At 29.4% G+C, this 288,358-nt stretch overlaps 2 pseudogenes; one reads left to right on the top strand and one right to left on the bottom strand.

Annotated features, from left to right (window-relative positions):
- Positions 1 to 276,111: 276,111 nt before the first annotated feature.
- Positions 276,112 to 276,872, bottom strand: LOC130450133 (cytochrome c oxidase subunit 1-like; annotated as a pseudogene).
- A 10,468-nt stretch (positions 276,873 to 287,340) lies between these two features.
- The window catches only part of LOC130450056 (NADH-ubiquinone oxidoreductase chain 5-like), a 1,581-nt pseudogene continuing 563 nt past the window's right edge, over positions 287,341 to 288,358 (top strand).

Raw genomic sequence — 288,358 nt, 5'->3', positions numbered from 1 at the left:
CTCAGAAATTAGCCATAAAAACCCAAAAATCAGCCGGGAAACTTAAACATTAGCTAGAAAAACTCAGAAATTAGCTAGAAAAACTCGAAAAATTAGCCAGAAAAACTCAAAAATTAGCTAGAAAACCCAAAAATTAGATAGAAAAACTCGAAAATTGGCCATAAAAACTCAAAAATTAGCTATAAAAACCCAAAAATTAGCTATGAAATTCCAAAGATTAGCTATGAAACCCATAAATTTTTGGGTTTTATAGCTATTTTTTGAGGTTTTATAGCTAAATTTTGGGTTTTTCTAGCAATTTTTGGGTTTTTATGGCTAATTTTTGAGTTCTTCTAGCTAATGTTCAAGTTTTCCAGCTATATTTTGGATTTTATAGGTATTTTTTGAGTTTTTATAGTTTTTATAGCTAGAAAAACTCTAAATATTAGCTAAAAAAACTCAGAAATTAGCCACAAAAACCCAAATATCAGCCATAAAACCCAAAAATTAGCTAGAAAAACTCAGAAATTAGCCATAAAAACCCAAAAATCAGCCAGGAAACTTAAACATTAGCTAGAAAAACTCAGAAATTAGCTAGAAAAACTCGAAAATTAGCCATGAAAACCCAAAAATTAGATATGAAATTCCAAAGATTAGCTATGAAACCCATAAATTTTTGGGTTTTATAGCTATTTTTTGAGGTTTTATAGCTAATTTTTGGGGTTTTCCAGCAATTTTTGGGTTTTTATTGCTAATTTTTGAGTTTTTCTAACTAATGTTTGAGTTTTCTAGATAATTTTTGGGTTTTCATGGCTTATTTTTTGAGTTTTTCTAGCGGATTTATGAGTTTTGTGGCTAATTTTTGAGTTTTCCTAGCTAATTTTTGGGTTTTATAGCTATTCTTTGAGTTTTTATAGTTTTTATAGCTAGGATAAACACTGAAATTAGCTAGAAAAACTCAGAAATTAGTCACAAAACCCAGAAATTGCTAGAAAAATCCAAAAATTAGCTATAAAAACTCAAAAATTCGCCATAAAAACTCAAAAATTAGCCACAAAAACCCAAAAATTAGCCATAAAAACCCAAAAATTAGCTACAAAAACCCAAAAATTAGCCAGAACCTCGGAAATTAGCCATAAAAACTCAGAAATTAGCTCAAAAACCCAAAAATTAGCAAGAAACCTGAAAATTAGCCATAAAAACTCAGAAATTAGCCAAAAAAACCCAACAATTAGCTAGAAAAACTCAGAAATTAGCCATAAAAACCCAAAAATTAGCCATAAAACACAAAAACTAGCAAGAAGAACTCGAAAATTAGCCATAAAAACTCAAAAATTAGCTATAAAACCCACAAATCAGCTAGCAAAACCCAAAATTAACCATAAAAACCCAAAAATTAGCTATAAAACCCACGAATCAGCTAGCAAAACTCAAAAGTTCGCCATAAAAACTCAAAAATTAGCCACAAAAACCCAAAAGTTAGCCATAAAAACTCAAAAATTAGCCACAAAAACCCATAAATTAGCCTTATAAACCCAAAAACTAGCTACAAAAACCCAAAAATTAGCCAGAACCTCGGAAATTAGCCATAAAAACTCGGAAATTAGCTCAAAAACCCAAAAATTAGCAAGAAACTCGAAAATTAGCCATAAAAACTCAGAAATTAGCCAAAAAAACCCAACAATTAGATAGGAAAACTCAGAAATTAGCCATAAAAACCCAAAAATTAGCCATAAAACCCAACAACTAGCCAGAAGAACTCAAAAATTAGCCATAAAAACTCAGAAATTAGCCATAAAAACCCAAAAATTAGCTATAAAACCCACAAATCAGCTAGAAAAACTCAATAATTAGCCAGAAAAACTCAAAAATCAGCTAGAAAACCCAAAATTAGCCATAAAAACCCAAAAATTAGCTATAAAACCCACAAATCAGCTAGCAAAACTCAAAAATTAGCCAGAAAAACTCAAAAATTAGCTAGAAAACCCAAAAATTAGATAGAAAAACTCGAAAATTGGCCATAAAACTCAAAAATTAGCCATAAAAACTCAGAAATTAGCCACAAAAACCCAAATATCAGCCATAAAACCCAAAAATTAGCTAGAAAAACTCAGAAATTAGCCATAAAAACCCAAAAATCAGCCGGGAAACTTAAACATTAGCTAGAAAAACTCAGAAATTAGCTAGAAAAACTCGAAAATTAGCCATGAAAACCCAAAAATTAGATATGAAATTCCCAAGATTAGCTATGAAACCCATAAATTTTTGGGTTTTATAGCTATTTTTTGAGGTTTTATAGCTAATTTTTGGGGTTTTCCAGCAATTTTTGGGTTTTTATTGCTAATTTTTGAGTTTTTCTAACTAATGTTTGAGTTTTCTAGATAATTTTTGGGTTTTCATGGCTTATTTTTTGAGTTTTTCTAGCGGATTTATGAGTTTTGTGGCTAATTTTTGAGTTTTCCTAGCTAATTTTTGGGTTTTATAGCTATTCTTTGAGTTTTTATAGTTTTTATAGCTAGGATAAACACTGAAATTAGCTAGAAAAACTCAGAAATTAGTCACAAAACCCAGAAATTGCTAGAAAAATCCAAAAATTAGCTATAAAAACTCAAAAATTCGCAATAAAAACTCAAAAATTAGCCACAAAAACCCAAAAATTAGCCATAAAAACCCAAAAATTAGCTACAAAAACCCAAAAATTAGCCAGAACCTCGGAAATTAGCCATAAAAACTCAGAAATTAGCTCAAAAACCCAAAAATTAGCAAGAAACTTGAAAATTAGCCATAAAAACTCAGAAATTAGCCAAAAAAACCCAACAATTAGCTAGAAAAACTCAGAAATTAGCCATAAAAACCCAAAAATTAGCCATAAAACACAAAAACTAGCAAGAAGAACTCGAAAATTAGCCATAAAAACTCAGAAATTAGCCATAAAAACCCAAAAATTAGCTATAAAACCCACAAATCAGCTAGCAAAACCCAAAATTAACCATAAAAACCCAAAAATTAGCTATAAAACCCACGAATCAGCTAGCAAAACTCAAAAATTCGCCATAAAAACTCAAAAATTAGCCACAAAAACCCAAAAGTTAGCCATAAAAACTCAAAAATTAGCCACAAAAACCCATAAATTAGCCTTATAAACCCAAAAACTAGCTACAAAAACCCAAAAATTAGCCGGAACCTCGGAAATTAGCCATAAAAACTCAAAAATTAGCTATGAAATTCCAACGATTAGCTATGAAACCCATAAATTTTTGGGTTTTATAGCTATTTTTTGAGGTTTTATAGCTAATTTTTGGGGTTTTCCAGCAATTTTTGGGTTTTTATTGCTAATTTTTGAGTTTTTCTAACTAATGTTTGAGTTTTCTAGATAATTTTTGGGTTTTCATGGCTTATTTTTTGAGTTTTTCTAGCGGATTTATGAGTTTTGTGGCTAATTTTTGAGTTTTCCTAGCTAATTTTTGGGTTTTATAGCTATTCTTTGAGTTTTTATAGTTTTTATAGCTAGGATAAACACTGAAATTAGCTAGAAAAACTCAGAAATTAGTCACAAAACCCAGAAATTGCTAGAAAAATCCAAAAATTAGCTATAAAAACTCAAAAATTCGCAATAAAAACTCAAAAATTAGCCACAAAAACCCAAAAATTAGCCATAAAAACCCAAAAATTAGCTACAAAAACCCAAAAATTAGCCAGAACCTCGGAAATTAGCCATAAAAACTCAGAAATTAGCTCAAAAACCCAAAAATTAGCAAGAAACTTGAAAATTAGCCATAAAAACTCAGAAATTAGCCAAAAAAAACCCAACAATTAGCTAGAAAAACTCAGAAATTAGCCATAAAAACCCAAAAATTAGCCATAAAACACAAAAACTAGCAAGAAGAACTCGAAACTTAGCCATAAAAACTCAGAAATTAGCCATAAAAACCCAAAAATTAGCTATAAAACCCACAAATCAGCTAGCAAAACCCAAAATTAACCATAAAAACCCAAAAATTAGCTATAAAACCCACGAATCAGCTAGCAAAACTCAAAAATTCGCCATAAAAACTCAAAAATTAGCCACAAAAACCCAAAAGTTAGCCATAAAAACTCAAAAATTAGCCACAAAAACCCATAAATTAGCCTTATAAACCCAAAAACTAGCTACAAAAACCCAAAAATTAGCCGGAACCTCGGAAATTAGCCATAAAAACTCGGAAATTAGCTCAAAAACCCAAAAATTAGCAAGAAAATCGAAAATTAGCCATAAAAACTCAGAAATTAGCCAAAAAAACCCAACAATTAGATAGGAAAACTCAGAAATTAGCCATAAAAACCCAAAAATTAGCCATAAAACCCAACAACTAGCCAGAAGAACTCAAAAATTAGCCATAAAAACTCAGAAATTAGCCATAAAAACCCAAAAATTAGCTATAAAACCCACAAATCAGCTAGAAAATCCGAAAAATTAGCCAGAAAAACTCAAAAATTAGCTAGAAAACCCAAAAATTAGATAGAAAAACTCGAAAATTGGCCATAAAAACTCAAAAATTAGCCATAAAAACCCAAACATTAGCCAGAAAAACTCAAAAATCAGCTAGAAAACCCAAAATTAGCCATAAAAACCCAAAAATTAGCTATAAAACCCACAAATCAGCTAGAAAAACCGAAAAATTAGCCAGAAAAACTCAAAAATTAGCTAGAAAACCCAAAAATTAGATAGAAAAACTCGAAAATTGGCCATAAAAACTCAAAAATTAGCCATAAAAACTCAAAAATTAGCTATGAAATTCCAAAGATTAGCTATGAAATCCATAAATTTTTGGGTTTTATACCTATTTTTTGAGGTTTTATAGCTAAATTTTGGGTTTTTCCAGCAATTTTTGGGTTTTTATGGCTAATTTTTGAGTTCTTCTAGCTAATGTTCAAGTTTTCTAGCTGATTTTTGGATTTTATAGCTATTCTTTGAGTTTTTATAGCTAGAATAAACTCTAAGATTAGCTAGAAAAACTCAGAAATTAGTCACAAAACCCAAAAATTGTTAGAAAAATCAAAAAATTAGCTATAAAAACTCAAAGAATAGCTATAAAACCCAAAAATTTACTAGAAAAACCCAAAAATTAGCTGGAAAAACTCAAAAATTAGCCATAAAAACTCGAAAATTAGCCACAAAAACCCAAAAATTAGCCATAAAAACCCAAAAATTAGCTACAAAAACCCGAAAATTAGACAGAACCTCGGAAATTAGCCATAAAAACTCAAAAATCAGCCACAAAAACTCAAGAATTAGCCATAAAAACCCAACAATTAGCTACAAAAACCCAAAAATTAGCCAGAACCTCGGAAATTAGCCATAAAAACTCAGAAATTAGCTCAAAAACCCAAGAATTAGCAAGAAACTCGAAAATTAGACATAAAAACCCGAAAATTAGCCATAAAACCCAAAAACTAGCCAGAAGAACTCAAAAATTAGCCATGAAAACTCAGAAATTAGCCATAAAAACCCAAAAATTAGCTATAATACCCACAAATCAGCTAGCAAAACTCAAAAATTAGCCAGAAAAACTCAAAAATCAGCTAGAAAATCCAAAATTAGCCATAAACCCCAAAAATTAGCTATAAAACCCACAAATCAGCTAGAAAAACCGAAAAATTAGCCAGAAAAACTCAAAAATTAGCTAGAAAACCCAAAAATTAGATAGAAAAACTCGAAAATTGGCCATAAAAACTCAAAAATTAGCTATAAAAACCCAAAAATTAGCTATGAAATTCCAAAGATTAGCTATGAAACCCATAAATTTTTGGGTTTTATAGCTATTTTTTGAGGTTTTATAGCTAAATTTTGGGTTTTTCTAGCAATTTTTGGGTTTTTATGGCTAATTTTTGAGTTCTTCTAGCTAATGTTCAAGTTTTCCAGCTATATTTTGGATTTTATAGGTATTTTTTGAGTTTTTATAGTTTTTATAGCTAGAAAAACTCTAAATATTAGCTAAAAAAACTCAGAAATTAGCCACAAAAACCCAAATATCAGCCATAAAACCCAAAAATTAGCTAGAAAAACTCAGAAATTAGCCATAAAAGCCCAAAAATCAGCCGGGAAACTTAAACATTAGCTAGAAAAATTCAGAAATTAGCTAGAAAAACTCGAAAATTAGCCATGAAAACCCAAAAATTAGATATGAAATTCCAAAGATTAGCTATGAAACCCATAAATTTTTGGGTTTTATAGCTATTTTTTGAGGTTTTATAGCTAATTTTTGGGGTTTTCCAGCAATTTTTGGGTTTTTATTGCTAATTTTTGAGTTTTTCTAACTAATGTTTGAGTTTTCTAGATAATTTTTGGGTTTTCATGGCTTATTTTTTGAGTTTTTTTAGCGGATTTATGAGTTTTGTGGCTAATTTTTGAGTTTTCCTAGCTAATTTTTGGGTTTTATAGCTCTAATTTGAGTTTTTATAGTTTTTATAGCTAGTATAAACACTGAAATTAGCTAGAAAAACTCAGAAATTAGTCACAAAACCCAGAAATTGCTAGAAAAATCCAAAAATTAGCTATAAAAACTCAAAAATTCGCCATAAAAACTCAAAAATTAGCCACAAAAACCCAAAAATTAGCCATAAAAACCCAAAAATTAGCTACAAAAACCCAAAAATTAGCCAGAACCTCGGAAATTAGCCATAAAAACTCAGAAATTAGCTCAAAAACCCAAAAATTAGCAAGAAACTTGAAAATTAGCCATAAAAACTCAGAAATTAGCCAAAAAAAACCCAACAATTAGCTAGAAAAACTCAGAAATTAGCCATAAAAACCCAAAAATTAGCCATAAAACACAAAAACTAGCAAGAAGAACTCGAAAATTAGCCATAAAAACTCAGAAATTAGCCATAAAAACCCAAAAATTAGCTATAAAACCCACAAATCAGCTAGCAAAACCCAAAATTAACCATAAAAACCCAAAAATTAGCTATAAAACCCACGAATCAGCTAGCAAAACTCAAAAGTTCGCCATAAAAACTCAAAAATTAGCCACAAAAACTCAAAAGTTAGCCATAAAAACTCAAAAATTAGCCACAAAAACCCATAAATTAGCCTTATAAACCCAAAAACTAGCAACAAAAACCCAAAAATTAGCCAGAACCTCGGAAATTAGCCATAAAAACTCGGAAATTAGCTCAAAAACCCAAAAATTAGCAAGAAACTCGAAAATTAGCCATAAAAACTCAGAAATTAGCCAAAAAAACCCAACAATTAGATAGGAAAACTCAGAAATTAGCCATAAAAACCCAAAAATTAGCCATAAAACCCAACAACTAGCCAGAAGAACTCAAAAATTAGCCATAAAAACTCAGAAATTAGCCATAAAAACCCAAAAATTAGCTATAAAACCCACAAATCAGCTAGAAAATCTCAATAATTAGCCTGAAAAACTCAAAAATCAGCTAGAAAACCCAAAATTAGCCATAAAAACCCAAAAATTAGCTATAAAACCCACAAATCAGCTAGAAAAACCGAAAAATTAGCCAGAAAAACTCAAAAATTAGCTAGAAAACCCAAAAATTAGATAGAAAAACTCGAAAATTGGCCATAAAACTCAAAAATTAGCCATAAAAACTCAAAAATTAGCTATGAAATTCCAACGATTAGCTATGAAACCCATAAATTTTTGGGTTTTATACCTATTTTTTGAGGTTTTATAGCTAAATTTTGGGTTTTTCTAGCAATTTTTGGGTTTTTATGGCTAATTTTTGAGTTCTTCTAGCTAATGTTCATGTTTTCCAGCTAATTTTTGGATTTTATAGGTATTTTTTGAGTTTTTATAGTTTTTATAGCTAGAAAAACTCTAAATATTAGCTGAAAAAACTCAGAAATTAGCCACAAAAACCCAAAAATCAGCCATAAAACCCAAAAATTAGCTAGAAAAACTAAGAAATTAGCCATAAAAACCCAAAAATTAGCCGGGAAACTTAAACATTAGCTAGAAAAACTCAGAAATTAGCTAGAAAAACTCGAAAATTAGCCATGAAAACCCAAAAATTAGCTATGAAATTTCAAAGATTAGCTATGAAACCCATAAATTTTTGGGTTTTATAGCTATTTTTTGAGGTTTTATAGCTAATTTTTGGGTTTTTCCAGCAATTTTTGGGTTTTTATTGCTAATAAAAACTCAGAAATTAGCTCAAAAACCCAAGAATTAGCAAGAAACTCAAAAATTAGCCATAAAAACCCGAAAATTAGCCATAAAACCCAAAAACTAGCAAGAAGAACTCGAAAATTAGCCATAAAAACTCAGAAATTAGCCATAAAAACCCAAAAATTAGCTATAAAACCCACAAATCAGCTAGCAAAACCCAATATTAACCATAAAAACCCAAAAATTAGCTATAAAACCCACGAATCAGCTAGCAAAACTCAAAAATTCGCCATAAAAACTCAAAAATTAGCCACAAAAACCCAAAAGTTAGCCATAAAAACTCAAAAATTAGCCACAAAAACCCATAAATTAGCCTTATAAACCCAAAAACTAGCTACAAAAACCCAAAAATTAGCCGGAACCTCGGAAATTAGCCATAAAAACTCGGAAATTAGCTCAAAAACCCAAAAATTAGCAAGAAACTCGAAAATTAGCCATAAAAACTCAGAAATTAGCCAAAAAAACCCAACAATTAGATAGGAAAACTCAGAAATTAGCCATAAAAACCCAAAAATTAGCCATAAAACCCAACAACTAGCCAGAAGAACTCAAAAATTAGCCATAAAAACTCAGAAATTAGCCATAAAAACCCAAAAATTAGCTATAAAACCCACAAATCAGCTAGAAAATCCGAAAAATTAGCCAGAAAAACTCAAAAATTAGCTAGAAAACCCAAAAATTAGATAGAAAAACTCGAAAATTGGCCATAAAAACTCAAAAATTAGCCATAAAAACCCAAACATTAGCCAGAAAAACTCAAAAATCAGCTAGAAAACCCAAAATTAGCCATAAAAACCCAAAAATTAGCTATAAAACCCACAAATCAGCTAGAAAAACCGAAAAATTAGCCAGAAAAACTCAAAAATTAGCTAGAAAACCCAAAAATTAGATAGAAAAACTCGAAAATTGGCCATAAAAACTCAAAAATTAGCCATAAAAACTCAAAAATTAGCTATGAAATTCCAAAGATTAGCTATGAAATCCATAAATTTTTGGGTTTTATACCTATTTTTTGAGGTTTTATAGCTAAATTTTGGGTTTTTCCAGCAATTTTTGGGTTTTTATGGCTAATTTTTGAGTTCTTCTAGCTAATGTTCAAGTTTTCTAGCTGATTTTTGGATTTTATAGCTATTCTTTGAGTTTTTAAAGCTAGAATAAACTCTAAGATTAGCTAGAAAAACTCAGAAATTAGTCACAAAACCCAAAAATTGTTAGAAAAATCAAAAAATTAGCTATAAAAACTCAAAGAATAGCTATAAAACCCAAAAATTTACTAGAAAAACCCAAAAATTAGCTGGAAAAACTCAAAAATTAGCCATAAAAACTCGAAAATTAGCCACAAAAACCCAAAAATTAGCCATAAAAACCCAAAAATTAGCTTCAAAAATCCCGAAAATTAGACAGAACCTCGGAAATTAGCCATAAAAACTCAAAAATCAGCCACAAAAACTCAAAAATTAGCCATAAAAACCCAACAATTAGCTACAAAAACCCAAAAATTAGCCAGAACCTCGGAAATTAGCCATAAAAACTCAGAAATTAGCTCAAAAACCCAAGAATTAGCAAGAAACTCGAAAATTAGACATAAAAACCCGAAAATTAGCCATAAAACCCAAAAACTAGCCAGAAGAACTCAAAAATTAGCCATGAAAACTCAGAAATTAGCCATAAAAACCCAAAAATTAGCTATAATACCCACAAATCAGCTAGCAAAACTCAAAAATTAGCCAGAAAAACTCAAAAATCAGCTAGAAAACCCAAAATTAGCCATAAACCCCAAAAATTAGCTATAAAACCCACAAATCAGCTAGAAAAACCGAAAAATTAGCCAGAAAAACTCAAAAATTAGCTAGAAAACCCAAAAATTAGATAGAAAAACTCGAAAATTGGCCATAAAAACTCAAAAATTAGCTATAAAAACCCAAAAATTAGCTATGAAATTCCAAAGATTAGCTATGAAACCCATAAATTTTTGGGTTTTATAGCTATTTTTTGAGGTTTTATAGCTAAATTTTGGGTTTTTCTAGCAATTTTTGGGTTTTTATGGCTAATTTTTGAGTTCTTCTAGCTAATGTTCAAGTTTTCCAGCTATATTTTGGATTTTTAGGTATTTTTTGAGTTTTTATAGTTTTTATAGCTAGAAAAACTCTAAATATTAGCTAAAAAAACTCAGAAATTAGCCACAAAAACCCAAATATCAGCCATAAAACCCAAAAATTAGCTAGAAAAACTCAGAAATTAGCCATAAAAACCCAAAAATCAGCCGGGAAACTTAAACATTACCTAGAAAAATTCAGAAATTAGCTAGAAAAACTCGAAAATTAGCCATGAAAACCCAAAAATTAGATATGAAATTCCAAAGATTAGCTATGAAACCCATAAATTTTTGGGTTTTATAGCTATTTTTTGAGGTTTTATAGCTAATTTTTGGGGTTTTCCAGCAATTTTTGGGTTTTTATTGCTAATTTTTGAGTTTTTCTAACTAATGTTTGAGTTTTCTAGATAATTTTTGGGTTTTCATGGCTTATTTTTTGAGTTTTTCTAGCGGATTTATGAGTTTTGTGGCTAATTTTTGAGTTTTCCTAGCTAATTTTTGGGTTTTATAGCTATTCTTTGAGTTTTTATAGTTTTTATAGCTAGGATAAACACTGAAATTAGCTAGAAAAACTCAGAAATTAGTCACAAAACCCAGAAATTGCTAGAAAAATCCAAAAATTAGCTATAAAAACTCAAAAATTCGCCATAAAAACTCAAAAATTAGCCACAAAAACCCAAAAATTAGCCATAAAAACCCAAAAATTAGCTACAAAAACCCAAAAATTAGCCAGAACCTCGGAAATTAGCCATAAAAACTCAGAAATTAGCTCAAAAACCCAAAAATTAGCAAGAAACTTGAAAATTAGCCATAAAAACTCAGAAATTAGCCAAAAAAACCCAACAATTAGCTAGAAAAACTCAGAAATTAGCCATAAAAACCCAAAAATTAGCCATAAAACACAAAAACTAGCAAGAAGAACTCGAAAATTAGCCATAAAAACTCAGAAATTAGCCATAAAAACCCAAAAATTAGCTATAAAACCCACAAATCAGCTAGCAAAACCCAAAATTAACCATAAAAACCCAAAAATTAGCTATAAAACCCACGAATCAGCTAGAAAAATTCAAAAGTTCGCCATAAAAACTCAAAAATTAGCTAGAAAAACTCAAAAATTCGCCATAAAAACTCAAACATTAGCCACAAAAACCCAAAAATTAGCCTTATAAACCGAAAAATTAGCTACAAAAACCCAAAAAATTAGCCAGAACCTCGGAAATTAGCCATAAAAACTCGGAAATTAGCTCAAAAACCCAAGAATTAGCCAGAAAAACTCAAAAATTAGCTAGGAAACTTAAAAATTAGATAGAAAAACTTGAAAATTGGCCATAAAAACTCAAAAATTAGCCACAAAAAACCCAAAAATCAGATAGAAAAATCCAAAAAATAAGCCATAAAGACCCAAAAATTTGCTAGAAAAACTCAGAAATTAGCCACAAAACCCAAAAATTGTTAGAAATACCTGAAAATTAGCTAGAAAAACCCAAAAATTAGCCATAAAAACCCAAAAATTAGCCATAAAAACCCAAAAATTAGCCAAAAAAACTCAAAAATTAGCTAGAAAACCCAAAAATTAGATGAAAAAACTTGAAAATTGGCCATAAAAACTCGAAAATTAGCCACAAAAACCCAAAAATTGATAGAAAACCCAAAAATCAGATAGAAAAATCCAAAAAATAAGCCATAAAAACTCAAAAATTTGTTAGAAAAACTCAGAAATTAGCCACAAAACCCAAAACTTGTTAGAAATACCTAAAAATTAGCTATAAAAACTCGTAAATTAGCTGTAAAACCCAAAAATTAGCCATGAAAACCCAAAAATTAGATATAAAATTCCAAAGATTAGCTATGAAACCCATGAATTTTTGGGTTTTATAGCTATTCTTTGAGTTTTTATAGTTTTTATAGCTAGAATAAACTCTGAAATTAGGTAGAAAAACTCAGAAATTAGTCACAAAACCCAGAAATTGTTAGAAAAATCCAAAAATTAGCTAGAAAAACTCAAAAATTCGCCATAAAAACTCAAACATTAGCCACAAAAACCCAAAAATTAGCCTTATAAACCCAAAAATTAGCTACAAAAACCCAAAAATTAGCCAGAACCTCGGAAATTAGCCATAAAAACTCAGAAATTAGCTCAAAAACCCAAAAATTAGCAAGAAACTCGAAAATTAGCCATAAAAACTCAGAAATTAGCCAAAAAAAACCCAACAATTAGATAGAAAAACTCAGAAATTAGCAATAAAAACCCAAAAATTGCTAGAAAAACCCAAAATTTAGCTATAAAACCTCAAAAAATAGCTATAAAACCCAAAAATTTATGGGTTTCATAGCTAATCTTTGGAATTTCATAGCTAATTTTTGGGTTTTTATGGCTAATTATTGAGTTTTTATGGCCAATTTTCGAGTTTTTCTATCTAATTTTTGGATTTTCTAGCTAATTTTTGAGTTTTCCTGGCTAATTTTTCGGTTTTTCTAGCTGATTTGTGGGTTTTATAGCTAATTTTTGGGTTTTTATGGCTAATTGTGGGTTTTCTAGCTGATTTTTGAGTTTTTCTGGCTAATTTTTGAGTTTTGCTAGCTGATTTGTGGGTTCTGGCTAATTTTTGGGTTTTTGTAGCTAATTTTTGGGTTGTTATGGCTAATTTTTGGGTTTTTGTGGCTAATTTTTGAGTTTTTATGGCGAATTCTTGAGTTTTTATAGCTAATTTTTGGATTTTTCTAACAATTTCTGGGTTTTGTGACTAATTTCTGAGTTTTTCTAGCTAATTTCAGAGTTTATTCTAGCTATAAAAACTATAAAAACTCAAAAAATACCTATAAAATCCAAAAATTAGCTGGAAAACTCGAACATTAGCTAGAAGAACTCAAAAATTAGCCATAAAAACCCAAAAATTGCTAGAAAAACCCAAAATTTAGCTATAAAACCTCAAAAAATAGCTATAGAACCCAAAAATTTATGGGTTTCATAGCTAATCTTTGGAATTTCATAGCTAATTTTTGGGTTTTTATGGCTAATTTTTGAGTTTTTATGGCCAATTTTCGAGTTTTTCTATCTAATTTTTGGGTTTTCTAGCTAATTTTTGAGCTTTTCTGGCTAATTTTTCGGTTTTTCTAGCTGATTTGTGGGTTTTATATTTAATTTTTGGGGTTTTATGGCTAATTTTGGGTTTTCCAGCTGATTTTTGAGTTTTTCTGGCTAATTTTTGAGTTTTGCTAGCTGATTTGTGGGTTTTATAGCAAATTTTTGGGTTTTTATGGCTAATTTCTGAGTTTTTATGGCTAATTTTCGAGTTCTTCTGGCTAGTTTTTGGGTTTTATGGCTGATTTTTGGGTTTTTATGGCTAATTTTCGAGTTTCTTGCTAATTCTTGGGTTTTTGAGCTAATTTCTGAGTTTTTATGGCTAATTTCCGAGGTTCTGTGTAATGTTCGGGTTTTTGTAGCTAATTTTTGAGTTTTTATAGCTAATTTTTGGACTTTTCTAACAATTTTTGGGTTTTGTGACTAATTTCTGAGTTTTTCTAGCTAATTTCTGAGTTTATTCTATTTATAAAAACTATAAGAACTCAAAGAATAGCTATAAAATCCAAAAATTAGCTAGAAAAACCCAAGTAATAAGCCATAAAAACCCAAAAATTAGCTAGAAAACTTGAACATTATTTAGAAGAACTCAAAAATTAGCCATAAAAACCCAAAAATTGCTGGAAAAACCCAAAATTTAGCTATAAAACCTCAAAAAATAGGTATGAAACCCAAAAATTTATGGGTTTCATAGCTAATCTTTGGAATTTCATAGCTAATTTTTGAGTTTTTATGGCTAATTTTTGAGTTTTTATGGCCAATTTTCAAGTTTTTCTATCTAAATTTTGGGTTTTCTAGCTAATTTTTGAGTTTTTCTGGCTAATTTTTCGGTTTTTCTAGCTGATTTGTGGGTTTTATAGCTAATTTTTGGGTTTCTATGGCTAATTTTGGGTTTTCTAGCTGATTTTTGAGTTTTTCTGGCTAATTGTTGAGTTTTTCTAGCTGATTTGTGGGTTTCATAGCTAATTTTTGGGTTTTTATGGCTAATTTCGGAGTTTTTATGGCTAATTTTCGAGTTCTTCTGGCTAGTTTTTGGGTTTTATGGCTAATTTTTGGGTTTTTATAGCTAATTTCTGAGTTTTTCTAGCTAATTGTTGGGTTTTTTTGGCTAATTTCTGAGTTTTTATGGCTAATTTTCGAGTATCTTGCTATTTTTTGGGTTTTTGAGCTAATTTCTGAGTTTTTATGGCTAATTTTCGAGGTTCTGGGTAAATTTTGGGTTTTTGTAGCTAATTGTTGGGTTTTTATGGCTAATTTTTGGGTTTTTGTGGCTAATTTTTGAGTTTTTATGACGAATTTTTGAGTTTTTACAGCTAATTTTTGGGTTTTTCTAGCTAATTTTTGGGTTTTCTAGATATTTTTTGAGTTTTTATAGCTAATTTTTGGATTTTTCTAACAATTTCTGGGATTTGTGACTAATTTCTGAGTTTCTCTAGCTAATTTCAGAGTTTATTCTAGCTATAAAAACTATAAAAACTCAAAGAATAGCTATAAAACCCAAAAATTAGCTAGGAAAACTCAAAAATTAGCCATAAAATCCAAAAATTTGCTAAAAAACCAAAAAATAAGGTATAAAAACACAAAAATTGCTAGAAAACTTAAAAATTAGGTAGAAATTCTCAAAAAATAGCCATTAAAACCCAAAAATTAGCCAGAAAAACTCGAAAATTAGCAAGAAAACTCAAAAATTAGATAGAAAAACCCAAAAAATAAGCCATGAAAACCCAAAAATTATATAGAAAACTCAAACATTAATTAGAAAATTTCAAAAATTAGCAATAAAAACCCAAAAATTGCTGCAAAAACCCAGAAAATAGTTATAAAACCCAAAAATTAGCTAGAAAAACCCAAAAAATGAGCCATAAAAACCCAAAAATTAGCTAGAAAACTTAAACATTAGCTAGAAGAACTCAAAAATCAGCCATAAAAACCCAAAAATTGCTAGAAAAACCCAAAAATTAGCTATAAAAACTCATAAAATAGCTATAAAACCCAAAAATTCATGGGTTTCATAGCTAATCTTCGGAATTTTATATCTAATTTTTGTGTTTTCATGGCTAATTTTTGGGTTTTTCTAGTTAATTTTTGGGTTTTATAGCTATTCTTTGAGTTTTTATAGTTTTTATAGCTAGAATAAACTCTGAAATTAGCTAGAGAAACTCAGAAATTAGTCACAAAACCCAGAAATTGTTAGAAAAATCCAAAAATTAGCTATAAAAACTCAAAAAATATCTAGAAAACCCAAAAATTAGCTAGAAAAACCCAAAAATTAGCTGGAAAAACTCAAAAATTCGCTATAAAAACTCAAAAATTAGCCACAAAAACCCAAAAATTAGCCATAAAAACCCAACAATTAGCTACAAAAACCCGAAATTTAGCCAGAACCTCGAAAATTAGCCATAAAAACTCAGAAATTAGCCATAAAAACCCAAAAATTAGCTATAAAACCCACAAATCAGCTAGAAAAACTCAACAATTAGCCAGAAAAACTCAAAAATCAGCTAAAAAACCCAAAATTAGCCATAGAAACCCAAAAATTAGCTATAAAACCCACAAATCAGCTAGAAAAACCGAAAAATTAGCCAGAAAAACTCAAAAATTAGCTAGAAAACCCAAAATTTAGATAGAAAAACTCGAAAATTGGCCATAAAAACTCAAAAATTAGCCATAAAAACCCAAAAATTAGCTATGAAATTCCAAAGATTAGCTATGAAACCCATAAATTTTTGGGTTTCATACCTATTTTTTGAAGTTTTATAGCTAAATTTTGGGTTTTTCCAGCAATTTTTGGGTTTTTATGGCTAATTTTTGAGTTCTTCTATCTAATGTTCAAGTTTTCTAGCTAATTTTTGGGTTTTTATGGCTTATTACTTGGGTTTTTCTAGCTAATTTTTGGATTTTATAGCTATTCTTTGAGTTTTTATAGTTTTTATAGCTAGAATAAACTCTAAAATTAGCTAGAAAAACTCAGAAATTAGTCACAAAACCCAAAAATTGTTAGAAAAATCCAAAAATTAGCTATAAAAACTCAAAGAATAGCTATAGATTCCAAAAATTAACTAGAAAAACCCAAAAATTAGCTGGAAAAACTCAAAAATTAGCCATAAAAACTCAAAAATTAGCCACAAAAATCCTAAAATTAGCCATAAAAACCCAAAAATTAGCTACAAAAACCCGAACATTAGACAGAACCTCGGAAATTAGCCATAAAAACCCAAAAATCAGCCATAAAACCCAAAAACTAGCCAGAAGAACTCGAAAATTAGCCATAAAAACTCAGAAATTAGCCATAAAAACCCAAAAATTAGCTATAAAACCCACAAATCAGCTAGCAAAACTCAAAAATTAGCCAGAAAAACTCAAAAATCAGCTAGAAAACCCAAAATTAGCCATAAAACCCCAAAAATTAAATATAAAACCCACAAATCAGCTAGAAAAACCGAAAAATTAGCCAGAAAAGCTCAAAAATTAGCTAGAAAACCCAAAAATTAGATAGAAAAACTCGGAAATTGGCCATAAAAACTCAAAAATTAGCCATAAAACCCCAAAAATTAGCTATGAAATTCCAAAGATTAGCTATGAAACCCATAAATTGTTGGGTTTTATAGCTATTTATTGAGGTTTTATAGCTAATTTTTGGGTTTTTCCAGCAATTTTTGGGTTTGTATTGCTAATTTTTGAGTTTTTCTAACTAATGTTTGAGTTTTCTAGATAATTTTTGGGTTTTCATGGCTTATTTTTTGAGTTCTTCTAGCGGATTTATGAGTTTTGTGGCTAATTCTTGAGTTTTCCTAGCTAATTTTTGGGTTTTATAGCTATTCTTTGAGTTTTTATAGTTTCTAGAGCTAGGATAAACTCTGAAATTAGCTAGAAAAACTCAGAAGTTAGTCACAAAACCCAGAAATTGTTAGAAAAATCTAAAAATTAGCTATAAAAACTCAAAAATTCGCCATAAAAACTCAAAAATTAGCCACAAAAACCCAAAAATTAGCCATAAAAACCCAAAAATTAGCTACAAAGACCCAAAAATCAGCCAGAACCTCGGAAATTAGCCATAAAAACTCAGAAATTAGCCAAAAAAACCCAACAATTAGCTAGAAAAACTCAGAAATTAGCCATGAAAACCCAAAAATTAGCCATAAAACCCAAAAACTAGCAAGAAAAACTCGAAAATTAGCCACAAAAACTCAGAAATTAGCCATAAAAACCCAAAAATTGGCTATAAAACCCACAAATCAGCTAGAAAAACTCGAAAATTAGCCAGAAAAACTCAAAAATTAGCTAGAAAACTCAAAAATTAGATAGAAAAACTCGAAAATTGGCCATAAAAACTCAAAAATCAGCCATAAAAACCAAAAAATTAGCTATGAAATTCCAAAGATTAGCTATGAAACCCATAAGTTTTTGGGTTTTATAGCTATTTTTTGGGGTTTTATAGCTAAATTTTGGGTTTTTCTAGCAAATTTTGGGTTTTTATGGCTAATTTTTGAGTTCTTCTAGCTAATGTTCAAGTTTTCCAGCAAATGTTTGGATTTTATAGGTATTTTTTGAGTTTTTATAGTTTTTATAGCTAGAAAAACTCTAAATATTAGCTAAAAAAACTAAGAAATTAGCCACAAAAACCCAAAACTTGTTAGAAATACCTAAAAATTAGCTATAAAAACTCGTAAATTAGCTGTACAACCCAAAAATTAGCCATGAAAACCCAACAATTAGATATAAAATTCCAAAGATTAGCTATGAAACCCATGAATTTTTGGGTTTTATAGCTATTTTATGAGTTTTTATAGCTAATTTTTGGGTTTTTCTAGCAATTTTTGGGTTTTTATGGCTGATTTTTGAGTTCTTCTAGCTAATGTTTAAGTTTTCTAGCTAATTTTTGGGTTTTTATGGCTCATTTTTTGGGTTTTTCTAGCTAATTTCTAATTTTCTTCAGAAAAACTCAAAAATTAGCTAGAAAACCCAAAAATTAGATAGAAAAACTCGAAAATTGGCCATAAAAACTCAAAAATTAGCCATAAAAACCCAAAAATTAGCTATGAAATTCCAAAGATTAGCTATGAAACCCATAAATTTTTGGGTTTTATAGCTATTTTTTGAGGTTTTATAGCTAAATTTTGGGTTTTTCTAGCAATTTTTGGGTTTTTATGGCTAATTTTTGAGTTCTTCTAGCTAATGTTCAAGTTTTCCAGCAAACTTTTGGATTTTATAGGTATTTTTTGAGTTTTTATAGTTTTTATAGCTAGACAAACTCTAAATATTAGCTAAAAAAACTAAGAAATTAGCCACAAAAACCCAAATATCAGCCATAAAACGAAAAAATTAGCTAGAAAAACTCAGAAATTAGCCACAAAAACCCAAAAATCAGACGGGAAACTTTAACATTAGCTAGAAAAACTCAGAAATTAGCTAGAAAAACTCGAAAATTAGCCATGAAAACCCAAAAATTAGCTATGAAATTCCAAAGATTAGCTATGAAACCCATAAATTTTTGGGTTTTATAGCTATTTTTTGAGGTTTTATAGCTAATTTTTGGGTTTTTCCAGCAATTTTTGGGTTTTTATTGCTAATTTTTGAGTTTTTCTAACTAATGTTTGAGTTTTCTAGATAATTTTTGGGTTTTCATGGCTTATTTTTTGGGTTTTTCTATCTAATTTTTGAGTTTTCTAGCTAATTTTTGTGTTTTTATACCTTATTTTTTGGTTTTTTTAGCAAATTTTTGGATTTTATGGCTAAATTTTGAGTTTTTCTAGCGGATTTATGAGTTTTGTGGCTAATTTTTGAGTTTTCCTAGCAAATTTTTGGGTTTTATAGCTATTCTTTGAGTTTTTATAGTTTTTATAGCTAGAATAAACTCTGAAATTAAGTAGAAAAACTCAGGAATTAGTCACAAAACCTAGAAATTGTTAGAAAAATCCAAAAATTAGCTATAAAAACTCAAAAATTTGCCATAAAAACTCAAACATTAGCCACAAAAACCCAAAAATTAGCCTTATAAACCCAAAAATTAGCTACAAAAACCCAAAAATTAGCCAGAACCTCGGAAATTAGCCATAAAAACTCAGAAATTAGCTCAAAAACCCAAAAATTAGCAAGAAACTCGAAAATTAGCCATAAAAACTCAGAAATTAGCCAAAAAAACCCAACAATTAGATAGAAAAACTCAGAAATTAGCCATAAAAACCCAAAAATTAGCCATAAAACCCAACAACTAGCCAGAAGAACTCGAAAATTAGCCATAAAAACTCAGAAATTAGCCTAAAAACCCAAAAATTAGCTATAAAACCCACAAATCAGCTAGAAAAACCGAAAAATTAGCCAGAAAAACTCAAAAATTAGCTAGAAAACCCAAAAATTAGATAGAAAAACTCGAAAATTGGCCATAAAAACTCAAAAATTAGCCATAAAAACTCAAAAATTAGCTATGAAATTCCAAAGATTAGCTATGAAACCCATAAATTTTTGGGTTTTATACCTATTTTTTGATGTTTTATAGCTAAATTTTGGGTTTTTCCAGCAATTTTTGGGTTTTATGGCTAATTTTTGAGTTCTTCTAGCTAATGTTCAAGTTTTCTAGCTGATTTTTGATTTTGTATGGCTTACTACTTGGATTTTTCTAGCTAATTTTTGGATTTTATAGCTATTCTTTGAGTTTTTATAGTTTTTATAGCTAGAATAAACTCTAAAATTAGCCATAAAAACTCAAATATTAGCCACAAAAACCCAAAAATTAGCCATAAAAACCCAAAAATTAGCTACAAAAACCCGAAAATTAGACAGAACCTCGGAAATTAGCCATAAAAACTCAGAAATTAGCTCAAAAACCCAAGAATTAGCAAGAAACTCGAAAATTAGCCATAAAAACCCAAAAATTAGCCATAAAACCCAAAAACTAGCCAGAAGAACTCGAAAATTAGCCATAAAAACTCAGAAATTAGCCATAGAAACCCAAAAATTAGCCAGAAAAACTCAAAAATTAGCTAGAAAACCCAAAAATTAGATAGAAAAACTTGAAAATTGGCCATAAAAACTCGAAAATTAGCTACAAAAAACCCAAAAATTGCTAGAAAACCCAAAAATCAGATAGAAAAATCCAAAAAATAAGCCGTAAAGACCCAAAAATTTGCTAGAAAAACTCAGAAATTAGCCACAAAACCCAAAAATTAGCCAGAAAAACTCAAAAATTAGCTAGAAAACCCAAAAATTAGATAGAAAAACTCGAAAATTGGCCATAAAAACTCAAAAATTAGCCATAAAAACTCAAAAATTAGCTATGAAATTCCAAAGATTAGCTATGAAACCCATAAATTTTTGGGTTTTATACCTATTTTTTGATGTTTTATAGCTAAATTTTGGGTTTTTCCAGCAATTTTTGGGTTTTATGGCTAATTTTTGAGTTCTTCCAGCTAATGTTCAAGTTTTCTAGCTGATTTTTGAGTTTTTATGGCTTACTACTTGGATTTTTCCAGCTAATTTTTGGATTTTATAGCTATTCTTTGAGTTTTTATAGTTTTTATAGCTAGAATAAACTCTAAAATTAGCCATAAAAACTCAAAAATTAGCCACAAAAACCCAAAAATTAGACAGAACCTCGGAAATTAGCCATAAAAACTCAGAAATTAGCTCAAAAACCCAAGAATTATGGCTAATTTTCGAGTTTCTTGCTAATTCTTGGGTTTTTGAGCTAATTTCTGAGTTTTTATTAGCAATAAAAACCCAAAAATTGCTAGAAAAACCCAAAATTTAGCTATAAAACCTCAAAAAATAGCTATAAAACCCAAAAATTTATGGGTTTCATAGCTAATCTTTGGAATTTCATAGCTAATTTTTGGGTTTTTATGGCTAATTTTTGAGTTTTTATGGCCAATTTTCGAGTTTTTCTATCTAATTTTTGGATTTTCTAGCTAATTTTTGAGTTTTCCTGGCTAATTTTTCGGTTTTTCTAGCTGATTTGTGGGTTTTATAGCTAATTTTTGGGTTTTTATGGCTAATTGTGGGTTTTCTAGCTGATTTTTGAGTTTTTCTGGCTAATTTTTGAGTTTTGCTAGCTGATTTGTGGGTTCTGGCTAATTTTTGGGTTTTTGTAGCTAATTTTTGGGTTTTTATGGCTAATTTTTGGGTTTTTGTGGCTAATTTTTGAGTTTTTATGGCGAATTCTTGAGTTTTTATAGCTAATTTTTGGATTTTTCTAACAATTTCTGGGTTTTGTGACTAATTTCTGAGTTTTTCTAGCTGATTTCAGAGTTTATTCTAGCTATAAAAACTATAAAAACTCAAAAAATACCTATAAAATCCAAAAATTAGCTGGAAAACTCGAACATTAGCTAGAAGAACTCAAAAATTAGCCATAAAAACCCAAAAATTGCTAGAAAAACCCAAAATTTAGCTATAAAACCTCAAAAAATAGCTATAGAACCCAAAAATTTATGGGTTTCATAGCTAATCTTTGGAATTTCATAGCTAATTTTTGGGTTTTTATGGCTAATTTTTGAGTTTTTATGGCCAATTTTCGAGTTTTTCTATCTAATTTTTGGGTTTTCTAGCTAACTTTTGAGCTTTTCTGGCTAATTTTTCGGTTTTTCTAGCTGATTTTTGAGTTTTTCTGGCTAATTTTTCGGTTTTTCTAGCTGATTTGTGGGTTTTATAGCTAATTTTTGGGTTTCTATGGCTAATTTTGGGTTTTCTAGCTGATTTTTGAGTTTTTCTGGCTAATTTTTGAGTTTTTATGGCCAATTTTCGAGTTTTTCTATCTAATTTTTGGGTTTTCTAGCTAATTTTTGAGCTTTTCTGGCTAATTTTTCGGTTTTTCTAGCTGATTTGTGGGTTTTATATTTAATTGTTGGGGTTTTATGGCTAATTTTGGGTTTTCTAGCTGATTTTTGAGTTTTTCTGGCTAATTTTTGAGTTTTGCTAGCTGATTTGTGGGTTTTATAGCTAATTTTTGGGTTTGTATGGCTAATTTCTGAGTTTTTATGGCTAATTTTCGAGTTCTTCTGGCTAGTTTTTGGGTTTTATGGCTGATTTTTGGGTTTTTATGGCTAATTTTCGAGTTTCTTGCTAATTCTTGGGTTTTTGAGCTAATTTCTGAGTTTTTATGGCTAATTTCCGAGGTTCTGTGTAATGTTCGGGTTTTTGTAGCTAATTTTTGAGTTTTTATAGCTAATTTTTGGATTTTTCTAACAATTTTTGGGTTTTGTGACTAATTTCTGAGTTTTTCTAGCTAATTTTTGAGTTTATTCTATTTATAAAAACTATAAGAACTCAAAGAATAGCTATAAAATCCAAAAATTAGCTAGAAAAACCCAAGTAATAAGCCATAAAAACCCAAAAATTAGCTAGAAAACTTGAACATTATTTAGAAGAACTCAAAAATTAGCCATAAAAACCCAAAAATTGCTGGACAAACCCAAAATTTAGCTATAAAACCTCAAAAAATAGGTATGAAACCCAAAAATTTATGGGTTTCATAGCTAATCTTTGGAATTTCATAGCTAATTTTTGAGTTTTTATGGCTAATTTTTGAGTTTTTATGGCCAATTTTCAAGTTTTTCTATCTAAATTTTGGGTTTTCTAGCTAATTTTTGAGTTTTTCTGGCTAATTTTTCGATTTTTCTAGCTGATTTGTGGGTTTTATAGCTAATTTTTGGGTTTCTATGGCTAATTTTGGGTTTTCTAGCTGATTTTTGAGTTTTTCTGGCTAATTGTTGAGTTTTTCTAGCTGATTTGTGGGTTTCATAGCTAATTTTTGGGTTTTTATGGCTAATTTCGGAGTTTTTATGGCTAATTTTCGAGTTCTTCTGGCTAGTTTTTGGGTTTTATGGCTAATTTCTGAGTTTTTCTAGCTAATTGTTGGGTTTTTTTGGCTAATTTCTGAGTTTTTATGGCTAATTTTCGAGTATCTTGCTATTTTTTGGGTTTTTGAGCTAATTTCTGAGTTTTTATGGCTAATTTTCGAGGTTCTGGGTAAATTTTGGGTTTTTGTAGCTAATTGTTGGGTTTTTATGGCTAATTTTTGGGTTTTTGTGGCTAATTTTTGAGTTTATATGGCGAATTTTTGAGTTTTTCCAGCTAATTTTTGGGTTTTTCTAGCTAATTTTTGGGTTTTCTAGATATTTTTTGAGTTTTTATAGCTAATTTTTGGATTTTTCTAACAATTTCTGGGTTTTGTGACTAATTTCTGAGTTTCTCTAGCTAATTTCAGAGTTTATTCTAGCTATAAAAACTATAAAAACTCAAAGAATAGCTATAAAACCCAAAAATTAGCTAGGAAAACTCAAAAATTAGCCATAAAATCCAAAAATTTGCTAAAAAACCAAAAAATAAGGTATAAAAACACAAAAATTGCTAGAAAACTTAAAAATTGGGTAGAAATACTCAAAAAATAGCCATTAAAACCCAAAAATTAGCCAGAAAAACTCGAAAATTAGCAAGAAAACTCAAAAATTAGATAGAAAAACCCAAAAAATAAGCCATGAAAACCCAAAAATTATCTAGAAAACTCAAACATTAATTAGAAAATTTCAAAAATTAGCAATAAAAACCCAAAAATTGCTGGAAAAACCCAAAAATTAGCTGCAAAAACCCAGAAAATAGTTATAAAACCCAAAAATTAGCTAGAAAAACCCAAAAAATGACCCATAAAAACCCAAAAATTAGCTAGAAAACTTAAACATTAGCTAGAAGAACTCAAAAATCAGCCATAAAAACCCAAAAATTGCTAGAAAAACCCAAAAATTAGCTATAAAAACTCATAAAATAGCTATAAAACCCAAAAATTTATGGGTTTCATAGCTGATCTTTGGAATTTCATAGCTAATTTTTGGGTTTTTATGGCTAATTTTTGAGTTTTTATGGCCAATTTTCGAGTTTTTCCATCTAACTTTTGGGTTTTCTAGCTAATTTTTGAGTTTTTCTGGCTAATGTTTCGGTTTTTCTAGCTGATTCGTGGGTTTTATAGCTAATTTTTGGGTTTTTATGGCTAATTTTGGGTTTTCTAGCTGATTTTTGAGTTTTTCTGGCTAATTTTTGAGTTTTTCTAGCTGATTTGTGGGTTTTATAGATAATTTTTGGGTTTTTATGGCTAATTTCTGAGTTTTTATGGCTAATTTTCGAGTTCTTCTGGCTAGTTGTTGGGTTTTATGGCTAATTTTTGGGTTTTTATGGCTAATTTCTGAGTTTTTCTATCTAATTGTTGGGTTTTTTTTGGCTAATTTCTGAGTTTTTATGGCTAATTTTCGAGTTTCTTGCTAATTTTTGGGTTTTATAGCTATTCTTTGAGTTTTTATAGTTTTTATAGCTAGAATAAACTCTGAAATTACCTAGAGAAACTCAGAAATTAGTCACAAAACCCAGAAATTGTTAGAAAAATCCAAAAATTAGCTATAAAAACTCAAAAAATATCTAGAAAACCCAAAAATTAGCTAGAAAAACCCAAAAATTAGCTGGAAAAACTCAAAAATTCGCTATAAAAACTCAAAAATTAGCCACAAAAACCCAAAAATTAGCCATAAAAACCCAACAATTAGCTACAAAAACCCAAAATTTAGCCAGAACCTCGAAAATTAGCCATAAAAACTCAGAAATTAGCCATAAAAACCCAAAAATTAGCTATAAAACCCACAAATCAGCTAGAAAAACTCAACAATTAGCCAGAAAAACTCAAAAATCAGCTAAAAAACCCAAAATTAGCCATAGAAACCCAAAAATTAGCTATAAAACCCACAAATCAGCTAGAAAAACCGAAAAATTAGCCAGAAAAACTCAAAAATTAGCTAGAAAACCCAAAATTTAGATAGAAAAACTCGAAAATTGGCCATAAAAACTCAAAAATTAGCCATAAAAACCCAAAAATTAGCTATGAAATTCCAAAGATTAGCTATGAAACCCATAAATTTTTGGGTTTCATACCTATTTTTTGAAGTTTTATAGCTAAATTTTGGGTTTTTCCAGCAATTTTTGGGTTTTTATGGCTAATTTTTGAGTTCTTCTAGCTAATGTTCAAGTTTTCTAGCTAATTTTTGGGTTTTTATAGCTTATTACTTGGGTTTTTCTAGCTAATTTTTGGATTTTATAGCTATTCTTTGAGTTTTTATAGTTTTTATAGCTAGAATAAACTCTAAAATTAGCTAGAAAAACTCAGAAATTAGTCACAAAACCCAAAAATTGTTAGAAAAATCCAAAAATTAGCTATAAAAACTCAAAGAATAGCTATAGATTCCAAAAATTAACTAGAAAAACCCAAAAATTAGCTGGAAAAACTCAAAAATTAGCCATAAAAACTCAAAAATTAGCCACAAACATCCTAAAATTAGCCATAAAAACCCAAAAATTAGCTACAAAAACCCGAACATTAGACAGAACCTCGGAAATTAGCCATAAAAACCCAAAAATCAGCCATAAAACCCAAAAACTAGCCAGAAGAACTCGAAAATTAGCCATAAAAACTCAGAAATTAGCCATAAAAACCCAAAAATTAGCTATAAAACCCACAAATCAGCTAGCAAAACTCAAAAATTAGCCAGAAAAACTCAAAAATCAGCTAGAAAACCCAAAATTAGCCATAAAACCCCAAAAATTAAATATAAAACCCACAAATCAGCTAGAAAAACCGAAAAATTAGCCAGAAAAGCTCGAAAATTAGCTAGAAAACCCAAAAATTAGATAGAAAAACTCGAAAATTGGCCATAAAAACTCAAAAATTAGCCATAAAAACCCAAAAATTAGCTATGAAATTCCAAAGATTAGCTATGAAACCCATAAATTGTTGGGTTTTATAGCTATTTATTGAGGTTTTATAGCTAATTTTTGGGTTTTTCCAGCAATTTTTGGGTTTGTATTGCTAATTTTTGAGTTTTTCTAACTAATGTTTGAGTTTTCTAGATAATTTTTGGGTTTTCATGGCTTATTTTTTGAGTTCTTCTAGCGGATTTATGAGTTTTGTGGCTAATTTTTGGGTTTTCCTAGCTAATTTTTGGGTTTTATAGCTATTCTTTGAGTTTTTATAGTTTCTAGAGCTAGGATAAACTCTGAAATTAGCTAGAAAAACTCAGAAGTTAGTCACAAAACCCAGAAATTGTTAGAAAAATCTAAAAATTAGCTATAAAAACTCAAAAATTCGCCATAAAAACTCAAAAATTAGCCACAAAAACCCAAAAATTAGCCATAAAAACCCAAAAATTAGCTACAAAGACCCAAAAATCAGCCAGAACCTCGGAAATTAGCCATAAAAACTCAGAAATTAGCAAGAAACTCGAAAATTAGCCATAAAAACTCAGAAATTAGCCAAAAAAAACCCAACAATTAGCTAGAAAAACTCAGAAATTAGCCATAAAAACCCAAAAATTAGCCATAAAACCCAAAAACTAGCAAGAAAAACTCGAAAATTAGCCACAAAAACTCAGAAATTAGCCATAAAAACCCAAAAATTGGCTATAAAACCCACAAATCAGCTAGAAAAACTCAAAAATTAGCCAGAAAAACTCAAAAATTAGCTAGAAAAACCCAAAAATTAGCTGGAAAAACTCAAAAATTCGCTATAAAAACTCAAAAATTAGCCACAAAAACCCAAAAATTAGCCATAAAAACCCAACAATTAGCTACAAAAACCCAAAATTTAGCCAGAACCTCGAAAATTAGCCATAAAAACTCAGAAATTAGCCATAAAAACCCAAAAATTAGCTATAAAACCCACAAATCAGCTAGAAAAACTCAACAATTAGCCAGAAAAACTCAAAAATCAGCTAAAAAACCCAAAATTAGCCATAGAAACCCAAAAATTAGCTATAAAACCCACAAATCAGCTAGAAAAACCGAAAAATTAGCCAGAAAAACTCAAAAATTAGCTAGAAAACCCAAAATTTAGATAGAAAAACTCGAAAATTGGCCATAAAAACTCAAAAATTAGCCATAAAAACCCAAAAATTAGCTATGAAATTCCAAAGATTAGCTATGAAACCCATAAATTTTTGGGTTTCATACCTATTTTTTGAAGTTTTATAGCTAAATTTTGGGTTTTTCCAGCAATTTTTGGGTTTTTATGGCTAATTTTTGAGTTCTTCTAGCTAATGTTCAAGTTTTCTAGCTAATTTTTGGGTTTTTATAGCTTATTACTTGGGTTTTTCTAGCTAATTTTTGGATTTTATAGCTATTCTTTGAGTTTTTATAGTTTTTATAGCTAGAATAAACTCTAAAATTAGCTAGAAAAACTCAGAAATTAGTCACAAAACCCAAAAATTGTTAGAAAAATCCAAAAATTAGCTATAAAAACTCAAAGAATAGCTATAGATTCCAAAAATTAACTAGAAAAACCCAAAAATTAGCTGGAAAAACTCAAAAATTAGCCATAAAAACTCAAAAATTAGCCACAAACATCCTAAAATTAGCCATAAAAACCCAAAAATTAGCTACAAAAACCCGAACATTAGACAGAACCTCGGAAATTAGCCATAAAAACCCAAAAATCAGCCATAAAACCCAAAAACTAGCCAGAAGAACTCGAAAATTAGCCATAAAAACTCAGAAATTAGCCATAAAAACCCAAAAATTAGCTATAAAACCCACAAATCAGCTAGCAAAACTCAAAAATTAGCCAGAAAAACTCAAAAATCAGCTAGAAAACCCAAAATTAGCCATAAAACCCCAAAAATTAAATATAAAACCCACAAATCAGCTAGAAAAACCGAAAAATTAGCCAGAAAAGCTCGAAAATTAGCTAGAAAACCCAAAAATTAGATAGAAAAACTCGAAAATTGGCCATAAAAACTCAAAAATTAGCCATAAAAACCCAAAAATTAGCTATGAAATTCCAAAGATTAGCTATGAAACCCATAAATTGTTGGGTTTTATAGCTATTTATTGAGGTTTTATAGCTAATTTTTGGGTTTTTCCAGCAATTTTTGGGTTTGTATTGCTAATTTTTGAGTTTTTCTAACTAATGTTTGAGTTTTCTAGATAATTTTTGGGTTTTCATGGCTTATTTTTTGAGTTCTTCTAGCGGATTTATGAGTTTTGTGGCTAATTTTTGGGTTTTCCTAGCTAATTTTTGGGTTTTATAGCTATTCTTTGAGTTTTTATAGTTTCTAGAGCTAGGATAAACTCTGAAATTAGCTAGAAAAACTCAGAAGTTAGTCACAAAACCCAGAAATTGTTAGAAAAATCTAAAAATTAGCTATAAAAACTCAAAAATTCGCCATAAAAACTCAAAAATTAGCCACAAAAACCCAAAAATTAGCCATAAAAACCCAAAAATTAGCTACAAAGACCCAAAAATCAGCCAGAACCTCGGAAATTAGCCATAAAAACTCAGAAATTAGCAAGAAACTCGAAAATTAGCCATAAAAACTCAGAAATTAGCCAAAAAAACCCAACAATTAGCTAGAAAAACTCAGAAATTAGCCATAAAAACCCAAAAATTAGCCATAAAACCCAAAAACTAGCAAGAAAAACTCGAAAATTAGCCACAAAAACTCAGAAATTAGCCATAAAAACCCAAAAATTGGCTATAAAACCCACAAATCAGCTAGAAAAACTCAAAAATTAGCCAGAAAAACTCAAAAATTAGCTAGAAAACTCAAAAATTAGATAGAAAAACTCGAAAATTGGCCATAAAAACTCAAAATCAGCCATAAAAACCCAAAAATTAGCTATGAAATTCCAAAGATTAGCTATGAAACCCATAAGTTTTTGAGTTTTATAGCTATTTTTTGGGGTTTTATAGCTAAATTTTGGGTTTTTCTAGCAATTTTTGGGTTTTTATGGCTAATTTTTGAGTTCTTCTAGCTAATGTTCAAGTTTTCCAGCAAATGTTTGGATTTTATAGGTATTTTTTGAGTTTTTATAGTTTTTATAGCTAGCAAAACTCTAAATATTAGCTAAAAAAACTAAGAAATTAGCCACAAAAACCCAAATATCAGCCATAAAACGCAAAAATTAGCTAGAAAAACTCAGAAATTAGCCATAAAAAGCCAAAAATCAGCCGGGAAACTTTAACATTAGCTAGAAAAACTCAGAAATTAGCTAGAAAAACTCGAAAATTAGCCATGAAAACCCAAAAATTAGCTATGAAATTCCAAAGATTAGCTATGAAACCCATGAATTTTTGGGTTTTATAGATATTTTTTGAGGTTTTATAGCTAATTTTTGAGTTTTTCTGGCTAATTTTTGAATTTTAATGGCTATTTTTTGAGTATTTCTACCTAATTTTCAAGTTTTCTAGCAATTTTTGTGTTTTTATACCTTATTTTTTGGTTTTTTTAGCAAATTTTTGGATTTTATGGCTAAATTTTGAGTTTTTCCAGCGGATTTATGAGTTTTGTGGCTGATTTTTGAGTTTTCCTAGCTAATTTTTGGGTTTTATAGCTATTCTTCGAGTTTTTATAGCTAGAATAAACTCTGAAATTAGGTAGAAAAACTCAGAAATTAGTCACAAAACCCAGAAATTGTTAGAAAAATCCAAAAATTAGCTATAAAAACTCAAAAATTCGCCATAAAAACTCAAACATTAGCCACAAAAACCCAAAAATTAGCCTTATAAACCCAAAAATTAGCTACAAAAACCCAAAAATTAGCCAGAACCTCGGAAATTAGCCATAAAAACTCAGAAATTAGCTCAAAAACCCAAAAATTAGTAAGAAACTCGAAAATTGGCCATAAAAACTCAGAAATTAGCCAAAAAAACCCAACAATTAGATAGAAAAACTCAGAAATTAGCCATAAAAACCCAAAAATTAGCCATAAAACCCAACAACTAGCCAGAAGAACTCGAAAATTAGCCATAAAAACTCAGAAATTAGCCATAAAAACCCAAAAATTATCTATAAAACCCACAAATCAGCTAGAAAAACTCAAAAATTAGCCAGAAAAACTCAAAAATCAGCTAGAAAACCCAAAATTAGCCATAAAAACCCAAAAATTAGCTATAAAACCCACAAATCAGCTAGAAAAAACGAAAAATTAGCCAGAAAAACTCAAAAAGTAGCTAGAAAACCCAAAAATTAGATAGAAAAACTCGAAAATTGGCCATAAAAACTCAAAAATTAGCCATAAAAACCCAAAAATTAGCTATGAAATTCCAAAGATTAGCTATGAAACCCATAAATTTTTGGGTTCTATAGCTATTTTTTGAGGTTTTATAGCTAAATTTTGGGTTTTTCTAGCAATTTTTGGGTTTTTATGGCTAATTTTTGAGTTCTTCTAGCTAATGTTCGAGTTTTCCAGCTAATTTTTGGATTTTATAGGTATTTTTTGAGTTTTTATAGTTTTCATAGCTAGAAAAACTCTAAATATTAGCTAAAAAAAACTCAGAAATTAGCCACAAAAACCCAAATATCAGCCATAAAACCCAAAAATTAGCTAGAAAAACTCAGAAATTAGCCATAAAAACCCAAAAATCAGCCGGGAAACTTAAACATTAGCTAGAAAATCTCAGAAATTAGCTAGAAAAACTCGAAAATTAGCAATGAAAACCCAAAAATTAGCTATGAAATTCCAAAGATTAGCTATGAAACCCATAAATTGTTGGGTTTTATAGCTATTTATTGAGGTTTTATAGCTAATTTTTGGGTTTTTCCAGCAATTTTTGGGTTTGTATTGCTAATTTTTGAGTTTTTCTAACTAATGTTTGAGTTTTCTAGATAATTTTTGGGTTTTCATGGCTTATTTTTTGAGTTCATCTAGCGGATTTATGAGTTTTGTGGCTAATTTTTGAGTTTTCCTAGCTAATTTTTGGGTTTTATAGCTATTCTTTGAGTTTTTATAGTTTTTAGAGCTAGGATAAACTCTGAAATTAGCTAGAAAAACTCAGAAGTTAGTCACAAAACCCAGAAATTGTTAGAAAAATCCAAAAATTAGCTATAAAAACTCAAAAATTCGCCATAAAAACTCAAAAATTAGCCACAAAAACCCAAAAATTAGCCATAAAAACCCAAAAATTAGCTACAAAGACCCAAAAATCAGCCAGAACCTCGAAAATTAGCCATAAAAACTCAGAAATTAGCAAGAAACTCGAAAATTAGCCATAAAAACTCAGAAATTAGCCAAAAAAACCCAACAACTAGCTAGAAAAACTCAGAAATTAGCCATAAAAACCCAAAAATTAGCCATAAAACCCAAAAACTAGCAAGAAGAACTCGAAAATTAGCCACAAAAACTCAGAAATTAGCCATAAAAACCCAAAAATTGGCTATAAAACCCACAAATCAGCTAGAAAAACTCAAAAATTAGCCAGAAAAACTCAAAAATTAGCTAGAAAACTCAAAAATTAGCCATAAAAACCCAAAAATTAGCTATGAAATTCCTAAGATTAGCTATGAAACCCATAAATTTTTGGGTTTTATAGCAATTTTTTGAGGTTTTATAGCTAATTTTTGGGTTTTTCCAGCAATATTTGGGTTTTTATTGCTAATTTTTGAGTTTTTCTAACTAATGTTTGAGTTTTCTAGATAATTTTTGGGTTTTCATGGCTTATTTTTTGAGTTTTTCTAGCGGATTTATGAGTTTTGTGGCTAATTTTTGAGTTTTCCTAGCTAATTTTTGGGTTTTATAGCTATTCTTTGAGTTTTTATAGTTTTTATAGCTAGGATAAACTCTGAAATTAGCTATAAAAACTCAAAAATTCGCCATAAAAACTCAAAAATTAGCCACAAAAACCCAAAAATTAGCCATAAAAACCCAAAAATTAGCTACAAAAACCCAAAAATTAGCCAGAACCTCGGAAATTAGCCATAAAAACTCAGAAATTAGCTCAAAAACCCAAAAATTAGCAAGCAACTCGAAAATTAGCCATAAAAACTCAGAAATTACCCAAAAAACCCAAAAATCAGCCGGGAAACTTAAACATTAGCTAGAAAAACTCAGAAATTAGCTAGAAAAACTCGAAAATTAGCCATGAAAACCCAAAAATTAGCTATGAAATTCCAAAGATTAGCTATGAAACCCATAAATTGTTGGGTTTTATAGCTATTTATTGAGGTTTTATAGCTAATTTTTGGGTTTTTCCAGCAATTTTTGGGTTTGTATTGCTAATGTTTGAGTTTTTCTAACTAATGTTTGAGTTTTCTAGATAATTTTTGGGTTTTCATGGCTTATTTTTTGAGTTCATCTAGCGGATTTATGAGTTTTGTGGCTAATTTTTGAGTTTTCCTAGCTAATTTTTGGGTTTTATAGCTATTCTTTGAGTTTTTATAGTTTTTAGAGCTAGGATAAACTCTGAAATTAGCTAGAAAAACTCAGAAGTTAGTCACAAAACCCAGAAATTGTTAGAAAAATCCAAAAATTAGCTATAAAAACTCAAAAATTCGCCATAAAAACTCAAAAATTAGCCACAAAAACCCAATAATTAGCCATAAAAACCCAAAAATTAGCTACAAAGACCCAAAAATCAGCCAGAACCTCGAAAATTAGCCATAAAAACTCAGAAATTAGCAAGAAACTCGAAAATTAGCCATAAAAACTCAGAAATTAGCCAAAAAAACCCAACAATTAGCTAGAAAAACTCAGAAATTAGCCATAAAAACCAAAAAATTAGCCATAAAACCCAAAAACTAGCAAGAAGAACTCGAAAATTAGCCACAAAAACTCAGAAATTAGCCATAAAAACCCAAAAATTGGCTATAAAACCCACAAATCAGCCGGGAAACTTAAACATTAGCTAGAAAAACTCAGAAATTAGCTAGAATAACTCGAAAATTAGCCATGAAAACCCAAAAATTAGCTATGAAATTCCAAAGATTAGCTATGAAACCCATAAATTTTTGGGTTTTATAGCAATTTTTTGAGGTTTTATAGCTAATATTTGGGTTTTTCCAGCAATTTTTGGGTTTTTATTGCTAATTTTTGAGTTTTTCTAACTAATGTTTGAGTTTTCTAGATAATTTTTGGGTTTTCATGGCTTATTTTTTGAGTTTTTCTAGCGTATTTATGAGTTTTGTGGCTAATTTTTGAGTTTTCCTAGCTAATTTTTGGGTTTTATAGCTATTCTTTGAGTTTTTATAGTTTTTATAGCTAGGATAAACTCTGAAATTAGTTATAAAAACTCAAAAATTCGCCATAAAAACTCAAAAATTAGCCACAAAAACCCAAAAATTAGCCATAAAAACCCAAAAATTAGCTACAAAAACCTTTATACCTTATTTTTTGGTTTTTCAGCAAATTTTTGGATTTTATGGCTAATTTTTGAGTTTTCCTAGCTAATTTTTGATTTTATAGCTATTCTTTGAGTTTTTATAGTTTTTATAGCTAGAATAAACTCTGAAATTAGCTAGAGAAACTCAGAAATTAGTCACAAAACCCAGAAATTGTTAGAAAAATCCAAAAATTAGCTATAAAAACTCAAAAAATATCTATAAAACCCAAAAATTAGCTAGAAAAACTCAAAAATTAGCTGGAAAAACTCAAAAATTCGCCATAAAAACTCAAAAATTAGCCATAAAAACCCAATAATTAGCCATAAAAACCCAACAATTAGCTACAAAAACCCAAAATTTAGCCAGAACCTCGAAAATTAGCCATAAAAACTCAGAAATTAGCTCAAAAACCCAAGAATTAGCAAGAAACTCGAAAATTAGCCATGAAAACCCAAAAATTAGCCATAAAACCCAAAAACTAGCCAGAAGAACTCAAAAATTAGCCATAAAAACTCAGAAATTAGCCATAAAAACCCAAAAATTAGCTATAAAACCCACAAATCAGCTAGCAAAACTCAAAAATTAGCCAGAAAAACTCAAAAATCAGCTAGAAAACCCAAAATTAGCCATAAAACCCCAAAAATTAGCTATAAAACCCACAAATCAGCTAGAAAAACCGAAAAATTAGCCAGAAAAACTCAAAAATTAGCTAGAAAACCCAAAAAATAGATAGAAAAACTCGAAAATTGGCCATAAAAACTCAAAAATTAGCCATAAAAACCCAAAAATTAGCTATGAAATTCCAAAGATTAGCTATGAAACCCATAAATTTTTGGGTTTTATAGCTATTTTTTGAGGTTTTATAGCTAAATTTTGGGTTTTTCTAGCAATTTTTGGGTTTTTATGGCTAATTTTTGAGTTCTTCTAGCTAATGTTCAAGTTTTCCAGCAAATTTTTGGATTTTATAGGTATTTTTTGAAATTTTATAGTTTTTATAGCTAGGAAAACTCTAAATATTAGCTAAAAAAACTAAGAAATTAGCCACAAAAACCCAAATATCAGCCATAAAACGCAAAAATTAGCTAGAAAAACTCAGAAATTAGCCATAAAAACCCAAAAATCAGCCGGGAAACTTAAACATTAGCTAGAAAAACTCAGAAATTAGCTAGAAAAACTCGAAAATTAGCCATGAAAACCCAAAAATTAGCTATGAAATTCCAAAGATTAGCTATGAAACCCATAAATTGTTGGGTTTTATAGCTATTTTTTGAGGTTTTATAGCTAATTTTTGGGTTTTTCCAGCAATTTTTGGGTTTTTATTGCTAATTTCTGAGTTTTTCTAGCTAATGTTTAAGTTTCCCGGCTGATTTTTGGGTTTTCAGGGCTTATTTCTTGGGTTTTTCTATCTAATTTTTGAGTTTTCTAGCTGATTTTTGAGTTTTTCTGGCTAATTTTTGAATTTTAATGGCTATTTTTTGAGTATTTCTATCCAATTTTTAAGTTTTCTAGCAATTTTTGTGTTTTTATACCTTATTTTTTGGTTTTTTTAGCAAATTTTTGGATTTTATTGCTAAATTTTTTTTTCTAGCGGATTTATGAGTTTTGTGGCTAATTTTTGAGTTTTCCTAGCTAATTTTTGGGTTTTATAGCTATTCTTTGAGTTTTTATAGTTTTTATAGCTAGAATAAACTCTGAAATTAGGTAGAGAAACTCAGAAATTAGTCACAAAACCCAGAAATTGTTAGAAAAATCCAAAAAATTCGCCATAAAAAATCAAACATTAGCCACAAAAACCCAAAAATTAGCCTTATAAACCCAAAAATTAGCTATGAAATTCCAAAGATCAGCTATGAAACCCATAAATTTTTGGGTTTTATAGCTATTTTATGAGTTTTTATAGCTAATTTTTGGGTTTTTCTAGCAATTTTTGGGTTTTTATGGCTGATTTTTGAGTTCTTCTAGCTAATGTTTAAGTTTTCTAGCTAATTTTTGGGTTTTTATGGCTCATTTTTTGGGTTTTTCTAGCTAATTTTTGGGTTTTATAACTATTTTCTGGGTTTTTTCAGCTAATTTTTGGGTTTTTCCAGCAATTTTTGGGTTTTTATTGCTAATTTTTGAGTTTTTCTAATTAATGTTTGAGTTTTCTAGATAATTTTTGGGTTTTCATGGCTTATTTTTCGGGTTTTTCTATCTAATTTTTGAGTTTTCTAGCTAATTTTCGAGTTTTCCTAGCTAATTTTTTGATTTTATAGCTATTCTTTGAGTTTTTATAGTTTTTATAGCTAGAATAAACTCTGAAATTAGCTAGAGAAACTCAGAAATTAGTCACAAAACCCAGAAATTGTTAGAAAAATCCAAAAGTTAGCTATAAAAGCTCAAAAAATAGCTATGAAACCCAAAAATTAGCTAGAAAAACCCAAAAATTAGCTGGAAAAACTCAAAAATTCGCCATAAAAACTAAAAAATTAGCCACAAAAACCCAAAAATTAGCCATAAAAACCCAAAAATTAGCTACAAAAACCCAAAAATTAGCCAGAACCTCGGAAATTAGCCATAAAAACTCAGAAATTAGCTCAAAAACCCAAAAATTAGCAAGAAACTCGAAAATTAGCCATAGAAACTCAGAAATTAGCCAAAAAAAACCCAACAATTAGCTAGAAAAACTCAGAAATTAGCCATAAAAACTCAGAAATTAGCCATAAAACCCAAAAATTAGCTATAAAACCCACAAATCAGCTAGCAAAACCCATAATTAGCCATAAAAACCCAAAAATTAGCTATAAAACCCACAAATCAGCTAGAAAAACCCAAAAATTAGCTATGAAACCCACAAATCAGCTAGAAAAACCGAAAAATTAGCCAGAAAAACTCAAAAATTAGCTAGAAAACCCAAAAATTAGATAGAAAAACTCGAAAATTAGCTATGAAATTCCAAAGATTAGCTATGAAACCCATAAGTTTTTGGGTTTTATAGCTTTTTTTGAGGTTTTATAGCTAAATTTTGGGTTTTTCTAGCAATTTTTGGGTTTTTATGGCTAATTTTTGAGTTCTTCTAGCTAATGTTCAAGTTTTCCAGCTAATTTTTGGGTTTTTATGGCTTATTACTTGGGTTTTTCTAGCTAATTTTTGGATTTTATAGCTATTCTTTGAGTTTTTATAGCTAGAATAAACTCTAAAATTAGCTAGAAAAACTCAGAAATCAGTGACAAAACCCAAAAATTGTTAGAAAAATCCAAAAATTAGCTATAAAAACTCAAAGAATAGCTATAAAACCCAAAAATTAACTAGAAAAACCCAAAAATTAGCCATGAAAACCCAAAAATTAGATATAAAATTCCAAAGATTAGCTATGAAACCCATGAATTTTTGGGTTTTATAGCTATTTTATGAGTTTTTATAGCTAATTTTTGGGTTTTTCCAGCAATTTTTGGGTTTTTATGGCTAATTTTTGAGTTCTTCTAGCTACTGTTCAAGATTTCTAGCTGATTTTTGGGTTTTTATGGCTTATTACTTGGGTTTTTCTAGCTAATTTTTGGATTTTATAGCTATTCTTTGAGTTTTTATAGTTTTTATAGCTAGAATAAACTCTAAAATTAGCTAGAAAAACTCAGAAATTAGTCACAAAACCCAAAAATTGTTAGAAAAATCCAAAAATTAGCTATAAAAACTCAAAGAATAGCTATAAAACCCAAAAATTAACTAGAAAAACCCAAAAATTAGCTGGAAACACTCAAAAATTAGCCATAAAAACTCAAAAATTAGCCACAAAAACCCAAAAATTAGCCATAAAAACCCAAAAATTAGCTACAAAAACCCGAAAATTAGACAGAACCTCGGAAATTAGCCATAAAAACTCAGAAATTAGCTCAAAAACCCAAGAATTAGCAAGAAACTCGAAAATTAGCCACAAAAACCCAAAAATTAGCCATAAAACCCAAAAACTAGCCAGAAGAACTCGAAAATTAGCCATAAAAACTCAGAAATTAGCCATAGAAACCGAAAAATTAGCCAGAAAAACTCAGAAATTAGCTAGAAAACCCAAAAATTAGATAGAAAAACTTGAAAATTGGCCATAAAAACACAAAAATTGGCCACAAAAAACCCAAAAATTGCTAGAAAACCCAAAAATCAGATAGAAAAATCCAAAAAATAAGCCATAACGACCCAAAAATTTGCTAGAAAAACTCAGAAATTAGCCACAAAACCCAAAAATTGTTAGAAATACCTGAAAATTAGCTAGAAAAACCCAAAAATTAGCCATAAAAACCCAAAAATTAGCCATAAAAAACCAAAAATTAACCAAAAAAACTCAAAAATTAGCTAGAAAACCCAAAAATTAGATGGAAAAACTTGAAAATTGGCCATAAAAACTCGAAAATTAGCCACAAAAACCCAAAAATTGCTAGAAAACCCAATAATCAGATAGAAAAATCCAAAAAATAAGCCATAAAAACTCAAAAATTTGTTAGAAAAACTCAGAAATTAGCCACAAAACCCAAAACTTGTTAGAAATACCTAAAAATTAGCTATAAAAACTCGTAAAATAGCTATAAAACCCAAACGTTAGCTAGAAAATCCCAAAAGTTAGCTATAAAAACTCGTAAAATAGCTATAAAACTCAAAAATTAGCTAGAACAGTTAAACATTAGCTGGAAAAACTCAAAAATTAGCCATGAAAACTCAAAAATTAGATATAAAATTCCAAAGATTAGCTATGAAACCCATGAATTTTTGGGTTTTATAGCTATTTTATGAGTTTTTATAGGTAATTTTTGGGTTTTTCTAGCAATTTTTGGGTTTTTATGGCTGATTTTTGAGTTCTTCTAGCTAATGTTCAAGTTTTCTAGCTAATTTTTGGGTTTTTATGGCTCATTTTTTGGGTTTTTCTAGCTAATTTTTGGGTTTTATAACTATTTTCTGGGTTGTTGCAGCTAATTTTTGGGTTTTTATTGCTAATTTCTGAGTTTTTCTAATTAATGTTTGAGTTTTCTAGATAATTTTTGGGTTTTCATGTTTTATTTTTTTGGTTTTTCTATCTAATTTTTGAGAATTTCTACCTAATTTTCAAGTTTTCTAGCAATTTTTGTGTTTTTATACCTTATTTTTTGGTTTTTGAGCAAATTTTTGGATTTTATGGCTAATTTTTGAGTTTTTCTAGCTAATTTTTGGTTTTTATAGCTTTTATTTGAGTTTTTATAGTTTTTATAGCTAGAATAAACTCTGAAATTAGCTAGAGAAACTCAGAAATTAGTCACAAAACCCAGAAATTGTTAGAAAAATCCAAAAATTAGCTATAAAAACTCAAAAATTCGCCATAAAAACTCAACAATTAGCCACAAAAACCCAAAAATTAGCCATAAAAACCCAAAAATTAGCTACAAAGACCCAAAAATCAGCCAGAACCTCGAAAATTAGCCATAAAAACTCAGAAATTAGCTCAAAAACCCAAAAATTAGCAAGAAACTCGAGAATTAGCCATAAAAACTCAGAAATTAGCCAAAAAAACCCAACAATTAGCTAGAAAAACTCAGAAATTAGCCATAAAAACCCAAAAATTAGCCATAAAACCCAAAAACTAGCAAGAAGAACTCGAAAATTAGCCACAAAAACTCAGAAATTAGCCATAAAAACCCAAAAATTAGCTATAAAACCCACAAATCAGCTAGAAAAACTCAAAAATTAGCCAGAAAAACTCAAAAATTAGCTAGAAAACTCAAAAATTAGATAGAAAAACTCGAAAATTGGCCATAAAAACTCAAAAATTAGCCATAAAAACCCAAAAATTAGCTATGAAATTCCAAAGATTAGCTATGAAACCCATAAATTTTTGGGTTTTATACCTATTTTTTGAGGTTTTATAGCTAAATTTTGGGTTTTTCCAGCAATTTTTGGGTTTTTATGGCTAATTTTTGAGTTCTTCTAGCTAATGTTCAAGTTTTCTAGCTGATTTTTGGGTTTTTATGGCTTATTACTTGGGTTTTTCTAGCTAATTTTTGGATTTTATAGCTATTCTTTGAGTTTTTATAGTTTTTATAGCTAGAATAAACTCTAAAATTAGCTAGAAAAACTCAGAAATTAGTCACAAAACCCAAAAATTGTTAGAAAAACCAAAAATTAGCTATAAAAACTCAAAGAATAGCTATAAAACCCAAAAATTAACTAGAAAAACCCAAAAATTAGCTGGAAAAACTCAAAAATTAGCCATAAAAACTCAAAAATTAGCCACAAAAACCCAAAAATTAGCCATAAAAACCCAAAAATTAGCTACAAAGACCCAAAAATCAGCCAGAACCTCGGAAATTAGCCATAAAAACTCAGAAATTAGCTCAAAAACCCAAAAATTAGCAAGAAACTCGAAAATTAGCCATAAAAACTCAGAAATTAGCCAAAAAAACCCAACAATTAGCTAGAAAAACTCAGAAATTAGCCATAAAAACCCAAAAAATTAGCCATAAAACCCAAAAACTAGCAAGAAGAACTCGAAAATTAGCCACAAAAACTCAGAAATTAGCCATAAAAACCCAAAAATTAGCTATAAAACCCACAAATCAGCTAGAAAACTCAAAAATTAGATAGAAAAACTCGAAAATTGGCCATAAAAACTCAAAAATTAGCCATAAAAACCCAAAAATTAGCTATGAAATTCCAAAGATTAGCTATGAAACCCATAAATTTTTGGGTTTTATACCTATTTTTTGAGGTTTTATAGCTAAATTTTGGGTTTTTCCAGCAATTTTTGGGTTTTCATGGCTAATTTTTGAGTTCTTCTAGCTAATGTTCAAGTTTTCTAGCTAATTTTTGGGTTTTTATGGCTTATTACTTGAGTTTTTCTAGCTAATTTTTGGATTTTATAACTATTCTTTTAGTTTTTATAGTTTTTATAGCTAGAATAAACTCTATAATTAGCTAGAAAAACTCAGAAATTAGTCACAAAACCCAAAAATTGTTAGAAAAATCCAAAAATTAGCTATAAAAACTCAAAGAATAGCTATAAAACCCAAAAATTAACTAGAAAAACCCAAAAATTAGCCATGGAAACCCAAAAATTAGATATAAAATTCCAAAGATTAGCTATGAAACCCATGAATTTTTGGGTTTTATAGCTATTTTATGAGTTTTTATAGGTAATTTTTGGGTTTTTCTAGAAATTTTTGGGTTGTTATGGCTGATTTTTGAGTTCTTCTAGCTAATGTTTAAGTTTTCTAGCTACTTTTTTGGTTTTTATGGCTCATTTTTTGGGTTTTTCTAGCTAATTTTTGGGTTTTATAACTATTTTCTGGGTTTTTGCAGCTAATTTTTGGGTTTTTCCAGCAATTTTTGGGTTTTTATTGCTAATTTTTGAGTTTTTCTAATTAATGTTTGAGTTTTCTAGATAATTTTTGGGTTTTCATGGCTTATTTTTTGGGTTTTTCTATCTAATTTTTGAGTTTTCTAGCTAATTTTCGAGTTTTTCTGGCTAATTTTTGGGTCTTAATGGCTATTTTTTGAGTATTTCTACCTAGTTTTTAAGTTTTCTAGCATTTTTTGTGTTTTTATACCTTATTTTTTGGTTTTTTAGCAAATTTTTGGATTTTATGGCTTATTTTTGAGTTTTCCCAGCTAATTTTTGGGTTTTATAGCTATTTTTTGAGTTTTTATAGCTAGAATAAATTCTGAAATTAGCTAGAGAAACTCAGAAATTAGTCACAAAACCCAGAAATTGTTAGAAAAATCCATGAATTAGCTATAAAAACCCAAAAATTAGCTATGAAATTCCAAAGATTAGCTATGAAACCCATAAATTTTTGGGTTTTATAGCTATTTTATGAGTTTTTATAGCTAATTTTTGAGTTCTTCTAGCTAATGTTTAAGTTTTCTAGCTAATTTTTGGGTTTTTATGGCTCATTTTTTGGATTTTTCTAGCTAATTTTTGGGTTTTATAACTATTTTCTGGGTTTTCGCAGTAATTTTTGGGTTTTTCCAGCAATTTTTGGGTTTTAATTGCTAATTTTTGAAATTTTCTAATTAATGTTTGAGTTTTCTAGATAATTTTTGGGTTTTCATGGCTTATTTTTTGGGTTTTTCTATCTAATTTTTGAGTTTTCTAGCTAATTTTCGAGTTTTTCTGTCTAATTTTTGGGTTTTAATGGCTATTTTTTGAGAATTTCTACCTAATTTTTAAGTTTTCTAGCAATTTTTGTGTTTTTATACCTTATTTTTTGGTTTTTCAGCAAATTTTTGGATTTTATGGCTAATTTTTGAGTTTTCCTAGCTAATTTTTGGGTTTTATAGCTATTCTTTGAGTTTTTATAGTTTTTATAGCTAGAATAAACTCTGAAATTAGCTAGAGAAACTCAGAAATTAGTCACAAAACCCAGAAATTGTTAGAAAAATCCAAAAATTAGCTATAAAAACTCAGAAATTAGCTCAAAAACCCAAAAATTAGCAAGAAACTCGAAAATTAGCCATAAAAACTCAGAAATTAGCCAAAAAACCCAACAATTAGCTGGAAAAACTCAGAAATTAGCCATAAAAACTCAAAAATTGGCCATAAAACACAAAAACTAGCAAGAAGAACTCGAAAATTAGCCATAAAAACTCAGAAATTATCCATAAAACCCAAAAATTAGCTATAAAACCCACAAATCAGCTAGCAAAACCCATAATTAGCCATAAAAACCCAAAAATTAGCTATAAAACCCACAAATCATCTAGAAAAACCCAAAAATTAGCTATAAAACCCACAAATCAGCTAGAAAAACCGAAAAATTAGCCAGAAAAACTCAAAAATTAGCTAGAAAACCCAAAAATTAGATAGAAAAACTCGAAAATTAGCTATTAATTTCCAAAGATTAGCTATGAAACCCATAAGTTTTTGGGTTTTATAGCTTTTTTTTGAGGTTTTATAGCTAAATTTTGGGTTTTTCTAGCAATTTTTGGGTTTTTATGGCTAATTTTTGAGTTCTTCTAGCTAATGTTCAAGTTTTCTAGCTAATTTTTGGGTTTTTATGGCTTATTACTTGAGTTTTTCTAGCTAATTTTTGGATTTTATAGCTATTCTTTGAGTTTTTATAGTTTTTATAGCTGGAATAAACTCTATAATTAACTAGAAAAACTCAGAAATTAGCCATAAAAACCCAAAAATCAGCCGGGAAACTTAAACATTAGCTAGAAAAACTCAGAAATTAGCTAGAAAAACTCGAATATTAGCCATGAAAACCCAAAAATTAGCTATGAAATTCCAAAGATTAGCTACGAAACCCATAAATTTTTGGGTTTTATAGCTATTTTTTGAGGTTTTATAGCTAATTTTTGGGTTTTTCCAGCAATTTTTGGGTTTTTATTGCTAATTTTTGAGTTTTTCTAACCAATGTTTGAGTTTTCTAGATAATTTTTGGGTTTTCATGGCTTATTTTTTGAGTTTTTCTAGCGGATTTATGAGTGTTGTTGCTAATTTTTGAGTTTTCCTAGCTAATTTTTGGGTTTTATAGCTATTCTTTGAGTTTTTATAGTTTTTATAGCTAGAATAAACTCTGAAATTAGCTAGAAAAACTCAGAAATTAGTCACAAAACCCAGAAATTGTTGGAAAAATCCAAAAATTAGCTATAAAAACTCAAAAATTCGCCATAAAAACTCAAAAATTAGCCACAAAAACCCTAAAATTAGCCATAAAAACCCAAAAATTAGCTACAAAAACCCAAAAATTAGCCAGAACCTCGGAAATTAGCCATAAAATCTCAGAAATTAGCTCAAAAACCCAAAAATTAGCAAGAAACTCGAAAATTAGCCATAAAAACTCAGAAATTAGCCAAAAAAACCCAACAATTAGCTAGAAAAACTCAGAAATTAGCCATAAAAACCCAAGAATTAGCCATAAAACACAAAAACTAGAAAAAAGAACTCGAAAATTAGCCATAAAAACTCAGAAATTAGCCATAAAAACCCAAAAATTAGCTATAAAACCCACAAATCAGCTAGCAAAACTCAAAAATTAGCCAGAAAAACTCAAAAATCAGATAGAAAACCCAAAATTAGCCATAAAAACCCAAAGTTAGCTATAAAACCCACAAATCAGCTAGAAAAACCGAAAAATTAGCCAAAAAAACTCAAAAATTAGCTAGAAAACCCAAAAATTAGATAGAAAAACTCGAAAATTGGCCATAAAAACTCAAAAATTAGCCATAAAAACCCAAAAATTAGCTATGAAATTCCGAAGATTAGCTATGAAACCCATAAATTTTTGGGTTTTATAGCTATTTTTTGAGGTTTTATAGCTAAATTTTGGGTTTTTCTAGCAATTTTTGGGTTTTTATGGCTAATTTTTGAGTTCTTCTAGCTAATGTTCAAGTTTTCCAGCTAATTTTTGGATTTTGAAGGTATTTTTTGAGTTTTTATAGTTTTTATAGCTAGAAAAACTCTAAATATTAGCTAGAAAAACCCAGGCATTAGCCACAAAAACCCGAATATCAGCCATAAAACCCAAAAATTAGCCATAAAAACCCAAAAATTAGCTATAAAACCTACAAATCAGCTAGAAAAACTCAAAAATTAGCCAGAAAAACTCAAAAATCAGCTAGAAAACCCAAAATTAGCCATAAAAACCCAAAAATTAGCTAGAAAACCCAAGAATTAGCTATAAAACCCACAAATCAGCTTGAAAAACCGAAAAATTAGCCAGAAAAACTCAAAAATTAGCTAGAAAACCCAAAAATTAGATAGAAAATCTCGAAAATTGGCCATAAAAACTCAAAAATTAGCCATAAAAACCCAAAAATTAGCTATGGAATTCCAAAGATTAGCTATGAAACCTATAAATTTTTGGGTTTTATAGCTATTTTTTGAGGTTTTATAGCTAAATTTTGGGTTTTTCTAGCAATTTTTGGGTTTTTATGGCTAATTTTTGAGTTCTTCTAGCTAATGTTCAAGTTTTCCAGCTAATTTTTGGATTTTATAGGTATTTTTTGAGTTTTTATAGTTTTTATAGCTAGAAAAACTCTAGATATTAGCTAAAAAAACTCAGAAATTAGCTACAAAAACCCAAATATCAGCCATAAAACCCAAAAATTAGCTAGCTAGAAAAACTCAGAAATTAGCCATAAAAACCCAAAAATTAGCTATGGAATTCCAAAGATTAGCTATGAAACCTATAAATTTTTGGGTTTTATAGCTATTTTTTGAGGTTTTATAGCTAAATTTTGGGTTTTTTCTAGCAATTTTTGGGTTTTTATGGCTAATTTTTGAGTTCTTCTAGCTAATGTTCAAGTTTTCCAGCTAATTTTTGGATTTTATAGGTATTTTTTGAGTTTTTATAGTTTTTATAGCTAGAAAAACTCTAAATATTAGCTAAAAAAACTCAGAAATTAGCCACAAAAACCCAAATATCAGCCATAAAACCCAAAAATTAGCTAGAAAACTCAGAAATTAGCCATAAAAACCCAAAAATCAGCCGGGAAACTTAAACATTAGCTAGAAAAACTCAGAAATTAGCTAGAAAAACTCGAAAATTAGCCATGAAAACCCAAAAATTAGCTATGAAATTCCAAAGATTAGCTATGAAACCCATAAATTTTTGGGTTTTATAGCTATTTTTTGAGGTTTTATAGCTAATTTTTGGGTTTTTCCAGCAATTTTTGGGTTTTTATTGCTAATAAAAACTCAGATATTAGCTCAAAAACCCAAGAATTAGCAAGAAACTCGAAAATTAGCCATTAAAACCCGAAAATTAGCCATAAAACCCAAAAACTAGCCGGAAGAACTCGAAAATTAGCCATAAAAACTTAGAAATTAGCCATAAAAACCCAAAAATTAGCTATAAAACCCACAAATCAGCTAGCAAAACTCAAAAATTAGCCAGAAAAACTCAAAAATCAGCTAGAAAACCCAAAATTAGCCATAAAAACCCAAAAATTAGCTATGAAATTCCAAAGATTAGCTATGAAACCCATAAATTTTTGGGTTTTATAGCTATTTTTTGAGGTTTTATAGCTAAATTTTGGGTTTTTCTAGCAATTTTTGGGTTTTTATGGCTAATTTTTGAGTTCTTCTAGCTAATGTTCAAGTTTTCCAGCTAATTTTTGGATTTTATAGGTATTTTTTGAGTTTTTATAGCTAGAAAAACTCTAAATATTAGCTAAAAAAACTCAGAAATTAGCCACAAAAACCCAAATATCAGCCATAAAACCCAAAAATTAGCTAGAAAACTCAGAAATTAGCCATAAAAACCCAAAAATCAGCCGGGAAACTTGAACATTAGCTAGAAAAACTCAGAAATTAGCTAGAAAAACTCGAAAACTAGCCATGAAAACCCAAAAATTAGCTATGAAATTCCAAAGATTAGCTATGAAACCCATAAATTTTTGGGTTTTATAGCTATTTTTTGAGGTTTTATAGCTAATTTTTGGGTTTTTCCAGCAATTTTTGGGTTTTTATTGCTAATTTTTGAGTTTTTCTAACTAATGTTTGAGTTTTCTAGATAATTTTTGGGTTTTCATGGCTTATTTTTTGAGTTTTTCTAGCGGATTTATGAGTTTTGTGGCTAATTTTTGAGTTTTCCTAGCTAATTTTTGGGTTTTATAGCTATTCTTTGAGTTTTTATAGTTTTTATAGCTAGAATAAACTCTGAAATTAGCAAGAGAAACTCAGAAATTAGTCACAAAACCCAGAAATTGTTAGAAAAATCCAAAAATTAGCTATAAAAACTCAAAAATTCGCCATAAAAACTCAAAAATTAGCCACAAAAACCCAAAAATTAGCCATAAAAACCCAAAAATTAGCTACAAAAACACAAAAATTAGCCAGAACCTCGGAAATTAGCCATAAAATCTCAGAAATTAGCTCAAAAACCCAAGAACTAGCAAGAAACTCGAAAATTAGCCATAAAAACCCGAAAATTAGCCATAAAACCCAAAAACTAACCAGAAGAACTCGAAAATTAGCCATAAAAACTCAGAAATTAGCCAAAAAACCCAACAATTAGCTAGAAAAACTCAGAAATTAGCCATAAAAACTCAAAAATTAGCCAGAAAAACCCAAAAATTAGATAGAAAAACTCGAAAATTGGCCATAAAAACTCGAAAATTAGCCACAAAAACCCAAAAATTAGCCATAAAAACCCAAAAATTAGCTACAAAAACACAAAAATTAGCCAGAACCTCGGAAATTAGCCATAAAATCTCAGAAATTAGCTCAAAAACCCAAGAATTAGCAAGAAACTCGAAAATTAGCCATAAAAACCCGAAAATTAGCCATAAAACCCAAGAACTAACCAGAAGAACTCGAAAATTAGCCATAAAAACTCAGAAATTAGCCATAAAAACCCAAAAATTAGCTACAAAAACCCAAAAATTAGCCAGAACCTCGGAAATTAGCCATAAAATCTCAGAAATTAGCTTAAAAACCCAAGAATTAGCAAGAAACTCGAAAATTAGCCATAAAAACCCGAAAATTAGTCATAAAACCCAAGAACTAACCAGAAGAACTCGAAAATTAGCCATAAAAACTCAGAAATTAGCCATAAAAACCCAAACATTAGCTATAAAACCCACAAATCAGCTAGCAAAGCTCAAAAATTGGCCAGAAAAACTCAAAAATCAGCTAGAAAACCCAAAATTAGCCATAAAAACCCAAAAATTAGCCATAAAAACCCAAAAATTAGCTACAAAAACACAAAAATTAGCCAGAACCTCGGAAATTAGCCATAAAATCTCAGAAATTAGCTCAAAAACCCAAGAACTAGCAAGAAACTCGAAAATTAGGCATAAAAACCCGAAAATTAGCCATAAAACCCAAAAACTAACCAGAAGAACTCGAAAATTAGCCATAAAAACTCAGAAATTAGCCAAAAAACCCAACAATTAGCTAGAAAAACTCAGAAATTAGCCATAAAAACTCAAAAATTAGCCAGAAAAACCCAAAAATTAGATAGAAAAACTCGAAAATTGGCCATAAAAACTCGAAAATTAGCCACAAAAACCCAAAAATTAGCCATAAAAACCCAAAAATTAGCTACAAAACCACAAAAATTAGCCAGAACCTCGGAAATTAGCCATAAAATCTCAGAAATTAGCTCAAAAACCCAAGAATTAGCAAGAAACTCGAAAATTAGCCATAAAAACCCGAAAATTAGCCATAAAACCCAAGAACTAACCAGAAGAACTCGAAAATTAGCCATAAAAACTCAGAAATTAGCCATAAAAACCCAAAAATTAGCTACCAAAACCCAAAAATTAGCCAGAACCTCGTAAATTAGCCATAAAATCTCAGAAATTAGCTTAAAAACCCAAGAATTAGCAAGAAACTCGAAAATTAGCCATAAAAACCCGAAAATTAGTCATAAAACCCAAGAACTAACCAGAAGAACTCGAAAATTAGCCATAAAAACTCAGAAATTAGCCATAAAAACCCAAACATTAGCTATAAAACCCACAAATCAGCTAGCAAAGCTCAAAAATTGGCCAGAAAAACTCAAAAATCAGCTAGAAAACCCAAAATTAGCCATAAAAACCCAAAAATTAGCTATAAAACCCACAAATCAGCTAGAAAAACCGAAAAATTAGCCAGAGAAACTCAAAAATTAGCTAGAAAACCCAAAAATTAGATAGAAATACTCGAAAATTGGCCATAAAAACTCGAAAATTAGCCATAAAAACCCAAAAATTAGCTATGAAATTCCAAAGATTAGCTATGAAACCCATAAATCAGCTAGAAAAACCGAAAAATTAGCCAGAAAAACTCAAAAATTAGCTAGAAAACCCAAAAATTAGATAGAAGAACTCGAAAATTGGCCATAAAAACTCAAAAATTAGCCATAAGAACCCAACAATTAGCTATGAAATTCCAAAGATTAGCTATGAAACCCATAAATTTTTGGGTTTCACAGCTATTTTTTGAGGTTTTATAGCTAAATTTTCTAGCAATTTTTGGGTTTTTATGGCTAATTTTTGAGTTCTTCTAGCTAATGTTCAAGTTTTCCAGCTAATTTTTGGATTTTAAAGGTATTTTTTGAGTTTTTATAGTTTTTATAGCTAGAAAAACTCTAAATATTAGCTAGAAAAACCCAGGAATTAGCCACAAAAACCCGAATATCAGCCATAAAACCCAAAAATTAGCTAGAAAAACTCAGAAATTAGCCATAAAAACCCGAAAATCAGCCGGGAAACTTAAACATTAGCTAGAATAACTCAGAAATTAGCTAGAAAAACTCGAAAATCAGCCATGAAATCCCAAATTTAGCTATGAAATTCCAAAGATTAGCTATGAAACCCATAAATTTTTGGGTTTTATAGCTATTTTTTGAGGTTTAATAGCTAAATTTTGGGTTTTTCTAGCAATTTTTGGGTTTTTATGGCTATTTTTTGAGTTCTTCTAGCTAATGTTCAAGTTTTCCAGCTAATTTTTGAATTTTATAGGTATTTTTTGAGTTTTTATAGTTTTTATAGCTAGAAAAACTCTAGATATTAGCTGAAAAAACTCAGAAATTAACCACAAAAACCCAAATAGCAGCCATAAAACCCAAAAATTGGCTAGAAAAACTCAGAAATTAGCCATAAAAACCCAAAAATTAGCTATGAAATTCCAAAGATTAGCTATGAAACCCATAAATTTTTGGGTTTTATAGCTATTTTTTGAGGTATTATAGCTAATTTTTGGGTTTTTCCAGCAATTTTTGGGTTTTTATTGCTAATTTTTGAGTTTTTCTAACTAATGTTTGAGTTTTCTAGATAATTTTTATGTTTTCATGGCTTATTTTTTGAGTTTTTCTAACGGATTTATGAGTTTTGTGGCTAATTTTTGAGTTTTCCTAGCTAGTTTTTGGGTTTTATAGCTATTCTTTGAGGTTTTATAGCTAATTTTTGGGTTTTTCCAGCAATTTTTGGGTTTTTATTGCTAATAAAAACTCAGAAATTAGCTCAAAAACCCAAGAATTAGCAAGAAACTCGAAAATTAGCCATTAAAACCCGAAAATTAGCCATAAAACCCAAAAACTAGCCGGAAGAACTCGAAAATTAGCCATAAAAACTCAGAAATTTGCCATAAAAACCCAAAAATTAGCTATAAAACCCACAAATCAGCTAGCAAAACTCAAAAATTAGCCAGAAAAACTCAAAAATCAGCTAGAAAACCCAAAATTAGCCATAAAAACCCAAAAATTAGCTATGAAATTCCAAAGATTAGCTATGAAACCCATAAATTTTTGGGTTTTATAGCTATTTTTTGAGGTTTAATAGCTAAATTTTGGGTTTTTCTAGCAATTTTTGGGTTTTTATGGCAATTTTTTGAGTTCTTCTAGCTAATGTTCAAGTTTTCCAGCTAATTTTTGGATTTTATAGGTATTTTTTGAGTTTTCATAGTTTTTATTGCTAGAAAAACTCTAGATATTAGCTGAAAAAACTCAGAAATTAGCCACAAAAACCCAAATAGCAGCCATAAAACCCAAAAATTGGCTAGAAAAACTCAGAAATTAGCCATAAAAACCCAAAAATCAGCCGGGAAACTTAAACATTAGCTAGAAAAACTCAGAAATTAGCTAGAAAAACTCGAAAATTAGCCATGAAAACCCAAAAATTAGCTATGAAATTCCAAAGATTAGCTATGAAACCCATAAATTTTTGGGTTTTATAGCTATTTTTTGAGGTTTTATAGCTAATTTTTGGGTTTTTCCAGCAATTTTTGGGTTTTTATTGCTAATTTTTGAGTTTTTCTAACTAATGTTTGAGTTTTCTAGATAATTTTTATGTTTTCATGGCTTATTTTTTGAGTTTTTCTAACGGATTCATGAGTTTTGTGCCTAATTTTTGAGTTTTCCTAGCTAGTTTTTGGGTTTTATAGCTATTCTTTGAGGTTTTATAGCTAATTTTTGGGTTTTTCCAGCAATTTGTGGGTTTTTATTGCTAATAAAAACTCAGAAATTAGCTCAAAAACCCAAGAATTAGCAAGAAACTCGAAAATTAGCCATTAAAACCCGAAAATTAGCCATAAAACCCAAAAACTAGCCGGAAGAACTCGAAAATTAGCCATAAAAACTCAGAAATTTGCCATGAAAACCCAAAAATTAGCTATAAAACCCACAAATCAGCTAGCAAAACTCAAAAATTAGCCAGAAAAACTCAAAAATCAGCTAGAAAACCCAAAATTAGCCATAAAAACCCAAAAATTAGCTATGAAATTCCAAAGATTAGCTATGAAACCCATAAATTTTTGGGTTTTATAGCTATTTTTTGAGGTTTAATAGCTAAATTTTGGGTTTTTCTAGCAATTTTTGGGTTTTTATGGCTATTTTTTGAGTTCTTCTAGCTAATGTTCAAGTTTTCCAGCTAATTTTTGAATTTTATAGGTATTTTTTGAGTTTTTATAGTTTTTATAGCTAGAAAAACTCTAGATATTAGCTGAAAAAACTCAGAAATTAGCCACAAAAACCCAAATAGCAGCCATAAAACCCAAAAATTGGCTAGAAAAACTCAGAAATTAGCCATAAAAACCCAAAAATTAGCTATGAAATTCCAAAGATTAGCTATGAAACCCATAAATTTTTGGGTTTTATAGCTATTTTTTGAGGTATTATAGCTAATTTTTGGGTTTTTCCAGCAATTTTTGGGTTTTTATTGCTAATTTTTGAGTTTTTCTAACTAATGTTTGAGTTTTCTAGATAATTTTTATGTTTTCATGGCTTATTTTTTGAGTTTTTCTAACGGATTTATGAGTTTTGTGGCTAATTTTTGAGTTTTCCTAGCTAGTTTTTGGGTTTTATAGCTATTCTTTGAGGTTTTATAGCTAATTTTTGGGTTTTTCCAGCAATTTTTGGGTTTTTATTGCTAATAAAAACTCAGAAATTAGCTCAAAAACCCAAGAATTAGCAAGAAACTCGAAAATTAGCCATTAAAACCCGAAAATTAGCCATAAAACCCAAAAACTAGCCGGAAGAACTCGAAAATTAGCCATAAAAACTCAGAAATTTGCCATAAAAACCCAAAAATTAGCTATAAAACCCACAAATCAGCTAGCAAAACTCAAAAATTAGCCAGAAAAACTCAAAAATCAGCTAGAAAACCCAAAATTAGCCATAAAAACCCAAAAATTAGCTATGAAATTCCAAAGATTAGCTATGAAACCCATAAATTTTTGGGTTTTATAGCTATTTTTTGAGGTTTAATAGCTAAATTTTGGGTTTTTCTAGCAATTTTTGGGTTTTTATGGCTATTTTTTGAGTTCTTCTAGCTAATGTTCAAGTTTTCCAGCTAATTTTTGGATTTTATAGGTATTTTTTGAGTTTTCATAGTTTTTATTGCTAGAAAAACTCTAGATATTAGCTGAAAAAACTCAGAAATTAGCCACAAAAACCCAAATAGCAGCCATAAAACCCAAAAATTGGCTAGAAAAACTCAGAAATTAGCCATAAAAACCCAAAAATCAGCCGGGAAACTTAAACATTAGCTAGAAAAACTCAGAAATTAGCTAGAAAAACTCGAAAATTAGCCATGAAAACCCAAAAATTAGCTATGAAATTCCAAAGATTAGCTATGAAACCCATAAATTTTTGGGTTTTATAGCTATTTTTTGAGGTTTTATAGCTAATTTTTGGGTTTTTCCAGCAATTTTTGGGTTTTTATTGCTAATTTTTGAGTTTTTCTAACTAATGTTTGAGTTTTCTAGATAATTTTTATGTTTTCATGGCTTATTTTTTGAGTTTTTCTAACGGATTCATGAGTTTTGTGCCTAATTTTTGAGTTTTCCTAGCTAGTTTTTGGGTTTTATAGCTATTCTTTGAGGTTTTATAGCTAATTTTTGGGTTTTTCCAGCAATTTGTGGGTTTTTATTGCTAATAAAAACTCAGAAATTAGCTCAAAAACCCAAGAATTAGCAAGAAACTCGAAAATTAGCCATTAAAACCCGAAAATTAGCCATAAAACCCAAAAACTAGCCGGAAGAACTCGAAAATTAGCCATAAAAACTCAGAAATTTGCCATGAAAACCCAAAAATTAGCTATAAAACCCACAAATCAGCTAGCAAAACTCAAAAATTAGCCAGAAAAACTCAAAAATCAGCTAGAAAACCCAAAATTAGCCATAAAAACCCAAAAATTAGCTATGAAATTCCAAAGATTAGCTATGAAACCCATAAATTTTTGGGTTTTATAGCTATTTTTTGAGGTTTTATAGCTAAATTTTGGGTTTTTCTAGCAATTTTTGGGTTTTTATGGCTAATTTTTGAGTTCTTCTAGCTAATGTTCAAGTTTTCCAGCTAATTTTTGGATTTTATAGGTATTTTTTGAGTTTTTATAGTTTTTATAGCTAGAAAAACTCTAAATATTAGCTAAAAAAACTCAGAAATTAGCCACAAAAACCCAAATATCAGCCATAAAACCCAAAAATTAGCTAGAAAACTCAGAAATTAGCCATAAAAACCCAAAAATCAGCCGGGAAACTTAAACATTAGCTAGAAAAACTCAGAAATTAGCTAGAAAAACTCGAAAATTAGCCATGAAAACCCAAAAATTAGCTATGAAATTCCAAAGATTAGCTATGAAACCCATAAATTTTTGGGTTTTATAGCTATTTTTTGAGGTTTTATAGCTAATTTTTGGGTTTTTCCAGCAATTTTTGGGTTTTTATTGCTAATAAAAACTCAGATATTAGCTCAAAAACCCAAGAATTAGCAAGAAACTCGAAAATTAGCCATTAAAACCCGAAAATTAGCCATAAAACCCGAAAACTAGCCGGAAGAACTCGAAAATTAGCCATAAAAACTCAGAAATTAGCCATAAAAACCCAAAAATTAGCTATAAAACCCACAAATCAGCTAGCAAAACTCAAAAATTAGCCAGAAAAACTCAAAAATCAGCTAGAAAACCCAAAATTAGCCATAAAAACCCAAAAATTAGCTATGAAATTTCAAAGATTAGCTATGAAACCCATAAATTTTTGGGTTTTATAGCTATTTTTTGAGGTTTTATAGCTAAATTTTGGGTTTTTCTAGCAATTTTTGGGTTTTAATGGCTAATTTTTGAGTTCTTCTAGCTAATGTTCAAGTTTTCCAGCTAATTTTTGGATTTTATAGGTATTTTTTGAGTTTTTATAGTTTTTATAGCTAGAAAAACTCTAAATATTAGCTAAAAAAACTCAGAAATTAGCCACAAAAACCCAAATATCAGCCATAAAACCCAAAAATTAGCTAGAAAACTCAGAAATTAGCCATAAAAACCCAAAAATCAGCCGGGAAACTTAAACATTAGCTAGAAAAACTCAGAAATTAGCTAGAAAAACTCGAAAATTAGCCATGAAAACCCAAAAATTAGCTATGAAATTCCAAAGATTAGCTATGAAACCCATAAATTTTTGGGTTTTATAGCTATTTTTTGAGGTTTTATAGCTAATTTTTGGGTTTTTCCAGCAATTTTTGGGTTTTTATTGCTAATTTTTGAGTTTTTCTAACTAATGTTTGAGTTTTCTAGATAATTTTTGGGTTTTCATGGCTTATTTTTTGAGTTTTTCTAGCGGATTTATGAGTTTTGTGGCTAATTTTTGAGTTTTCCTAGCTAATTTTTGGGTTTTATAGCTATTCTTTGAGTTTTTATAGTTTTTATAGCTAGAATAAACTCTGAAATTAGCAAGAAAAACTCAGAAATTAGTCACAAAACCCAGAAATTGTTAGAAAAATCCAAAAATTAGCTATAAAAACTCAAAAATTCGCCATAAAAACTCAAAAATTAGCCACAAAAACCCAAAAATTAGCCATAAAAACCCAAAAATTAGCTACAAAAACACAAAAATTAGCCAGAACCTCGGAAATTAGCCATAAAATCTCAGAAATTAGCTCAAAAACCCAAGAACTAGCAAGAAACTCGAAAATTAGCCATAAAAACCCGAAAATTAGCCATAAAACCCAAAAACTAACCAGAAGAACTCGAAAATTAGCCATAAAAACTCTGAAATTAGCCATAAAAACCCAAAAATTAGCTATAAAACCCACAAATCAGCTAGCAAAGCTCAAAAATTAGCCAGAAAAACCCAAAAATTAGATAGAAAAACTCGAAAATTGGCCATAAAAACTCGAAAATTAGCCACAAAAACCCAAAAATTAGCCATAAAAACCCAAAAATTAGCTACAAAAACACAAAAATTAGCCAGAACCTCGGAAATTAGCCATAAAATCTCAGAAATTAGCTCAAAAACCCAAGAATTAGCAAGAAACTCGAAAATTAGCCATAAAAACCCGAAAATTAGCCATAAAACCCAAGAACTAACCAGAAGAACTCGAAAATTAGCCATAAAAACTCAGAAATTAGCCATAAAAACCCAAAGATTAGCTATAAAACCCACAAATCAGCTAGCAAAGCTCAAAAATTGGCCAGAAAAACTCAAAAATCAGCTAGAAAACCCAAAATTAGCCATAAAAACCCAAAAATTAGCTATAAAACCCACAAATCAGCTAGAAAAACCGAAAAATTAGCCAGAGAAACTCAAAAATTAGCTAGAAAACCCAAAAATTAGATAGAAATACTCGAAAATTGGCCATAAAAACTCGAAAATTAGCCATAAAAACCCAAAAATTAGCTATGAAATTCCAAAGATTAGCTATGAAACCCATAAATCAGCTAGAAAAACCGAAAAATTAGCCAGAAAAACTCAAAAATTAGCTAGAAAACCCAAAAATTTGATAGAAGAACTCGAAAATTGGCCATAAAAACTCAAAAATTAGCCATAAGAACCCAACAATTAGCTATGAAATTCCAAAGATTAGCTATGAAACCCATAAATTTTTGGGTTTCACAGCTATTTTTTGAGGTTTTATAGCTAAATTTTGGGTTTTTCTAGCAATTTTTGGGTTTTTATGGCTAATTTTTGAGTTCTTCTAGCTAATGTTCAAGTTTTCCAGCTAATTTTTGGATTTTAAAGGTATTTTTTGAGTTTTTATAGTTTTTATAGCTAGAAAAACTCTAAATATTAGCTAGAAAAACCCAGGAATTAGCCACAAAAACCCGAATATCAGCCATAAAACCCAAAAATTAGCTAGAAAAACTCAGAAATTAGCCATAAAAACCCGACAATCAGCCGGGAAACTTAAACATTAGCTAGAATAACTCAGAAATTAGCTAGAAAAACTCGAAAATCAGCCATGAAATCCCAAATTTAGCTATGAAATTCCAAAGATTAGCTATGAAACCCATAAATTTTTGGGTTTTATAGCTATTTTTTGATGTTTAATAGCTAAATTTTGGGTTTTTCTAGCAATTTTTGGGTTTTTATGGCTATTTTTTGAGTTCTTCTAGCTAATGTTCAAGTTTTCCAGCTAATTTTTGAATTTTATAGGTATTTTTTGAGTTTTTATAGTTTTTATAGCTAGAAAAACTCTAGATATTAGCTGAAAAAACTCAGAAATTAGCCACAAAAACCCAAATAGCAGCCATAAAACCCAAAAATTGGCTGGAAAAACTCAGAAATTAGCCATAAAAACCCAAAAATTAGCTATGAAATTCCAAAGATTAGCTATGAAACCCATAAATTTTTGGGTTTTATAGCTATTTTTTGAGGTTTTATAGCTAATTTTTGGGTTTTTCCAGCAATTTTTGGGTTTTTATTGCTAATTTTTGAGTTTTTCTAACTAATGTTTGAGTTTTCTAGATAATTTTTATGTTTTCATGGCTTATTTTTTGAGTTTTTCTAACGGATTTATGAGTTTTGTGGCTAATTTTTGAGTTTTCCTAGCTAGTTTTTGGGTTTTATAGCTATTCTTTGAGGTTTTATAGCTAATTTTTGGGTTTTTCCAGCAATTTTTGGGTTTTTATTGCTAATAAAAACTCAGAAATTAGCTCAAAAACCCAAGAATTAGCAAGAAACTCGAAAATTAGCCATTAAAACCCGAAAATTAGCCATAAAACCCAAAAACTAGCCGGAAGAACTCGAAAATTAGCCATAAAAACTCAGAAATTTGCCATAAAAACCCAAAAATTAGCTATAAAACCCACAAATCAGCTAGCAAAACTCAAAAATTAGCCAGAAAAACTCAAAAATCAGCTAGAAAACCCAAAATTAGCCATAAAAACCCAAAAATTAGCTATGAAATTCCAAAGATTAGCTATGAAACCCATAAATTTTTGGGTTTTATAGCTATTTTTTGAGGTTTAATAGCTAAATTTTGGGTTTTTCTAGCAATTTTTGGGTTTTTATGGCTATTTTTTGAGTTCTTCTAGCTAATGTTCAAGTTTTCCAGCTAATTTTTGGAATTTATAGGTATTTTTTGAGTTTTCATAGTTTTTATTGCTAGAAAAACTCTAGATATTAGCTGAAAAAACTCAGAAATTAGCCACAAAAACCCAAATAGCAGCCATAAAACCCAAAAATTGGCTAGAAAAACTCAGAAATTAGCCATAAAAACCCAAAAATCAGCCGGGAAACTTAAACATTAGCTAGAAAAACTCAGAAATTAGCTAGAAAAACTCGAAAATTAGCCATGAAAACCCAAAAATTAGCTATGAAATTCCAAAGATTAGCTATGAAACCCATAAATTTTTGGGTTTTATAGCTATTTTTTGAGGTTTTATAGCTAATTTTTGGGTTTTTCCAGCAATTTTTGGGTTTTTATTGCTAATTTTTGAGTTTTTCTAACTAATGTTTGAGTTTTCTAGATAATTTTTATGTTTTCATGGCTTATTTTTTGAGTTTTTCTAACGGATTCATGAGTTTTGTGGCTAATTTTTGAGTTTTCCTAGCTAGTTTTTGGGTTTTATAGCTATTCTTTGAGGTTTTATAGCTAATTTTTGGGTTTTTCCAGCAATTTGTGGGTTTTTATTGCTAATAAAAACTCAGAAATTAGCTCAAAAACCCAAGAATTAGCAAAAAACTCGAAAATTAGCCATTAAAACCCGAAAATTAGCCATAAAACCCAAAAACTAGCCGGAAGAACTCGAAAATTAGCCATAAAAACTCAGAAATTTGCCATGAAAACCCAAAAATTAGCTATAAAACCCACAAATCAGCTAGCAAAACTCGAAAATTAGCCAGAAAAACTCAAAAATCAGCTAGAAAACCCAAAATTAGCCATAAAAACCCAAAAATTAGCTATGAAATTCCAAAGATTAGCTATGAAACCCATAAATTTTTGGGTTTTATAGCTATTTTTTGAGGTTTTATAGCTAAATTTTGGGTTTTTCTAGCAATTTTTGGGTTTTTATGGCTAATTTTTGAGTTCTTCTAGCTAATGTTCAAGTTTTCCAGCTAATTTTTGGATTTTATAGGTATTTTTTGAGTTTTTATAGTTTTTATAGCTAGAAAAACTCTAAATATTAGCTGAAAAAACTCAGAAATTAGCCACAAAAACCCAAATATCAGCCATAAAACCCAAAAATTAGCTAGAAAACTCAGAAATTAGCCATAAAAACCCAAAAATCAGCCGGGAAACTTGAACATTAGCTAGAAAAACTCAGAAATTAGCTAGAAAAACTCGAAAATTAGCCATGAAAACCCAAAAATTAGCTATGAAATTCCAAAGATTAGCTATGAAACCCATAAATTTTTGGGTTTTATAGCTATTTTTTGAGGTTTTATAGCTAAATTTTGGGTTTTTCTAGCAATTTTTGGGTTTTTATGGCTAATTTTTGAGTTCTTCTAGCTAATGTTCAAGTTTTCCAGCTAATTTTTGGATTTTATAGGTATTTTTTGAGTTTTTATAGTTTTTATAGCTAGAAAAACTCTAAATATTAGCTAAAAAAACTCAGAAATTAGCCACAAAAACCCAAATATCAGCCATAAAACCCAAAAATTAGCTAGAAAAACTCAGAAATTAGCCATAAAAACCCAAAAATCAGCCGGGAAACTTAAACATTAGCTAGAAAAACTCAGAAATTAGCTAGAAAAACTCGAAAATTAGCTATGAAATTCCAAAGATTAGCTATGAAACCCATAAATTTTTGGGTTTTATAGCTATTTTTTGAGGTTTTATAGCTAATTTTTGGGTTTTTCCAGCAATTTTTGGGTTTTTATTGCTAATTTTTGAGTTTTTCTAACCAATGTTTGAGTTTTCTAGATAATTTTTGGGTTTTCATGGCTTATTTTTTGAGTTTTTCTAGCGGATTTATGAGTTTTGTGGCTAATTTTCGAGTTTTCCTAGCTAATTTTTGGGTTTTATAGCTATTATTTGAGTTTTTATAGTTTTTATAGCTAGAAAAACTCAGAAATTAGTCACAAAACCCAGAAATTGTTAGAAAAATCCAAAAATTAGCTATAAAAACTCAAAAATTCGCCATAAAAACTCAAAAATTAGCCACAAAACCCCAAAAATTAGCCATAAAAACCCAAAAATTAGCTACAAAAACCCAAAAATTAGCCAGAACCTCGGAAATTAGCCATAAAATCTCAGAAATTAGCTCAAAAACCCAAAAATTAGCAAGAAACTCGAAAATTAGCCATAAAAACTCAGAAATTAGCCAAAAAACCCAACAATTAGCTAGAAAAACTCAGAAATTAGCCATAAAAACCCAAGAATTAGCCATAAAACACAAAAACTAGCAAGAAGAACTCGAAAATTAGCCATAAAAACCCAAAACTTAGCTATAAAACCCACAAATCAGCTAGCAAAACTCAAAAATTAGCCAGAAAAACTCAAAAATCAGCTAGAAAACCCAAAATTAGCCATAAAAATCCAAAAATTAGCTATAAAACCCACAAATCAGCTAGAAAAACCGAAAAATTAGCCAGAAAAACTCAAAAATTAGCTAGAAACCCCAAAAATTAGATAGAAAAACTCGAAAATTGGCCATAAAAACTCAAAAATTAGCCATAAAAACCCAAAAATTAGCTATGAAATTCCAAAGATTAGCTATGAAACCCATAAATTTTTGGGTTTTATAGCTATTTTTTGAGGTTTTATAGCTAAATTTTGGGTTTTTCTAGAAATTTTTGGGTTTTTATGGCTAATTTTTGAGTTCTTCTAGCTAATGTTCAAGTTTTCCAGCTAATTTTTGGATTTTATAGGTATTTTTTGAGTTTTTATAGTTTTTATAGCTAGAAAAACTCTAAATATTAGCTAAAAAAACTCAGAAATCAGCCACAAAAACCCAAATATCAGCCATAAAACCCAAAAATTAGCTAGCTAGAAAAACTCAGAAATTAGCCATAAAAACCCAAAAATCAGCCGGGAAACTTAAACATTAGCTAGAAAAACTCAGACATTAGCAAGAAAAACTCGAAAATTAGCCATGAAAACCCAAAAATTAGCTATGAAATTCCAAAGATTAGCTATGAAACCCATAAATTTTTGGGTTTTATAGCTATTTTTTGAGGTTTTATAGCTAATTTTTGGGTTTTTCCAGCAATTTTTGGGTTTTTATTGCTATTTTTTGAGTTTTCTAGATAATTTTTGGGTTTTCATGGCTTATTTTTTGAGTTTTTCCAGCGGATTTATGAGTTTTGTGGCTAATTTTTGAATTTTCCTAGCTAATTTTTGGGTTTTATAGCTATTCTTTGAGTTTTTATAGCTAGAATAAACTCTGAAATTAGCTAGAAAAACTCAGAAATTCGCCATAAAAACTCAAAAATTAGCCACAAAAACCCAAAAATTAGCCATAAAAACCCAAAAATTAGCTACAAAAACCCAAAAATTGGCCAGAACCTCGGAAATTAGCCATAAAAACTCAGAAATTAGCTCAAAAACCCAATAATTAGCAAGAAACTCGAAAATTAGCCATAAAAACTCAGAAATTAGCCAAAAAAACCCAACAATTAGCTAGAAAAACTCAGAAATTAGCCATAAAAACCCAAGAATTAGCCATAAAACACAAAAACTAGCCATAAAAACCCAAAAATTAGCTATGAAATTCCAAAGATTAGCTATGAAACCCATAAATTTTTGGGTTTTATAGCTATTTTTTGAGGTTTTATAGCTATTTTTTGAGGTTTTATAGCTAAATTTTCGGTTTTTCTAGAAATTTTTGGGTTTTTATGGCTAATTTTTGAGTTCTTCTAGCTAATGTTCAAGTTTTCCAGCTAATTTTTGGATTTTATAGGTATTTTTTGAGTTTTTATAGTTTTTATAGCTAGAAAAACTCTAAATATTAGCTAAAAAACCTCAGATCCAAATATCAGCCATAAAACCCAAAAATTAGCTAGCTAGAAAAACTCAGAAATTAGCCAGAAAAACTCAAAAATCAGCTAGAAAACCCAAAATTAGCCATAAAAACCCAAAAATTAGCTATAAAACCCACAAATCAGCTAGAAAAACCGAAAAATTAGCCAGAAAAACTCAAAAATTAGCTAGAAACCCCAAAAATTAGATAGAAAAACTCGAAAATTGGCCATAAAAACTCAAAAATTAGCCATAAAAACCCAAAAATTAGCTATGAAATTCCAAAGATTAGCTATGAAACCCATAAATTTTTGGGTTTTATAGCTATTTTTTGAGGTTTTATAGCTAAATTTTCGGTTTTTCTAGAAATTTTTGGGTTTTTATGGCTAATTTTTGAGTTCTTCTAGCTAATGTTCAAGTTTTCCAGCTAATTTTTGGATTTTATAGGTATTTTTTGAGTTTTTATAGTTTTTATAGCTAGAAAAACTCTAAATATTAGCTAAAAAAACTCAGAAATTAGCCACAAAAATCCAAATATCAGCCATAAAACCCAAAAATTAGCTAGCTAGAAAAACTCAGAAATTAGCAATAAAAACCCAGAAATCAGCCGGGAAACTTAAACATTAGCTAGAAAAACTCAGACATTAGCTAGAAAAACTCGAAAATTAGCCATGAAAACCCAAAAATTAGCTATGAAATTCCAAAGATTAGCTATGAAACCCATGAATTTTTGGGTTTTATAGCTATTTTTTGAGGTTTTATAGCTAATTTTTGGGTTTTTCCAGCAATTTTTGGGTTTTTATTGCTAATTTTTGAGTTTTCTAGATAATTTTTGGGTTTTCATGGCTTATTTTTTGAGTTTTTCCAGCGGATTTATGAGTTTTATGGCTAATTTTTGAGTTTTCCTAGCTAATTTTTGGGTTTTATAGCTATTCTTTGAGTTTTTATAGTTTTTATAGCTAGAATAAACTCTGAAATTAGCTAGAAAAACTCAGAAATTCGCCATAAAAACTCAAAAATTAGCCACAAAAACCCAAAAATTGGCCAGAACCTCGAAAATTAGCCATAGAAACTCAGAAATTAGCTCAAAAACCCAATAATTAGCAAGAAACTCGAAAATTAGCCATAAAAACTCAGAAATTAGCCAAAAAAACCCAACATTTAGCTAGAAAAACTCAGAAATTAGCCATAAAAACCCAAGAATTAGCCATAAAACACAAAAACTAGCAAGAAGAACTCGAAAATTAGCCATAAAAACTCAGAAATTAGCCATAAAAACCCAAAAATTAGCTATAAAACCCACAAATCAGCTAGCAAAACTCAAAAATTAGCCAGAAAAACTCAAAAATCAGCTAGAAAACCCAAAATTAGCCATAAAAACCCAAAAATTAGCTATAAAACCCACAAATCAGCTAGAAAAACCGAAAAATTAGCCAGAAAAACTCAAAAATTAGCTAGAAACCCCAAAAATTAGATAGAAAAACTCGAAAATTGGCCATAAAAACTCAAAAATTAGCCATAAAAACCCAAAAATTAGCTATGAAATTCCAAAGATTAGCTATGAAACCCATAAATTTTTGGGTTTTATAGCTATTTTTTGAGGTTTTATAGCTAAATTTTCGGTTTTTCTAGAAATTTTTGGGTTTTTATGGCTAGTTTTTGAGTTCTTCTAGCTAATGTTCAAGTTTTCCAGCTAATTTTTGGATTTTATAGGTATTTTTTGAGTTTTTATAGTTTTTATAGCTAGAAAAACTCTAAATATTAGCTAAAAAAACTCAGAAATTAGCCACAAAAACCCAAATATCAGCCATAAAACCCAAAAATTAGCTAGCTAGAAAAACTCAGAAATTAGCCATAAAAACCCAAAAATCAGCCGGGAAACTTAAACATTAGTTAGAAAAACTCAGACATTAGCTAGAAAAACTCGAAAATTAGCCATGAAAACCCAAAAATTAGCTATGAAATTTCAAAGATTAGCTATGAAACCCATAAATTTTTGGGTTTTATAGCTATTTTTTGAGGTTTTATAGCTAATTTTTGGGTTTTTCCAGCAATTTTTGGGTTTTTATTGCTAATTTTTGAGTTTTCTAGATAATTTTTGGGTTTTCATGGATTATTTTTTGAGTTTTTCCAGCGGATTTATGAGTTTTGTGGCTAATTTTTGAGTTTTCCTAGCTAATTTTTGGGTTTTATAGCTATTCTTTGAGTTTTTATAGTTTTTATAGCTAGAATAAACTCTGAAATTAGCTAGAAAAACTCAGAAATTCGCCATAAAAACTCAAAAATTAGCCACAAAAACCCAAAAATTAGCCATAAAAACCCAAAAATCAGCCGGGAAACTTAAACATTAGCTAGAAAAACTCAGAAATTAGCTAGAAAAACTCGAAAATTAGCCATGAAAACCCAAAAATTTATGGGTTTCATAGCAATTTTTTGAGGTTTTATAGCTAATTTTTGGGTTTTTCCAGCAATTTTTGGGTTTTTATTGCTAATTTTTTAGTTTTTCTAACTAATGTTTGAGTTTTCTAGATAATTTTTGTGTTTTCATGGCTTATTTTTTGAGTTTTTCTAGCGGATTTATGAGTTTTGTGGCTAATTTTTGAGTTTTCCTAGCTAATTTTTGGGTTTTATAGCTATTCTTTGAGTTTTTATAGTTTTTATAGTTAGAATAAATTCTGAAATTAGCTAGAAAAACTCAGAAATTAGTCACAAAACCCAGAAATTGTTAGAAAAATCCAAAAATTAGCCATAAAAACTCAAAACTTAGCCACAAAAACCCAAAAATTAGCCATAAAAACCCAAAAATCAGCTACAAAAACCCAAAAATTAGCCATAAAAACTCAGAAATTAGCCAAAAAAACCCAACAATTAGCTAGAAAAACTCAGAAATTAGCCATAAAAACCTAAAAATTAGCCATAAAACCCAAAAACTAGCAAGAAGAACTCGAAAATTAGCCATGGAAACTCAAAAATTAGCCATAAAAACCCAAAAATTAGCTATAAAACCCACGAATCAGCTAGAAGAACTCAAAAATTAGCCAGAAAAACTCAAAAATCAGCTAGAAAACCCAAAATTAGCCATAAAAACCCAAAAATTAGCTATAAAACCCACAAATCAGCTAGAAAAACCGAAAAATTAGCCAGAAACACTCAAAAATTAGCAAGAAAACCCAAAAATTAGATAGAAAAACTCGAAAATTGGCCATAAAAACTCAAAAATTAGCCATAAAAACCCAAAAATTAGCTATGAAATTCCAAAGATTAGCTATGAAACCCATAAATTTTTGGGTTTTATACCTATTTGTTGAGGTTTTATAGCTAAATTTTGGGTTTTTCCAGCAATTTTTGGGTTTTTATGGCTAATTTTTGAGTTCTTCTAGCTAATGTTCAAGTTTTCTAGCTAATTTTTGGGTTTTTATGGCTTATTACTTGGGTTTTTCTAGCTAATTTTTGGATTTTATAGCTATTCTTTGAGTTTTTATAGTTTTTATAGCTAGAATGAACTCTAAAATTAGCTAGAAACACTCAGAAATTAGTCACAAAACCCAAAAATTGTTAGAAATATCCAAAATATAGCTATAAAAACTCAAAGAATAGCTATAAAACCCAAAAATTAACTAGAGAAACCCAAAAATTAGCTGGAAAAACTCAAAAATTAGCCATAAAAACTCAAAAATCAGCCACAAAACCCCAAAAATTAGCCATAAAAACCCAAAAATTAGCTACAAAAACCCGGAAATTAGACAGAACCTCGGAAATTAGCCATCAAAACTCAGAAATTAGCTCAAAAACCCAAAAATTAGCCAGAACCTCGAAAATTAGCCATAAAAACTCAGAAATTAGCCAAAAAAAACCCAACAATTAGCTAGAAAAACTCAGAAATTAGCCACAAAACCCAGAAATTAGCCATGAAAACCCAAAAATTAGCCATAAAACCCAAAAACTAGCCAGAAAAACTCGAAAATTAGCCATAAAAACCCAAAACTTAGCTATAAAACCCTCGAATCAACTGGAAAAACTCAAAAATTAGCCATAAAAACTCAAAAATTAGCTATAAAACCCACAAATCAGCTAGAAAAACCCAAACATTAGCCAGAAAAACTCAAAAATTAGCTAGAAAACTCAAAAATTAGATAGAAAAACTCGAAAATTGGCCATAAAACCCAAAAATCAGATGGAAAAATCCGCAAAATAAGCCATAAAAACCCAAAAATTAGCTAGAAAAACCCAAAAATCAGCCGAGAAACTTAAACATTATCTAGAAAAACTCATAAATTAACTAGGAAAACTCAAAAATTAGCCACAAAACCCAAAAATTAGCCATAAAAACCCAAAAATTAGCTATGGAACCCATAAATTTTTGGGTTTTATAGCTATTTTTCGAGTTTTTATACCTAATTTTTGGGTTTTTCTAGCAATTTTTGGGTTTTTATGGCTAATTTTTGAGTTCTTCTAGCTAATGTTTAAGTTTTCTAGCTAATTTTTGGGTTTTTATGGCTCATTTTTCGGGTTTTTCTAGTTAATTTTTGAGTTTTATGGATATTTCTTGGGTTTTTATAGTTTTTATAACTGGGAAAACTCTAAAAATTAGCTAGAAAAACTCAGAAATTAGCCACAAGAACCAATAAATTGTTAGAAAAACCTAACAATTATTTTTAAAAACCCAAAAATTATTTTTAAAAACCCAAAAATTATTCTTCAAAACCCAAAAATTTGCTATAAAACCCAAAAATTAGCTAAAAAAACTCGAAAATTAGCTATAAAACCCAAAAATTAGTTGGAAAAACTCAACAATTAGCAATAAAAACCCAAAAATTAGCCATAAAACCCATAAATTAGCTAAAGAAACTCAAAAATTAGCTAGAAAAACTCAGAAATCAGCTGAAAAATCTCAAAAATTAAAAATAAAAACTCAAAAATTAGCCATAAAAACCCAAAAATTAGCTATAAAACCCAAAAAACACTTTGAAAACTAAAACATTAGCTAGAAAAACTCAAACATTAGCTAGAAAAACTCAAAAATTAGTAATGAAAACCCAAAAATTAGCTATAAAATTGCAAAGATTAGCTATGAAACCCAATAATTTTTGGGTTTTATAGCTATTTTCTGGGTTTTTATAGCTAATTTTTGGGTTTTTCTAGCAATTTTTGGGTTTTTATTGCTAATTTTTGAGTTTTTCTAGCTAATGTTTGAGTTTTCCAGCTAATTTTAGGGTTTTCATGGCTTATTTGTTGGGTTTTTCTATCTAATTTTTGAGTTTCCTAGCTAATTTTTGAGTTTTTCTGGCTATATTTTGAGTATTTCTACATAATTTCTAGGTTTTCTAGCAATTTTTGTGTTTTTATACCTAATTTTTTGGTTTTTATGGCTAAATATTGGGTTTTTCTAGCCGATTTATGAGTTTTGTGGCTAATTTTTGAGTTTTTCCAACTAATTTTGGGTTTTATAGCTATTCTTTGAGTTTTTATAGTTTTTATAGCTAGAAAAACTCAAAAATTAGCCACAAAAACCCATGAATTGGCTAGAAAAACTCAAAATTTAGCCATAAAACCCGAACTTTAGCTAGAAAAACTCAAGAATCGGGTAGAAAAACTTGGAAATTAGCCACATAAACCCAACAATTTATTGGTTTTTGTGTCTAATTTCTGAGTTTTTCTAGCTATAAAAACTATAAAAACCCGAAAAATAGCTATCAAAACCCAGAAAATAGCTATAAAACCCAAAAGGTTATGGGTTTCATAGCTAATTTTCGGAATTTTATAGCTAATTTTTGGGTTTTCATTGCTAATTTTTGAGTTTTTCCAGCTAATTTCTGAATTTTTCTAGCTAATATTTAAGTTTCCCAGCTGATTTTCGCGTTTTTTGTCTAATTTTCGGGTTTTATGGCTAATTTTTCGGTTTTTATGGCTAATTTTTGGGTTTTTATGGCTAATTTTCTGGTTTTTCTAGCTAATTTCTGACTGTTATAGCTATTTTTTGAGTTTTCATAGCTAATTTTTGAGTTTTGTGGCTAATTTTTGGGTATTTATGGCTAATTTTTGTGTTTTCGTGGCTAACTTTTGGGTTTTTTTGGCTAGTTTTCGAGATATTTTAGCTAATTTGTGGGTTTTATATCTAATTTTTGGGTTTTAATAGCTAATTTTCGGGTTTTTCTATCAATTTTTGGGTATTGGGGGTAATTTCTGAGTTTTTATAGCTCATAGATTAGCTAGAAAAACTCGAAATTTAGCTAAAAATCCAAAAATTAGCCGAAAAAACCAAGAAATTAGCCAATTTATGGGTTTTTGTGGCTAATTTTTGAGTTTTTCTAGCTAGTTTCTGAGTTTTTCTAGCTAATTTTTGAGTTTCTCCAGCTAATTTTCGGGTTTTATGGCTAATTTTTGAGTTTTTATCAATAATTTTTGTATTTTGCTAACAATTTTTGAGTTTTGTGGCTAATTTCTGAGTTTTTCTAGCTAACTTTCGAATTTTTCTAGCTAATTTTCGAATTTTTCTTGGTAAATTTTGGGTTTTCTGGCTAATTTTTGAGTTTTCCTAGCTAATTTCTGGGTTTTATAGCTATTTTTTGAGTTTTTATAGCTAACTGTTGGGTTTTTCTAACAATTTTTAGGGTTTAATGGCTAATTTTCGGGTTTTAAGGCTAATTTTTGATTTTTTTAGCTAATGTTTGGGTTTTATGGCTGAATTGTGAGTTTTTCTAGCCAATTTATGGAATTTGTGGCTAATTTTTGAGTTTTTCAAGCTAGTTTCTGAGTTTTTCCAGCCAATTTTTGAGTTTCTCTAGCTAATTTTCGGGTTTTATGGCTAATTTTTGAGTTTTTATCAATAATTTTTGTATTTTGCTAACAATTTTTGGGTTTTGTGACTAATTTCTGAGTTTTTCTAGCTAATTTCCGACTTTTCCTTGCTAATTTTTGGGTTTAATGGCTAATTTTTGGATTTTTGTGGCTAAATTTAGAGTTTCTACGGCTAATTTTTTAGATTTAATGGCTAATTTTTGAGTTTTTCCAGCTAATATCTAGGTTTTATAGCTATTTTTTGAGTTTTCATAGCTATTTTTTAGGTTTTCTGACAATTTTTGGGTTTTGTGGCTAACTTCTGAGTTTTTCTAGCTAATTTTTGGGTTTTCATGGCTAATTTTTGAGTTTCTATGGCTAATTTTTGGGTTTTTCTAGCTAATTTTTGGGTTTTATAGCTATTTTACGAGTTTTTATAGCTAATTTCTAGGTTTTTCTAACAATTTTTGGGTTTTGTGGCAAATTTCTGAGTTTTTATAGCTAAATTCTGGGTTTTTCTAACGATTTTTGGGTTTTTTGACTAATTTCTGTCTTTTTCTAGCTGATTGTTGGGTTTTTGTAACTAGTTTTTGGGTTTCATGGCTAATTTTTGGGTTTTTCTTCCTAGTTTCTGAGTTTTTCTACATAATTTTTGAGTTTTTTTAGCTAATTTTCGGGTTTTATATCTAATTTTTGGGTTTTATGGCTAATTTTTGAGTTTTTATGGCTAGTTTTTGAGTTATTCTAGCTAATTTTTGGGTTTGAATAGCTAATTTTCGGGTTTTTCTACCAATTTTTGGGTATTGGGGGTAATTTCTGAGTTTTTCTAGCGAATGTCTGAGTTTTTCTAGCTAGTTTTTGGGTTTTTCTAGCTAATGTTTAGGTTTTATAGCTATTTTACGAAATTTTATTTTTCTAGCTAGTTTTTGTAGCTAATTGTTGGGTTTTTCTAGCTAATATTTGGGTTTTATGGCTAAATTTTGAGTTTTTCAAGCAAATTTATTGGTTTTTGTGGCTAATTTTTGAGTTTTTCTAGCTAGTTCCTGAGTTTTTCCAGCTAATTTTTGAGTTTTATGGCTAATATTTGGGTTTTTATGGCCAATTTCTGAGTTTTTCTAGCTAAGTTTTGGGTTTTTCTAGCTAATTTTCGGGTTTAATGGCTAATTTTTGGGTTTTTATGGATAATTTTTGAGGTTTTCTAACTAATTTTTGGGTTTTTATAGCTAATTTTTGGGTTTTTCTAACAATTTTTGGGTTTTGTGACTAATTTCTGTGTTTTTCTAGCCAATTGTTGGGTTTTTCTGGCTAGATCCTGTGTTTTATGGCTAATTTTTTGGTTTTTATGGCTAATTTGTGGATTTTTAAGGCTAACTTTTGAGTTTTTCTAGCAATTTTTGGGTTTATGTGGCTAATTTCCAAGTTTTTCTGGCTGATTCTTGAGTTTTTCTAGCTAATATTTGGGTTTTATGGCTGAATTTTGAGTTTTTCAATCCAATTTATGGGTTTTTGTGGCTAATTTTCGAGTTTTTCTAGATAGTTTCTGAGTTTTTCTAGCTAATTGTTGGGTTTTTGTGGCTAATTTTTGGGTTTATGTGGCTAATTTCCAAGTTTGTCTAGCTGATTCTTGAGTTTTTCTAGCTAATATTTGGGTTTTATGGCTGAATTTTGAGTTTTTCAATCCAATTTATGGGTTTTTGTGGCTAATTTTTGAGTTTTTCTAGCTAGTTTCTGAGTTTTTCTAGCTAATTTGTGAGTTTCTTTAGCTAATTTTCGGGTTTTATGGCTAATTTTTGGGTTTTTATGGCTAATTTTCGAGGTTTTTTAGCTAATGTTTGGGTTTTATGGCTGAATTTTGAGTTTTTCAATCCAATTTATGGGTTTATGTGGCTAATTTTTGAGTTTTATGGCTAATTTTTGGTTTTTTATGGCTAATTTTTGGGTTTTGTTGCTAATTTCTGAGTTTTTCTAACCAATTGTTGGGTTTTCTGGCTAATTACTGTGTTTTATGGCTAATTTTTTGGTTTTTATGGGTAATTTGTGGATTTTTAAGGCTAACTTTTGAGTTCTTCTAGCAATTTTTGGGTTTATGTGGCTAATTTCCAAGTTTTTCTGGCTGATTCTTGAGTTTTTCTAGCTAATATTTGGGTTTTATGGCTGAATTTTGAGTTTTTCAATCCAATTTATGGGTTTTTGTGGCTAATTTTTGAGTTTTTCTAGCTAGTTTCTCAGTTTTTCTAGCTAATTTGTGAGTTTCTTCAGCTAATTTTCGGGTTTTATGGCTAATTTTTGGGTTTTTATGGCTAATTTTCGAGGTTTTTTAGCTAATGTTTGGGTTTTATGGCTGAATTTTGAGTTTTTCAATCTAATTTATGGGTTTTTGTGGCTAATTTTTGAGTTTTTCTGGCTAGTTTCTGAGTTTTTCTAGCTACTTTTTGAGTTTCTCTAGCTAATTTTCGGGTTTTATGGCTATTTTTTGGGTTTTGAGACTAATTTCTTCGTTTTTCTAGCTAATTGTTGGGTTTTTGTGGCTAATTTTAGGATTTTATGGCTAATTGTTGAGTTTTTCTAGCTAATTTTTGGGTTTTATGGCTAATATTTGGGTTTTTATGGCTAATTTTTGGGTTTAAATAGCTAACTTTCGGGTTTTTCTACCAATTTTTGGGTATTGGGGGTAATTTCTGAGTTTTTCTAGCTAATTTCTAGAATTTTTCTAGCTATAAAAACTCAAAGAATAGCTACAAATCTCATAAATTAGCTAGAAAAACTTTTTATAGCTAATTTTTGGGTTTTTCTAGCAATTTATTGGTTTTTGTGGCTCATTTCTGAGTTTTTCTAGCTATAAAAACTATAAAAACCCGAAAACTAGCTATCAAAACCCAGAAAATAGCTATAAAACCCAAAAGGTTATGGGTTTCATAGCTAATCTTTGGAATTTTATAGCTAATTTTTGGGTTTTCATTGCTAATTTTTGAGTTTTTCCAGCTAATTTCTGAATTTTTCTAGCTAATATTTAAGTTTCCCAGCTGATTTTCGCGTTTTTTTGTCTAATTTTCGGGTTTTATGGCTAATTTATGGGTTTTTATGGCTAATTTTTGGGTTTTTATGGCTAATTTTTGGGTTTTTCTAGCTAATTTCTGACTTTTATAGCTATTTTTTGAGTTTTCATAGCTAATTTTTGAGTTTTGTGGCTAATTTTTGGGTATTTATGGCTAATTCTTGTGTTTTCGTGGCTAATTTTTGGGTTTTTTTGGCTAGTTTTTGAGATATTTTAGCTAATTTGTGGGTTTTATATCTAAGTTTTGGGTTTTAATAGCTAATTTTCGGGTTTTTCTATCAATTTTTGGGTATTGGGGGTAATTTCTGAGTTTTTCTAGCTCATAAATTAGCTAGAAAAACTCGAAATTTAGCTAAAAATCCAAAAATTAGCTGAAAAAACCAAAAAATTAGCCAATTTATGGGTTTTTGTGGCTAATTTTTGAGTTTTTCTAGCTAGTTTCTGAGTTTTTCTAGCTAATTTTTGAGTTTCATGGCTAATTTTTGGGTTTTTATGGCTAATTTTTGATTTTTTTAGCTAATGTTTGGGTTTTATGGCTGAATTGTGAGTTTTTCTAGGCAATTTATAGGTTTTTGTGGCTAATTTTTGAGTTTTTCTAGCTAGTTTCTGAGTTTTTCTAGCTAATTTTTGAGTTTTTCTAGCTAATTTTCGGGTTTTATGGCTAATTTTTGGGTTTTTATGGCTAATTTTTGGGTTTTATAGCTATTTTTTGAGTTTTTATAGATAATTCTTGGGTTTTTTCAACAATTTTTGGGTTTTGTGACTAGTTTCTGAGTTTTTCTAGCTGGCCGTTGGGTTTTTCTAACAATTTTTGGGTTTTATGGCCAATTTTTTGGTTTTTATGGATAATTTGTGGGTTTTTATGGCTAATTTTTGAGTTTTTGTAGGTAATTTTTGAGTTTTTTTTGGCTAATTGTTGAGTTATTCTAGCTAATTTGTGTGTTTTATAGCTATATTTTGGGTTTTTATGGCTAATTTTTAGGTTTTAGTGGCCAATTTTTGGGTTTTTGTGGCTGATTTCCTAGTTTTTATGGCTAATTTTTGAGTTTTTGTGGCTAATTTTTGAGTTTTTATGGCTAATTTTTGGGTTTTATAGCTATTTTACGAGTTTTTATAGCTAATTTTTAGGTTTTTCTAACAATTTTTGGGTTTTGTGGCTAATTTCTGAGTTTTTCCAGCTAATTTTTGGGTTTTTATTGCCAATTTTCAAGGTTTTCTATCTAATTTTTAGGGTTTTCTAGCTAATTTTTTAGTTTTTATGGCTGATTTTTAATTAGCAGAAAAAAACAAAAAATTAGCTATAAAAACCCAAAAAATAGCTATAAAACTCAAAAATTTATGGGTTTCATAGCTAATCTTTGGAATTTTATAGCTAATTTTTGAGTTTTCATGGCTAATTTTTGAGTTTTTCCAGCTAATGTTTAACTGTTCTAGCTAATTTTTGAGTTTTATAGCCATTTTACGAGTTTTTATAGCTAACTTTTGGGATTTTCTAGCTAATGTTTGGGTTTTATAGCTAATTTTCAGAATTTTCTAACAATTTCTGGGTTTTGTGACTAATTTTTGAGTTTTTCTAGCTGATTTCTGAGTTTTTCTAACCAATTTTGGAGTTTATCTAGCTAATTTTTGGGTTTTTATGGCTAATATCTGGGTTTTTTGAGCTAATTTTTTGGTTTTCTAGCAATTTTTGGGTTTTTATTGCTAATTGTTGGGTTTTCCTAGCAATTTTTGGGTTTATGTGGATAATTTCCAAGTTTTTCTAGCTGATTCTTGAGTTTTTCTAGCTGATATTTGGGTTTTATGGCTAATTGTTGAGTTTTTCTAGTTGATTTTTAAGTTTTATAGCTAATTATTGGGTTCTCATAGCTAATTTTCGGGTTTTTCCAACAATTTTTTGGTTTTGTGGCTAATTTCTGAGTTTTTCTAGCGAATGTCTGAGTTTTTCTAGCTAGTTTTTGGGTTTTTCTAGCTAATTTTTGGGTTTTATAGCTATTTTACGAGTTTTTATAGCTAATTTTCGGGTTTTTCTAGCTAATGTTTAGGTTTTATAGCCATTTTACGAAATTTTATAGCTAATTTTTGGGTTTTTCTAACAATTTTTGGGTTTTGTGGCTAATTTCTGAGTTTTTCTAGCGAATTTCTGAGTTTTTCTAGCTAGTTTTTGGGTTTTTCTAGCTAATTTTTGGGTTTTATAGCTATTTTACGAGTTTTTATAGCTAATTTTTGAATTTTTCTAGCTAATGTTTAGGTTTTATAGCTATTTTACGAAATTTTATAGCTAATTTTTAGGTTTTTCTAACAATTTTTGGATTTTGTTGCTAATTTCTGAGTTTTTCTAGCTAATTTTTTGGTTTTTATGGCTAATTTCTGGGATTTTTGAGCTAATTTTTTCGTTTTCTAGCAATTTTTGGGTTTTTATAGCTAATTGTTGGGTTTTCTAGCAATTTTTGGGTTTATGTGGCTAATTTCCAAGTTTTCCTAGCTGATTCTCGTGTTTTTCTAGCTAATATTTGGGTTTTATGGCTAAATTTTTAGTTTTTCAAGCCAATTTATTGGTTTTTATGGCTAATTTTTGAGGTTTTTTAGCTAATGTTTGGGTTTTATGGCTAAATTTTGAAATTTTCTAGCCAATTTATGGGTTTTTGTTGCTAATTCTTGAGTTTTTCTAGCTAGTTTCTGAGTTTTTCCAGCTAATTTTTGAGTTTTATGGCTAATATTTGGGTTTTTATGGCCAATTTCTGAGTTTTTATAGCTAATTTTTGGGTTTTTCTAACAATTTTTGGGTTTTGTGACTAATTTCTGAGTTTTTCTAGCCAACTGTTGGGTTTTTGTGGCTAATTGTTGGGTTTTATGGCTAATTTTTGGTATTTTACGGCTAATTTTTGGGTTTTGTTGCTAATTTCTGAGTTTTTCTAGCCAATTGTTGGGTTTTTCTGGCTAATTCCTGGGTTTTATGGCTAATTTTTTGGTTTTTATTTTGTGGATTTTTAAGGCTAACTTTTGAGTTTTTCTAGCAATTTTTGGGTTTATGTGGCTAATTTCCAAGTTTTTCTAGCTGATTCTTGAGTTTTTCTAGCTAATATTTGGGTTTTATGGCTGAATTTTGAGTTTTTCAATCCAATTTATGGGTTTTTGTGGCTAATTTTTGAGTTTTTCTAGGTAGTTTCTGAGTTTTTCTAGCTACTTTTTGAGTTTCTCTAGCTAATTTTCGGGTTTTATGGCTAATTTTTGGGTTTTTATGGATAATTTTTGAGGTTTTCTAACAATTTTTGGGTTTTGTGACTAATTTCTGTGTTTTTCTAGCTGATTGTTGGGTTTTTGTGGCTAATTTTTGCGTTTTATGGCTAATTTATGGTTTTTTATGGCTAATTTTTGGGTTTTGTTACTAATTTCTGAGTTTTTCTAGCCAATTGTTGGGTTTTTGTGGCTAATTTCTGGGGTTTTTCTAGCCAATTGTTGGGTTTTTGTGGCTAATTTCTGAGTTTTTCTAGCTAATTTTCCAGTTTTTCTGGCTAATTCCTGGGTTTTATGGCTAATTTTTTGGTTTTTATGGCTAATTTGTGGATTTTTAAGGCTAACTTTTGAGTTTTTCTACCAATTTTTGGGTATTGGGGGTAATTTCTAAGTTTTTCTAAGTAATTTTTAGAGTTTTTCTAGCTATAAAAACTATAAAAACTCAAAGAATAGCTATAAAACTCATAAATTAGCTAGAAAAACTCAAAATTCAGCCAAAAAATCGAAAAATTAGCTGAAAAAACCAAAAAATTAGGTATAAAAACACAAAAATTGCTAGAAAACTCGAATATTAGGTAGGAAAACTCGAAAATTAGTCATAAAAACCCAAAAATTTCCCAAAAAAACTCGAAAATTAGCTGGAAACCTCAAAAATTAGACAGAAAAACCCAAAAAATAAGCCATGAAAACCAAACATTAGCTAGAAAACTTAAACATTAGATAGAAAAACTCAAAAATTAGCTATGAAAACTCAAAATTTAGCCATTAAATCCAAAAATTAGCTAGAAAAACCCAAAAATTAGCTATAAAAGCCAAAAATTGCTAGGAAACCCGAAAATTAGGTAGAAAAACTCGAAAATTAGCCATAAAAACCCAAAAATTAGCCAGAAAAACTCGAAAATTAGCTAGAAAACCCAAAACATAGATAGAAAAACCCAAAAAATAAGCCATGGGAACCCAAAAATTAGCTAGAAAACTTAGACATTAGTTAGAAAAACTCAAAAATTAGCCATGAAAATCCAAAAATTGCTATGAAAACCCGAAAATTAGCTATAAAAACCCAAAAAATAGGTATAAAACTCAAAAGTTCATGGGTTTCATAGCTAACCTTTGGAATTTTATAGCTAATTTTTGAGTTTTCATGGCTAATTTTTGAGTTTTTCCAGCTAATGTTTAAGTGTTCTAGCTAATTTTTGGGTTTTTCTAGCTAAGTATTGGGTTTTATAGCTATTTTACGAGTTTTTATAGCTAATTTTTGGATTTTTCTAGCTAATGTTTGGGTTTTATACCTATTTTACGAGTTTTTCTAGCAAATTTTTGAGTTTTTCTAGCTAATTTCCGGGTTTTATGGCTGATTTTTGGATTTTAATGGCTAATTTTTGAGATTTTCTGGCAAATTTTTGGGTTTTTATAGCTAATTTTTGGGTTTTATGGCTATTTTTTGAGTTTTTATAGCTAAATTCTGAGTTTTTCCAACAATTTTTGGGTTTTGTGACTAATTTCTTTGTTTTTCTAGCTGATTGTTGGGTTTTTGTGGTTAATTTTTGGGTTTTATGGCTACTTTTTAGGTTTTTATGGCTAATTTTTGGGTTTTGTGGCTAATTTCTGAGTTTTTCTAGACAATTTTTGGGTTTTTGTGGCTAATTTCTGAGTTTTTCTAGCTAATTTTCTAGTTTTTCTGGCTAATTTTTGAGTTTTTATGGATGATTTCTGGGTTTTTAAGCTAATTTTTTGGTTTTCTAGCAATTTTTGGGTTTTTATAGCTAATTGTTGGGTTTTTCTAGCAATTTTTGGGTTTATGTGGCTAATTTTCTAGCTGATTCTTGAGTTTTTCTAGCTAATGTTTGGGTTTTACGGCTAATTTCTGAGTTTTCCTAGCTGACTGTTGGGTTTTTGTGGCTAATTTCTGAGTTTTTATAGCTAATTTTTGGGTTTTATAGCTATTGTTTGAGTTTTTATAGCTAAATTCTTGGTTTTTCTAACAATGTTTGCATTTCGTGAATAATTTCTGTGTTTTTCTAGCTGATTGTTGGGTTTTTGTGGCTAATTTTTGGATTTTATGGCCAATTTTTGGGTTTTTGTGGCAAACTTTTGGGTTTTTTTGGCTAATTTCTGAGTTTTTATGGCTAATTTTTGAGTTTTTGTGGCTAATTTTTGAGTTTTTATGGCTAATTGTTGAGTTTCTCTAGCCAATTTTTGAGTTTTATGGCTAATTTTTGAGTTTTCACGGCTAATTTTTGGTTTCCTGTGGCTAGTTTCCGAGTTATTCTAGCTAATTTTTTGGTTTTTTCAGCTAATTTTTTGTTTTTCTGGCTAATTTTTGGGTTTTATAGCCAATGTTTGAGTTCTTGAAGCTAATTTTTGGGTTTTTTTAACAATTGGTTTTGTCGCTAATTTCTGAGTTTTTCTAGCTAATTTCTGAGTTTTTGTAGCTAATTTTTGGGTTTTTTGGCTAATATTTGGGTTATTCTAGCTAATTTTTAGAAAAACCCAACAATCACCTAGAAAAACACAGGAATTAGTCGAAAAACCCAAAAATCGTTAGAAAAACCCAGAATTTAGCTATAAAAACTCAGAAATTAGCCACAATACCCAAAAATTGTTAGAAAAACCTAAAAATTAGCTATAACAACTCGTAAAATAGCTATAAAACCCAAAAATTAGCTAGAAAAACCCAAAAAATAGCCATAGAAACCCAAAAATTAGCCATAAAAACCCAAAAATTAGCCATATAAAACCAAAAATTAGCTAGAACACTTAAACATTAGCTAGAAATAATCAAAAATCAGCTATTAAAACCAAAAATTAGCTATAAAATTCCAAAGATTAGCTATGAAACCCATAAATTTTTGGGTTTATAGCTACTTTTTGGGCTTTTATAGCTAATTTTCGGGTTTTCATGGCTAATTTCTGAGTTTTTCTACCTAATTTTTGGGTTTCCTAGCAATTTTTGGGTTTTTATAGCTATTCTTTGAGTTTTTATAGTTCTTATAGCTAGAAAAACTCTAAAAATTAACTAGAAAAACTCAGAAATTAGCCACAAAAACCCAAAAGTTGCTAGAAAAACCCGAAAATTAGCTTTAAAAACCCAAAAATTAGCCATAAAAACCCAAATATTAGCCATAAAACCCAAAAATTAGCTAAAAAAACTCAGAAATTAGCTAGAAAAACTCAGAAATTAGCCACAAAAACCAATTGTTAGAAAAACCCAAAAATTAGCTCCAAGAACCCAAAAATTAGTCATAAAAACCCAAAAATTAGCCATAAAACCCAAAAATTAGCCATAAAACCCAAAAGTTAGCTAGAGAAACTCCAAAATTAGCTAGAAAAACTCAGAAATCAGCTAGAAAACCTCAAAAATTAGCCAAAAAAACCAAAAATTAGCCATAAAACCCAAAAATTTGCCACAAAAACCCAACAATTAGCTAGAAAAACTCAGAAACTATCTAGAAAAACTCAAAAATTAGCCACAAAAACCCATAAATTGGATTGAAAAACTCAAAATTCAGCGATAAAACCCAAACATTAGCTAGAAAAACTCAAGAATCAACCAGAAAAACTTGTAAATTAGCCACATAAATCCAAAAATTGCTAGAAAAACTCAAAAGTTAGCCTTAAAAATCCACAAATTAGCCATAAAAACCAAAAAATTAGCCATAAAACACAGGAATTAGCCAAAAAAACCCTACAATTGGCTAGAAAAACTCAGAAATTAGCAACAAAACCCAAAAATTAGCCATAAAAAACCAAAAATTAGCCATAAAACCCAAAAATTAGCCACAAAAACCCAACAATCAGCTAGAAAAACACAGAAATTAGTCACAAAACCCAAAAATTATTAGAAAAACCCAAAAATTATCCATAAAAACCCAAAAATTGGCCATTAAACCCGAAAATTAGCTAGAAAAACCCAAAACTTAGCTAGGAAAACTCAGAAATTGGCCATAAAAACCCAAATATTAGCCATAAAACTCAAAAATTAGCTGGAAAAACTCAGGAACTAGCTAGAAAAACTCAAAAATTAGCCACAAAAACCAATAAATTGGCTTGAAAAACTCAAAATTTAGCCATAAAACCCAAATATTAGCTAGAAAAACCCAACAATTAATTATAAAAACCCAAAAATTGCTAGAAAACCAAAAAATTAGCTCAAAAATACCAGAAATTAGCCATAAAAACCAAAAAATTAGCTAGTAAAACTCAGAAATTAGCAACAAATTGTTAGAAAAACCTAAAAATTAGCTATAAAATTTCGTAAAATAGCTATAAAACCTAAACATTAGCTAGAAAAACCCAAAAATTCGCTATAAAAACTCGTAAAATAGCTATAAAACCCAAAAATTAGCTAGAAAAACCCAAAAACTAGCTAGAAAAACTCAGAAATTTGCTAGAAAAACTCAGAAATTAGCCACAAAACCCAAAAATTGTTAGAAAAACCCAAAAATTAGCTATAAAATTTCGTGAAATAGCTATAAAACCTAAACATTAGCTAGAAAAACCCGAAAATTAGCTATAAAAACTCGTAAAATAGCTAGAAAACCCAAAAATTAGCTAGAAAAACCCAAAAAATAGCTAGAAAAACTCAGACATTCGCTAGAAAAACTCAGAAATTAGCCACAAAACCAAAAAATTTTTGGGGAAACCCAAAAATTAGCTTTGAGAACCCAATAATTAGCTATAAAACCCAAATATTAGCTAGAAAAACTCAAGAATCAGCTAGAAAAACTTGGAAATTATCCACATAAACCCAAAAATTGCTAGAGAATCCCAGCAATTAGCAATAAAAACCCAAAAATTGCTAGAAAACCAAAAAATCAGCTCAAAAAACCCAGAAATTAGCCATAAAAACCCAAAAATTAGCTAGAGAAACTCCAAAATTGGTTAGAAAAACTCAGAAATCAGCTAGAAAAACTCAAAAATTAGCCACAAAACCCAGAAATTGTTAGAAAATTCTAAAAATTAGCTATAAAAACTCGTAAAATAGCTATAAAACCTAAACATTAGCTAGAAAATCCCAAAAATTAGCTATAAAAACTCAAAAATTTGCTAGAATATCTCAAAAATTAGCCATTAAAATCCAAAAATCAGCCATAGAACCCGGAAATTAGCTAGAAAAACTCAGAAATTACCCCCAATACCCAAAAATTGGTAGAAAAACCCGGAAATTAGCTATTTAAACCCATAAATTAGCCATAAAAATCCAAATATTAGCCATAAAACCCAAAAATTAGCTAGAAAAACTCAACAATTAGCCATAAAACCCAATAATTAGCTAGAATAAGTCAAAAACTAGCCATAAAAACTCAAAAATTAGCCACGGAAACCCAAAAATTAGCCATAAAAACCCAAAAATTAGCCATAAAACCTAAAAGTTAGCTAGAGAAACTCCAAAATTAGTTAGAAAAACTCAGAAATCAGCTAGAAAACCTCAAAAATTAGCCAAAAAAACTCAAAAATTAGCTATAAAAACCCAAAAATTTGGTGGAAAACCCCAAAAATTAGCCATATTAACCCAAAAATTAGCCATAAAACCCGAAAATTAGCTAAAAAAAATCAAAAATTATCTAGAAAAACTCAGAAACTAGAAAGAAAAACCCAAAAATTAGTCATAAAAACACAAAAATTAGCCATAAAACCCAAAAATTAGCCACAAAAACCCAACAATCACCTAGAAAAACACAGGAATTAGTCGAAAACCCAAAAATCGTTAGAAAAACCCAGAATTTAGCTATAAAAACTCAGAAATTAGCCACAATACGCAAAAACTGTTGAAAAAACCTAAAAATTAGCTATAAAAACTCGTAAAATAGCTATAAAACCCAAAAATTAGCTAGAAAAACCCAAAAATTAGCCATAGAAACCCAAAAATTAGCCATAAAAACCCAAAAATTAGCCATATAAAACCAAAAATTAGCTAGAACACTTAAACATTAGCTAGAAATAATCGAAAATCAGCTATTAAAACCAAAAATTAGCTATAAAATTCCAAAGATTAGCTATGAAACCCATAAATTTTTGGGTTTATAGCTACTTTTTGGGCTTTTATAGCTAATTTTCGGGTTTTCATGGCTAATTTCTGAGTTTTTCTACCTAATTTTTGGGTTTCCTAGCAATTTTTGGGTTTTTATAGCTATTCTTTGAGTTTTTATAGTTCTTATAGCTATAAAAACTCTAAAAATTAACTAGAAAAACTCAGAAATTAGCCACAAAAACCCAAAAGTTGCTAGAAAAACCCAAAAATTAGCTTTAAAAACCCAAAAATTAGCCATAAAAACCCAAATATTGGCCATAAAACCCAAAAATTAGCTAAAAAAACTCAGAAATTAGCTAGAAAAACTCAGAAATTAGCCACAAAAACCAATTGTTAGAAAAACCCAAAAATTAGCTTCAAGAACCCAAAAATTAGCCATAAAAACCCAAAAATTAGCCATTAAACCCAAAAATTAGCCATAAGACCCAAAAGTTAGCTAGAGAAACTCCAAAATTAGTTAAAATACTCAGAAATCAGCTAGAAAACCTCAAAAATTAGCCAAAAAAAACCAAAAATTAGCCATAAAACCCAAAAATTTGCCACAAAAACCCAACAATTAGCTAGAAAAACTCAGAAACTATTTAGAAAAACTCAAAAATTAGCCACAAAAACCCATAAATTGGATTGAAAAACTCAAAATTCAGCCATAAAACCCAAATATTAGCTAGAAAAACTCAAGAATCAGCCAGAAAAACTTGTAAATTAGCCACATAAACCCAAAAATTGCTAGGAAAACTCAAAAGTTAGCCTTAAAAATCCACAAATTAGCCATAAAAACCAAAAAATTAGCCATAAAACACAGGAATTAGCCAAAAAAACCCTACAATTGGCTAGAAAAACTCAGAAATTAGCAACAAAACCCAAAAATTAGCCATAAAACCCAAAAATTAGCCACAAAAACCCAACAAACAGCTAGAAAAACACAGAAATTAGTCACAAAACCCAAAAATTATTAGAAAAACCCAAAGATTATCCATAAAAACCCAAAAATTGGCCATTAAACCCGAAAATTAGCTAGAAAAACCCAAAACTTAGCTAGGAAAACTCAGAAATTGGCCATAAAAACCCAAATATTAGCCATAAAACTCAAAAATTAGCTTGAAAAACTCAAAATTTAGCCATAAAACCCAAATATTAGCTGGAAAAACCCAACAATTAGTTATAAAAACCCAAAAATTGCTAGAAAACCAAAAAATTAGCTCAAAAATCCCAGAAATTAGCCATAAAAACCAAAAAATTAGCTAGTAAAAGTCAGAAATTAGCAACAAATTGTTAGAAAAACCTAAAAATTAGCTATAAAATTTCGTAAAATAGCTATAAAACCTAAACATTAGCTAGAAAAACCCAAAAATTCGCTATAAAAACTCGTAAAATAGCTATAAAACCCAAAAATTAGCTAGAAAAACCCAAAAACTAGCTAGAAAAACTCAGAAATTCGCTAGAAAAACTCAGAAATTAGCCACAAAACCCAAAAATTGTTAGAAAAACCCAAAAATTAGCTATAAAATTTCGTAAAATAGCTATAAAACCTAAACATTAGCTAGAAAAACCCGAAAATTAGCTATAAAAACTCGTAAAATAGCTAGAAAACCCAAAAATTAGCTAGAAAAACCCAAAAACTAGCTAGAAAAACTCAGACATTCGCTAGAAAAACTCAGAAATTAGCCACAAAACCAAAAAATTTTTGGAAAAACCCAAAAATTAGCTTTGAGAACCCAATAATTAGCTATAAAACTTAAAAATTAACTAGAAAAACTCAACAATTAGCCATAAAACCCAAATATTAGCTAGAAAAACTCAAGAATCAGCTAGAAAAACTTGGAAATTATCCACATAAACCCAAAAATTGCTAGAGAATCCCAACAATTAGCAATAAAAACCCAAAAATTGCTAGAAAACCAAAAAATCAGCTCAAAAAACCCAGAAATTAGCCATAAAAACCCAAAAATTAGCTAGAGAAACTCCAAAATTGGTTAGAAAAACTCAGAAATCAGCTAGAAAAACTCAAAAATTGGCCACAAACCCAGAAATTGTTAGAAAATTCTAAAAATTAGCTATAAAAACTCGTAAAATAGCTATAAAACCTAAACATTAGCTAGAAAATCCCAAAAATTAGCTATAAAAACTCAAAAATTTGCTAGAAAATCTCAAAAATTAGCCATTAAAATCCAAAAATCAGCCATAGAACCCGGAAATTAGCTAGAAAAACTCAGAAAAAACCCCCAATACCCAAAAATTGGTAGAAAAACCCGAAAATTAGCTATTTAAACCCAAAAATTAGCCATAAAAACCCAAATATTAGCCATAAAACCCAAAAATTAGCTAGAAAAACTCAACAATTAGCCATAAAACCCAATAATTAGCTAGAATAAGTCAAAAACTAGCCATAAAAACTCAAAAATTAGCCACGGAAACCCAAAAATTAGCCATAAAAACCCAAAAATTAACCATAAAACCCAAAAGTTAGCTAGAGAAACTCCAAAATTAGTTAGAAAAACTCAGAAATCAGCTAGAAAACCTCAAAAATTAGCCAAAAAAACTCAAAAATTAGCTATAAAAACCCAAAAATTTGCTGGAAAACCCCAAAAATTAGCCATAATAACCCAAAAATTAGCCATAAAACCCGAAAATTAGCTAAAAAAAATCAAAAATTATCTAGAAAAACTCAGAAACTAGAACGAAAAACCCAAAAATTAGTCATAAAAACCCAAAAATTAGCCATAAAACCCAAAAATTAGCCACAAAAACCCAACAATCACCTAGAAAAACACAGGAATTAGTCGAAAACCCAAAAATCGTTAGAAAAACCCAGAATTTAGCTATAAAAACTCAGAAATTAGCCACAATACGCAAAAACTGTTGAAAAAACCTAAAAATTAGCTATAAAAACTCGTAAAATAGCTATAAAACCCAAAAATTAGCTAGAAAAACCCAAAAATTAGCCATAGAAACCCAAAAATTAGCCATAAAAACCCAAAAATTAGCCATATAAAACCAAAAATTAGCTAGAACACTTAAACATTAGCTAGAAATAATCGAAAATCAGCTATTAAAACCAAAAATTAGCTATAAAATTCCAAAGATTAGCTATGAAACCCATAAATTTTTGGGTTTATAGCTACTTTTTGGGCTTTTATAGCTAATTTTCGGGTTTTCATGGCTAATTTCTGAGTTTTTCTACCTAATTTTTGGGTTTCCTAGCAATTTTTGGGTTTTTATAGCTATTCTTTGAGTTTTTATAGTTCTTATAGCTATAAAAACTCTAAAAATTAACTAGAAAAACTCAGAAATTAGCCACAAAAACCCAAAAGTTGCTAGAAAAACCCAAAAATTAGCTTTAAAAACCCAAAAATTAGCCATAAAAACCCAAATATTGGCCATAAAACCCAAAAATTAGCTAAAAAAACTCAGAAATTAGCTAGAAAAACTCAGAAATTAGCCACAAAAACCAATTGTTAGAAAAACCCAAAAATTAGCTTCAAGAACCCAAAAATTAGCCATAAAAACCCAAAAATTAGCCATTAAACCCAAAAATTAGCCATAAGACCCAAAAGTTAGCTAGAGAAACTCCAAAATTAGTTAAAATACTCAGAAATCAGCTAGAAAACCTCAAAAATTAGTCAAAAAAACCAAAAATTAGCCATAAAACCCAAAAATTTGCCACAAAAACCCAACAATTAGCTAGAAAAACTCAGAAACTATCTAGAAAAACTCAAAAATTAGCCACAAAAACCCATAAATTGGATTGAAAAACTCAAAATTCAGCCATAAAACCCAAATATTAGCTAGAAAAACTCAAGAATCAGCCAGAAAAACTTGTAAATTAGCCACATAAACCCAAAAATTGCTAGGAAAACTCAAAAGTTAGCCTTAAAAATCCACAAATTAGCCATAAAAACCAAAAAATTAGCCATAAAACACAGGAATTAGCCAAAAAAACCCTACAATTGGCTAGAAAAACTCAGAAATTAGCAACAAAACCCAAAAATCAGCCATAAAAAACCAAAAATTAGCCATAAAACCCAAAAATTAGCCACAAAAACCCAACAATCAGCTAGGAAAACACAGAAATTAGTCACAAAACCCAAAAATTATTAGAAAAACCCAAAAATTAGCTATAAAAACCCAAAAATTAGCTATAAAAACCCAAAAATTAGTTAGAAAACCTCAAAAATTATCCATAAAAACCCAAAAATTGGCCTTTAAACCCGAAAATTAGCTAGAAAAACCCAAAACTTAGCTAGGAAAACTCAGAAATTGGCCATAAAAACCCAAATATTAGCCATAAAACTCAAAAATTAGCTGGAAAAACTCAGGAACTAGCTAGAAAAACTCAAAAATTAGCCACAAAAACCAATAAATTGGCTTGAAAAACTCAAAATTTAGCCATAAAACCCAAATATTAGCTGGAAAAACCCAACAATCAGTTATAAAAACCCAAAAATTGCTAGAAAACCAAAAAATTAGCTCACAAATCCCAGAAATAGCCATAAAAACCAAAAAATTAGCTAGTAAAACTCAGAAATTAGCAACAAAACCCAAAAATTGTTAGAAAAACCTAGAAATTAGCTATAAAATTTCGTAAAATAGCTATAAAACCTGAACATTAGCTAGAAAAACCCAAAAATTAGCTATAAAAACTCGTAAAATAGCTATAAAACCCAAAAATTAGCTAGAAAAACCCAAAAACTAGCTAGAAAAACTCAGAAATTCGCTAGAAAAACACAGAAATTAGCCACAAAACCCAAAAATTGTTAGAAAAACCCAAAAATTAGCTATAAAATTTCGTAAAATAGCTATAAAACCTAAACATTAGCTAGAAAAACCCGAAAATTAGCTATAAAAACTCGTAAAATAGCTATAAAACCCAAAAATTAGCTAGAAAAACCCAAAAACTAGCTAGAAAAACTCAGACATTCGCTAGAAAAACTCAGAAATTAGCCACAAAACCAAAAAATTTTTGGACAAACCCAAAAATTAGCTTTGAGAACCCAATAATTAGCTATAAAACTTAAAAATTAACTAGAAAAACTCAACAATTAGCCATAAAACCCAAATATCAGCTAGAAAAACTCAAGAATCAGCTAGAAAAACTTGGAAATTATCCACATAAACCCAAAAATTGCTAGAAAAACCCAACAATTAGCAATAAAAACCCAAAAATTGCTAGAAAACCAAAAAATTAGCTCAAAAAACCCAGAAATTAGCCATAAAAACCCAAAAATTAGCTAGAGAAACTCCAAAATTGGTTAGAAAAACTCAGAAATCAGCTAGAAAAACTCAGAAATTAGCCACAAAACCCAAAAATTGTTAGAAAAACCCAAAAATTAGCTATAAAATTTCGTAAAATAGCTATAAAACCTAAACATTAGCTAGAAAAACCCGAAAATTAGCTATAAAAACTCGTAAAATAGCTATAAAACCCAAAAATTAGCTAGAAAAACCCAAAAACTAGCTAGAAAAACTCAGACATTCGCTAGAAAAACTCAGAAATTAGCCACAAAACTAAAAAATTTTTGGAAAAACCCAAAAATTAGCTTTGAGAACCCAATAATTAGCTATAAAACTTAAAAATTAACTAGAAAAACTCAACAATTAGCCATAAAACCCAAATATCAGCTAGAAAAACTCCAGAATCAGCTAGAAAAACTTGGAAATTATCCACATAAACCCAAAAATTGCTAGAATAACCCAACAATTAGCAATAAAAACCCAAAAATTGCTAGAAAACAAAAAAATTAGCTCAAAAAACCCAGAAATTAGCCATAAAAACCCAAAAATTAGCTAGAGAAACTCCAAAATTGGTTAGAAAAACTCAGAAATCAGCTAGAAAAACTCAGAAATTAGCCACAAAACCCAGAAATTGTTAGAAAATTCTGAAAATTAGCTATAAAAACTCGTAAAATAGCTATAAAACCCAAACATTAGCTAGAAAATCCCAAAAATTAGCTATAAAAACTCAAAAATTTGCTAGAAAATCTCAAAAATTAGCCATTAAAATCCAAAAATCAGCCATAGAACCCGGAAATTAGCTAGAAAAATTCAGAAATTACCCCCAATACCCAAAAATTGGTAGAAAAACCCGAAAATTAGCTATTTAAACCCAAAAATTAGCCATAAAAACCCAAATATTAGCCATAAAACCCGAAAATTAGCTAAAAAAAACTCAAAAATTATCTAGAAAACTCAGAAACTAGGGAGAAAAACCCAAAAACTAGTCACAAAAACCCAACAATCAGCTAGAAAAACACAGAAATTAGTCAAGAAACGCAAAAATTGTTAGAAAAACCAAGAATTTAGCTATAAAAACTCAAAAAATAGCTATAAAACCCAAAAATTAGCTATAAAAACCCAAAAATTGTTGGAAAAACCCAAAAATTAGCTAGAAAAACTCAAAAATTTGCTAGAAAATCTCAAAAATTAGCCATTAAAATCCAAAAATCAGCCATAGAACCCGGAAATTAGCTAGAAAAACTCAGAAATTACCCCCAATACCCAAAAATTGGTAGAAAAACCCGAAAATTAGCAATTTAAACCCAAAAATTAGCCATAAAAACCCAAATATTAGCCATAAAACCCGAAAATTAGCTAAAAAAACTCAAAAATTATCTAGAAAAACTCAGAAACTAGGGAGAAAAACCCAAAAACTAGTCACAAAAACCCAACAATCAGCTAGAAAAACACAGAAATTAGTCACGAAACGCAAAAATTGTTAGAAAAACCAAGAATTTAGCTATAAAAACTCAAAAAATAGCTATAAAACCCAAAAATTAGCTATAAAAACCCAAAAATTGTTGGCAAAACCCAAAAATTAGCTAGAAAACCTCAGAAATTAGCCACAAAAACCCAACAGTCAGCTAGGAAAACTCAGAAATTAGTCACAAAACTCAAAAAATAGCTATAAAACCCAAAAATTAGCCATAAAAACCCAAAAATTTGCTAGAAAACCTCAAAAATTAGCCACAAAAACCCATAAATTGGTTAGAAAAATTCAAAATTTAGCCATAAAAACCCTCAAATTAGCCATAAAACCCGAAAATTAGCTAAAAAAACTCAAAAATTATCTAGAAAAACTCAGAAACTAGGAAGAAAAACGCAAAAATTAGCCATGAAACCCAAAAACTAGTCACAAAAACCCAACAATCAGCTAGAAAAAGACAGAAATTAGTCAAAAAACCCAAAAATCGTTAGAAAAACCCAGAATTTAGCTATAAAAACTCAGAAATTAGCCACAAAACCCAAAAATTGTTAGAAAAACCTAGAAATTAGCTATAAAAACTCGTAAAATAGCTATAAAACCCAAAAATTAGCTAGAAAAACCCAAAAATTAGCCATAGAAACCCAAAAATTAGCCGTGAAAACCCAAAAATTAGCTAGAAAAACTCAACATTTAGCCATAAAAACCAAAAATTAGTCACAAAACCCAAAAATTAGCCCGAAAAACTCAGAAGTTAGCCACAAAACCCAAAAATTGTCAGAAAACCTAAAAAATAGCTATGAAAACTCCAAAAATAGCTATAAAACCTAGATATTAGCTAGAAAAACTCAGAAATTAGTCACAAAACCCAATGAATTGTTAGAAAAGCCCAAAAATTAGCTATAAAAACCCAAAAATTAGTTAGAAAACCTCAAAAATTATCCATAAAAACCCAAAAATTTTGGGTTTTGTGACTAATTTCTGTGTTTTTCTACCTGATTATTGGGTTTTTGTGGCTAATTTTTGGGTTTTATGGCTAATTTTTTGGTTTTCATGGCTAAATTGTGGATTTTTACGCTGATTTTTGAGTTTTATGGCTAATATTTGGGTTTTTATGGCCAATTTCTGAGTTTTTCCAGCTAAGTTTTGAGTTTTTCTAGCTAATTTTCGGGTTTAATGGCTAATTTTTGGATTTTTATGGTTAATTTTTGAGGTTTTCTAACTAATTTTTGGGTTTTTATAGCTATATTTTGGGTTTTTCTAACAATTTTTGTGTTTTGTGACTAATTTCTGTGTTTTTCTAGCTGATTGTTGGGTTTTTGTGGCTAATTTTTGGGTTTTATGGCTAATTTTTGGTTTTTTATGGCTAATTTTTGGGTTTTGTTGCTAATTTCTGAGTTTTTCTAGCCAATTGTTGGGTTTTTCTGGCTAATTCCTGTGTTTTATGGCTAATTTTTTGATTTTTATGGCTAATTTGTGGATTTTTAAGGCTAACTTTTGAGTTTTTCTAGCAATTTTTGGGTTTATGTGGCTAATTTCCAAGTTTTTCTAGCTGATTCTTGAGTTTTTCTAGCTAATATTTGGGTTTTATGGCTGAATTTTGAGTTTTTCAATCCAATTTATGGGTTTTTGTGGCTAATTTTGAGTTTTTCTAGATAGTTTCTGAGTTTTTTAGCTAACTTTTGAGTTTCTTTAGCTAATTTTCGGGTTTTATGGCTAATTTTTGGGTTTTTATGGCTAATTTTCGAGGTTTTCTAACTAATTTTTGGGTTTTCATAGCTAATTTTTGGGTTTTTTCTAACAATTTTTGGGTTTTGTGACTAATTTCTGTGTTTTTCTAGCTGATTGTTGGGTTTTTGTGGCAAATTTTTGGGTTTTATGGCTAATTTTTGGTTTTTTATGGCTAATTTTTGGGTTTTGTTGCTAATTTCTGAGTTTTTCTAGCCAATTGTTGCGTTTTTGTGGCTATTGTCTGAGTTTTTCTAGCCAATTGTTGGGTTTTTGTGGCTAATTTCTGAGTTTTTCTAGCTGATTATCCAGTTTTTCTGGCTAATTCCTGGGTTTTATGGCTATTTTTTTGGTTTTTATGCCTAATTTGTGGATTTTAAGGCTAACTTTTGAGTTTTTGTGGCTAGTTTTTGAGTTTTTCTAGCTAGTTTCTGAGTTTTTCTAGCTAATTTTTGACTTTTTCTAGTTAATTTTTAAGTTTTATAGCTAATTATTGGGTTCTCTGATTGTTGGGTTTTTGTGGCTAATTTTTGGGTTTTATGGCTGATTTTTGGTTTTTTATTGCTAATTTTTGGGTTTTGTTGCTAATTTCTGAGTTCTTCTAGCCAATTGTTGGGTTTTTGTGGCTAATTTCTGAGTTTTTCTAGCTGATTCTTGAGTTTTTCTAACTAATATTTGGGTTTTATGGCTGAATTTTGAGTTTTTCAATCCAATTTATGGGTTTTTGTGGCTAATTTTTGAGTTTTTCTAGGTAGTTTCTGAGTTTTTCTAGCTACTTTTTAAGTTCCTCTAGCTAATTTTTGGGTTTTATGGCTGATTTTTGGGTTTTTATGGATAATTTTTGAGGTTTTCCAACAATGTTTGGGTTTTGTGACTAATTTCTGTGTTTTTCTAGCTGATTGTTGGGTTTTTGTGGCTAATTTTTGCGTTTTATGGCTAATTTTTGGTTTTTTGTGGCTAATTTTTGGGTTTTGTTACTAATTTCTGAGTTTTTCTAGCCAATTGTTGGGTTTTTGTGGCTTATTTTTGGGGTTTTTCTAGCCAATTGTTGGGTTTTTGTGGCTAATTTCTGGGGTTTTTCTAAACAATTGTTGGGTTGTTGTGGCTAATTTCTGAGTTTTTCTAGCTAATTTTCTAGTTTTTCTGGCTAATTTTTGAGTTTTTATGGATGATTTCTGGGTTTTTTAAGCTAAGTTTTTGGTTTTCTAGCAATTTTTGGGTTTTTATAGCTAATTGTTGGGTTTTTCTAGCAATTTTTGGGTTTATGTGGCTAATTTTCTAGCTGATTCTTGAGTTTTTCTAGCTAATGTTTGGGTTTTATGGCTAAATTTTGAGTTTTTCTAGCCAATTTATGGGTTTTTGTGGCTAATTTTTGAGGTTTTCTAGCAAATTTTTGGGTTTTTATGGCTAATTTTTGGGTTTTATAGCTATTTTTTGAGTTTTTATGAATAATTTTTGGGTTTTTCTAACAATTTTTGGGTTTTGTGACTAATTTCTGAGTTTTCCTAGCTGACTGTTGGGTTTTTGTGGCTAATTTCTGAGTTTTTCTAGCTAATTTTTGGGTTTTTCCAACAATTTTTGGGTTTTCATAGCTAATTTTTGGGTTTTATAGCTATTTTTTGAGTTTTTATAGCTAAATTCTTGGTTTTTCTAACAATTTTTGCGTTTCGTGACTAATTTCTGTGTTTTTCTAGCTGATTGTTGGGTTTTTGTGACTAGTTTTTGGGCTTCATGGCTAATTTTTGGGTTTTTCTCCCTAGTTTCTGAGTTTTTCTAGATAATTTTCGAGTTTTTTTAGCTAATTTTCGGGTTTTATGGCTAATTTGTGGGTTTTTATGGCTAATTTTTGAGTGTTTTTGGCTAATTTTCGAGTTTTGATATCTAATTGTTGAGTTTTTCCAGCTAATTTGTGGGTTTTATATCTAATTTTTGGGTTTTATGGCTAAATTTTGAGTTTTTATGGCTAGTTTTTGAGTTATTCTAGCTAATTTTTGGGTTTGAATAGCTAATTTTCGGGTTTTTCTACCAATTTTTGGGTATTGGGGGTAATTTCTGAGTTTTTATAGCTAATTTCTAGAGATTTTCTAGCTACAAAAACTATAAAAACTCAAAGAATAGCTATAAAACTCATATATTAGATAGAAAAACCCAAAATTTAGCCAAAAAATTCAAAAATTAGCAGAAAAAAACAAAGAATTAGCTATAAAAACCCAAAAAATAGCTATAAAACTCAAAAATTTATGGGTTTCATAGCTAATCTTTGGAATTTTATACCTAATTTTTGAGTTTTCATGGCTAATTTTTGAGTTTTTCCAGCTAATGTTTAACTGTTCTAGCTAATTTTTGAGTTTTATAGCTATTTTACGAGTTTTTATAGCTAATTTTCGGATTTTTCTAGCTAATGTTTAGGTTTTATAGATATTTTAAGAAATTTTATAGCTAATTTTTGGGTTTCTCTAACAATTTTTGGGTTTTGTGGCTAATTTCTGAGTTTTTCTAGCGAATTTCTGAGTTTTTCTAGCTAGTTTTTGGGTGTTTCTAGCTAATTTTTGGGTTTTATAGCTATTTTACGAGTTTTTATAGCTAATTTCTGGGTTTTTCTAGCTAATGTTTAGGTTTTATAGCTATTTTACGAAATTTTATAGCTAATTTTTAGGTTTTTCTAACAATTTTTGAGTTTTGTTGCTAATTTCTGAGTTTTTCTAGCTAATTTTTTGGTTTTTATGGCTAATTTCTGGGATTTTTGAGCTAATTTTTTGGTTTTCTAGCAATTTTTGGGTTTTTATAGCTAATTGTTGGGTTTTTCCAGCAATTTTTGGGTTTATGTGGCTAATTTCCAAGTTTTTCTAGCTGATTCTTGTGTTTTTCTAGCTAATATTTGGGTTTTATGGCTAAATTTTGAGATTTTCAAGCCAATTTATTGGTTTTTGTGGCTAATTTTTGAGTTTTTCTAGCTAGTTCCTGAGTTTTTCAAGCTAATTTTTGAGTTCCTCTGGCTAATTTTCGGGTTTTTATGGCTAATTTTTGAGGTTTTTTTGCTAATGTTTGGGTTTTATGGCTTAATTTTGAGTTTTTCTAGCCAATTTATGGGTTTTTGTTGCTAATTTTTGAGTTTTTCTAGCTAGGTTCTGAGTTTTTCCAGCTACTTTTTGAGTTTCTCTAGCTAATTTTCGGGTTTTATGGCTAATTTTTGGGTTTTTATGGATAATTTTTGAGGTTTTCTAACAATTTTTGGATTTTGTGACTAATTTCTGTGTTTTTCTAGCTGATTGTTGGGTTTTTGTGGCTAATTTTTGCGTTTTATGGCTAATTTATGGTTTTTTATGGCTAATTTTTGGGTTTTGTTACTAATTTCTGAGTTTTTCTAGCCAATTGTTGGGTTTTTGTGGCTAATTTCTGGGGTTTTTCTAGCCAATTGTTGGGTTTTTGTAGCTAATTTCTGAGTTTTTCTAGCTAATTTTCTAGTTTTTCTGGCTAATTCCTGGGTTTTATGGCTAATTTTTTGGTTTTTATGGCTAATTTGTGGATTTTTAAGGCTAACTTTTGAGTTTTTCTACCAATTTTTGGGTATTGGGGGTAATTTCTGAGTTTTTCTAGGTAATTTTTAGAGTTTTTCTAGCTATAAAAACTATAAAAACTCAAAGAATAGCTATAAAACTCATAAATTAGCTAGAAAAACTCAAAATTTAGCCAAAAAATCGAAAATTAGCTGAAAAAACCAAAAAATTAGGTATAAAAACACAAAAATTGCTAGAAAACTCGAATATTAGGTAGAAAACCTCGAAAATTAGTCATAAAAACCCAAAAATTTCCCGAAAAAACTCGAAAATTAGCTGGAAACCTCAAAAATTAGACAGAAAAACCCAAAAAATAAGCCATGAAAACCAAACATTAGCTAGAAAACTTAAACGTTAGATAGAAAAACTCAAAAATTAGCTAGGAAAACTCAAAATTTAGCCATTAAATCTAAAAATTAGCTAGAAAAACCCAAAAATTAGCTATAAAACCCAAAAATTGCTAGGAAACCCGAAAATTAGGTAGAAAAACTCGAAAATTAGCCATAAAAACCCAAAAATTAGCCAGAAAAACTCGAAAATTAGCTAGAAAACCCAAAACATAGATAGAAAAACCCAAAAAATAAGCCATAAAACCCCAAAATTAGCTAGAAAAACTCAACAATTAGCCATAAAACCCAATAATTAGCTAGAATAAGTCAAAAACTAGACATAAAAACTCGAATATTAGCCACGGAAACCCAAAAATTAGCCATAAAAACCCAAAAATTAGCCATAAAACCCAAAAGTTAGCTAGAAAAACTACAAAATTAGTTAGAAAAACTCAGAAATCAGCTAGAAAACCTCAAAAATTAGCCAAAAAAACTCAAAAATTAGCTATAAAAACCCAAAAATTAGCCATTAAACCCAAAAATTAGCTAGAAAAACTCAACTATTAGCCATAAAACCCAAAAATTTGCCACAAAAACCCAACAATCAGCTAGAAAAACAAAGAAATTAGTCACAAAACCCAAAAATTGTTGGAAAAACTCAGAATGTAGCTATAAGAACTCAAAAAATAGCCATAAAACCCAAAAATTAGCTATAAAAACCCAAAAATATGCTAGAAAATTTCAAAAATTAGCCATTAAAATCCAAAAATCAGCCATAGAACCCGGAAATTAGCTAGAAAAACTCAGAAATTACCCCCAATACCCAAAAATTGGTAGAAAAACCCGAAAATTAGCTATTTAAACCCAAAAATTAGCCATAAAAACCCAAATATTAGCCATAAACCCCAAAAATTAGCTAGAAAAACTCAACAATTAGCCATAAAACCCAATAATTAGCTAGAATAAGTCAAAAACTAGCCATAAAAACTCGAAAATTAGCCACGGAAACCCAAAAATTAGCCATAAAAACCCAAAAATTAGCCATAAAACCCAAAAGTTAGCTAGAGACACTCCAAAATTAGTTAGAAAAACTCAGAAATCAGCTAGAAAACCTCAAAAATTAGCCAAAAAAACTCAAAAATTAGCCATAAAAACCCAAAAATTTGCTGGAAAACCTCAGAAATTAGCCATAAAAACCCAAAAATTAGCTAGAGAAACTCCAAAATTGGTTAGAAAAACTCAGAAATCAGCTAGAAAAACTCAAAAATTAGCCACAAAACCCAGAAATTGTTAGAAAATTCTAAAAATTAGCTATAAAAACTCGTAAAATAGCTATAAAACCCAAACATTAGCTAGAAAATCCCAAAAATTAGCTATAAAAACTCAAAAATTTGCTAGAAAATCTCAAAAATTAGCCATTAAAATCCAAAAATCAGCCTTAGAACCCGGAAATTAGCTAGAAAAACTAATTTTTTGGTTTTTATGGCTAATTTGTGGATTTTTAAGGCTAACTTTTGAGTTTTTCTAGCAATTTTTGGGTTTATGTGGCTAATTTCCAAGTTTTTCTAGCTCATTCTTGAGTTTTTCTAGCTGATATTTGGGTTTTATGGCTGAATTTTGAGTTTTTCAATCCAATTTATGGGTTTTTGTGGCTAATTTTTGAGTTTTTCTAGATAGTTTCTGAGTTTTTCTAGCTAACTTTTGAGTTTCTTTAGCTAATTTTCGGGTTTTATGGCTAATTTTTGGGTTTTTATGGCTAATTTTCGAGGTTTTCTAACTAATTTTTGGGTTTTCATAGCTAATTTTTGGGTTTTTCTAACAATTTTTGGGTTTTGTGACTAATTTCTGTGTTTTTCTAGCTGATTGTTGGGTTTTTGTGGCAAATTTTTGGGTTTTATGGCTAATTTTTGGTTTTTTATGGCTAATTTTTGGGTTTTGTTGCTAATTTCTGAGTTTTTCTAGCCAATTGTTGCGTTTTTGTGGCTAATGTCTAAGTTTTTCTAGCCAATTGTTGGGTTTTTGTGGCTAATTTCTGAGTTTTTCTAGCTGATTATCCAGTTTTTCTGGCTAATTCCTGGGTTTTATGGCTATTTTTTTGGTTTTTATGCCTAATTTGTGGATTTTAAGGCTAACTTTTGAGTTTTTGTGGCTAGTTTTTGAGTTTTTCTAGCTAGTTTCTGAGTTTTTCTAGCTAATTTTTGACTTTTTCTAGTTAATTTTTAAGTTTTATAGCTAATTATTGGGTTCTCTGATTGTTGGGTTTTTGTGGCTAATTTTTGGGTTTTATGGCTGATTTTTGGTTTTTTATTGCTAATTTTTGGGTTTTGTTGCTAATTTCTGAGTTCTTCTAGCCAATTGTTGGGTTTTTGTGGCTAATTTCTGAGTTTTTCTAGCTGATTCTTGAGTTTTTCTAGCTAATATTTGGGTTTTATGGCTGAATTTTGAGTTTTTCAATCCAATTTATGGGTTTTTGTGGCTAATTTTTGAGTTTTTCTAGGTAGTTTCTGAGTTTTTCTAGCTACTTTTTAAGTTTCTCTAGCTAATTTTTGGGTTTTATGGCTGATTTTTGGGTTTTTATGGATAATTTTTGAGGTTTTCCAACAATGTTTGGGTTTTGTGACTAATTTCTGTGTTTTTCTAGCTGATTGTTGGGTTTTTGTGGCTAATTTTTGCGTTTTATGGCTAATTTTTGGTTTTTTGTGGCTAATTTTTGGGTTTTGTTACTAATTTCTGAGTTTTTCTAGCCAATTGTTGGGTTTTTGTGGCTTATTTTTGGGGTTTTTCTAGCCAATTGTTGGGTTTTTGTGGCTAATTTCTGGGGTTTTTCTAAACAATTGTTGGGTTGTTGTGGCTAATTTCTGAGTTTTTCTAGCTAATTTTCTAGTTTTTCTGGCTAATTTTTGAGTTTTTATGGATGATTTCTTGGTTTTTTAAGCTAAGTTTTTGGTTTTCTAGCAATTTTTGGGTTTTTATAGCTAATTGTTGGGTTTTTCTAGCAATTTTTGGGTTTATGTGGCTAATTTTCTAGCTGATTCTTGAGTTTTTCTAGCTAATGTTTGGGTTTTATGGCTAAATTTTGAGTTTTTCTAGCCAATTTATGGGTTTTTGTGGCTAATTTTTGAGGTTTTCTAGCAAATTTTTGGGTTTTTATGGCTAATTTTTGGGTTTTATAGCTATTTTTTGAGTTTTTATGAATAATTTTTGGGTTTTTCTAACAATTTTTGGGTTTTGTGACTAATTTCTGAGTTTTCCTAGCTGACTGTTGGGTTTTTGTGGCTAATTTCTGAGTTTTTCTAGCTAATTTTTGGGTTTTTCCAACAATTTTTGGGTTTTTATAGCTAATTTTTGGGTTTTATAGCTATTTTTTGAGTTTTTATAGCTAAATTCTTGGTTTTTCTAACAATTTTTGCGTTTCGTGACTAATTTCTGTGTTTTTCTAGCTGATTGTTGGGTTTTTGTGACTAGTTTTTGGGCTTCATGGCTAATTTTTGGGTTTTTCTCCCTAGTTTCTGAGTTTTTCTAGATAATTTTTGAGTTTTTTTAGCTAATTTTCGGGTTTTATGGCTAATTTGTGGGTTTTTATGGCTAATTTTTGAGTGTTTTTGGCTAATTTTCGAGTTTTGATATCTAATTGTTGAGTTTTTCCAGCTAATTTGTGGGTTTTATATCTAATTTTTGGGTTTTATGGCTAAATTTTGAGTTTTTATGGCTAGTTTTTGAGTTATTCTAGCTAATTTTTGGGTTTGAATAGCTAATTTTTGGGTTTTTCTACCAATTTTTGGGTATTGGGGGTAATTTCTGAGTTTTTATAGCTAATTTCTAGAGATTTTCTAGCTACAAAAACTATAAAAACTCAAAGAATAGCTATAAAACTCATATATTAGATAGAAAAACCCAAAATTTAGCCAAAAAATTCAAAAATTAGCAGAAAAAAACAAAGAATTAGCTATAAAAACCCAAAAAATAGCTATAAAACTCAAAAATTTATGGGTTTCATAGCTAATCTTTGGAATTTTATACATAATTTTTGAGTTTTCATGGCTAATTTTTGAGTTTTTCCAGCTAATGTTTAACTGTTTTAGCTAATTTTTGAGTTTTATAGCTATTTTACGAGTTTTTATAGCTAATTTCTGGGTTTTTCTAGCTAATGTTTAGGTTTTATAGCTATTTTACGAAATTTTATAGCTAATGTTTAGGTTTTTCTAACAATTTTTGAGTTTTGTTGCTAATTTCTGAGTTTTTCTAGCTAATTTTTTGGTTTTTATGGCTAATTTCTGGGATTTTTGAGCTAATTTTTTGGTTTTCTAGCAATTTTTGGGTTTTTATAGCTAATTGTTGGGTTTTTCCAGCAATTTTTGGGTTTATGTGGCTAATTTCCAAGTTTTTCTAGCTGATTCTTGTGTTTTTCTAGCTAATATTTGGGTTTTATGGCTAAATTTTGAGATTTTCAAGCCAATTTATTGGTTTTTGTGGCTAATTTCTGAGTTTTTCTAGCCAATTGTTGGGTTTTTTTGGCTAGTTTCTGAGTTTTTCTAGCCAATTGTTGGGTTTTTGTGGCTAATTTCTGAGTTTTTCTAGCTAATTTTCTAGTTTTTCTGGCTAATTCCTGGGTTTTATGGCTAATTTTTTGGTTTTTATGGCTAATTTGTGGATTTTTAAGGCTAACTCTTGAGATTTTGTGGCTAATTTTCGAGTTTTTCTAGATAGTTTCTGAGTTTTTCTAACCAATTTTGGAGTTTCTCTAGCTAATTTTCGGGTTTTATGGCTAATTTTTGGGTTTTTATGGCTAATTTGTGGATTTTTAAGGCTAACTTTTGAGTTTTTTTGGCTAACTTTTGAGTTTTTGTGGCTAATTTTCGAGTTTTTCTAGATAGTTTCTGAGTTTTCGTAGCTAATTTTCGGGTTTTTCTAGCAATTTTTGGGTTTTTGTGGCTGATTTTTGGGTTTTTATGGCTAATTTTTGGGTTTTATGGCTAATTTTTGGGTTTTATGGCTAATTGTTGAGTTTTTCTAGTTAATTTTTAAGTTTTATAGCTAATTATTATGTTCTTAAAGCTACTTTTTGGGCTTTTCTAACAATTTATTGGTTTTTGTGGCTAATTTCTGAGTTTTTCTAGCTAATTTTTGAGTTTCTTTAGCTAATTTTCGGGTTTTATGGCTAATTTTTGGGTTTTTATGGCTAATTTTCGAGGTTTTTCATCTAATGTTTGGGTTTTATGGCTAAATTTTAGTTTTTCTATCCAATTTATGGGTTTTTGTGGCTAATTTTTGAGTTTTTCCAGCAAGTTTCTAAGTTTTTCTAGCTACTTTTTGAGTTTCTCTAGCTAATTTTCGGGTTTTATGGCTAATTTTTGGGTTTTTATGGATAATTTTTGAGTTTTTCCAGCTAATGTTTAACTGTTTTAGCTAATTTTTGAGTTTTATAGCTATTTTACGAGTTTTTATAGCTAATTTCTGGGTTTTTCTAGCTAATGTTTAGGTTTTATAGCTATTTTACGAAATTTTATAGCTAATGTTTAGGTTTTTCTAACAATTTTTGAGTTTTGTTGCTAATTTCTGAGTTTTTCTAGCTAATTTTTTGGTTTTTATGGCTAATTTCTGGGATTTTTGAGCTAATTTTTTGGTTTTCTAGCAATTTTTGGGTTTTTATAGCTAATTGTTGGGTTTTTCCAGCAATTTTTGGGTTTATGTGGCTAATTTCCAAGTTTTTCTAGCTGATTCTTGTGTTTTTCTAGCTAATATTTGGGTTTTATGGCTAAATTTTGAGATTTTCAAGCCAATTTATTGGTTTTTGTGGCTAATTTCTGAGTTTTTCTAGCCAATTGTTGGGTTTTTTTGGCTAGTTTCTGAGTTTTTCTAGCCAATTGTTGGGTTTTTGTGGCTAATTTCTGAGTTTTTCTAGCTAATTTTCTAGTTTTTCTGGCTAATTCCTGGGTTTTATGGCTAATTTTTTGGTTTTTATGGCTAATTTGTGGATTTTTAAGGCTAACTCTTGAGATTTTGTGGCTAATTTTCGAGTTTTTCTAGATAGTTTCTGAGTTTTTCTAACCAATTTTGGAGTTTCTCTAGCTAATTTTCGGGTTTTATGGCTAATTTTTGGGTTTTTATGGCTAATTTGTGGATTTTTAAGGCTAACTTTTGAGTTTTTTTGGCTAACTTTTGAGTTTTTGTGGCTAATTTTCGAGTTTTTCTAGATAGTTTCTGAGTTTTCGTAGCTAATTTTCGGGTTTTTCTAGCAATTTTTGGGTTTTTGTGGCTGATTTTTGGGTTTTTATGGCTAATTTTTGGGTTTTATGGCTAATTTTTGGGTTTTATGGCTAATTGTTGAGTTTTTCTAGTTAATTTTTAAGTTTTATAGCTAATTATTATGTTCTTAAAGCTACTTTTTGGGCTTTTCTAACAATTTATTGGTTTTTGTGGCTAATTTCTGAGTTTTTCTAGCTAATTTTTGAGTTTCTTTAGCTAATTTTCGGGTTTTATGGCTAATTTTTGGGTTTTTATGGCTAATTTTCGAGGTTTTTCATCTAATGTTTGGGTTTTATGGCTAAATTTTAGTTTTTCTATCCAATTTATGGGTTTTTGTGGCTAATTTTTGAGTTTTTCCAGCAAGTTTCTAAGTTTTTCTAGCTACTTTTTGAGTTTCTCTAGCTAATTTTCGGGTTTTATGGCTAATTTTTGGGTTTTTATGGATAATTTTTGAGGTTTTCTAACAATTTTTGGGTTTTGTGACTAATTTCTGTGTTTTTCTAGCTGATTGTTGGGTTTTTGTGGCTAATTTTTGGGTTTTATGGCTAATTTTTGGTTTTTTCTGGCTAATTTTTGAGTTTTTGTGGCTAATTTTCGAGTTTTTATGGCTAATTGTTGAGTTTTTCTAACTAATTTGTGGGTTTTATAGCTAATATTTGGGTTTTTATGGATAATTTTTGAGGTTTTCTAACTAGTTTTTGGGTTTTTATAGCTAATTTTTAAGTTTTTCTAACAATTTTTGGGTTTTGTGACTAATTTCTGTGTTTTTCTAGCTGATTGTTGGGTTTTTGTGGCTAATTTTTGGGTTTTATGGCTAATTTTTGGTTTTTTATGGCTAATTTTTGAGTTTTTGTGGCTAATTTTCGAGTTTTTATGGCTAATTGTTGAGTTTTTCTAACTAATTTGTGGGTTTTATAGCTGATTTTTGGGTTTTTATGGCTAATTTTTGGGTTTTTGTGGCTATTTTTGAGTTTTATAGCCAATTTTTGAGTTCTTGAAGCTAATTTTTGGGTTATTCTAACAATTTATTGGTTTTTGTGGCTGATTTCCAAGTTTTTCTACCTGATTCTTGAGTTTTTCTAGCTAATGTTTGGGTTTTATGGCTAAATTTTGAGTTTTTCTAGCCAATTTATGGGTTTTTGTGGCTAATTTTTGAGTTTTTCTAGCTAATTTCTGAGTTTCTCTAGCTAATTTATGGGGTTCTCTAGCTAATTTTTGTGTTATTGTTGCTAATTTTTGGGTTTTGTGGGTAAATTTTGAGTTTACATGGCTAATTTTTCAGCTTTTATGGCTAATTTTTGAGTTTTTCCAGCTAATTTCTGGGTTTTATAGCTATTTTTTTAGTTTTCATAGCTAATTTTTGGGTTTTTCTGACAATTTTTGGGTTTTGTGGCTAATTTCTGAGTTTTTTTAGCTAATTGTTGGGTTTTTGTGGCTAATTTCCAAGTTCTTCTAGCTGATTCTTGAGTTTTTCTAGCTAATATTTGGGTTTTATGGCTGAATTTTGAGTTTTTCAAGCCAATTTATGGGTTTTTGTGGCTGATTTTTGAGTTTTTCTAGCTAGTTTCTGAGTTTTTCTAGCTAATTTTTGAGTTTCTCTAGCTAATTTTCGGGTTTTCTGGCTAATTTTTGGGATTTCATGGATAATTTTTGAGGTTTTCTAACTAGTTTTTGGGTTTTTATAGCTAATTTTTGGGTTTTATAGCTATTTTTTGAGTTTTTATCGCTAAATTCTGGGTTTTTGTAACAACTTTTGGGTTTTGTGACTAATTTCTGTGTTTTTCTAGCCAATTGTTGAGTTTTTGTGGCTAATTTCTGAGTTTTTCTAGCTAATTTTCTAGTTTTACTGCCTAACTCCTGTGTTTTATGGCTAATTTTTGAGTTCTTGTGGCTAATTTTTGAGTTTTTATGGCTAATTGTTGAGTTTTTCTAGCTAATTTGTGGGTTTTATAGCTAATTTTTGGGTTTTTATGGCTAATTTTTGAGTTTCTGTGTCTAATTTTTGGGTTTTTGTGGCTAATTTTTGAGTTTTTATGACTAATTTTTGGGTTTCTGTGGCTAGTTTTCGAGTTATTTTAGCTAATTTTTGGGTTTTTCAGCTAATTTTTTGTTTTTCTGGCTAATTTTTGGGTTTTATAGCCAATTTTTGAGATCTTAAAGCTAATTTTTGGGTTTTTCTAACAATTTATCGGTTTTTGTGGCTAATTTCTGAGTTTTTCTAGCTAATTTGTGGATTTTTCTAGCTAATTTTCGGGTTTTTCTAGCAATTTTTGGGTTTTTGTGGCTGATTTCCAAGTTTTTCTACCAGATTCTTGAGTTTTTCTAGCTAATGTTTGGGTTTTATGGCTAAATTTTGAGTTTTTCTAGCCGATTTTTGGGTTTTTGTGGCTAATTTTTGAGTTTTTATAGCTAATTTTTGGGTTTTTCCAACAATTTTTGGGTATTGTGACTAATTTCTGAGTTTTTCTAGCTGACTGTTGGGTTTTTGTGGCTAATTTCTGGGTTTTTCTAGCTGACGGTTGAGTTTTTGTGGCTAATTTCTGAGTTTTTCTAGCTAATTTTCGAGTTTTTCTTGCTAAATTTTGGGTTTTATGGCTAATTTTTGTGATTTTATGGCTAATTTTTGAGTTTTTCAAGCTAATTTTTGGGTTGTATAGCTGATTTTTTGGTTTTTATAGCTAATTTCTGAATTTTTTTAGCTTATTTTTAGAGTTTTCCTAGCTATTAAAACTATAAAAAATAGCTATAAAAACCCAAAAAATAGCTATAAGACCCAAAAGGTTATGGGTTTCATAGCTAATCTCTGGAATTTTATAGCTAATTTTTGCGTTTTTATGTCTAATTTTTGGGTTTTTGTGGCTAATTTCTGAGTTTTTCTAGCTAATTTCTGAGTTTTCGTAGCTAATTTTCGGGTTTTTCTAGCAATTTTTGGGTTTTTGTGGCTGATTTCCAATTTTTTCTACCTGATTCTTGAGGTTTTCTAGCTAATGTTTGGGTTTAATGGCTAAATTTTTATTTTTTCTAGCCGATTTATGGGTTTTTGTGGCTAATTTTTGAGTTTTTCTAGCTAATTTCTGAGTTTCTCTAGCTAATATTTGGGGTTCTCTAGGTAATTTTCGTGTTTTATGGCTTTTTTTTCAGTTTTTATAGCTAATTTTCGGGTTTTTTAACAATTTTTGGGTTTTCGTTGCTGATTTCTGAGTTTTCCTAGCAAATTTTTGAGGTTTTCTAACTAATTTTTGGGTTTTTATAGCTAATTTTTGGGTTTTTCTAACAATTTTTGGGTTTTGTGACTAATTTCTGTGTTTTTCTAGCTGATTGTTGGGTTTTTGTGGCTAATTTTTGGGTTTTATGGCTAATTTTTGGTTTTTTATGGCTAATTTTTGGGTTTTGTTGCTAATTTCTGAGTTTTTCTAGCCAATTGTTGGGTTTTTTTGGCTAGTTTCTGAGTTTTTCTAGCCAATTGTTGGGTTTTTGTGGCTAATTTCTGAGTTTTTCTAGCCAATTGTTGGGTTTTTGTGGCTAATTTCTGAGTTTTTCTAGCTAATTTTCTAGTTTTTCTGGCTAATTCCTGGGTTTTATGGTTAATTTTTTGGTTTTTATTGCTAATTTGTGGATTTTTAAGGCTAACTCTTGAGATTTTGTGGCTAATTTTCGAGTTTTTCTAGATAGTTTCTGAGTTTTTCTAACCAATTTTGGAGTTTCTCTAGCTAATTTTCGGGTTTTATGGCTAATTTTTGGGTTTTTATGGCTAATTTGTGGATTTTTAAGGCTAACTTTTGAGTTTTTTTGGCTAACTTTTGAGTTTTTGTGGCTAATTTTCGAGTTTTTCTAGATAGTTTCTGAGTTTTCGTAGCTAATTTTCGGGTTTTTCTAGCAATTTTTGGGTTTTTGTAGCTGATTTTTGGGTTTTTATGGCTAATTTTTGGGTTTTATGGCTAATTTTTGGGTTTTATGGCTAATTGTTGAGTTTTTCTAGTTAATTTTTAAGTTTTATAGCTAATTATTATGTTCTCAAAGCTAATTTTTGGGCTTTTCTAACAATTTATGGGTTTTTGTGGCTAATTTTTGAGTTTTTCCAGCAAGTTCCTAAGTTTTTCTAGCTACTTTTTGAGTTTCTCTAGCTAATTTTCGGGTTTTATGGCTAATTTTTGGGTTTTTATGGATAATTTTTGAGGTTTTCTAATTAATTTTTGGGTTTTTATAGCTAATTTTTAAGTTTTTCTAACAATTTTTGGGTTTTGTGACTAATTTCTGTGTTTTTCTAGCTGATTGTTGGGTTTTTGTGGCTAATTTGTGGGTTTTATGGCTAATTTTTGGTTTTTTCTGGCTAATTTTTGAGTTTTTGTGGCTAATTTTCGAGTTTTTATGGCTAATTGTTGAGTTTTTCTAACTAATTTGTGGGTTTTATAGCTAATTTTTGGGTTTTTATGGCTAATTTTCGAGTTTTTGTGGCTATTTTTGTGTTTTATAGCCAATTTTTGAGTTCTTGAAGCTAATTTTTGGGTTATTCTAACAATTTTTTTGGTTTTTGTGGCTGATTTCCAAGTTTTTCTACCTGATTCTTGAGTTTTTCTAGCTAATGTTTGGGTTTTATGGCTAAATTTTGAGTTTTTCTTGCCAATTTATGGGTTTTTGTGGCTAATTTTTGAGTTTTTCTAGCTAATTTCTGAGTTTCTCTAGCTAATTTATTGGGTTCTCTAGCTAATTTTTGGGTTTTATGGCTAATTTTTGGGTTTTTATAGCTAATTTATGAGTTTTATAGCTATTTTTTGAGTTTTTATAGCTAATTTTTGGGTTTTTCTAACAATTTTTGGGTTTTGTGACTAATTTCTGAGTGTTTCTAGCTGACTGTTGGGTTTTTGTGGCTAATTTCTGGGTTTTTCCAGCTGATGGTTGGGTTTTTGTGGCTAATTCCTGAGTTTTTCTAGCTAATTTTCGAGTTTTTCTTGCTAAATTTTGGGTTTTATGGCTAATTGTTGAGTTTTTCTAGTTAATTTTTAAGTTTTATAGCTAATTATTATGTTCTCAAAGCTAATTTTTGGGCTTTTCTAACAATTTATGGGTTTTTGTGGCTAATTTTTGAGTTTTTCCAGCAAGTTCCTAAGTTTTTCTAGCTACTTTTTGAGTTTCTCTAGCTAATTTTCGGGTTTTATGGCTAATTTTTGGGTTTTTATGGATAATTTTTGAGGTTTTCTAATTAATTTTTGGGTTTTTATAGCTAATTTTTAAGTTTTTTTAACAATTTTTGGGTTTTGTGACTAATTTCTGTGTTTTTCTAGCTGATTGTTGGGTTTTTGTGGCTAATTTGTGGGTTTTATGGCTAATTTTTGGTTTTTTCTGGCTAATTTTTGAGTTTTTGTGGCTAATTTTCGAGTTTTTATGGCTAATTGTTGAGTTTTTCTAACTAATTTGTGGGTTTTATAGCTAATTTTTGGGTTTTTATGGCTAATTTTCGAGTTTTTGTGGCTATTTTTGTGTTTTATAGCCAATTTTTGAGTTCTTGAAGCTAATTTTTGGGTTATTCTAACAATTTTTTTGGTTTTTGTGGCTGATTTCCAAGTTTTTCTACCTGATTCTTGAGTTTTTCTAGCTAATGTTTGGGTTTTATGGCTAAATTTTGAGTTTTTCTTGCCAATTTATGGGTTTTTGTGGCTAATTTTTGAGTTTTTCTAGCTAATTTCTGAGTTTCTCTAGCTAATTTATGGGGTTCTCTAGCTAATTTTTGGGTTTTATGGCTAATTTTTGGGTTTTTATAGCTAATTTATGAGTTTTATAGCTATTTTTTGAGTTTTTATAGCTAATTTTTGGGTTTTTCTAACAATTTTTGGGTTTTGTGACTAATTTCTGAGTGTTTCTAGCTGACTGTTGGGTTTTTGTGGCTAATTTCTGGGTTTTTCCAGCTGATGGTTGGGTTTTTGTGGCTAATTCCTGAGTTTTTCTAGCTAATTTTCGAGTTTTTCTTGCTAAATTTTGGGTTTTATGGCTAATTTTTGTGATTTTATGGCTAATTTTTGAGTTTTTCAAGCTAATTTTTGAGTTGTATAGCTGATTTTTTGGTTTTTATAGCTAATTTCTGAGTTTTTCTAGCTAATTTTCAGAGTTTTCCTAGCTATTAAAACTATAAAAACTCAAAAAATAGCTATAAATCCCAAAAGGTTATGGGTTTCATAGCTAATCTCTGGAATTTTATAGCTAATTTTTGCGTTTTCATGTCTGATTTTTGGGTTTTTGTGGCTAATTTCTGAGTTTTTCTAGCTAATTTCTGAGTTTTCGTAGCTAATTTTCGGGTTTTTCTAGCAATTTTTGGGTTTTTGTGGCTGATTTCCAAGTTTTTCTACCTGATTCTTGAGGTTTTCTAGCTAATGTTTGGGTTTAATGGCTAAATTTTGAGTTTTTTTAGCCGATTTATGGGTTTTTGTGGCTAATTTTTGAGTTTTTCTAGCTAATTTCTGAGTTTCTCTAGCTAATTTATGGGGTTCTCTAGGTAATTTTCGTGTTTTATGGCTATTTTTTCAGTTTTTATAGCTAAATTTTTGGGTTTTTTAACAATTTTTGGGTTTTCCTTGCTGATTTCTGAGTTTTTCTAGCTAATTTTCGAGTTTTCCTTGCTAAATTTTGGGTTTTATGGCTAATTTTTAAAGTTTTCCTAGCTATAAAAACTATAAAAACCCAAAAATAGCTATAAAAACCCAAGAAATAGCTATAAAACCCAAAAGGTTATGGGTTTCAAAGCTAATCTTTGGAATTTTATAGCTAATTTTTGCGTTTTTATGTCTAATTTTCGGGTTTTTATGGCTAATTTTTGGGTTTTTATGGCTAATTTTTGGGTTTTCATGGCTAATTTTTGGGTTTTTATGGCCAATTTTCGAGGTTTTTTAGCTAATGTTTGGGTTTTATGGCTAAATTTTGAGTTTTTCTAGCCAATTTATGGGTTTTGGTGGCTAATTTTTGAGTTTTTCTAGCTAGTTTCTGAGTTTTCCTAGCTACTTTTTGTGTTTCTCTAGCTAATTTTCGGGTTTTATGGCTAATTTTTGGGTTTTTATGGATAATTTTTGAGGTTTTCTAACTAATTATTGGGTTTTTATAGCTAATTTTTGGGTTTTGTGACTAATTTCTGTGTTTTTCTAGCTGATTGTTGGGTTTTTTTGGCTAATTTTTGGGTTTTATGGCTGATTTTTGGTTTTTTATCGCTAATTTTTGGGTTTTGTTGCTAATTTCTGAGTTTTTCTGGCTAATTTTTGGGTTTTTTTGGATAATTTTCGAGGTTTTCTAACTAATTATTGGGTTTTTATAGCTAATTTTTGGGGTTTGTGACTAATTTCTGTGTTTTTCTAGCTGATTGTTGGGTTTTTGTGGCTAATTTTTGGGTTTTATGGCTAATTTTTGGTTTTTTATGGCTAATTTTTGGGTTTTGTTGCTAATTTCTGAGTTTTTCTGGCCAATTTTTGGGTTTTTTTGGCTAATTTCTGAGTTTTTCTAGCCAATTGTTGGGTTTTTCTAGCAAATTTCTGAGTTTTTCCAGCTAGTTTTTGGGTTTTATGGTTTATATTTGGGTTTTAATGGCTAATTTCTGAGTTCTTCTAGCTAATTCTTGGGTTTTTCTACTTAATTTTTGGGTTTTATAGCAATTTTACGAAATTTTATAGCTAATTTTTAGGTTTTTCTAACAATTTTTGGGTTTTGTGGCTAATTTCTGAGTTTTTCTAGCTAATTTTTGAGTTTCTCTAGCTAGTTTCCGGGTTTTATGGCTAATTTTTGAGTTTTTGTGGCTAATTTCTGAGTTTATCTAGCTAATTTCCCAGTTTTTCTGGCTAATTTTTGAGTTTTTGTGGGTAATTTTCGAGTTTTTATGGCTAATTGTTGAGTTTTTCTAAGAAATTTGTGGGTTTTATAGCTAATTTTTGGGTTTTTGTGGCTAATTTTCATGTTTTTATGGCTAATTTTTGAGTTTTTGTGGCTATTTTTGAGTTTTATAGCCAATTTTTGAGATCTTGAAGCTAATTTTTGAGTTATTCCAACAATTTATTGGTTTTTGTGGCTGATTTCCAAGTTTTTCTACCTGATTCTTGAGTTTTTCTAGCTAATGTTTGGGTTTTATGGCTAAATTTTGAGTTTTTCTAGCCAATTTATGGGTTTTTGTGGCTAATTTTTGAGTTTTTCTAGCTAATTTCTGAGTTTCTCTAGCTAATTTATGGGGTTCTCTAGCTAATTTTTGTGTTATTGTTGCTAATTTTTGGGTTTTGTGGGTAAATTTTGAGTTTACATGGCTAATTTTTCAGCTTTTATGGCTAATTTTTGAGTATTTCCAGCTAATTTCTGGGTTTTATAGCTATTTTTTTAGTTTTCATAGCTAATTTTTGGGTTTTTCTGACAATTTTTGGGTTTTGTGGCTAATTTCTGAGTTTTTTTAGCTAATTGTTGGGTTTTTGTGGCTAATTTCCAAGTTCTTCTAGCTGATTCTTGAGTTTTTCTAGCTAATATTTGGGTTTTATGGCTGAATTTTGAGTTTCTCAAGCCAATTTATGGGTTTTTGTGGCTGATTTTTGAGTTTTTCTAGCTGGTATTTGAGTTTTTCTAGCTAATTTTTGAGTTTCTCTAGCTAATTTTCGGGTTTTCTGGCTAATTTTTGGGATTTCATGGATAATTTTTGAGGTTTTCTAACTAGTTTTTGGGTTTTTATAGCTAATTTTTGGGTTTTATAGCTATTTTTTGAGTTTTTATGGCTAAATTCTGGGTTTTTGTAACAACTTTTGGGTTTTGTGACTAATTTCTGTGTTTTTCTAGCCAATTGTTGAGTTTTTGTGGCTAACTTCTGAGTTTTTCTAGCTAATTTTCTAGTTTTACTGCCTAACTCCTGTGTTTTATGGCTAATTTTTGAGTTCTTGTGGCTAATTTTTGAGTTTTATGGCTAATTGTTGAGTTTTTCTAGCTAATTTGTGGGTTTTATAGCTAATTTTTGGGTTTTTATGGCTAATTTTTGAGTTTCTGTGTCTAATTTTTGGGTTTTTGTGGCTAATTTTTGAGTTTTTATGACTAATTTTTGGGTTTCTGTGGCTATTTTTCGAGTTATTTTAGCTAATTTTTGGGTTTTTCAGCTAATTTTTTGTTTTTCTGGCTAATTTTTGGGTTTTATAGCCAATTTTTGAGATCTTAAAGCTAATTTTTGGGTTTTTCTAACAATTTATCGGTTTTTGTGGCTAATTTCTGAGTTTTTCTAGCTAATTTGTGGATTTTTCTAGCTAATTTTCGGGTTTTTCTAGCAATTTTTGGGTTTTTGTGGCTGATTTTCAAGTTTTTCTACCTGATTCTTGAGTTTTTCTAGCTAATGTTTGGGTTTTATGGCTAAATTTTGAGTTTTTCTAGCCGATTTTTGGGTTTTTGTGGCTAATTTTTGAGTTTTTATAGCTAATTTTTGGGTTTTTCCAACAATTTTTGGGTATTGTGACTAATTTCTGAGTTTTTCTAGCTGACTGTTGGGTTTTTGTGGCTAATTTCTGGGTTTTTCTAGCTGACGGTTGAGTTTTTGTGGCTAATTTCTGAGTTTTTCTAGCTAATTTTCGAGTTTTTCTTGCTAAATTTTGGGTTTTATGGCTAATTTTTGTGATTTTATGGCTAATTTTTGAGTTTTTCAAGCTAATTTTTGGGGTGTATAGCTGATTTTTTGGTTTTTATAGCTAATGTCTGAGTTTTTCTAGCTTATTTTTAGAGTTTTCCTAGCTATTAAAACTATAAAAACCCAAAAAATAGCTATAAAAACCCAAAAAATAGCTATAAGACCCAAAAGATTATGGGTTTCATAGCTAATCTCTGGAATTTTATAGCTAATTTTTGCGTTTTTATGTCTAATTTTTGGGTTTTTGTGGCTAATTTCTGAGTTTTTCTAGCTAATTTCTGAGTTTTCGTAGCTAATTTTCGGGTTTTTCTAGCAATTTTTGGGTTTTTGTGGCTGATTTCCAATTTTTCCTCCTGATTCTTGAGGTTTTCTAGCTAATGTTTGGGTTTAATGGCTAAATTTTTAGTTTTTCTAGCCGATTTATGGGTTTTTGTGGCTAATTTTTGAGTTTTTCTAGCTAATTTCTGAGTTTCTCTAGCTAATATTTGGGGTTCTCTAGGTAATTTTCGTGTTTTATGGCTTTTTTTTCAGTTTTTATAGCTAATTTTCGGGCTTTTTAACAATTTTTGGGTTTTCGTTGCTGATTTCTGAGTTTTCCTAGCAAATTTTTGAGGTTTTCTAACTAATTTTTGGGTTTTTATAGCTAATTTTTGGGTTTTTCTAACAATTTTTGGGTTTCGTGACTAATTTCTGTGTTTTTCTAGCTGATTGTTGGGTTTTTGTGGCTAATTTTTGGGTTTTATGGCTAATTTTTGGTTTTTTATGGCTAATTTTTGGGTTTTGTTGCTAATTTCTGAGTTTTTCTAGCCAATTGTTGGGTTTTTTTGGCTAGTTTCTGAGTTTTTCTAGCCAATTGTTGGGTTTTTGTGGCTAATTCCTGGGTTTTATGGCTAATTTTTGTGATTTTATGGCTAATTTTTGAGTTTTGCAAGCTAATTTTTGGGTTGTATAGCTGATTTTTTGGTTTTTATAGCTAATTTCTGAGTTTTTCTAGCTAATTTTTAGAGTTTTCCTAGCTATTAAAACTATAAAAACTCAAAAAATAGCTATAAAAACTCAAAAAATAGCTATAAATCCCAATAGGTTATGAATTTCATAGCTAATCTCTGGAATTTTATAGCTAATTTTTGCGTTTTTATGTCTAATTTTTGGGTTTTTGTGGCTAATTTCTAAGTTTTTCTAGCTAATTTCTGAGTTTTCGTAGCTAATTTTCGGGTTTTTCTAGCAATTTTTGGGTTTTTGTGGCTGATTTCCAAGTTTTTCTACCTGACTCTTGAGGTTTTCTAGCTAATGTTTGGGTTTAATGGCTAAATTTTGAGTTTTTCTAGCCGATTTATGGGTTTTTGTGGCTAATTTTTGAGTTTTTCTAGCTAATTTCTGAGTTTCTCTAGCTAATTTATGGGATTCTCTAGGTAATTTTCGTGTTTTATGGCTATTTTTTCAATTTTTATAGCTAAATTCTTGGGTTTTTAACAATTTTTGGGTTTTCCTTGCTGATTTCTGAGTTTTTCTAGCTAATTTTCGAGTTTTTCTTGCTAAATTTTGGGTTTTATGGCTAATTTTTAAAGTTTTCCTAGCTATAAAAACTATAAAAACCCAAAAATAGCTATAAAAACCCAAGAAATAGCTATAAAACCCAAAAGGTTATGGGTTTCAAAGCTAATCTTTGGAATTTTATAGCTAATTTTTGCGTTTTTATGTCTAATTTTCGGGTTTTTATGGCTAATTTTTGGGTTTTATGGCTAAATTTTGAGTTTTTCCAGCCAATTTATGGGTTTTGGTGGCTAATTTTTGAGTTTTTCTAGCTAGTTTCTGAGTTTTCCTAGCTACTTTTTGAGTTTCTCTAGCTAATTCTCGGGTTTTATGGCTAATTTTTGGGATTTTATGGATAAATTTCGAGGTTTTCTAACTAATTTTTGGGTTTTTATAGCTAATTTTTGGGTTTTTATGGCTAATTTTTGAGTTTTTGTGGCTATTTTTGAGTTTTATAGCCAATTTTTGAGTTCTTGAAGCTAATTTTTGGGTTATTCTAACAATATATTGGTTTTTGTGGCTGATTTCCAAGTTTTTCTACCTGATTCTTGAGTTTTTCTAGCTAATGATTGGGTTTTATGGCTAAATTTTGAGTTTTTCTAGCTAATTTTTGAGTTTCTCTAGCTAGTTTCCGGGTTTTATGGCTAATTTTTGAGTTTTTGTGGCTAATTTCTGAGTTTTTGTAGCTAATTTTCCAGTTTTTCTGGCTAATTTTTGAGTTTTTGTGGCTAATTTTCGAGTTTTTATGGCTTACTGTTGAGTTTTTCTAACTAATTTGTGGGTTTTATAGCTAATTTTTTGGTTTTTATGGCTAATTTTTGAGTTTTTGTGGCTATTTTTGAGTTTTATAGCCAATTTTTGAGTTCTTGAAGCTAATTTTTGAGTTTTTCTATCAATTTATTGGTTTTTGTGGCTGATTTCCAAGTTTTTCTACCTGATTCTTGAGTTTTTCTAGCTAATGTTTGTGTTTTATGGCTAAATTTTGAGTTTTTCTAGCCAATTTATGGGTTTTTGTGGCTAATTTTTGAGTTTTTCTAGCTAATTTCTGAGTTTCTCTAGCTAATTTATGGGGTTCTTTAGATAATTTTTGGGTTTTATGGCTAATTTTTGGGTTTTTATAGCTAATTTATGAGTTTTATAGCTATTTTTTGAGTTTTTATAGCTAATTTTTGGGTTTTTCTAAATATTTGTGGGTTTTGTGACTAATTTCTGAGTGTTTCTAGCTGACTGTTGGGTTTTTGTGGCTAATTTCTGGGTTTTTCTAGCTGATGGTTGGGTTTTTGTGGCTAATTCCTGAGTTTTTCTAGCTAATTTTCGAGTTTTTTTTGCTAAATTTTGGGTTTTATGGCTAATTTTTGTGATTTTATGGCTAATTTTTGAGTTTTTCAAGCTAATTTTTGGGTTGTATAGCTGATTTTTTGGTTTATATAGCTAATTTCTGAGTTTTTCTAGCTAATTTTTAGAGTTTTCCTAGCTATTAAAACTATAAAAACTCAAAAAATAGCTATAAAAACTCAAAAAATAGCTATAAATCCCAATAGGTTATGAATTTCATAGCTAATCTCTGGAATTTTATAGCTAATTTTTGCGTTTTTATGTCTAATTTTTGGGTTTTTGTGGCTAATTTCTGAGTTTTTCTAGCTAATTTCTGAGTTTTCGTAGCTAATTTTCGGGTTTTTCTAGCAATTTTTGGGTTTTTGTGGCTGATTTCCAAGTTTTTCTACCTGATTCTTGAGGTTTTCTAGCTAATGTTTGGGTTTAATGGCTAAATTTTGAGTTTTTCTAGCCGATTTATGGGTTTTTGTGGCTAATTTTTGAGTTTTTCTAGCTAATTTCTGAGTTTCTCTAGCTAATTTATGGGATTCTCTAGGTAATTTTCGTGTTTTATGGCTATTTCTTCAGTTTTTATAGCTACATTCTTGGGTTTTTAACAATTTTTGGGTTTTCCTTGCTGATTTCTGAGTTTTTCTAGCTAATTTTCGAGTTTTTCTTGCTAAATTTTGGGTTTTATGGCTAATTTTTAAAGTTTTCCTAGCTATAAAAACTATAAAAACCCAAAAATAGCTATAAAAACCCAAGAAATAGCTATAAAACCCAAAAGGTTATGGGTTTCAAAGCTAATCTTTGGAATTTTATAGCTAATTTTTGCGTTTTTATGTCTAATTTTCGGGTTTTTATGGCTAATTTTTGGGTTTTATGGCTAAATTTTGAGTTTTTCCAGCCAATTTATGGGTTTTGGTGGCTAATTTTTGAGTTTTTCTAGCTAGTTTCTGAGTTTTCCTAGCTACTTTTTGTGTTTCTCTAGCTAATTCTCGGGTTTTATGGCTAATTTTTGGGATTTTATGGATAAATTTCGAGGTTTTCTAACTAATTTTTGGGTTTTTATAGCTAATTTTTGGGTTTTTATGGCTAATTTTTGAGTTTTTGTGGCTATTTTTGAGTTTTATAGCCAATTTTTGAGTTCTTGAAGCTAATTTTTGGGTTATTCTAACAATATATTGGTTTTTGTGGCTGATTTCCAAGTTTTTCTACCTGATTCTTGAGTTTTTCTAGCTAATGTTTGGGTTTTATGGCTGAATTTTGAGTTTTTCTAGCTAATTTTTGAGTTTCTCTAGCTAGTTTCCGGGTTTTATGGCTAATTTTTGAGTTTTTGTGGCTAATTTCTGAGTTTTTGTAGCTAATTTTCCAGTTTTTCTGGCTAATTTTTGAGTTTTTGTGGCTAATTTTCGAGTTTTTATGGCTTATTGTTGAGTTTTTCTAACTAATTTGTGGGTTTTATAGCTAATTTTTTGGTTTTTATGGCTAATTTTTGAGTTTTTGTGGCTATTTTTGAGTTTTATAGCCAATTTTTGAGTTCTTGAAGCTAATTTTTGAGTTTTTCTATCAATTTATTGGTTTTTGTGGCTGATTTCCAAGTTTTTCTACCTGATTCTTGAGTTTTTCTAGCTAATGTTTGGGTTTTATGGCTAAATTTTGAGTTTTTCTAGCCAATTTATGGGTTTTTGTGGCTAATTTTTGAGTTTTTCTAGCTAATTTTTGAGTTTCTCTAGCTAATTTATGGGGTTCTTTAGATAATTTTTGGGTTTTATGGCTAATTTTTGGGTTTTTATAGCTAATTTATGAGTTTTATAGCTATTTTTTGAGTTTTTATAGCTAATTTTTGGGTTTTTCTAAATATTTGTGGGTTTTGTGACTAATTTCTGAGTGTTTCTAGCTGACTGTTGGGTTTTTGTGGCTAATTTCTGGGTTTTTCTAGCTGATGGTTGGGTTTTTGTGGCTAATTCCTGAGTTTTTCTAGCTAATTTTCGAGTTTTTTTTGCTAAATTTTGGGTTTTATGGCTAATTTTTGTGATTTTATGGCTAATTTTTGAGTTTTTCAAGCTAATTTTTGGGTTGTATAGCTGATTTTTTGGTTTATATAGCTAATTTCTGAGTTTTTCTAGCTAATTTTTAGAGTTTTCCTAGCTATTAAAACTATAAAAACTCAAAAAATAGCTATAAAAACTCAAAAAATAGCTATAAATCCCAATAGGTTATGAATTTCATAGCTAATCTCTGGAATTTTATAGCTAATTTTTGCGTTTTTATGTCTAATTTTTGGGTTTTTGTGGCTAATTTCTGAGTTTTTCTAGCTAATTTCTGAGTTTTCGTAGCTAATTTTCGGGTTTTTCTAGCAATTTTTGGGTTTTTGTGGCTGATTTCCAAGTTTTTCTACCTGATTCTTGAGGTTTTCTAGCTAATGTTTGGGTTTAATGGCTAAATTTTGAGTTTTTCTAGCCGATTTATGGGTTTTTGTGGCTAATTTTTGAGTTTTTCTAGCTAATTTCTGAGTTTCTCTAGCTAATTTATGGGATTCTCTAGGTAATTTTCGTGTTTTATGGCTATTTCTTCAGTTTTTATAGCTAAATTCTTGGGTTTTTAACAATTTTTGGGTTTTCCTTGCTGATTTCTGAGTTTTTCTAGCTAATTTTCGAGTTTTTCTTGCTAAATTTTGGGTTTTATGGCTAATTTTTAAAGTTTTCCTAGCTATAAAAACTATAAAAACCCAAAAATAGCTATAAAAACCCAAGAAATAGCTATAAAATCCAAAAGGTTATGGGTTTCAAAGCTAATCTTTGGAATTTTATATTTTATGGCTAATTTTTGAGTTATTGTGGCTATTTTTGAGTTTTTCTAGCTAGTTTCTGAGTTTTTCTAGCTACTTTTTGAGTTTCTCTAGCTAATTTTCGGGTTTTATGGCTAAGTTTTGGGTTTTTATGGATAATTTTCGAGGTTTTCCAACTAATTTTTGGGTTTTTATAGCTAATTTTTGAGTTTTTCTAACAATTTTTGGGTTTTTTGACTAATTTCTGTGTTTTTCTAGCTGATTGTTGGGTTTTGTGGCCTATTTTTGCGTTTTATGGCTAATTTTTGGTTTTTTATGGCTAAATTTTGGGTTTTGTTGCTAATTTCTGAGTTTCACTAGCCAATTGTTGGGTTTTTGTGGCTAATTTCTGAGTTTTTCTAGCCAATTTTTGGGTTTTTGTGGCTAATTTCTGAGTTTTTCTAGCTAATTTTCTAGTTTTTCTGGCTAATTCCTGGGTTTCATGGCTAATTTTTTGATTTTTATGGCTGATTTGTGGATTTTTAAGGCTAACTTTTGAATATGTGTGGCTAATTTTTGAGTTTTTATGGCTAATTTTTGGATTTTATGGCTAATTGTTGAGTTTTTCTAGTTAATTTTTAAGTTTTATAGCTAATTATTGGGTTCTCAAAGCTAATTTTTGGGCTTTTCCAACAATTTATTGGTTTTTGTGGCTAATTTCTGAGTTTTTCTAGCAAATTTCTGAGTTTTTCTAGCTAGTTTTTGGGTTTTATGATTGATATTTGGGTTTTTATGGCTAATTTCTGAGTTTTTCTAGCTAATTTTTGGGTTTTTCTAGCTAATTTTTGGTTTTTATAGCTATTTTACGAAATTTTATAGCTAATTTTTAGATTTTTCTAACAATTTTTGGGTTTTGTGGCTAATTTCAGAGTTTTTCTAGCTAATTTTTGAGTTTCTCTAGCTAGTTTCCGGGTTTTATGGCTAATTTTTGAGTTTTTGTGGCTAATTTTTGAGTTTTTATGGCTAATTGTTTAGTTTTTCTAACTAATTTGTGGGTTTTATAGCTAATTTTTGGGTTTTTCTAACAATTTTTGGGTTTTTTGACTAATTTCTTTGTTTTTCTAGCTGATTGTTGGGTTTTTTTGGCTAATTTTTGGGTTTTATGGCCAATTTTTGGTTTTTTATGGCTAATTTTTGGGTTTTGTTGCTGATTTCTGAGTTTTTCTAGCCAATTGTTGGGTTTTGTGGCTAATTTCTGAGTTTTTCTAGCTAGTTTCTTAGTTTTTCTAGCTTTTTTCCGGGTTTTATGGCTAATTTTTGGGTTTTTATTGCTAATTTTTGGGTATTATGGCTATTTTTTGAGTTTTTATAGCTAAATTCTGGGTTTTTCCAACAATTTTTGGGTTTTGTGACTAATTTCTGTGTTTTTCTAGCTGATTGTTGGGTTTTTGTGGCTAATTTTTAGGTTTTTATGGCTAATTTCTAAGTTTTTCTAAACAATTGTTGGGTTTTTGTGGCTAATATCTGAGTTTTTCTAGCTAATTTTCTAGTTTTTCTGGCTAATATCTGAGTTTTTATGGCTAATTTCTGGGTTTGTTAAGCTAATTTTTGGTTTTCTAGCAATTTTTGGGTTTTTATAGCCAATTGTTGGGTTTGTCTATCAATTTTTGGGTTTTATGGCTAATTTTTGGGTTTTTATGCCTAATTTCTGGGTTTTTTGAGCTAATTTTTTGGTTTTCTAGCAATTTTTAATATAATAATATATAACTCAAAAATTTATGGGTTTCATAGCTAATCTTTGGAATTTTATAGCTAATTATTGAGTTTTCATGGCTAATTTTTGAGTTTTTCCAGCTAATGTTTAACTGTTCTAGCTAATTTTTGAGTTTTATAGCTATTTTACGAGTTTTTATAGCTAATTTTTGGGATTTTCCAGCTAATGTTTGGGTTTTATAGCTATTTTACGAGTTTTCCAACTAATTTTTGAGTTTTTCTAGCTACTTTTTGAGTTTCTCTAGCTAATTTTCGGGTTTTATGGCTAATTTTTGGGTTTTTATGGATAATTTTCGAGGTTTTCCAACTAATTTTTGGGTTTTTATAGCTAATTTTTGGGTTTTTCTAACAATTTTTGGGTTTTGTGACTAATTTCTTTGTTTTTCTAGCTGATTGTTGGGTTTTTGTGGCTAATTTTTGGGTTTTATGGCTAATTTCTGGTTTTTTATGGTTAATTTTTGGGTTTTTATAGCTAATTTCTGAGTTTTTCTAGCCAATTGTTGGGTTTTTGTGGCTTATTTCTGAGTTTTTCTAGCTAATTTTCTAGATTTTCTGGCTAATTCCTGGGTTTTATAGCTGATTTTTTGGTTTTTATGGCTAATTTGTGGATTTTTAAGGCTAACTTTTGAGTTTTTGTGGCTAATTTTTGAGTTTTTCTAGATAGTTTCTGAGTTTTTCTAGCCAATTTTTGAGTTTCTTTAGCTAATTTTCGGGTTTTATGGCTAATTTTTGGGATTTTACGGCCAATTTTCGAGGTTTTTTAGCTAATGTTTGGGTTTTATGGCTAAATTTTGAGTTTTTCTAGCCAATTTATGGGTTTTTGTGGCTAATTCTTGAGTTTTTCTAGCTAGTTTTTGAGTTTTCCTAGCTACTTTTTGAGTTTCTCTAGCTAATTTTCGGGTTTTATGGCTAATTTTTGGGTTTTTATGGATAATTTTCGAGTGTTTCTAACTAATTTTTGGGTTTTTATAGCTGATTTTTGGGTTTTTCTAACAATTTTTGGGTTTTGTGACTAATTTCTTTGTTTTTCTAGCTGATTGTTGGGTTTTTGTGGCTAATTTTTGGGTTTTATGGCTAATTTTTGGGTTTTTATAGGTAATTTCTGAGTTTTACTAGCCAATTGTTGGGTTTTTGTGGCTCATTTCAGAGTTTTTCTAGCCAATTGTTGGGTTTTGTGGCTAATTTCTGAGTTTTTCTAGCTAATTTTCTAGTTTTTCTGGCTAATTCCTGGGTTTTATGGCTAATTTTTTGGTTTTTATGGCTAATTTGTGGATTTTTGATGCTAACTTTTGAGTTTTTGTGGCTAATTTTTGAGTTTTTATGGCTAATTTTTGAGTTATTCTAGCTGATTTCTGAGTTTTTCTAACCAATTTTGGAGTTTCTATAGCTAATTTTTGGGTTTTATTGCTAATTTTTGGGTTTTATGGCTAATTGTTGAGTTTTTCAAGTTAATTTTCAAGTTTTATAGCTAATTATTGGGTTCTCAAAGCTAATTTTTGGGCTTTTCTAACAATTTATTGGTTTTTGTGGCTAATTTCTGAGTTTTTCTAGCAAATTTCTGAGTTTTTCTAGCAAATTTCTGAGTTTTTCTAGCTAGTTTTTGGGTTTTATGGTTAATATTTGGGTTTTTATGGCTAATTTCTGAGTTTTTCTAGCTAATTTTTGGGTTTTTCTAGCTAATTTTTGAGTTTCTCTAGCTAGTTTCCGGGTTTTATGGCTAATTTTTGAGTTTTTGTGGCTAATTTCTGAGTTTTTCTAGCTAATTTTCCAGTTTTTCTGGCTAATTTTACAGTTTTTGTGGCTATTTTTGAGTTTTATAGTCAATTTTTGAGTTCTTGAAGCTAATTTTTGGGTTATCCTAACAATTTATTGGTTTTTGTGGCTGATTTCCAAGTTTTTCTACCTGATTCTTGAGTTTTTCTAGCTAATGTTTGGGTTTTATGGCTAAATTTTGAGTTTTTCTAGCCAATTTATGGGTTTTTGTGGCTAATTTTTGAGTTTTTCCAGCAAGTTTCTGAATTTTTCTAGCTACTTTTTGAGTTTCTCTAGCTAATTTTCGGGTTTTATGGCTAATTTTTGGGTTTTTATGGCCAATTATCGAGGTTTTTTAGCTAATGTTTGGGTTTTATGGCTAAATTTTGAGTTTTCCTAGCTACTTTTTGTGTTTCTCTAGCTAATTTTCGGGTTTTATGGCTAATTTTTGGGTTTTTATGGATAATTTTCGAGGTTTTCTAACTAATTATTGGGTTTTTATAGCTAATTTTTAAGTTTTTCTAACAATTTTTGGGTTTCATAGCTAATCTCTGGAATTTTATAGCTAATTTTCGCGTTTTTATGTCTAATTTTTTGGTTTTTGTGGCTAATTTTTGAGTTTTTCAAGCTAATTTTTGGGTTGTATAGCTGATTTTTTGGTTTTTATAGCTAATTTCTGAGTTTTTCTAATTAATTTTTAGAGTTTTCCTAGCTATTAAAACTATAAAAACTCAAAAAATAGCTATAAAAACTCAAAAAATAGCTATAAATCCCAAAAGGTTATAAGTTTCATAGCTAATCTCTGGAATTTTATAGCTAATTTTTGCGTTTTTATGTCTAATTTTTGGGTTTTTGTGGCTAATTTCTGAGTTTTTCTAGCTAATTTCTGAGTTTTTGTAGCTAATTTTCGGGTTTTTCTAGCAATTTTTGGGTTTTTGTGGCTGATTTCCAAGTTTTTCTACCTGATTCTTGAGGTTTTCTAGCTAATGTTTGGGTTTAATGGCTAAATTTTGAGTTTTTCTAGCCGATTTATGGGTTTTTGTGGCTAATTTTTGAGTTTTTCCAGCAAGTTTCTAAGTTTTTCTAGCTACTTTTTGAGTTTCTCTAGCTAATTTTCGGGTTTTATGGCTAATTTTTGGGTTTTAATGGATAATTTTTGAGGTTTTCTAACTAATTTTTGGGTTTTTATAGCTAATTTTTAAGTTTTTCTAACAATTTTTGGGTTTCATAGCTAATCTCTGGAATTTTATAGCTAATTTTTGCGTTTTTATGTCTAATTTTTTGGTTTTTGTGGCTAATTTTTGAGTTTTTCAAGCTAATTTTTGGGTTGTATAGCTGATTTTTTGGTTTTTATAGCTAATTTCTGAGTTTTTCTAATTAATTTTTAGAGTTTTCCTAGCTATTAAAACTATAAAACTCAAAAAATAGCTATAAAAACTCAAAAAATAGCTATAAATCCCAAAAGGTTATAAGTTTCATAGCTAATCTCTGGAATTTTATAGCTAATTTTTGCGTTTTTATGTCTAATTTTTGGGTTTTTGTGGCTAATTTCTGAATTTTTCTAGCTAATTTCTGAGTTTTCGTAGCTAATTTTCGGGTTTTTCTAGCAATTTTTGGGTTTTTGTGGCTGATTTCCAAGTTTTTCTACCTGATTCTTGAGGTTTTCTAGCTAATGTTTGGGTTTAATGGCTAAATTTTGAGTTTTTCTAGCCGATTTATGGGTTTTTGTGACTAATTTTTGAGTTTTTCTAGCTAATTTCTGAGTTTCTCTAGCTAATTTATGGGGTTCTCTAGGTAATTTTCGTGTTTTATGGCTATTTTTTCAGTTTTTATAGCTAATTTTTGGGTTTTTTAACAATTTTTGGGTTTTCCTTGCTGATTTCTGAGTTTTTCTAGCTAATTTTCGAGTTTTTCTTGCTAAATTTTGGGTTTTATGGCTAATTTTTAGAGTTTTCCTAGCTATAAAAACTATAAAAACCCAAAAATAGCTATTAAAACCCAAGAAATAGCTATAAAACCGAAAAGGTTATGGGTTTCAAAGCTAATCTTTGGAATTTTATAGCTAATTTTTGCGTTTTTATGTCTAATTTTCGGGTTTTTATGGCTAATTTTTGGGTTTTTATGGCTAATTTTTGGGTTTTATGGCTAAATTTTGAGTTTTTCCAGCCAATTTATGGGTTTTGGTGGCTAATTTTTGAGTTTTTCTAGCTAGTTTCTGAGTTTTCCTAGCTACTTTTTGAGTTTCTCTAGCTAATTCTCGGGTTTTATGGCTAATTTTTGGGTTTTTATGGATAATTTTCGAGGTTTTCTAACTAATTTTTGGGTTTTTATAGCTAATTTTTGGGTTTTCATGACTAATTTTTGGGTTTTTATGGCCAATTTTCGAGGTTTTTTAGCTAATGTTTGGGTTTTATGACTAAATTTTGAGTTTTTCCAGCCAATTTATGGGTTTTGGTGGCTAATTTTTGAGTTTTTCTAGCTAGTTTCTGAGTTTTCCTAGCTACTTTTTGAGTTTCTCTAGCTAATTCTCGGGTTTTATGGCTAATTTTTGGGTTTTTATGGATAATTTTCGAGGTTTTCTAACTAATTTTTGGGTTTTTATAGCTAATTTTTGGGTTTTTCTAACAATTTTTGGGTTTTGTGACTAATTTCTGTGTTTTTCTAGCTGATTGTTGGGTTTTGTGGCCTATTTTTGCGTTTTATGGCTAATTTTTGGTTTTTTATGGCTAAATTTTGGGTTTTGTTGCTAATTTCTGAGTTTCACTAGCCAATTGTTGGGTTTTTGTGGCTAATTTCTGAGTTTTTCTAGCCAATTTTTGGGTTTTTGTGGCTAATTTCTGAGTTTTTCTAGCTAATTTTCTAGTTTTTTTGGCTAATTCCTGGGTTTCATGGCTAATTTTTTGATTTTTATGGCTAATTTGTGGATTTTTAAGGCTAACTTTTGAATATCTGTGGCTAGTTTTTGAGTTTTTATGGCTAATTTTTGGATTTTATGGCTAATTGTTGAGTTTTTCTAGTTAATTTTTAAGTTTTATTGCTAATTATTGGGTTCTCAAAGCTAATTTTTGGGCTTTTCTAACAATTTATTGGTTTTTGTGGCTAATTTCTGAGTTTTTCTAGCAAATTTCTGAGTTTTTCTAGCTAGTTTTTGGGTTTTATGATTAATATTTGGGTTTTTATGGCTAATTTCTGAGTTTTTATGGCTAATTGTTTAGTTTTTCTAACTAATTTGTGGGTTTTTCTAGCTAGATTTCCAGTTTTTCTGGCTAATTTTTGAGTTTTTGTGGCAAATTTTTGAGTTTTTATGGCTAATTGTTTAGTTTTTCTAACTAATTTGTGGGTTTTATAGCTAATTTTTGGGTTTTTATGGCTAATTTTTAGGTTTTTCTAACAATTTTTGGGTTTTGTGGCTAATTTCTGAGTTTTTCTAGCTAATTTTTGAGTTTCTCTAGCTAGTTTCCGGGTTTTATGGCTAATTTTTGAGTTTTTGTGGCTAATTTCTGAGTTTTTCTAGCTAATTTTCCAGTTTTTCTGTCTAATTTTTGAGTTTTTTGTGGCTAATTTTCGAGTTTTTATGGCTAATTGTTGAGTTTTTCTAACTAATTTGTGGGTTTTATAGCTAATTTTTGGGTTTTTATGGCTAATTTTTAGGTTTTTGTGGCTAGTTTTTGGGTTTTGTGGCTAATTTTTAAGTTTTTATGGCTAATTTTTGAGTTTTTGTGGCTATTTTTGAGTTTTATAGCCAATTTTTGAGTTCTTGAAGCTAATTTTTGGGTTATTCTAACAATTTATTGGTTTTTGTGGCTAATTTCCAAGTTTTTCTACCTGATTCTTGAGTTTTTCTAGCTAATGTTTGGGTTTTATGGCTAAATTTTGAGTTTTTCTAGCCAATTTATGGGTTTTTGTGGCTAATTTTTGAGTTTTTCTAGCTAATTCCTGAGTTTCTCTAGCTAGTTTCCGGGTTTTATGGCTAATTTTTGAGTTTTTGTGGCTAATTTCTGAGTTTTTGTAGCTAATTTTCCAGTTTTTCTGGCTAATTTTTGAGATTTTGTGGCTAATTTTCGAGTTTTTATGGCTAATTTTTGAGTTTTTGTGGCTATTTTTGAGTTTTATAGCCAATTTTTGAGTTCTTGAAGCTAATTTTTGGGTTATTCTAACAATTTATTGGTTTTTGTGGCTGATTTCCAAGTTTTTCTACCTGATTCTTGAGTTTTTCTAGCTAATGTTTGGGTTTTATGGCTAAATTTTGAGTTTTTCTAGCCAATTTATGGGTTTTTGTGGCTAATTTTTGAGTTTTTCTAGCTAATTTCTGAGTTTCTCTAGCTAATTTATGGGGTTCTCTAGCTAATTTTTGGGTTTTATGGCTAATTTTTGGGTTTTTATAGCTAATTTATGAGTTTTATAGCTATTTTTTGAGTTTTTATAGCTAATTTTTGGGTTTTTCTAACTAATTTTGGGTTTTGTGACTAATTCCTGAGTTTTTCTAGCTAATTTTCGAGTTTTTCTTGCTAAATTTTGGGTTTTATGGCTAATTATTGAGATTTTGTGGCTAATTTTTTAGTTTTTCAAGCTAATTTTTGGGTTGTATAGCTAATTTTTTGGTTTTTATAGCTAATTTCTGAGTTTTTCCAGCCAATTTATGGGTTTTGGTGGCTAATTTTTGAGTTTTTCTAGCTAGTTTCTGAGTTTTCCTAGCTACTTTTTGAGTTTCTCTAGCTAATTCTCGGGTTTTATGGCTAATTTTTGGGTTTTTATGGATAATTTTCGAGGTTTTCTAACTAATTTTTGGGTTTTGTGACTAATTTCAGTGTTTTTCTAGCTGATTGTTGGGTTTTTGTGGCTAATTTTTGGGTTTTATGGCTAATTTTTGGTTTTTTATGGCTAATTTTTGGGTTTTGTTGCTAATTTCTGAGCTTTTCTAGCCAATTGTTGGGTTTTTTTGGCTAATTTCTGAGTTTTTCTAGCCAATTGTTGGGTTTTTCTAGCAAATTTCTGAGTTCTTCTAGCTAATTTTTGGGTTTTTCTACTTAATTTTCGGGTTTTATAGCTATTTTACGAAATTTTATAGCTAATTTTTAGGTTTTTCTAACAATTTTTGGGTTTTGTGGCTAATTTCTGAGTTTTTCTAGCTAATTTTTGAGTTTCTCTAGCTAGTTTCCGGGTTTTATGGCTAATTTTTGAGTTTTTGTGGCTAATTTCTGAGTTTTTCTAGCTAATTTTCCAGTTTTTCTGGCTAATTTTTGAGTTTTTTGTGGCTAATTTTCGAGTTTTTATGGCTAATTGTTGAGTTTTTCTAACTAATTTGTGGGTTTTATAGCCAATTTTTGGGTTTTTATGGCTAATTTTTAGGTTTTTGTGGCTAGTTTTTGGGTTTTGTGGCTAATTTTTAAGTTTTTATGGCTAATTTTTGAGTTTTTGTGGCTATGTTTGAGTTTTATAGCCAATTTTTGAGTTCTTGAAGCTAATTTTCGGGTTATTCTAATAATTTATTGGTTTTTGTGGCTGATTTCCAAGTTTTTCTACCTGATTCTTGAGTTTTTCTAGCTAATGTTTGGGTTTTATGGCTAAATTTTGAGTTTTTCTAGCCAATTTATGGGTTTTTGTGGCTAATTTTTGAGTTTTTTCAGCTAATTCCTGAGTTTCTCTAGCTAATTTATGGGGTTCTCTAGCTAATTTTTGGGTTTTATGGCTAATTTTTGGGTTTTTATAGCTAATTTATTAGTTTTATAGCTAATTTTCGAGTTTTTATAGCTAATTTTTGGGTTTTTCTAACAATTTTTGGGTTTTGTGACTAATTCCTGAGTTTTTCTAGCTAATTTTCGAGTTTTTCTTGCTAAATTTTGGGTTTTATGGCTAATTATTGAGATTTTGTTGCTAATTTTTTAGTTTTTCAAGCTAATTTTTGGGTTGTATAGCTAATTTTTTGGTTTTTATAGCTAATTTCTGAGTTTTTCTAGCTAATTTCCAGAGTTTTCCTAGCTAAAAACTATAAAAACCCAAAAAATAGCTATAAAAACCCAAAAAATAGCTATAAAACCCAAAAGGTTATGGGTTTCATAGCTAATCTTTGGAATTTTATAGCTAATTTTTGGGTTTTCATGGCTAATTTTTGGGTTTTTATGGCTAATTTTTGGGTTTTTTTTGCTAATTTTTATGTTCTATAGCTTTTATATATGTATATTTTTTGAGTTTTTATAGGTAATTTTTGAGTTTTTTCATCAATTTTTGGGTTTTGTGGATAATTTTTGAGTTTTTCTAGCTAATTTCTGGGTTTTTATTGCTAATTTTTGGGTGTTTGTGGCTACTTTTGAGTTTCTCTAGCTAATCTTTGGGTATTATGGCTAATTTTTGGGTTTTCATCGCCAATTTTTGAGTTTTTCGAGCTAATTTTGGGTTGTATAGCTAAGTTTCTGGATTTTATAGCTAATTCTTGGGTTTTTCTAGCTAATTTTCATGTTTTATAGCTATTTTTTGAGTTTTTATAGCTAATTTTTGAGTTTTTCTATCAATTTTTGGGTTTTGCGTCTAATTTTTGGGTTTTTATGGCTAATTTTTGTGTTATTGTTGCTAATTTTTGGGTTTTATGGGTAAATTTTGAGTTTACACGGCTAATTTTTCAGATTTTATGGCTAATTTTTGAGTTTTTCCAGCTAATTTCTGGGTTTTATAGCTATTTTTGGGTTTTTGTGGCTAATTTCCAAGTTTTTCTACCTGATTCTTGAATTTTTCTAGCTGACTGTTGGGTTTTTGTGGCTAATTTCTGGGTTTTCCTAGCTGACGGTTGAGTTTTTGTGGCTAATTTCTGAGTTTTTCTAGCTAATTTTCGAGTTTTTCTTGCTAAATTTTGGGTTTTATGGCTAATTTTTGTGATTTTATGGCTAATTTTTGAGTTTTTCAAGCTAATTTTTGGGTTGTAGAGCTGATTTTTTGGTTTTTATAGCTAATTTCTGAGTTTTTCTAGCTAATTTTTAGAGTTTTCCTAGCTATTAAAACTATAAAAACTCAAAAAATAGCTATAAAAACTCAAAAAATAGCTATAAATCCCAAAAGGTTATGGGTTTCATAGCTAATCTCTGGAATTTTATAGCTAATTTTTGCGTTTTTATGTCTAATTTTTGGGTTTCTGTGGCTAATTTCTGAGTTTTTCTAGCTAATTTCTGAGTTTTCGTAGCTAATTTTCGGGTTTTTCTAGCAATTTTTGGGTTTTTGTGGCTGATTCCCAAGTTTTTCTACCTGATTCTTGAGGTTTTCCAGCTAATGTTTGGGTTTAATGGCTAAATTTTGAGTTTTTCTAGCTGATTTATGGGTTTTTGTGGCTAATTTTTGAGTTTTTCCAGCTTATTTCTGAGTTTCTCTAGCTAATTTATGGGGTTCTCTAGGTAATTTTCGTGTTTTATGGCTATTTTTTCAGTTTTTATAGCTAATTTTTGGGTTTTTTAACAATTTTTGGGTTTTCCCTGCTGATTTCTGAGTTTTTCTAGCTAAATTTTGGGTTTTATGGCTAATTTTTAGAGTTTTTCTAGCTATAAAAACCCAAAAATAGCTATAAAAACCCAAGAAATAGCTATAAAACCCAAAAGGTTATGGGTTTCAAAGCTAATCTTTGGAATTTTATAGCTAATTTTTGCGTTTCTATGTCTAATTTTCTGGTTTTTATGGCTAATTTTTGGGTTTTTATGGCTAATTTTTGGGTTTTCATGGCTAATTTTTGGGTTTTTATGGCCAATTTTCGAGGTTTTTTAGCTAATGTTTGGGTTTTATGGCTAAATTTTGAGTTTTTCCAGCCAATTTATGGGTTTTGGTGACTTGAGTTTTTCTAGCTAGTTTCTGAGTTTTCCTAGCTACTTTTTGAGTTTCTCTAGCTAATTCTCGGGTTTTATGGCTAATTTTCGGGTTTTTATGGATAATTTCCGAGGTTTTCTAAATAATTTTTGGGTTTTTATAGCTAATTTTTGGGTTTTTCTAACAATTTTTGGGTTTTGTGACTAATTTCTGTGTTTTTCTAGCTGATTTTTGGGTTTTTGTGGCCAATTTTTGCGTTTTATGGCTAATTTTTGGTTTTTTATGGCTAATTTCTGAGTTTTACTAGCCAATTGTTGGGTTTTTGTGGCTAATTTCTGAGTTTTTCTAGCCAATTTTTGGGTTTTTGTGGCTAATTTCTGAGTTTTTCTAGCTAATTTTCTAGTTTTTCTGGCTAATTCCTGGGTTTCATGGCTAATTTTTTGATTTTTATGGCTAATTTGTGGATTTTTAAGGCTAACTTTTGAATATCTGTGGCTAATTTTTGAGTTTTTATGGCTAATTTTTGGGTTTTATTGCTAATTGTTGAGTTTTTCTAGTTAATTTTTGAGTTTTATAGCTAATTATTGGGTTCTCAAGCTAATTTTTGGGCTTTTCTAACAATTTATTGGTTTTTGTGGATAATTTCTGAGTTTTTCTAGCAAATTTCTGAGTTTTTCTTTCTAGTTTTTGGGTTTTATGATTAATATTTGGGTTTTTATGGCTAATTTCTGAGTTGTTCTAGCTAATTTTTGGGTTTTTCTAGCTAATTTTTGGGTTTTATAGCTATTTTACGAAATTTTATAGCTAATTTTTAGGTTTTTCTAACAATTTTTGGGTTTTGTGGCTAATTTTTGAGTTTTTCTAACTAGTTTTTGAGTTTTCCTAGCTACTTTTTGAGTTTCTCTAGCTAATTTTCGGGTTTTATGGCTAATTTTTGGGTTTTTATGGATAATTTTCGAGGTTTTCTAACTAATTTGTGGGTTTTTATAGCTGATTTTTGGGTTTTTCTAACAATTTTTGTGTTTTGTGACTAATTTCTTTGTTTTTCTAGCTGATTGTTGGGTTTTTGTGGCTAATTTCTGGGTTTTTCTAGCTGACGGTTGAGTTTTTGTGGCTAATTTCTGAGTTTTTCTAGCTGATTTTCGAGTTTTTCTTGCTAAATTTTTGGTTTTATGGCTAATTTTTGTGATTTTATGGCTAATTTTTGTGATTTTATGGCTAATTTTTGAGTTTTTCAAGCTAATTTTTGGGTTGTATAGCTGATTTTTTGGTTTTTATAGCTAATTCCTGAGTTTTTCTAGCTAATTTTTAGAGTTTTCCTAGCTATTAAAACTATAAAAACCCAAAAAATAGCTATAAAAACCCAAAAAATAGCTATAAAACCCAAAAGGTTATGGGTTTCATAGCTAATCTCTGGAATTTTATAGCTAATTTTTGCGTTTTTATGTCTAATTTTTGGGTTTTTGTGGCTAATTTCTGAGTTTTTCTAGCTAATTTCTGAGTTTTCGTAGCTAATTTTCGGGTTTTTCTAGCAATTTTTGGGGTTTTGTGGCTGATTTCCAAGTTTTTCTACCTGATTCTTGAGGTTTTCTAGCTAATGTTTGGGTTTAATGGCTAAATTTTGAGTTTTTCTAGCCGATTTATGGGTTTTTGTGGCTAATTTTTGAGTTTTTCTAGCTAATTTCCGAGTTTCTCTAGCTAATTTATGGGGTTCTCTAGCTAATTTTTGGGTTTTATGGCTAATTTTTGGGTTTTTATAGCTAATTTATTAGTTTTATAGCTAATTTTCGAGTTTTTATAGCTAATTTTTGGGTTTTTCTAACAATTTTTGGGTTTTGTGACTAATTCCTGAGTTTTTCTAGCTAATTTTCGAGTTTTTCTTGCTAAATTTTGGGTTTTATGGCTAATTCTTGAGATTTTGTGGCTAATTTTTTAGTTTTTCAAGCTAATTTTTGGGTTGTATAGCTAATTTTTTGGTTTTTATAGCTAATTTCTGAGTTTTTCTAGCTAATTTCCAGAGTTTTCCTAGCTAAAAACTATAATTAAATAAACTATATTTGGGTTTTATGGTTAATATTTGGGTTTTTATGGCTAATTTCTGAGTTCTTCTAGCTAATTTTTGGGTTTTTCTACTTAATTTTCGGGTTTTATAGCTGATTTTTGGGTTTTTCTAACAATTTTTGGGTTTTGTGACTAATTTCAGTGTTTTTCTAGCTGATTGTTGGGTTTTTGTGGCTAATTTTTGGGTTTTATGGCTAATTTTTGGTTTTTTATGGCTAATTTCTGAGTTTTTCTAGCCAATTGTTGGGTTTTTCTAGCAAATTTCTGAGTTCTTCTAGCTAATTTTTGGGTTTTTCTACTTGATTTTCGGGTTTTATAGCTATTTTACGAAATTTTATAGCTAATTTTTAGGTTTTTCTAACAATTTTTGGGTTTTGTGGCTAATTTCTGAGTTTTTCTAGCTAATTTTGGAGTTTCTCTAGCTAGTTTCCGGGTTTTATGGCTAATTTTTGAGTTTTTGTGGCTAATTTCTGAGTTTTTCTAGCTAATTTTCCAGTTTTTCTGGCTAATTTTTGAGTTTTTCCAGCTTATTTCTGAGTTTCTCTAGCTAATTTATGGGGTTCTCTAGGTAATTTTCGTGTTTTATGGCTATTTTTTCAGTTTTTATAGCTAATTTTTGGGTTTTTTAACAATTTTTGGGTTTTCCCTGCTGATTTCTGAGTTTTTCTAGCTAAATTTTGGGTTTTATGGCTAATTTTTAGAGTTTTTCTAGCTATAAAAACCCAAAAATAGCTATAAAAACCCAAGAAATAGCTATAAAACCCAAAAGGTTATGGGTTTCAAAGCTAATCTTTGGAATTTTATAGCTAATTTTTGCGTTTCTATGTCTAATTTTCTGGTTTTTATGGCTAATTTTTGGGTTTTTATGGCTAATTTTTGGGTTTTCATGGCTAATTTTTGGGTTTTTATGGCCAATTTTCGAGGTTTTTTAGCTAATGTTTGGGTTTTATGGCTAAATTTTGAGTTTTTCCAGCCAATTTATGGGTTTTGGTGGCTAATTTTTGAGTTTTTCTAGCTAGTTTCTGAGTTTTCCTAGCTACTTTTTGAGTTTCTCTAGCTAATTCTCGGGTTTTATGGCTAATTTTCGGGTTTTTATGGATAATTTCCGAGGTTTTCTAAATAATTTTTGGGTTTTTATAGCTAATTTTTGGGTTTTTCTAACAATTTTTGGGTTTTGTGACTAATTTCTGTGTTTTTCTAGCTGATTTTTGGGTTTTTGTGGCCAATTTTTGCGTTTTATGGCTAATTTTTGGTTTTTTATGGCTAATTTCTGAGTTTTACTAGCCAATTGTTGGGTTTTTGTGGCTAATTTCTGAGTTTTTCTAGCCAATTTTTGGGTTTTTGTGGCTAATTTCTGAGTTTTTCTAGCTAATTTTCTAGTTTTTCTGGCTAATTCCTGGGTTTCATGGCTAATTTTTTGATTTTTATGGCTAATTTGTGGATTTCTAAGGCTAACTTTTGAATATCTGTGGCTAATTTTTGAGTTTTTATGGCTAATTTTTGGGTTTTATTGCTAATTGTTGAGTTTTTCTAGTTAATTTTTGAGTTTTATAGCTAATTATTGGGTTCTCAAGCTAATTTTTGGGCTTTTCTAACAATTTATTGGTTTTTGTGGATAATTTCTGAGTTTTTCTAGCAAATTTCTGAGTTTTTCTTTCTAGTTTTTGGGTTTTATGATTAATATTTGGGTTTTTATGGCTAATTTCTGAGTTGTTCTAGCTAATTTTTGGGTTTTTCTAGCTAATTTTTGGGTTTTATAGCTATTTTACGAAATTTTATAGCTAATTTTTAGGTTTTTCTAACAATTTTTGGGTTTTGTGGCTAATTTCTGAGTTTTTCAAGCTAATTTTTGAGTTTCTCTAGCTAGTTTCCGGGTTTTATGGCTAATTTTTGAGTTTTTGTGGCTAATTTCTGAGTATTTATAGCTAGATTTCCAGTTTTTCTGGCTAACTTTTGAGTTTTTGTGGCAAATTTTTGAGTTTTTATGGCTAATTGTTTAGTTTTTCTAACTAATTTGTGGGTTTTATAGCTAATTTTTGGGTTTTTATGGCTAATTTTTAGGTTTTTGTGGCTAGTTTTTGGGTTTTTGTGGCTAATTTTTAAGTTTTTATGGCTAATTTCTGAGTTTTTGTGGCTATTTTTGAGTTTTTCTAGCTAGTTTCAGAGTTTTTCTAGCTACTTTTTGAGTTTCTCCAGCTAATTTTCGGGTTTTATGGCTAATTTTTGGGTTTTTATGGATAATTTTCGAGGTTTTCCAACTAATTTTTGGGTTTTTATAGCTAATTTTTGAGTTATTCTAACAATTTATTGGTTTTTGTGGCTGATTTCCAAGTTTTTCTACCTGATTCTTGAGTTTTTCTAGCTAATGTTTGGGTTTTATGGCTAAATTTTGAGTTTTTCTAGCCAATTTATGGGTTTTTGTGGCTAATTTTTGAGTTTTTCTAGCTAATTTCTGAGTTTCTCTAGCTAATTTATGGGGTTCTCTAGCTAATTTTTGGGTTTTATGGCTAATTTTTGGGTTTTTATAGCTAATTTATGAGTTTTATAGCTATTTTTTGAGTTTTTATAGCTAATTTTTGGGTTTTTCTAACAATTTTTGGGTTTTGTGACTAATTTCTGAGTGTTTCTAGCTGACTGTTGGGTTTTTGTGGCTAATTTCTGGGTTTTTCCAGCTGATGGTTAGGTTTTTGTGGCTAATTCCTGAGTTTTTCTAGCTAATTTTCGAGTTTTTCTTGCTAAATTTTGGGTTTTATGGCTAATTCTTGAGATTTTGTGGCTAATTTTTTAGTTTTTCAAGCTAATTGTTGGGTTGTATAGCGAATTTTTTGGTTTTTATAGCTAATTTCTGAGTTTTTCTAGCTAATTTTCAGAGTTTTCCTAGCTATAAAAACCCAATAAATAGCTATAAAAACCCAAAAAATAGCTATAAAACCCAAAAGGTTATGGGTTTCATAGCTAATCTTTGGAATTTTATAGCTAATTTTTGGGTTTTCATGGCTAATTTTTGGGTTTTTATGGCTAATTTTTGGGTTTTCATGGCTAATTTTTGGGTTTTTATGGCCAATTTTCGAGGTTTTTTAGCTAATGTTTGGGTTTTATGGCTAAATTTTGAGTTTTTCCAGCCAATTTATGGGTTTTGGTGGCTAATTTTTGAGTTTTTCTAGCTAGTTTCTGAGTTTTCCTAGCTACTTTTTGAGTTTCTTGAGTTTTTATGATTAATATTTGGGTTTTTATGGCTAATTTCTGAGTTTTTCTAGCTAATTTTTGGGTTTTTCTAGCTAATTTTTGGGTTTTATAGCTATTTTACGAAATTTTATAGCTAATTTTTAGGTTTTTCTATCAATTTTTGGGTTTTGTGGCTAATTTCTGAGTTTTCCTAGCCAATTTTTGAGTTTCTTTAGCTAATTTTCGGGTTTTATGGCTAATTTTTGGGTTTTTATGGCCAATTTTTGAGGTTTTTTAGCTAACGTTTGGGTTTTATGGCTAAATTTTGAGTTTTTCTAGCCAATTTATGGGTTTTTGTGGCTAATTTTTGAGTTTTTCTAACTAGTTTTTGAGTTTTCGTAGCTACTTTTTGAGTTTCTCTAGCTAATTTTCGGGTTTTATGGCTAATTTTTGGGTTTTTATGGATAATTTTCGAGGTTTTCTAACTAATTTGTGGGTTTTTATAGCTGATTTTTGGGTTTTTCTAACAATTTTTGTGTTTTGTGACTAATTTCTTTGTTTTTCTAGCTGATTGTTGGGTTTTTGTGGCTAATTTCTGGGTTTTTCTAGCTGACGGTTGAGTTTTTGTGGCTAATTTCTGAGTTTTTCTAGCTGATTTTCGAGTTTTTCTTGCTAAATTTTTGGTTTTATGGCTAATTTTTGTGATTTTATGGCTAATTTTTGAGTTTTTCAAGCTAATTTTTGGGTTGTATAGCTGATTTTTTGGTTTTTATAGCTAATTTCTGAGTTTTTCTAGCTAATTTTTAGAGTTTTCCTAGCTATTAAAACTATAAAAACCCAAAAAATAGCTATTAAAACCCAAAAAATAGCTATAAAACCCAAAAGGTTATGGGTTTCATAGCTAATCTCTGGAATTTTATAGCTAATTTTTGCGTTTTTATGTCTAATTTTTGGGTTTTTGTGGCTAATTTCTGAGTTTTTCTAGCTAATTTCTGAGTTTTCGTAGCTAATTTTCGGGTTTTTCTAGCAATTTTTGGGGTTTTGTGGCTGATTTCCAAGTTTTTCTACCTGATTCTTGAGGTTTTCTAGCTAATGTTTGGGTTTAATGGCTAAATTTTGAGTTTTTCTAGCCGATTTATGGGTTTTTGTGGCTAATTTTTGAGTTTTTCTAGCTAATTTCCGAGTTTCTCTAGCTAATTTATGGGGTTCTCTAGCTAATTTTTGGGTTTTATGGCTAATTTTTGGGTTTTTATAGCTAATTTATTAGTTTTATAGCTAATTTTCGAGTTTTTATAGCTAATTTTTGGGTTTTTCTAACAATTTTTGGGTTTTGTGACTAATTCCTGAGTTTTTCTAGCTAATTTTCGAGTTTTTCTTGCTAAATTTTGGGTTTTATGGCTAATTATTGAGATTTTGTGGCTAATTTTTTAGTTTTTCAAGCTAATTTTTGGGTTGTATAGCTAATTTTTTGATTTTTATAGCTAATTTCTGAGTTTTTCTAGCTAATTTCCAGAGTTTTCCTAGCTAAAAACTATAATTAAATAAACTATATTTGGGTTTTATGGTTAATATTTGGGTTTTTATGGCTAATTTCTGAGTTCTTCTAGCTAATTTTTGGGTTTTTCTACTTAATTTTCGGGTTTTATAGCTGATTTTTGGGTTTTTCTAACAATTTTTGGGTTTTGTGACTAATTTCAGTGTTTTTCTAGCTGATTGTTGGGTTTTTGTGGCTAATTTTTGGGTTTTATGGCTAATTTTTGGTTTTTTATGGCTAATTTCTGAGTTTTTCTAGCCAATTGTTGGGTTTTTCTAGCAAATTTCTGAGTTCTTCTAGCTAATTTTTGGGTTTTTCTACTTAATTTTCGGGTTTCATAGCTATTTTACGAAATTTTATAGCTAATTTTTAGGTTTTTCTAACAATTTTTGGGTTTTGTGGCTAATTTCTGAGTTTTTCTAGCTAATTTTTGAGTTTCTCTAGCTAGTTTCCGGGTTTTATGGCTAATTTTTGAGTTTTTGTGGCTAATTTCTGAGTTTTTCTAGCTAATTTTCCAGTTTTTCTGGCTAATTTTTGAGTTTTTTGTGGCTAATTTTCGAGTTTTTATGGCTAATTGTTGAGTTTTTCTAACTAATTTGTGGGTTTTATAGCCAATTTTTGGGTTTTTATGGCTAATTTTTAGGTTTTTGTGGCTAGTTTTTGGGTTTTGTGGCTAATTTTTAAGTTTTTATGGCTAATTTTTGAGTTTTTGTGGCTATGTTTGAGTTTTATAGCCAATTTTTGAGTTCTTGAAGCTAATTTTCGGGTTATTCTAACAATTTATTGGTTTTTGTGGCTGATTTCCAAGTTTTTCTACCTGATTCTTGAGTTTTTCTAGCTAATGTTTGGGTTTTATGGCTAAATTTTGAGTTTTTCTAGCCAATTTATGGGTTTTTGTGGCTAATTTTTGAGTTTTTCTAGCTAATTCCTGAGTTTCTCTAGCTAATTTATGGGGTTCTCTAGCTAATTTTTGGGTTTTATTGCTAATTTTTGGGTTTTTATAGCTAATTTATTAGTTTTATAGCTAATTTTCGAGTTTTTATAGCTAATTTTTGGGTTTTTCTAACAATTTTTGGGTTTTGTGACTAATTCCCGAGTTTTTGTAGCTAATTTTCGAGTTTTTCTTGCTAAATTTTGGGTTTTATGGCTAATTATTGAGATTTTGTGGCTAATTTTTTAGTTTTTCAAGCTAATTTTTGGGTTGTATAGCTAATTTTTTGGTTTTTATAGCTAATTTCTGAGTTTTTCTAGCTAATTTCCAGAGTTTTCCTAGCTAAAAACTATAAAAACCCAAAAAATAGCTATAAAAACCCAAAAAATAGCTATAAAACCCAAAAGGTTATGGGTTTCATAGCTAATCTTTGGAATTTTATAGCTAATTTTTGGGTTTTCATGGCTAATTTTTGGGTTTTTATGGCTAATTTTTGGGTTTTTTTTGCTAATTTTTATGTTCTATAGCTTTTATATATGTATATTTTTTGAGTTTTTATAGGTAATTTTTGAGTTTTTTCATCAATTTTTGGGTTTTGTGGATAATTTTTGAGTTTTTCTAGCTAATTTCTGGGTTTTTATTGCTAATTTTTGGGTGTTTGTGGCTACTTTTGAGTTTCTCTAGCTAATCTTTGGGTATTATGGCTAATTTTTGGGTTTTCATCGCCAATTTTTGAGTTTTTCGAGCTAATTTTGGGTTGTATAGCTAAGTTTCTGGATTTTATAGCTAATTCTTGGGTTTTTCTAGCTAATTTTCATGTTTTATAGCTATTTTTTGAGTTTTTATAGCTAATTTTTGAGTTTTTCTATCAATTTTTGGGTTTTGCGTCTAATTTTTGGGTTTTTATGGCTAATTTTTGTGTTATTGTTGCTAATTTTTGGGTTTTATGGGTAAATTTTGAGTTTACACGGCTAATTTTTCAGATTTTATGGCTAATTTTTGAGTTTTTCCAGCTAATTTCTGGGTTTTATAGCTATTTTTGGGTTTTTGTGGCTAATTTCCAAGTTTTTCTACCTGATTCTTGAATTTTTCTAGCTGACTGTTGGGTTTTTGTGGCTAATTTCTGGGTTTTCCTAGCTGACGGTTGAGTTTTTGTGGCTAATTTCTGAGTTTTTCTAGCTAATTTTCGAGTTTTTCTTGCTAAATTTTGGGTTTTATGGCTAATTTTTGTGATTTTATGGTTAATTTTTGAGTTTTTCAAGCTAATTTTTGGGTTGTAGAGCTGATTTTTTGGTTTTTATAGCTAATTTCTGAGTTTTTCTAGCTAATTTTTAGAGTTTTCCTAGCTATTAAAACTATAAAAACTCAAAAAATAGCTATAAAAACTCAAAAAATAGCTATAAATCCCAAAAGGTTATGGGTTTCATAGCTAATCTCTGGAATTTTATAGCTAATTTTTGCGTTTTTATGTCTAATTTTTGGGTTTCTGTGGCTAATTTCTGAGTTTTTCTAGCTAATTTCTGAGTTTTCGTAGCTAATTTTCGGGTTTTTCTAGCAATTTTTGGGTTTTTGTGGCTGATTCCCAAGTTTTTCTACCTGATTCTTGAGGTTTTCCAGCTAATGTTTGGGTTTAATGGCTAAATTTTGAGTTTTTCTAGCTGATTTATGAGTTTTTGTGGCTAATTTTTGAGTTTTTCCAGCTTATTTCTGAGTTTCTCTAGCTAATTTATGGGGTTCTCTAGGTAATTTTCGTGTTTTATGGCTATTTTTTCAGTTTTTATAGCTAATTTTTGGGTTTTTTAACAATTTTTGGGTTTTCCCTGCTGATTTCTGAGTTTTTCTAGTTAAATTTTGGGTTTTATGGCTAATTTTTAGAGTTTTTCTAGCTATAAAAACCCAAAAATAGCTATAAAAACCCAAGAAATAGCTATAAAACCCAAAAGGTTATGGGTTTCAAAGCTAATCTTTGGAATTTTATAGCTAATTTTTGCGTTTATATGTCTAATTTTCTGGTTTTTATGGCTAATTTTTGGGTTTTTATGGCTAATTTTTGGGTTTTCATGGCTAATTTTTGGGTTTTTATGGCCAATTTTCGAGGTTTTTTAGCTAATGTTTGGGTTTTATGGCTAAATTTTGAGTTTTTCCTGCCAATTTATGGGTTTTGGTGGCTAATTTTTGAGTTTTTCTAGCTAGTTTCTGAGTTTTCCTAGCTACTTTTTGAGTTTCTCTAGCTAATTCTCGGGTTTTATGGCTAATTTTCGGGTTTTTATGGATAATTTCCGAGGTTTTCTAAATAATTTTTGGGTTTTTATAGCTAATTTTTGGGTTTTTCTAACAATTTTTGGGTTTTGTGACTAATTTCTGTGTTTTTCTAGCTGATTTTTGGGTTTTTGTGGCCAATTTTTGCGTTTTATGGCTAATTTTTGGTTTTTTATGGCTAATTTCTGAGTTTTACTAGCCAATTGTTGGGTTTTTGTGGCTAATTTCTGAGTTTTTCTAGCCAATTTTTGGGTTTTTGTGGCTAATTTCTGAGTTTTTCTAGCTAATTTCCTAGTTTTTCTGGCTAATTCCTGGGTTTCATGGCTAATTTTTTGATTTTTATGGCTAATTTGTGGATTTTTAAGGCTAACTTTTGAATATCTGTGGCTAATTTTTGAGTTTTTATGGCTAATTTTTGGGTTTTATTGCTAATTGTTGAGTTTTTCTAGTTAATTTTTGAGTTTTATAGCTAATTATTGGGTTCTCAAGCTAATTTTTGGGCTTTTCTAACAATTTATTGGTTTTTGTGGATAATTTCTGAGTTTTTCTAGCAAATTTCTGAGTTTTTCTTTCTAGTTTTTGGGTTTTATGATTAATATTTGGGTTTTTATGGCTAATTTCTGAGTTGTTCTAGCTAATTTTTGGGTTTTTCTAGCTAATTTTTGGGTTTTATAGCTATTTTACGAAATTTTATAGCTAATTTTTAGGTTTTTCTAACAATTTTTGGGTTTTGTGGCTAATTTCTGAGTTTTTCAAGCTAATTTTTGAGTTTCTCTAGATAGTTTCCGGGTTTTATGGCTAATTTTTGAGTTTTTGTGGCTAATTTCTGAGTATTTATAGCTAGATTTCCAGTTTTTCTGGCTAACTTTTGAGTTTTTGTGGCAAATTTTTGAGTTTTTATGGCTAATTGTTTAGTTTTTCTAACTAATTTGTGGGTTTTATAGCTAATTTTTGGGTTTTTATGGCTAATTTTTAGGTTTTTGTGGCTAGTTTTTGGGTTTTTGTGGCTAATTTTTAAGTTTTTATGGCTAATTTCTGAGTTTTTGTGGCTATTTTTGAGTTTTTCTAGCTAGTTTCTGAGTTTTTCTAGCTACTTTTTGAGTTTCTCCAGCTAATTTTCGGGTTTTATGGCTAATTTTTGGGTTTTTATGGATAATTTTCGAGGTTTTCCAACTAATTTTTGGGTTTTTATAGCTAATTTTTGAGTTATTCTAACAATTTATTGGTTTTTGTGGCTGATTTCCAAGTTTTTCTACCTGATTCTTGAGTTTTTCTAGCTAATGTTTGGGTTTTATGGCTAAATTTTGAGTTTTTCTAGCCAATTTATGGGTTTTTGTGGCTAATTTTTGAGTTTTTCTAGCTAATTTCTGAGTTTCTCTAGCTAATTTATGGGGTTCTCTAGCTAATTTTTGGGTTTTATGGCTAATTTTTGGGTTTTTATAGCTAATTTATGAGTTTTATAGCTATTTTTTGAGTTTTTATAGCTAATTTTTGGGTTTTTCTAACAATTTTTGGGTTTTGTGACTAATTTCTGAGTGTTTCTAGCTGACTGTTGGGTTTTTGTGGCTAATTTCTGGGTTTTTCCAGCTGATGGTTAGGTTTTTGTGGCTAATTCCTGAGTTTTTCTAGCTAATTTTCGAGTTTTTCTTGCTAAATTTTGGGTTTTATGGCTAATTCTTGAGATTTTGTGGCTAATTTTTTAGTTTTTCAAGCTAATTGTTGGGTTGTATAGCGAATTTTTTGGTTTTTATAGCTAATTTCTGAGTTTTTCTAGCTAATTTTCAGAGTTTTCCTAGCTATAAAAACCCAATAAATAGCTATAAAAACCCAAAAAATAGCTATAAAACCCAAAAGGTTATGGGTTTCATAGCTAATCTTTGGAATTTTATAGCTAATTTTTGGGTTTTCATGGCTAATTTTTGGGTTTTTATGGCTAATTTTTGGGTTTTCATGGCTAATTTTTGGGTTTTTATGGCCAATTTTCGAGGTTTTTTAGCTAATGTTTGGGTTTTATGGCTAAATTTTGAGTTTTTCCAGCCAATTTATGGGTTTTGGTGGCTAATTTTTGAGTTTTTCTAGCTAGTTTCTGAGTTTTCCTAGCTACTTTTTGAGTTTCTCTAGCTAATTCTCGGGTTTTATGGCTAATTTTTGGGTTTTTATGGATAATTTTCGAGGTTTTCTAACTAATTTTTGGGTTTTTATAGCTAATTTTTGGATTTTTCTAACAATTTTTTGGGTTTTGTGACTAATTTGTGTTTTTCTAGCTGATTGTTGGGTTTTTGTGGCCAATTTTTGCGTTTTATGGATAATTTTTTGTTTTTTATGGCTAATTTTTGGGTTTTGTTGCTAATTTCTGAGTTTTACTAGCCAATTGTTGGGTTTTTGTGGCTAATTTCTGAGTTTTTCTAGCCAATTTTTGGGTTTTTGTGGCTAATTTCTGAGTTTTTCTAGCTAATTTTCTAGTTTTTCTGGCTAATTCCTGGGTTCCATGGCTAATTTTTTGATTTTTATGTCTAATTTGTGGATTTTTAAGGCTAACTTTTGAATATCTGTGGCTAATTTTTGAGTTTTTATGGCTAATTTTTGGGTTTTATGGCTAATTGTTGAGTTTTTCTAGTTAATTTTTAAGTTTTATAGCTAATTATTGGGTTCTCAAAGCTAATTTTTGGGCTTTTCTAACAATTTATTGGTTTTTGTGGCTAATTTCTGAGTATTTCTAGCAAATTTCTGAGTTTTTCTAGCTAGTTTTTGGGTTTTATGATTAATATTTGGGTTTTTATGGCTAATTTCTGAGTTTTTCTAGCTAATTTTTGGGTTTTTCTAGCTAATTTTTGGGTTTTATAGCTATTTTACGAAATTTTATAGCTAATTTTTAGGTTTTTCTATCAATTTTTGGGTTTTGTGGCTAATTTCTGAGTTTTCCTAGCCAATTTTTGAGTTTCTTTAGCTAACTTTCGGGTTTTATGGCTAATTTTTGGGTTTTTATGGCCAATTTTTGAGGTTTTTTAGCTAACGTTTGGGTTTTATGGCTAAATTTTGAGTTTTTCTAGCCAATTTATGGGTTTTTGTGGCTAATTTTTGAGTTTTTCTAACTAGTTTTTGAGTTTTCCTAGCTACTTTTTGAGTTTCTCTAGCTAATTTTCGGGTTTTATGGCTAATTTTTGGGTTTTTATGGATAATTTTCGAGGTTTTCTAACTAATTTGTGGGTTTTTATAGCTGATTTTTGGGTTTTTCTAACAATTTTTGTGTTTTGTGACTAATTTCTTTGTTTTTCTAGCTGATTGTTGGGTTTTTGTGGCTAATTTCTGGGTTTTTCTAGCTGACGGTTGAGTTTTTGTGGCTAATTTCTGAGTTTTTCTAGCTAATTTTCGAGTTTTTCTTGCTAAATTTTTGGTTTTATGGCTAATTTTTGTGATTTTATGGCTAATTTTTGAGTTTTTCAAGCTAATTTTTGGGTTGTATAGCTGATTTTTTGGTTTTTATAGCTAATTTCTGAGTTTTTCTAGCTAATTTTTAGAGTTTTCCTAGCTATTAAAACTATAAAAACCCAAAAAATAGCTATAAAAACCCAAAAAATAGCTATAAAACCCAAAAGGTTATGGGTTTCATAGCTAATCTCTGGAATTTTATAGCTAATTTTTGCGTTTTTATGTCTAATTTTTGGGTTTTTGTGGCTAATTTCTGAGTTTTTCTAGCTAATTTCTGAGTTTTCGTAGCTAATTTTCGGGTTTTTCTAGCAATTTTTGGGGTTTTGTGGCTGATTTCCAAGTTTTTCTACCTGATTCTTGAGGTTTTCTAGCTAATGTTTGGGTTTAATGGCTAAATTTTGAGTTTTTCTAGCCGATTTATGGGTTTTTGTGGCTAATTTTTGAGTTTTTCTAGCTAATTTCTGAGTTTCTCTAGCTAATTTATGGGGTTCTCTAGGTAATTTTCGTGTTTTATGGCTATTTTTTCAGTTATTATAGCTAATTTTCGGGTTTTTTAACAATTTTTGGGTTTTCGTTGTTGATTTCTGAGTTTTCCTAGCAAATTTTTGAGGTTTTCAAACTACGTTTTGGGTTTTTATAGATAATTTTTTGGTTTTTCTAACAATTTTTGGGTTTTGTGACTAATTTCTGTGTTTTTCTAGCAGATTGTTTTCGAGTTTTTCTAGATAGTTTCTGAGTTTTCGTAGCTAATTTTCGGGTTTTTCTAGCAATTTTTGGGTTTTTGTGGCTGATTTTTGGGTTTTTATGGCTAATTTTTGGGTTTTATGGTTAATTTTTGGGTTTTATGGCTAATTGTTGAGTTTTTCTAGTTAAGTTTTATAGCTAATTATTATGTTCTCGAAGCTAATTTTTGAGCTTTTCTAACAATTTATTGGTTTTTGTTGCTAATTTCTGAGTTTTTCAAGCTAATTTTTGAGTTTCTTTAGCTAATTTTCGGGTTTTATGGCTAATTTTTGGGTTTTTATGGCTAATTTTCGAGGTTTTTTATCTAATGTTTGGGTTTTATGGCTAAATTTTGAGTTTTTCTATCCAATTTATGGGTTTTTGTGGCTAATTTTTGAGTTTTTCCATTAAGTTTCTGAGTTTTTCTAGCTACTTTTTGAGTTTCTCTAGCTAATTTTCGGGTTTTATGGCTAATTTTTGGGTTTTTATGGATAATTTTTGAGGTTTTCTAACTAATTTTTGGGTTTTTATAGCTAAACTTCAAGTTTTTCTAACAATTTTTGAGTTTTGTGACTAATTTCTGTGTTTTTCTAGCTGATTGTTGGGTTTTTGTGGCTAATTTTTGGGTTTTATGGCTAATTTTTGGTTTTTTATGGCTAATTTTTGGGTTTTGTTGCTAATTTCTGAGTTTTGCTAGCCAATTGTTGGGTTTTTCTAGCAAATTTCTGAGTTTTTCTAGCTAGTTTTTGGGTTTTATGGTTAATATTTGGGTTTTTATGGCTAATTTCTGAGTTCTTCTAGCTAATTTTTGGGTTTTTCTACTTAATTTTCGGGTTTTATAGCTATTTTACGGAATTGTATAGCTAATTTTTAGGTTTTTCTAACAATTTTTGGGTTTTGTGGCTAATTTCTGAGTTTTTCTTGCTAATTTTTGAGTTTCTCTAGCTAGTTTCCGGGTTTTATGGCTAATTTTTGAGTTTTTGTGGCTAATTTCTGAGTTTTTCTAGCTGACTATTGGGTTTTTGTGGCTAATTTCTGGGTTTTTCCAGCTGATGGTTGGGTTTTTGTGGTTAATTCCTGAGTTTTTCTAGATAATTTTCGAGTTTTTCTTGCTAAATTTTGGGTTTCATGGCTAATTTTTGAGATTTTGTGGCTAATTGTTTAGTTTTTCAAGCTAATTTTTGGGTTGTATAGCTAATTTTTTGGTTTTTATAGCTAATTTCCGAGTTTTTCTAGCTAATTTTCAGAGTTTTACTAGCTTATTTTCGGGTTTTTCTAGCAATTTTTGGGTTTTTGTGGCTGATTTCCAAGTTTTTCTACCTGATTCTTGAGGTTTTCTAGCTAATGTTTGGGTTTAATGGCTAAATTTCTAGTTTTTCTAGCCGATTTATGGGTTTTTGTGGCTAATTTTTGAGTTTTTCTAGCTAATTTCTGAGTTTCTCTAGCTAATTTATGGGGTTTTATAAAAACCCAAAAATAGCTATAAAAACCCAAAAAATAGCTATAAAACCCAAAAGGTTATGGGTTTCATAGCTAATCTTTGGAATTTTATGGCTAATTTTTGGGTTTTCATGGCTAATTTTTGGGTTTTTATGGCTAATTTTTGGGTTTTTTAGCTAATTTTTATGTTCTATAGCTTTTATATATGTATATTTTTTGAGTTTTTATAGGTAATGTTTGAGTTTTTTCATCAATTTTTGGGTTTTGTGGATAATTTTTGAGTTTTTCTAGATAATTTCTGGGTTTTCATTGCTAATTTTTGGGTTTTTGTGGCTACTTTTGAGTTTCTCTAGCTAATCTTTGGTTATTATGGCTAATTTTTGGGTTTTCATCGCTAATTTTTGAGTTTTTCAAGCTAATTTTGGGTTGTATAGCTAATTTTCTGGATTTTATAGCTAATTTTTGGGTTTTTCTACCTTATTTCCATGTTTTATAGCTATTTTTTGAGTTTTTATAGCTAATTTTTGAGTTTTTCTATCAATTTTTGGGTTTTTGCGTCTAATTTTTGGGTTTTTATGGCTAATTTTTGTGTTATTGTTGCTAATTTTTGAGTTTTGTGGGTAAATTTTGAGTTTACACGGCTAATTTTTCAGATTTTATGGCTAATTTTTGAGTTTTTCCAGCTAATTTCTGGGTTTTATAGCTATTTTTTCAGTTTCCATAGCTAATTTTTGGGTTTTTCTGACAATTTTCGGGTTTTGTGGCTAATTTCTGAGTTTTTTTAGCTAATTGTTGGGTTTTTGTGGCTAATTTCCAAGTTTTTCTACCTGATTCTTGAGTTTTTCTAGCTGACTGTTGGGTTTTTGTGGCTAATTTCTGGGTTTTTCTAGCTGACGGTTGAGTTTTTGTGGCTAATTTCTGAGTTTTTCTAGCTAATTTTCGAGTTTTTCTTTTTATGGCTAATTTTTGTGATTTTATGGCTAATTTTTGAGTTTTTCAAGCTAATTTTTGGGTTGTATAGCTGATTTTTTGGTTTTTATAGCTAATTTCTGAGTTTTTCTAGCTAATTTTTAGAGTTTTCCTAGCTATTAAAACTATAAAACTCAAAAAATAGCTATAAAAACTCAAAAAATAGCTATAAATCCCAAAAGGTTATGGGTTTCATAGCTAATCTCTGGAATTTTATAGCTAATTTTTGCGTTTTTATGTCTGATTTTTGGGTTTTTGTGGCTAATTTCTGAGTTTTTCTAGCTAATTTCTGAGTTTTCGTAGCTAATTTTCGGGTTTTTCTAGCAATTTTTGGGTTTTTGTGGCTGATTTCCAAGTTTTTCTACCTGATTCTTGAGGTTTTCTAGCTAATGTTTGGGTTTAATGGCTAAATTTTGAGTTTTTCTAGCCGATTTATGGGTTTTTGTGGCTAATTTTTGAGTTTTTCTAGCTAATTTCTGAGTTTCTCTAGCTAATTTATGGGGTTCTCTAGGCAATTTTCGTGTTTTATGGCTATTTTTTCAGTTTTTATAGCTAAATTTTTGGGTTTTTTAACAATTTTTGGGTTTTCCTTGCTGATTTCTGAGTTTTTCTAGCTAATTTTCGAGTTTTTCTTGCTAAATTTTGTGTTTTATGGCTAATTTTTAAAGTTTTCCTAGCTATAAAAACTATAAAAACCCAAAAATAGCTATAAAAACCCAAGAAATAGCTATAAAACCCAAAAGGTTATGGGTTTCAAAGCTAATCTTTGGAATTTTATAGCTAATTTTTGCGTTTTTATATCTAATTTTCGGGTTTTTATGGCTAATTTTTGGGTTTTTATGGCTAATTTTTGGGTTTTCATGGCTAATTTTTGGGTTTTTATGGCCAATTTTCGAGGTTTTTTAGCTAATGTTTGGGTTTTATGGCTAAATTTTGAGTTTTTCTAGCCAATTTATGGGTTTTGGTGGCTAATTTTTGAGTTTTTCTAGCTAGTTTCTGAGTTTTCCTAGCTACTTTTTGTGTTTCTCTAGCTAATTTTCGGGTTTTATGGCTAATTTTTGGGTTTTTATGGATAATTTTTGAGGTTTTCTAACTAATTATTGGGTTTTTATAGCTAATTTTTGGGTTTTGTGACTAATTTCTGTGTTTTTCTAGCTGATTGTTGGGTTTTTGTGGCTAATTTTTGGGTTTTATGGCTAATTTTTGGTTTTTTATCGCTAATTTTTGGGTTTTGTTGCTAATTTCTGAGTTTTTCTGGCTAATTTTTGGGTTTTTTTGGATAATTTTCGAGGTTTTCTAACTAATTATTGAGTTTTTATAGCTAATTTTTGGGTTTTGTGACTAATTTCTGTGTTTTTCTAGCTGATTGTTGGGTTTTTGTGGCTAATTTTTGGGTTTTATGGCTAATTTTTGGTTTTTTATGGCTAATTTTTGGGTTTTGTTGCTAATTTCTGAGTTTTTCTGCAATTTTACGAAATTTTATAGCTAATTTTTAGGTTTTTCTAACAATTTTTGGGTTTTGTGGCTAATTTCTGAGTTTTTCTAGCTAATTTTTGAGTTTCTCTAGCTAGTTTCCGGGTTTTATGGCTAATTTTTGAGTTTTTGTGGCTAATTTCTGAGTTTATCTAGCTAATTTCCCAGTTTTTCTGGCTAATTTTTGAGTTTTTGTGGGTAATTTTCGAGTTTTTATGGCTAATTGTTGAGTTTTTCTAAGAAATTTGTGGGTTTTATAGCTAATTTTTGGGTTTTTATGGCTAATTTTCAGGTTTTTGTGGCTAGTTGTTGGGTTTTTGTGGCTAATTTTCATGTTTTTATGGCTAATTTTTGAGTTTTTGTGGCTATTTTTGAGTTTTATAGCCAATTTTTGAGATCTTGAAGCTAATTTTTGAGTTATTCCAACAATTTATTGGTTTTTGTGGCTGATTTCCAAGTTTTTCTACCTGATTCTTGAGTTTTTCTAGCTAATGTTTGGGTTTTATGGCTAAATTTTGAGTTTTTCTAGCCAATTTATGGGTTTTTGTGGCTAATTTTTGAGTTTTTCTAGCTAATTTCTGAGTTTCTCTAGCTAATTTATGGGGTTCTCTAGCTAATTTTTGTGTTATTGTTGCTAATTTTTGGGTTTTGTGGGTAAATTTTGAGTTTACATGACTAATTTTTCAGCTTTTATGGCTAATTTTTGAGTTTTTCCAGCTAATTTCTGGGTTTTATAGCTATTTTTTTAGTTTTCATAGCTAATTTTTGGGTTTTTCTGACAATTTTTGGGTTTTGTGGCTAATTTCTGAGTTTTTTTAGCTAATTGTTGGGTTTTTGTGGCTAATTTCCAAGTTCTTCTAGCTGATTCTTGAGTTTTTCTAGCTAATATTTGGGTTTTATGGCTGAATTTTGAGTTTTTCAAGCCAATTTATGGGTTTTTGTGGCTGATTTTTGAGTTTTTCTAGCTAGTTTCTGAGTTTTTCTAGCTAATTTTTGAGTTTCTCTAGCTAATTTTCGGGTTTTCTGGCTAATTTTTGGGATTTCATGGATAATTTTTGAGGTTTTCTAACTAGTTTTTGGGTTTTTATAGCTAATTTTTGGGTTTTATAGCTATTTTTTGAGTTTTTATGGCTAAATTCTGGGTTTTTGTAACAACTTTTGGGTTTTGTGACTAATTTCTGTGTTTTCTAGCCAATTGTTGAGTTTTTGTGGCTAATTTCTGAGTTTTTCTAGCTAATTTTCTAGTTTTACTGCCTAACTCCTGTGTTTTATGGCTAATTTTTGAGTTCTTGTGGCTAATTTTCGAGTTTTTATGGCTAATTGTTGAGTTTTTCTAGCTAATTTGTGGGTTTTATAGCTAATTTTTGGGTTTTTATGGCTAATTTTTGAGTTTCTTTGTCTAATTTTTGGGTTTTTGTGGCTAATTTTTGAGTTTTTATGACTAATTTTTGGGTTTCTGTGGCTAGTTTTCGAGTTATTTTAGCTAATTTTTGGGTTTTTCAGCTAATTTTTTGTTTTTCTGGCTAATTTTTGGGTTTTATAGCCAATTTTTGAGATCTTAAAGCTAATTTTTGGGTTTTTCTAACAATTTATCGGTTTTTGTGGCTAATTTCTGAGTTTTTCTAGCTAATTTGTGGATTTTTCTAGCTAATTTTCGGGTGTTTCTAGCAATTTTTGGGTTTTTGTGGCTGATTTCCAAGTTTTTCTACCAGATTCTTGAGTTTTTCTAGCTAATGTTTGGGTTTTATGGCTAAATTTTGAGTTTTTCTAGCCGATTTTTGGGTTTTTGTGGCTAATTTTTGAGTTTTTATAGCTAATTTTTGGGTTTTTCCAACAATTTTTGGGTATTGTGACTAATTTCTGAGTTTTTCTAGCTGACTGTTGGGTTTTTGTGGCTAATTTCTGGGTTTTTCTAGCTGACGGTTGAGTTTTTGTGGCTAATTTCTGAGTTTTTCTTGCTAATTTTCGAGTTTTTCTTGCTAAATTTTGGGTTTTATGGCTAATTTTTGTGATTTTATGGCTAATTTTTGAGTTTTTCAAGCTAATTTTTGGGTTGTATAGCTGATTTTTTGGTTTTTATAGCTAATTTCTGAGTTTTTCTAGCTTATTCTTAGAGTTTTCCTAGCTATTAAAACTATAAAAACCCAAAAAATAGCTATAAAAACCCAAAAAATAGCTATAAGACCCAAAAGATTATGGGTTTCATAGCTAATCTCTGGAATTTTATAGCTAATTTTTGCGTTTTTATGTCTAATTTTTGGGTTTTTGTGGCTAATTTCTGAGTTTTTCTAGCTAATTTCTGAGTTTTCGTAGCTAATTTTCGGGTTTTTCTAGCAATTTTTGGGTTTTTGTGGCTGATTTCCAATTTTTTCTACCTGATTCTTGAGGTTTTCTAGCTAATGTTTGGGTTTAATGGCTAAATTTTTAGTTTTTCTAGCCGATTTATGGGTTTTTGTGGCTAATTTTTGAGTTTTTCTAGCTAATTTCTGAGTTTCTCTAGCTAATATTTGGGGTTCTCTAGGTAATTTTCGTGTTTTATGGCTTTTTTTTCAGTTTTTATAGCTAATTTTCGGGTTTTTTAACAATTTTTGGGTTTTCGTTGCTGATTTCTGAGTTCTCCTAGCAAATTTTTGAGGTTTTCTAACTAATTTTTGGGTTTTTATAGCTAATTTTTGGGTTTTTCTAACAATTTTTGGGTTTTGTGACTAATTTCTGTGTTTTTCTAGCTGATTGTTGGGTTTTTGTGGCTAATTTTTGGGTTTTATGGCTAATTTTTGGTTTTTTATGGCTAATTTTTGGGTTTTGTTGCTAATTTCTGAGTTTTTCTAGCCAATTGTTGGGTTTTTTTGGCTAGTTTCTGAGTTTTTCTAGCCAATTGTTGGGTTTTTGTGGCTAATTCCTGAGTTTTTCTAGCTAATTTTCTAGTTTTTCTGGCTAATTCCTGGGTTTTATGGCTAATTTTTTGGTTTTTATGACTAATTTGTGGATTTTTAAGGCTAACTCTTGAGATTTTGTGGCTAATTTTCGAGTTTTTTTAGATAGTTTCTGAGTTTTTCTAACCAATTTTAGAGTTTCTCTAGCTAATTTTCGGGTTTTATGGCTAATTTTTGGGTTTTTATGGCTAATTTGTGGATTTTTAAGGCTAACTTTTGAGTTTTTTTGGCTAACTTTTGAGTTTTTGTGGCTAATTTTCGAGTTTTTCTAGATAGTTTCTGAGTTTTCGTAGCTAATTTTCGGGTTTTTCTAGCAATTTTTGGGTTTTTGTGGCTGATTTTTGGGTTTTTATGGCTAATTTTTGGGTTTTATGGCTAATTTTTGGGTTTTATAGCTAATTATTATGTTCTCAAAGCTAATTTTTGGGCTTTTCTAACAATTTATTGGTTTTGTGGCTAATTTCTGAGTTTTTCTAGCTAATTTTTGAGTTTCTTTAGCTAATTTTCGGGTTTTATGGCTAATTTTTGGGTTTTTATGGCTAATTTTCGAGGTTTTTTATCTAATGTTTGGGTTTTATGGCTAAATTTTGAGTTTTTCTATCCAATTTATGGGTTTTTGTGGCTAATTTTTGAGTTTTTCCAGCAAGTTTCTAAGTTTTTCTAGCTACTTTTTGAGTTTCTCTAGCTAATTTCCCAGTTTTTCTGGCTAATTTTTGAGTTTTTGTGGGTAATTTTCGAGTTTTTATGGCTAATTGTTAAGTTTTTCTAACTAATTTGTGGGTTTTATAGCTAATTTTTGGGTTTTTATGGCTAATTTTTAGGTTTTTGTGGCTAGTTGTTGGGTTTTTGTGGCTAATTTTCATGTTTTTATGGCTAATTTTTGAGTTTTATAGCCAATTTTTGAGATCTTGAAGCTAATTTTTGAGTTATTCCAACAATTTATTGGTTTTTGTGGCTGATTTCCAAGTTTTTGTACCTGATTCTTGAGTTTTTCTAGCTAATGTTTGGGTTTTATGGCTAAATTTTGAGTTTTTCTAGCCAATTTATGGGTTTTTGTGGCTAATTTTTGAGTTTTTCTAGCTAATTTCTGAGTTTCTCTAGCTAATTTATGGGGTTCTCTAGCTAATTTTTGTGTTATTGTTGCTAATTTTTGGGTTTTGTGGGTAAATTTTGAGTTTACATGGCTAATTTTTCAGCTTTTATGGCTAATTTTTGAGTTTTTCCAGCTAATTTCTGGGTTTTATAGCTATTTTTTTAGTTTTCATAGCTAATTTTTGGGTTTTTCTGACAATTTTTGTGTTTTGTGGCTAATTTCTGAGTTTTTTTAGCTAATTGTTGGGTTTTTGTGGCTAATTTCCAAGTTCTTCTAGCTGATTCTTGAGTTTTTCTCGCTAATATTTGGGTTTTATGGCTGAATTTTGAGTTTTTCAAGTCAATTTATGGGTTTTTGTGGCTGATTTTTGAGTTTTTCTAGCTAGTTTCTGAGTTTTTCTAGCTAATTTTTGAGTTTCTCTAGCTAATTTTCGGGTTTTCTGGCTAATTTTTGGGATTTCATGGATAATTTTTGAGTTTTTCAAACTAATTTTTGGGTTGTATAGCTGATTTTTTGGTTTTTATAGCTAATTTCTGAGTTTTTCTAGCTAATTTTCAGAGTTTTCCTAGCTATAAAAACTATAAAAACCCAAAAAATAGCTATAAAAACCCAAAAAATAGCTATAAAACCCAAAAGGTTATGGGTTTCATGACTAATCTTTGGAATTTTATAGCTAATTTTTGGGTTTTCATGGCTAATTTTTGGGTTTTTATGGCTAATTTTTGGGTTTTTTTAGCTAATTTTTATGTTCTATAGCTTTTATATATGTATATTTTTTGAGTTTTTATAGGTAATTTTTGAGTTTTTTCATCAATTTTTGGGTTTTGTGGATAATTTTTGAGTTTTTCTAGCTAATTTCTGGGTTTTTATTGCTAATTTTTGGGTTTTTGTGGCTACTTTTGAGTTTCTCTAGCTAATCTTTGGGTATTATGGCTAATTTTTGGGTTTTCATCGCTAATTTTTGAGTTTTTCAAGCTAATTTTGGGTTGTATAGCTAATTTTCTGGATTTTATAGCTAATTTTTGGGTTTTTCTAGCTAAGTTTCATGTTTTATAGCTATTTTTTGAGTTTTTATAGCTAATTTTTGAGTTTTTCTATCAATTTTTGGGTTTTGCGTCTAATTTTTGGGTTTTTATGGCTAATTTTTGTGTTATTGTTGCTAATTTTTGGGTTTTGTGGGTAAATTTTGAGTTTACACGGCTAATTTTTCAGATTTTATGGCTAATTTTTGAGTTTTTCCAGCTAATTTCTGGGTTTTATAGCTATTTTTTCAGTTTTCATAGCTAATTTTTGGGGTTTTCTGACAATTTTTGGGTTTTGTGGCTAATTTCTGAGTTTTTTTAGCTAATTGTTGGGTTTTTGTGGCTTTTTTCCTTGCTGATTTCTGAGTTTTTCTAGCTAATTTTCGAGTTTTTCTTGCTAAATTTTGGGTTTTATGGCTAATTTTTAGAGTTTTCCTAGCTATAAAAACTATAAAAACCCAAAAATAGCTATAAAAACCCAAGAAATAGCTATAAAACCCAAAAGTTATGAGTTTCGAAGCTAATCTTTGGAATTTTATAGCTAATTTTTGCGTTTTTATGTCTAATTTTCGGGTTTTTATGGCTAATTTTTGGGTTTTTATGGCTAATTTTTGGGTTTTTATGGCCAATTTTCCAGGTTTTTTAGCTAATGTTTGGGTTTTATGGCTAAATTTTGAGTTTTTCCAGCCAATTTATGGGTTTTGGTGGCTAATTTTTGAGTTTTTCTAGCTAGTTTCTGAGTTTTCCTAGCTACTTTTTGAGTTTCTCTAGCTAATTCTCGGGTTTTATGGCTAATTTTTGGGTTTTTATGGCTAATTTTTGTGTAATTGTTGCTAATTTTTGGGTTTTGTGGGTAAATTTTGAGTTTACACAGCCAATTTTTCAGATTTTATTGCTAATTTTTGAGTTTTTCCAGCTAATTTCTGGGTTTTATAGCTATTTTTTCAGTTTTCATAGCTAATTTTTGGGTTTTTCTGACAATTTTTGGGTTTTGTGGCTAATTTCTGAGTTTTTTTAGCTAATTGTTGGGTTTTTGTGGCTAATTTCCAAGTTTTTCTACCTGATTCTTGAGTTTTTCTAGCTGACTGTTGGGTTTTTGTGGCTAATTTCTGGGTTTTTCTAGCTGACGGTTGAGTTTTTGTGGCTAATTTCTGAGTTTTTCTAGCTAATTTTCGAGTTTTTCTTGCTAAATTTTGGGTTTTATGGCTAATTTTTGTGATTTTATGGCTAATTTTTGGGTTGTATAGCTGATTTTTTGGTTTTTTAGCTAATTTCTGAGTTTTTCTAGCTAATTTTTAGAGTTTTCCTAGCTATTAAAACTATAAAAACTCAAAAAATAGCTATAAAAACTCAAAAAATAGCTATAAATCCCAAAAGGTTATGGGTTTCATAGCTAATCTCTGGAATTTTATAGCTAATTTTTGGTTTTTTATGGCTAAATTTTGGGTTTTGTTGCTAATTTCTGAGTTTCACTAGCCAATTGTTGGGTTTTTGTGGCTAATTTCTGAGTTTTTCTAGCCAATTTTTGGGTTTTTGTGGCTAATTTCTGAGTTTTTCTAGCTAATTTTCTAGTTTTTTTGGCTAATTCCTGGGTTTCATGGCTAATTTTTTGATTTTTATGGCTAATTTGTGGATTTTTAAGGCTAACTTTTGAATATCTGTGGCTAATTTTTGAGTTTTTATGGCTAATTTTTGGATTTTATGGCTAATTGTTGAGTTTTTCTAGTTAATTTTTAAGTTTTATAGCTAATTATTGGGTTCTCAAAGCTAATTTTTGGGCTTTTCTAACAATTTATTGGTTTTTGTGGCTAATTTCTGAGTTTTTCTAGCAAATTTCTCAGTTTTTCTAGCTAGTTTTTGGGTTTTATGATTAATATTTGGGTTTTTATGGCTAATTTCTGAGTTTTTCTAGCTAATTTTTGGGTTTTTCTAGCTAATTTTTGGTTTTTATAGCTATTTTACGAAATTTTATAGCTAATTTTTAGGTTTTTCTAACAATTTTTGGGTTTTGTGGCTAATTTCAGAGTTTTTCTAGCTAATTGTTGAGTTTCTCTAGCTAGTTTCCGGGTTTTATGGCTAATTTTTGAGTTTTTATGGCTAATTTCTGAGTTTTTCTAGCTAGATTTCCAGTTTTTCTGGCTAATTTTTGAGTTTTTGTGGCAAATTTTTGAGTTTTTATGGCTAATTGTTTAGTTTTTCTAACTAATTTGTGGGTTTTATAGCTAATTTTTGGGTTTTTATGGCTAATTTTTAGGTTTTTGTGGCTAGTTTTTGGGTTTTTGTGGCTAATTTTTAAGTTTTTATGGCTAATTTTTGAGTTTTTTTGGCTATTTTTGAGTTTTTCTAGCTAGTTTCTGAGTTTTTCTAGCTACTTTTTGAGTTTCTCTAGCTAATTTTCGGGTTTTATGGCTAAGTTTTGGGTTTTTATGGATAATTTTCGAGGTTTTCCAACTAATTTTTGGGTTTTTATAGCTAATTTTTGGGTTTTTCTAACAATTTTTGGGTTTTTTGACTAATTTCTTTGTTTTTCTAGCTGATTGTTGGGTTTTTGTGGCTAATTTTTGGGTTTTATGGCTTATTTCTGGTTTTTTATGGTTAATTTTTGGGTTTTTATAGCTAATTTCTGAGTTTTTCTAGCTAATTTCTGAGTTTTCGTAGCTAATTTTCAGGTTTTTCTAGCAATTTTTGGGTTTTTGTGGCTGATTTCCAAGTTTTTCTACCTGATTCTTGAGGTTTTCTAGCTAATGTTTGGGTTTAATGGCTAAATTTTGAGTTTTTCTAGTCGATTTATGGGTTTTTGTGGCTAATTTTTGAGTTTTTCTAGCTAATTTCTGAGTTTCTTTAGCTAATTTATGGGGTTCTCTAGGTAATTTTCGTGTTTTATGGCTATTTTTTCAGTTTTTATAGCTAATTTTTGGGTTTTTTAACAATTTTTGGGTTTTCCTTGCTGATTTCTGAGTTTTTCTAGCTAATTTTCGAGTTTTTCTTGCTAAATTTTGGGTTTTATGGCTAATTTTTAGAGTTTTCCTAGCTATAAAAACTATAAAAACCCAAAAATAGCTATAAAAACCCAAGAAATAGCTATAAAACCCAAAAGGTTATGGGTTTCAAAGCTAATCTTTGGAATTTTATAGCTAATTTTTGCGTTTTTATGTCTAATTTTCGGGTTTTTATGGCTAATTTTTGGGTTTATGGCTAATTTTTGGGTTTTCATGGCTAATATTTGGGTTTTTATGGCCAATTTTCGATGTTTTTTAGCTAATGTTTGGGTTTTATGGCTAAATTTTGAGTTTTTCCAGCCAATTTATGGGTTTTGGTGGCTAATTTATGAGTTTTTCTAGCTAGTTTCTGAGTTTTCCTAGCTACTTTTTGAGTTTCTCTAGCTAATTCTCGGGTTTTATGGCTAATTTTTGGGTTTTTATGGATAATTTTCGAGGTTTTCTAACTAATTTTTGGGTTTTTATAGCTAATTTTTGGGTTTTTCTAACAATTTTTGGATTTTGTGACTAATTTCTGTGTTTTTCTAGCTGATTGTTGGGTTTTGTGGCCTATTTTTGCGTTTTATGGCTAATTTTTGGTTTTTTATGGCTAATTTCTGAGTTTTTCTAGCTAATTTTCTAGTTTTTTGGCTAATTCCTGGGTTTCATGGCTAATTTTTTGATTTTTATGGCTAATTTGTGGATTTTTAAGGCTTACTTTCGAATATCTGTGGCTAATTTTTGAGTTTTTATGGCAAATTTTTGGATTTTATGGCTAATTGTTGAGTTTTTCTAGTTAATTTTTAAGTTTTATAGCCAATTATTGGGTTCTCAAAGCTAATTTTTGGGCATTTCTAACAATTTATTGGTTTTTGTGGCTAATTTCTGAGTTTTTCTAGCAAATTTCTGAGTTTTTCTAGCTAGTTTTTGGGTTTTATGATTAATATTTGGGTTTTTATGGCTAAGTTCTGAGTTTTTCTAGCTAATTTTTGGGTTTTTCTAGCTAATTTTTGGTTTTTATAGCTATTTTACGAAATTTTATAGCTAATTTTCAGGTTTTTCTAACAATTTTTGGGTTTTGTGGCTAATTTCAGAGTTTTTCTAGCTAATTTTTGAGTTTCTCTAGCTAGTTTCCGGGTTTTATGGCTAATTTTTGAGTTTTTGTGGCTAATTTCTGAATTTTTCTAGCTAGATTTCCAGTTTTTCTGGCTAATTTTTGAGTTTTTGTGGCAAATTTTTGAGTTTTTATGGCTAATTGTTTAGTTTTTCTAACTAATTTGTGGGTTTTATAGCTAATTTTTGGGTTTTTATGGCTAATTTTTAGGTTTTTGTGGCTAGTTTTTGGGTTTTTGTGGCTAATTTTTGAGTTTTTATGGCTAATTTTTGAGTTTTTGTGGCTATTTTTGAGTTTTTCTAGCTAGTTTCTGAGTTTTTCTAGCTACTTTTTGAGTTTCTCTAGCTAATTTTCGGGTTTTATGGCTAAGTTTTGGGTTTTTATGGATAATTTTCGAGGTTTTCCAACTAATTTTTGGGTTTTTATAGCTAATTTTTGAGTTTTTCTAACAATTTTTGGGTTTTTTGACTAATTTCTTTGTTTTTCTAGCTGATTGTTGGGTTTTTGTGGCTAATTATTGGGTTTTATGGCTAATTTTTGGTTTTTTATGGCTAATTTTTGGGTTTTGTTGCTGATTTCTGAGTTTTTCTAGCCAATTGTTGGGTTTTTGTGGCTATCTTCTGAGTTTTTCCAGCCAATTTTTGGGTTTTTGTGGCTAATTTCTGAGTTTTTCTAGCTGATTTTCTAGTTTTTTTGGCTAATTTCTGGGTTTCATGGCTAATTTTTTGATTTTTATGGCTAATTTGTGGATTTTTAAGGCTAACTTTTGAATATCTGTGGCTAATTTTTGAGTTTTTATGGCTAATTTTTGAGTTTTTGTGGCTATTTTTGAGTTTTTCTAGCTAGTTTCTGAGTTTTTCTAGCTACTTTTTGAGTTTCTCTAGCTAATTTTCGGGTTTTATGGCTAAGTTTTGGGTTTTTATGGATAATTTTCGAGGTTTTCCAACTAATTTTTGGGTTTTTATAGCTAATTTTTGAGTTTTTCTAACAATTTTTGGGTTTTTTGACTAATTTCTTTGTTTTTCTAGCTGATTGTTGGGTTTTTGTGGCTAATTATTGGGTTTTATGGCTAATTTTTGGTTTTTTATGGCTAATTTTTGGGTTTTGTTGCTGATTTCTGAGTTTTTCTAGCCAATTGTTGGGTTTTTGTGGCTATCTTCTGAGTTTTTCCAGCCAATTTTTGGGTTTTTGTGGCTAATTTCTGAGTTTTTCTAGCTGATTTTCTAGTTTTTTTGGCTAATTTCTGGGTTTCATGGCTAATTTTTTGATTTTTATGGCTAATTTGTGGATTTTTAAGGCTAACTTTTGAATATCTGTGGCTAATTTTTGAGTTTTTATGGCTAATTTTTGAGTTTTTGTGGCTATTTTTGAGTTTTTCTAGCTAGTTTCTGAGTTTTTCTAGCTACTTTTTGAGTTTCTCTAGCTAATTTTCGGGTTTTATGGCTAAGTTTTGGGTTTTTATAGCTAATTTTTGGGTTTTTCTAACAATTTTTGGGTTTTTTGACTAATTTCTGTGTTTTTCTAGCTGATTGTTGGGTTTTGTGGCCTATTTTTGCGTTTTATGGCTAATTTTTGGTTTTTTATGGCTAAATTTTGGGTTTTGTTGCTAATTTCTGAGTTTCACTAGCCAATTGTTGGGTTTTTGTGGCTAATTTCTGAGTTTTTCTAGCCAATTTTTGGGTTTTTGTGGCTAATTTCTGAGTTTTTCTAGCTAATTTTCTAGTTTTTCTGGCTAATTCCTGGGTTTCATGGCTAATTTTTTGATTTTTATGGCTGATTTGTGGATTTTTAAGGCTAACTTTTGAATATCTGTGGCTAATTTTTGAGTTTTTATGGCTAATTTTTGGATTTTATGGCTAATTGTTGAGTTTTTCTAGTTAATTTTTAAGTTTTATAGCTAATTATTGGGTTCTCAAAGCTAATTTTTGGGCTTTTCCAACAATTTATTGGTTTTTGTGGCTAATTTTTGAGTTTTTCTAGCAAATTTCTGAGTTTTTCTAGCTAGTTTTTGGGTTTTATGATTGATATTTGGGTTTTTATGGCTAATTTCTGAGTTTTTCTAGCTAATTTTTGGGTTTTTCTAGCTAATTTTTGGTTTTTATAGCTATTTTACGAAATTTTATAGCTAATTTTTAGATTTTTCTAACAATTTTTGGGTTTTGTGGCTAATTTCAGAGTTTTTCTAGCTAATGTTTGAGTTTCTCTAGCTAGTTTCCGGGTTTTATGGCTAATTTTTGAGTTTTTGTGGCTAATTTTTGGGTTTTTATGGATAATTTTTGAGGTTTTCTAACTAATTTTTGGGTTTTTATAGCTAAACTTTAAGTTGTTCTAACAATTTTTGAGTTTTGTGACTAATTTCTGTGTTTTTCTAGCTGATTGTTGGGTTTTTGTGGCTAATTTTTGGGTTTTATGGCTAATTTTTGATTTTTTATGGCTAATTTTTGGGTTTTGTTGCTAATTTCTGAGTTTTGCTAGCCAATTGTTGGGTTTTGTGGCTAATTTCTGAGTTTTTCTAGCTAGTTTCTTAGTTTTTCTAGCTTTTTTCCGGGTTTTATGGCTAATTTTTGGGTTTTTATTGCTAATTTTTGGGTATTATGGCTATTTTTTGAGTTTTTATAGCTAAATTCTGGGTTTTTCCAACAATTTTTGGGTTTTGTGACTAATTTCTGTGTTTTTCTAGCTGATTGTTGGGTTTTTGTGGCTAATTTTTAGGTTTTTATTGCTAATTTTTGGGTTTTGTGGCTAATTTCTAAGTTTTTCTAAACAATTGTTGGGTTTTTGTGGCTAATATCTGAGTTTTTATGGCTAATTTCTGGGTTTGTTAAGCTAATTTTTGGTTTTCTAGCAATTTTTGAGTTTTTATAGCTAATTGTTGGGTTTGTCTATCAATTTTTGGGTTTTATGGCTAATTTTTGGGTTTTTATGGCTAATTTCTGGGTTTTTTGAGCTAATTTTTTGGTTTTCTAGCAATTTTTGGGTTTTTATTGCTAATTGTTGGGTTTTTCTAGCAATTTTTGGGTTTATGCGGCTAATTTCCAAGTTTTTCTAGCTGATTCTTGAGTTTTTCTAGCTAATATTTGGGTTTTATGGCTGAATTTTGAGTTTTCCAATCCAATTTATGGGTTTTTGTGTCTAATTTTTGAGTTTTTCTAGCTAGTTTCTGAGTTTTTCTAGATAATTTTTCAGTTTCTTTAGCTGATTTTCGGGTTTTATGGCTAATTTTTGGGTTTTTATGGCTAATTTTCAAGGTTTTTCAGCTAATGTTTGGGTTTTATGGCTAAATTTTGAGTTTTTCTAGCCAATTTATGGGTTTTTGTGGTTAATTTTTGAGTTTTTATAGCTAGTTTCTGAGTTTTTCTAGCTACTGTTTGAGTTTCTCTAGCTAATTTTCGGGTTTTATGGCTAATTTTTGGGTTTTTATGGATAATTTTTGAGGTTTTCTAACTAATTTTTGGGTTTTTATAGCTACTTTTTGGGTTTTTCTAACAATTTTTGGGTTTTGTGACTAATTTCTGTGTTTTTCTAGCTGATTGTTGGGTTTTTGTGGCTAATTTTTGGGTTTTATGGCTAATTTTTGGTTTTTCATGGCTAATTTTTGGGTTTTTATGGCTAATTTCTGGGTTTTTTAAGCGAATTTTTTTGTTTTCTAGCAATTTTTGGGTTTTTATTGCTAATTGTTGGGTTTTTCTAGCAATTTTTGGGTTTATGTGCCTAATTTCCAAGTTTTTCTAGCTGATTCTTGAGTTTTTCTAGCTAATATTTGGGTTTTATGGCTGAACTTTGAGTTTTTCAATCCAATTAATGGGTTTTTGTGTCTAATTTTTGAGTTTTTCTAGCTAGATTCTGAGTTTTTCTAGCTAATTTTTGAGTTTTTATGGTTAATTTGTGGGTTTCTAAGGCTAATTTTTGAGTTTTTTTTAATTATTTTTGAGTTTTTATGGCTAATTGTTGAGTTTTTCCAGCTAATCTGTGGGTTTCATATCTAATTTTTGGGTTTTTATGGCTAATTGTTGAGTTTTTGTGGCTAATTTTTGGGTTTCTGTGGCTAATTTGTGAGTTTTTATGGCTAGTTTTTGAGTGATTCTAGCTGATTTTTGGGTTTTTATGGCTAATTTTTGGGTTTTAATAGCTAATTTTCGGGTTTTTCTACCAATTTTTGGGTATTGGGGGTAATTTCTGAGTTTTTCTAGCTAATTTCTAGAGAGTTTCTAGCTATAAAAACTATAAAAACTCAAAGAATAGCTATAAAACTCATATATTAGATAGAAAAACTCAAAATTTAGCTAAAAAATCTGAAAATTAGCTGAAAAAAACAAAAAAATAGGTATAAAAACACAAAAATTGCTAGAAAACTCAAAAATTTTCCGGAAAAACTCGAAAATTAGCTGGAAAACTCAAAAATTAGACAGAAAAAGCCGAAAAATAAGCCATGGGAACCCAAAAATTAGCTAGAAAACTTTGACATTAGTTGGAAACACTCAAAAATTAGCCATCAAAACCCAAGTTTTTCTAGCTGATTCTTGAGTTTTTCTAGCTAATATTTGGGTTTTATGGCTGAATTTTGAGTTTTCCAATCCAATTTATGGGTTTTTGTGTCTAATTTTTGAGTTTTTCTAGCTAGTTTCTGAGTTTTTCTAGATAATTTTTCAGTTTCTTTAGCTGATTTTCGGGTTTTATGGCTAATTTTTGGGTTTTTATGGCTAATTTTCAAGGTTTTTCAGCTAATGTTTGGGTTTTATGGCTAAATTTTGAGTTTTTCTAGCCAATTTATGGGTTTTTGTGGTTAATTTTTGAGTTTTTATAGCTAGTTTCTGAGTTTTTCTAGCTACTGTTTGAGTTTCTCTAGCTAATTTTCGGGTTTTATGGCTAATTTTTGGGTTTTTATGGATAATTTTTGAGGTTTTCTAACTAATTTTTGGGTTTTTATAGCTAATTTTTGGGTTTTTCTAACAATTTTTGGGTTTTGTGACTAATTTCTGTGTTTTTCTAGCTGATTGTTGGGTTTTTGTGGCTAATTTTTGGGTTTTATGGCTAATTTTTGGTTTTTCATGGCTAATTTTTGGGTTTTTATGGCTAATTTCTGGGTTTTTTAAGCGAATTTTTTTGTTTTCTAGCAATTTTTGGGTTTTTATTGCTAATTGTTGGGTTTTTCTAGCAATTTTTGGGTTTATGTGCCTAATTTCCAAGTTTTTCTAGCTGATTCTTGAGTTTTTCTAGCTAATATTTGGGTTTTATGGCTGAACTTTGAGTTTTTCAATCCAATTAATGGGTTTTTGTGTCTAATTTTTGAGTTTTTCTAGCTAGATTCTGAGTTTTTCTAGCTAATTTTTGAGTTTTTTTAGTTAATTTTTAAGTTTTATAGCTAATTATTGGGTTCTCTGATTGTTGGGTTTTTGTGGCTAATTTTTGGGTTTTATGGCTAATTTTTGGTTTTTATGGTTAATTTGTGGGTTTCTAAGGCTAATTTTTGAGTTTTTTTTAATTATTTTTGAGTTTTTATGGCTAATTGTTGAGTTTTTCCAGCTAATCTGTGGGTTTCATATCTAATTTTTGGGTTTTTATGGCTAATTGTTGAGTTTTTGTGGCTAATTTTTGGGTTTCTGTGGCTAATTTGTGAGTTTTTATGGCTAGTTTTTGAGTGATTCTAGCTGATTTTTGGGTTTTTATGGCTAATTTTTGGGTTTTAATAGCTAATTTTCGGGTTTTTCTACCAATTTTTGGGTATTGGGGGTAATTTCTGAGTTTTTCTAGCTAATTTCTAGAGAGTTTCTAGCTATAAAAACTATAAAAACTCAAAGAATAGCTATAAAACTCATATATTAGATAGAAAAACTCAAAATTTAGCTAAAAAATCTGAAAATTAGCTGAAAAAAACAAAAAAATAGGTATAAAAACACAAAAATTGCTAGAAAACTCAAAAATTTTCCGGAAAAACTCGAAAATTAGCTGGAAAACTCAAAAATTAGACAGAAAAAGCCGAAAAATAAGCCATGGGAACCCAAAAATTAGCTAGAAAACTTTGACATTAGTTGGAAACACTCAAAAATTAGCCATCAAAACCCAAAAATTGCTATAAAAACCCAAAAATTGCTATAAAAATCCAAAAAATAGCAATATAAACCCAAAAAATAGCTATATAACTCAAAAATTTATGGGTTTCATAGCTAATCTTTGGAATTTTATAGCTAATTTTTGAGTTTTCATGGCTAATTTTTGAGTTTTTCCAGCTAATGTTTAACTGTTCTAGCTAATTTTCAGATTTTTCTAACAATTTTTGGGTTTTGTGGCTAATTTCTGAGTTTTTCTAGCTAATTTTTGGGTTTTTTGAGCTAATTTTTTGGTTTTCTAGCAATTTTTGGGTTTATGTGGCTAATTTCCAAGTTTTTCTAGCTGATTCTTGAGTTTTTCTAGCTAATATTTGGGTTTTATGGCTAAATTTTGAGTTTTTCTATCCAATTCATGGGTTTTTTTTGTCTAATTTTTGAGTTTTTCCAGCAAGTTTCTGAGTTTTTCTAGCTACTTTTTGAGTTTCTCTAGCTAATTTTCGGGTTTTATGGCTAATTTTTGGGTTTTTATGGATAATTTTTGAGGTTTTCGAACTAATTTTTGGGTTTTTATAGATAATTTTTGGGTTTTTCTAACAATTTTTGAGTTTTGTGACTAATTTCTGTGTTTTTCTAGCTGATTGTTGGGTTTTTGTGGCTAATTTTTGGGTTTTGTTGCTAATTTCTGAGTTTTTCTAGCCAATTGTTGGGTTTTTTTGGCTAATTTCTGAGTTTTTCTAGCCAATTGTTGGATTTTTGTGGCTTATTTCCGAGTTTTTCTAGCTAATTTTCTAGTTTTTCTGGCTAATTCCTGGGTTTTATGGCTAATTTTTTGGTTTTTATGGCTAATTTGTGGATTTTTAAGGCTAACTTTTGAGTTTTTGTGGCTAATTTTCGAGTTTTTCTAAATAGTTTCTGAGTTTTCCTAGCCAATTTTTGAGTTTCTTTAGCTAATTTTCGGGTTCTATGGCTAATTTTTGGGTTTTTATGGCCAATTTTCGAGGTTTTTTAGCTAATGTTTGGGTTTTATGGCTAAATTTTGAGTTTTTCTAGCCAATTTATGGGTTTTTGTGGCTAATTTTTGGGTTTTTATGGATAATTTTCGAGGTTTTCCAACTAATTTTTGAGTTTTTCTAGCTACTTTTTGAGTTTCTCTAGCTAATTTTCGGGTTTTATGGCTAATTTTTGGGTTTTTATGGATAATTTTCGAGGTTTTCCAACTAATTTTTGGGTTTTTATAGCTAATTTTTGGGTTTTTCTAACAATTTTTGGGTTTTGTGACTAATTTCTTTGTTTTTCTAGCTGATTGTTGGGTTTTTGTGGCTAATTTTTGGGTTTTATGGCTAATTTCTGGTTTTTTATGGTTAATTTTTGGGTTTTTATAGCTAATTTCTGAGTTTTTCTAGCCAATTGTTGGGTTTTTGTGGCTTATTTCTGAGTTTTTCTAGCTAATTTTCTAGTTTTTCTGGCTAATTCCTGGGTTTTATAGCTGATTTTTTGGTTTTTATGGCTAATTTGTGGATTTTTAAGGCTAACTTTTGAGTTTTTGTGGCTAATTTTCGAGTTTTTCTAGATAGTTTCTGAGTTTTTCTAGCCAATTTTTGAGTTTCTTTAGCTAATTTTCGGGTTTTATGGCTAATTTTTGGGTTTTTATGGCCAATTTTCGAGGTTTTTTAGCTAATGTTTGGGTTTTATGGCTAAATTTTGAGTTTTTCTAGCCAATTTATGGGTTTTTGTGGCTAATTCTTGAGTTTTTCTAGCTAGTTTTTGAGTTTTCCTAGCTACTTTTTGAGTTTCTCTAGCTAATTTTCGGGTTTTATGGCTAATTTTTGGGTTTTTATGGATAATTTTCGAGTGTTTCTAACTAATTTTTGGGTTTTTATAGCTGATTTTTGGGTTTTTCTAACAATTTTTGGGTTTTGTGACTAATTTCTTTGTTTTTCTAGCTGATTGTTGGGTTTTTGTGGCTAATTTTTGGGTTTTATGGCTAATTTTTGGGTTTTTATAGGTAATTTCTGAGTTTTTCCAGCTAATTTCTGGGTTTTTTAGCTATTTTTCAGTTTTCATAGCTAATTTTTGGGTTTTTCTGACAATTTTTGGGTTTTGTGGCTAATTTCTGAGTTTTTTTAGCTAATTGTTGGGTTTTTGTGGCTAATTTCCAAGTTTTTCTACCTGATTCTTGAGTTTTTCTAGCTGACTGTTGGGTTTTTGTGGCTAATTTCTGGGTTTTTCTAGCTGACGGTTGAGTTTTTGTGGCTAATTTCTGAGTTTTTCTAGCTAATTTTCGAGTTTTTCTTGCTAAATTTTGGGTTTTATGGCTAATTTTTGTGATTTTATGGCTAATTTTTGAGTTTTTCAAGCTAATTTTTGGGTTGTATAGCTGATTTTTTGGTTTTTATAGCTAATTTCTGAGTTTTTCTAGCTAATTTTTAGAGTTTTCCTAGCTATTAAAACTATAAAAACTCAAAAAATAGCTATAAAAACTCAAAAAATAGCTATAAATCCCATAAGGTTATGGGTTTCATAGCTAATCTCTTGAATTTTATAGCTAATTTTTGCGTTTTTTCACTAGCCAATTGTTGGGTTTTTGTGGCTAATTTCTGAGTTTTTCTAGCCAATATTTTTGGGTTTTTGTGGCTAATTTCTGAGTTTTTCTAGCTAATTTTCTAGTTTTTTTGGCTAATTCCTGGGTTTCATGGCTAATTTTTTGATTTTTATGGCTAATTTGTGGATTTTTAAGGCTAACTTTTGAATATCTGTGGCTAGTTTTTGAGTTTTTATGGCTAATTTTTGGATTTTATGGCTAATTGTTGAGTTTTTCTAGTTAATTTTTAAGTTTTATAGCTAATTATTGGGTTCTCAAAGCTAATTTTTGGGCTTTTCTAACAATTTATTGGTTTTTGTGGCTAATTTCTGAGTTTTTCTAGCAAATTTCTGAGTTTTTCTAGCTAGTTTTTGGGTTTTATGATTAATATTTGGGTTTTTATGGCTAATTTCTGAGTTTTTATGGCTAATTGTTTAGTGTTTCTAACTAATTTGTGGGTTTTATAGCTAATTTTTGGGTTTTTATGGCTAAGTTTTGGGTTTTTATGGATAATTTTCGAGGTTTTCCAACTAATTTTTGGGTTTTTATAGCTAATTTTTGGGTTTTTCTAACAATTTTTGGGTTTTTTGACTAATTTCTTTGTTTTTCTAGCTGATTGTTGGGTTTTTGAGGCTAATTGTTGGGTTTTATGGCTAATTTCTGGTTTTTTATGGTTGATTTTTGGGTTTTTATAGCTAATTTCTGAGTTATTCTAGCTAATTTCTGAGTTTTCGTAGCTAATTTTCGGGTTTTTCTAGCAATTTTTGGGTTTTTGTGGCTGATTTCCAAGTTTTTCTACCTGATTCTTGAGGTTTTCTAGCTAATGTTTGGGTTTAATGGCTAAATTTTGAGTTTTTCTAGCCGATTTATGGGTTTTTGTGGCTAATTTTTGAGTTTTTCTAGCTAATTTCTGAGTTTCTCTAGCTAATTTATGGAGTTCTCTAGGTAATTTTCGTGTTTTATGGCTATTTTCTCAGTTTTTATAGCTAATTTTTGGGTTTTTTTAACAATTTTTGGGGTTTCCTTGCTGATTTCTGAGTTTTTCTAGCTAATTTTCGAGTTTTTCTTGCTAAATTTTGGGTTTTATGGCTAATTTTTGAGTTTTTGTGGCTAATTTCTGAGTTTTTCTAGCTAGATTTCCAGTTTTTCTGGCTAATTTTTGAGTTTTTGTGGCAAATTTTTGAGTTTTTATGGCTAATTGTTTAGTTTTTCTAACTAATTTGTGGGTTTTATAGCTAATTTTTGGGTTTTTATGGCTAATTTTTAGGTTTTTGTGGCTAGTTTTTGGGTTTTTGTGGCTAATTTTTAAGTTTTTATGGCTAATTTTTGAGTTTTTGTGGCTATTTTTGAGTTTTTCTAGCTAGTTTCTGAGTTTTTCTAGCTACTTTTTGAGTTTCTCTAGCTAATTTTCAGGTTGTATGGCTAAGTTTTGGGTTTTTATGGCTAATTTTTAGGTTTTTGTGGCTAGTTTTTGGGTTTGTGTGGCTAATTTTCAAGTTTTTATGGCTAATTTTTGAGTTTTTGTGGCTATTTTTGAGTTTTTCTAGCTAGTTTCTGAGTTTTTCTAGCTACTTTTTGAGTTTCTTTAGCTAATTTTCGGGTTTTATGGCTAATTTTTGGGTTTTTATGGATAATTTTTGAGGTTTTCTAACTAATTTTTGGGTTTTTATAGCTAATTTTTAAGTTTTTCTAACAATTTTTGGGTTTTGTGACTAATTTCTGTGTTTTTCTAGCTGATTGTTGGGTTTTTGTGGCTAATTTTTGGGTTTTATGGCTAATTTTTGGTTTTTTATGGCTAATTTTTGGGTTTTGTTGCTAATTTCTGAGCTTTTCTAGCCAATTGTTGGGTTTTACTAACAAATTTCTGAGTTCTTCTAGCTAATTTTTGGGTTTTTCTACTTAATTTTCGGGTTTTATAGCTATTTTACAAAATTTTATAGCTAATTTTTAGGTTTTTCTAACAATTTTTGGGTTTTGTGGCTAATTTCTGAGTTTTTCTAGCTAATTTTTGAGTTTCTCTAGCTAGTTTCCGGGTTTTATGGCTAATTTTTGAGTTTTTGTGGCTAATTTCTGAGTTTTTCTAGCTAATTTTCCAGTTTTTCTGTCTAATTTTTGAGTTTTTTGTGGCTAATTTTCGAGTTTTTATGGCTAATTGTTGAGTTTTTCTAACTAATATGTGGGTTTTATAGCTAATTTTTGGGTTTTTATGGCTAATTTTTAGGTTTTTGTGGCTAGTTTTTGGGTTTTGTGGCTAATTTTTAAGTTTTTATGGCTAATTTTTGAGTTTTTGTGGCTATTTTTGAGTTTTATAGCCAATTTTTGAGTTCTTGAAGCTAATTTTTGGTTTATTCTAACAATTTATTGGTTTTTGTGGCTGATTTCCAAGTTTTTCTACCTGATTCTTGAGTTTTTCTAGCTAATGTTTGGGTTTTATGGCTAAATTTTGAGTTTTTCTAGCCAATTTATGGGTTTTTGTGGCTAATTTTTGAGTTTTTCTAGCTAATTCCTGAATTTCTCTAGCTAATTTATGGGGTTCTCTAGCTAATTTTTGGGTTTTATGGCTAATTTTTGGGTTTTTATAGCTAATTTATGAGTTTTATAGCTAATTTTTGAGTTTTTATAGCTAATTTTTGGGTTTTTCTAACAATTTTTGGGTTTTGTGACTAATTCCTGAGTTTTTCTAGCTAATTTTCGAGTTTTTCTTGCTAAATTTTGGGTTTTATGGCTAATTATTGAGATTTTGTGGCTAATTTTTTAGTTTTTCAAGCTAATTTTTGGGTTGTATAGCTAATTTTTTGGTTTTTATAGCTAATTTCTGAGTTTTTCCAGCCAATTTATGGGTTTTGGTGGCTAATTTTTGAGTTTTTCTAGCTAGTTTCTGAGTTTTCCTAGCTACTTTTTGAGTTTCTCTAGCTAATTCTCGGGTTTTATGGCTAATCTTTGGGTTTTTATGGATAATTTTCGAGGTTTTCTAACTAATTTTTGGGTTTTGTGACTAATTTCAGTGTTTTTCTAGCTGATTGTTGGGTTTTTGTGGCTAATTTTTGGGTTTTATGGCTAATTTTTGGTTTTTTATGGCTAATTTTTGGGTTTTGTTGCTAATTTCTGAGCTTTTCTAGCCAATTGTTGGGTTTTTTTGGCTAATTTCTGAGTTTTTCTAGCCAATTGTTGGGTTTTTCTAGCAAATTTCTGAGTTCTTCTAGCTAATTTTTGGGTTTTTCTACTTAATTTTCGGGTTTTATAGCTATTTTACGAAATTTTATAGCTAATTTTTAGGTTTTTCTAACAATTTTTGGGTTTTGTGGCTAATTTCTGAGTTTTTCTAGCTAATTTTTGAGTTTCTTTAGCTAGTTTCCGGGTTTTATGGCTAATTTTTGAGTTTTTGTGGCTAATTTCTGAGTTTTTCTAGCTAATTTTCCAGTTTTTCTGGCTAATTTTTGAGTTTTTTGTGGCTAATTTTCGAGTTTTTATGGCTAATTGTTGAGTTTTCCTAACTAATTTGTGGGTTTTATAGCTAATTTTTGGGTTTTTATGGCTAATTTTTAGGTTTTTGTGGCTAGTTTTTGGGTTTTGTGGCTAATTTTCAAGTTTTTATGGCTAATTTTTGAGTTTTTGTGGCTATTTTTGAGTTTTATAGCCAATTTTTGAGTTCTTGAAGCTAATTTTTGGGTTATTCTAACAATTTATTGGTTTTTGTGGCTGATTTCCAAGTTTTTCTACCTGATTCTTGAGTTTTTCTAGCTAATGTTTGGGTTTTATGGCTAAATTTTGAGTTTTTCTAGCCAATTTATGGGTTTTTGTGGCTAATTTTTGAGTTTTTCTAGCCAATTCCTGAGTTTCTCTAGCTAATTTATGGGGTTCTCTAGCTAATTTTTGGGTTTTATGGCTAATTTTTGGGTTTTTATAGCTAATTTATGAGTTTTATAGCTAATTTTTGAGTTTTTATAGCTAATTTTTGGGTTTTTCTAACAATTTCTGGGTTTTGTGACTAATTCCTGAGTTTTTCTAGCTAATTTTCGAGTTTTTCTTGCTAAATTTTGGGTTTTATGGCTAATTATTGAGATTTTGTGGCTAATTTTTTAGTTTTTCAAGCTAATTTTTGGGTTGTATAGCTAATTTTTTGGTTTTTATAGCTAATTTCTGAGTTTTTCTAGCTAATTTCCAGAGTTTTCCTAGCTATAAAAACTATAAAAACCCAAAAAATAGCTATAAAAACCCAAAAAATATCTATAAAACCCAAAAGGTTATGGGTTTCATAGCTGATCTTTGGAATTTTATAGCTAATTTTTGGGTTTTCATGGCTAATTTTTGGGTTTTTATGGCTAATTTTTGGGTTTTTTTTGCTAATTTTTATGTTCTATAGCTTTTATATATGTTTATTTTTTGAGTTTTTATAGGTAATTTTTGAGTTTTTTCATCAATTTTTGGGTTTTGTGGATAATTTTTGAGTTTTTCTAGCTAATTTCTGGGTTTTTATTGCTAATTTTTGGGTGTTTGTGGCTACTTTTGAGTTTCTCTAGCTAATCTTTGGGTATTATGGCTAATTTTTGGGTTTTCATCGCCAATTTTTGAGTTTTTCAAGCTAATTTTGGGTTGTATAGCTAAGTTTCTGGATTTTATAGCTAATTCTTGGGTTTTTCTAGCTAATTTCTATGTGTTATAGCTATGTTTTGAGTTTTTATAGCTAATTTTTGAGTTTTTCTATCAATTTTTGGGTTTTGCGTCTAATTTTTGGGTTTTTATGGCTAATTTTTGTGTTATTGTTGCTGATTTTTGGGTTTTATGGGTAAATTTTGAGTTTACACGGCTAATTTTTCAGATTTTATGGCTAATTTTTGAGTTTTTCCAGCTAATTTCTGGGTTTTATAGCTATTTTTTCAGTTTTCATAGCTAATTTTAGGGTTTTTCTGACAATTTTTGGGTTTTTGTGGCTAATTTCCAAGTTTTTCTACCTGATTCTTGAGTTTTTCCAGCTGACTGTTGGGTTTTTGTGGCTAATTTCTGGGTTTTCCTAGCTGACGGTTAAGTTTTTGTGGCTAATTTCTGAGTTTTTCTAGCTAATTTTCGAGTTTTTCTTGCTAAATTTTGAGTTTTATGGCTAATTTTTGTGATTTTATGGCTAATTTTTGAGTTTTTCAAGCTAATTTTTGGGTTGTATAGCTGATTTTTTGGTTTTTATAGCTAATTTCTGAGTTTTTCTAGCTAATTTTTAGAGTTTTCCTAGCTATTAAAACTATAAAAACTCAAAAAATAGCTATAAAAACTCAAAAAATAGCTATAAATCCCAAAAGGTTATGGGTTTCATAGCTAATCTCTGGAATTTTATAGCTAATTTTTGCGTTTTTATGTCTAATTTTTGGGTTTCTGTGGCTAATTTCTGAGTTTTTCTAGCTAATTTCTGAGTTTTCGTAGCTAATTTTCGGGTTTTTCTAGCAATTTTTGGGTTTTTGTGGCTGATTCCCAAGTTTTTCTACCTGATTCTTGAGGTTTTCCAGCTAATGTTTGGGTTTAATGGCTAAATTTTGAGTTTTTCTAGCTGATTTATGGGTTTTTGTGGCTAATTTTTGAGTTTTTCTAGCTTATTTCTGAGTTTCTCTAGCTAATTTATGGGGTTCTCTAGGTAATTTTCGTGTTTTATGGCTATTTTTTCAGTTTTTATAGCTAATTTTTGGATTTTTCAACAATTTTTGGGTTTTCCCTGCTGATTTCTGAGTTTTTCTAGCTAAATTTTGGGTTTTATGGCTAATTTTTAGAGTTTTCCTAGCTATAAAAACCCAAAAATAGCTATAAAAACCCAAGAAATAGCTATAAAACCCAAAAGGTTATGGGTTTCAAAGCTAATCTTTGGAATTTTATAGCTAATTTTTTGGCGTTTCTATGTCTAATTTTCTGGTTTTTATGGCTAATTTTTGGGTTTTTATGGCTAATTTTTGGGTTTTCATGGCTAATTTTTGGGTTTTTATGGCCAATTTTCGAGGTTTTTTAGCTAATGTTTGGGTTTTATGGCTAAATTTTGAGTTTTTCCAGCCAATTTATGGGTTTTGGTGGCTAATTTTTGAGTTTTTCTAGCTAGTTTCTGAGTTTTCCTAGCTACTTTTTGAGTTTCTCTAGCTAATTCTCGGGTTTTATGGCTAATTTTTGGGTTTTTATGGATAATTTTCGAGGTTTTCCAACTAATTTTTGGGTTTTTATAGCTAATTTTTGGGTTTTTCTAACAATTTTTGGGTTTTTTGACTAATTTCTTTGTTTTTCTAGCTGATTGTTGGGTTTTTGAGGCTAATTGTTGGGTTTTATGGCTAATTTCTGGTTTTTTATGGCTAATTTCTGAGTTTTACTAGCCAATTGTTGGGTTTTTGTGGCTTATTTCTGAGTTTTTCTAGCTAATTTTCTAGTTTTTCTGGCTAATTCCTGGGTTTTATGGCTAATTTTTTGGTTTTTATGGCTAATTTGTGGATTTATAAGGCTAACTTTCGAGTTTTTGTGGCTAATTTTCGAGTTTTTCCAGATAGTTTCCGAGTTTTCGTAGCTAATTTTCGGGTTTTTCTAGCAATTTTTGGGTTTTTGTGGCTGATGTTTGGGTTTTTATGGCTAATTTTTGGGTTTTATGGCTAATTTTTGGGTTTTATAGCTAATTATTATGTTCTTAAAGCTAATTTTCGGACTTTTCTTACAATTTATTGGTTTTTGTGGCTAATTTCTGAGTTTTTCTAGCTAATTTTTGAGTTTCTTTAGCTAATTTTCGGGTTTTATGGCTAATTTTTGGGTTTTTATGGCTAATTTTCGAGGTTTTTTATCTAATGTTTGGGTTTTATGGCCAAATTTTGAGTTTTTCTATCCAATTTATGGGTTTTTGTGGCTAATTTTTGAGTTTTTCCAGCAAGTTTCTAAGTTTTTCTAGCTACTTTTTGAGTTTCTCTAGCTAATTTTCGGGTTTTATGGCTAATTTTTGGGTTTTTATGGATAATTTTTGAGGTTTTCCAACTAATTTTTGGGTTTTTATAGCTAATTTTCAAGTTTTTCTAACAATTTTTGGGTTTTGTGACTAATTTCTGTGTTTTTCTAGCTGATTGTTGGGTTTTTGTGGCTAATTTTTGGATTTTATGGCTAATTTTTGGTTTTTTATGGCTAATTTTTGGGTTTTGTTGCTAATTTCTGAGCTTTTCTAGCCAATTGTTGGGTTTTTCTAGCAAATTTCTGAGTTCTTCTAGCTAATTTTTGGGTTTTGCTACTTAATTTTCGGGTTTTATAGCTATTTTACAAAATTTTATAGCTAATTTTTAGGTTTTTCTAACAATTTTTGGGTTTTGTGGCTAATTTCTGAGTTTTTCTAGCTAATTTTTGAGTTTCTCTAGCTAGTTTCCGGGTTTTATGGCTAATTTTTGAGTTTTTGTGGCTAATTTCTGAGTTTTTCTAGCTAATTTTCCAGTTTTTCTGTCTAATTTTTGAGTTTTTTGTGGCTAATTTTCGAGTTTTTATGGCTAATTGTTGAGTTTTTCTAACTAATTTGTGGGTTTTATAGCCAATTTTTGGGTTTTTATGGCTAATTTTTAGGTTTTTGTGGCTAGTTTTTGGGTTTTGTGGCTAATTTTTAAGTTTTTATGGCTAATTTTTGAGTTTTTGTGGCTATTTTTGAGTTTTATAGCCAATTTTTGAGTTCTTGAAGCTAATTTTTGGGTTATTCTAACAATTTATTGGTTTTTGTGGCTGATTTCTAAGTTTTTCTACCTGATTCTTGAGTTTTTCTAGCTAATGTTTGGGTTTTATGGCTAAATTTTGAGTTTTTCTAGCCAATTTATGGGTTTTTGTGGCTAATTTTTGAGTTTTTCTAGCTAATTCCTGAGTTTCTCTAGCTAATTTATGGGGTTCTCTAGCTAATTTTTGGGTTTTATGGCTAATTCTTGGGTTTTTCTAGCTAATTTTCATGTTTTATGGCTATTTTTTGAGTTTTTATAGCTAATTTTTGAGTTTTTCTATCAATTTTTGGGTTTTGCGTCTAATTTTTGGGTTTTTATGGCTAATTTTTGTGTTATTGTTGCTAATTTTTGGGTTTTATGGGTAAATTTTGAGTTTACACGGCTAATTTTCCAGATTTTATGGCTAATTTTTGAGTTTTTCCAGCTAATTTCTGGGTTTTATAGCTATTTTTTCAGTTTTCATAGCTAATTTTAGGGTTTTTCTGACAATTTTTGGGTTTTTGTGGCTAATTTCCAAGTTTTTCTACCTGATTCTTGAGTTTTTCTAGCTGACTGTTGAGTTTTTGTGGCTAATTTCTGGGTTTTCATCGCCAATTTTTGAGTTTTTCAAGCTAATTTTGGGTTGTATAGCTAAGTTTCTGGATTTTATAGCTAATTCTTGGGTTTTTCTAGCTAATTTTCATGTTTTATGGCTATTTTTTGAGTTTTTATAGCTAATTTTTGAGTTTTTCTATCAATTTTTGGGTTTTGCGTCTAATTTTTGGGTTTTTATGGCTAATTTTTGTGTTATTGTTGCTAATTTTTGGGTTTTATGGGTAAATTTTGAGTTTACACGGCTAATTTTTCAGATTTTATGGCTAATTTTTGAGTTTTTCCAGCTAATTTCTGGGTTTTATAGCTATTTTTTCAGTTTTCATAGCTAATTTTAGGGTTTTTCTGACAATTTTTGGGTTTTTGTGGCTAATTTCCAAGTTTTTCTACCTGATTCTTGAGTTTTTCTAGCTGACTGTTGGGTTTTTGTGGCTAATTTCTGGGTTTTCCTAGCTGACGGTTGAGTTTTTGTGGCTAATTTCTGAGTTTTTCTAGCTAATTTTCGAGTTTTTTTTGCTAAATTTTGGGTTTTATGGCTAATTTTTGTGATTTTATGGCTAATTTTTGAGTTTTTCAAGCTAATTTTTGGGTTGTATAGCTGATTTTTTGGTTTTTATAGCTAATTTCTGAGTTTTTCTAGCTAATTTTTAGAGTTTTCCTAGCTATTAAAACTATAAAAACTCAAAAAATAGCTATAAAAACTCAAAAAATAGCTACAAGTCCCAAAAGGTTATGGGTTTCATAGCTAATCTCTGGAATTTTATAGCTAATTTTTGCGTTTTTATGTCTAATTTTTGGGTTTCTGTGGCTAATTTCTGAGTTTTTCTAGCTAATTTCTGAGTTTTCGTAGCTAATTTTCGGGTTTTTGTGGCTGATTCCCAAGTTTTTCTACCTGATTCTTGAGGTTTTCCAGCTAATGTTTGGGTTTAATGGCTAAATTTTGAGTTTTTCTAGCTGATTTATGGGTTTTTGTGGCTAATTTTTGAGTTTTTCTAGCTTATTTCTGAGTTTCTCTAGCTAATTTATGGGGTTCTCTAGGTAATTTTCGTGTTTTATGGCTATTTTTTCAGTTTTTATAGCTAATTTTTGGGTTTTTTAACAATTTTTGGGTTTTCCCTGCTGATTTCTGAGTTTTTCTAGCTAAATTTTGGGTTTTATGGCTAATTTTTAGAGTTTTCCTAGCTATAAAAACCCAAAAATAGCTATAAAAACCCAAGAAATAGGTATAAAACCCAAAAGGTTATGGGTTTCAAAGCTAATCTTTGGAATTTTATAGCTAATTTTTGCGTTTCTATGTCTAATTTTCTGGTTTTTATGGCTAATTTTTGGGTTTTTATGGCTAATTTTTGGGTTTTCATGGCTAATTTTTGGGTTTTTATGGCCAATTTTCGAGGTTTTTTAGCTAATGTTTGGGTTTTATGGCTAAATTTTGAGTTTTTCCAGCCAATTTATGGGTTTTGGTGGCTAATTTTTGAGTTTTTCTAGCTAGTTTCTGAGTTTTCCTAGCTACTTTTTGAGTTTCTCTAGCTAATTCTCGGGTTTTATGGCTAATTTTTGGGTTTTTATGGCTAATTTTTGGGTTTTTATGGATAATTTCCGAGGTTTTCTAAATACTTTTTGGGTTTTTATAGCTAATTTTTGGGTTTTTCTAACAATTTTTGGGTTTTGTGACTAATTTCTGTGTTTTTCTAGCTGATTTTTGGGTTTTTGTGGCCAATTTTTGCGTTTTATGGCTAATTTTTGGTTTTTTATGGCTAATTTCTGAGTTTTACTAGCCAATTGTTGGGTTTTTGTGGCTAATTTCTGAGTTTTTCTAGCCAATTTTTGGGTTTTTGTGGCTAATTTCTGAGTTTTTCTAGCTAATTTTCTAGTTTTTCTGGCTAATTCCTGGGTTTCATGGCTAATTTTTTGATTTTTATGGCTAATTTGTGGATTTTTAAGGCTAACTTTTGAATATATGTGGCTAATTTTTGAGTTTTTATGGCTAATTTTTGGGTTTTATTGCTAATTGTTGAGTTTTTCTAGTTAATTTTCAAGTTTTATAGCTAATTATTGGGTTCTCAAGCTAATTTTTGGGCTTTTCTAACAATTTATTGGTTTTTGTGGCTAATTTCTGAGTTTTTCTAGCAAATTTCTGAGTTTTTCTTTCTAGTTTTTGGGTTTTATGATTAATATTTGGGTTTTTATGGCTAATTTCTGAGTTTTTCTAGCTAATTTTTGGGTTTTTCTAGCTAATTTTTGGGTTTTATAGCTATTTTACGAAATTTTATAGCTAATTTTTAGGTTTTTCTAACAATTTTTGGGTTTTGTGGCTAATTTCTGAGTTTTTCAAGCTAATTTTTGAGTTTCTCTAGCTAGTTTCCGGGTTTTATGGCTAATTTTTGAGTTTTTGTGGCTAATTTCTGAGTATTTATAGCTAGATTTCCAGTTTTTCTGGCTAACTTTTGAGTTTTTGTGGCAAATTTTTGAGTTTTTATGGCTAATTGTTTAGTTTTTCTAACTAATTTTTGGGTTTTATAGCTAATTTTTGGGTTTTTATGGCTAATTTTTAGGTTTTTGTGGCTAGTTTTTGGGTTTTTGTGGCTAATTTTTAAATTTTTATGGCTAATTTCTGAGTTTTTGTGGCTATTTTTGAGTTTTTCTAGCTAGTTTCTGAGTTTTTCTAGCTACTTTTTGAGTTTCTCCAGCTAATTTTCGGGTTTTATGGCTAATTTTTGGGTTTTTATGGATAATTTTCGAGGTTTTCCAACTAATTTTTGGGTTTTTATAGCTAATTTTTGGGTTTTTCTAACAATTTTTGGATTTTGTGACTAATTTCTTTGTTTTTATAGCTGATTGTTGGGTTTTTGTGGCTAATTTTTGGGTTTTATGGCTAATTTCTGGTTTTTTATGGTTAATTTTTGGGTTTTTATAGCTAATTTCTGAGTTTTTCTAGCCAATTGTTGGGTTTTTGTGGCTTATTTCTGAGTTTTTCTAGCTAATTTTCTAGTTTTTCTGGCTAATTCCTGGGTTTTATGGCTAATTTTTTGGTTTTTATGGCTAATTTGTGGATTTATAAGGCTAACTTTCGAGTTTTTGTGGCTAATTTTCGAGTTTTTCTAGATAGTTTCCGAGTTTTCGTAGCTAATTTTCGGGTTTTTCTAGCAATTTTTGGGTTTTTGTGGCTGATTTTTGGGTTTTTATGGCTAATTTTTGGGGTTTATGGCTAATTTTTGGGTTTTATGGCTAATTGTTGAGTTTTTCTAGTTAATTTTTAAGTTTTATAGCTAATTATTATGTTCTTAAAGCTAATTTTTGGACTTTTCTTACAATTTATTGGTTTTTGTGGCTAATTTCTGAGTTTTTCTAGCTAATTTTTGAGTTTCTTTAGCTGATTTTCGGGTTTTATGGCTAATTTTTGGGTTTTTATGGCTAATTTTCGAGGTTTTTTATCTAATGTTTGGGTTTTATGGCTAAATTTTGACTTTTTCTATCCAATTTATGGGTTTTTGTGGCTAATTTTTGAGTTTTTCCAGCAAGGTTCTAAGTTTTTCTAGCAACTTTTTGAGTTTCTCTAGCTAATTTTCGGGTTTTATGGCTAATTTTTGGGTTTTTATGGATAATTTTTGAGGTTTTCCAACTAATTTTTGGGTTTTTATAGCTAATTTTTAAGTTTTTCTAACAATTTTTGGGTTTTGTGACTAATTTCTGTGTTTTTCTAGCTGATTGTTGGGTTTTTGTGGCTAATTTTTGGGTTTTATGGCTAATTTTTTGTTTTTTATGGCTAATTTTTGGGTTTTGTTGCTAATTTCTGAGTTTTTCTAGCCAATTGTTGGGTTTTTTTGGCTAATTTCTGAGTTTTTCTAGCCAATTGTTGGGTTTTTCTAGCAAATTTCTGAGTTTTTCTTGCTAGTTTTTGGGTTTTATGGTTAATATTTGGGTTTTTATGGCTAATTTCTGAGTTCTTCTAGCTAATTTTTGGGTTTTTCTACTTAATTTTCGGGTTTTATAGCTATTTTACGAAATTTTATAGCTAATTTTTAGGTTTTTCTAACAATTTTTGGGTTTTGTGGCTAATTTCTGAGTTTTTCTAGCTAATTTTTGAGTTTCTCTAGCTAGTTTCCGGGTTTTATGGCTAATTTTTGAGTTTTTGTGACTAATTTCTGAGTTTTTCTAGCTAATTTTCCAGTTTTTCTGGCTAATTTTTGAGTTTTTTGTGGCTAATTTTCGAGTTTTTATGGCTAATTGTTGAGTTTTTCTAACTAATTTGTGGGTTTTATAGCTAATTTTTGGGTTTTTATGGCTAATTTTTAGGTTTTTGTGGCTAGTTTTTGGGTTTTTGTGGCTAATTTTTAAGTATTTATGGCTAATTTTTGAGTTTTTGTGGCTATTTTTGAGTTTTATAGCCAATTTTTGAGTTCTTGAAGCTAATTTTTGGGTTATTCTAACAATTTATTGGTTTTTGTGGCTGATTTCCAAATTTTTCTACCTGATTCTTGAGTTTTTCTAGCTAATGTTTGGGTTTTATGGCTAAATTTTGAGTTTTTCTAGCCAATTTATGGGTTTTTGTGGCTAATTTTTGAGTTTTTCTAGCTAATTTCTGAGTTTCTCTAGCTAATATATGGGGTTCTCTAGCTAATTTTTGGGTTTTATGGCTAATTTTTGGGTTTTTATAGCTAATTTATGAGTTTTATAGCTATTTTTTGAGTTTTTATAGCTAATTTTTGGGTTTTTCTAACAATTTTTGGGTTTTGTGACTAATTTCTGAGTGTTTCTAGCTGACTGTTGGGTTTTTGTGGCTAATTTCTGGGTTTTTCCAGCTGATGGTTGGGTTTTTGTGGCTAATTCCTGAGTTTTCCTAGCTAATTTTCGAGTTTTTCTTGCTAAATTTTGGGTTTTATGGCTAATTCTTGAGATTTTGTGGCTAATTTTCGAGTTTTTCAAGCTAATTTTTGGGTTGTATAGCGAATTTTTTGGTTTTTATAGCTAATTTCTGAGTTTTTCTAGCTAATTTTCAGAGTTTTCCTAGCTATAAAAACTATAAAAACCCAAAAAATAGCTATAAAAACCCAAAAAATAGCTATAAAACCCAAAAGGTTATGGGTTTCATAGCTAATCTTTGGAATTTTATAGCTAATTTTTGGGTTTTCATGGCTAATTTTTGGGTTTTTCTGGCTAATTCCTGGGTTTTATGGCTAATTTTTTGGTTTTTATGGCTAATTTGTGGATTTATAAGGCTAACTTTCGAGTTTCTGTGGCTAATTTTCGAGTTTTTCTAGATAGTTTCCGAGTTTTCGTAGCTAATTTTCGGGTTTTTCTAGCAATTTTTGGGTTTTTGTGGCTGATTTTTGGGTTTTTATGGCTAATTTTTGGAGTTTATGGCTAATTTTTGGGTTTTATGGCTAATTGTTGAGTTTTTCTAGTTAATTTTTAAGTTTTATAGCTAATTATTATGTTCTTAAAGCTAATTTTTGGACTTTTCTTACAATTTATTGGTTTTTGTGGCTAATTTCTGAGTTTTTCTAGCTAATTTTTGAGTTTCTTTAGCTAATTTTCGGGTTTTATGGCTAATTTTTGGGTTTTTATGGCTAATTTTCGAGGTTTTTTATCTAATGTTTGGGTTTTATGGCTAAATTTTGAGTTTTTCTATCCAATTTATGGGTTTTTGTGGCTAATTTTTGAGTTTTTCCAGCAAGTTTCTAAGTTTTTCTAGCTACTTTTTGAGTTTCTCTAGCTAATTTTCGGGTTTTATGGCTAATTTTTGGGTTTTTATGGATAATTTTTGAGGTTTTCCAACTAATTTTTGGGTTTTTATAGCTAATTTTCAAGTTTTTCTAACAATTTTTGGGTTTTGTGACTAATTTCTGTGTTTTTCTAGCTGATTGTTGGGTTTTTGTGGCTAATTTTTGGGTTTTATGGCTAATTTTTGGTTTTTTATGGCTAATTTTTGGGTTTTGTTGCTAATTTCTGAGTTTTTCTAGCCAATTGTTGGGTTTTTTTGGCTAATTTCTTAGTTTTTCTAGCCAATTGTTGGGTTTTTCTAGCAAATTTCTGAGTTTTTCTTGCTAGTTTTTGGGTTTTATGGTTAATATTTGGGTTTTTATGGCTAATTTCTGAGTTCTTCTAGCTAATTTTTGGGTTTTTCTACTTAATTTTTGGGTTTTATAGCTATTTTACGAAATTTTATAGCTAATTTTTAGGTTTTTCTAACAATTTTTGGGTTTTGTGGCTAACTTCTGAGTTTTTCTAGCTAATTTTTGAGTTTCTCTAGCTAGTTTCCGGGTTTTATGGCTAATTTTTGAGTTTTTGTGGCTAATTTTTGAGCTTTTTGTGGCTAATTTTCGAGTTTTTATGGCTAATTGTTGAGTTTTTCTAACTAATTTGTGGGTTTTATAGCTAATTTTTGGGTTTTTATGGCTAATTTTTAGGTTTTTGTGGCTAGTTTTTGGGTTTTTGTGGCTAATTTTTAAGTTTTTATGGCTAATTTTTGAGATTTTGTGGCTATTTTTGAGTTTTATAGCCAATTTTTGAGTTCTTGAAGCTAATTTTTGGGTTATTCTAACAATTTATTGGTTTTTGTGGCTGATTTCCAAGTTTTTCTACCTGATTCTTGAGTTTTTCTAGCTAATGTTTGGGTTTTATGGCTAAATTTTGAGTTTTTCTAGCCAATTTATGGGTTTTTGTGGCTAATTCCTATGTCTAATTTTCGGGTTTTGATGGCTAATTTTTGGGTTTTTATGGCTAATTTTTGGGTTTTCATGGCTAATTTTTGGGTTTTTATGGCCAATTTTCGAGGTTTTTTAGCTAATGTTTGGGTTTTATGGCTAAATTTTGAGTTTTTCCAGCCAATTTATGGGTTTTGGTGGCTAATTTTTGAGTTTTTCTAGCTAGTTTCTGAGTTTTCCTAGCTACTTTTTGAGTTTCTCTAGCTAATTCTCGGGTTTTATGGCTAATTTTTGGGTTTTTATGGATAATTTTCGAGGTTTTCTAACTAATTTTTGGGTTTTTATAGCTAATTTTTGGGTTTTTTTAACAATTTTTGGGTTTTGTGACTAATTTCTGTGTTTTTCTAGCTGATTGTTGGGTTTTTGTGGCCAATTTTTGCGTTTTATGGCTAATTTTTGGTTTTTTATGGATAATTTTTGGGTTTTGTTGCTAATTTCTGAGTTTTACTAGCCAATTGTTGGGTTTTTGTGGCTAATTTCTGAGTTTTTCTAGCCAATTTTTGGGTTTTTGTGGCTAATTTCTGAGTTTTTCTAGCTAATTTTCTAGTTTTTCTGGCTAATTCCTGGGTTTCATGGCGAATTTTTTGATTTTTATGGCTAATTTGTGGATTTTTAAGGCTAACTTTTGAATATCTGTGGCTAATTTTTGAGTTTTTATGGCTAATTTTTGAATTTTATGGCTAATTGTTGAGTTTTTCTAGTTAATTTTCAAGTTTTATAGCTAATTATTGGGTTCTCAAAACTAATTTTTGGGCTTTTCTAACAATTTATTGGTTTTTGTGGCTAATTTCTGAGTTTTTCTAGCAAATTTCTGAGTTTTTCTAGCTAGTTTTTGGGTTTTATGATTAATATTTTGGTTCTTATGGCTAATTTCTGAGTTTTTCTAGCTAATTTTTGGGTTTTTCTAGCTAATTTTTGGGTTTTATAGCTATTTTACGAAATTTTATAGCTAATTTTTAGGTTTTTCTAACAATTTTTGGGTTTTGTGGCTAATTTCTGAGTTTTTCTAGCCAATTTTTGAGTTTCTTTAGCTAATTTTCGGGTTTTATGGCTAATTTTTGGGTTTTTATGGCCAATTTTTGAGGTTTTTTAGCTAATGTTTGGGTTTTATGGCTAAATTTTGAGTTTTTCTAGCCAATTTATGGGTTTTTGTGGCTAATTTTTGAGTTTTTCTAACTAGTTTCTGAGTTTTCCTAGCTACTTTTTGAGTTTCTCTAGCTAATTTTCGGGTTTTATGGCTAATTTTTGGGTTTTTATGGATAATTTTCGAGGTTTTCTAACTAATTTTTGGGTTTTTATAGCTGATTTTTGGGTTTTTCTAACAATTTTTGGGTTTTGTGACTAATTTCTTTGTTTTTCTAGCTGATTGTTGGGTTTTTGTGGCTAATTTCTGGGTTTTTCTAGCTGACGGTTGAGTTTTTGTGGCTAATTTCTGAGTTTTTCTAGCTAATTTTCGAGTTTTTCTTGCTAAATTTTGGGTTTTATGGCTAATTTTGTGATTTTATGGCTAATTTTTGAGTTTTTCAAGCTAATTTTTGGGTTGTATAGCTGATTTTTTTCGGGTTTTTCTAGCAATTTTTGGGTTTTTGTGGCTAATTTCTGAGTTTTTCTAGCTAATTTCTGAGTTTTCGTAGCTAATTCTCGGGTTTTTCTAGCAATTTTTGGGTTTTTGTGGCTGATTTCCAAGTTTTTCTACCTGATTCTTGAGGTTTTCTAGCTAATGTTTGGGTTTAATGGCTAAATTTTGAGTTTTTCTAGCCGATTTATGGGTTTTTGTGGCTAATTTTTGAGTTTTTCTAGCTAATTTCTGAGTTTCTCTAGCTAATTTATGGGGTTCTCTAGGTAATTTTCGTGTTTTATGGCTATTTTTCCAGTTTTTATAGCTAATTTTTGGGTTTTTGCGGCTGATTTTTGAGTTTCTCCGGCTAATTTTCGGGTATTATGGCTAATTTTTGGGTTTTCATCGCTATTTTTTGAGTTTTTATAGCTAATTTTTGAGTTTTTCTATCAATTTTTGGGTTTTTGCGTCTAATTTTTGGGTTTTTATGGCTAATTTTTGTGTTATTGTTGCTAATTTTTGGGTTTTGTGGGTAAATTTTGAGTTTACACGGCTAATTTTTCAGATTTTATGGCTAATTTTTGAGTTTATCCAGCTAATTTCTGGGTTTTATAGCTATTTTTTCAGTTTCCATAGCTAATTTTTGGGTTTTTCTGACAATTTTTGGGTTTTGTGGCTAATTTCTGAGTTTTTTTAGCTAATTGTTGGGTTTTTGTGGCTAATTTCCAAGTTTTTCTACCTGAATCTTGAGTTTTTCTAGCTGACTGTTGGGTTTTTGTGGCTAATTTCTGGGTTTTTCTAGCTGACGGTTGAGTTTTTGTGGCTAATTTCTGAGTTTTTCTAGCTAATTTTCAAGTTTTTCTTTTTATGGCTAATTTTTGTGATTTTATGGCTAATTTTTGAGTTTTTCAAGCTAATTTTTGGGTTGTATAGCTGATTTTTTGGTTTTTATAGCTAATTTCTGAGTTTTTCTAGCTAATTTTTAGAGTTTTCCTAGCTATTAAAACTATAAAAACTCAAAAAATAGCTATAAAAACTCAAAAAATAGCTATAAATCCCAAAAGGTTATGGGTTTCATAGCTAATCTCTGGAATTTTATAGCTAATTTTTGCGTTTTTATGTCTAATTTTTGGGTTTTTGTGGCTAATTTCTGAGTTTTTCTAGCTAATTTCTGAGTTTTCGTAGCTAATTCTCGGGTTTTTCTAGCAATTTTTGGGTTTTTGTGGCTGATTTCCAAGTTTTTCTACCTGATTCTTAAGGTTTTCTAGCTAATGTTTGGGTTTAATGGCTAAATTTTGAGTTTTTCTAGCCGATTTATGGGTTTTTGTGGCTAATTTTTGAGTTTTTCTAGCTAATTTCTGAGTTTCTCTTGCTAATCTATGGGGTTCTCTAGGTAATTTTCGTGTTTTATGGCTATTTTTCCAGTTTTTATAGCTAATTTTTGGGTTTTTTAACAATTTTTGGGTTTTCCTTGCTGATTTCTGAGTTTTTCTAGCTAATTTTCGAGTTTTCCTTGCTAAATTTTGGGTTTTATGGCTAATTTTTAGAGTTTTCCTAGCTATAAAAACTATAAAAACCCAAAAATAGCTATAAAAACCCAAGAAATACCTATAAAACCCAAAAGGTTATGGGTTTCAAAGCTAATCTTTGGAATTTTATAGCTAATTCTTGCGTTTTTATGTCTAATTTTCGGGTTTTTATGGCTAAATTTGGGTTTTTATGGCTTATGTTTGGGTTTTCATGGCTAATTTTTGGGTTTTTTTAGCTAATTTTTATGTTTTATAGCTATTTTTTGAGTTTTTTTAGGTAATTTTTGAGTTTCTTTATCAATTTTTGAGTTTTGTGGCTAATTTTTGAGTTTTTCTAGCTAATTTTTGTGTTTTTATTGGTAATTTTTGAGTTTTTGTGGCTAATTTTTGAGTTCCTTTAGCTAATTTTCATGTTTTATAGCTATTTTTTGAGTTTTTATAGCTAATTTTTGGGTTTTTCTATCAATTTTTGGGTCTTGTAGCTAATTTTTGAGTTTTTCTGGCTAATTTCTGGGTTAAATAGCTAATTTTTGGGTTTTTGCGGCTGATTTTTGAGTTTCTCCAGCTAATTTTCGGGTATTATGGCTAATTTTTGGGTTTTCATCGCTAATTTTTGAGTTTTTCAAGCTAATTTTTGGGTTGTATAGCTAATTTTTTGGTTTTTATAGCTAATTTCTGGGTTTTTCTAACAATTTTTGGGTTTTGTGAGTAATTTCTGAGTGTTTCTAGCTAATTTTTAGAGTTTTCCTAGCTATCAAAACTATAAAAACCCAAAAAATAGCTATAAAAACTCAAAAAATAGCTATAAAACCCAAAAGGTTATGGGTTTCATAGCTAATCTCTGGAATTTTATAGCTAATTTTTGCGTTTTTATGTCTAATTTTTGGGTTTTTGTGGCTAATTTTTGAGTTCCTCTAGCTAATTTTCATGTTTTATAGCTATTTTTTGAGTTTTTATAGCTAATTTTTGGGTTTTTCTATCAATTTTTGGGTCTTGTAGCTAATTTTTGAGTTTTTCTGGCTAATTTCTGGGTTAAATAGCTAATTTTTGAGTTTTTGCGGCTGATTTTTGAGTTTCTCCAGCTAATTTTCGGGTATTATGGCTAATTTTTGGGTTTTCATCGCTAATTTTTGAGTTTTTCAAGCTACTTTTTGGGTTGTATAGCTAATTTTTTGGTTTTTATAGCTAATTTCTGGGTTTTTCTAACAATTTTTGGGTTTTGTGAGTAATTTCTGAGTGTTTCTAGCTAATTTCTGAGTTTTTCTTGCTAATTGTTGGGTTCAATGGCTAATTTTCAAGTTTTTATGGCTGATTTTTGAGTTTTTTTAGCTAATTTCTATGTTTTATAGCTATTTTTTGAGTTTTTATACCTAAATTTTGAGTTTTTCTATCAATTTTTGGGTTTTGTGGCTAATTTTTGGGTTTTTATGGCTAATTTTTGTGTTTTTGTGGCTAATTTTTGGGTTTTGTGGGTAAATTTCGAGTTAACACCGCTAATTTTCCAGATTTTATAGCTAATTTTTGAGTTTTCCTAGCTAATTTCTGGGTTTTATAGCTATTTTTTGAGTTTTTCTGACAATTTTTGGGTTTTGTGGCTAATTTCTGAGTGTTTCTAGCTGACTGTTGAGTTTTTGTGGCTAATTTCTGGGTTTTTCTAGCTGATGGTTCGGTTTTTGTGGCTAATTCCTGAGTTTTTCTAGCTAATTTTCGAGTTTTTCTTGCTGAATTTTGGGTTTTATGGCTAATTTTTGAGATTTTGTGGCTAATTTTTTAGTTTTTCAAGCTAATTTTTGGGTTGTATAGCTAATTTTTTGGTTTTTATAGCTAATTTCTGAGTTTTTCTAGCTAATTTTCAGAGTTTTCCTAGCTATAAAAACTATAAAAACCCAAAAAATAGCTATAAAAACTCAAAAAATAGCTATAAATCCCAAAAGGTTATGGGTTTCATAGCTAATCTCTGGAATTTTATAGCTAATTTTTGCGTTTTTATGTCTAATTTTTGGGTTTTTGTGGCTAATTTCTGAGTTTTTCTAGCTAATTTCTGAGTTTTCGTAGCTAATTTTCGGGTTTTTCTAGCAATTTTTGGGTTTTTGTGGCTGATTTCCAAGTTTTTCTACCTGATTCTTGAGGTTTTCTAGCTAATGTTTGGGTTTAATGGCTAAATTTTGAGTTTTTCTAGCCGATTTATGGGTTTTTGTGGCTAATTTTTGAGTTTTTCCAGCTAATTTCTGAGTTTCTCTAGCTAATTTATGGGGTTCTCTAGGTAATTTTCGTGTTTTATGGCTATTTTTTCAGTTTTTATAGCTAATTTTTGGGTTTTTTAACAATTTTTGGGTTTTCCTTGCTGATTTCTGAGTTTTTCTAGCTAATTTTCCAGTTTTTCTTGCTAAATTTTGGGTTTTATGGCTAATTTTTAGAGTTTTCCTAGCTATAAAAACTATAAAAACCCAAAAATAGCTATAAAAACCCAAGAAATAGCTATAAAACCCAAAAGGTTATGGGTTTCAAAGCTAATCGTTGGAATTTTATAGCTAATTTTTGCGTTTTTATGTCTAATTCTCGGGTTTTTATGGCTAATTTTTGGGTTTTTATGGCTTATGTTTGGGTTTTCATGGCTAATTTTTGGGTTTTTTTAGCTAATTTTTATGTTTTATAGCTATTTTTTGAGTTTTTATAGGTAATTTTTGAGTTTTTTATCAATTTTTGGGTTTTGTGGCTAATTTTTGAGTTTTTCTAGCTAATTTCTGGGTTTTTATTGGTAATTTTTGAGTTTTTGTGGCTAATTTTTGAGTTCCTCTAGCTAATTTTCATGTTTTATAGCTATTTTTTGAGTTTTTATAGCTAATTTTTGGGTTTTTCTATCAATTTTTGGGTCTTGTAGCTAATTTTTGAGTTTTTCTGGCTAATTTCTGGGTCAAATAGCTAATTTTTGGGTTTTTGCGGCTGATTTTTGAGTTTCTCCAGCTAATTTTCGGGTATTATGGCTAATTTTTGGGTTTTCATCGCTGATTTTTGAGTTTTTCAAGCTAATTTTTGGGTTGTATAGCTAATTTTTTGGTTTTTATAGCTAATTTCTGGGTTTTTCTAACAATTTTTGGGTTTTGTGAGTAATTTCTGAGTGTTTCTAGCTAATTTTTAGAGTTTTCCTAGCTATCAAAACTATAAAAACCCAAAAAATAGCTATAAAAACTCAAAAAATAGCTATAAAACCCAAAAGGTTATGGGTTTCATAGCTAATCTCTGGAATTTTATAGCTAATTTTTGCGTTTTTATGTCTAATTTTTGGGTTTTTGTGGCTGATTTCCAAGTTTTTCTACCTGATTCTTGAGGTTTTCTAGCTAATGTTTGGGTTTAATGGCTAAATTTTGAGTTTTTCTAGCCGATTTATGGGTTTTTGTGGCTAATTTTTGAGTTTTTCTAGCTAATTTCTGAGTTTCTCTAGATAATTTATGGGGTTCTCTAGGTAATTTTCGTGTTTTATGGCTATTTTCTCAGTTTTTATAGCTAATTTTTGGGTTTTTTAACAATTTTTGGGTTTTCCTTGCTGATTTCTGAGTTTTTCTAGCTAATTTTCGAGTTTTTCTTGCTAAATTTTGGGTTTTATGGCTAATTTTTAGAGTTTTCCTAGCTATAAAAACCCAAAAATAGCTATAAAAACCCAAAAAATAGCTATAAAACCCAAAAGGTTATGGGTTTCAAAGCTAATCTTTGGAATTTTATAGCTAATTTTTGCGTTTTTATGTCTAATTTTCGGGTTTTCATGGCTAATTTTTGGGTTTTTATGGCTGATTTTTGGGTTTTCATGGCTAATTTTTGGGTTTTTTTAGCTAATTTTTATGTTTAATAGCTTGTTTTTGAGTTTTTATAGGTAATTTTTGAGTTTTTTTATCAATTTTTGGGTTTTGTGGCTAATTTTTGAGTTTTTCTAGCTAATTTCTGGGTTTTTATTGCTAATTTTTAGGTTTTTGTGGCTAATTTTTGAGTTTCTCTAGATAATTTTCATGTTTTATAGCTAATTTTTGAGTTTTTCCATCAATTTTTGGGTCTTGTAGCTAATTTTTGAGTTTTTCTGGCTAATTTCTGGGTTAAATAGCTAATTTTTGGGTTTTTGCGGCTAATTTTTGAGTTTCTCCAGCTAATTTTTGAGTTTCTCCAGCTAATTTTCGGGTATTATGGCTAATTTTTGGGTTTTCATCGCTAATTTTTGAGTTTTTCGAGCTAATTTTTGGGTTGTATAGCTAATTTTTTGGTTTTTATAGCTAATTTTTGGGTTTTTATCGATAATTTTTGGATTTTTCTAACAATTTTTGGGTTTTGTGACTAATTTCTGAGTGTTTCTAGCTAATTTCTGAGTTTTTCTTGCTAAGTTTTGGGTTTAATGGCTAATTTTCAAGTTTTTATGGCTGATTTTTGAGTTTTTTTAGCTAATTTCTATGTTTTATAGCTATTTTTGAGTTTTTTACCTAAATTTTGAGTTTTTTTATCAATTTTTGGGTTTTGTGGCTAATTTTTGGGTTTTTATGGCTAATTTTTGTGTTTTTGTGGCTAATTTTTGGGTTTTGTGGGTAAATTTCTAGTTTACACGGCTAATTTTTCAGATTTTATAGCTAATTTTTGAGTTTTCCTAGCTAATTTCTGGGTTTTATAGCTATTTTTTGAGTTTTCATAGCTAATTTTTGGATTTTTCCGACAATTTTTGGGTTTTGTGGCTAATTTCTGAGTTTTTTTAGCTAATTGTTGGGTTTTTGTGGCTAATATTTGGTTTTATGGCTGAATTTTGAGTTTTCCAAGCCAATTTATATGTTTTTGTGGCTAATTTTTGAGTTTCTCTAGCTGATTTTCGGGTTTTATGGCTAATTTTTGGGTTTTTATGGATAATTTTTGAGGTTTTCTAACTAGTTTTTGTGTATTTATAGGTAATTTTTGGGTTTTATAGCTATTTTTTGAGTTTTTATAGCTAAATTCTGGGTTTTTCTAACAACTTTTGGGTTTTGTGACTAATTTCTCTGTTTTTCTAGCTGATTGTTGGATTTTTGTGGCTAATTTTTGGGTTTTATGGCTAATTTTTGGTTTTTTATGGCTAATTTTTGGGTTTTGTTGCTAATTTCTGAGTTTTTCTAGCCAATTGTTGGGTTTTATAGCTAATTTTTGGGTTTTTATGGCTAATTTTCGAGTTTCTGTGGCTAATTTTTGGGTTTTTATGGCTAATTTTTAAGGTTTTCTAGCAAATTTTTGGGTTTTTATAGCTAATTTTTGGGTTTCATAGCTATTTTTTAAGTTTTTATAGCTAAACTCTGGGTTTTTCTAAAAATTTTTGGGTTTTGTGACTGATTTCTGTGTTTTTCTAGCTGATTGTTGGGTTTTTGTGGCTAATTTTTGGGTTTTATGTCCAATTTTTGTGTTTTTATGGCTAATTTTTGGGTTTTGTGGCTAATTTCTGAGTTTTTCTAAACAATTGTTGGGTTTTGTGGCTAATTTCTGAGTTTTTCTAGCTAATTTTCTAGTTTTTCTGGCTAATTTTTGAGTTTTTGTGGCAAATTTTTGAGTTTTTATGGCTAATTTTTGGTTTTCTGTGGCTAGTTTTCGAGTTTTTCTGGTTAATTTCTGGGTTTTATAGACAATTTTTGAGTTCTTAAAGCTGTTTTTTGTGTTTTTCTAACAATTTTTTGGTTTTTGTGGCTAATTTCTGAGTTTTTATAGCAAATTTCTGAGTTTTTTTAGCTAATTTTTGGGTTTTTATGGCTAATTTTTGGGTTTTCATCGCTAATTTTTGAGTTTTTCAAGCTAATTTTTGGGTTGTATAGTTAATTTTTTGGTTTTTATAGCTAATTTTTGGGTTTTTCTAACAATTTTTGGGTTTTGTGAGTAATTTCTGAGTGTTTCTAGCTAATTTCTGAGTTTTTCTTGCTAATTGTTGGGTTCAATGGCTAATTTTCAAGTTTTTATGGCTGATTTTTGAGTTTTTTCAGCTAATTTCTATGTTTTATAGCTATTTTTTGAGTTTTTATACCTAAATTTTGAGTTTTTCTATCAATTTTTGGGTTTTGTGGCTAATTTTTGGGTTCTTATGGCTAATTTTTGTGTTTTTGTGGCTAATTTTTGGGTTTTGTGGGTAAATTTCGAGCTTACACGGCTAATTTTCCAGATTTTATAGCTAATTTTTGAGTTTTCCTAGCTAATTTCTGGGTTTTATAGCTATTTTTTGAGTTTTTCTGACAATTTTTGGGTTTTGTGGCTAATTTCTGAGTGTTTCTAGCTGACTGTTGGGTTTTTGTGGCTAATTTCTGGGTTTTTCTAGCTGATGGTTGGGTTTTTGTGGCTAATTCCTGAGTTTTTCTAGCTAATTTTCGAGTTTTTCTTGCTGAATTTTGGGTTTTATGGCTAATTTTTGAGATTTTGTGGCTAATTTTTTAGTTTTTCAAGCTAATTTTTGGGTTGTATAGCTAATTTTTTGGTTTTTATAGCTAATTTCTGAGTTTTTCTAGCTAATTTCTAAGTTTTTCTACCTGACTCTTGAGTTTTTCTAGCTAATGTTTGGGTTTCATGGCTATATTTTGAGTTTTTCTAGCCGATTTATGGGTTTTTGTGGCTAATTTTTGAGTTTTTCTAGCTAATTCCTGAGTTTCTCTAGCTAATTTATGGGGTTCTCTAGCTAATTTTCGGGTTTTATGGCTAATGTTTGGGTTTTTATGGCTAATTTTTGAGGTTTTCTAGCTATTTTTTGGGTTGTATAGCTAATTTTGGGGTTTTTATAGCTAATTTACTAATTTATGAGTTTTATAGCTATTTTTTGAGTTTTTATAGCTCATTTTTGGGTTTTTCCAACAATTTTTGTGTTTTGTGACTAATTTCTGAGTTTTTCTAGATGACTGTTGGGTTTTTGTGGCTAATTTCTGGGTTTTTCTAGCTGACGGTTGAGTTTTTGTGGCTAATTTCTGAGTTTTTCTAGCTAATTTTCGAGTTTTTCTTGCTAAATTTTGGGTTTTATGGCTAATTTTCGTGATTTTATGGCTAATTTTTGAGTTTTTCAAGCTAATTTTTGGGTTTTTCTAGCTGATTTTCGGGTTTCTCTAGCTAGTTTCCGAGTTTTATGGCTAATTTTTGAGTTTTTGTGGCTAATTTCTGAGTTTTTCTAGCTAAGTTTCGAGTTTTTCTTGCTAAATTTTGGGTTTTATGGCTAATTTTCGTGATTTTATGGCTAATTTTTGAGTTTTTCAAGCTAATTTTTGGGTTGTATAGCTAATTTCTGAGTTTTTATAGCTAATTTTTGGGTTTTTATGGCTAATTTTTAGGTTTTTGTGGCTAGTTTTTGGGTTTTTGTGGCTAATTTTTAAATTTTTATGGCTAATTTTTGAGTTTTTGTGGCTATTTTTGAGTTTTATAGCCAATTTTCGAGTTCTTGAAGCTAATTTTTGGGTTATCCTAACAATTTATTGGTTTTTGTGGCTGATTTCCAAGTTTTTCTACCTGAGTTTTTCTAGCTAATGTTTAAGTTTTATGGCTAAATTTTGAGTTTTTCTAGCCAATTTATGGGTTTTTGTGGCTAATTTTTGAGTTTTTCCAGCAAGTTTCTGAGTTTTTCTAGCTACTTTTTGAGATTCTCCAGCCAATTTTTGAGGTTTTCTAACTAATTTTTGGGTTTTTATACCTAATTTTTGGGTTTTTCTAACAATTTTTGTGTTTTGTGACTAATTTCTGTGTTTTTCTAGCTGATTGTTGGGTTTTTGTGGCTAATTTTCGAGTTTTTCTAGATATATTCTGAGGTTTTCTAGTTACTTTTTGAGATTCTCTAGCTAATTTTCGGGTTTTATGGCTAATTTTTGGGTTTTTATGGCCAATTTTCGAGGTTTTTTAGCTAATGTTTGGGTTTTATGGCTAAATTTTGAGTTTTTCTAGCCAATTTATGGGTTTTGGTGGCTAATTTTTGAGTTTTTCTAGCTAGTTTCTGAGTTTTCCTAGCTACTTTTTGAGTTTCTCTAGCTAATTTTCGGGTTTTATGGCTAATTTTTGGGTTTTAATGGCCAATTTTCGAGGTTTTTTAGCTAATGTTTGGGATTTATGGCTAAATTTTGAGTTTTTCTAGCCAATTGTTGGGATTTGTGGCTAATTTCTGAGTTTTTCCAGCTAATTTTCTAGTTTTTCTGGCTAATTCCTGGGTTTTATGGCTAATTTTTTGGTTTTTATGGCTAATTTGTGGATTTTTGAGGCTAACTTTTGAGTTTTTGTGGCTAATTTTTGAGTTTTTATGGCTAATTTTTGAGTTTTTCTAGCTGATTTCTGGGTTTTTCTAACCAATTTTGGAGTTTCTATAGCTAATTTTTGGGTTTTATTGCTAATTTTTGGGTTTTATGGCTAATTGTTGAGTTTTTCTAGTTAATTTTTAAGTCTTATAGCTAATTATTGGGTTCTCAAAGCTAATTTTTGGGATTTCTAACAACTTATTGGTTTTTGTTGCTAATTTCTGAGTTTTTCTAGCAAATTTCTGAGTTTTTCTAGCTAGTTTTTGGGTTTTATCGTTAATATTTGGGTTTTTATGGCTAAATTTTGAGTTTTTCTAGCCAATTTATGGGTTTTTGTGGCTAATTTTTGAGTTTTCCAGCAAGTTTCTGAGTTTTTCTAGCTACTTTTTGAGATTCTCCAGCCAATTTTTGAGGTTTTCTAACTAATTTTTGGGTTTTTATAGCTAATTTTTGGGTTTTTCTAACAATTTTTGGGTTTTGTGACTAATTTCTTTGTTTTTCTAGCTGATTGTTGGGTTTTGGTGGCTAATTTTTGAGTTTTTCTAGCTAGTTTCTGAGTTTTCCTAGCTACTTTTTGAGTTTCTCTAGCTAATTTTCGGGTTTTATGGCTAATTTTTGGGTTTTTATGGATAATTTTCGAGGTTTTCTAACTAATTATTGGGTTTTTATAGCTATTTTTTGAGTTTTGTGACTAATTTCTGTGTTTTTCTAGCTGATTATTGGGTTTTTGTGGCTAATTTTTGGATTTTATGGCTAATTTTTGTTTTTTTATGGCTAATTTTTGGGTTTTGTTGCTAATTTCTGAGTTTCTCTAGCTAATTTATGGGGTTCTCTAGCTAATTTTTGTGTTATTGTTGCTAATTTTTGGGTTTTGTGGGTAAATTTTGAGTTTACACGGCTAATTTTTTAGCTTTTATGGCTAATTTTTGAGTTTTTCTAGCTAGTTTCTGGGTTTTATAGCTATTTTTTGAGTTTTCATATCTAATTTTTGGGTTTTTCTGACAATTTTTGGGTTTTGTGGCTAATTTCTGAGTTTTTTTAGCTAATTGTTGGGTTTTTGTGGCTAATTTCCAAGTTCTTCTAGCTGATTCTTGAGTTTTTCTAGCTAATATTTGGGTTTTATGGCTGAATTTTGAGTTTTTCAAGCCAATTTATGCGTTTTTGTGGCTGATTTTTGAGTTTTTCTAGCTAGTATCTGAGTTTTTATAGCTAATTTTTGGGTTTTATAGCTATTTTTTGAGTTTTTATAGCTAAATTATGGGTTTTTGTAACAACTTTTGGGTTTTGTGACTAATTTCTGTGTTTTTCTAGCTGATTGTTGGATTTTTGTGGCTAATTTCTGGGTTTTATGGCTAATTTTTGGTTTTTTATGGCTAATTTTTGAGTTTTGTTGCTAATTTCCGAGTTTTTCTAGCCAATTGTTGAGTTTTTGTGGCTAATTTCTGAGTTTTTCTAGCTAATTTTCTAGTTTTTCTGCCTAACTCCTGTGTTTTATGGCTAATTTTTGAGTTCTAGTGGCTAATTTTTGAGTTTTTATGGCTAATTGTTGAGTTTTTCTAGCTAATTTGTGGGTTTTATAGCTAATTTTTGGGTTTTTATGGCTAATTTTTGAGTTTCTGTGGCTAATTTTTGAATTTTTATGACTAATTTTTGGGTTTCTGTGGCTAGTTGTCGAGTTATTCTAGCTAATTTTTGGGTTTTTCAGCTAATTTTTTGTTTTTCTGGCTAATTTTTGGGTTTTATAGCCAATTTTTTAGATCTTAAAGCTAATTTTTGGGTTTTTCAAACAATTTATCGGTTTTTGTGGCTAATTTCTGAGTTTTTCTAGCTAATTTCTGAATTTTTGTAGCTAATTTTCGTGTTTTTCTAGCAATTTTTGGGTTTTTGTGGCTGATTTCCAAGTTTTTCTACCTGATTCTTGAGTTTTTCTAGCTGACTGTTGGGTTTTTGTGGCTAATTTCTGGGTTTTTCTAGCTGACGGTTGAGTTTTTGTGGCTAATTTCTGAGTTTTTCCAGCTAATTTTCGAGTTTTTCTTTTTATGGCTAATTTTTGTGATTTTATGGCTAATTTTTGAGTTTTTCAAGCTAATTTTTGGGTTGTATAGCTGATTTTTTGGTTTTTATAGCTAATTTCTGAGTTTTTCTAGCTAATTTTTAGAGTTTTCCTAGCTATTAAAACTATAAAAACTCAAAAAATAGCTATAAAAACTCAAAAAATAGCTATAAATCCCAAAAGGTTATGGGTTCCATAGCTAATCTCTGGAATTTTATAGCTAATTTTTGCGTTTTTATGTCTAATTTTTGGGTTTTTGTGGCTAATTTCTGAGTTTTTCTAGCTAATTTCTGAGTTTTCGTAGCTAATTTTCGGGTTTTTCTAGCAATTTTTGGGTTTTTGTGGCTAATTTTTGAGTTTTTATAGCTAATTTTTGGGTTTTTCCAACAATTTTTGGGTATTGTGACTAATTTCTGAGTTTTTCTAGCTGACTGTTGGGTTTTTGTGGCTAATTTCTGGGTTTTTCTAGCTGACGGTTGAGTTTTTGTGGCTAATTTCTGAGTTTTTCTCGCTAATTTTCGAGTTTTTCTTGCTAAATTTTGGGTTTTATGACTAATTTTTGTGATTTTATGGCTAATTTTTGAGTTTTCCTTGCTGATTTCTGAGTTTTTCTAGCTAATTTTCGAGTTTTTCTTGCTAAATTTTGGGTTTTATGGCTAATTTTTAGAGTTTTCCTAGCTATAAAAACTATAAAAACCCAAAAATAGCTATAAAAACCCAAGAAATAACTATAAAACCCAAAAGGTTATGGGTTTCAAAGCTAATCTTTGGAATTTTATAGCTAATTTTTGCGTTTTTATGTCTAATTTTCGGGTTTTTATGGCTAATTTTTGGGTTTTTATGGCTAATTTTTGGGTTTTCATGGCTAATTTTTGGGTTTTTTTAGCTAATTTTTATGTTTTATAGCTATTTTTCGAGTTTTTATAGCTAATTTTTGGGTTTTTCTATCAATTTTTGGGTCTTGTAGCTAATTTTTGAAATTTTCTAGGTTAAATAGCTAATTTTTGGGTTTTTGCGGCTAATTTTTGAGTTTCTCCAGCTAATTTTCGGGTATTATGGCTAATTTTTGGATTTTCATCGCTAATTTTTGAGTTTTTCAAGCTAATTTTTGGGTTGTATAGCTAATTTTTTGGTTTTTATGGCTAATTTCTGGGTTTTTGTGACTAATTTTTGGGTTTTGTGGGTAAATTTCGAGTTTACACGGCTAATTTTCCAGATTTTATAGCTAATTTTTGAGTTTTCCTAGCTAATTTCTGGGTTTTATAGCTATTTTTTGAGTTTTTCTGACAATTTTTGGGTTTTGTGGCTAATTTCTGAGTGTTTCTAGGTGACTGTTGGGTTTTTGTGGCTAATTTCTGGGTTTTTCTAGCTGATGGTTCGGTTTTTGTGGCTAATTCTTGAGTTTTTCTAGCTAATTTTTGAGTTTTTCTTGCTGAATTTTGGGTTTTATGGCTGATTTTTGACATTTTGTGGCTAATTTTTTAGTTTTTCAAGCTAATTTTTGGGTTGTATAGCTAATTTTTTGGTTTTTATAGCTAATTTCTGAGTTTTTCTAGCTAATTTTCAGAGTTTTCTTAGCTATAAAAACTATAAAAACCCAAAAAATAGCTATAAAAACTCAAAAAATAGCTATAAATCCCAAAAGGTTATGGGTTTCATAGCTAATCTCTGGAATTTTATAGCTAATTTTTGCGTTTTTATGTCTAATTTTTGGGTTTTTGTGGCTAATTTCTGAGTTTTTCTAGCTAATTTCTGAGTTTTCGTAATTAATTTTCGGGTTTTTCTAGCAATTTTTGGGTTTTTGTGGCTGATTTCCAAGTTTTTCTACCTGATTCTTGAGGTTTTCTAGCTAATGTTTGGGTTTAATGGCTAAATTTTGAGTTTTTCTAGCCGATTTATGAGTATTTGTGGCTAATTTTTGAGTTTTTCTAGCTAATTTCTGAGTTTCTCTAGCTAATTTATGGGGTTCTCTAGGTAATTTTCTTGTTTTATGGCTATTTTTTCAGTTTTTATAGCTAATTTTTGGGTTTTTTAACAATTTTTGGGTTTTCCTTGCTGATTTCTGAGTTTTTCTAGCTAATTTTCGAGTTTTTCTTGCCAAATTTTGGGTTTTATGGCTAATTTTTAGAGTTTTCCTAGCTATAAAAACTATAAAAACCCAAAAATAGCTATAAAAACCCAAGAAATAGCTATAAAACCCAAAAGGTTATGGGTTTCAAAGCTAATATTTGGAATTTTATAGCTAATTTTTGCGTTTTTATGTCTAATTTTCGCGTTTTTATGGCTAATTTTTGGGTTTTTATGGCTAATTTTTGGGTTTTCATGGCTAATTTCTGGGTTTTTTTAGCTAATTTTTATGTTTCATAGCTAGTTTTTGAGTTTTTATAGGTAATTTTTGAGTTTTTTTATCAATTTTTGGGTTTTGTGGCTAATTTTTGAGTTTTTCTAGCTAATTTCTGGGTTTTTATTGCTAATTTTTGGGTTTTTGTGGCTAATTTTTGAGTTTCTCTAGCTAATTTTCATGTTTTATAGCTATTTTTCGAGTTTTTATAGCTAATTTTTGAGTTTTTCTATCAATTTTTGGGTTAAATAGCTAATTTTTGGGTTTTTGCGGCTAATTTTTGAGTTTCTCCAGCTAATTTTGGGGTATTATGGCTAATTTTTGGATTTTTCTAACAATTTTTGGGTTTTGTGACTAATTTCTGAGTGTTTCTAGCTAATTTCTGAGTTTTTCTTGCTAATTTTTGGGTTTAATGGCTAATTTTCAAGTTTTTATGTCTGATTTTTGAGTTTTTTTAGCTAATTTCTATGTTTTATAGCTATTTTTTGAGTTTTTATACCTAAATTTTGAGTTTTTCTATCAATTTTTGGGTTTTGTGGCTAATTTTTGGGTTTTTATGGCTCATTTTTGTGTTTTTGTGGCTAATTTTTGGGTTTTGTGGGTAAATTTTGAGTTTACACGGCTAATTTTTCAGATTTTATAGCTAATTTTTGAGTTTTCCTAGCTAATTTCTGGGTTTTATGGCTATTTTTTGAGTTTTCATAGCTAATTTTTGGGTTTTTCCGACAATTTTTGGGTTTTGTGGCTAATTTCTGAGTTTTTTTAGCTAATTGTTGGGTGTTTGTGGCTAATATTCGGGTTTTATGGCTGAATTTTGAGTTTTTCAAGCTAATTTATATGTTTTTGTGGCTAATTTTTGGAGTTTCTCTAGCTGATTTTCGGGTTTTATGGCTAATTTTTGGGTTTTTATGGATAATTTTTGAGGTTTTCTAACTAGTTTTTGGGTATTTATAGGTAATTTCTGGGTTTTATAGCTATTTTTTGAGTTTTTATAGCTAAATTCTGGATTTTTCTAACAACTTTTGGGTTTTGTGACTAATTTCTGTGTTTTTCTAGCTGATTGTTGGATTTTTGTGGCTAATTTTTGGGTTTTATGGCTAATTTTTGGTTTTTTATGGCCAATTTTTGGGTTTTGTTGCTAATTTCTGAGTTTTTCTAGCCAATTGTTGGGTTTTTGTGGCTAATTTCTGAGTTTTTCTAGCTAATTTTCCAGTTTTTCTGCCTAATTCCTGGGTTTTATGGCTAATTTTTGAGTTCATGTGGCTAATTTTTGAGTTTTTATGGCTAATTGTTGAGTTTTTCTAGCTAATTTGTGGGTTTTATAGCTAATTTTTGGGTTTTTATGGCTAATTTTTGAGTTTCTGTGGCTAATTTTTGGTTTTTGTTGCTAATTTTTGGGTTTTGTGAGTAATTTCTGAGTGTTTCTAGCTAATTTCTGAGTTTTTCTTGCTAATTTTTGGGTTCAATGGCTAAATTTCAAGTTTTTATGGCCGATTTTGAGTTTTTTTAGCTAATTTCTATGTTTTATAGCTATTTTTTGAGTTTTTATACCTAAATTTTGAGTTTTTCCATCAATTTTTGGGTTTTGTGGCTAATTTTTGGGTTCTTATGGCTAATTTTTGTGTTTTTGTGGCTACTTTTTGGGTTTTGTGGGTAAATTTCGAGTTTACACGGCTAATTTTCCAGATTTTATAGCTAATTTTTGAGTTTTCCTAGCTAATTTCTGGGTTTTATAGCTATTTTTTGAGTTTTTCTGACAATTTTTGGGTTTTGTGGCTAATTTCTGAGTGTTTCTAGCTGACTGTTGGGTTTTTGTGGCTAATTTCTGGGTTTTTCTAGCTGATGGTTGGGTTTTTGTGGCTAATTCCTGAGTTTTTCTAGCTAATTTTCGAGTTTTTCTTGCTGAATTTTGGGTTTTATGGCTAATTTTTGAGATTTTGTGGCTAATTTTTTAGTTTTTCAAGCTAATTTTTGGGTTGTATAGCTAATTTTTTGGTTTTTATAGCAGATTTCTGAGTTTTTCTAGCTAATTTTCAGAGTTTTCCTAGCTATAAAAACTATAAAAACCCGAAAAATAGCTATCAAAACCCAGAAAATAGCTATAAAACCCAAAAGGTTATGGGTTTCATAGCTAATCTTTGGAATTTTATAGCTAATTTTTGGGTTTTTATGGCTAATTTTTGGGTTTTTATGGCTAATTTTTGGGTTTTTTTAGCTAATTTCTATGTTTTATAGCTATTTTTTGAGTTTTTATAGGTAATTTTTGAGTTTTTTCATCAATTTTTGGGTTTTGTGGCTAATTTTTGAGTTTTTCTAGCTAATTTCTGGGTTTTCATTGCTAATTTTTGGGTTTTTGTGGCTACTTTCGAGTTTCTCTAGCTAATCTTTGGGTATTATGGCTAATTTTTGGGTTTTCATCGCTAATTTTTGAGTTTTTCAAGCTAATTTTTGGGTTGTATAGCTAATTTTCTGGATTTTATAGCTAATTTTTGGGTTTTTCTAGCTAATTTTCATGTTTTATAGCTATTTTTTGAGTTTTTATCGATAATTTTTGGATTTTTCTAACAATTTTTGGGTTTTGTGCTTAATTTCTGAGTGTTTCTAGCTAATTTCTGAGTTTTTCTTGCTAACTTTTGGGTTTAATTGCTAATTTTCAAGTTTTTATGGCTGATTTTTGAGTTTTTTTAGCTAATTTCTATGTTTTATAGCTATTTTTTGAGTTTTTATACCTAAATTTTGAGTTTTTTTATCAATTTTTGGGTTTTGTGGCTAATTTTTGGGTTTTTATGGCTAATTTTTGTGTTTTTGTGGCTAATTTTTGGATTTTGTGGGTAAATTTCGAGTTTACACGGCTAATTTTTCAGATTTTATAGCTAATTTTTGAGTTTTCCTAGCTAATTTCTGGGTTTTATAGCTATTTTTTGAGTTTTCATAGCTAATTTTTGGGTTTTTCTGACAATTTTTGGGTTTTGTGGCTAATTTCTGAGTTTTTTTAGCTAATTGTTGGGTTTTTGTGGCTAATATTTGGGTTTTATGGCTGAATTTCGAGTTTTTCAAGCCAATTCATGGGTTTTTGTGGCTAATTTTTGAGTTTTTCTAGCTAGTTTCTGAGTTTTTCTAGCTAATTTTTGAGTTTCTCTAGCTGATTTTCGGGTTTTATGGCTAATTTTTGGGTTTTTATGGATAATTTTTGAGGTTTTCTAACTAGTTTTTGGGTATTTATAGCTAATTTTTGGGTTTTATAGCTAATTTTTGGGTTTTTATGGCTAATTTTTGGGTTTTTGTGGCCAATTTTTGGGTTTTTATGGCTAATTTTTAAGGTTTTCTAGCAAATTTTTGGGTTTTTATAGCTAATTTTTGGGTTTCATAGCTATTTTTTAAGTTTTTATAGCTAAACTATGGGTTTTTCTAAAAATTTTTGGGTTTTGTGACTGATTTCTGTGTTTTTCTAGCTGATTGTTGGGTTTGTGTGGCTAATTTTTGGGTTTTATGCCTAATTTTTGGGTTTTTATGGCTAATTTTTCGGTTTTGTGGCTAATTTCTGAGTTTTTCTAAACAATTGTTGGGTTTTTGTGGCTAATTTCAGAGTTTTTCTAGCTAATTTTCTAGTTTTTCTGGCTAATTTTTGAGTTTTTGTGGCAAATTTTTGAGTTTTTGTGGCAAATTTTTGAGTTTTTATGGCTAATTTTTGGGTTTCTGTGGCTAGTTTTCGAGTTTTTCTGGCTAATTTTTGGGTTTTATAGACAATTTTTGAGTTCTTAAAGCTGTTTTTTGTGTTTTTCTAACAATTTTTTGGTTTTTGTGGCTAATTTCTGAGTTTTTATAGCTAATTTCTGAGTTTTTGTAGCTAATTTTTGGGTTTTTGTGGCTAATTTTTGAGTTTTTATGGCTAATTTTTGGGTTTCTGTGGCTAGTTTTCGAGTTATTCTAGCTAATTTTTGGGTTTTTCAGCTAATTTTCTGTTTTTCTGGCTTATTTTTGGGTTTTATAGCCAATTTTTGAGTTCTTAAAGCTGATTTTTGGGTTTTTCTAACAATTTATTGGTTTTTGTGGCTAATTTCTGAGTTTTTGTAGCTAATTTTCGGGTTTTTCTAGTAATTTTTGGGTTTTTGTGGCTGATTTCCAAGTTTTTCTACCTGATTCTTGAGTTTTTCTAGCTAATGTTTGGGTTTTATGGCTAAATTTTGAGTTTTTCTAGCCGATTTATGGGTTTTTGAGGCTAATTTCTGAGTTTCTCTAGCTAATTTATGGGGTTTTCCAGCTAATTTTCGGGTTTTATGGCTAATTTTTGGGTTTATATGGCTAATTTTTGAGGTTTTCTAGCTATTTTTTGAGTTGTATAGCTAATTTTGGGGTTTTTATAGCTAATTTTTGGCTATTTCTAACAATTTTTGGGTTTTGTGACTAATTTCTGAGTTTTTCTAGCTGACTGTTGGGTTTTTTTGGCTAATTTCTGGCTTTTTCTAGCTGACGGTTGGGTTTTGTGGCTAATTTCTGAGTTTTTCCAGCTAATTTTCGAGTTTTTCTTGCTAAATTTTGTGTTTATGGCTAATTTTTGAGATTTTATGGCTAATTTTTGAGTTTTTCAAGCTAATTCTTGGGTTGTATAGCTAATTTTTTGGTTTTTATAGCTAATTTCCTAGTTTTCCTAGCTATAAAAACTATAAAAACCCAAAAAATAGCTACAAAAACCCAAAAAATAGCTATAAAAACCAAAAAATAGCTATAAAACCCAAAAGGTTATGGGTTTCATAGCTAATCTTTGGAATTTTATAGCTGATTTTTGCGTTTTCATGTCTAATTTTTGGGTTTCTATGGCTAATTTTTAAATTTTATAGCTATTTTATGAGTTTTTATAGCTAATTTTTGGGTTTTTCAACAATTTTTGGATTTTCGTTGCTGATTTCTGAGTTTTTCTAGCTAATTTTTGAGTTTTTCTTGCTAAATTTTGGGATTTATGGCTAATTTTTAGAGTTTTCCTTGCTATAAAAACTATAAAAACCCAAAAAATAGCTATAAAAACCCAAAAAATAGCTATAAAACCCAAAAGGTTATGGGTTTCAAAGCTAATCTTTGGAATTTTATAGCTAATTTTTGCGTTTATATGTCTAATTTTTGGGTTTTTATGGCTAATTTTTGGGTTTTTGTGGCTAATTTTTGGGTTTTTATGGCTAATTTTTGGGTTTTATAGCTAATTTTTATGTTTTATAGCTATTTTTTGAGTTTTTATAGGTTATTCTTGAGTTTTTTTTATCAATTTTTGGGTTTTGTGTCTAATTTTTGAGTTTTTCTAGCTAATTTCTGGGTTTTTATTGCTAATTTTTGGGTTTTTGTGGCTAATTTTTGGGTTTCTCTAGCTAATTTTTGGGTATTATGGCTAATTTTTGGGTTTTCATCGCTCTTTTTTGAGTTTTTCTAGCCAATTTATGGGTTTTTGTGGCTAATTTTTGAGTTTTTCTAGCTAGTTTCTGAGTTTTTCTAGCTAATTTTTGAGTTTCTTTAGCTAATTTTCGGGTTTTATGGCTAATTTTTGGGTTTTTATGGATAATTTTTGAGGTTTTCCAACTAGTTTTTGAGTATTTATAGCTAATTTTTGGGTTTTATAGCTATTTTTTAAGTTTTTAAAGCTAAATTCTGGGTTTTTTAACAATTTCTGGGTTTTGTGACTAATTTCTGTGTTTTTCTAGCTGATTGTTGGATTTTTGTGGCTAATTTTTGGGTTTTATGGCTAATTTTTGGTTTTTTATGGCTAATTTTTCGGTTTTGTTGCTAATTTCTTAGTTTTTCTAGCCAATTGTTGGGTTTTTGTGGCTAATTTCTCAGTTTTTCTAGCTACTTTTCCAGTTTTTCTGCCTAATTCCTGGGTTTTATGGCTAATTTTTGAGTTCATGTGGCTAATTTTTGGTTTTTGTGGCTAATTTCTGAGTTTTTCTAGCTAATTTTCTAGTTTTTCTAGCTAATTTTTGAGTTTTTGTGGCAAATTTTTGAGTTTTTATGGCTAATTTTTGGGTTTCTGTGGCTAGTTTTCGAGTTTTTCTGGCTACTTTTTGCGTTTTATAGACAATTTTCGAGTTCTTAAAGCTGTTTTTTGTGTTTTTCTAACAATTTTTTGGTTTTTGTGGCTAATTTCTGAGTTTTTATAGCTAATTTCTGAGTTTTTGTAGCTAATTTTTGGGTTTTTGTGGCTAATTTTTCAGTTTTTATGGCTGATTTTTGGGTTTCTGTGGCTAGTTTTCGAGTTATTCTAGCTAATTTTTGGGTTTCTCAGCTAATTTTCTGTTTTTCTGGCTAATTTTTGGGTTTTATAGCCAATTTTTGAGTTCTTAAAGCTAATTTTTGGGTTTTTCTAACAATTTATTGGTTTTTGTGGCTAATTTCTGAGTTTTTGTAGCTAATTTTCGGGTTTTTCTAGCAATTTTTGGGTTTTTGTGGCTGATTTCCAAGTTTTTCTACCTGATTCTTGAGTTTTTCTAGCTAATGTTTGGGTTTTATGGCTAAATTTTGAGTTTTCCTAGCCGATTTATGGGTTTTTGTGGCTAATTTTTGAGTTTTTTTGGCTAATTTCTGGTGTTTCTCTAGCTAATTTATGGGGTTCTCTAGCTAATTTTTGGGTTTATATGGCTAATTTTTGAGGTTTTTCAGCTATTTTTTGAGTTGTATAGCTAATTTTGGGGTTTTTATACCTAATTTTTGGGTTTTTCTAACAATTTTTGGGTTTTGTGACTAATTTCTGAGTTTTTCTAGCTGACTGTTGGGTTTTTGTGGATAATTTCTGGCTTTTTCTAGCTGACGGTTGGGTTTTGTGGCTAATTTCTGAGTTTTTCTAGCTAATTTTCGAGTTTTTCTTGCTAAATTTTGTGTTTATGGCTAATTTTTGAGATTTTATGGCTACTTTTTGAGTTTTTCAAGCTAATTTTTGGGTTGTATAGCTAATTTTTTGGTTTTTATAGCTAATTTCCTAGTTTTCCTAGCTATAAAAACTATGAAAACCCAAAAAATAGCTATAAAAACCCAAAAAATAGCTATAAAAACCAAAAAATAGCTATAAAACCCAAAAGGTTATGGGTTTCATAGCTAATCTTTGGAATTTTATAGCTAATTTTTGCGTTTTTATGTCTAATTTTTGGGTTTCTATGGCTAATTTTTGGGTTTTATAGCTATTTTATGAGTTTTTATAGCTAATGTTTGGGTTTTTTAACAATTTTTGGATTTTCGTTGCTGATTTCTGAGTTTTTCTAGCTAATTTTCGAGTTTTTCTTGCTAAATTTTGGGATTTATGGCTAATTTTTAGAGTTTTCCTTGCTATAAAAACTATAAAAACCCAAAAAATAGCTATAAAAACCCAAAAAATAGCTATAAAACCCAAAAGGTTATGGGTTTCAAAGCTAATCTTTGGAATTTTATAGCTAATTTCTGCGTTTATATGTCTAATTTTTGGGTTTTTATTGCTAATTTTTGGGTTTTTATGGCTAATTTTTGGGTTTTATAGCTAATTTTTATGTTTTATAGCTATTTTTTGAGTTTTATAGCTATTTTTTGAGTTTTTATAGGTTATTTTTGAGTTTTCTTTTATCAATTTTTGGGTTTTGTGTCTGATTTCTGAGTTTTTCTAGCTAATTTCTGGGTTTTTATTGCTAATTTTTGAGTTTTTGTGGCTAATTTTTGAGTTTCTCTAGCCAATTTTTGGGTATTATGGCTAATTTTTGGGTTTTCATCGCTATTTTTTGAGTTTTTCAAGCTAATTTTTGGGTTGTATATCTAATTTTTTGGTTTTTATAGCTAATTTTTGGGTTTTTCTAGCTAATTTTCATGTTTTATAGCTATTTTTCGAGTTTTTATAGCCAATTTTTGAGTTTTTCTATCAATTTTTGGGTTTTGTAGCTAATTTTTGAGTTTTTCTAGCTAGTTTCTGGGTTTTTGTGGCTAATTTTTGAGTTTCTCCAGCTACTTTTCGGGTATTATGGCTAATTTTTGGGTTTTCATCGAATATTTTTGAGTTTTTGAGGCTAATTTTTGTGTTGTATAGCTAATTTTTTGGTTTTTATAGCTAATTTTTGGGTTTTTCTAACAATTTTTGGGTTTTGTGACTAATTTCTGAGTGTTTCTAGCTAATTTCTGAGTTTTTCTTGCTAATTTTTGGGTTTAATGGCTAATTTCCAAGTTTTTATGGCTGATTTTTGAGTTTTTCTAGCTAATTTCTATGTTTTATAGCTATTTTTTGGGTTTTGTGGCTAATTTTTGGGTTTTTATGGCTAATTTTTGTGATTTTGTGGCTAATTTTTGGGTTTTGTGGGTAAATTCTGAGTTTTACACGGCTAATTTTTCAGATTTTATGGCTAATTTTTGAGTTTTCTCAGCTAATTTCTGGGTTTTATAGCTATTTTTTGAGTTTTCATAGCTAATTTTTGGGTTTTTCTGACAATTTTTGGGTTTTGTGGCTAATTTCTGAGTTTTTTTAGCTAATTGTTGGGTTTTTGTGGCTAATTTCCAAGTTTTTCTAGCTAATATTTGGGTTTTGTGGCTGAATTTTGAGTTTTTCAAGCCGATTTATGGGTTTTTGTGGCTAATTTTTGAGTTTTTTTGGCTAATTTCTGGTGTTTCTCTAGCTAATTTATGGGGTTCTCTAGCTAATTTTCGGGTTTTATGGCTAATTTTTGGGTTTTTATGGATAATTTATGAGGTTTTCTAACTAGTTTTTGGGTTTTTATAGCTAATTTTTTGGTTTTATAGCTATTTTTTGAGTTTTTATAGCTTAATTCTGGGTTTTTCTAACAAGTTTTGGGTTTTGTGACTAATTTCTTTGTTTTTCTAGCTGATTGTTGGATTTTTGTCGCTAATTTTTGGGTTTTATGGTTAATTTTTGGTTTTTTATGGCTTATTTTTGGGTTTTGTTGCTAATTTCTGAGTGTTTCTAGCCAATTGTTGGGTTTTTGTGGCTAATTTCTGAGTTTTTCTAGCTAATTTTCTAGTTTTTCTGCCTAATTCCTGGGTTTTATGGCTAATTTTTGAGTTTTTGTGGCTAATTTTTGAGTTTTTATGGCTAATTGTTGAGTTTTCCTAGCAAATTTTTGGGTTTTTATAGCTAATTTTTGAGTTTTATAGCTATTTTTTGAGTTTTTATAGCTAATCTCTGGGTTTATCTAACAATTTTTGGGTTTTGTGACTGATTTCTGTGTTTTTCTAGCTGATTGTTGGGTTTTTGTGGCTAATTTTTGGGTTTTATGTCTAATTTTTGGGTTTTTATGGCTAATTTTTGGGTTTTGTGGCTAATTTCTGAGTTTTTCTAGCTAATTTTCTAGTTTTTTTGGCTAATTTTTGAGTTTTTGTGGCAAATTTTTGAGTTTTTATGTCTAATTTTTGGGTTTTTGTGGCTAATTTCTGAGTTTTTCTAGCTAATTTTCTAGTTTTTCTGCCTAATTCCTGGGTTTTATGGCTAATTTTTGAGTTCTTGTGGCTAATTTTTGACTTTTTATGGCTAATTGTTGAGTTTTTCTAGCTAATTTGTGGGTTTTATAGCTAATTTTTGGGTTTTTATGGCTAATTTTTGAGTTTCTGTAGCTAATTTTTGGGTTTTTGTGGCTAGTTTTCGAGTTTTTCTGGCTAATTTTTGGGTTTTATAGACAATTTTTGAGTTCTCAAAGATGATCTTTGTGTTTTTCTAACAATTTTTGGGTTTTTTGTGGCTAATTTCTGAGTTTTTATAGCTGATTTCTGAGTTTTTGTAGCTAATTTTTGGGTTGTTAGAAAAACCCAAAAGTTAGCTATGAAAACTCAAAAAATAGCTATAAAACCCAGAAATTAGCTAGAAAACTCAAAAATTAGCCATAAAACACAAAAATTTTCAAGAAAAACTCGAAAATTAGTTAGAAAAACTCAGAAATTAGCCACAAAAACCCAACAGTCAGCTAGAAAAACTCAGAAATTAGTCACAAAACTCAAAAATTGTTAGAAAAAATTAGCTATAAAAACTCAAAAAATAGCTATGAAACTCATAAATTAGCTATAAACACCCAAAATTAGCTATACAACCCAAAAATTAGCTAGAAAACCCCAAAAATTAGCCATAAAACCCCAAAAATTAGCCATAAAACCCGAAAATTAGCTAGAGGAACTCATAAATTAGCCACAAAAACCCATAAATTGGCTAGAAAAACTCAAAATTTAGCCATAAAACCCAAACATTAGCTAGAAAATCTCAAGAATCAGGTAGAAAAACTTGGAAATTAGCCACAAAAACCCAAAAATTGCTAGAAAAACCCAAAAATTAGCTATAAAATCCAAAAATTGCTAAAAAACCCAAAAATTAGCCATAAAACCCAAAATTTAGCTACAAAAACTCAGAAATTCGCCTCAAAAACCAATAAATTGTTGGAAAAACCCAAAAATTAGCTTTAAGAACTCAAAAATTAGCTATAAAACCCAAAAATTAGCCAGAAAAACAAAAAATTAGCTAAAAAAACCCAAAAATTAGCTAGAATAACTCGAAAACTAGCCACAGAAACCCAAATATTAGCCATAAAAACCCAAAAATTAGCCATAAAACTCAAAAATAAGCCACAAAAACCCAAAAATTCAAAAAAACCCAATAATTAGCTATAAAAACTCGAAAAATAGCTATAAAACCCAAAATTTAGCAAGAAAAACTCGAAAATTAGCTAGAAAAACTCAGAAATTAGCCACAAAAACCCAACAGTCAGCTAGAAAAACTCAGAACTTAGTCACAAAACCCATAAATTGTTAGAAAAACCCAAAAATTAGCTATAAAAACTCAAAAAATAGCTATAAAACTCAAAAATTTGCTATAAAAACCCAAAAATTAGCTATACATCCTAAAAATTATCTAGAAAACATCAAAAATTAGCCATAAAAACCCAAAAATCAGCCATAAAACCCGAAAATTAGCTAGAGAAACCCATAAATTAGCTAGAAAATCTCAGAAATTAGCTAGAAAAACTCAAAAATTAGCCACAAAAACCCATAAATTGGCTAGAAAAACTCAAAATTTAGCCATAAAACCCAAACATTAGCTAGAAAAACTCAAGAATCAGGTAGAAAAACTTGGAAATTAGCCACAAAAACCCAAAAATTGCTAGAAAAACCCAAAAATTAGCTATAAAAACCCAAAAATTGCTAAAAAACCCAAAAATTAGCCATAAAACCCGAAAATTAGCTAGAGAAACTCATAAATTAGCAAGAAAATTTCAAAAATTAGCCATAAAAACCCAAAAATTGCTAGAAAACCCAAAAATTAGCAATAAAAACCAAAAAAATAGCTATAAAACCCAAAAATTCATGGGTCTCATAGCTAATCTTTGGCTAATGGCTAACTTTTGGGTTTTCATGGCTAATTTTTGAGTTTTTCTAGCTAATTTTCGAGTTTTTCTAGCTAATTTTCGAGTTTCTCTGGCTAATTTTTGAGTTTTTCTAGTTAATTTGTGGGTTTTATAACTAATTGTTGAGTTTTTATGGCTAATTTTTGGATTTTTGAGGCTAATTCTTGGGTTTTTGTGGATAATTTTCGAGTTTTTATGGCTAATTTTTGAGTTTTTCTAGCTAATTTTTGGGTTTTATGGCTAATTTTTGAGATTTAAGGCTAATTTTTTGGTTTCTGTGGCTAATTTATGAGTTTCTATGGCTAGTTTTTGAGTTTTTCTGCATTTTCTGCATTTGCCAAAAACGCTTTCATTGATCAAGAACGAAAGTTAGATGTTCGAAGGCGATCAGATACCGTCCTAGTTCTAACCATAAACGATGTCAGCTAGCTGACGTTCCTCCGATGACTCGGCGGGCAGCTTCCGGGAAATCAAAGCATTTGTTCCGGGGGAAGTATGGTTGCAAAGCTGAAACTTGTAATTGACGGAAGGGAACCACCAGGAGTGGAGCCTGCGGCTTAATTTGACTCAACACGGGAAACCTCACCAGGCCCGTACACCGGAAGGATTGACAGATTGAGAGCTCTTTCTTTATTCGGTGGGTGGTGGTGCATGGCCTTTCTTAGTTGGTGGAGCGATTTGTCTGGTTAATTCCGATAACGAACGAGACTCTAGCCTGCTAACTAGGCGTATTTCGACATCCCAAAGGTCCGTCGGTATTGAATTTCGGCTCTTGCCGTTCGCGGTTTTTACTGTCGGCGTACAAATAATTCTTCTTAGAGGGACAGGCGGCTTCTAGCCGCACGAGATTGAGCAATAACAGGTCTGTGATGCCCTTAGATGTTCTGGGCCGCACGCGCGCTACACTGAAGGAATCAGCGTGTCCTCCCTGGCCGAGCGGCCCGGGTAACCCGCTGAACCTCCTTCGTGCTAGGGATTGGGGCTTGCAATTGCTCCCCATGAAGGAATTCCCAGTAAGCGCGAGTCATAAGCTCGCGTTGATTACGTCCCTGCCCTTTGTACACACCGCCCGTCGCTACTACCGATTGAATGATTTAGTGAGGTCTTCGGACTGAGCGCGGTGGCGTTTCGGCGTCGCCGATGCTTCGGAAAGATGACCAAACTTGATCATTTAGAGGAAGTAAAAGTCGTAACAAGGTTTCCGTAGGTGAACCTGCGGAAGGATCATTACAGAGTATTTGTTCGTTTTTAAACAAAAAATAAAAAAAAAACGAAATCAAGTCTGTATTAATTGTGAAAGAAATTTTTCTTTTACAAAATTATCGAACTCTTCAAAAAAAAAATTTATATATGATATAAATATATGATGTATATATATTGAAATTTTTTTTTTACAAAATTCAAACAAGTTCCGAATAATATTAAAAACAAAAGATAAATATATTTCATACGTCTATAAAATATATCTACATATATAAATTTACAGTAAAAATAACGAAAAATTTTTATCATAGATTAGAAGGCGTCGACGACGACGACACAACAATAACAACATATTTATATTATATATATTAACGATTGACGGAACGATCATTAACAAAATTTCTTCTTAAATAAAAACGTTCTAATATAGAATCGTTATTATAATAAACTAAAAATATATAGATTATTGAAACGTCGTCTAGTCGTGTGTGTGTGTCTCTCTATTTTTATGGAGAAAATTTTATTTCGTTTTTATATTATTACATAAGTTTTTTATCGATCGAAGGTAATACAATAAAATTTCGACAAGATTATGTGATGAGACATTTTCATCCGGGTACCTAAACGAAACTTAAGCACGTGTCGATTCTTTCGATATGTATAAAAATTCGTTTTTGAAATAATATTATACGTATTATTTCGATGGTGTTCGAAGATTTACGCCCGACCGTCGAAATTTGTATAAAACTTTCAAGATATAAAAACTGTAATAATCAAGAGGAATATATCGTGCGAGATATCTGTCTATGCGCGCCTCGTTTGTAATAAAACATGTGCAGCGGTTAAAATTTATCGGATATTTTCAAGTACGATATTATAATATTATAATAAAACGCCTCAATTATAAAAGGAAATTTTAAAATTTTTTGGTTTTATTTCCAAGAAAAAAAGTACAATGATTAATCGACTCATTATTTTCAGCTCAATGGATTTATTGTACGAGTATACACTGTTACTATTATAATACTAAATTCGAATTTCAAATTTTTTTTTGTTTTATTTTCAATGGTAAAATAAGAAGAATATATTTTTTTCAAACAATATCATTGTTGTGCTTTCGGATTCTGTATATTTTTATATCATTATACCATAGACGTGAGATATATAATTTTTCAAGGGATATTAATTTACAAAAAATTTAGAATCTTAATTCGAATAAAATTCAAATATTGTGGATCGTGTAATGGAAAAAATGAAACATGACGTATTTTTATACGAGGATACCAATTTTTGAGCCATATTGTCAAAGTTGTGAAGTTGAAAAGAGAAAAAAAATATTTTCTAAAATTTCTTCAAGTAAAGTATGAGGAAAAATTTTTTTTTCCAAAATTGATGAGAACGTAGAAAGTCTTATCACGCGTGTACTCTATATTCGGAATTTCGTCCCAATCGGCAGTAGTTTACTATTTTTTAAACGACAAAAACCATAATTTTCGGTGTTTTTAATTTTTTTATCCATGTTATTTGATTTTAACGGTAAAACTAATATTACCATCGGCTTACTCATCCCCGAAAACCCTTTATCTTAAATTTTCAGCCAAATCGCAGACCAAAATTTAACAACCCCTCCTTAGCCGGTCCTGATGAAATTTTCGAAGTCAATTTAAACCCCTTAAACCTAGTTTTGGAAAATTTTTATGATCGGAACCGTTCTTCTGGCCAATATATTATATATATATATTATATATATATATATATATATATATATATATATATATATATATATATATATATATATATATATATATATATTCGTCTTGTCGATTAGACGAAATTCTTCCGTTTTTATTGATATAACATGCCGTTTTCGATTATACAACAATATTAATCAACAACATCAACATATACTATATTGTTATTATTGTTACTATAATTTATTCAACGAAAAACGAATAAATTGGGACATGCAAAATACTATGTCCGAAATTTATATTTTTTCGAAATTATACCACTGTACAAAACTGAATGCAAGGGATACCGGCCTAAATAGTGTGGCGTTCGCCGGGAGGTTGGATGCCGAGTAAATTTTTTTCGCGACTTTCCGAACTGTCTAATCTTTAGAACAATTTGAATGGATCACAATATACTGTAATATAATTTTTGTAAGATGTAAGCCAGTCGTAGATAATAGGTCCCTATTGGTCCTTGAAATTTAATGTATCCTAAAAAAAATCAGTTACCTAGTTTTAGGAGTAAGGGTATTTTTGATGTTGAGTTAGTATTAGTAGTAGTAGTACTTAAAAACCAAATGATCAATGTCGATTTTAATAAATGATTTTTCATATCCAATTTATGAAGCATTCATAGCACAATGTTAGAGTCAAACTAAATAAATCAAACACATTTAGCAAGCAGGGTAGTAAATAAATAGTTTATTTAGTATTTATAACTTTTTATTGACAATAATGGTGATAATATTCTTTTACAAGCAATAAATCAAAATCGAACGATGTTATTTGATTAAATTTACAAAGTTAAAAATAAAAATTGAGAAAAACAAAATAATGATAAAAAATTATAGATTTTCGCAATTAGACGACATCTCTATCATAAAGCAGATCTAGATAAAATTGTACCTATCTCCGAGTGCTGAGGACTTTAGAGAGAACAAGGAGGTATTTCAAGGAGGTGATAGGAATTGATCAGCTGCAACAATGTGTGCCAACAGCTTCTTTTATTAGAATCTAAGATTTTGTAAGGTTCATCAAAATTCTCCCAGAATTCCACCTTATAAAGTTCGGACTTTTCTAAACGCATCCAGCTCATTTTTGCCACCGCACTTCCTCTGAGTCTTCACCCTTCTTCCGGTTCGTAAGATTTTCCGTCATAAAAAACTTGTAATCATTGATATTATCGATATGAAGATCGAACATTTGGTAGGGTTTGTTCTCTTTCCTTCTTGCGCTTCTTGCGATCTGCTTCAAGTCTTCCGGCCACGACGCTTTGCCTAATCTTTGCAGTTCGATGGCTACAGCAAAATGTATAGAGTCACACTCCATCTCTGTATCAATATATCAATGATTGATATATTTTCTAGCTCCTACACAGCAATCGTGGACATTGTTGCGATGACCTGGTTAAGATTTTGCCCACCACATCTGTCTGCTTTTTAAAAACAAGTGAACGCAACTTACTATTTTACAGCTTCCTCTAGCTCCTTGGGTATGGTCCCACATGTAGCAGAAATCTCACTGGGAGTTCAGTATGTATATCGTAAAATTGAAAGTAGCGAGTCTTCGTTTATAAAATAGAGTATTATTAACTGGATCAGATGTTATGAGAAGAACTTGCTGTAAATCGAAATTAGCACATACAGATTCGCCATTAGAATTTTTTGCTTCTTCTTTGTCTTTAATTTTTTCGGCACGAGCTATTTTCTTTTAGCTGTAAGTGCTTTGTATTCCTTGAAGGTTTCTTTCTCGTTTGAAGAAGCATTGGTGTAATGAGAGCAAACTCGGCACTGATCCTTTTTTGGATGAAGAAATCCCAAATTGTAGCACTTGTTGAAAATTCTTCGATAAAAAGGTACATTTGCCTTAGGTTCACTATTGTCATTACAAACCTGAATGTAAATGTTGTACATTCGGTTAATGTTCAGACTCTAATCCAGTCTTCCTACTTTTTGCAGTGTCCAAGGTATTGAGGAACATTGTCTTGCACACTTCAACTTTTTTGTCCTGGCTGGAAGGATCAAATGTGACGGTAAAATTGCCTTTGGAATTATCGGCCGTTATACGCTTTTTAGTCAATTTGTCAGTGTTGGCATAAATAAAATCCCTCTGCCTGCTATATCCACCTGATGCATAATAGGCTGATAAAATCATATTTCGCTCCTTTTTTCGAGATTGTTGTGTTTCATTGGCTCCTGCAGTTTTGGCACGCTGCGGGGGTTTCATTTGGATAGCAGGAATTACTTTCTTCCGTAAGGAGACATGGGTTTCGCTCCTAGCCCTCTTTTCCTTGCTTAAAGTCCTTGCTCATTTGCTTTGACATATAGTGTTGGTTGTACCGCTAGTAACGAGAAATATAAAATTAGAATAATTGCTTGTAAATCACCACATAAGTAAAGTGTTTGATGGATAATTACAAATCTCTCCAGTAAGTTTATTTGCTCTGTGATCTTCAGGTATTGCGTGATGACGAGAGGATGGACTACATGATCTTCTGATTTCAAACTCCAGTCGTTGCCTACATCTATATAAATAAAGGTGAATTATGATATATTTAAAACAGATATGGGCAAGGAAAAAATGTATAGAACTTAAATTAAAGGAAATTAAACAGTGAATCGAATTCGATTTGAAATAAAATACAAAAAAAAAATACTTAGAGGTACTACAACTCAGCACCAACTATGCGAGCGGTGATCATATATCAACCAAATCAACTGGTCTCATCTGAAAATCAAAATTTTCTAAGATATGAGATCAAAACAAATGTTAAAATTACAGTATCGAATTGTAAATACATTACAATTAAATTTTAATACGGTGTCCTTGATTGCTTCTATGCTTACCCGGTAGAATTCATTGCCCGGAATAACCTATTGGCTGCGCTATTTTAGTCTTTTCCAAATACGTTTGAACCTAAGTTCATGAAAATCCAAATGTTCGGAACTGACAGTTTCGGATTTACTACATATTTGGGGGCCCGTCGCACTTTGGCTTTTAGAGGCCCCTTGTCTGCAGTTAAATACTAAAATTTTTCGTTTCGCGTAGTGTAAAATACGTTTATTAAAACGGCACTTTACAATGGGGACTTTTGTAAATTAAATCGTAATGACATTTATTTAGTAAGTGCAGTTTTATAAAATGTTTTTAAAGATACTTTATATTTACAAAAAATAGCAATAATAATTTAATGATAATAAAATTCTCAAAACCTATAGCTCACACTTAATATTCACCTTTTTACAGCTAAATAAATTATTTTCTGGATTTTTGAGCAGCAAACGTGTCTATCAGTTTGTGATAGCTCATACTTTTCAAACAATCACTTTCTATGTAGAGAATTGCCAAGTCATTCAGGTGATCTTCTGAAAGTATCGTGCAAAGATAGTTCTTTATTCTCTTCAAAGCACTAAAGGATCTCTCACCAATGGATATTGGGATTGTAAGGAATATTTTCAATATAGTTTCTAGATTGGGAAAGGTTTCTTTGAGGCCATTATTTGTCACTATCCGATTATACCATTTTCCTGGACAGTTCTTACTCACGTTTAGGTCCGTTCCTTTTAAGACTTTCAGGAACTCACGAAAGTGTTTTAACACATCTAATAACGATGACCCGTCAATATCACTTGAATAAATTTCGGCTAGATTCTTCAGGTGACTTCTTGAAAGTTGATCGTCTTAAACACAAAACAAGTTCTCAAAAGTGTTAAAAATATGCTGTAGTTTTCCTTGTCTATTTTTTAATTCAAAAAAAATTGTGTCACAAACTTCATTCAACATGTCCACTCTCACTTTATCTCTTCCCTGTAATATTATCTCATTTTCTGTTGAGAATGGGGTCTCATCATCAAATATCTTTCTTTTCCTCAATCGTTTTTATTTCATTTTTTTTTACATTGAAATTTTTCTGTTAACAATGTCAATAAACTCGGACTTCATTTTCCATTGCTGAGAAATCGTCAGGTACATTAAAAACATAGTTTTTCAATGAGTCAAGAAGCTGTACTGCCATCTTCATGTTACCATCTTTTTTTTTGTAAACACTTACTGGTCTTATTCAGTCTTTCAAGCAAGCGGTTCCAACGTTTTGGCAAGCCCTAATGCTTCTGCTTTAACTGTAGGTTCAGTTTCGAACAGATGATTCAATAATCTGGATCTGGAATAGTCTGGAACCGAACAACTATTAGGATAATTTTAATTTCGGCATTATATTTCAACGTTCTAAAAGTTCTAGTCTAAAAATCCTTTCCAGCACTTGTTTATACTTACTTATGTTGATGTCGTATTACAATATATAGACGTATATTATTATATACGTCTTGTTCTTGAAGACATCTTGGAATTTTAGAAGAATAAAGTACTAAATATCACAGACTGTTTACATTGAACAAGCTAGAAAATGTAGAAAGCCTTATCTTAACATTACCAGGACAACTAGAGCCACCTGTTGAATTAAAAATCAAGCCCTAGTCTTGTAATACTACAACTAGACATGTTAAGTTATTTAATTGTTGCTTTAATCTTGCAGTTCTGCTAAGTTGAACAACTATCTAGTTGTAGATTGAACATTTTTTCTGATCATAATATTTCATGGTGACAACAAAGGCAGAAATCTAACCGGTGGTTATGTAAATGTATATTTCAAATGATCCTACTCTATATTTCATTAGCATACTTCTTAAGTATTTTTTCCTCGTCTCAGTTATTAATACATTCATGGATTTTGCATTGTTCTGGTCTCAAATAACTGTTAAATGTTTCAATTTTATTGATAAAATTTCAGTAATCACCTGCTCTAACAACTTTTTTAATTTGTGCAATTTTTGCACCACCTCTACCTATTAGATGAAAAGATATGGGAGCTTTCAATGATTTCTTAATTCATCTTGTCATAAACACCAAAGCATGGCCTGTAGGAAGACTTTCCCTAATGCCACCTACAATATCTTCTAATCCTTCTATACGACCAATGTGCTCATTGAAGTGTAATCTAGGCATAATTGCCATCTCAAACAATACTGCTACATATTTTTCACTGTCATTCATATTATTTGCCACTTCTTGTAGTGAATCAAAAATCGTTTTATGGATACCTGGACCACAAACAGTTTCTTCAAGCAGTCTTGTTTGGATTATCTTGCTTGGCAGTACAAGGAATGTTGCAAGAAATGAATAGGATTTTTGACTTCTCTAAAAACAGGGACAGTGACAAAAGTTTTTCCTCTAAAGTAAACCTTCGTAAATTGTTGGACTCTCCTGACATTTATTCTGAAATGCTTCTGCTTCAAACCATTTCGTCTCATTGTTTTGTTGACAGCTTTCAGTGTTTGTACTTTTTGTAAATGTGTTTTATGATGGAGTACATTTTCCTCTTTTTAGGTTTCATCTTAGTTCTAGTAATCCCTACTTCTTGTATAATTTTAAATGGGGAAGACAAAATACTATTCATACTGCTTGGAAAAATATTAATATGAAGTTTAACTGGTTACTTATATACTTATGGTAATGGTCCCCAAACTGCAAGCTTTCGGGATGTGGCTGCTCGGTTTGATGTTACGATTAGTTCTATCAATAGAATTTCAAAACGCCCTATACTTGTTTTGAATAATTTGTTTGATGAAGTAATAAAATGGCCGAATGAAAATCAAACGATAGTTAGTGAAGCCGTTTCGAATCGAACATTGTTTTGGAGTTTTTAAACAAAAATTCTGGTAACTGTACCATACAAATGTACGAAATATCAGACTGATTTGTCACCTCATACGTGTAGCTTGTGTTTTTCATAATAAAGCTCTAGATTAGGGGTCGGCAACCTGTTTGTTTTTAAGGGCGCAATACTAAATTTGAAAATCACCGATATTTGACAGATAATCAACAGGTATAAATAGGCATTAAGAAAAACAGATTTCTTATAACTTGTTGTTGGAGTGTTGTTCGCATATTTTGTATTGTAGCTCCCTCATTTTTATTTTTCAAGATATTACAACAATTCTTGAACCAAACGATAGCTTAGCATCTCAGCTTTAAATTGCTGGAATTCTTCGATATATTGAATAGGGAGGGAGGGAGGGGGGTCATTTGGTTTTTGTATTAATGTTACCCCACCAGCCGGGGTTACTTTGTAACAACGTGATTCCTCTATCTAAAACGACTGTTTCGGTGGTTTGTAATAAAGTAACCCCATCCAAAAGATAGCTTTTTTAATAACAAAAATCAATTTTTTCATTTTTTTGCTAAAAAAGTTGGATTTAAATGGAAAGTGGTTCTTACCACTCTAAGCATGCTAATCTAACAGGAATCAGATTTGAATCAAATTGAAAAGAGAGAACTTTTATTATAAAACATCAGTTGAAAAAAGTTGAAATCACATCTAGCGTGTTTTTTAAATGTAAAACCACCATGTTTTTCTTAATTTCGACAATAAAAAATAACAAGGTGACTTCACTTGAGTTGAAAAAAATAGATTCAAAAATTACAAACGCTGAACGTTATCCAAGGTGCACTCACAGTAGTCTTTGATTTATGGTTTCAAGTTAAGTGAAAACAGTGCTTTCTCTCCAGGTAAAACTGATTTGTTTTTTTTTTTCGGGACGTAGCTCACTAATGATATTTTTTTCTGAATCCAAATAAACTAAACTCCGGATCTCTGGTTTTAGTGGGAAGAAATTCTTTTGGAATGCAAGTCAGATACCTGCACAATAATTGATTTGCAAGATTGTATGATGTGAAAAAATTGTCAAACGTGAGATTTCGATTTGAATCAGAATAAAAGTCGGAAAGAGTCAAAACTACATTCTCCACTTGGTTGAAATCTCTTTTGTTTCCTTGCTTTCCAAGGTAAGGAATGCCTTATAAGGGGTGGTAAGATGTGAAGCTATCACAAATCCACCAGATTTTAATGCCATATTTATCCGGCTTTGAAGGAATGTATTGGTTAAATTGAACGCTACCTCTAAAAGGGACCAATTGTTCATCAGTCGTGAGGCTCATTCCAGACACATACAACTTTTTCAAATTTGTCATAACGAAATTCCAAAGATCCCTTATTGGTGCAAACTTGTTTCTCTGTCGTCTATCAGATCTTGTTGATGCATCATCGAAACGTACCTAAATGTTGAGAAATTTTAGCGAACCGATTCTTTGACATTGTTGCCCTGAACACTGAATTTCCGTGAATTTTATCCTAAAAGTCTGTAAAATGAAAAATGCCCTCTTTTTTAGTGCCTGCATAAATAAGTAGCCCAATGTAACTTTCTATTTCAATGGGGTCAGTGGTCTTCCAATTTTGGCCTTCTTTTTCTGCACCATTGCCATTCATAAATTTCACAATGAGACCATTAATTTCACTATCAAAAATAAGTTCAAATGCAGCGCTTATGTCGTCAATATATTTTTCACGAGGTAAAACAACTTTATCCAATTGACCTCGTATAATGTTGGCATCATCGTCCTCATCAGCTCCTCAAATCCATCAAATCAAAATTATTTACTTCTAAATTTTTATTGTCTGAGTCAGCTACAATCGCTCTTTTATATCCTCTTCTGTAAGCTTTTTCCATTGAGTCGTTATTGCTTAAATGTCAATCTGTATACACTAAAGAAATTGTATACAATCCAAGAAAAATTATAAACCTACCAATATATGTACCAATATTCACAAAAATATAAAAGTTAAAAACACAAAATGAATTTCGGAACAAGTTCCTAAAACACAAATATAGCAACTGAATTCTGCAAAAATTACTTGAGTATTGACAACATTTTGTAAATCATAAAAAAATAACGGGACGCTAAATAAAATTTACCACTAGCAATCATGACAATTCAAATCCACTTACATATCAGAATACACACTGCGCGTGCATATTTGCAATGTTTTTACTGTATTTTATTATTTTTTCATTGTAGGTCACAACCTTGGCACATTAGGTTTTGCAAAAAATTAAAACGAATTATATTTTTGTTGGCCGAAAATATGTTTTTAAAAATTTTTTTAATACAAAATTACAATTAATTTTATATCATTGAATGATTACAATTAATATCTTAAGCGAACTAACTATAATACATTAAAAGCTGTTTACAATTTTTCATATATATATATATATATATATATATATATATATATATATATATATATATATATATATATAATAAAATTATTGCTGACAAATTATTTACGATATTTAATGCTATTACGTATTGTTTAAAATAACCTTCTAGAATTTTCTCCATGTAACTCCTCTATCACTAAGAATGAAAAATGACGGAGGTGTCTTTCTTTTTTCTTCTAAATCGATTTTTTCGTTTTTCTTTTCTTCAATTTCTTGGAACTTCTGTGTTCTCACAAATTTTCTTTTATATTTTCGAATTAACCATACCATTATTAAAATTATACAAATGATTATAATTATTGTAAATAGACATATTGATACATGGTTTTGTGAATTGTAAATTTCATGAATTGGCTTTATATTTCTAGCAATTTTATTTATTTCATATAATTTGTCAAAATCTATATTGATTAAATATGGAGATTTATAAATGTGATTATTTAAAAATTTGAAGTTCAATTTCGGTAATATTATCAATTTTCCTTTTTTTATTTGTATATTAGTTGAAAAAATTTCACTTTCAATTTGAATACTGCAGTTCTTTGGAATTTTTACAATTGATGGATAACTTATTTTCAAATAACGGTCCGAAACACATTTAGAAATCACTTCAGTTTCTGAATTTGGAATTACTAAAAGTTCTCGTTATTTTTTACTTGTTCTAATATAGTTTATTGAAGATTAATTTTACTAACAACACAATTTTCAGCACAGCGTCCGTTTAACAATTCAATAGTAGGTACAATTGTCTTTTAACTTGAATGTTTCTTTGTAATAATATTTTTCTTCTAACACTGGACATTCTTCTTTGATAAAAATAACTTCTTTTTGACTTGGCCTGGCCAAGTAAGATTGAGGAGGGATGAATATCGTATGATTTAGGATTACAGGATATAAACTGAAAAATTCATAAGTTCTAGGTTTCAAGATTGGAACATGGGTAACATAAATTATTTTGGATTTGGAAAAGGTTACTTGTGAGCCCAAAAAGAGATACTACGTTAAAATATTATTAAATTTTGGGATTTGTTGTTTTTTATAAATAGTGGTTAAATATTTAATCATTTCTAAAATTTCTTGACTCGATATAACAGAACTATGAATTGTATTTAATTTGGAAAATGTTATCGCATTTTCAATATTATCAATCAATGTAATTAAACTTTGACAATCCAGATTAATCTGTGAAATTGTACTGTGAAATGTTATAAAATTATTCAAAGTTATTATTTTATTTTCTATTGAAATGTGAAATTTTTCCAAATTATCTGAGAGTTTCTGCTGATTAGTCCATAGAGTCGTAATTGATTCATTATAATGATCAATTAATTTTTTATGTAACGATATTTGCAAATTTACTTTATGAATTATCTGTTTTTTGGTTTTGTTGTAAAACATTTATAGCATTATCATATCTTTCTTCATCATCTGAATCTAGAGTTCCAAAAAGCCATTTACCAATTTTACCTACTGCATTTATTAATTCTCTTTTTAATCTTAAATGCGGATAAATGTTTTCTGATTTTTTATCTAAAGTATTAATCAAAATTTCTATTCTGCTTACTGATTGTTCAGCTAAATTATGATATGAAATGGGATTTGTAGCGTTCGATTGAGATAAATTATTTTTTAAGCTATAATAATATTGTTTCAAATTATTAGTTTGTTTATGAATAAATTCTAAATCTATATAATATATAAAAGTGTGAATAGAGTTATTATATGCCAATAATGAGTGTTTAATTAATTGATCAGTTCAATTAGACTGGAAAGGAATCGTTCCACAGGTGAATTAGAATTACTATTTTTAGATGTCGTATAATGTAGTTCAATTTTGTGCAATTTGCAAAAATCTTGAAGGTCGTTATTCTTAAACTCTGAACCACAATCAGCTGTGATGAGTAACATAATTGAATATATTATCAACGACTGAGGTTCCATTCACACTTGACATTGAATATGCCTGACCGTAACGAGAGAATGCGTCGATTATAGTTAAATATGAGTGATTAGCTATTTTAAAAGTGTCTATATGTATATGTTCGAATGGTTTGCTAGTTGTTGGGGTTAAATTAAATTCAATTAAGTACTGGGGGATTTCTATCATATATCGCCAATTATATTTTCGCTAATTATTTTTTCGTCCTGTTTCAAATAATTAAAATTATGAATTTCTTATTAGCTTATTTCTAAAGGACAAATATTAAGAGGCTCATTTAAAATTATATAAATTGTCTTAAACGTTTCATTTGTGTTACACTGATTATAATTTAAATTTTTATATTGTTTTCTTCTTTTTCCATTAGTTAAATACACAAAGTTATGAATTATATTATTAAATTTCTTATATATATTCTAATTAATAATAACTTTTTATTATTCTAGTTTCTAAAAGTTTACTAATTTTTTTATATTTTACTTATTTTAATTTGTATTGATTCTAAATCTTATCTATTCTTATAACATAATAATAAAAATGAAAGTAAGGTATTTGTATAAAAATCCATTGTGTAATTCCTTGAATTGCGTACAATTTTAATGAATGATAATATTAATTTTTCCAAAATTGCTCTTCTATTATTTTGTCATTTAGTATCGAATTTAATTTTCTATTGAAATATTTTAAACTTATATTACTATTATTCTTATCAATTTGTTTGTTAATTATTTCATAATTAATAACCATTCTCTCATTTTCATTATTCATGTCCTTTTATTAATCATATTATTTTGATTTTATATATCCAAATATTTGTATTTAATTCAGGCTTTATAACATAACATTCTTCTTCTAATATATCATTATCTATTTTTATAACATCATTTATATCTTTTTCTTTCATTGTCTCATCATTATTTATTTCATTTATTTCTCTGTTTAATTCTATTACATTTTCTTTTACTTCAATTTCATTATCATTTTCATTCATTTTTAATTCATCTAATCCTGTATATTGTAATTTCATATTTAATTCCCTTTTATCAAATAATTCCAATTCTCCTTTTGTATCATTATTCATTTCTCCTACCACTATAATATTTTCTTCTGAATTCTTTTCTGTTACATTCAATTTATCTTCTTCTTCATCAAATAATTTACAGAGATCTATTACTACTTGTTCATTTATTTCTTTACAATAATTTAATTCCGATTCTTTCATTTTAATGAATTTTTGAATTTTTGGTGATGAATTATTAGATGTAAAATTTATTTCAATTATTTTTTCACTGGGTTTTTATTCGTTAGATTCTATGAAATTTTCAAAGTATGCTAATAGATCATTAGGAGTAAAATTGATTTCTTCTATTTTTGATTCTTTTTCCGAGGCTTTTTTCGAAAATTTACGATTCGATCATTATTTTCATCTGGTTCAAATAAATTCTGAAAATCAATTATTTCTTCTTCTTCTTCGTTATCGTTAAAATTATTATTGTATAATTCCTCAGATGTAAAATTTGGTTTTTCATTTCTTGATTGGAAATGTTTATAATTATTATTATTGTTGTTATTGCGATTAATATTTACATGTCTACTGGGTTTATCTGTGAAGTTTCTCGATGTTGTAGACATCGATCGGTTCTGGTCTTGGTAGTCGATTTACAGGTATTTGATTTGGCCGGTAAACATTGTTTTGCCTTCTTTGTGGCATGGAATTTATATTATATTATTATTATTATTATTATCATATCTTTCATTATTATAAAATTGATTTCTATTATGATTATTATCATATTGCTGATATTGTTGATAAGAGGGATTGTAATTATTATATTATTATATTTCTTATTTGATTCTTTTTTAAATTATTATTATTATTATTATTATTATTATTTTATATTTTCTAATTTTAATTTAAATAGTTCCCAATTGAGGGTTTTTGAATTAGATACTAAAAAAACTGATAAACAAATGGTACCTATAAAAAATATAAAAAAATAATTCTAAATTAATATTGAAGTTTATAAAAAAAATATTTTGTAATGCATGCTTTACCTGGCGGAGGCACCTAGGCACCGAAACGGCCGCGCGAAGCACAATTTTCAACGTTAAATTAAAATTATAAATAATGGAGTTACAACTCCGGGAGTCAGGACATTTTTAACTAAAATTTTCAAATTTCCTCTTTTAGGATCTTTTTTCAAATTTCATTTATTCCTTATAGTTTTGAAAATATAGCTAAGAAATGGAGACTCCCTTTTTTTCTCTTCGTGTTTTGTTTATAACAAATTAAATTTTTAATGACGGATAAATTCAAAAATCTCCATTCTCAGAATTAAATTCTGAGTCCAATGCACTAATCACCATATTTTTGAGAGACTCGTAACTTTTTGGCACTTTTTGGTTTTATCCTTTATATTGAAATTTTATTTTAATTCTTATCACAAGCTCTCTCTCTCTCTCTTTCTCTTCAATACTACAAAGAGGTAACTACAATTCAGATGTTTTGAAAAAACCGCAAATTAAAGTTTTACTAATATTTTGGAAGATTGTGGAGACTGAACTGAAGTTGTTTTAATATTTCTGGATTCACTTTTATTAGAGGTACCTACAGTACCCACAGGGTCCTTCACGAAGAGCTGTATTGATATGTATATTGGTTATCCGAAATGCTCGTTTTAGCTCAAATAATTTCAGTTTTCTGAAACTTCCTGTTATACCGAAAGTGTATCCAAACTTCGTTATATTAAGCGGAATACTATAGTTTTTATAAAATTTTTGGAATCCACGCAAAATTTTAATATAACTTTATACAAGGCATAGTATGCCTAAAATCCACTATTTTTTAATTATTCCACATTTTAGAAATTTTTAGACAAATACAGGCCCTCCACTGAAAAAATTATATTTCTAAGTTTGAGTGAGTCAGGTCTAATATTTTTGGAATTCGGACAAATAACACTCACAGCTTTCAAAATCTGTGAAAACCTTGACAAAAATTTAGCTTTCTAAAAACTTCGAAAACTTTTCAAATGGCATCCCTCATTTTCCTTGTACCATTGGATTCTACGCTTCAAATTAAGGGTACTTCGATAGTAAATATCTCAAATTAACGGAGAAGATGACGCAGGCTCGATAATTTCAGTGATCTGCTGTGAAGAAGGGAGAACGATAGGAGAAGAGAATCCGTGCTGGAGTGAAGAGTAGGCTCAACAGAGTCAGCAAAGTTCATTAACTGGTTTTCAGAAGGATAAATATTTACAGATACTGTGGTTATGAACTTTTCCAAATCACTTTCATGGCGCATCGAACTAAGAACTTCTCGTGGAAGACGAGTACTCGATAATCCCCCCCTGGGCTCCATACCAAACATAGTTTTGTAAGGAGATTCTTGAATACCAGAATTCAAAGTCGTGTTCTTCTGAAATTGAACTAGTTTAAGGCCTCGAGTCCATTGTGTCGTTTTATTATCCTTATCAGATGCTGTTTTACTTTGCAGTGTCCGCAAAAAAAACGAATTTTGTAAGATGATCTTGGTAGACCAGAATAAACTTGTAATTATCATCTGCTTGGGATTGAATATCAATAAGATCCATTTGGCAACGATTGTTCATTTACTCGTGTAAAATTGGTTCCGAAACCAAACCACGCTTCACCTTAGCTTTCTTCTGATGGCAAGACTGGGCAAGACTGGCACATACTCAAATATTTATGCACGATCCCTTTTGTCATATTGGTAAACTCTTTATTTCCCTTATGTATAATCCAGTCTCGACCACCATGTCCAGTAGCAAGATGTATGTTGTGAATTTCGTCAAATAAAATTTCAGCAGGTTCATAATATCTCACTTCATTACTAGTTGCATCAATGAGCTTAGTAGGCAATCCAGTTACTTTGTATACTTTGAAATGCTTGAACAGTCTACTTTGGTGTTTATTCTTTGGCCTAGCCACTGCTGCATCTTCTACTTCTTTTATCAGCTTTTGATACTGTTCAGCATTAAAGACTTTATAATGATCACCACTTCTACAAAAGTTGTTTTCCAACTGGCATACATCTCATCCATCATCACAGCTGATCTCGTTCACTCGCAAAATTTCCACCTGCAATAAACGACCACAATTATTTTATCCACGTTCAAAAGTTGAGTTTTCATTTTGCAACCACATCAGTAACCGTAGCACAGTAAATGAACATTTTAACAGAAATCATCATGATTGCGAGTAATAGCTCCGTCCAGTACACTTTTGCCGGCAGTTCTGCCTTAGACCTTACCTACCTTAGACCGGAATTGCCGGCCGTTCTGGTCTAGACGAAAGCTACCGTTCCAAGAACGGTCTAGATTAAAAAACCTTCTGGTGATCGTTGTCGCAAGTTCTCGAAAATCGAAATCGAAACAATCGTTTTTGTGAGTGTTGCAGAACCTACAAGATACTCACTTTTCTCTTGCTCTTTTTTACTTCTTTAACAGCCGCCCCAGTTTCAGATGAAGTTCCACTAATCAGGGAACCTTCTACCGAATAAGAAAAATACGCTTTTTTGAGGATGTGCACGAAAGAACATAGTGGACTGACGCTGATATGGACTGGAAATTGATAATTAGTTATGGAGGTATATAGTAAAAAAACCGGTATAACTTGCATAGGTAAATAACCGAAAAAATATCAATAATGCTGGTTGATTTTATTTTATTTTTTTTTTTTTAATTTTATTTGGTAACTCTACATTGTTTGTATTGTAATGAAAGTTCTAGGTGAGGGAGTATCAATAGGACATCGTCTTCAACGAGGAAAAATGGGAAAAGCGTGTTTTTAGGCAAAAACGTGTTTTTTGGTTTTAACCCTACCTTGTTTGTCTCCTAATGGAAGGTTTTGACGCGGGTGTATCAGTGGGGTAGTATTCATTTAGTATTGTCTTTTATAACGTGAAAAAATGAAAAAAAAAACGTGTTTTTGGGTTTTAACCATACTCTAATGACTTTCATTGGGAGATGTCACTGGAGTGATAAATAGTATTGTTTTTCATAACGCGGAAATTGTGGAAACGTTTTTTTTGTTTAAACCCTACTTTATTTGTCTTGTAATGAATGGTCTTCATTAGGGTTTGTTCATGAGGTGTTTATTTGTTTGATATAGTCTTTTATAACGTGGAAAAATAGGAAAAACCTTTGTTTTGGTTTTAGCCCTACGTTGTTTGTACACTAAAGAAAGGTTTTAATGAGGTGGGTGTTAATGGAGTAATTATTGGTTCGACACGCTTTTCTATAACAAGGGTAAATGGGAAAAACATATTTTTTGGTTTTCACTCTACCCTGTTCGTACACTAACGAAAGGTCTTGATGCGAGTGTGTCTATGGGGTGATTATTTATTATATCGTCTTTTATAACGAGGAAAAATGTGAGTATCAATGTAAGGCCAGAAGTATTTGTCTTTAAGTCTCATGTAAGTAGGTTTCGTCTATCGCTCTATGGTTTGTTTTACCTTTATTGTTGGAGTATAGCAACGATGCGCACACTAAATATAATTGTGCCTGTGCGAAATGAAAATGCCAGGTAGACGGGAAACCAAGAGAGCCAAATTTTATTGCTCTTCCTCTTCCGTCTGAAGAGCCCCGAAGGATGACCCACCACGGTCAGTCCGCCACCAGCCCACGCGACAGCCAGTCGCATTCAGCAGTTCACATCCAGTTATCAGTGTTTATACAAAAGTGTTTTTTACAGTCCATTCATTTATAATTAAACGAAAGACTTTTTCAAGTGCATTTTATATACTGCGTTACGTGCATACTTTTATTCATGTATTATTGTGCTTCATTTATGTATTATCAATAAAGTCAATCTAATAATACTTATTGTTTATTAACATTTAACAACATTTATGATAAGTTTGTATAATTTCTTTTACGTCGTTTTCGTTTTTAACATCTTTTTTTGGTACTCCTATTAAATATTATAGAAGAATGTTGAAAATATTTTGGTTACTAGTTCAAATATGTTGGGGTTTCCGAAATAAATATAAGAAATGCTATCAGGATAATTTTTTATAAAGTAAATGGCATCTGATTCGAAGTTGTTGTTAGAAGTTTGAGTAATTGTACGTTTTTTTCTTTCCAAATAAAATTTTTATTTTAGGTGTAGCTGATAGATGAAGTAGGTACATACGTCATTAATAATTATTTGATTTTGTCTGTAATTTACTGCTGTATTTATTGTAAGTATTTCAAAAGTGGGTTTGTATGTTTTATTAGACTGTATAGTATCGTTATCATTATCATTATTACCGTTTTCAATAATTTCAAGTTTGTTAATGATATATCAGGATTTGGTATATTTTCTGTGTATTAGTCAATGAGGTTATTGTCATTAGTACATTAGTAATTGAAAAGTTCTAGGTCATGTTCTTTGTGTGAGTTTACATCTTTTAGAATATCATCCAGATGTCGTACACAACGAGGCGCTATGCTTATCAAATTTACTACGTTGGTAGTGAGATGTGTAAGGGGTTGACAAGTATCCTTCATTAATATCTATGTTGGATTGTGAAAATTTCAAGATAAACATTCCTATTAAGCCGTCTAATATACTATGAAATTTAAGCAAAAAAAAATTTTGATATGATGATTCTGGTAACTTGAATATTTTCGACATAGGTATTGAAGTACTATATCTATGAGCATATTTTTGGAGGGCACTTGAAACGATAAATGGATTGATCTTCAATATGCTTAGAAAATAATTTCAGTGCTACATTTGGGTCAACGAACGATTTTAACGTTCTGGAATCTATTAATAATTTTAATTTATTCAAGAAGATATAGGGCAATTCACTTTTATATACATTATCAAGAGATATTATATATTTGTGGATCTATGTGGTTATTAGGCTGGCCTTGAAAATTTATTTCGGGATCGTTACAATCAATTACATAATTTGCAGGATTATTTACATGTGTATTATAGACATCTGAATTGGAATTTTGAGGATAAAAATCAGTATTCTGACATTCTATATTGAATAATTTTTTGGATACAAAGTTTCTTGATACAAATAGGTACTTGGTGTACCTATTTGAAATGTGTTACGTTGGATTTGGTGAATTTTGTTTTGGTATTTGATCAGATCTGAAAACGTCTACATTTCCATTTTGATGAGAAGTTTGAGAGTTGGTTGAAAATATTTAGTTTCTTGGAGACCGTGGTTGAATATTTACGGGACTCGTCGGGAAAGTGTTTTGGGTTTGAAAGGAATTATTATTTGGAAAATTATTATTACTCAGGATTTGTAAATTATGACCTTGATTGTGGACTGGATTTCTATTATTAAAATTGCCTCGGTTATTAAGATTATTCCTATCGTTGGCAGGGGTAGCAACTGTCATAAGTTTCCGGCGGTGGATGACGAATTTTCTACAGCTATCCCGAAGAAAATTAAAAAAAATTAAGCTTTATACTTAGTGGAAAGTAAGATACTATTTTATACACCTTTATTACCTGTTACCTGCCCAAGTAACCGCGACCGGAGCCCTATAGCCGCTGGTCGTTCTTACCTGTATAGAGGACACAAATAGACAAATTTTCAGCCTTTATAAAAAAAGAAGGTCTGGCGGTCGTGGGCTCTTGCTCTAAACAGTTTGAGTCCCAGAACCGCAATACGTGATCATTAAATTGCTGTGTGTTTCATACTAAGGCCTCCAATAGCCCAGTGCCAATACTTATTTAACTTTGAAATACAAGATCCTATACTGGTTAGACTGGATTTTTGTGAAACGTTACAAGAAACAAAAGCCATCAGTCCCAATTTTTTAGAATGTATCCGTTTTATCCAAGAGGTCTCATTTACGCGACAAAAAATTTTCGATTCACATAAGGCTTACTGAATAATACTAATAATAATTAATAACTTTATCAATACTTTATACTAGCATTACTTCATAATTTTTAAATCAAAATAATCCGAATACAGTACACAGTATCGAGTTTTATCAAAAATACCTTTTTGGTGTAAAATTAACTGATGTTCATTTGAAATTTTGCTTAATAAATCTGATATTGAAAAAGTTATGTCCAATACTACATGGTACGAACCTTGTAACTAGCGCCCTCTATGAGAGTCAGGCATTATAACAAATTCATTGGATTGGATGTATTAGCTATATATGTATAATTTTTTTCTTCAACGCCCTTTATCTTCATTATGGAAGGCGTAATTTGAAAGTACACATTATCAATAATATAACGAAACCAAGACTGAAGTGAGACTGAGTTGTATAATTTTAGTTTGGTAATTTTATATAAATAATATTGATGACTTGGCATATTGAGAAATATCTTTATCTAAGTTCCTTAACTAAAATAAAATAGATTGTTTGGTCTAACTTACTGTGATAAGATTTCATTAATATTTTTTTTTTAAGTTTTGTCGAGTTAGGAAAGACCCCATCCGATATCATTTGTTCATTCTAACGTAAATTGATTATATTATAGTCTGTTTAGTGTGGTTTAGTCTACCTGAAAGAGGTTCACAAGGCCACTTCTAAAAGTTGATAAGCACTTACACATCATTCTATGAGATAAAGTAATTTTGGGATAATATAAGGGTGAGTCGGGAGGAGCGCACCACACTCTATTTGTGTATTGTATACATGAAAATAATGTAAAAAATTCATATATTCTCATCCGATTTTCTTTTGTTTTCAAGTTAAAGCATATTAACAAAAAAACAAATTATTATATAAAAATTTTCTTAATCGTAGCGTTCTTTCAATAAATGTTCAAAAATACCGCCATTGACTTCTAAACATTTTCTACTTCGTCCACGAAGAGTGTTTGTTGCTCTTCCAATTAATTCATTTTATTTTGTGGACTTCATTTCTCATCTAGGCCCATAAACAAAAATCTATTGGTGTGAGGTCTGGAGATCTTGTAGGCCAATTAATGGGACCTCCACGACCAATCCAACGCCCTGGAAAACGTTCGTCCAAATGTTGCTTGACTTGACGAGCGACATGTGCAGGAGCTCCATCGTGCTGATAGTACATCTGCCTTCTAAAATTTACAGGAACATCCTCTAGTAGGCCTTGTAATTCATTTTGTAAAAAATTTAGGTAGTCGTCTCCTGTGAGACGATTCTCCAAAATGAAAGGGCCAATTGAATAACTGTCAACCATATCACACCACACGTTTACAGAAAACCGATGTTGAAAATTGCTTTCGACTGTTGCGTGGGGATTTTCGTCCGACCATACCTACATGATAGTTACGAGTATTATTAATGCCATCACGAGTAAATGTAGCTTCATCCGTAAAGAGTATACTCGATACAACACGATGATTATTATTTATCCATCGACAAAACTCCATGCGAATAGCGTAATCCTCTTGTTGTACTTAGGTACTGTACTCTCTGTACGTGATAAGGATATAAGCACTGAGAAGCTTACCAGTCTCGCACAATTTGTTAAAAACTCTAATAAATACGTTTTTATCGGGATATCTTTGGTGTGGAAAACGTTGACGATATTCTTTAGCAGCAACTGTAGCATTTCTATTACAGAAACCATAAATAAAAACCATATTTGCATATTCTAAATTTGAATAAGTATCTGGCATTTTGCAACACTAACATATGAGTTTTTCACATTATTTTCACGTGTATAATACACTCCCAGAGCTTGGTGCGCTCCTCCCGACTCACCCTGTAAGTATAGGTAGCTTACAATTTCTTTAATTATTTTTCCACATTAAATCAACATAGGAAATGATTAGTATTAAAACTAATCTATCAGTCAAATTTATCTAAAATTTATACGGATGACATCAAAAGCACAGTGAAAACCATAAATACAATTACCTTACCAAGAATATTGTAAATCTCTTTGATGAACTCATTCATTAGTCAAATGTCCGACTACCCGCCCCCTTATCTATCCGTTTAATATATTTTTAGCTCATTTTTTATAAAAAATCTATCTGTAGCCACGATATCTCCTCACGAGAAGCATCTATCGAGCTCGGGAATTTTGCATTTAATTCCTGTATAGCTGTAGATGAGCTGAAGCGAAAAAAATTTTGGGCATGATTAGGAGATTAGGAGAAAATGAACTAAATCAACTAAAATGTGATCCCATTGATTCCATTGGTCAAATGACTCAAAATGACATGAATTGACAACATAACATATCGATCAACATCAAACGACAATAGACGTCAATTGGTTTCAATGGACGTCAATTCATGTCATTTGAGGTCATTTTTCATTTCATAAACGAATTGTTATGAGAATCGTTGAGATATGATGAGGACGAAATTATCAAATAAATGAAATATTGATCTTTTTCTAGTTTCACTTTTCATGTAAACTTCGTTTGATAAATTAAGATTTCTGTTGATTGCGAATTAAGTAGAACCAAAGTACATCAAACGCAACTAACCTGCGGGAACATACACGCTAAACAACATCCCAATACAAGTTCTGTATAGGAAAAGAATTGTACCATCCAAATTTGATCAAATCCTACCTCAAACATTTCTAAATCAATAAAAAAGACAAACCCAACATGAACCTCTCTCATAATTTATAGAGGATCGACGTTTAACCACTTCCACAAATGTTGACAGTAGTTTTAGTTATAGAAATATAGAATTATTTTTATTTGAAAAAAATCGTTGGATTATAAGATGATCATTTGCTTTGAGAAGATTCTCTAATTTCATCGAATATGTGATATGACGTTATCAATCAATCAACTACTTGCACTACCTTCTTGGTCTTATATTTCTTCATTTAAAAATTGACAAATATCCTTCAAAAGGGATTAATTGTAATTTTTGTTGCCACCGGAACGGCAGTGTTTCATTTTGTGTTTCGCTTTTCTCTTCCCACTCTTAAAAGTTGATGATCTACTATTTCGAAGCCACGAGAATCAATATTGAAAAATAAATATTTTGTTAATATTTGACACAAAAATATTGCGAAACTGCATCTCATTACATTTTCAGTGTTTTCATATTTTTTGTTGTTTATGAATGGGAGTCAATATCAAAGTTACTAGTGGAAATCAAAATTGTGATGAAATAAATTACCTTTTTGGTTTTTAGAATTTATTTGTCAAAAATAAGAATTTATTTAGAGTGCAAAATTAAAATACAAACTATAAGTAATATATCAGATTCACATAAAATCATACTTCATCTATTCTACACACCAGAGCCGGACTTAGAGTCATCGTGGCCCCCGGGCCAAAATACTTAAGGGGCCTATGTAAGGCGGGCGTTTTACTTGAATTCTTACATCAAGTTGATTTCTCATTATAGTCAATTTATTCATTATTTCTAAATAAAAATAGTACAAAATTACGTTCATAAATTAAAAACATTTTTTTCTTATTTTGCTACTAACAAATTCTTCAATAACACTAGTGCAGTCAATCGATTTCAGTAGATCATTTTCAATACACAATACGCTATATTGATTTAGTTTGCAGTGTTTCCTATGTTTCGCAATGTACGAGGTGATTTCAAGAATGCCTAAAAAACAAGCGCTCGCGTACACTCGTAAATATGTAATAAAATATCTACAGCTCATCCGGGGGAAGCGTAGTTTCTAACTCGTCGTTGTGATTTTAAAAAATAAATCAGCGATACCATGTATTGGGCGCAACTTCGAGCTTTCATTTTTTTAAATATGATTTTTCGGAACTTTTAAAATGATTGCGCATAAAAAAATTTATGTTGATTCTGAACATTGGCTATGGTTGTATTTTTTCGCTTGCATTCATATGTTTAAAAATCAATCATATGGCTCGTCGCGAGGCCCCCCCGCAGCGGGGGCCCCCGCCGCACGCCCGGGTTGGCCCATGCCTAAGTCCGGTTCTGCTGTACACATCTTCATATTTATGAAAACTGCTTAATCTGCACTGCAAACAGCGTCTTTAAAAACAATTGAATACAACATTGTACCAATAAGAAATGCGTTAAAAAACATCATTAATTGCGTATTAAATAAACAAACTCAAAATAATAATAATTTAACTAATACTTAATAATAATCCTTTTGCGGGTACGTTCAAAATAAAAATTTCCTCATCACACCTGCCTGTAATTAAAGAACTACCCATTCCTGAAGAAGTAGGAGAGGATATTATGGTCGTTCCAAAAGATAGTTTAGTAACCAGCTCTTATGATGAGCAAATTCTTCTTTCTTATGTTGTTGAATTAATTCGTGGTTAAATTTTTTCATTATCAAAATTTTTGTATATAATATCGTATTATGTACTGAATGTACCTACTGAATAGGAAAGTTTTTATTACTTTGGAAATTAAAAGTCGTTTACGTGTAAAACAGGACCTTTCATTTATTTCATTTACATATGAATCCAGAAATCCAAAGTATGACTGCAGCTGACAACATATTTTTCTGATCAGCATTAAGAAGGAGAACAATCTGTGCATATGAAAAGTTGCCGTCAAAATACGTTAAATAAGGGTGGCGTGACATTATCATAAATAGCTAGACACTTGTTCCCTTTTTCTCACAAATAAGATTCTCCTTCTCTTAATTCTCTATAGTATTTTCCACTGTCGCAATTTGAAATTTTTCGACGTTTCGGTTTCCATTTTGAAGAGAGGAAGATTAGTCATTCGTTGATCTAAGAAATGATTCTAATCTGTGATCGTAATCTTCTCACTCCATCCAACGAATCACCCTTTTCAGCTGATTTCAAGATTTCAATCTAAATATAATCTTGGAAATCTACAGAACTGCGATGTGAGTAATACATCTACAAACCCTCACATCTGATTCAAAATCAAAAAAAAAAAAAATTTGCGTGAAAATCGCTCGTTATGAAAAATACTGCTTTTTCCAATTGCTTGCTTTAACAACATAAATAGGAAAACAAAATTCGTAATATTTGTAATACATTTTCTATAAATAATATTCATTTAAATTATATTTGTGCAATGGAGAGATTCAGAAAAATCAAATAAGGCTAAAAAAATTCGCATGTATAGTCCATTTGAAATAATTCTTTACCAACCTAGAAGTAGGTATATGCTTCATATCTACTGAAATCGATGAATCATATCATTAAGAGCTTATGCCACCAGTCTTGTCAGAAACATGTGAAGATAAACATTTAGGAAACTTGGAGCTCGCGCAAGATCGAGAGAATTCCGCTCGAGTATAGTGCGGGTCATCAAATAGCGAAAATCTTATCTAAGCAAAAAAAGATAAAAAACCCCTACTGTAAACTGAAAAAACTTTTTCGCCACTGCATTACAATATTCAATTTTCAGAATAAGTGAATCATTTAAAAGTATAGATAAACAACTTCATTACACAACAAAATAATCCCTTCGAATTCCTAAATAAAACTAAATCAAAAAAAGTGGAAAAACAATGAACATAAATAGGGTATTATCCATAATACGGAATATTTTTTATTTCCTTCAGGTAGGTACTTTTAGTAGGGTTTCCGATTCACAGTCAGTAGTTAGTTGTTAGCTGTGCAAGTGTGCGGTGTATTTAAGGTCTGATTATTCTTTATTAAAAATTTTGTGAACAATATGTGGCAACCGTGGCTTCAAGATTTGCAGATTCGGTAAAAACGTGCTACTAGCACAAAGAGTTAAACAGTTAAACAAAAACGGCAATATCTATCAACAGATGGTTAAAAACTGATATGTAGTCGAGGAATATCCAGAAAAGGTACTACATAGTAAAAAATGTTTCTGTCAAAGACTTTGACTAAACATGAGGAATTTTTTAGGAAGTTTTTTCAACATGAAACCTGTTAGATCAATTCCAATATGCGAAACAATTAACGATATCTTCGCTTCGGAACTTCAAGGTATTCTTACAGTACTGGAAAGAAAACATATCCTTGAGGTATTTTCGGTACGAACACTGGTAACATTTTTTAAAGAGTAAAGAGCAAGTACCTAGTAATGGAAATTAGTCGTTTGATATAGTAGAGAAATGAGTATATGACCAAAATTCTGGAGTAGGTATCGTAATGAAGGGAGACAAATCTATCATTTGGCTGGACAAATGATAATTAGGAATGTAAAACGAAATTAGGTACAAGAGGTAAACGCATATGCATATTACATTGCGGTGGGTTTGGATAATTGATGCGTTATCATTAAATTCTAAGCATGTTGAGGGTAGTTCTTTAGATCACCACTAAGATATTAAAGAGACCTTGATTTAAAAAAAAACTTGTACCAAAACTACATACTACACACAGTGTACCTAATTGTGTTAAATAACACCTCGTATTATTCAAGAAAAATTCGTATTTATATTCGTATATTCGCCGTACCCCGAACATTATTTCGCAGAGAATGTCAGTATTGTTACAAGGCGATCTTGATTTTGATTAAACCATATCCAGCCATGTCCGGTCAAAGGGTAATTAAAGATGCAAGGTGTGGCTAGGCATAGAAAATGAAATGATTTCGTTTTGATCAGCAAAGCATTTCCACCGAATTACAATGAGTGGAATGTCCAGCGAGCAACAATAAAACTTCATCAGCTGGTTTCCTTGGTATAAAATGAGTTTTAAGCCAGGATAAGAATATTGATGAAGTGATCTTACATATAACCAGTAGATGTCGTTACGGATACAGCTTTCGAGCCTCTTTCGACGAGCACATGTCCTGCACGATTAGTTAATTGTGAGCCTGTCTCGTCCTTATTAAATATGCAATCGGTTTTTGAATCATTTTCTAGAAAATTCTTTTCTAGATAAAACGGAAGTTCATTTCATCCGGTTCATACATTGACATCAAGCCTTTTAATACTCCTCAGATACTCTTAAAACGATGTCGAGATTTTTACTTAGAAGCATTCATAAGTAAATCATATCTCCAACTTACTAAATTTGTGTTGTATATTTAACTGTTCGGAAAACTGAAAGGCCTTCATTGTTAACGGAAAATCTCTTTCTTGCATAATTTTAAAATGGTTGGAATTTTTTTTAACGAGCATCAGTGCCACCTGGGTTGGATCAATATATGGATTTAACCTATTGTTGACCATTCACAAACACTGAAAATATTGTTCCAAATGCGTGCCGGTAGGATAGTCGTGAAAAGGGAAGAATTTTATTTTAACAGAATAAAAATTAGGCATTATGTACATAGTAAAAGGTGCACTTATTTTTTATTGAACCTTGTACAAAAAAATACATTATACAGAAATCAAATTACAAAACATCATAATATTCTTCATCATCTGAGGAACTGTCATCTTCTCTTGACGCGTTATAATTAATGGGTCGACGGTCAGATCGATCAAGCTCCCACGTTTTCTCCTCTTCTTTAATGACATGCTGGACTGCTTTTCACCAGTTCTCTGGTGTCACCTCTTTAATGACTAGATCGAACAGTAGCTCAACGTCTTTCATTTTGAATGTCGTGTTATGTCTTGCTACAAATCCTTTCACTTGCGCCCATATAAGTTCTATAGGATTTAGATCGCAACGATATGGCGGTGTGCGCAACTAAGTTATACTATGTTTTTCTGCTATATCTTCCACGGCGTATTTCATAAAACGATGTTTGTGTACATTTCCTATAGCTAAAAGTTCTTTTTTCATCAAATTATCTTCAAATTCAATACTTTTGGTGGTTAACCAGTCAATAATTTCTTGTTTTCACCAAGATGAAGTTGGAATCTTCTCTATGCGTCGAGAATGATAACTTGCGTTATCCATAACCACCACTTCAAAAACATCCGAATCCACCTCGTGGTAATTTCCCGTATGGCACGACTGAAAGGTTAGCAGATCTTCTTTTAAAAATCCCTCTTCGCTTCCAATATGGACGATTGTTAATCTTTTCCCTTTACCTGAAGGCACCTCAATACCCGTTGACAGGCCTTTCATGAAAGCTTGGCGAGCACTGGATATAAATTTGACTTGCCACATTTTTAGTACTGTATAACGTTCATTAATCCACGTCTCATCAATATAAAAGATTTTCTTTTGCTCTGTTCTGTATTGCTTTATACTTCTTAAGTATTTTTGTCGCAAGCGAAAAATTTCATCGCTTTCTAGTAAAAGGGCTTTACGGTTATGTTTTTCCCAGGCAAAATCCATATTTCTCAAAGTGGTCCATAAAAGTTTTTTAGTTATCAACGGAATACTGTCATCCTGGCCAAGCTCCATTAAAATCTTTCTATTTTAAAATAAAAAGAGTGAACTTTTCTTCGAATTACACTTTTGTTGTCTTCATCAAGGACTTTTACTGGTCTGCCCAGAACCGGACTTAGGCATGGGCCAACCCGGGCGTGCGGCGGGGGCCCCCGCTGCGAGGGGGCCTCGCGACGAGCCATATGATTGATTTTTAAACATATGAATGCAAGCGAAAAAATACATCCATAGCCAATGTTCAGAATCAACATAAATTTTTTTATGCGCAATCATTTTAAAATTCCGAAAAATCATATTTAAAAAAATGAAAGCTCGAAGTTGCGTCCAATGCATGGTATCGCTGATTTATTTTTTAAAATCACAACGACGAGTTAGAAACTACGCTTCCCCCGGATGAGCTGTAGATATTTTATTACATATTTACGACTGTACGCGAGCGCTTGTTTTTTAGACTTTCTTGAAATCACCTCGCACATTGCGAAACATAGGAAACACTGCATTCTCGGAACAAGTGATCGTGTTTTATTTTGCCGAGCTCTACTCGCATCAATGAAATCGATTGACTGCACTAGTGTTATTGAAGAATTTGTAGGTAGTAAAATAAGAAAAAAATGTTTTTAATTTATGAACGTAATTTTGTACTATTTTTAGTTAGAAATAATGAATAAATTGACTATAATGAAAAATCAACTTGATATAAGAATTCACGTAAAACGCCCGCCTTACATAGGCCCCTTAAGTATTTTGGCCCGGGGGCCACCATGACTCTAAGTCCGGCTCTGGGTCTACCTGAACTTTTTTTGGGAGGTTCCACTTGGCTATTGCTATTGCTATTTTTCCCCCTCGCAATAATTTAAAAACGGTGGACCTTCCAACTCCAATCATTCGGGAACATCGGTCGACAATTTCTTCTACAGTAAATTTCGGGTAATCGTATTTTATACAATCGTGTACATTTAAAATAATAAGTTTTTCATTCACTGATAGTGGAGAATTATTGGAACATCTTTTCGCTGGTGCAAATGTCGCCATTTTATTACTTAATCTTATAATACTATTTACGGCTTTACAGCAAATAGTGATGCGTTAAATTGAACAAATATACTTATAAAGGTCTAAATCTTTTGGGTGAGGCACCATTGCCCTTACGGCGCATGGTTAAGCCGAATCTGGTAGGTATAGGATTGGAATTAGAATGAGGCACTAATAGAAGGTTAAACGGTACCCCTGTTAACCGTAAATCGTAACTGTATAATCTACTACCTAAGTAACCCCTACACAATATTCCGATATTGACACTTCAGGCCAGAAAATATACTTTTCCTAATTCTCTTATGCAATTACTTCAAATTTTAATATTACAAATAATACTATTTCAAGACCTACGCCTATGGCCGACACCCAAATTGAGCCGAACTGGACGGAAATACCCATAATATTACTCTACACATTTCCGAAATAGACTATAGTACTTATAAAATTTTAGCAGCACCGTATAAATTGAAAGCTCGTTTACTTATATTTTTATTTATTTTTGCGCAATATTTTACTACTTATACGAAGCAATGTGATCGTAACAACACACTATCTGGCGGATATTACTGTATATTATTTCCAACAGCCATATATTCCGAACGTAATGAAATATATCCTTTCAAAAATATATTTTACTGCACAAAACTTGTGCTCTGGTAGACCCATGACAAAACTTTTGTCAAAAAATTTTTTTTGCAAAGGAAAATCTCCACCCAAACCAAATATGCAGTTTAGTCATCCGACCCAGGAGACATTTTCAAAAATTTCGTCATGGCCCACCTCTGGCCTGCTCATTAGTGGAACGCCCTGTTTCACGCCCCACGATCGCAGCCATTATATTGGAGGCGTGCTCTGACCATCTAAATGATCTGTTGCATTCATTTATTGGTCGTCTGTAGTAGCCTATGACTAAACATTTTAATACAGCCATTTTGTTTATTTGAAATTAAAATTTCAGTAAGTGATCATTGTATTCAAATAGAAAGCGAATATTTTTAACGAGTAGTATAGATAGATGCTTATCAAGATTTTGTTCGAGTCAATTTTGAAGACAGATTCCAGTTTAACAGAAATTTGGTTAAACTAACGGAAAACTTACCTACAGTATCGTATGTGCTTGAGAGATTAAGCGAATAAACATTGGATATAGAAGAGAAAATGTAAACTGATTACACAGACAGCAAATGTCTGTGATGAAAAAGAAAGAATGAGAACGAATTGGAAGTCACTGAAGAAATAAAAAAAATAAACTAAAGATACCCAGATAAGGATCTGGTATATAAAAAGCATCGATAATAAAGAAGAGAAAGTAACAAAACGAAGGAATCAATTAGTAATTATAACAGAATCCACGAGAAAAGACGAGACCTTATCAAAACAGGTACTTACTAAGTACAATATCTGAAAAGGTATATATAATTTGCTTCAGATGTCAAAAACTAACAGAAGTAACTAAGTATAATGAACAAGAGATGAAATTGGACCAACTACAGAAACTTTGGAACGTTGAAAAGGGAAATTAAAAGAACAAAAGAGGAAAATTGTATTGATATAAATAATCGAAGTAATATATTTAAAATAAAACAAGGAAAAGGATCAAACATAACATCGTATTCTGGTTATTTTCTTTCTTCAGGAGAATGCTGTATTTTAGTCTGTGGTTATTTGTTACACAGCAGTGTTGATTAAAATCAATCTAGGTCTTTATATACATTTTATTTACATCTTCATATATATACATCATCTATCACTTATATCTTATAAAACCAACCATGTGCTAAAAAACCCGGTAAAACAATATATTCACTTAACCTTACTTTTCTCAATAATAATCAACTACAAAAAACAAAACTATGTACATAGAACATTAAACTACAATTTCTACAAATCAAGCGCCATCTCTATAAGAAAGCATTAACTTAAAATAACTCCTAAAGATTTCTATTATAACATAGTCAAATCAATCAAAGAATATTGAATGTTTGACCGCAGTTTGGAAAAACTCATAAAGTTATTTGCTTCCATGAGATATTCAAATATAATTGGATGTAAGGGTCTATCATGTTTTCTTCAAATGCATTTTTTTATATTCGAAGATGCTATGCAACAAAATGGGATCTAAAAACAAAAAAAGATCAGTTTGGGCAGTAACTTCGAACTAGGAAGGATAGGAGGAGCATGAATAATGGGCGCTATAGTCTTAGGGTCGAGGACATTCAAAATATCGTGTTAGCAAGGAAATGCTATAACACAATAGGGTTTATGTTCATGTCAACAAAAAAATTAAAGGGCCATGAACTTGCTTGCTTTATAAAAAATGAGCCTAAGCTCTGCCACAAATAGCAAGCATTCAGTTCTTTTCGTCCATGAAGAGCTTTTTCTCCTAAATTTTTGTTTGGAAAAATTCTTATTTAAATTAAGTATTATAATTATTGTACAATGGCAAATTCTATTTTTTTCAAATAGGTAGCTCCAAAAATCAATTGCAATATATATGAAGTAAGTAATTATTGTAAATTTTTCAACTAGAATTCGAATTTTGATTGTTTATATCAATAATGCCATCTATTGCGATCTATTTAGAAAGTACAATTGTTACTAGCGCAATGAGGTGGTTGAAACACGAACAAATTTCTCCATATGATATATCAACTTTATAAATTCCATTAATAGGTCAATTAATTGGTAGATTTTTCAATTGGTTTGGGTCTTTTAATCGGGAGTAAGTTAGCATGCAAAATTTCATATTCAATTGATTGGGTAACAGGGAAGGTAGTTGAATATGAATACCAAATTTAGACTAACAATGCGATTTGATAAAGTCTGATGACAATTACTAGAAAAATATGTATATGAAAAGAAAACATTCATAGATTAAATTGTCAACAATAAAATTCATGGAATAGAAGCATTAATGGGGAAAACTGAGAGAAAAATATGATAAGAAAACAGCACGTACTAACACGTAGAAAGACCAACAGAGTCGATTATGCAATGGTATGGATTATGATTAAGAAGAACAGACGGATGAGGAAATTGCAGAAGAAATGTGCAATACTAAATAGATGTATTGGCCAGTTAAAAATATGATAGAGAGGAGAAAGACAAATACCGAAATAAAAATATATTTGATTTTATATTGGAGAAGGGAGACCAGAAAATAGTGATATGAGTTTTATGACAAAAAAAGTATTGAAAAAATGAACAAGTCGCAAAAAATTATACATATCTAAAAAAACATTAAGGATGTGAACGCAAAAATAGGATAAGAAATCTATTTGAAGAATGCCAGGAGGGAATCTACAGTTAATGAGAATATTATTAATATTGGAGGGCGAATATGTAAATTGGCCATGAATATCATTTTCAAACAATAAATAAACTGTTTGGAATATGGATCAATTATCGAGGACATGAAACAACCAGACAAAAAAATAATAATGCTTAAGATGATGAGAAATTCAAAAGGAAAAATTGAATTTGAAAGAAACGCTGGAATATGGTAACGTACAACACGAGGGTATCTACTCCCAGCGGTATTGTTTAACATTGCAGTGGAAGGCATAATAAGGGAAAGTAATGTGATATTCATCAGCATTAAATTAAAACAAATAATTCAAGAAATCTGATACGTAAAAATTTACATACCTCGAACGACTACTGGGGAAATGCTGTAATTGTCTGCCATTAGAAATCGTAGGTGTCGAATATCCTAATTGGACAAGACATCATTCAATTACAAATTGATACGAATTAAAAGTTACACTGGTCAAAATTATACCTATAACACACACGTTCAATACTCTTTTTCTCACAATATTTAAAAATATATAATTGAAAATATTTTTGATAATTGAGATTAACTTTTACACAAGAATATTTTCCAAACTCTACAGGATGAGTAAAAAACAGTAGGAATTTATGTTACAATCGTTATGTTATAAATTTTTCTTATTTTGACCAGTGTTACTTTCAATATTGAAAAATCTTAACAAATTTCCCTTAACTTCAAAATTCGAATGTTTTTATCAATAAAATTTACTCGACAACAAATGGAAAGTTTCCACTTACTCGAAGATATTTGATCACTTGAATTAGTCAATAAATTGGAGTGGTTGTGAGACAGACCGGAAGAATCTTGATCCGTATTTTGGTTACTGGGCGTTATCGATATCACCATATACTGCTTATTAGGTTCCACTTTGAGAACAGTAACAGGAATTTGTCTTTCAATTACTTTTTTGATATCTGATTATTATCAGGACTCCTCTTCCCCTTCAGATATATTTCCTGAAATTAAAAGAGAATTATAACAAAAAAATGCAATCCCAATTTCTTATATCTTCTTCTTCTTATTCCTGCGTTAAGTCCAAGGACTTGTGTTTACTGGGTGATGTTTAATCTTATTTGTGATTCTGATGACCAGCTATCTTGCCATCTTTTTTGTGGTCTTCCTCTTGATCTTTTCCCTTCGGGTTTTCTATCTCTTATGCTCTTTGCTAGTCTGTGCTCCTCCATTCTCGTTACTCGTTGATTCCAATTTCTTCTTCTCTCCCGTCCCCTTCTTACTATATCCTGAATATTTACATTGTTGCCGGATATCTTCGTTTCTTACATGGTCTCGTCTAGTCTTTCCTATTATGCATCTTAATGTTTTCATCTCAGTTGTTTTTAGTGTTTGTTTTGTTTTCTTTGTATCGGCTCTGGTTTCTATGGCATACGTCATTTTGTCCATAATCAGGTAAAATAGAAATGGACTTAAGCTGTCTCCTTGTCTTATATCTGTGCTCACCTTTATTTCTTCAGATACCTTTCCCTCAGCTTTTATTTTAGTAGAGCAGTTGTAATTGAGCTCATCTATAATTTTTATTATTTTAGGAGATTCATTTTTTTCTTTAAGTAAGTATACTATGTCATTGAGTCGTATTTTATCGAATGCTTTTGTTAGGTCCACGAAACACATGAAGATAGGCTTGTTGTATTCTATTGACTTTTCCACTAATTGGCAAATTGTTGGCATCTGTTGTTGATCTGTTCTTTCCAAGACCTTGCTGTTCTTCGCATATTGGGATTGTTGGGATTGTTGCTCTTAGTTCTAGCAGTGATATTCCCCTATAGTTTGATGACTTGTTCTAATCTCCTTTTTTAAATATTAATGTAGTCAAACTTTTATTCCACTCTAGAGGTATCTTTTCTTCTTCAATGATTTTATTGAAAATTTTTTGTTATTTCCTTTATTAGCTTTGGTCCTCCATATTTAATTTGTTGGTTTGTGATCGTATTTTCTCCTGGTGCTTTTCGATTTTTCAGTTCACGTATTGCTTTTTTCACGTGGTTTTATGCTATTACCCAATTTGAGCCTATTGTTTCTGTTTTGTCTTGAGCATTATTTTCTTTTGAATTATATAGATTTTCAAAGTATTTTGTGCATTCTTCCATTTTTTTTGAGTTAATCTTTATGTATTCATTTTAGTTGATCGTAATAGTTTCCACACTCTTTTTTGACTTCGATAAAAATCGTGCTCGATGTCTTTCGTGAATCTTTCCCAATATTCCTCTTTGATGGTTTTTATCCTTGCATTCACCCTATTTCTTGTTGCTATATAATTTGCGTGCTCTTCGGGTATTTTGTTAATTCTATATTTTAAGTGTGCGTCTCTTTTTTCTTTGCATATGATTTTTACCCCTTCTGTAAACCAGGGTTTGTTGCCTTTTTTTATTATTTACATTTATCTTTCTTGTTCCAAGTGCTTCTCTTGAAGCTGTTATTCTGTTGTTGATTATTCTTTCTCAGCATTGTTCTACATCATCGTTTCGTTTTCTATTTTTAATTCTAAGTAGTCTATTTTGATACAGGATTTTTGTACTTTCGGTTTCTAGTGATTCTATTTTAGTTTTCTGTAGTCTTATTTTGCTTAACACTAATTGATGGTCGGATCCTATGTTGGCTGAGGATAGTACTCGAACATCCAGTATGTTCCTGGGCTGTGTTTTTATTAGTTATCATGTAATCTATTACGGATTTCCTTCCTCTTGTATCTGCCCAAGTATATGTGTGTTGAGGTTTGCGTTGGTAGAACGTGTTGTTAATTCTTAGTTCGTTGTGTGCACATTATTCTATTAGCATTTCACCTCGGTCATTTACTACATCTTCATTAAATTTTCCTTTAACTCTATCTAGTATTTCGTTTTCCACTCTTGCGTTCAGGTTTCCCATGATAATTATTCTGTCTTTAGATGGTATGTTATTAAGTTCGTCTTGTAATTGGTCGCAGAAGGCTACATATTCTTCCGCTGGTTTGGCGGCATTTGGTGCATAGGTCGATATAGTCGATAGATCGTTGATGTTCTTTCGATATTCAATGTTGCTATTAGTATTCTATCATTTACGTACTTAATCCAACTCCCGAATTTGTTATTTTATCGGTTTTCTCTATGCCACTATATAATAATATGTAATTTTCATATTGTGTGGTCCCTTTTCCTTTGCGTCTGGTTTCCGATAGAGCACAGATATCTATTTTATGGTAGTATGGTTATTTAGTTCGATTATGATTTCTTGGTGTCTCTTGTTCCATGATCTAATATTCCAGCATGCAAATCTTAATACATTTTCCGTTTCTGTGCTCTTGCCATTGTCGTTTGTTCCCTAATCCGTCCAACATCCGAGGCTATTTTCTGTGAGCTAGATTGTTCTTTTACTTAAAGCAGGAAGCTACCCCTACCTAGAAACCCTCCTCCTTTACCCGGGCTTAGGACCGGCAGCATGACTATGAGCTACTCAATCCACCCACAATCATGCAGGCGGAGTTAATTTCTTATATATTGGTGGAAATTCATATTTTATGATTAAGTTCACTGTTGGATAACATATTTCTCTATACTATTTAGTTCAATTCGATAGAATTTTTTAAAATATAGAGAACATAGTGTTAAGTCACTGAAGCCGGTTTATCACGTGGATTGGAAATTATTGATATCAATAGTTATTTTTTAATAAAATGAAGAAAGTACCAAAAAAATCGTTTTTTTTTAAGAAAAAGTGACATCATACTTATTGAAATATATTATGAAATTTTGGAAGGAAACCAACATATCCAAGCTACATCCATAAAAAACTACAACTTATTACGAAATAATACTTTAGGAATAAATAATTCACGCAAAGAAACAATTTCTTACCTTGCCTCGATCGTAACTATATGAAGGAGTTTCATATCCACTTGTTAGAAGCCTGAATCTCTTCAGAATATTCAAGATCGTTTTTGGTTTCCCTTTGAGAACTGTCTGTAAGTTTTATTTTAGTAGGAAATTTTTTTTCTGATGATGAATTATTTATAGCATACTACAAATTTGTCGATGACTTTTGAGGGCCTGACTGGGAAAAATCACTTCAAGTTCCGTTGTACTTGATATTTTTCGAATGTTGCTCATAATTAAGTCCCGAATCGGATAATATGCCGCACACAGTTGTTTTGTCTTCATAAATAGCCTGTTTTGATATAGAGTCTAATTCCACATTTATAGAATCCAGAAAATTTCAAAAGAAAATTAAATCTCATGTTAACAGTATAATAGGAAGAATGAATAATTTTCAGTACAAATTTTGAATGAATTACATAAATTTTATCAATTTCGATAAGTAATATTTACACTCAAAATTTCAACTCAATTTTGAAAAGTATATGCATTTATGAGAATGATGTATACCAACATTAAAACTGAATAAAACTTACCAAAATGTTGTATATCAGCTAAGGCAGCAAGCGGATTGATATTGGTTACTTCCTGTTTATGACAAACTTCTTGGAGTTTTTCTAGTACATCTTTTTGCGAAGGTTGATATTTTTTCGTCCAATTTCTTTATTTTCTTCTATAATACCACTTTCTCTGATATCTTTTTTGATTTGCTAGTGAATTCACTTAAATCAATATTTCCATTTTCATAAATGAATTTGTCTACGTTGCCGTGATTAAATCATTTACTCGAAATATCCAATTGCACCTGATATTCACAAATTCTTTGTATCTCTCTAGTGGAATCTCTATTATATAATAAATTCGTGACAGGCTCATTGGAAAAATTTAAAAATGGACTCAGCATGTCAATAATGGCATCCGAAGACTCGGTGACCGTGAATCCTTTTCACATGAGTCCCTTGTCTTTTCCACTCACTTCATCACTTCTTTCACTGCAAGATCTATTTACTTCGAGATCTAAATCCATAAGAGAATTTAGAAACTCGTTTTCTTCCGCAGTTAATGTCATTGTTATTGATGATGGATTACCTAGGCAAACGAAATTCGAATTGAAATTTGTCAAATGTGGTTCATTTGTTGATCTAATATTTTAATGAAGTAAACTCAAAGAAAGTGAATAACTATACACTACGACACAATTATATACAAATAAACACTATATAGACAATAAAAATAAAATAAAATTATTGATATTTGAAATAATTCAAAATGAAATAGAAAAATTAGAAATAAAGCTAAAAATTGACGAATATATTGACATAATAATCACGAATTAAACTTAAATGGAAATCTTGTACATCTCCAAATTAGTACATTGAATAATAAAAATGATATGAAGTTTAATGAAGCGAAATATTAAGAAAGATTTGAAACAGGAGTTTTAGTTGAGATTAGACTATTAGACTATAAATCTTGTCATAATTCCGAAAAATTGTCTTTAGATAGACATTAACAATAAATACATAAATTGAATCAAATATCTAGAAGCGGCGAAATGTTTGTGATTGAATGGAGAAAAATTAGTAATTCCAAACAGTAAAAATATTCATATTAAAATATTGAATAGAAAAACAAAGATTTCAAGATCTTTACAACTATTCAACCTTGTTTATGCTATGCCCCACGAGATTATCGATAATATTCATTCAAATGTTTGTCTCCTAACGAAATTAATCAGAATTGTTATTACTTATAGAAAATAAATTTGCTTAATATGGATGTTTTGTCAGGATGCCTTTTCCTTGAATGTAAAGCTTTTCACATGCACAAAAAAATTATATATGAATATATTTGTTTCAACTTTGGAAATAATTTAAATTTAAAAAATTAGTTATTTAAAAAATTAATAAACACTAAAATAACGACTCATACTTTATTAAGTTATTTGAACAACTAAGACATATTTTTATACTAAGAGTGGGGTAAGAGCAGGTAATTGAAAGCAAAAGGATTATATAATTGAATCATACTTACCCCATTTTTTTTGTTGTTGTCAGGAAAGAAAACTGTTAAAATGATTGGCATTCAAGTTCAATAGTTTCTCTTTTTGATGGTTAATGGCATCATAGGGTTTTGAAGAGGTTTAAAAATTTTAACAGATTCATAGTGTTTTCATATCAATAGTAATCAAAATCAATCGTAGCGACTTAAACTAACTTTCTATTGAATTCATTTGAATTTCAAAGAGACTGTGGTGGCTAACGAAATTCTATAATGGCATTATAAGGTTTTGAAGGGGTTTTCCATTTCCTATCTCTTATAGTACCTACTTCGACTGTCTAATTATATATTTTGTTGAATTTATTTTTTCAAAACCTGAAATATGTGCATGATTAGATTATTTAAACTAGTTTTCTTATTAATGCATTGATAATTTTGAGCAATATACGTCTCCATCGTCAAAATTTTGATAGGTTCATAATTAATGGAAACACTTTCATAGAGAACGTGGAAGGCGAGCTGGTGCTTTAATACCAATAATATTCAAAATCATTCGTAGCGACTTGAACTAACTTTCGATTGAATTAACTCGAATTTCAAAGAAACTGTGGTGGCTAACGAAATTCAGAAATATTACTGGAATGAACTATTCTATTACTATGTTAATACGTTTTGGACTTGATCGTTAGATGTTAAGCAGGTCAAGCCTTTATTATCCTCCTTCAAAAATTATTGATATGGACGAACTTGTCCACAACTATTCCGACACCCCTATCTCTTATATGCCAAACAAGCTCTTGCCAAAGGATTATTTACACTATCACGCTCAAATCCACAAAAATCAAAACCATAATTTCCCAAACAGAGGATGTCATCTCTGAACTCCCTCCCAACCAAATCGAAATTATTAGGAAAATTTTTGCCAAGGTTCTCCGAACATCAAAACCTCCTCCTTCCAACCTGAACTCCAAAAAGCGACAAGCTCTCAAAGATATTTATAACAATCCTGATATTGTTGTTCTTTCAGCCGACAAGGGCAATTCCACAGTCGTCCTCAATACCTCTCCTTATCTAGATAAGATGAATAATGTTTTTAATACATTATAAACGACCCCACCTCATAAGTGCAAAAGACAACGGAAATTCGTATTAACAAATCCAAACTTCTTTACGACATCAAAACCTTACTCATACCTCGAGGAAAATAATCCCGAAAATTCACAAACCCGATCTTCCACTGCGTCCCAATTTAGTGCATTAAATTGCCTCACCGAACTCACGGCCAGACATCTTGTTGAAATTCTTCAGACAATTGCTGAACAATCCCAATACTTTGTCAAAATATCTCGCCATTATATTGACTTACTCACAGGTTGCGATATTTCTCCTACTGATATTCTTTTCAGCTTTGATATTATTTCCTTATTTACCAACATCCTCATCGATGACACTTTGTCTATCTTGGAAAATAGTCACCACATCGCCCCAGTTTACCATTCGCTCATCAAACATTGTTTGTCTAATACCTCCTCCATATTCCAAAGAAATTATTTTGAAAATAAAGCACTATCCTCCTCTCCTCTCCACTCAAGCTGTTGGCTACGGTATGTTGATGACGCTTTTGTCATTTGGCCTCATGAAAGAGCTCCAGCTCCATCGGAATGCCGAACATTCTTGTATACGGTACACGACGGAGGTGTAGATCCTCAGATGCGAAAATAAAATTAATACCTACAGTTCTAAATTTAAAATTATCCTATATAAAATTTACGAATAGTCGCCTGCAGCATGAATATCAAAAACAAGCTTGATCTAAGTTTATTTTCCAAATCATACAACTATCTATTACCGAATCAATAACTCTTATAAGAAAATTAGAAAATGACTTGAAAAACAAATAAATGAAGTAATTCCTATCAATATTTTCCAGAAATTTGAAGGAAAAATTCGAGAAAGAACTGAATCACTTTTTAATAAATGCAGAGAGAGAAATATTGAGAAAATTGATAACCTAATATCAAAACAACAACCTATTGCTAGGAATACAAATGAAATAAAATCAAAATGGATCGAAAATTTAACTGATACTGTCATACCAGATAAAGTGAAAGAAGTTTTATCTTTACGTCCCAATTTTGCACAAAATATTTCTAGAGATAGTGACAAATATCTTATGTCATATGGAATGCAGCACCAGTCATCTAAAAAACGAAATTCAAAATAAAATTTGATTGATATTTGTAATATTATCACTAATCTCAAAAATAAATTGAAAAACAAACAACAACAGACTAATATCAAACCCCAAAATATAGGTGAAACCAAAGAATTTATCAATCAAAACAGTCATCTCAAAATTTTGAAAGCAGATAAATCTAATAAAACTGTTATTATGAAATCAGAAGATTATAATAATAAAATGAAGAAATTATCAAACGATGAGACAACTTACAAGAAAATTTAACAAGATCCGAGAACCTATGAATTCATATCAAAAACAGAATAATGATCTAATTCGTAATTAGTAATGGAAGATCTCGAGGAAAGTATTCTAAGCAAAGTAGATATAAATATTCCATTCTTTTTCGATGTAGATTATTGTATTACTGCCGAACCAAAGAATCAAATTGAGAACATAAATAAACAATTCAATTCTTATCACAATCGAAATCGAGCAAAATAATAGAACAATTTTCTAGAAGTCACATTATATAAAATTAACAATAACATAAGATCTATCCAACTATCAGATCCTGAATTTATATGTTTAGCTATTCAAAAAGCAAAAACTGAATTAAAAGAAAATAATTATCCAGAAGAAATGATATACAACATATTTAAGAGAAGGAGAAACAGATATTACAATCAATTTAAAAACAGAAACGAAACATAAAACATTTTCCTTTCCATATTTACAAGGACTTTCCCAGTAACTATCAATTTAATTTAATAAATATGAGTCATAGAGGACGTAATACATTATACATATATTTCATTGAATTAAAATCTAAAATATCTACCAAATAACAAAACAAATAATATTATATATCAAATGCCTTGTACTAATTGTGACGCAGTCTACATAAGGCAGATATCTCAGTATTTAGACAATAGACTAAAAGATCATCAATACGATAAAAAAAATAGGACTGCATTGACAAACCATGAAATATCAAAAAAACATAAATTCGATTATAAAGATTCAAAAATTCTTGGCACGGAATCTAACACATGAAAAAGAATATTTTTAGAAATGGTTTCACATTCATAAGAACGAAAAAGATAAAGACTTAAAAATAAGAAGAAACGTCAATTTTAACCCATCTTTTGAAAATTATTAAAAAAATTAATTTTGAAACAGAAGAGACCTAAAATCAAGAACATTTAGAAACATATTCATACCGGTCGGCCCATTAGTGTGTGGAGGTGCAATAAATTATCTACTTAACATAAAATATACAAAAAAAAAATCAATTAAAAATATTTATATTTGCACAGATACACATTTCTAAAATATTTTGAGGTATACATGGTGTTCAGTCTAAGCGTGAAAACATGAAGTGAAGTTTTTTTAAATAGGACACCCTGTATATTTGTTTACCATCGAAGACAGCCACGAAAGGAGATATTGGAGAATTTGCTTTTACAATTTACCAAAACTGCAGCTTACGAAATAAGAGAAAGTTTGAAAAATGCAATGTCATAGGACAATGGTATGACCGTTATGTTGAAAGTTGCGGAAGATCTTCATATCTAGACACGGGAAATATCAAAACAAACCGACATAAGTCGTATTGTCGTTCAAAAAATTATATCTAAGAACAAAATGCATCCTTACAGTATACAGCGAATACAGAAACTATTTATTTTATTACAATTTTTAAAGGTGTTGTGAAATTACTGGTTTGATTTTGTCACAAAAACTAAAGTATTTTAAACATCACATTCAGTGTTTACTTGTTAAAAAGGCGAATATTTTCAAATCATAAACAAAAAATGCAATTTTCTTAAAAACGGCCAATTTTAGAGTTTAAAGTATTAAGCATAATTTGAAGGGATAAAGTAGTTTTATAAGATGGTAAAATAATATACTGGATGTTCCATTTAAAAAAATGGAGCTTTTGCTAATTGAAATCTCCTGAATTAATGTTTATCTAAGAAACAACCCGAACCCCAAACGAAACTTCTACTCTATTCAGACATTTCAGCCATGTTTTACCCTTGTACTTACCAAACAAGTTTAGTTACTTCTCACTAATAACGTTTACTAGGCAGCATTTATAGTGTACCAATTTTCGTCAAATCTTCATATTTTTGGCTCCAACTTGGCAACGTTACAATTTATGGGAAAAGACACTGGAGCTTTGTTCGAATATGCACATTGTTTTTTTCACGTAAATTCTTAAATATAGGAAAACTAATTCTTAATTATTTATATTTTCTACAATTATAATCTTATTTCTATCAACCTTGTCCTCAATCTGAGTTCATTTCTGAATTTCGTTAGCCACCACAGTTTCTTTAAAATTGAAATTAATTCAATAGAAATTTAAATCAAGTCGCTACGAATGATTTTGAATATTATCGATATTAAAGCACCAGCTCGCCTTCCACGTTCTCTATGAAAGTGTTTCCATTAATTATGAACCTATCAAAATTATGACGATTGAGACGTATATTGCTCAAAATTATCAATGCATTAATAAGAAAACTAGTTTAAATAACCTAATCATGCACATATTTCAGGTTTTGAAAAAATAAATTCAACAAAATTATACAGCCGAAGTACTATAAGGTACTTATAAGAAAAACCACTTCAAAACCCAATAATGCCATTTTTCATCAAAAAGAGAAACTATTGAATTTGAATACCAATCATTTTATCAGTTTACCTATCTGACAACAACAAGGAAAAATTACCTACGATGGTAAAATGGGGTAAGTATGAGTCAATTAGCAGGTAGCCGGTTTATATAATAAATATTTACAAAACTTGATCTCTCTGTTTCATAATTGATTTTTAATGAAGGTTGGTATCAACTATGTATAGATTGCAGATATTTGTGATAAAAGTGAAGAATAAATTGTGAATATATAATCCTTTTGCTACCAATTACCTGCTCTTACCTCACTATTAGTATAAAAATATATTTTGAGCAACATTAGTTTTAGTTGGTCAAGTTACTTGATCAAGTAGGTATCAGTGGATATTTCAGTGTTTATTGGTTTTTTAAATTAACTTGAAATTTTTAAAGCTAAAACGGATATATTTATATAAATTTTGTTTTGCATGTGAAAAGCTTTACGTTCAAGGAAAAGGGATCCTGACGAAACATCCGTGTTAAGAAAATATAAGGTAAGCAAATCATCTCCTTGGGCATAGCTTTACATCTTTGGAATTGAATTCTAATTAAGTGAGATTAGTTAAAAATTATTGCTACTTGTCCATTCACTCCATTGTTATTTCCAACAATAAACAATATTCAATAGTTATGAAGATATTGAAACATTTTTTCTTCTCATAAATATTTTAATATGAATCCTTCTTCTATTTGGAATTACTCATTCACTCATTCTCACATTCATAATGTATTGTCGATGAATCTAAAGACACTTTTTCGGAATTTTACATAATTCAATTATTGCAATATTTAGAGAATAGTCTAAACTCAACTCAAACTCCTTTTTTTTTCTTCAAACACTTCTGTTTCGATCCTTTCTTAATATTTCGCATTTTTACTATTCAATTTTCTAATTTGGAGATGTACAAGGTTTTAATTTAAGTTTAATTCGTGATTATTCTGTCAATATATTCGTCAATTTTTAGCTTTATTTCTAATTTTTCTATTTCATTTTGAATTATTTTAAATATCAATTATTTTATTTTTATTGTCTATATAGTATTTATTTGTATATAATTGTGTCGTAGTGTATAGTTATTCATTGTCTTTGAGTTTACTTCTTTAAAATCTTAGATCAACAAATGAACCACATTTGACAAATTTCAATTCGAATTTCGTTTGCCTAGGTAATCCATCATCAATAACAATGACATTAACTGCGGAAGAAAACGAGTTTCTAAATTCTCTTATGGATTTAGATCTCGAAGTAAATAGATCTTGCAGTGAAAGAGGTGATGAAGTGAGTGGAAAAGACAAGGGACTCAGGTGGAAAGGATTCACGGTCACCGAGTCTTCGGATACCATTATTGACATGCTGAGTCCATTTTTAAAATTTTCCAATGAGCCTGTCACGAATTTATTATATAATAGAGATTCCACTAGAGAGATACAAAGAATTTGTGAATGTCAGGTACAACTGGATATTCCGTGTACGAGATTCAATCAAGAAGATATTAATTCAAGTGAATTCAATGGTAAATATAAGAAAATATCGGAGAAATTGGTTTTATACAAAAGAATTAAAGAAAAACAAACTTGTCCAATAGAAGAGAATAACCACGGAATTCCAGTCAGACGATATAACAAAATTTGTCCAAGAAATTGGACGAAAAAATATCAACCTTCGCAAAAAGATATTTTAGAAAAACTCCAAGAAGTTTGTCATAAACAGGAAGTAACCAATATCAATCCGCTTGCTACCTTAGATGATATACAGCATTTTGGTAAGTTTTATTCAGTTGTAATGTAGGTAAACATCATTCTCATAAATACATATACTTCTAAAAATTGAGTTGAAATTTTTGCAGCTGTTGATGATATTCATACCAAACTCACTACTCACACTGCCGCTACACCAACACTCACTGTACGACGCGCGTTTCCATAAGTTATCGTCTTTAGAGACTGTAGGTCAACCAGTTTACAGTCAATCATAGTAATTGTGAGTGTTGGTATAAAAGTAGTGTAAACAGTACTTCTCGAAATTGATGAAATTTATTTAATTTTTCCAAAATTCAAATTTAAAATTATCAATTCGTTCTACCGTACTGTTAACATGAGATTTAATTTTCTTTTGTAATTTTCTAGATTCAAGAAATGTGGAATTAGACTCTATATCAAAACAGGCTATTTATGAAGACAAAACAACTGTGTGTGGCACATTATCCGATTCGGAACTTAATTATGAACAACATTCGAAAAATATTATAACGGAACTTGAAGATACGAATATAAAAAGTGATTTTTCCCAGTCAGGCCCTCAAAAAGCATCGACAAATTTGTATGCTATAAATAATTCATCATCAGAAAAAAAATTTCCTACTAAAATAAAACTTACTGACAGTACTCAAAGAGAAATCAAAAACGATCTTGATTATTCTGAAAAGATAACGATCCCTGTAGTAGTACCAAAAATTAGAAAACCATCTAAAGAGCTAATAGAAGCCGTCATTAATCGAATCGCCTCTAAAACTACAACGTTCGGTTACCAACAGCAAAAATCAACCGGTAAAACAAATTCGTACACCAATAATACTGAAATCTCCTTAATGGATGGAAGTCCCTGTGCAGCGTCATCAGTTCAACAATGTAGAAGTCAAGAAGTATTTCGAAATTATGAAAGGCTTCCAACAAATGGATCTGAAACTCCTTCACATAGTTACGATCGTTGCAAGGTAAGAAATAAAAATTGTTTTATTGCGTAAATGATTTATTCTTGAAATAAGTAGATTCAGCTCTATCTTTAAATATTTCATAATATGTTTCAATAAGTATGACATCTTATCTAGAAAAAAAAAACATGTATATCCTACAGCGTGTTACTATTTAATGACTTTTCATAAAAAAACTTGGGTACCTATTTCTTTTATTTTATTGGAAAATTATTATTGATATCCCATAATTTCAGACCCACATTACAAATTTGCTTCAGTGACTTATCACTGATATTTTCTTTATTTTCAAAATCCTCTCAAATTGAACTAAGTAGTGAAAAAATATGTTGTCCAATTATCCGACAGTTAACTTGATCATAAAATATAAATTTCCATCATTATATAAAAAATTAGGATTGCATTTTCTTGTTATTTTTCTCTTTTAATTTCAGGAAATTTATCTGAAGAGGAAGAGGAGTCCGGATAATAATCAGATATCAAAAAAAACTAAAATTTCGACGACTCCGAATGAAAAAGTAATTGAAAGACAAATTCCTGTTACTGTTCTCAAAGTGGAACCTAATAAGCAGTATATGATGATATCGATAACGCCCAGTAACCAAAATACGGATCAAGATCCTTCCGGTCTTTCTTACAACCACTCCAATTTATTGACTAATTCAAGTAATCAAATGTCTTTGAGTAAGTGGAAACTTTCCATTTGTTGTCGAGTAAATTTTATTGATGAAAACATTCGAATTTTGAAGTTGAGGGAAATTTTTTAAGATTTTTCAATAGGTATTGAAAGTAACACTGGTCAAAATAAGAAAAATTCATAACATAAAGATCAGTATAGCATATCAGTGAGAATACGTCAAAATATTTGTTTGTAACATAAATTCCTACTGTTTTTTATTCATCCTGTAGAGTTTGGAAAATATTCTTGTGTAAAAGTTAATCTCAATTATCAAAAATATTTTCAATTATATATTTTTAAATATTGTGAGAAAAAGAGTATTGAACGTGTGAGTTATAGGTATAATTTTGACCAGTGTAACTTTTAATTCGTATCAATTTGTAATTAAATGATGTCTTTTCCAATTAGGATATTCGACATCTACGATTTCTAAGGAGAGACAATTACAGCATTTCGCCAGTAGTCGTTCGAGGTATGTAAATTTTTACGTATCAGATTTCTTGAATTATTCTTATTCAATGTGTTTTCAATGCTTTTTCGGTCTTTTGCCATTATTTGTTTTGTTTGGATAATTATGAATATTACATCACATTCCCTTAGATATTATGTCTTCCACTGCTTTATTTAACAATACCGAGTCCATCACCACCTCACTATACTCCAAAGTTTATTCCAAATTTTATTTTTCCTTTTGATTTTTTTATCATTTTAACCATTATTATTTTTTTGTCTGGTTGTTTCATGAACTTGCTAATTGGCCTTCCTTTCAAACAGTCTATTTAGTGTTTGAAAATTATATTCATGGCTAATTTACAAATTCAATACTGATATTGATCTTTCCACTAATACACTTACGAGACTTTTTGAAATCATACTTTATAAAGCTTCAAAAGTGCACTAAAAAGTGAAGAATAACGTAATGATAGAGGTGGTAGCGGACAAGGTTGGTACGTATGCCGACTAAAGGTGGTAATAATTCATTTGAATAGAAAAATTTATTATAACAAAACCAAAAAATTGGATGGTATATGAGAGGATATAAAATGTACTATTCTGGAGAAAGACAAAATTTGAACGTGCTTACTTTTGGTTTTGTTATAATAAATTGTTGATATTTTTTTTTAATTCTATTATTACCAAATTCTGACGGCAAACGTACCAACTTCATCCACCGCGAACTATATACTGTCCTAATTTTTCACTATCACACTATCCTGTTGAATTTTACTAAATCTGCATCCAGCACTATTTGTTTTGTTGTTATTATAACTGTTTTCATCATTTATTGTTTAGTTTTTTCCTCCTTATGTCAATTATTTGAATTAATATACTCATTTTGTGCCTCCTACTTATTTCAATAATTCTTCTTGTTTATCGACTATCTGTTTAAGTTTTTGTGTTCCGAGTTCCGATTTTTTTATATTATAGGCATTTCTGTGTAATATTAGATACATATTTTTCCACGTTATTGAAATTGAAATTTTGTTACTAACTGCATGTAATCGATAGTTTCCAACAAATTTTTTTATTTATACTTTCCGTAAAACGAATTTGTATCCGTATAGCGACGATGACCAGCATCATCAGAAGTCCGATTCTTCACCGATATGTACAACAAAAAACAATCCACTGCCCGAAGAAAAGAAAAATAAAATAATGGAAGATCTGAGGATTTTCGTCCGAATGCAAGTGGGTAGGGCCAGAAAATATTACAAATCTGATATCGATTGGTTCCAGAAAATGGAACCATACGTTTCTGACGAAAACTTATTTTGAAATAGAAATGACCAGAGATTATAATCGTATAATTATAAAAAATGAATCGAACTTCAATTTACGGCAAATATCACCAAGAAGATTCATTCGAATTTTTAAAACTCTGTACCTAGGAGGGACAAGGCGGGAGTATAATTGTATAATTCGTTTTTATGTCATTTATTATTCAATTTGACGCAGCTATTATTTTGTCTTATTTAAATAATTAAAAGATTTTAATGGGTACTTTTTATAAATGTACCAATTATCAGTCAACATTATATTTGGTGACAAATATAATGGGAAGATTCTTAAGAATTCAAAAAATTCACGACACCATGCTCTTGATAAATACTTATTTAGTATATATAAGAGCTATACCTACATAAAAACCGTATTCGATTCATTACATATTTATTTATTATATTATTATTTAAAGTTAATATGATACTTATATTAAGTTTCTAAAAGTTAGTTAAAATACAGTCGAGAAAATATATGTCGTAGTACTAGAAAAATCGTCATACCTATCACGTAGAAAAGTGATAATTAAAAGAAAATCACCTGATAATGATTATTCTTAGAATAATTTAGATTAAGTATATCCAATTGTGTTTATTTTATATTATTTTCTTGTTGGCAATAAAATATTTAATATACATCGACTTTATTTTGATCCTTTCCATCCTTAGTCCTTACATTTTCTCACTGTTCTTTGTACCTATACCTATAGGTAGTATTTGTTTTGATATAAATTTTTTTTCAAAATATCTTTCAAATAATTGGATAATGGGGGGAGTGGAGTTTGATTACTTGGAACAATCGTTCAAAGGGAACAAAGGGGAATGTTAGGCTTGTGAAGCTTTGGTAAACCATATATTTTAAGGGGTAAGGCATTGTGAATTTCCATATTTTGCATTTGAAGGAGAAATGGGAAGTTGTTATTCCCAAAATAGAGTCAGATCATTATTTTATTTTTGATAAGAATTCGTAGGGTCTTGTTCAATTTTTTTGTAAGTTGTCTTGTGGTTTGATAATTTCATCATTTTATTATTATTATCTCCTGATTTCATAATTATTTGAAATTTCTACATTTTAAATTCAATTTCTATTCTCTATATTTTAAATCAAAATTATCCCATATAAAATGGAAAAACAACTTTTTATTTCGCCATCAGCTGCAAAAAAAATGAAAATTCACAAAGCCTTCCCCCTGAAATATATGGTTTACCAAAGCTGCACAAGCCTGACATTCCCCTTCGACCGATTTTTTCAAGTATTCAAACTCCTCTTACCTCATTATCTAATTATTTGATTAATATATTGAAAAAAATATAAATATATAAAATACCAAATCAAAACCACATGGGATTTCAAAGAAGAAATTAAAATTATAAAAATTCCTAATGAATATGTATTTATTTCGTTAGATATGGTTTCTTCATAAACAAATATTCCTATTTCTATTTTGAAAGATATATTAATAAAAAATGGGAGAAAATTAAAGAATATATGGAAATACCTCAGAAAGAATTTATAGAAGCTATAGAACTCACACTTACAACAACATATTTCAAATATGAAAATGAAATATACAAACGAATTAATGATTGTGCTATGGGGGCTTACATTTCAAGTGTTGTAGCACAATTGGTAATGGAAGATCTTGAGGAAACGGTTCTAAACAAACTTGATATACATATTCCATTATTTTTCCGATATGTAGATGATTGCATTACTGCTGTACCAAAGAATCAAATTGAAAATAAATGAAATTCTTATCATAAAAAATTTCAAATCTCAATCGAAATCGAATAAAAAAATAAAATCCATTTTTTTGATGTCACATTATATAAAATTGACAATAACATAAGAACAGAGTGTGGCTGACAGATCTATACCTACAACCTAACCATAAGTATAAGGACTCTCCCCACAATTATATTTCAATAAATATGATATTAGTAGGTACAAGTCTTAAAGAACGAATTACTGCATCCAAATACTTATTTCACTTAATCGAAATCTGAAACACCAAAAAACAAAAGAAATAATATTATATATCGAGTGATTTGTACTAATTTGGGCGCTTGAAACGGAATCTAATACACAAAAAAGGAATATTTAGAAATAGTGCACATTCATAAGAACGAAAAAGCAATAAATGATAAAAAAGATCTGAATAATTTAAATAAAGTATATTATGAATGTAGCTGAATATTTATTGGTTAGAATATAAATGACAATAAATTTTATATTAGATTAGGTTATACTTAGGTGAAGTTGAAATTTATCAAAATTTCTTTTGGCATGATTCAAAATTATATTGTTTGATTTTCAAAATACAGGTAGAATTAATTGAACTTTCATTTGCAGTCAGTTTTAATTTATTTTTCAACTTAAATAAACACCAACCGTGCTTTTTATTATTGTCCTTATTTAGAACCTCTAGCCTTGATAAGGCCAATGCGCAAAAAAGTAAAAAATGACTGAAAATCAATTTCACAATATTTTTTCTGTAAAATTGCAGGGCTTATTGATTGTTAATAATTTAACTATCATTTTCAACTACTTTATTTTTTTCAGTCAACAGTCACCTCTTAAAAAATCGGCAAAAAATAATGTGGCCATTAGTTTGTGTCACTTACCTTATATATTTTATTGGGTACAAATTGTGTGCTGGTAGAGCCAAGATAAGCCATTTTATTATTAGGTACTAGGTATTATCTATTATTAACTGTCGAAATTCTTTAAAGTGTTTTATTAAAAAATTTCTTGGACAAAGCTAAAACTCCAACCAAAACATTATATAGACCTCTGATCCGGAAGACATCTTCAAAAATTTCATCATGGCCGTACTTAGAAGTATTTGCTCCCTCTGACCTGCACCATTAAAGGCACGCCCTATTTTACGCCCCTCCATCGTCGCCATTACAATGAAGGCGTGCTCTGACGATCTAAACGAGCTGCTGCATTCATTTATTGTTCGTCAGTGGTAGCCTATGAAAAAAATTTTAAAATAAGTTCTTTTCCAGTTTTTCACTCTATAACATGGGATGAAAAATCTGTTTCTCAATTGAAATTGGTTGAATTTGAGTTTTCTAAGATTAACTCAGAAGAATGGAAAAAAAGTGTAAGTAATCATTTCATTGAAATAGACAACGAATAGTTTAAACGATTAGTTTACTGTAAGATTTTGAGGAAACAGAACATAGGAAACATCATGCTGCCATTTAAGCTTTATGTTGAATTTGGGTCAGCTACCTCTACTGGTGAATCCAGTAGTCCCCCGACGCCCGACCCTTTTCGGACCTTCGGTGTACCTGCTTTTAACTACTGTTGCAGTTACAAAAAAGGTCCGAAAGGGTCGAAAGTCGGCAGTGCTCAGTAGCTGACCCAAATTTAACATAAGTAGAGTTTAAATGGCAGCACTGTATTTCCTATGTTCGGTTTCCTCAAAATCTTACGGTTGATCGACGCTTGTCAAGACATTCAATCAGTTCTTATTAATTCAAAAAACTAATCAAACAACAGTGATTTCCGCATTAATGATCTATTGATTATATTAAACAATTCCACCGCGGACCAAAGTGGAGCAAACTTGCTGTGACTTTAAAATTGGCGATTTCGTTCAAGTCAACTTTGAAGATAGACCTTCGTTTAATTGCAATTTGGTTAGACTAACGAAAAACTTACCGACAGTATCGTATATGCTGTAGAACTTGAGAGATTAAGTGAATAAACATTGGATATGAAATGAAAATTCTAAATTGATTACACAGACAGCAAAAATTGAAGTGATATGGGGAAGATAAAGATAACGTCGTTGTAATATGGAAAAGACCTGTGTGATGAAAGAGAAAAAATGAGAACAAATTGGGAAGTTACTGAGGTGATAATAAAGTTAAAATACAAGTAGATGCCTAGTTTTGAAAATGGCATATAAAAGGCATTGAAAATGAAGAAGAGAAAATAACAGGATTAAATAATCAATTTGTATAAAAGAGAACACGAGAAAAGGTGAGTCGTTATCAAAACAAAGATTACAATATGTGTAGGTCGAGAATAGAAAAATATTAAAATTAAAGTATCAATATAAATATAAGAAAACGTAAATTTCCTAGCGAAAAGGCAGAGAACGTATGCAAGGTAGGAAAAGCAGCCGAAAGAGGTACTAATGATGATAATTTGCTCCAGGTGTCAAAAACTAACAAAAGTATCTATAATAAACAAGATGAATCTGTACCAACGACAGAAACGTTGAAAAGGGAAGTTAACAAAATAGAATAGAACATTTTGTTAATATCAGATAATAAATTATGTAACATATTTAAAATAAAACAAGGACAAAGATCAAACAAAACGCCTCATTCTAGTTATTTATTTGTTAGGGAGACGCAGTTCTACTAAGAATACTGAAAGTTTGGCCGCAGTTTAGAAAAATTCATAAAGCTTCTTGCTTCCGTGAGATATTCAAATATAATTGGATGAGAGTGTCTATCATGTTTTTCTTCAAATGCATTTTTTCATATTCGAAGATGCTATGCAACAAAATGGGATCTAAAAACAAAAAAAGATCAGTTTGGGCAGGAACTTCTAACTAGGAAGGATAGGAGGAGAGAAGAACATATGGGCGCTATAGTCTTAGGTCGAGGAAACAACTAATATCAAACTAAGATCATACGCCTACGCGAGCCTAACGAGATTTGTTAACATTGCTATTCCGAAGAGGAAGACTGACCTCTATTCGATCCAAAACATCTCCTCCGGGTTCGTGTTTGCAAGGAATAGAAGAGGGTGCCATAAAGCAATGTAGAAGGTTCATTTTCACGTAAAAACAATTTCAGAGAGCTGCTTTATAAAGAATGGGCCGAAACTCTCTCACAAACAGCAAAAGTACATTCCTTGCATGATGTGCAAAGTTACATAACTCTAGATTAATTAGATCATCCTCTAGATCCAGAACAATTCTTCACCCTACTTTAAAAAAACTGATATACAACACCTCACTTCTACTCAATTATCTACCCGAAACCACCCTATAACCCGCCACTACTCTCTTAATTTTTATGTTATTTTTCTATGTTTGTATTTTTATATTTGTTTAATTTCAATCAGAATCCACATAGTTTTTTAGAACATATATTCTTCCATTTCTCAACTCGCTAAGGTTACGAAAAATATTCTTTTGCTCCTTTTTTTTACAATATCATTTTTATTATACTAAAATACTAAATGAGGCCACTGATAAAATAGGTACAAATTAATTTTTTTTATAAAGTATTACCTTTCTCAACATACTCAACATCTCAAAACTACAACCAAACAATTCCGATTCTCTCCCATTGAACCCCGGTTCAATGTTCTTTTCCCAGATAATTCAGTTGTACAACAGGAATTCGAAAAACCACGGAACAAATTATTTTTGACATGTATTTAGAAGAAATCTTCAAACTATTCCTCCTCAAATCCTGAAAGATAGTTGCGCTAAATAAGCGTCCCCTTCTCACAACGTTCTTTTTGAAAAATATGCCGATGTTCACATTCCACTTATCACCATGATTGTCCTAGAAAATTAAAAACTTCCAAAATTCCCAACAAAATTTTATGTAAAAGAGACGGAGGATTGTATGATTGTAGTTGTCAAAAGGAACTAGGCAAACAAAGAGAACTTTGGAAAAATATTTGATAACAATCCATATTGTATTTCACGTATCAAGTATATACATAGTGGGAAAATGTAAAGACTAAGGAAGGAAAGGATCAAAATAAAATCGTTGTATTTTGAATATTTTATTGCCAACAAAAAAATAATATAAAATAAAAATAATTGGACCTAATACAAATGATTCTAAGTAAAATCATTTTCAGGTGATTTTCGCAAAATGTATCAAAGGAATTTTCCGTTCAATTATCACTTTTCTGGTACTACGACATGAATTTCCACCGACTGTATTTTGCTGCATGCTAATTAAGTTATAATCTTTGTATCATTGTTTCGGAGCTTTCAGAAGCTCAATTTATCATATTAACTTTAAATAATAATAAGTATAATAAATAAATATGTGATAAACCAATTACTGCTTTTATGCATTTATCTCAAACATACTAAATATACATCAAGAGTATGGTGTCGTGAATTACATTTATATCGATTATAACTGAGTGACAATATTCTTAAGGATCTTTTCATTATTCTTGTCGACCAAATATAATGTGGATTGATAATTGGTGCATTCATAAAAAGTATTACAATTTTTCAAATATTTATACAAGTTGTGATATTTTATGCATCTATTCGGATTTATAGTGTTCAAATTGTCAGCATTATGTATCTTTCACATAGCTTCGTCAAATTAAATAGCAAATAACATAAAAAAACGAATTATACAATTATACTCCCGCCTTGTCCCTCCTAGGTACAGAGTTTTAAAAATTCGAATGAATCTTCTTGGTGATATTTGCCGTAAATTGAAGTTCGATTCATTTTTTATAATTATACGATTATAATCTCTGGTCATTTCTATTTCAAAATAAGTTTTCGTCAGAAACGTATGGTTCCATTTTCTGGAACCAATCGATATCAGATTTGTAATATTTTCTGGCCCTACCCACTTGCATTCGGACGAAAATCCTCAGATCTTCCATTATTTTATTTTTCTTTTCTTCGGGCAGTGGATTGTTTTTTGTTGTACATATCGGTGAAGAATCGGACTTCTGATGATGCTGGTCATCGTCGCTATACGGATACAAATTCGTTTTACGGAAAGTATAAATAAAAAAATTTGTTGAAAACTATCGATTACATGCAGTTAGTAACAAAATTTCAATTTCAATAACGTGGAAAAATATGTATCTAATATTACACAGAAATGCCTATAATATAAAAAAATCGGAACTCGGAACACAAAAACTTAAACAGATAGTCGATAAACAAGAAGAATTATTGAAATAAGTAGGAGGCACAAAATGAGTATATTAATTCAAATAATTGACATAAGGAGGAAAAAACTAAACAATAAATGATGAAAACAGTTATAATAACAACAAAACAAATAGTGCTGGATGCAGATTTAGTAAAATTCAACAGGATAGTGTGATAGTGAAAAATTAGGACAGTATATAGTTCGCGGTGGATGAAGTTGGTACGTTTGCCGTCAGAATTTGGTAATAATAGAATTAAAAAAAAAATATCAACAATTTATTATAACAAAACCAAAAGTAAGCACGTTCAAATTTTGTCTTTCTCCAGAATAGTACATTTTATATCCTCTCATATACCATCCAATTTTTTGGTTTTGTTATAATAAATTTTTCTATTCAAATGAATTATTACCACCTTTAGTCGGCATACGTACCAACCTTGTCCGCTACCACCTCTATCATTACGTTATTCTTCACTTTTTAGTGCACTTTTGAAGCTTTATAAAGTATGATTTCAAAAAGTCTCGTAAGTGTATTAGTGGAAAGATCAATATCAGTATTGAATTTGTAAATTAGCCATGAATATAATTTTCAAACACTAAATAGACTGTTTGAAAGGAAGGCCAATTAGCAAGTTCATGAAACAACCAGACAAAAAAATAATAATGGTTAAAATGATAAAAAAATCAAAAGGAAAAATAAAATTTCATTTCTATTTCAAAATAAGTTTTCGTCAGAAACGTATGGTTCCATTTTCTGGAACCAATCGATATCAGATTTGTAATATTTTCTGGCCCTACCCACTTGCATTTGGACGAAAATCCTCAGATCTTCCATTATTTTATTTTTCTTTTCTTCGGGCAGTGGATTGTTTTTTGTTGTACATATCGGTGAAGAATCGGACTTCTGATGATGCTGGTCATCGTCGCTATACGGATACAAATTCGTTTTACGGAAAGTATAAATAAAAAAATTTGTTGAAAACTATCGATTACATGCAGTTAGTAACAAAATTTCAATTCCAGGAACGTGGAAAAATATGTAGTAAAAAACAGAAAAAATCGAAACATGGAACTCAAATACTCGACAAACAATTATTGAAATAAGTAGAAGGAGGCACAAAATGAGTATATTAATTCAAATATTGACATAAGGAGGAAAAAACTAAAAAGATTTCATAAAATTTTTTTTCAAAATCACCCTTCATAAAAATTTAAAAGTACACTAAATAGTGGAAAATAAGGACATTATATGGGTCGTAGTCGATAAAGTTGGTACATTTGCTGTCAGAATTTGGTAATAATAGAATCAAAAAAAAATATCAACATTTTATTATAACAAAACCAAAAGTATGCACGTTAAAATTTGGTCTTTTTAATGAATAGCACATGTTATATCCTCTCATAAACATTTTTCTATTCAACTGAACGTATCAACCTTGTCCGCTACCACCCTTATCCTTAAATTCTTTTTCAGTTTTTAGAGCAATTTGAAGCTTTATAAAGTATGATTTCAAAAAGTCTCCTAAGTGTATTAGTGAAAAGATCAATATCAGTATTGAATTTGTAAATTAGCCATGAATATCATTTTCAAACACTAAATGTTTGAAAGGAAGGCCAATTAGCAAGTTCATGAAACAACCAGACAAAAAAATAATAATGGTTAAAATGATGAAAAAATCAAAAGGAAAAATAAAATTTGGAATAAACTTTGGAGTATAGTGAGGTGGTGATGGACTCGGTATTGTTAAATAAAGCAGTGGAAGACATAATATCTAAGGGAATGTAATGTAATGTTCATAATTATCCAAACAAAACAAATAATGGCAAAAGACCGAAAAAGCATTGAAAACACATTGGATAAAATTGTGGGAGCGGTAGGAGAAGGAGGAATAAGAATAATTCAAGAAATCTGATACGTAAAAATTTACATACCTCGAACGACTACTGGGGAAATGCTGTAATTGTCTACCATTAGAAATCGTAGGTGTCGAATATCCTAATTGGACAAGACATCATTCAATTACAAATTGATACGAATTAAAAGTTACACTGGTCAAAATTATACCTATAACACACACGTTCAATACTCTTTTTCTCACAATATTTAAAAATATATAATTGAAAATATTTTTGATAATTGAGATTAACTTTTACACAAGAATATTTTCCAAACTCTACAGGATGAGTAAAAAACAGTAGGAATTTATGTTACAATCGTTATGTTATAAATTTTTCTTATTTTGACCAGTGTTACTTTCAATATTGAAAAATCTTAACAAATTTCCCTTAACTTCAAAATTCTAATGTTTTCATCAATAAAATTTACTCGACAACAAATGGAAAGTTTCCACTTACTCGAAGACATTTGATCACTTGAATTAGTCAATAAATTGGAGTGGTTGTGAGAAAGACCGGAAGAATCTTGAGCCGTATTTTGGTTACTGGGCGTTATCGATCTCAATTGTCAGCATCCCTCACGATTTGGATGTTGTATGGTACGGGCAACAATCGGCGGTACATAAATATCAATAAAATTTATGACACATTGGGAAGCGTCAAATGCTCTGGTTTACCAGCGTTCCACGCATTAACGGGCTGTGATTACAACCCAGCTTTTTATAAAAAGGAGAAAAGAAAACTGTGGGCGCTGTACTCAGAAAATGAACAATATCAAAAAGCATTTACAGCTTTACAAGATCCACGAAGCGACAATTATGAAAATTCTTTTGACACGCTCGAAGATTTTGTCTGCAAAATCTACGCTACAGTAAAAAATGGGGTAAAAAATTGCTCGAATGTCGATGAAGCTCGATTAAAAATATTCTCCTCGACATATACTACTAACATCGAGTCCACGGACGACTTCAAACAAAAATTAAAAGACTTTGACGCTTGCACATTACCACCTTGTAAGCGTGAACTCAAGCAGCAATTACTTCGAGATTCATACATTGGACACATGTGGAAAAATACCTTTTCTCCAGTGCCCAATGAAACTCTAAATATTCTGGAATTCGGCTGGAAACTCGAAGATGACATGTATTCCTTCCAGTGATTCGAGCGCGAGGACGTACCTTCAAATATTCAAGAAATAACTGAATGTATTTTATTTTTTTATTCATACTTTCATAACAAATAGAGGGAAATTACGTCAACTCTCCTAGCGCGAAGCGCGAGCGCTAAATTCTGTTGTTTTCAACTCGCGCTGATGGTACGAAAATAGACTTAGAAAAAATTCCGTGAATGATACTGAAAGTATCATTACACACTGATTCATCTTCCGTTTTAATACAAGTGTATTAATATAAGTGTACAGTTTTGCAAATAAAAAGTTTTTGGAAGAAAGCCACGTACCAATGTATTGGCAGCAGATCCACCATGTGCGATATTAGATGAAAGGAGGGGATAAACCGTTCATCCTGTACCTGCACCTCAAAAACTTATATAATTTATTCGGGGATATGCTATGCCTTTATGGAGCACCGATTATTAAGGGAACTAATCAGTTTCCAAATCCACCGATTATAATTGGTATTACTATAAAAAAAATTATGATAAATGCATGAGCAGTTACGATAACATTGTAAATTTGATCATTTCCAATTAAAGTTCCGGGTTTTCCCAATTCTGTTCGTACTAGTACTCTAAGGGAGGTACCAACTATTCCAGCTGAAATCCCAAAAATAAAATATAATGTTTCAATATCTTTATGATTTGTTGAAAACAACCATTTATTCGGTAAAATGACTGAGTTCAGGCGATAACTTGTAAATTTATTTATTAATATTAATATTCTTTTACCAAGCCTTATATTCAAGTATGATATTAAATTGCAAATATAAAGGTAAATAATTTTTAAGGCTTAGATCAAATATAATATCAACTTTGAAGGTTGATAGTTTAACTTAACTTAAATCCTTAAAGGGTATTTAAAATCATTGTGCAGAGGCATAAGCTAAGTAAAGTGAATGCATTTAAGAATAGAAAAATGAAATTGTTAATTTTTGTTGCTTTAACCAGATTTTCTACTATTAAAATAATTCGAGAGGAAAATGTTAATCGTATATAAAAGTATAAATTAATTAAGATTGTAATAATTAAAATTACCCTCAAAATATATATTTGGCTTAAAATTAAATTGTTAATTACAATTCATTTCGGTAAAAATCCTAGAGATAAAAAATTTAAAATAAAGAATAATTTAATTAATTTGTTTGTATTTAATGAATTAAAAAGTTGGTTTAAGTGGATAAGATCAATTTTATAAAAAGTAACAATATTTAAAGTAAAAAAAATTTAATAATGAGATATACTAATAAAATTAATTTGCCATTCAATATTCCTGCCAGCACTCAACCGATATGGTTAATTGAAGAATATGCTATAATTTTTCGTAGTCTTGTTTGATTTAACCCTTGAATTCCTGTTACGATAGAAGAAGTAATTAATTACAAATGTTAAAAATTATTATTATTAAATTATACATAATTGAAATTATTGGGGCTAGTTTTTGTCATGTTTATAAAATAAGGTGATTTATTCAATTTAAACCTTTTATTACTTCGGGGAACCAAGTATCAGAATTATTGGGGACATAATTGGGAAGAAATTAATGAAATAATTACGCTTCTGCGGGAAAAATATTTTATTTTATTAAGGGGATGATTCTTAAAAGGTTAATTTCTAGACCAATTTATATATTAAATCAGAAATAAGATGTAATTAAAATTAAACTTCCAATTATTATTGAAGTAAAAAATATGATTTTATTATTAAAAAGGAAAGTAACCTTTATAAATGGGGTATGAGCACAGTAGCTTGAACTTAGCTTACTTTTTTACACTTTAATATAAGATGTATATTAACTTTAAAATAAATAGTTTGATCTATTAAGTGTAATTTTTTGGGGGACGGGGGTGGGGGCTAATGAAGGTGGATTACATACAATTAATTCTATCAAAATTACCCTTTTTTCAGGCACATCATTATTTTTTTAATAAAAGAGTTTCTAATGGAATTTAAAATAACCTAGGATGTTAATAGGAGAAAGAAAAATTTTTTATTAAAAAATGTTCATTTTTTTAAAATTTTGCCGCATTTTCTGCACATTTTTTGCAACAGAATTTTGTGCAATTTTTCGTAAATTTTTTTTACACTAACGATAAATGCTAATCAATCATGGAAATTTTCATAAAAAATTTTAGACATATAGGTTTTTCCGATATAAACGTTTAATAGATTAAAATAATAAAAATGTTTATATCACCCAAGATATATCTTTAATATGAAATTTTCAATAATGTTAAGAGTTTCTAGTAACTTTATATATATATATATATATATATATATATATATATATATATATATATATATATATATATATATATATACATCTTATATATAAATTTATTCAAATTTATCATTAAAATTTAAAATTTCACTTGTTAAATTTTATATCGAAATTGTTCTAAGCAATTAATTACTATTAATAAAATAAAATTATATTATTAATATAATATAATTAATATAATATAATTAATAATTTTAATCACTGTTCAATTCTTCTATATAATAATTTATATATAATAACAAATAACACCTAATTTTTAAGTTAAAATAAAATTTTTAATATAAATAGAATTAAATAAACACAAAATAAACTTCCTGTAAAATTTTTCCCATTGACTAAAATTAAAAACAAATAATTTTTAAAATTTATTCTGTAAATTTTAAACTAATATTTAAACTTATAATTATATCAGTCATTATTATTATGTTCTCAGCAAACGGCTGGTGCGGATGTTAAATAGTTGAATTTAGTGGCAATAAAACTGTGGTTTCCAAATAAATGCGTTTCCTTTCAGCTTCGTATAATCATTCAGAAGTGGGATCTTAAACGAGCTTAATTTTTGTTTTCGATTTTACCAGTTAAAAGTGCTAAAAAAGTGGCTTTTTTACGGACAAAATGAGTAACATCGAGGAAGGTGGCGCGGAAATACGTCAAAGTCAAATGTAAGACAATTTAATTGAAAAAGTTATTCAAAAACAAATTACAGCTGCTCTAAAAAGAAAATTTGACTCAAATCCAGGACTTTTAGCGACTTCAGAAGATTTAAACATTGACGCCGTAACAGCCAAGGATACCAGCTCTGGAAAACTAACAGTAAAAGGTGACATTATTCCGCCGTTCGATCCCGATGATCGCTATCACACTGTGATTACATGGCTAAATAAAATTGAACAACTTTCCCAGATTTACGGATGGACCGATTATGAGAAAACTGGATATATACATGCAAATGAAGTTAAGGGGCGCAGCACGTGAATGGTTTTTTCGTTTGGACAACTATGACAGAACTTGGGCTAACTGGAAAACAGCGTTATCCAGGGCAAAAGTCCCGACGAAAGCATGACTCACTACTATCATGCGAAACTGAATCTTACGCAACAATGCCGACTAGACAATGAAGCTGTATAATTCGAGAACTCTCTGATGAGTTGCAGCCAAACGCTCGTGCATTTCAATGTACCACTCCAGATGAGCTGTACGCAGGATTTATTTCCCCTATGGACAATTATCAAAGCCCCCAAAAAAAGCGCAATACAACCTCCCTCAGAAAAGAGATCTAAAATTGAGTGTTACATTTGTGGGAAGTTAGGACACTAAACCGTCTACTTCAAAACAGGGCGGACCAGAGCCATCGCGATGTTCAGTATGCCGTCTTACAAACCACGCTACCAAGGATTGCTTTAAACGACAAGCTAGTTCCAAACAAAGGCAGGACGTAAAGTGATGCGATTTTTGCAAAATAAATGTGGCAAATATAAAGGTTCTAAATCAAACAAAATTACAATTGATGCCCTCTACTACGGTTATTAGAGGTTTTGGTGGGCCATTTGTGATTCCAAATGGCCTAATTAAAACCGATGTTTCAATAAATAAAATAGATTTTTCTACAGAAATCCTAATAGTAAATACACCAATTGATATTATTATAGGACAGCCTATATTAAGTCAACCGAATATCATGTTGGAAATAAAGCCCAATCAAGTAACTTTATCAAAATATGAAGGTGAAAATAAAAATAGTATTCAAGTCAAAAAGTTAAATAACATTGAGTCTTCTGTAATAAAACGAGGTGATTTGGCGGATGGCGAACTGGATGATCCATTTCGTTTACTAAATTTAAAACAATCTTGCTTTGCACGATATCCTGCCGAGCTGGTCAAAATAAATAATGATGAATTTTCCATAACCTTAAATTCAAAACAAACAATATACTATAAATCGTACAGATTGTCAGAAAAAGAAAAAACAATAATGCGAGAGCAAATAAATGAAATATTATCAGCAGGTATTATACAAACCTCTAATTCCTCATATGCCAGCCCCGCAATTTTGGTAAAAAACCAAAAGGAGATTATATGGACTATGCATTGATTATAGAAAGCTTAATGCTATTACTGTAAAAGATCGTTACCCATTACCAAATATTGAGGACCTTATAAACAAATTAGGCGGAAATAAATATTTTTGTAGCTTGGATATGGAACAGGCTTATTACCAAATTCCTATAACAAAAAATTCTATAGATAAAACAGCCTTTATAACTCCAGACGGCCAATACGAGTTCCTCGGGGTCCCATTTGGCTTATGTAAAGCTACCGCGTCTTTTCAGCGATGGGCGAATAATATTATGGGTCCATTACGTCATTCGGAAATATTAATTTACCTTGACGATATTTTGATTCCATCAAAATCGATATTTCAGGGAATGGAAAAACTCGAAACTATTTTAGAGATATGCGAAAAAAACAACTTAAAATTAAACTTGGAAAAATGTTATTTTTTCAAAACTAAAATTGATTTTTTGGGATACGAAATTAGTGAAAACGAAATCAAACCCGGTTCAAAAAAGGTAGAAGCAATAAAAACATTTAAAATTTATTAAAAATCATGCCGAAATAGTCGCACCATTAACGAAATTCCTAAGAAAAAACGTAAAATGGGATTGGGGTGAAAGTCAAAGTAAAGCAGTCTCAAAAATAAAATCAATTCTTATAAATGAACCTGTTTTAACGATATACAACCCTAGATTCAAAAAAATAACTACATACTGACGCTAGCTCGAAAGGCATTGCCGGTATTCTTTTCCAAAAAACAAGCAGCAGACTAAAGCCCGTAGCTTATAGTCCAAGATCCCAGAGCAATCAGACACAACTTATTTTCAAATGGATAAAGCCTTAGGTTTATAGGTACATAAGTATTCGAAAGCTTGGAAAATATATTAAAGTTAGTCCAATTTGGTTTTTCATTGCCACCTACCCAATGAGAATGATATATATATATATATATATATATATATATATATATATATATATATATATATATATATATATATATATATATTTCTTGGACCTTTGATATATGTCTATTCTTGATGTTCTTGATTTTAGGTACCTTCTGCTTCAAAATTAGTTTTTATTCAATTTGAAAGATAATACAAATAAATTTGACGTTTCGTCTTTTCTTTAAGTCTTTATCAAAATATGATATTGACACTAACAATTTGCGTATTTATATTGATCTATAGATTACCTTTATCATAAATATCGAAATAAAAAAAATCAAATTAGAGCTTGGTTCTAATAGCAGTAATTAAATTAATTATTTGTAGTTTTATTAGAATTTACAAAATAGAGATATAAATTTTACTTAAATTATTTAGGTCTTTTTTATCATTTATAGCTTTTTCGTTCTTATGAATGTGAACCATTTCTAAAAATATTCTTTTTCGTGTGTTAGATTCCGTGCCAAGAATTTTTGAATCTTTATAATTGGATTTATGTTTTTTTTTTATATTCCATTGTTCGTTAATGCAGTTTTATTTTTTAATCGTATTGATCACCTTTTAGTCTATTTTCCAAATACTGAGATGTCTATCCTATATAGACAGCGTCCAAATTAGTACAAGGCACTCGATATATAATATTATTTCTTTTGTTATTTGGTATTTTAGATTTAAATTTAGTGAAATATTTGGATATTGTATTATGTTCTTTTTGACTTATACTAATATCATATTTATGAAAATACTTTGATAGTTTTTGGGAAAGTTCTTATACCTACATATGGTAAGGAAAAATGATTCATATTTTGATGTTTGGTTTCTGTTCTGTTTTTTAATTGATTGTAGTATCTGTTTATCCTTTTTCTGAATATAAACTTCTAATCAACTTAAGAAATCGCGTTTTTCGACCTTCCAGTAAAAAAGGATCAGCAAAATCTATCCCAACATTTAAAAAATGGAGAATAAACATTTATTCTAACATCCAGAAGATCACCTTTCAAATATTGTAAACCTTTAGGTTGGGCTTCAGTGCAAATTACATATTTCTAGTAATTTTTTTACAGGCATTTCTAGACGAAATAGGCCAATATTTTTCTCTGGCTGTATATAATAATTGTTGTGTTCCACAATGAAGAGATTTTCTATGGAGATGAGTTGGAATAATATCAGTCACAACATGATAGAGTAAGATCCCAGAGCAATCAGACACAACTTATTTTCAAATGGATAAAGCCTTAGGTTCTCAGTAGTGTCTCATGTACTTAGAATACCTGTGTGTTTATGGAGTTCGCAGAGTGATCCCTGGGCAGGTACCGGGTGAGAAAGGTAACTAAAAATTAAAGTTATTTAACTTAAATTCTAATGGCTGATATTTATATATATATATATATATTTTGTAGAATATTATACTGAACTAGTATTATGAAGTGTCAGACACTTTTCATGGATCAGAACTTTTGTCAGACGCTTTAAAGCTCCACAAAAAATAAAAGAACTTTACTTATTTTCAAATGTCTGACTTTTACCTATGTTATTAAGATAATTACTAAAAAGTTATATTTTATCTGTCAGACAAGTTTGAGTGAACAAACATCCCTTAAATGAAAAAATTATTTAACCGGGAGTGCGAGCGCGAGAGCACTATGCGCATGCGTCTCAAAGTAAAGAATTCAAATGTATTAAAAATACTTACTGCTTTCAATCCAAAATTTTTGCATCCTTACTTCAAAAAAGTGATCTTTAATGTTGAATTAATAATTAATAAATATTAAAGTAAATTTATTTATTGCATGTATTTAAAATAATGAATAGATTAGGAGCTATTTTGTTTTATAAGACATTATTTTTATTTTATTGTAAAAAAATACAAGTTAGTTAGAATAATTTCAAGGAAGAATATATAATTATGATTAATTACAGCAAGTATTTATATATTTTTTAATCATCATAGTCATCGACAAAATCATTAGAATTTTCATCATTCATCCAATCACGATACTGTTCGTTCGAGTCATCATCCTCGTCATCAGTTATGTTGTCATTATTGGTAGCTTCTTCTGCAACAAAACAGTTTAAAGAATTAAAAAACAAAATTATAAGTACAAAAATTTTTAAACTTTAAGTTAAAGGTATAATACCTGAATTAGTAACGAATTCACTAAAGTCTCCGGGTAATTGGTCACCATCAAACCAGTAAAAGTGGTATTGGTTTTTTTCTAATTTCCACCCATTGTGTTCAGGAGTAAAAATAGTTGGTATTTTTATATTTGCGTTATTCCATATACTAGAAATATAGTTAGCTTGTTGAAATAATTCAGTTTTACATGGTGGTAAATTGCTAGCATCAAAATTTTTCAAATTTTTTCGATTGAACTCTTCGTTAATATTATTTACCCTGTAGTTATTTAAAAATAGCTGGAGTCGAGCAGCATCAATATCAAGTAGACCAGAAACATTGTAAATTTCGCAGATGAATTTTTGAATTGTGTTGAAAACATCTTCTTGTACATGCTCATCGGTAAACAACTCTGGATCTCCAAACTGCATAAAAGCTTGCTGATATTCATGTTTCTTCATTAATATTTTAAAAGGTTTCTACACAAAGAAGGTCCCAAATACTCATATACTTCAGTCAAATTAATATATCTTTGATTGTTTCCGGTGCCTGCGTTTAACCATACATTTGAGTCATCATCTATCAAATTATGCATATGTCCTAGCATAATTATTGCAATATCAGTATCTGAGCATCTTATAACAAAAGTTGCCTGAACGTCTGTATTGGATACATGAAAAACAATTTTAGTATCGGCTTCTTCATGCTCTGGACATGATAAATTATTTATCATCTACATTTGATACGATTTTATTATTATCAACTATGTAAGAGTGACATTGTTTAAAATTAACTAATATTCGTTTATTCTCTAGAAATGGTATCATTTCATCAGATGCCCAGTGTTGAATAAAAAAATCAACAAGGGCTTGTTTAAAATTAATATTCTTAAGTTCCTTTAAAAAATCTGACGGACGAACTTGATCAGGACCAGTAATGTTGAAATGTAATTGCGTAGACTCTCTGCGAAGATCTCTTTCATAATCTTTGTTTGAAGGAGAGAAATATTGATCAAAAATAACGTCGTATCTTGTCGCTTTCACCTGAGTTACCATTAGAAGCATTTTCTTGGAAATTGCACCAAAAGTTTTCGGAATATTTTTCATAGTGTGCAGCATAAAGAAACCATCAATTAATAAGATGTGTATATGATCAGGTGAATTGTGCTCTAAATAATTCTCCAAAGATTTCATCAAAATTGACTTCTGGGTTTTACAAATTGTCCTATCAATATGACACATTGATAATGGCATTGGAGTAATAGGATATGATAAAATCTTCTCCATATCAACTTTGTAATCTAGAGATATGCCTAGAATACGGCCAAAAAAGTCTCTTTGCAGTTTTACTTTTTTTTGCATAATCCACGGTAAAACTTTTCTACTGGCTCCGACACAGCTTTACCCGATGAAATATTAATTAATAGATCTTTCGGCAGTTGTGGGTCAAATGGATTTATAAAGAGATCAAAAGTATCGATAAATTTTTGCAATTGCTTAGTGTTAGTTTTTATAGCATGATTGGTAAGCTCAGCTGAAACATCTTGTCCCTTTTGCAGATCTAAATCTTCATACACTGAACTGATTACTGTGGATCTAATATCATGACTGCGGGCCCATTGTTGACGTGCAGAAATTGAATTAGTAAAATGCACGATTCCAGTAAGTTTCCTCGTTGCGTCAGCGTTTATTGTTTGTGCAAGAACAAGATCAATCGGTTGCTTTGAAAAAGACTTATTGGTTCTTCGAATGCCAAAAAAACCTTCATGAAATTCTTCGTACAAATTTGGATGAGTATTTGCAACGTTTAATAAATTAGAATGATATCTAACAGTCCAACGAGCACAGTTAGGTTGATTAAAAATAAAAAATAAATTCGTGATCTTCGGTAATACGTACTTGAATAACTCAAAATCTCCAACACGAATACTTCTGGACAGAGTTAAGTAATAGTTGATTAAGTTAACATATATTAAATAAAACTGCGCTGTTTTTCCATGCTCGCCGCTTAAAGTTTGTTGTTTGTAAATACAATAATTATTTAATAGTACTTTCAACTCGTCATTTTCTATCTCAAAAGTTGATGTTGGAGTATTTTGCAAACGTACAAGTTCTTCAATAATTTCATTCGACACTTCAATATTATTAAAAGCTAAAAAGGACTTAAAATGTAAAATCTCTAAACCTACTGACACCAACGGATGAAGCCTCTTGCACCGATTAAAGTGTTTTCCATCCAGAAATCCAGCAACTGAGCCTGAAGCAAACAAACTGCTTTGGACCATAACGTTGGACAAGCCGCAATCAGTTATAAATTTTCCTACAACTTTGAAGTAAGTGAAACGGTCCTAAGTGAATAAATAAGTTATCAAATTTGGGTGCTTCAGTAGCTTGAATTTGTAAAGCTACTTTTGCTATTGCAAGTTCATAGGTAACTTGAATACTAGCTTGTTTTACTTCATTGCAAATTTTTAAACTTTGCTCCATTGTTTCTAAAACAACCGATGTGTTTGTGGGCGATAAATTGATTGGAGTTAGATAACAAACAACTTGCTTTGGATTGTTTCCATTGTTGCTGATTAAACAATTGTATCCAACCGACATCGGAAGATTTGGTAAATTATAGGCATGATTTAACATCCAAATTGTATCAATGTTTTTATATAATTGTAAATTTTCAGGTAATGTTTCTTCAGCTTCATGAAAAGAAATCTCTAAAGTATCAGTCATCTTAGGTTTTTTCATGTATGGTCTTCCTTCTACCTCAGTAACATCCATTGTTCTCTGTCGTCGTCTTTTCCCCGACGTTCCAGATTCTTCGCTGGTGGAAGGAGACAAATTTGGAGTGTCTGATTCTTGTGTAACATTTGGATCCACGTTTTGGTAAATTATACCAACAGTGTCATGTAGCGTGTCTTTCCCATCTTTACTTTCCACAAACCGATCATAATTATCAAACGCAATTCCAGTGCATAAATTTGGGTTTGTTATAATTGCTTCAGGACATATAGTAGATTTTTGCATGGAATGATAAGTTGCTTCAGTTTCTAACTCCTCTACTCCTGGATAACTGATGCAATGGCCATATCTGTGGATGATGTCGATGATATTACGGCTACTTGTCAAGCTTTTTAAAGCCATTCCAAGCTTAATATGCTTTGACGTTTTATATTTACAATTTAAGATAGAATACACAGCATCCTGGCTCAAAGATTTAACTACTCGAACACACTTAAAATTATTTTTTCTTTTACTGTTATTACCTCCAATAAGAGTAAAATAAAATTGGGGTAAGTCTTCCGGCACTGACACTTCACCGTTTTTAAGATCTTGAACAGATAAATGATTTGGCAATTTCTTTTTTTCGATTTGTAATACTGATTTCCTCAATATCAAAGCAGCTTTATTGAGAATATCCTGATCCTTCAAATCATTCAACAACGCCTCATCAATGACAGAAACATGTTTCGGAGCAAGTAACTTTTTATTATGATGAACAAAAAACTTTATCTCGTCCTTAAATGCTTTTTTTTTATTTTATCTTCTAAGTTAGAAGAAGTGTAATTCCCCATAACTTCCTGAGAATCTCCAACTTCCTCGTTGAATAATTCCATGTATTGTCTGTGGAGATAAGTCAGAAAGTAACATCGACCTTTCTCAACGATATTTTGTTGTATAAAATTACAAATTTCATCAAAAACAACTTGATGGTGTTTGCGAAGCTCATGCCAAGATGTTTTTACTGTATTCTTCGTCGACGATATTTTATAAGTATAATCTAATTGGCAATTGTTGTGATAATATATTGTTGGATCCGTTATATCTTCTACTTTCTCAATTAATTCTGCCATGTCTTCTTCTTGTTCATGTAATCGCATTGAAAATTGGTTTTTATCGCATGAATGCAACCCTAGTAGTTTTAATTTATGTCTTTTTTTCTTTTGATCACAATATATACATGCCTGGGTTTTGTCAGTTGTCATATCACGTTCAAATGAATTATTAGGAGTAAAGGAATTACTATCACATTTGGAAGTCACACAAAGTTCCTCAGAAATATGTGTCGCTGGCTCAACTGATTCAGATTCATCACTAGGTTCAACACTTGGCTCAGGTATTACGTTAGGTTCAGACATAGTATTAGCTGGGCTTGAGTTTGATACTACATCTGAATCTAAAGCTATAGAATTATTTGTTTGACTGATGATGTTATTTCAGAATCACTTAATAAATTTTTTTTAGCACTTTTTGAATATTCTGGAGTGGCAGAATAATATTTCTTTGGTAAAGCAGTGAAATTTTTATAGCACTCTCGATGGTAACCATTGTCATACAAATCCTCCGGTAATTTTAAGTCTTTGAATTTTAGGTTATGGATTACTCGCTGTTTTAAAACTTGTTTATATTTTGTAAATGTTTCATTTGTAAATAATATTGATTTGTTATGAGATTGTTTGCAAAATATACACATAAATTTATCTTCTTCCATGGTTTTCACTATCACAAATAACTTAATATCAGTAACAAATTACACAATATAAACAACAAAAACATGTGCTCTTACAGATCCAAACTGCACTGTATACTCTAAGTGGTGCGCCACAGGCACATACACACACGCAGTAGAGTGGAGCAGATGGTAAGTTTAAGAAGGGGAACCGAGTTGCTATGAACCTCTCACTCGCTCTTAAATGCATGTATAGTGCTCTCGCGCTCGCACTCCCGGTTAAATAATTTTTTCATTTAAGGGATGTTTGTTCACTCAAACTTGTCTGACAGATAAAATATAACTTTTTAGTAATTATCTTAATAACATAGGTAAAAGTCAGACATTTGAAAATAAGTAAAGTTCTTTTATTTTTTGTGGAGCTTTAAAGCATCTGACAAAAGTTCTGATCCATGAAAAGTGTCTGACACTTCATAATACTAGTTCAGTATAATATTCTACAAAATATATATATATAAATATCAGCCATTAGAATTTAAGTTAAATAACTTTAATTTTTAGTTACCTTTCTCACCCGGTACCTGCCCAGGGATCACTCTGCGAACTCCATAAACACACAGGTATTCTAAGTACATGAGACACTACTGAGAACCTAAGGCTTTATCCATTTGAAAATAAGTTGTGTCTGATTGCTCTGGGATCTTACTCTATCATGTTGTGACTGATATTATTCCAACTCATCTCCATAGAAAATCTCTTCATTGTGGAACACAACAATTATTATATACAGCCAGAGAAAAATATTGGCCTATTTCGTCTAGAAATGCCTGTAAAAAAATTACTAGAAATATGTAATTTGCACTGAAGCCCAACCTAAAGGTTTACAATATTTGAAGGGTGATCTTCTGGATGTTAGAATAAATGTTTATTCTCCATTTTTTAAATGTTGGGATAGATTTTGCTGATCCTTTTTTACTGGAAGATCGAAAAACGCGATTTCTTAAGTTGATTAGAAGTTTATATTCAGAAAAAGGATAAACAGATACTACAATCAATTAAAAAACAAAACAGAAACCAAACATCAAAATATGAATCATTTTTCCTTACCATATGTAGGTATAAGAGCTTTCCCAAAAACTTTGAAAGTATTTTCATAAATATGATATTAGTATAAGTCAAAAAGAACATAATACGTTATCCAAATATTTCACTAAATTTAAATCTAAAATACCAAATAACAAAAGAAATAATATTATATATCGAGTGCCTTGTACTAATTTGGACGCTGTCTATATAGGATAGACATCTCAGTATTTGGAAAATAGACTAAAAGGTGATCAATACGATTAAAAAATAAAACTGCATTAACGAACAATGGAATATAAAAAAAAAACATAAATCCAATTATAAAGATTCAAAAATTCTTGGCACGGAATCTAACACACGAAAAAGAATATTTTTAGAAATGGTTCACATTCATAAGAACGAAAAAGCTATAAATGATAAAAAAGACCTAAATAATTTAAGTAAAATTTATATCTCTATTTTGTAAATTCTAATAAAACTACAAATAATTAATTTAATTACTGCTATTAGAACCAAGCTCTAATTTGATTTTTTTTTATTTCGATATTTATGATAAAGGTAATCTATAGATCAATATAAATACGCAAATTGTCAGTGTCAATATCATATTTTGATAAAGACTTAAAGAAAAGACGAAACGTCAAATTTATTTGTATTATCTTTCAAATTGAATAAAAACTAATTTTGAAGCAGAAGGTACCTAAAATCAAGAACATCAAGAATAGACATATATCAAAGGTCCAAGAAATATATATATATATATATATATATATATATATATATATATATATATATATATATCATTCTCATTGGGTAGGTGGCAATGAAAAACCAAATTGGACTAACTTTAAAATATTTTCCAAGCTTTCGAATACTTATGTATTCATCGTCTGGGATTGAAATTATGGTCAAATACAATATAAAAAATATATATAAATGTATAAAAATAATTAAAATTTTACTTACAATAATTAATTAAGATTTTCGATGGTTTTGAAATGTATTAATTCTTGTAAAAATTTTAAATTCATAGGTTTCAAAATTCAATATTCAAATTCACCTTGATAGAAATATTCCATATATTTATACACCTTTACCATATATAAAATCAGTTAATCCTAAACTTTCTGGAATCTTTAAATAACAAACTATTAAAATAGCTTACAGTCAAACCCTTAATATTCAATCTATTTCTACTAATTGAATTATAAAACACCAATCAATAAATTGCCTAACATAGTATATGAAATAGCTTGATAGATCTATCTAAGTATCAGATCCTGAATTTAGATGCTTAGTTGTGGAGGAAGAAATTGTAATCATTAAATTGAAGAATTTATTTTTAATGAAGTAATTCTTTTTGGTTGTATAGAGAAAGCTTCTCAAAAACTAAATAATAAAAAAATTACTCTAATAAGGGAAATTAAAGACCCAATTGATGAAACAATATTTCATAGAGTAAAAATATCAGGGTAATCTGAATATCGTCGTGGTATTCCTATTAGTCCTAAAAAATGTTGTGGAAAAAATGTTAAATTTACTCCAATAAATATAATAAAAAATTGAATTTTTAAGTAGAAATTATTTAAGGTTAGACCCGTGAATAAAGGGAATCATTGAACAATTCCTGCTATAATTGCAAATACTGCACCTATAGAAAGAACATAATGAAAGTGGGCTACAACATAATAAGTATCATGTAAAACAATATCAATTGAAGAATTAGCTAAGACTACTCCCGTTAATCCTCCAGCTGTAAATAAAAAAATAAAGCGTGATGCTCATAATGTTGCTGGTCTTAGTTAGTTTTTAATCCATGAAAAGTAGCTAATAATATAAAAACTTTAATTCCACTAGGAACTACAATAATTATAGTAGCTGATGTGAAATAAGCTCGGGTGTCAACATCTATACCTACTGTAAATATATGATGAGCTCATACAATGAATCCTAGTAGTCCAATTGCTATTATGGCATAAATTAAACCTAATGTACCAAAAGCTTTTTTTTTTCTTCTTTGTTGTCTAACAATATGAGAAATTAATACAAAACCAGGAATAATTAAAATATAAATTTTAGTATGTCCAAAAAATCAAAATAAATGTTGATATAAAATTGGGTCCCCTCCTCTGGCAATATCAAAAAAAGATGTATTCAAATTTCGATCAGTTAATAATATAATAATAGCCCCAGCTAAAACTGGTAGGGATAATAATAGAAGAATTGCTGTAATAACAACTAACAACTGCTCAAACAAATAAAGGTATACGGTCTAATGTCATATCTTTAGGTCGTATATTAATTACTGTATTAATAAAATTAATTGCTCCTAAAATAATTGAAGGTATACCAGCTAAATGTAAACTAAAAATAGCTAAGTCTACTGAAGATCCACCATGTGCGATATTAGATGAAAGGAGGGGATAAACCGTTCATCCTGTACCTGCACCTCAAAAACTTATATAATTTATTCGGGGATATGCTATGCCTTTATGGAGCACCGATTATTAAGGGAACTAATCAGTTTCCAAATCCACCGATTATATTTGGTATTACTATAAAAAAAAATTATGATAAATGCATGAGCAGTTACGATAACATTGTAAATTTGATCATTTCCAATTAAAGTTCCGGGTTTTCCCAATTCTGTGCGTATTAGTACTCTAAGGGAGGTACCAACTATTCCAGCTCAAATCCCAAAAATAAAATATAATGTTTCAATATCTTTATGATTTGTTGAAAACAATCATTTACTCAGTAAAATGATTGAGTTCAGGCGATAACTTGTAAATTTATTTATTAATATTAATATTCTTTTACCAAGCCTTATATTCAAGTATGATATTAAATTGCAAATATAAAGGTAAATAATTTTTAAGGCTTCGATCAAATATATAATCAACTTTGAAGGTTGATAGTTTAACTTAACTTAAATCCTTAAAGGATATTTAAAATCCTTGTGCAGAGGCATAAGCTAAGTAAAGTGAATGCATTTAAGAATAGAAAAATGAAATTGTTAATTTTTGTTGCTTTAACCAGATTTTCTACTATTAAAATAGTTACAGAGGAAAATGTTAATCGAATATAAAAGTATAGGGTAATTAATAATTAAGATTACTCTTAAAGTGTATATTTGACTTATGTTATTGATTACAATTCATTTAGGTAGGAATCCTAAAATGGCGGTAAACCTTCTAAAGATAAAAAATTTAAAATAAAAAATAATTTAATTAATTTATTTGTATTTAATGCATTAAAAAGTTGGTTTAGGTTAAATAAAAAAATAACGATATTTAAAGTAATAAAAAAATAAATAATAAAGTATACTTACCAAATTAACTTAGAATTTAATATTCCAGCAAGTATTCAACCAATATGATTAATTGAAGAATAAGCTATAATTTTTCACAGGCTTGTTTGACTTAATCCCAAAATTCCTCCTACAATAGAAGAAGTAATAATTACAAATGTTAAAAATTGAGGTATTCTTAAATTATACATCACTAAAATTATAGGGGCTAATTTTTGTCACGTTAATAAAATAAGATTGTTTATTCAATTTAGTCCTTCTATTATTTCAGGAAACCAGGAGTGAAAGGGGGCAGCTCCTAATTTTGTTAATATTGCTGAATTAAGAATTATTATTAATCAAGTCTCAGAACTAGGATTACATACCCCATATTTATATATTTTTGGATAATTTTTATTATTAAAAATTTATATTTGGATTTGATAGTAATTTTAATTCGCTTTCATTTAATATGGAATGAGTCGTAACAAAGTAGACTTACTGGAAAGTGAGTCTAGAATACAAATTAGAGCTTGATTAAAAAGTATTTTAGTTACATTAAAAAGTTAATTGTGGAATTCAATTTAATTTGAAATGAGAATTTTATTATTTTTTTAAGTTAAAAAGTTTTAATATAAGTAAAATTTATTTTATTATTAAAAAAAAATTATTTAATTATAGTAAATTGTATTGTGAAAGAAAATTTTATTATTAAAAAAAGAAAAATTGATTTTTTGTACCTTGTGTATCAGGGTTTATCAAATAATATTTATATATTTAATTTTTTCGATGTTAAAAGAGCTAAAAAATTAAAATTTTTATTGTAGAATAAATAATTTTAAATATTTTTTTTGTAATGAAATTTTATTCGTTTTTAAATATATCTAGTTTTTCAAGAAAAAAATTTAATTTATTTATTAATTAATATAAATATTTTTTAATATTATTATATTATTAATAGTTAATATTTTTAGGGATGAGCTTAAAAAATAAATTTTTATTAGGATATTGATAATAAAATTATAGAATTAGGATTAAAAATTTTAATATTTTGAAGTATGTTATAATTTATAATTAAAATTATATAATTTTTATTTACTATAAATTTTTTATTAAAATATAAATTTAAATATAAAAAATTCTATCAAAATTACCCTTTTTTCAGGCACATCATTATTTTTTTAAAAAACAAGTTTTTAGTTAAACATAAAGTTTTTAATTTACCAAAAAAAGTAATTTAAAAAAATTTTTTTTTTAGAAAAAAAATGTGCATTTTTGTGCATTTTTTGCACATTTTTTGCATTTTTTGCACATTTTTTGCATCAGGATTTTGTGCATTTTTTTGTAAATTTTTTTACACTAACGGTAAAAGTCAATGAATCATGAAAATTTTCTTTAAAAATTTCAAGTATATGGGTTTTTCTAATATAAATGTTTAATTAATTAAAATAATAGAAATGTAGATATCACCCAAGAGTATATTTAGTATTAGATTTTTAATAATGTTAATAGTTTCTAGTAACTTTATATAAATATAAATAATAATAATTTATAAACTATTAAACTTATGAATTAATTCGATTGTTATATATATAGAAAACTATTACAAAGTTTAAAGACTTAAATTGAAAATCCCAGAAAGAGCATCATTTAGATCTTATTTACCATATTATTAATTTATGAATGGAGAATTATTAATATTATATTAAACCATAATATATTTATAAGTATATCACGTATAAATTTATAAAGAATATAAATTGATTAAATATTAAATAATTCTTTAATTAATATAACCTTTATTTACCTATAAAAAAACCTCTTTTTTTAATAATAAAATAAGGTTTCATATGATTAGAGGATTTAATTTGTTAAAAATTGTTTTATTTTTATATAAAATTCAAATAATTGAACAATAAAAATATAGAATTTTTGGGATATAGTTTGTTTTTATGTTTATATTTTATTAAAATTATCAAAAGTTTAAGTTTAAAAATAATTTTCATAAAATTCAATTTTTTTATAAAAAATTCAAAAAAAATATTTTTTTCTTTATTATTTTAGTTAGTTAATTTGATTTTTAAAATTATTTAAAATTATAGTTTAATAGTTACTTTTTTTTTTAAAAACCTCCATTTTTTTGTTAATAGAAAATTTTAAAGAGTTGTATTTTTATTAAATTTTGAGGTTAAAATTTTTAATTTATGGGATGAATTTAACTGAAAATTTGAATCAATTATTTTGTAATTTGCATTAAGGGGTACGGGTCAATTTAATTTATGGAATTAATTTAACTGAAAATTTGAATCAATTATTTTGTAATTTGCATTAAGGGGTACGGGTCAATTTAATTTATGGAATTAATTTAATTGAAAATTTGAATCAATTATTTTGTAACTTGCATTAAGGGGTACAGGTCAATTTAATTTATGGAATTGATTTAACTGAAAATTTGAATCAATTATTTTGTAACTTGCATTAAGGGGTGCAGGTCAATTTAATTTATGGAATGTATTTGACTGAAAATTTGAATCAATTATTTTGTAACTTGCATTAAGGGGTGCAGGTCTATTTAATTTATTTAAATTTTTAGGTTATTAAATTAGGATTTTATTAAAAATTGTTACTTAGTTCTCATATAGGAAAAGAATTTGATTTTGTCATAAAATTTTAAATTAAAATAGGTTAAAATTTAAAAAATAAATTTGAAGAATAATTTGTTTTTAATTTAAGTCAGTGGGAAAAATTTTTACAGGCAGGAAGTTCATTTTATGTTTATTTAATTGTTTATATTTTGAAAGTTTCATTTTAACTTGAAAATTAGGTGTTATTTTTTATTATGTGTAAATTATTTTATAGAAGAATTTAACAGTGATTAAAATTATATATTAGAGAAATTTAGATTTAGAAATAGTAAGTATTATTAACAAAATTTGTGCCAGCAGTTGCGGTTATACAAATAATATAATTTAATATTATTAATAGAAATTAGTGGTAAATAATAATTTTAATATGAAATTTAATAAGAGAAATTTGAAAATTTTATTTAAAAATTTAAATTTGTTAATGAAGTTTAAAAATTTAAAGTATAGACTAGGATTAGAATCCCTATTATTTTAAATGTAATTAAAAATATTAAATGAGTAATAGAGTAATGTTCTTGAAAATTAAAAATTTTGGCGGTATTTTAGTCTTTTCAGAGGAACCTGTTCTGTAAATGATAATCCACGATTTAATTTTCTCATATTATTAGTTTGTATATCATCGTAATTGAATATTTTATTAAAATTATAAAAATTTAGAATTTAATATTATAAAATTTATCAGATCAAGGTGCAATTTATATATAATATTAATGGGTTACGATAAAAATATTTTTGGATAATTTTTATTATTAAAAATTTAAATTTGTATTTGATAGTAATTTTAATAAATTAATTAAAATGATTTTAGCTCTAAAATATGCACATATCGCCCGTCGCTTTCATATAATATGGAATAAGTCGTAGTAAGTAGACTTACTGGAAAGTGAGTCTAGAATACAAATTAGAGCTTGATTAAAAAGTATTTTAGTTACATTAAAAAGTTAATTGTGAAATTCAATTTAATTTGAAATAAGAATTTCATTCTTTTTTTAAGTTATAAAGTTTTGATTTAAGTAAAATTTATTTTATTATTGAAAGAAAAAATTTATTTAATTATAGTAAATTGTATTGTGAAAGAAAATTTTATCATTAAAAAAAGAAAAATTGATTTTTTATACCTTGTGTATCAGGGTTTATTAAATAATATTTATATATTTAATTTTTTCGAATTTAAAAGAGCTAAAAAATTAAAATTTTTATTGTAGAATAAATAATTTTAAATATTTTTTTTGTAATGAAATTTTATTCGTTTTTAAATATATCTAGTTTTTTAAGAAAAAAATTTAATTTATTTATTAATTAATATAAATATTTTTTAATATTATTATATTATTAATAGTTAATATTTTTAGGGATGAGCTTAAAAATAAATTTTTATTAGGATATTGATAATGAAATTATAGAATTAGGATTAAAAATTTTCATATTTTGAAGTATGTTATAATTTATAATTAAAATTATATAATTTTTATTTACTATAAATTTTTTATTAAAATATAAATTTAAATATAAAAAATTTAGTAATAATGATAAAATTAGTATATAAATTTATAAGTTTAAAATTTTTTTATTAGGTTAAATAAAGGAATTCGGCAAATATTTTTTCGCCTGTTTATTAAAAACATGTCTTTTTGTGTTAAATTTAAAGTCTGGTCTGCCCTCTGAATATATTGAATAGCCGCGGTATTTTGACCGTGCTAAGGTAGCATAATCATTAGTTTTTTAATTGAAAGCTGGAATGAAGGGTTGAATGAAAAAAAGACTGTCTCTATTTAATTTTTATAATATTTTATTTTTAAGTTCAAAAGCTTAAATAATATTAAAAGACGAGAAGACCCTATAGAGTTTTATAATTTTTTTTATAAAAGATTTAGAATTAATTTTTTTATATTTAAAAATTATTTGATTGTGGCGATTTAAAAATTTAATGAACTTTTTTTATATTTTTTTATTAATTAATAAATAATTGATCCAAATGTTTTGATTATAAGATAAAATTACCTTAGGGATAACAGCGTAATTTTATTAGAGTTCAAATCGATAATAATGATTGCGACCTCGATGTTGGATTAAAGTTTATAATTGGAGCAGAAGCTAATTAATTAAGTCTGTTCGTCTTTTAAAATTTTACATGATCTGAGTTTAAACCGGTTTAAGCCAGGTTGGTTTCTATCTTTAATTAAATTTAACATTTTAGTACGAAAGGACCAAATGAAAAAAATATTTTTATATTTTGAATTAAAATAATTATTTTGGCAGATTAGTGCAATGAATTTAGAATCTTTAAATGTAATTTATATTACAAATAATACTTGATATTAAAAGATTTTTTAATAATTATAATTTCAAGATTAATTTTAATTATTTGTGTATTAATTAGGATTGCTTTTTTAACTTTATTAGAACGTAAGGTTTTAGGATAAATTCAGATTCGTAAAGGTCCAAATAAAGTAGGATTTATTGGTTTAATTCAACCTTTTAGGGATGCCATTAAATTATTTAGTAAAAAGCAAACTTATATATTATAGCAAATTTTAATTCATATTATTTATCACCTATTTTTAATTTATTATTATCTTTAATATCTTTAATATATTTATTATTACCATTATGTTTTATATGATTAGTTTCAAGATTAGCTGAAACTAATCGGACTCCTTTTGATTTTGCTGAAGGAGAGTCAGAATTAGTTTCTGGATTTAATGTTGAATATAGAAGAGGGGGATTTGCCATAATTTTTTTAGCGGAATATGGAAATATTTTGTTTATAAGAATAATATGTGATTTTCTATTTATAGGGGCAAATTTAATAAATTATATATTTTTTTAAAATTATCTTTTTTATCTTTTTTTTGGCTTTGGGTTCGGGGAACTCTACTTCGGTATCGTTATGATAAATTAATATATTTAGCTTGAAAAGGTTATTTACCTATTGCATTAAATTATTTAATTTTTGTAGAATAAGAATATTTTTTTTTATTCTTATAATTTAGTTAATTATTTTTAGTATAAGTTAATAGAGAATTTTAATCTCTTTTTTATATTTTCAAAATATAAACTTATACAAGTTCATTAACTATTTAAAAATAATGGAATCTCAAAAGTATGAAGTAATTGGATTAATTAAATAATAAAGAAAATAAACTATTGTAAGAATTTGACCTGTTAAAAAATAAGGATCTTCAACTGGTCGGGCTCCAATTCATGTTAATAAAATACTAGTAGAGACTAATGTTTAAAATAAAAATTTATTTAATGGATAAAATTGTGATCTTAAAAATTTTTTATTATTAATAAATGGAAGTAAATATAGAATAGCAATTGATATAACTAGTGCAATTACTCCCCCTAATTTATTAGGAATTGAACGTAAAATAGCATAAGCAAATAAAAGATATCATTCAGGTTGAATATGAATAGGAGTTACTAGTAGATTAGCAGGAGTAAAATTATCAGGGTCTCCGAATAAATAAGGGTCTCTTAAAGTTAATAAAATTAATAAAAAAATTATAATTAGAGCTCCTAAAATATCTTTAAAGATAAAATAAGGATGAAAAGGAGTTTTGTCAATATTACTATTAGTACCAATTGGATTTCTAGATCCTGTTTGACGAAGGTATAATAAGTGAATAATTATAAAAGCAAAGATAATAAATGGTAAAATAAAATGAAATGTAAAAAATCGTGTTAGAGTTGCATTGTCAACTGCAAATTCCCCTCAAATTCATTGTACTAATATATTTCCTAAATAAGGGATTGCAGATATTAAATTAGTAATAACAGTGGCACCTTAAAAAGATATTTGCCTTCAAGGTAAAACATACCCTAAAAAGGCAGTTGCTATTGTTAAAAAAAAATTGTTACACCAATTATTCATGTTTCTATTATATTATATGATCTATAGTAAATTCCTCGACCAATGTGAATATATAAACAAATAAAAAAAGAGGCTCCATTTGCATGTAAAGTTCGTAATAATCAACCATAATTTACATCACGACAAATATGAGCAGCTCTGTTGAAAGCTAATTCGATATTAGGACAATAATGTATTGCTAAAAATAATCCTGTAAAAATTTGAATTCCTAGACAAATTCCTAGTAAGGAACCAAAATTTCATATGTATGAAATATTTGATGGAGTGGGAAATGTAATTAATGAATTATTAATAATTTTTAATAATGGGTTTCTTTTTCGTAAGGGTATTTTCATTAAAATATTTGTCGTAGAGGTCCCTTTAAAAAGTTTGTAATTTTTACGGTAGCAATTAGAGTAATAAATAAATAATTATTATAATTATAATTAAGTAATTAGGAAAATTAAAATATTTTATTATAGATAGATTTAGGTTTTTATTTAAATAAAATGATTTTGTTTCAATTGTTTGTACTATAATATTTATATAATAATGATCTAAAAATATTAAAATTTAAAAAATTTAAATTTTTCATTAGAGGCGATTCTTGTTATATAAATAAATAAAATTAATATTCCTCCAATCATAATTAAAAATAGAATATAAGAATATCAGTAGTTTAGACTTATAAGTCTACTGATAAGAGCAATTATTAGAGTTTGTAGTAAAAGTATTAAACCACAGGTTAAAGGGTGACTTATAAAAATAAATATTAATGATAATATAAATAATATAGGAAAAAATATAATTATATCAGATATTAGTTTAAATAAAATAAAAATTTTGGAGATTAATGATGAATATTATTTATATCTAAAGTTTTAAAAGAAACCTTATTTTTGGTTTACAAGACCAATATTTCATTTAAATTATTAAAACTTTAATGTTAATATATTTATTAATAATTATATTTTTTTCTGGAGGATTAATAAATAAATAAATAATAAAATTGTTTTAAATCGAAAACATTTTTTAATATTATTAAGATTAGAATTTATTGTTATTTCTTTATATTTTAGGTTATTTTTATATTTAAGAAACATAACTTATAAGTACTTTTTTTCTATGATTTATTTAACAATAAGAGTGTGTGAGGGTGCATTAGGATTGTCTATATTAATTTTAATAGTTCGTGTTCATGGTAATGATTATATTACAGCTTTTTCTTTTTTATGATAATATATTTATTAGGGTTATTAATATTGATTCCATTGAGTTTTAAGAATTTTTGATTAATACAATGATTTTTTTATTTTATCTATTAGATTTATTTTTAACTATAGAGGTTTTTTTCAACTTTTTAATATTTCATATTTTTTAGGATTGGATATATTATCTTCCAGTTTAGTTTTATTAAGTTTTTGAATTTGTAGTTTAATAATTTTAGCAAGAGCTAAATTGTACTTTAATAATGAATATTATAATTTATTTTCAATAATTTTGGTTATTCTATTATTAAGTCTTTATTTAACATTTTCTTTATTAAATTTATTCATTTTTTATATTTATATATTATATTATATATTATATTTTTATTTTTTGAGATTAGATTAATTCCTACTTTAATTTTAATTATAGGATGAGACTATCAGCCTGAACGCTTAGAGGCTGGTATTTATTTGTTATTTTACACTTTATTAATATCATTACCTATAATAATCATAATTTTTTATTTGAGAGAAAAATATTATTTAACTATATTTATTTGTATAAATTTAGAATTATCTTCTTTTTTTATATTTTTATGTATTAATTTGTTTGTTTTTTGTTAAAATTCCAATGTTTTTTTACATTTATGACTTCCTAAGGCACATGTAGAGGCCCGTATTTCTGGTTCAATAATTTTAGCAGGAATTATATTAAAATTAGGAGGATATGGACTTTTACCGTTTATACTTATTTTTAAGCAATTTTTAATAAATTTGAATATTTTTTTATAATAATTTGTTTATTAGAGGGTTTTATTGTTTCTTTAATTTGTATTCGTCAAAGTGATATAAAATCTTTAATTGCTTACTCTTCTGTTTCTCATATAAGTTTAGTTTTAGCGGGAATTATAACTTTAAATTATTGAGGATTATGAGGAGCTTTATTAATAATATTAGCTCATGGCTTATGTTCCTCAGGTTTATTTTGTTTAGCTAAACGAATTCATAGTCGAAGGCTATATTTAAATAAAGGTTTATTAAATATTATACCTAATTTAAGGTTAATTTGATTTTTGTTAGTTTCTTATAATATGGCTGCTCCACCTTCATTAAATTTAATAAGAGAAATTTTATTAATCAATAGGATTTTATCTTTTAGTTTATTTAGTATATTATTTTTATCTTTAATATCATTTTTTAGAGCTGTTTATTCATTGTTTTTATATTCATATACTCAACATGGTCAATATTATTCAGGATTATATATATTTAATAGAGGGTTAAGTCGTGAATATTTACTAATAATTTTACATTGGTTACCTTTAAATTTATTGTTTATAAAATTGGAATTTTTAGTACAATGAATTTAATCTAAATAGTTTAATAAAAATATTAGTTTGTGGTACTAAAGATATAAATAAAGATTTTAGATTATTTGTTATATTTATTTTGTAATATTTTTATATTTGAGATTAATATTATTAGGATTCTCATTATATTTATTGATTATAAATTTAACTTATATTTTAGAGCTTAATTTTATAATATTAAATTCTACTAATATTTATTTTGTTGTTTTGTTAGATTGAATATCTGTGTTGTTTATAAGTTTTGTTTTATTTATTTCTTCTATAGTAATTTTTTATAGGGAGGAATATATATCTGGGATATTTATAAAAATCGATTTATTTTATTGGTTGTAATATTTGTTCTATCTATAATATTATTAATTATTTCACCAAATTTAATTTCTATTTTATTGGGTTGAGATGGATTGGAATTAGTTTCTTATTGTTTGGTTATTTATTATCAAAATTTAAAAAGTCTTAGAGCTGGAATATTAACTGCTTTAAGTAATCGAATTGGTGATGTAGCTTTATGGATATCTATTGCTTGAATATTAAATTTTGGTAGATGAAATTTTATTTTTTATTTAGAAATTATAAAGGAAGATTATATTATACAAATAATTAGGTATTTAGTAGTTTTAGCGGCAATAACAAAAAGGGCTCAAATTCCTTTTTCTTCTTGGTTACCTGCTGCTATAGCTGCACCCACTCCTGTTTCTTCTTTAGTTCATTCTTCTACATTAGTCACTGCTGGTGTTTATTTATTAATTCGTTTTAATTTTTCATTTAGTAATAATTTAATAATAATTTTATTATTTATTTCATCAATAACAATATTTATATCAGGTTTAGGGGCTAATTTTGAATTTGATTTAAAAAAAATTATTGCTATATCAACTTTAAGACAATTAGGTTTAATAATATTAATTTTAGCAATAGGGGAATATAAATCAGCATTTTTTCATTTATTAATTCATGCTTTATTTAAAGCTTTACTATTTATGTGTGCAGGTAATATTATTCATAACTTATTTAATTGTTCGTTTTATAGGTGGGTTAGTTAAATATTTACCTCTAACATGTACTTATTTAAATATTTGTAATTTATCTTTATGTGGTTTACCTTTTATATCATGATTTTATTCTAAAGGTTTAATAGTTGAATTTATATCAATAAATTATTTAAATATTTATATTTATTTAATTTTTCATATTTCTATTG

The sequence above is a fragment of the Diorhabda sublineata genome, chromosome 11, assembly GCF_026230105.1.
Source record: "Diorhabda sublineata isolate icDioSubl1.1 chromosome 11, icDioSubl1.1, whole genome shotgun sequence".
NCBI lineage: Eukaryota > Metazoa > Arthropoda > Insecta > Coleoptera > Chrysomelidae > Diorhabda > Diorhabda sublineata.
Note: the sequence above shows the minus strand (reverse complement) of the source record. Positions and strands in the feature narration are given on the sequence as shown.